Source organism: Danio rerio, chromosome 16 (genome assembly GCF_049306965.1).
Source record: "Danio rerio strain Tuebingen ecotype United States chromosome 16, GRCz12tu, whole genome shotgun sequence".
NCBI classification, from domain to species: Eukaryota; Metazoa; Chordata; class Actinopteri; order Cypriniformes; family Danionidae; genus Danio; species Danio rerio.
In genome coordinates this window covers 2549034-2787377 of record NC_133191.1, presented here as the reverse complement: position 1 = coordinate 2787377, position 238344 = coordinate 2549034, and the positions used below count along the sequence as shown (strand labels likewise).

At 37.7% G+C, this 238344-nt stretch overlaps 11 protein-coding genes and 2 long non-coding RNA genes across 35 annotated transcripts; 6 read left to right on the top strand and 7 right to left on the bottom strand.

Annotated features, from left to right (window-relative positions):
* Positions 1-4069: 4069 nt before the first annotated feature.
* preb (prolactin regulatory element binding) lies at positions 4070-47957 on the bottom strand. Of its 3 annotated transcripts, none has more exons than XM_073924884.1 (10): positions 47819-47957; positions 17081-17242; positions 15567-15762; positions 12897-13132; positions 11433-11513; positions 9393-9520; positions 6874-7047; positions 6710-6782; positions 5705-5864; positions 4070-4511 (listed from the first exon to the last, which is right to left on the bottom strand). In XM_073924884.1, the coding sequence occupies exons 2-10, from the start codon at positions 17213-17215 to the stop codon at positions 4417-4419; spliced, it is 1278 nt and encodes a 425-aa protein (XP_073780985.1). In that variant the 5' UTR covers positions 17216-17242; positions 47819-47957; the 3' UTR covers positions 4070-4416. The 3 variants fall into 3 exon arrangements, with proteins under 3 accessions (XP_073780985.1, NP_001002638.1, XP_073780986.1); NM_001002638.1 differs by lacking the exon at positions 47819-47957 and adding an exon at positions 18890-19019; XM_073924885.1 differs by lacking the exons at positions 9393-9520; positions 11433-11513; positions 12897-13132; ... (1 more) ...; positions 17081-17242; positions 47819-47957 and adding an exon at positions 7680-9224 and having other exon boundaries at positions 6874-7603.
* adcy3a (adenylate cyclase 3a) lies at positions 20806-71302 on the top strand. 7 transcript variants are annotated; one of them, XR_012391522.1, is made up of 21 exons: positions 24734-26537; positions 34109-34258; positions 39161-39291; positions 39984-40095; positions 40435-40562; positions 41727-41885; positions 44111-44276; positions 44954-45070; positions 46381-46523; positions 47797-47958; positions 49764-49851; positions 54120-54236; positions 56031-56299; positions 56611-56692; positions 58406-58564; positions 60532-60678; positions 62552-62668; positions 65376-65502; positions 67207-67331; positions 69047-70202; positions 70581-71302. XR_012391522.1 is itself a non-coding variant. In XM_073925264.1 (20 exons), exons 2-20 carry the CDS (start codon positions 34121-34123, stop codon positions 69227-69229), a joined length of 2673 nt encoding a protein of 890 aa, XP_073781365.1. In that variant the 5' UTR covers positions 20806-20918; positions 34109-34120; the 3' UTR covers positions 69230-71302. The 7 variants fall into 7 exon arrangements, 5 of the variants coding, with proteins under 5 accessions (XP_073781365.1, XP_073781366.1, XP_009290287.2 ...); XR_012391521.1 differs by having other exon boundaries at positions 44951-45070; XM_073925264.1 differs by lacking the exon at positions 24734-26537 and adding an exon at positions 20806-20918 and having other exon boundaries at positions 44951-45070; positions 69047-71302.
* A 5542-nt stretch (positions 71303-76844) lies between these two features.
* On the top strand, positions 76845-108299 carry wdr26a (WD repeat domain 26a). 2 transcript variants are annotated; one of them, XM_073925693.1, is made up of 15 exons: positions 76845-77473; positions 81206-81305; positions 83011-83067; positions 85554-85690; positions 87177-87274; positions 90927-91083; positions 91301-91439; positions 92622-92762; positions 94427-94546; positions 99140-99285; positions 99369-99447; positions 101260-101389; positions 102955-103149; positions 104613-105157; positions 107878-108299. In XM_073925693.1, exons 1-14 carry the CDS (start codon positions 77226-77228, stop codon positions 104633-104635), a joined length of 1770 nt encoding a protein of 589 aa, XP_073781794.1. In that variant the 5' UTR covers positions 76845-77225; the 3' UTR covers positions 104636-105157; positions 107878-108299. The 2 variants fall into 2 exon arrangements, with proteins under 2 accessions (XP_073781794.1, XP_073781793.1); XM_073925692.1 differs by having other exon boundaries at positions 104610-105157.
* Positions 108300-112331: 4032 nt separating this feature from the next.
* Positions 112332-120072, bottom strand: cnih4 (cornichon family member 4). Of its 2 annotated transcripts, XM_682723.11 has the most exons (5): positions 119983-120072; positions 118804-118872; positions 117211-117323; positions 114923-115063; positions 112332-114692 (listed from the first exon to the last, which is right to left on the bottom strand). In XM_682723.11, exons 1-5 carry the CDS (start codon positions 120049-120051, stop codon positions 114665-114667), a joined length of 420 nt encoding a protein of 139 aa, XP_687815.7. In that variant the 5' UTR covers positions 120052-120072; the 3' UTR covers positions 112332-114664. The 2 variants fall into 2 exon arrangements, with proteins under 2 accessions (XP_687815.7, XP_073781795.1); XM_073925694.1 differs by lacking the exons at positions 112332-114692; positions 114923-115063 and adding an exon at positions 115640-116452 and having other exon boundaries at positions 116865-117323.
* Positions 120073-120134: 62 nt separating this feature from the next.
* LOC110437964 (uncharacterized) lies at positions 120135-129332 on the bottom strand. 7 transcript variants are annotated; one of them, XM_073925689.1, is made up of 9 exons: positions 128450-129314; positions 127555-127801; positions 126077-126306; positions 124699-125400; positions 124143-124365; positions 123579-123811; positions 123154-123487; positions 122156-122382; positions 120135-121910 (listed from the first exon to the last, which is right to left on the bottom strand). In XM_073925689.1, exons 1-9 carry the CDS (start codon positions 128682-128684, stop codon positions 121651-121653), a joined length of 2691 nt encoding a protein of 896 aa, XP_073781790.1. In that variant the 5' UTR covers positions 128685-129314; the 3' UTR covers positions 120135-121650. The 7 variants fall into 7 exon arrangements, 4 of the variants coding, with proteins under 4 accessions (XP_073781790.1, XP_073781789.1, XP_073781788.1 ...); XM_073925688.1 differs by having other exon boundaries at positions 127555-127804; positions 128450-128790; XM_073925687.1 differs by having other exon boundaries at positions 124143-125400; positions 127555-127804; positions 128450-129332.
* Positions 128505-145521, top strand: LOC141378132 (uncharacterized). The gene is made up of 7 exons (XR_012391890.1): positions 128505-128591; positions 133786-133872; positions 133972-137685; positions 138832-138950; positions 139768-139903; positions 145098-145184; positions 145284-145521. It is a non-coding gene; the product is annotated as an uncharacterized lncRNA (long non-coding RNA).
* Positions 129885-140626, bottom strand: LOC108179555 (uncharacterized). Of its 2 annotated transcripts, none has more exons than XM_068214058.2 (8): positions 139762-140626; positions 138867-139113; positions 137389-137618; positions 135742-136837; positions 135178-135410; positions 134753-135086; positions 133770-133996; positions 129885-133524 (listed from the first exon to the last, which is right to left on the bottom strand). In XM_068214058.2, the coding sequence occupies exons 1-8, from the start codon at positions 139994-139996 to the stop codon at positions 133265-133267; spliced, it is 2862 nt and encodes a 953-aa protein (XP_068070159.2). In that variant the 5' UTR covers positions 139997-140626; the 3' UTR covers positions 129885-133264. The 2 variants fall into 2 exon arrangements, with proteins under 2 accessions (XP_068070159.2, XP_073781791.1); XM_073925690.1 differs by having other exon boundaries at positions 138867-139116; positions 139762-140105.
* On the bottom strand, positions 141197-152021 carry LOC108179554 (uncharacterized). 2 transcript variants are annotated; one of them, XM_017351445.4, is made up of 8 exons: positions 151068-152021; positions 150166-150415; positions 148689-148918; positions 147075-148020; positions 146511-146743; positions 146080-146413; positions 145082-145308; positions 141197-144836 (listed from the first exon to the last, which is right to left on the bottom strand). In XM_017351445.4, exons 1-8 carry the CDS (start codon positions 151300-151302, stop codon positions 144577-144579), a joined length of 2715 nt encoding a protein of 904 aa, XP_017206934.3. In that variant the 5' UTR covers positions 151303-152021; the 3' UTR covers positions 141197-144576. The 2 variants fall into 2 exon arrangements, with proteins under 2 accessions (XP_017206934.3, XP_073781792.1); XM_073925691.1 differs by having other exon boundaries at positions 150166-150412; positions 151068-151407.
* LOC141378133 (uncharacterized) lies at positions 151158-156673 on the top strand. Its single transcript, XR_012391891.1, has 3 exons — positions 151158-151209; positions 153370-153456; positions 153556-156673. It is a non-coding gene; the product is annotated as an uncharacterized lncRNA (long non-coding RNA).
* Positions 152257-160200, bottom strand: LOC110437962 (uncharacterized). 2 transcript variants are annotated; one of them, XM_073925686.1, is made up of 8 exons: positions 159657-160200; positions 158755-159001; positions 157279-157508; positions 155341-156598; positions 154777-155009; positions 154352-154685; positions 153354-153580; positions 152257-153096 (listed from the first exon to the last, which is right to left on the bottom strand). In XM_073925686.1, exons 1-8 carry the CDS (start codon positions 159889-159891, stop codon positions 152837-152839), a joined length of 3024 nt encoding a protein of 1007 aa, XP_073781787.1. In that variant the 5' UTR covers positions 159892-160200; the 3' UTR covers positions 152257-152836. The 2 variants fall into 2 exon arrangements, with proteins under 2 accessions (XP_073781787.1, XP_021322475.3); XM_021466800.3 differs by having other exon boundaries at positions 158755-159004; positions 159657-160102.
* Positions 160201-164944: 4744 nt separating this feature from the next.
* Positions 164945-172175, bottom strand: LOC100333749 (uncharacterized). 2 transcript variants are annotated; one of them, XM_017351385.4, is made up of 8 exons: positions 171535-172175; positions 170627-170876; positions 169155-169384; positions 167561-168506; positions 166997-167229; positions 166542-166875; positions 165537-165763; positions 164945-165298 (listed from the first exon to the last, which is right to left on the bottom strand). In XM_017351385.4, exons 1-8 carry the CDS (start codon positions 171767-171769, stop codon positions 165039-165041), a joined length of 2715 nt encoding a protein of 904 aa, XP_017206874.3. In that variant the 5' UTR covers positions 171770-172175; the 3' UTR covers positions 164945-165038. The 2 variants fall into 2 exon arrangements, with proteins under 2 accessions (XP_017206874.3, XP_073781786.1); XM_073925685.1 differs by having other exon boundaries at positions 170627-170873; positions 171535-172156.
* Positions 172176-173180: 1005 nt separating this feature from the next.
* On the top strand, positions 173181-193050 carry hpxb (hemopexin b). 2 transcript variants are annotated; one of them, XM_073925684.1, is made up of 11 exons: positions 173181-173307; positions 177657-177679; positions 179628-179720; positions 180073-180230; positions 182588-182741; positions 183484-183699; positions 185448-185540; positions 188187-188317; positions 190287-190434; positions 190830-190882; positions 192923-193050. In XM_073925684.1, exons 1-11 carry the CDS (start codon positions 173243-173245, stop codon positions 192962-192964), a joined length of 1176 nt encoding a protein of 391 aa, XP_073781785.1. In that variant the 5' UTR covers positions 173181-173242; the 3' UTR covers positions 192965-193050. The 2 variants fall into 2 exon arrangements, with proteins under 2 accessions (XP_073781785.1, XP_005173505.1); XM_005173448.6 differs by lacking the exon at positions 192923-193050 and having other exon boundaries at positions 190830-192886.
* A 3309-nt stretch (positions 193051-196359) lies between these two features.
* hace1 (HECT domain and ankyrin repeat containing E3 ubiquitin protein ligase 1) lies at positions 196360-232445 on the top strand. Of its 2 annotated transcripts, none has more exons than NM_001423976.1 (24): positions 196360-196658; positions 198742-198796; positions 198955-199044; positions 199166-199270; positions 199473-199548; positions 201693-201824; positions 201910-201992; positions 202324-202420; positions 202495-202596; positions 205177-205283; positions 205362-205512; positions 206746-207053; positions 209163-209231; positions 212267-212354; positions 213721-213832; positions 216322-216419; positions 219006-219093; positions 221740-221889; positions 223124-223320; positions 225420-225551; positions 227095-227193; positions 227398-227468; positions 229164-229277; positions 231907-232445. In NM_001423976.1, exons 1-24 carry the CDS (start codon positions 196568-196570, stop codon positions 232007-232009), a joined length of 2718 nt encoding a protein of 905 aa, NP_001410905.1. In that variant the 5' UTR covers positions 196360-196567; the 3' UTR covers positions 232010-232445. The 2 variants fall into 2 exon arrangements, 1 of the variants encoding a protein (NP_001410905.1); XR_012391527.1 differs by having other exon boundaries at positions 196381-196658; positions 223124-223796; positions 231907-232325.
* Positions 232446-238344: the final 5899 nt, after the last annotated feature.

The following is a 238344-nucleotide window of genomic DNA, read 5'->3' as shown; positions in this document are numbered from 1 at the left end:
ATACATGTACAGAGATGGTATATATGGGAAACGGAGGCCACGTGAATGGTTTGTGAGCTCAATTAAGTGCACTCAGCATGCCATGCCATCCAATAATTGTAGGAAACAAGTCCAAAAGGCAGTTGACTGTGTAAAGCCACAAAAACATCACAGAAATACGATAAATATGCCGAGTTCAGTGACTAATCTGCAGGATTCAGCTGAGGTGACGTGACGCGACCAACGAGACCTAGCTGTCACTCAAGTGGCCACGCCCTTAATTATGCAAACTTAATATAACTTAATATAAAAGAAACAGATGAGTTTAAAAAAAAAAAATCACCCCCCTCACAGTTGTCATGAAGGGTAATTTTAGCTGTATTAACCAAAATCTTTTTTTGTAGCAGGCTGTAAACACCTTTTTTTCTGCTGTAAAGTTGGCCATTCTAACAGTGGGCTCAATTGAAATTTGCTCTGTTTTGGAGCCAGGAGCGGCCAGGACTAGCGGAATTTCGGATGAATTGCAGTTTTAGTTACTTCCGTATTGGCTTCCTGAGAGAGAGCGGGAGGTTGCCGCTTGGTTCCAACCCCAATCAGACACACCTGGGCTAGCTAATCAAGCTCTTACTAGGCAGTCTAGAAACATCCTTACAGGTGTGTTGAGGCAAGTTGGAGCTAAAATCGGCAGGACACCGGCTCTCCAGGACCACATTTGGACATCTCTGACATAAAGGAAATTTAAGACCGATTTAAAATGATTTAAGACCTACAGGACAACATGTCTGTGAAGTTAAGACTTTTTAAGGCCCAAAATGTAGTTTCTGAAATTTTAGACCCCGCGCACACCCTGTAGTTATAAATAACTGCAACGCAACTGACCAAATAATTGTGCACGCTTAGGATAACACAAATAAGCTGCTTTACCAACTTGTTGATTTTAGAGGCTGTGCGTCCAAGCAAACCACAGTATTTTTATCCTGCTAATAAACATTTACTCTTCAACTTCACGGACGTTTAGTTTATTTTTGAACAATGTTTAATTATGTTGTTGGCCTCTTGCTTTGTGTTCAGTGTAGGATCCTGAAGTAAAACCATCTGAGTAAAAGCTCCAAAATAAAAGCTTATGGCGCACCCTGGAGGATTTCAGAGAAACACCAGTCACTTCATATCAGAAGTAACTTCAAGGAAGTCATTCATTTTCTTTTTGGCTTAGTCCCTTTATTAATATAGGGGTCGCCACAGCGGAATGAACTGCCAACTTATCCAGCATATGTTTCATACAGCGGATGCCCTTTTAGCTGCAACCCAGTACTGCAAAACACCCATACACTCTCACATTCACACACTACAATTTAGCTAACCCAAATCACCTGTACCGCATGTCTTTGGACTGTGGGGGAAGCCTGAGGAAACCCACGCCAACACGGGGAGAACATGCAAACTCCACACAGAAATCCCAACTGAACCAGCATAGGCTCGAACTAGTGACCTTCTTGCTGTGAGGCGACATCGCTACCTTAAAGGGATAAGCAGATGTTAGAAAGGGGCGACACAGTGGTTCATCGGTTAGCACTTTGGCCTCACAGCAAGAAGGTGCTGGTTCAAGTCACGGCTGGGTCAGTTGGTGTTTCTGTGTGGAGTTTGCATGTTCTGCCCTTGTTGGCATGGGTTTCACAGTCAAAAACACATGCGCTATAGGTGAATTGGGTGAACTAAATTGGCTGTATTGTACGAGTGTGTGTGTGTGTGTGAATGAGTGTGCATGGGTGTTTCCCAGTACTGGGTTGCAGCTGGAAGGGCATCCGCTGCATACAACATATGCTGGAATAGTTGGCGGTTCATTCCGCTGTGACGACCCCTGATAAATAAGGCACTAAGCTGAAAAAAAATGAATGGATTTTAGAAACCGGTAACCATTGACATTTAAAGGCAAATGAAATACTATGGAGGTCAATGGTTTCCAGTTTGTAACATTCTTCAAAATGTCTTGTGTTGTGTTCAACAGAAGAAAGTCAAGAGATGGTTTAAGACAAGGGATGCAAGGGACTGTTAATAGGGTATATGCAAAGCTAGTATTTTTCCCCTACCCCTAAACTTCTGGTGAAAGATTTATATGACTTTAATGTTATACGGTTCCTTTTACAGCATCGATGTTGTTGTGTACTTAAAATACATAAAAGTTAAACAGACTTAAGCGTTCATTAAGTTGTTCAAGCGTAAAACAAGATGAAAAGCTGTTTACATGCAGGCGAGAGCAATAATTCCATTGAAAATACTCAAAATTATTTTCATATTTTAAAGAAGACGCAGAAAAATGGAATTTAATGCAGCGCTTCGTGTACAACACCTGACAAAAGTCTTGTCATTGATCCCAGTTGTTTGTAAGAGCAACAGATAATAACTTGACTTCTAGTTGATCATCTGGAAAAGTAGCAGGAGGAGGATTTCTCTGATGAATCATCTGTTGATTTATATTTACTCAGTTTTTAAGTTAATTTTAGTAATTTTATAGACTGATGTGAAAATGTTCATCTGATTTATGTACAACACAGTTTGTGAAGTAATATTGTCTGTCTTATAGTAGAGATTTTATATGAGAGACTCGCTTTGTTTACCGAATAAAGTGGATCTAATTGGATTTGCATTTTAAACATTAAATACAAGTAAAAAAGGTATTATTTTTTATTTCATATAAGTTTTTAGTTATGAAAATCCCAAAATAATTCCACATAAATTTTAACAAAACTCTCAGCAGAAATAGCAAAACAATGCAGATTTTGTGTGGCCCTAGTAATAAGCCAGTAGTAAATGGTGTACATTGGTACTAAAATGTTACTTAATGTGTTTATTACTGTCATTATTATTATTAATTTGTTTTTATAATATCTTAAATGCTACGCATAAATAAACCTACAGTAACGTACCTAATAAATTACCCACTGTTTGCTTTATCTGTATGTATATTTGTAATATGAACAAAACAATAATAATAATAATAATAATAATAATAATAGTAGGTATATGTATTATATTGAAGATTTTATTAAAATTTTTTCCCCTCTATATTTGATATTGTGTTATCAGGCTTTGATTAATATAAACTACCTGACAAAAGTCTTGTCGTCAATCCCAGTTGCAAGAGCACCAGATAATAACTTGACTTCTAAATCAAGATGATCATCTGGAAAAGTGTCAGAAGGTGGATTTTTCATCTGTTGATCTGCATCCCAGTCATCACAAATACTGCAGAAGACCTACTGGAACCCACACAGACCCAAGATTCTCATAGAAATCAGTCAAGTTTGGTGAAGGAAAACTCATGGTTTAGGGTCGCATTCAGTATGAGGGCGTGCGAGAGATCTGCAGAGTGGATGATCAACATCAACAGCCTGAGGTATCAAGACATTTGTGCTGCCCATTACATTACAAACCACAGCAGAGGGACGATTCTCCAGCAGGATAGCGCTCCTCATACTTCAGCCTCCACATCAAAGCTTCTGAAAGCAAAGAGTGCTCCAGGATTGGCCAGCCCAGTCACCAGACATGAATATTATCGAGCATGTCTGGAGTAAGATGAAGGAGGAGGCATTGAAGATGAACCCAAAGAGTCTTGATGAGCTCTGGGAGTCCTGCAAGAAGGCTTTCTTTGCCATTCCAGATGACTTCATTAATCAGAGATGTATGGATGCAGTCCTCCAAGCTCATGATGGAGTCAGACACAATATTCATTCTTTATATTCTATACTCAACATTATTTCTGTTCAGTGATGAGACTTTAGTCTAAGCAGAGTCAGACCTTACTGTCCTAATTAAAGAATTAAAGAATAAAGGCATGATCATATATTATTGTGGTCAAATAAGTGTCATCTAGAGGCCTTTGCCTTTCATATAAGCCACTTCTGATACCAAATGATCAACTTTAGTCAGGTAGTGTACATTCTGAACCCACTTCATATCATATATCAATCATGCATTGAAGATTGTTGATTTTTAGGAAAACAGACCTTAAATGCGGCGATTTTGCAACGTCATGCAGACTGAAAATTAAAAGTTAATAAATGACAAAAATAATTGCGAGACTTGCAGCAGCTTGTTTTCAGATGTATATTTAGATTTTTTAAATATTTAAAATAATTCACCATTGAAATTCCCTGCACGCTTTCTTCTTCTCCGTTTCACTAAAAGGCATTTCTTGACATACTGGTGGAGCGGCAGACGTCCATACCAGGAAATCCAGTCCTGTATACAAGCAGCTTTTCGCTCAATGATGAGGGAGAAACTGCTCACTCAGGTTATGCCCAAATTCTTCATCCAATCTGATTCAGAGAACTCCAGAGATGAGGCCATTCCCATCACTATTTCCAACTGATTACAACCATTTCATAGATCCCAGTTTGCTTCAAGTCATTTGACTGTGTAAAAGCTTACGCTCAGAGCTTAGATGAATCCTGGGAAAAATGACTGCAGGAGCAAAATGACTGCAACCACCATCAGACCACAGAAAAACAGCACCAGCCAGAGCGGGAACGACCCTAAACACAAACACAAGAGAGTCATTTACATGTCAGATTCATGTCAGACGTACAGAAATCAATTTCAGGATTTTTAGCTATTTTGTCATGATTCATTCATTCATTCATTCAATTTCTTGTCAGCTTTGTCCCTTTGTTAATCCGGGGTCGCCACAGCGGAATGAACCGCCAACTTATCCAGCATGTTTTTACGCAGCGGATGCCCTTCCAGCTGCAACCCATCACTGGGAAAATTGTCATGATGTCTGAGTGAAATATTGACCTGCCCTCTTGCGCAAGTTTACATCCAAATATATATATATATAGACCTTTTTCTTGGAACGCAAAATTACCCATAGTGCTTTGCGTGTATGCGCAAGGAGAAGCCTCGTCATCGCTAAAGTCAACATTTTCTCTTTATTTCAAATATATAACCAGCCCAAACTAATGTAGTTCACCAAAATGTTTGACACACACACGTAGCCTGTACTGTGCCACTGACACACTGATTTAATAACCGTGACAAAGTGAAAATACAGGCTAGAGTCATTTCGAAATGACAGAAAAACACAAACCGTGATAAAAACAACACACAAAATAAAACACAAACGGCTCGCGATTAGAATGAACAGCAAATCAGCAGCAGAGGATCAATAACAGACTTTTATTGCTCATTTTTGTAAATTGCACCACTTTCATACCTGTTAAGTTTCATGCCAGTGCACTCTCTCTCTCTCTCTCTCTCTCTCTCTCTCTCTCTCTCTCTCTCTCTGTGTGTGTCTCTGTGTGTGTGTCTCTGTGTGTGTGTCTCTGTGTGTGTGTGTGTCTCTGTGTGTGTGTGTCTCTGTGTGTGTGTGTGTGTGTGTGTGTGTTAAAGAGCCACTGAGCTAACAGCTGACAGGTTGGGAACGCGCACACACACACTGTATTTCTGATGGCAGACACGTGAACTAGGAGAACGTTTTTCTCGTATTCCTGACACGCTTGAACCACATGTGACAGATTATAACGGCTTTAACAGACACATTTCTAAGTTGTGTGTCACATAAACGCTCTGTTATCCATTAAAAACGTTATTGAAACCCATTTTCGGAGCGCAAATGACCAGTTGTACACGCTGTGAACCGAAGTTTTTAGCATTCTACCGGAAGACGCTGGTCGCTATGGTACCATCCATGCAGCAGCCATGATAAAGGTCTGTATATGATACTTACTGCGGTTGGAGACGGCGTGCACCTGACAGCGGCTGTCGACCGCCACGCTCAGCATCACCACTTCATTATCTCCTTTGACGGCTTTAGTTTTAGGAGCGTCAGGTAAAAACGTCAGGTCAGTCACAACAATGCCATGAGACTCCTGGATGTAGTAGAGCTTCTGCAGGGTACATCAGAAAGCATGGTCAGTAATACTATAACGCCTCTATTATAAGACCACCAACCTGACTTCCCCAGGAAGGACATGTTCCTGGATTAACATCTATGTTGATCCTGAAACAACGTTCTAATCAGCCAATCAGAATTAAGGGATATGTTTACAGTTTAGTCTATCGCCCCATTCACACAGGGCTTCAGCGTCAACGCTTGACCGAGGGCGTGTCTGAAGTTGGGGCTGACGTGATCGTCATAGCAACGTCAGCCAATGAAATTAGTCAGCAATAGGCCACTTTCTGAGCTGGTGTATTTGCATAGATTACTCTTATTTGACCAAAATAAATTATGATCATGCCCTGATTTTGACTGATTTAATTAGGACAGTAAGGTCTGACTCTGCTTAGACTAAAGTCTCATCACTGAACAGAAATAATGTCCAATATAGAATATAAAGTCCTGCTGCAGTGGAGACAGAATGAATATTGTGTCCGACTCCATCATGAGCTTAGAGGACTGGATGTCTGGTGACTGGGTTGGCCAATCCTGGAGCACCTTGACCTTCTTTGCTTTCAGGAGCTTTAATGTGAAGGCTGAAGTTATTTTGTATACCCGAACGCTTCAAACTTACTGAAATGATTCAAACACATATAAATGAGGAATGTTTTAGTTTGGTTAAATGTTGCAGTGACTCAAACGTGGATCCTTGCCGATTATAATCCCGATTTGACATTGCCAATCTTGCGTTGTGACTATTGTGGATGCGCACATTGTGATAGCAATGCAGAAACTATATATTGTGCAGCCCTTGTGTGCGTTATTGATTTTGACCCCTGATTTTGTTGTTTGTACCTGCAGGGAAAACGCTATATAGATGGCCACAGATCCCGTCACAGTTCCAAGACCAAGAAATGTCCCCGAATCACTGAGGAGGACAAACAAACAAACATCAAATACATCATAATTCAGAATAATAAAGACAAATGCAAGAACAATAACAGAGATTTCCCCACTACCTCGCTGTCAGACAGGAGATCACTTCATTCCCACAGGGCTTGGTGAGCAGCGGCAGGAAAGCTCGACCGTCCCATTTGGTGATGTAGCATGGAGGGGGTTTGCGGTCTCGTTTGTGGGGGATTTGGACTGTATACAGCCTTAAAGCATCTTTTTGGTCCTCTACCTTTGCAAACCTGAATTTAAATTGAATATAATGACAGAACATCAGTGCATCGGACAGACTCGTGTTTGCTGCTTCTAGACCCTTCACATGTGTATATCTACTGTTTCCTGCAGCAATAAGCATGCAAACCTTATTGGCATCAAATATGCAAATCTTTAGGATGCACATTATTCTTCCTTCAGTCAGTAAAGTTTCATATATTAGTCTTCCAGAGGGACTTAAGAACAGACTCCAGACCTGAATAAACACATGAAGATATTTCTTCATCAAACTTCAATCACAGTTTAAAAAAATAAGCAAAAGTCAAATGCAAAGAAAACGTTTTATCTTAGTGAAATAGTGTGAAATTCAGGACACAATGGCTCAGTTGGCCAATCAGAACATCCCGGCTAATCAGATCACACCGTCTCAGAACTCCAATTACAACACACCATTCAGCTGACTAATTAGACCATTCTGGCTTAGCTGACCAACAGGAACATGCAGTCTCAGATGTTCAATCAGAAGACATCGTCTCAGATGGCCAATCTGAACACAACAGCTAAGACGGGTAATCAAAACACCAGCTCAGATGGCCAATCAAAACACCCCGGCTCAGCTGGCCAATCAAAACACCCCGGCTCAGCTGGCCAATCTGAACACCCCGGCTAAGCTGGCCAATCAGAACATAGCGTCTCAAGATGTCCAATCAGAAGACATCGTCTCAGATGGCCAATCAGAACACACCAGCTCAGGTGGCCAATCAAAACACACCTTCTCAGCTGGCCAGTGAGAACACACAATCTCAGCTGGCCAGTCAGAATACACAGTCTCAGGTAGCCAATCAGAACACCCCAGCTCAGCTGGCCAATGAGCACATACAGTCTCAGATGTCCAATCGGAAGACATCGTTTCAGATGGCCAATCAGAACACAGCGTCTCAGGTGGCCAATTAAAACACCTTCTCAAATGGCCAATCAGAACACACCATCTCAGCTGGCCAGTCAGAATACACCATCTCAGCTGGCCAATCAGAACATAACATCTCAGATGTCCTATCAGAATACACCATCTCAGGTAGCCAATCAGAACACACCAGCTCAGGTGGCCAATCAGAACACACCAGCTCAGATGGCCAATCAGAACACACCATCTCACATAGCCAGTCAGAATACACAGTCTCAGATAGCCAATCAGAAGATCCCGGCTCAGCTGTCTGATCAGAACACACCATCTCAGGTGGCCAATCAGAACACACCATCTCAGCTGGCCAATCAGAGCCCACTGGCTCAGATAGGCAATCAGAACCCACCAGCTCAGCTTGCCAATAAAAACACACCGGCTGAGATGGCCAATCAGAACACACTGGCTCAAATGTTCAATCAGAACACACTGGCTCAGATGGCCAATTAAAACACCTTCTCAAATGGCCAATCAGAACACACCATCTCAGCTGGCCAGTCAGAATACACCGTCTCAGGTAGCCAATCAGAACACCCCAGCTCAGCTGGCCAATCATCACATACAGTCTCAGATGTCCAATCGGAAGACATCGTCTCAGATGGCCAATCAGAACACACCGTCTCAGGTGGCCAATCAGAACACACCGTCTCACATAGCCAGTCAGAATACACAGTCTCAGATAGCCAATCAGAAGATCCCGGCTCAGCTGTCCGATCAGAACACACCATCTCAGGTGACCAATCAGAACACACCAGCTAATCTGAGCAATCAGAATACACCATCTCAGCTGGCCAATCAGAACACACCATCTCAGCTGGCCAATCAGAGCCCACTGGCTCAGATAGGCAATCAGAACCCACCAGATCAGCTGTCCAATAAAAACACACCGGCTGACATGGCCAATCAGAACACACAGTCTCAAATGTTCAATCAGAACACACTGGCTCAGATGGATAATCAGAACACACCATCTCTGCTGGCCAGTCAGAACACACAGTCTTAGGTGGCCAATCAGAACACCCCAGCTCAGCTGGCCAATCGGAACACACCTTCTCAGAAGGCCAACCAGAACCTATTGGCTCAGAAGGCCAATCAGAGGATAATGGCTCTCATAATAATGCTTTAACTTCTCCAATATTGCTCTGCATATAAAAGTAGATTATAATAGTGTAAACTCAATGTAAATTAAATAAATAATACTAAAATTGTTTGATTTGAAAACCATTTCCCAACCACTGATCTTCTGCTGACATCACATATAATTTTTATTTAATGCTATGTCAGTGACAAAGGCTAAATTCTCTTCTGCTGACAAAAATATATAAAGAAATCAAATTAATAAAGAAAACAAAATATTGATGCCCAAATCTGAGCCTTTTGAAAGCGTCAGGTATCGGGAAGTGCAACACTTGCCTGCATGCCTTGTATCGGTACGTCTTCTCTGTGATCTGAGGCATATTTTCATGCCAACACAACCCCACAGCCAGCTGATCTCCGCTCCACACGCTGCACTCGAAATCACGGCCCACCGTCACGATGTGCTGCGTTCACAAACACAAAACAGATGATGGCGAATGTCAGAAACGAAGGCTATTTTCATCACAAGAACATTTCATTAATAAATATACAATTAAAAACAACAAACAAATGAACACTTGAATTAAACACAGGTTAAAAATGCTCAAATAAAGAGCGCCAAGCAGGTGAAATACGCTTGAAGACATCATCAAAGAGTCTGCGCTAATACAAGAACTCTAAATCAAAGTTATTAAAGTTTAAAAGTCTTGTAATGACCCCCCAGTAACACTCCAGGGTTTATCCCATTCAAGAGCAAGGACCATTATGAATTTAATTGAACACCTAGATCACAGGTGTCAAACTCCGTTCCAAAAGGGCGGCAGCTCTGCACAGTTTAGTTCCAACCCTAATTAAACACACCTGATCAAACTAATTGAGACCTTCAGCTTTGTTTGAAACCTACAGGTAAGTGTGTTGAAGCAGGGTTGGAAACTAAACTGTGCAGGGCTTCAGCCTTCTAGGAATTGAGTTTGACACCCCTGACCTAGATCATGATTTTGGACTTATTTTTAATAGCTCAGCAGAAAAATTACTTGACTCCCATCAAGAAACTAATTCTAATGAGTTAATTCTTAATGTACAGGACATATAGACGATCGAAATTACGTTACTCTCAGACCCTAGGTGCCTAACATATAGGGCCCTATCATACACCCGGCGCAATACTTGTTTGCTAGTTTCAGCTTGGCGCAAGAGTGGTTTTGAGGCGTTGCGCTACGCTGTTTAAATAGCAAATGCATTAGCGCTCATTTGTGCGCCCATAGGCGTTCTGGTCTAAAAAGGAAGGCGTTCTGAGGCGGACCGCTGGCGCGTCGCTATTCTGAGAAACTATAATAGATTTTTCATTAGACCAAAACTAACCCGGTCTAAACTCCAGCGCAGAGTTGCGCCTCGCTTACACACTGCTTAATACACACAAGAGAGCAATAGGCAAATATCTTTACATAAGAAAAAATTTAAATATTAAGGATATATATAGTATATAATAAGAATAGATATAGGATATAAATATAAAGGATTAAAATTTTACAAAACATATTATTTTCTAGCCTACATAAATATGAAAAATCACTGCTTTTATGTCTTCTTCATCTCGGGAGGCTTTTTCAGTTCATTCATAACAATTTGCTTTTGTATAATGTTATTATTATTAGCAGTATTATTTATTAAATCCATATTTATCCATAGAACTGAATTTAGAAACAGTTTTGAAACGAATATTTGCACTTAACAAACGCAATTAATTATTTATAGGCTAATTGATGTCTGTGCGTAAAGGTTTCCCTATCCAAGAGCGAAAGTGAAAGTAGATCCATTATCTCTCATTCTCACGCAGTAGATGCTCTGTTTAACAGTTTTCTGTGAACTGTTTGCTTGTGAAATGCTCATTTTTTCCACTTAGACTTACTTTGCGTCCTGTAAATAGCGAATGCGCTCTTGGCGCGACGCAGCTGGCTCTTAAAGGGAATGGGAGATGAGACTGTAATTGGTTTATTCTCAAAACACACCTATAACTCATTGAGAAAATAAACTCAACCCTTTTAGACCATGCGCCACCGCGCAAGGCAGCTTTCCCGTCCTTAAATTAGCAAAAACGTGTCTTGACATGCCCTGAAAGCGTTTGCGCCCTGCGCTTTGTGCTCTGCGCATGGACCGTCAAAATAGAGCCCTTAGTGTCAATTCAACCACGTGTACAGGACATATAGACGATTGAAATTACGTTACTCTCAGACCCTAGGTGCCTAACATATAGTGTTAATACAAAAAGTACAGTTTTAAGAAATTAACTAATGTAACCTTATTGTGACCAAGCAACTTTTTAAGATCCTGCGAAAACCCTGTAATCACTCTACCCAGACAGAACACACAAGCTACCTTTTTATCCGGGCTGATGTCTATATCCTCCAGCTCATCCTTGTGGGCTCTGAAGTTCAGCTTCTCCTTCAGCGAGGGGAACTGGAGAGAGAAAGAGAATTGAACGGACAGAGCTGGAAAACATATGGGCTGCTTCTCAATATGCGTTCTTGTATCCTTGTGTAACGTCATAATCAACTGTTCAGTTCCAAAACTCCAAGACCGGCTGATCACCATGACAAGGAATCAGTACTCAGTATCGGCTGCACAATCCTGATCGGAGCATCCCTATGTACAGTATATACAGTTGAAGTCAAAATTATTCGCCCTCCTGTGAATTTTCTTTTCTTTCAAATATTTGCCACATGATGTTCAACAGATTCAGGAATTTTGACAGTATTTTCTATAATATTTTTTTCTTCTGGAGAAAGTCTTATTTGTTTTATTTCAGCTACAATAGACGCTGCTTTTAATTTTTCAAAAACCATTTAAGGTGAATATTATTAAGCAATAACCCTTAACCTTTTTTCCCTAACTTGCCTAATTACCCTGATTAAGCTTTTAAATGTCACTTTAAGCTGTATAGAAGCGTCTTGAAGAATATCTAGTCTAATATTATTTACTGTCATCATGGCAAAGAGAAAATAAATCATTCATTCATTTCATTCATTTTCTTGTCGGCTTAGTCCCTTTATTAATCCAGGGTCGCCACAGCGGAATGAACCGCCAACTTATCCAGCAAGTTTTTACGCAGCGGATGCCCTTCCAGCTGCAACCCATCTCTGGGAAACATCCACACACACACTACGGACAATTTAGCCTACCCAATTCACCTGTACCGCATGTCTTTCGACTGTGGGGGAAACCGGAGCACTAGGAGGAACCCCACACGAACACAGGGAGAACATGCAAACTCCACACAGAAACGCCAACTGAGCCGAGGTTCGAACCAGCGACCTTCTTGCTGTGAGGCGACAGCACTACCTACCTAAGTATATACAGTAGAAGTCAAAATTATTCGCCCTACAGTGAATTTTATTTTCTCTTTCAAATATTTTCCACATGATGCTCAACAGGTTCAGGACTTTTTGACAGTATTTTCCATAATATTTTTTCTTTTGGAGAAAGTCTTATTTGTTTTATTTCAGCTACTGCTTTTAATTTTTTAAAACCATTTAAGGTGAATATTATTAAGCAATAACCCTTAAACTTTTCCCCCTAACTTGCCTAATTACCCTGATTAAGCTTTTAAATATCTCTTTAAGCTGTACAGAAGTGTCTTGAAGAATATCTAGTCTAATATTATGAGCTGTCATCATGGCAAAGATAAAAGAAATCAGTTATTAGAGATGAGTTATTAAAACTGTCATGTTTAGAAATGTGCCATTCCCATTAAACCCAAAACCCTTTCAAAATAACTTGACAAGATCTTTCTCCACAAGTCTGTTCACTGCATTCATGGAATTGAGAAACACACACACTCACCTCCCACACCCTGACGAACCCGTCAGCTCCTCCACTCAGCAGAAGCGTTAGATCCAGACTGAAGCGAACACACTTCACACAGGGGTCCTGCGGGCTGAAATCCGCCTGTACTGATCCCAAATCCTGCACGGAGATCTGCGTAGAATCCTGCTTCATCTGGGCTGCGTCTCCTTCTCCTCCATCCGCATTCTGGCCTTTCCCTGCTCTCTTCCTGGCTCCACCCTTATCTCCAGTCCCTGTTTAAATGAAAATAAAACATTGTAGTTTTATTCATTGATGATGCTTAAGCTTTATCAAGGGTTGCCACAGCAGAATGAACCGCCAACTATTCCAGCACATATTTTACGCATCGGATGCCCTTCCAGCTGCAACCCAGTACTAAGAAAATGCTAGATTTATGGAAATCAATAAGATAGTGTGCTCAAAAACTCAACACTTATTTTTTTTTTTGATTTTATAAAACATAAAACTGGGCAGCACAGTGGCGCAGTGGGTAGCACAATCACCTCACAGCAAGAAGGTTGCTGGTTCAAGCCTCGGCTGGGTCAGTTGGCATTATTGTGTGAAGTTTGCATGCTCTCCCCTTGTTGGTGTTGGTTTCTTCCGGGTGCTCCGGTTTACCCCACAGTCCAAACACATGCGGTACAGGTGAATTGGGTAGGCTAAATTGTCTGTATTGTATGTGGGTGTTTCTCAGTGATGGGTTGCAGCTAGAAAGGTATCCACTGCTTAAAACAAATGCTGTTTAAGTTGGCGGTTCATTTCGCTGTGCGACCACAGATTAATAAAGGGAGTGAGCTGAAAATGAATAAATGAATGAAGTTGGTGGTTCATTCTGCTGTGGAGACCCCATATTAATAAAGGACTAAGATGAAAGGAAAATTAATGAATAAATTAAAACATTTAACTAATATATAAATTGATCACCGATTTTTTTTAATGTCAACAAAACTTCTGACCAATCATATGTTTTCTAGTATACGACATGCCCCGCCCCCTTCTTCTCCCTAACTTCCACGGTATTTGTTTTTTCTACTATGGATGTCAGTGCTTAGGGCGAAACAGTGGTGCAGTAGGTAGTGCTGTCGCCTCACAGCAAGAAGGTCGCTGGTTTGAACCTCGGCTCAGTTGGCATTTCTGTGTGGAGTTTGCATGTTCTCCATGCGTATGCGTGGGTTTCCTCCAGGTGCTCCGGTTTCCACTACAGTCCAAAGACATGCTGCAGGTAAAGTGGGTAGGCTAAATTGTCCGTAGTGTATGAGTGTATGAGGGTGACAGGCCCAGACAACAGGCCGGCCGGAATGTGTAAAAAAATTCATTCTCATATGAACAAGTCTAAAATGGCTTGTTCCAAAGAACCGATCCCGCAACCATACGGGACTAAGGCCGAAGAAGAAGAAGAAGAAGAGGATGTCAATGCTTACTGGTTTCTAACACTTAAAGGTTTGGAACTACTTGTGGGCAGGGGCGCAACTGCACATTTACTGATGGGTATGCGGCTTCAACTTTTGCGCGCCCCCTTCAATCCAACTATATTTTATAACAGGCAAGTGATAAAATGTGCAAAATATTTCCATCAATAAATTAAAGATATTTTTTCATAAAGATATCAATATGCTTCAAAAAATACAGTTTCGCAGTTCTGAACACAACTGAAATAGTATGAAGTAGTAAAGGTATAATTACATTAAGCATGTTAAATCGCAAAGAAATGCATCTCATACCACTCCACATTTCTTCTCAATTTAATTTTCCCTCAATAAATGATTATATCACCTTGACTAGCCTTGCTTTTGGACTTTTTGTACTACATTAGTCAAAACAAAATTATAGACATGGGAGTCCTAAAGGGCAAAAGAACATTGCAATTACTTCTCACATGCATACTGTGAGAAGTGTAAGGTCTGTCTTTGCAAGAACAATTGACTGAAACTGCTAAAAGTTAAATAAAAAAAGACTGTCAAATGTTTAGTGTAACAAAAAAATAAACAGAAACAAGCAAATGTTCTATTTAATTGAAAGGTTATAACTTTGTTTGTAGCTAAAATTAAAATAGTTTTTAGCTAACAAGTTACCAAAAGGCTGGATGAATCAATATAATACATATAAATTAATATGGATAACTTCAAAAATAGTTTTGGCACAATGGCGCCCCCCATATGTGTCGCCCCTATGCGCCGCATATTCTGCATACCCCCTTTTTGCGCCACTGCTTGTGGGAGAGTAAATAGATGGTTAGTTATAATTTTGGGGTGAACTATCCCTTTAAGACCGCCTGCTCTCTGATGATTAACCTCTTTAAAGTGCACAGGACAAAAGTTTAATTTAAGGTGAAAGTGACCAATCTCAACAGGATTGAGAAGGTGTCTCTTTATTTTAAACTTTCAAAGCGAGATTTAACTTTGAAATGTAGGAGATGTTGTCCTGGGGCTGAGGGTAATAAAATAACACACACACTTTCCATTTGGACTTTGAGTAGCAAAACAGCGCCATCTAGTGTGTGAAGCTGAGCTGTGCGAGCAGTTTACAATGCAATGCAGGTCAAAATGATCACAGTAAGATAACCTCCTACACTTATTCATCCCTCATTTACCCAGATTTCACTTCTACTAATTCTGTAAACATGGAAAGTGTTTAAAAACTCATCAGCGGTGTTTTGTGTTGACTAACCATCTTTGGCCGCAGGTTTCTTGTTGTGTTTGGCTTCATGAAGACTGAACTTCATTAATCTGCACGTGTCGTCCTGTCCTGCCGCCATCACATCTCCTCCCAGACACATGTTCATGGTGGCTCGAGTGTCTGTTTCATGAGTGTGCAGCAAGGTGGCGCTGTGTGCACCGCCCACCAGATCCAGACTCAGAAAATGCTGCAAAAGAGACCAAGGCTGTGTCTGAAATCGCACCTTATACTCCGTAGCAGTTATTTCTAGCCATTTCTTAACCATAGTGGACCAATCAATCCCACAACGCACAATAACAAGTGTACAACCCATGCACACTCAACAGCTAGAAAATATAATGCACTGCGAGTTCTCACGCCGAATGAATTTCCAGGTCTGACCACAAGATGGGTCTAAAGCGCAATCCTATAGGTGTATAGTTATAAAATAAAATTATATTTAATTAATGTTTGTATAAATGACTGCAATCAAAAGTATTTGTTTCATTACTAACAGACAGATTGCTGAGTGTTAAATAACTATCACAGAGGGCTGCACATTTCCATTAAGAGAGAGAGAGAGAGAGAGAGCACAGAGAGCTGCATCAGAGAAGAGCTCATTAATATGCATGACCATTCCAAATATGGTCAATACAGAGCTTCTGATACTATGGGTGTTTATTAAGTATCAAAATACATATAGCTCAATATTGAAAAGGATTATTGAGGTTGCATTTTGGCTAAATGGTTTAATTTTAAAATATTATAGAGCAGACTTCAGGAGTAAACTTTAGTTTCCTTTATATAAATTTCAGAAATCTCAAGGTCAAAAAAGATAATATTGAATTAAGATTTTATTGTAAATAATTAAAGATTATGTATTAACTAAAAAGCATAGATACTATCAATCAGATGATATAAAGTAGGTCTATCATATTATTTAAGTAGCATCTAGTATATTATGGGTGACAGCTTGTTCAAAGCACATTTTTGATCATGATCATTTAAAGGCCTTATAAATGTTCTCTCCGCTTCCTATAAAAAATATAAAAATATTATTTATAAGCTAAAATACATCAATGCTATCAATCAGACGATGTAAAGTAAGTCTATCATGTTATATACTACTAAGTATCATCTTGCCAAATTGCCCAGCCCTAAAAGGGTTTCATTTTAAAATATGATAGAGTGATTAAATGGTGTAAATTAATCCTATTTTGTTTAAATGTACATTCTGTCACCCAGCAATGCAGACGATTTGGTGAGCAAATCAAGTCAAAGGCAGATTCTGCTTGACCTGTGTATTCAGCATTGAACTCCACTGTGTTATAACTGTGATTGGGTGCTTTTATTGCATTAAGTTCTCATTTAAAAAGTTATACTGCATTGGACAATACAATTTTAATAATGTTTTTAATTTATTTTGAAATATTATTAAATAAATTATGAAATTACCCAAGGCAGCTTTAACATAACATAGTTTGGGCAAAGTTAAGATGCCTTAAATGTGTGTAAATGGTCAGTACCACAGCGTTCTTGATGCCCGTTTTGGACGCTCCTCCTCCTCCAGCAGTGATGATCAAGCCGGTCCTGGGGTCCATCTTCACTGTATACAGAGGGAACGGCGCTCTGTAAAGCTCAGGTGCTCTGCGTTTACCCATGATGCTCTCTGCTCTCTGTATTCTGGTCTGAATGTAAAGCACTGGTCAGTTTTACACACAATGAATGAATTAAGATGTAAAATAATATAACTGATATTCGTGACCCTTCCAAATATGGTCAATAGTGAGCTTCTGATTCTCCAGGTGTTTTATGATTGAGGTAAAGCTGGTTTTATATTTGCACATTCAGTGACATTGTGTGACATGCTCTCTATATTTGTATACTATCATACTTTGAATATTGGTTCTGAAATCACATGCAAGTAAGACCTAAAACAACATCAGCTGTGAACAATGCTGTACCTTGATCGTCATTGGCTGCTAATATGATTTTACTAATTAGAATATGCTAATAATAATTTTCTGAAATCATATTATTAGGGTGAAAGTCAGAATGTGTGAATATAAAACAAACTTTACCCCAATTATTTGATGGAGTATCAAAATGTATATCGTTCACCATAAAAAAACAATTATCGAGATTGTATTTTTGCCATATTGGTTTCATTTTGGATTATGACACTCTAGTTTCTCTTTACCTTCATATAAATTATGTATTAAACTCTGTATTCTAATTTGTATGTAAATTACTGATCAGTTTCACACACAAGTAATAAATTAAGATATAAAAATAATAATTAAAGTTGCAGTAGGTGATTGTCTTCAGATTGGGAAAAACCGAAACAGGGCTGTTTTATGATTGAGTTAAAGTTAATTTTATATTCACACATTCATTCAGTGGCATCTTATGACACGCTCTCTATATTGTTTATTATGGCACTTTGAATATTTTCAGTCTGAAATCAAATGCAAGTACGACTTAAAACAACATTTGCACAATTTAATTGACAGTGTTGTACTTTCAATATTGTCGTTGTCTGGTAGTTTACATTTACCTCAGTGGTCCTCATTCACTACAGTACCATCTGCTCATTTTTGAGGTAAAGTTGGTTTTATATTTGCACATTCTGACTTACTCCTTAATTCCATATATGTTATTATATACATATACACACACACACACACATATATATATATATATATATATATATATATATATATATATATATATATATATATATATATATATATATATATATTACATATATAGCTTCAGAAAAGCATCCTGTTGATGTTTGCAAATGGTAAACAGGGATATCACACTAGCTAGTAGAAAATGACTATCGAAGTACTGTTCAACTTCGATTAAACAAGTCATACTTAGATGTGATTTCAGAGCGAATACTATGGTAAACAAGCATGTCACAAGCTGTCACTGGACAAATGTGCGAATATAAGTCCAACTTCACCTCAATCTGCTCAGTAAAGCTCTTTAGTGACTCAGTTAAGCAATTTACTGGCTTTACTGTCTTCAGATAACGGGATAAAAGCTCAGTGTGTGTGGTGTTTTTGCTCCATTGACTTCCATTATAAGGATATATTTTTTATTGTACAGCCATGACAGCACATAATCATGGATTCCTAATTGTTGTTTGTTTTCCCCTGTTGGGAAGAGGCACACTTTGTCATTTTTTTACTGTTGACCATCAATTGCAGTGCAAAAAAACTTCGTTTCTGTCTTTGTTATTGAGTATAACGTTAGTTAGTGCCTGTATACGTGTGTGTGTGTGTGTGAGTCGGTAAACGCGTGTGTGCCGCGGTGTTTCACTGCACCTGTGTCTGCGGACGCTCTCCGGTGTCGTGCTGGAGTTTTCCCGGTGTTTAGAGCTCATGCCACTGTATTTCCCTTCTGGATGTCTCACAACATCAGTCATAGAACCACCATTTACTTCCTTGGTTTACCTAGGCACACGTCAGCACTGCGTCACGTCCTACGCGCCTGCGTCGCACGCGTACCGGCATGACGTCCCGCGCGCAACCGTAGTAAATAGGTGGTAGAAGAGATACAGCTGCGGTCGATAATATTTTATAAATATTTGTTAAATTCTCCATTAATTATATTTTATTAACGTCTACACTCACACTACATTTTAAACCCAACCATCAAAGTAATTTAACAAATGTAATTATTGCTGTATATTGTCAGAAGAATTAAGCTTTATTGATGTGATGTATCCGCAGCTGTATCCCATCGAGTCTTTACCGTAATACATGTAGTAACGGGTCGATAATTATTCATATTATTTGTAAATTGTTCATTAATTGTATTTTATTAACGTCTATCCCAAACCTAGACCCAACCACCACATTAATGTAAAATAATAATAATATTAATAATAATAATAATAATAAATAATAATAATAATAATAATACAATTATTATTGTGAATATTATTATAATTATTACTATTATTACTTTTGTGGATATTATTAATTTTTGTGAATATTATTATTATGATTATTGTGAATATTATTATCATTATTATTATTATTATTAATACTATTATTGTGAATAGTATTATTGTTGTTATTATTATTATTGTGAATATTATTATTATTATTATTACTACTATTAATAATACTATTATTGTAAATATTAGTAATATTATTATTGTGAATATTACATATAGGGGGAACGACGATATACATATTCATGATGCTACTCAAATATATTAATACATAAACACAATAAAAAATAAAACTCTGATTGAACAAAACAAGAAAAAGGAGAAAATAAAAAGATAAATACATGAATAAACAAAAGTAAATAATAAAAATAAATAAAACATTATACACATAAATAAAAACACATGTCATAAAGTGTGAATCATCTCAGACTGGTTTCTTGAACATGACAATGAGTTCACTGTACTCAAATGGCCTCCACAGTCAACAGAGCTCAATCCAATAGAGCACCTTTGGGATGTGGTGGAACGGGAGATTCACATCATGGATGTGCAGCCGACAAATCTGCAGCAACTGCGAGATGCTATCATCTCAATATGGAGCAAAATCTCTGAGGGATATTTCCAGGACCTTGTTGAATATATGCCACGAAGGATTAAGGCAGTTCTGAAGGCAAAAGCGGGTCCAACCCGGTACTAGTAAGGTGTACCTAATAAAGTGGCCAATAAGTGTAGTTAGGTTAGAGTCCTGGCTGGGTCAGTTGGCATTTCTGTGGGGAGTTTGCTACAGGTGCTCTCCCCACAGTCCAAACACATGCGCTATAGGTGAACTGGATGAACTAAATTGGCCGTAGTGTATGCGAATGAGTGTGTATGGGTGTTTCCCAGTACTAGGTTGCAGCTAGAAGGGCATCCGCTATGTAAAACAAATGCTGGATAAGTTGGAGGTTCATTCCGCTGTGGCGAACCCTGATTAATAAAAGGACTAAGCCAAAAGAAAACAAATAAATGAATATTTAACAAATTAAATATTTGTAATAATTATAATGCATAATAAATATTCCATGCATTACAATAAAAAAATCATAACTAAAAATAAATTAATATTATTTCTATATGAAAACAAAATCACATTTAAAAGTGAAATTAAAAGTTTCATTTCAGATTATAAGTCAAACAAAAATAAATCTCAGAAATTGTAAAAATTGAAATGTAAAAGTTTTAAATTCAATAAAAGTAATTGTATTTTTATTTGTCATTTCTGTCCCCCCTGAGAAACTTTTATGCACCATAATCAAAACAAACAAAAACAACTTCTGAATTTAAACACCGCTAATATAGCTAGCCAACCGGAAGTGTAGCAGCAGTGGAAAAAAAAGACTAAAAGGTGCTAAAAGGTCAGTCTCTTCACTCTGTTTTCCCCTGAAGCTTTAAATCCCAAAACTCCACACGTGTAATGAAGTATTTCATAATTGTTCCCCGATGAATCTCTGAGGCAAAGCGAATTTAATAATTACCAGGCTCCCGCGCGCTCCCTCGGCTTCTCTTAGCAACGAGAGCCGGGGATTATATAGATATATATTAATTAATAATAGTAAACAGGCGCAGACTTTCATAATCTGATATGTCACATTCATGCTTGAGCAGCTCCACTGATGTGATGTGATGTTGATGTGCTGTATCTATCTATGCTTTATAAAGGTCAGTTATTGATCAGCTATTTCTGTGGAATAATCGATACGGCCCTGAGGTGCTCCAGCCGAAAACATGGCGCTTTATGTAATGTCATTAGGATTAAACCAACCCTACTGAACCAGCCTGTCTCACTGGAAGAGCTGGATATTGGCTCACAGCTAGACAAACAACCATAAAATCTCGTCCTCGCCTTCGTAAAACGCAACGGCTGTTGCTAGAAGGGATACAGCTGCGGATGGAAGTTAACGAGAATTATTTAGCGTACATTACTGATCAAATCACCCATTAAATCTGTTTTATTAAGGTCTACCCTCACCCAAACCCTAAACCCAACCATCAGAGTAATTTAAAAAGAGTAATTACACTGGATATTATTCATATTTTTTATTAAATTACCCATTAATTGTATTTTATTAACGTCTACTCTTACCACAACCCTAAACCCAACCAAAAACAGTAGTTACACAGCTATTCACATTATTTGTTAAATTACCCATTAAACTACATTTACCCCTAACTTTTTAAAATGTAAATGATTTAATTTTACACCAAGAAAAAGTTTTAAATTTAACGTAATTTTAAGGAGTTCAATTATATACACTCACCGGCCACTTTATTAGGTACACCTTACTAGTACCAGGTTGGACCTACTTTTACCTTCAGAACTGCCTTAATTCTTCGTGGCATATATTCAACAAGGCACTGGAAATATCCCTCCGAGATTTTGCTCCATGTTGACATGATAGCATCACGCAGTCGCTGCAGATCTGTCGGCTGCACATCCATGATGTGAATCCCCCGTTCCCTCACATCCCAAAAGGTGCTCTATTGCAGTGGTTCCCAACCTTTTTTTACCCCCTTTTCCCCCTGAAAAATATTGTAAGGCTCCCCCTGTACATTTAATGATATTATCGTACACATAAGTTTGCAGTAGGTATGACCAAAAAAATTATGTTTTCACACAAACGGAATGTTTATTACTGTATATAGATATGTTTATGCACAAATAATAGCCTAATGTAAAATATAAAAGCCAAACATCTGTAGGCCATTTGTTTTGGGTACACCTTGGGGTATTGGGGATGAGTCGTCTGCAAATGTCTTATTAATTTGGACGGCCACGTGCATTCATCAACAAGAGCTTTGGAGCAGATAATGCACTGTGGCTGAGTCAGCGACTCTTTGCTTAGAGAAAATGGAATAAAGCCATATTTCAGGTAACTCTCTTGGTATTTCCTGCATGTCATGTTTCCAGTATTGCTAGCGCTGTGACCCGAAATGTTTGGAGCTTCCTCACCTGGTATGCCTGGGTCAATAGTATTAGCTGCTGAAGGCGAATCAGTGAGATTTTGTCTTTTTTGTGGAGGACGAGTTACAAATTTGTCTCTTTTTTTGTCAGCCAGGGGATAAAATTATTTAAGGCAACATGATCCTAATTCTCCACTGCTAAAAAAAAGTTGCAAAATAGGACACGACCCCCCACAGAGCTCGCTGAGGCCCCCTTGTGGGCAGGGACCCCTCTGTTGGGAACCGCTGGTTTATTGGATTTAGCTCTGGTGACTGTTTAGGCCATTTGAGTTGAACTCATTGTCATGTTCAAGGAACCAGTCTGAGATGATTCAGGCTTTATGACGTGTGTTATCCTACTGGAAGTAGCCGTCAGAAGATGGAGACACTGTAGTTATAAAGCGAGAGAAAGTAAAAGAGAGAAAAAGAATAATTTATTAATTTTCTTGTTGGCTTAGTCCCTTTATTAATCCAGGGTCGCCAAAGTGGAATGAACCACCCACTTATCCAGCATATGTTTCACGCAGCACATGCTGTTCCAGCTGCAACCCATCACTGGGAAACATCCATACACTCTCATTCACTCTCATATAGATATATATTAATTAATTATAGTTAGTACCAACTGACCCCGCAGAGGCTCAAACCAGCAACCTTCTTGCTGTAAGGCGATTGTGCTACCCACTGCGCCACCATGCTGCCCCAGTAACATATAATTGAAAAACTTCATTATGTGAACTAAAAACACTTTATTTATATCTTCAAGAACTTTTATAGCTTTGAAAAAAATAGCGGTTGACTGTAAACGAACATTAAATAAACACATTTAGAACATATTTCCTATTTATGAAATCTAGCCAATATTTAATTGCCATATTTATTACAGCGTCAGTATGTTTACATTTAATTGCTCATTAAAGACTTTAAAGTCAGCATGAAATCTGAAAAGTTACTCTTATTTTTATATGTATGAACCTTTAAGTATATTTTATATCATTTATGAACTATAAATAATTCAAAATAAAATATTGTACAAACAATGAAACATAATGAAATACATAACGAAAATGACAAACACTAAACACCATAAAAACTGTATTATTATAGTTATTAGGTTATCTTGACATCAAATAATGCAAATAAACTAACACAAGATCATATTTTTTGTTTCAGCATTTCTCATTTTAATTACATTTTTATATTTAAAACACTGTTTAATACGCTCTATTGACATGTCTCTTTAATATTTATTAACAGTAATAAAGTTTCTTTTCTTTCTGGGGTGTTTATAATTATGTTGAGGATAAATGTTAAAAGCTAGTCAATTAAGCACTTTGTTGCATTGTACATACATTGAATTAATCTACATGGGCTGCATATTTTTAGCTGTTGACACCGGCACTCTGTCCTTGCTCCACAAACCGTGCCCACGGAAGGGGGTGTGATGAAGAGGAAGGGGGGCATTTACCAATCCCACTATGGAGAAGGCGAATATCATGAATATTAACAGTCTGCGTGATTGGACGTTTACACAGATACGTCATCGTATTTGAGTGAATATTCATATCGCCAAGCCGTCGCAATAGTATGAATGGTGATTTCCATTTGCAGCGTTGAGAAATTTGATTCATTTAAGCGAACCGACTCACTCAGAAGATTCATTTCCAAGAGTCAATTCATTTTGATTAAACACTTGCTGTATTTTTCTAGAAGCCCCCTTTTATATATATGTAAAACACGGTTGCCTTTTTTACACTTAAATACCTTTAACAATTTAGTTAGTTTAATATTTTGTGTGCACATATTGTTATTTGACAATGTTTTAGATTATGAATTAATTGAGGTAACGTTGGTTTTAAATTCGCACCTTTCATATTTTGAAACTTGTGCCAGGATACTTTGAATACTGGGTCTGAAATTTAATGCAAGTGTGACTTTCAAAACAACATTAGCACTATCTAATCGACTGAGAACAATGCTAATTTTAGAATTAGCCAATAATACTTTTCTGAATTTAACGTTATATTGTTAAACAGGAAGTCTGAATGTGCGAATATAAAGCTAAATTTACCTCAATTACCTATTATTGAATTGCTACACAGCTTTGTTTGCTAACTTTTGATCTCTTCAGGTCGAACGATTCACAAAAGCCCAAAGAGTCGGTTCGCATGAATCATTAACACGAACCAGTTCAAAACATCAATTCCTCCGCGACTCGGACATCACGTTCGCTTGCACGTAAAAAAAAGTGAGGACGACTGAATCTCTTCGCATTTATACACAGACTGAATGAAAAGTCAGGCTCGTCTCCTGGCAGATGTGCTCTTCAAGGCGGCAGAACTGAAGCTGTGCCAACATCGCCCGTTTTCATCCACAAAACAGGGAAGTCGCGTGATTATTGATGACTTTTGGTGGAAAAAGCCCTCGTATGGAGCATACGGTGGATTTCTAAGCGTCAGCGAGGTGATCTTTTGCAACACTTTACATCTTCAAATGAGCCACGTATTGGACTGTGTTGTGTTTTGTGGATGTGTTACGGGTAAATAAATGCAGCGCTGCATGTCTGTGAGATACCGAGGCTTTGAGGAGAGAGAGAGAAGGAGAGATCCACGATTTCATCACTGAACATCTGTGAAAATCCCATGGAGTCACTACTGAAAATGCCAGGATATTTACCTTTTGTAAGCATAACAGAGAACTGCGCGTTGTGAAATGCATTTCCATGTTTCCGTCGGCACGGGAGCGCAACATGTATTTCCTGCGTGATCCCCGTATGCACAGATAACGCACAGGAAGAGAAATGCACCGTAACAGACTCTCTCAGGCCACGATACGCGCTCCGATCACGACAGCGTCTGTTTTCTCAATCTGAGCCACACTTGGCGTTTTATTTCCCTGATCACGGGGGTGTCATGTTGTTGATCTGTGGCGAGGCGTCTGGTTCAATGGTCGCGTCCTGAGTGCTGATGTTCTTCATCCATGAGCAGGATTCACCATGGAAACCCTCAGTGAGCGCTGGTGGACACCGAGGCTGGATCCTGGCTTGAGGACGCAGAGGCTGATGGATGCGGTGTAAACAGCTTCCATATCCTTTCCGCCGCCTTCATGTCAACTTGCTGAGACTTGTCTTTGGAGACATCAGAAAAACAAAAAAGCAAAGGCGTGGGGTGCATTTGTCGGAGAGCGTCTGTGGTGGGTGTCAGGGCCATCAACATGCATGCAGGGTCTAAACATGCGAGGCATGACAATCAGGTGGCCACTCTTAGCTTTGGACATCATTTCTAGGCTATCAGGTAGCATGTTTGTGGACTGCTAGATCTTGTAGTTTTTATAGCACCTTTGAGATCACGTCTCCCAGAATGCCTCGTAACCGGGCCTTTTCAGAGCCGGAGTACTCTGCGGAGTATTCAGCGGACTGCTCAGTCACCTTGCCCTCTGACCCCGGGCAGGCGGTGGGACGCACCCATGAGGTGACGGTGCGCAGCTCTGGCTGCTGCCTGTGTCTGCCGCGCTTCATGCGTCTGACCTTTGCGCCAGACTCTCTGGAGAATCTCTACCAGACCTATTTCCGACGGCAGCGGCACGAGACCCTGCTGGTGCTGGTGGTGTTCGCGGCGCTCTTTGACTGCTACATCATTGTGATGTGCACTGTGCTCTACACGGCCGATAAGCTGGCATCGGTGGCCGTGGCGTCTGTGGGTCTGGCTGCAGATGTGCTGCTGTATTTGCTGTGCCGGTACGGCCTGCTGCCGGACCGCGTCACCCGCCGCCTCGTGCCCTACGCCCTATGGGTGCTCATAGCAGCCCAGATCTTCTGTTATCTAGGATTGAACTTTGCCCGCTTCCATCAGCCCAGCGACACCGTAGGCTGGCAGGCGTTTTTCAGCTTCTCCTTCTTTCTGACGCTGCCGCTGAGACTGACCCCTATAGTGCTGATCACCAGCGTGTCCTGCGGGGTCCACACCCTGGTCCTGGGGGTCACCATCGCCCAGCAGCAGCAGGAGGACATCCAGGGTGCCGCTTTGGGGAGACAGGTGAGGAAAAACACAGCAGGTGTGGGTGATCAAATTTCGGCCCTGTCCACACAAACACGAGTGTTATCAAAACCTTTGTCCACATAAGAATCGGGTGACTAAAACTTCCTGAAAACTCTGGCCAGGGTGAAGATTTCCCAAAACTCCAGGTACTGTGTGTTCATGTGGACACTACAACTGGAGTTTTCGCCTCACGCCTGCACTGCTCCTTTCTGATTGGCCAACATGGCTGGGTTTACACCAAACGTGGAAGACACAAGTTCTGTACGTTCGTGGCAAACCCATGGCGTATTCTGAGTCATTTACACCTTTGCATTGACTTAAATACCTAATTCCTCGTTTGGTGTGAACCCATCATAAAACTACCATTATCGCCCCCTGTTGCTTCGGCGTGTCCTTAACATGCATTACAGTGTGCTCTGTTTTAATGATCTAGGCTCAAAGTCTAAAGCGCAGGGCGCAAAAGCATTAAGGGCATGTCTGAATCCACTTTTGCTATTTTAAGGACAGAAAAATGCGCTCTGCGGCCCGGTGCAAGGTCTAACAGGGTTGTGCTTATTCTATTAATGAGTTCTGGGTGTGTTTTGAGCATAACGTGCATTAAACCAATCAGAGTCTCATCTCTCATTCCCTTTAAGAGTCAGTTGCATCACCCCATGGTAGATTTGCTATTTACATGGTGGATTTTATAAGAGTTATAACAGTTAAACAGAGCATCTGCAGCGCGAGTATAAAGAACGAGCCTCCTCCATTCAGCCTCTTTACTTTCTCTTTACTTTATTTTCCCTCTTTACTCCTTTACTTTGGTGGAGGAAACGGTGGAAATTCACTCCACTGAACACATCCATTAGCCCACATATTCAATTTCCTTTGTTAAGCACAAGATTTGTGTCAACACTATTTCTAAATTCAGTTCTAATCTCCAGCAAAGCAATAAATAAACAATAATAATGAAGCATGCTCAAAACTGAGTTATATTCGAACACACTTCCTGTTCTTATGCCCCATATGGTGATGCAGACGTCTCCAAAACCCCACAGGTGGACAAATCTAAACTTGTTTTTATCAAAACAAATATAAATGTGCAGATAATAAATAATACTGCTAATATTAATACCATTATGCTAATGCAAATGGTCATGAATAAACTGAAGAAGCCCCCCGAGGTGAAGAAGGCTTAGAGGCAGTGCTGTTTATTTTGATGTAGAAAATAAAAAAATATATATTTGAATCCTTTATTTGTTGTTATCAGTATATATATTTGTGTGTTGCTGATCATCCTGTGTGTATTCAGCAATGTGTAAGTGTTTGGACCTGCATAGGCGCATAACTAAGTCGCTCTCTAGACTTTAGAGCAGCTTTTAGTTGGTCAATGGCGCGGTCTATTTCAGTTTCTCAAAATAGCAACGAGCCAACAATGCGCCTTAACACACTTCCTTTATAGACCAGCACACCCATGAGTCCACAGAGTGGATTTGCTATTTAAACAACATGGTGCAATTTTGCAAAACATAAATATTATTGCTGCACTGGTCTGAAAATAGCAAAAAATCACGCTAAACGCATCTTGCAGTTTATTGTGCTGGGGTCCGTTCTTCGTACGTGGATTACTCAGTTAGCTGGATTTGGATATTGACGATTTGACACGATCCAGGATCGTTTCGTTTTTCAAAGCTGATTCGGGAGTTGTTGTCATAGCAACAGTTCTGCTAGCTTAAACCTGATCGGGAGCAGGTTCAATTTATTTAAACAGGATTAGATCGGCTCAGTTCAAGCAAATATAATACAGAAAGTATACACCGAATTCTGATATTTTCTTACAGTAGTAGTTATATACACTTGGGAAAAGAGTAAATATTTTTTAAACTATAAATATATATAGTTATAGTTATTAATAAAATAAATAAAGTTATACATATTAATAAAACGTATTCAATCTGCACTCTCGAAATGAAAGTACAAAGACTGCCACCTGGTGGTGCAAAGAGAAAACTTATTGATATAAACTTTTTAGATCGCTTAGTACAAATCGTGTATAATAGAAATGCACAATATGTGACTTTTTAAAAGCAATAATACATTTATGCAGTCATGAACATATTTTGACAGTTATGCCAGTGATTTGATGCTTCACAAAAGTTGCAGACGCCTTTACCAATATCAAAATGCTTTTGTAAACATCCAGTTATTCTTTACACCGATTAAAAAAACGGCTATTATAATAAAGAAAATCTTTTCTAAATGTAGAACTAAATACACTGATTTGCATTGAAATACATGATGAATACTCTTGACACATGAAAGTGTAAAGCCTGCAGCTCACAACAAATGTGGAAGGTTATTGCGTGTCATATTTAACAAACCATTTACTGCAAATTTGATGTAATTTTGCTCGCATGGATAATTGAATATTAATCAGATGATGCATTACGCAGCTGTGCCGTCAGCCAATCGTTGCATTGCTGATCATGATTTCGAGGATCGATAGATCTGTCCTTCATAACACACGCAGCGATCTCAGATCAGTTCATCCAGACATTCTAATCTGATTCGCGAACTTGTTTGAAGAACCAAATTAGCGAGAGATCAGTTATCAAGATTAAAAGATCATTTAAGCGAGGTACGAAGAACAGACCCCTGGGTGTATGATAGAGCTCTTTGTGTTTTCATGTGGACGGAAATTTTCTTAATAAATAAAAGCAAGGAAATCTCCCGTGTACACGTGGACATGGCCTAAATATTAAAGTTTTAAATATTAAGGGTTGATGATGGCTCCCTGAAGAACCATCAACAAGCTTTCCTTTACACACTCTGAAATGAAGGGGGGTTTTGGCTTAAAATATTTCCAGAAGAACCTTTCAGTGAACATTAAAAATGATTGGTTACTTATTGGCGTATGGTTACATGACAAACATATACACTGCCATTTTCATTCAATTTCTTTTCGGCTTGGTCCCTTTTATTAATCAGGGGTCGCCACAGTGGAATGAACCGCCAACTTATCTAGCATATGTTATACGCAGCGGATGCCCTTCTAGCTGCAACCCATCACCGGGAAACACCCATACACTCTCATTCCCACCTATACACTACGGCCAATTTAGCTTACCCCAATTCCCCTATTGGCATGTGTTTGGTCTGTTGGGAAAACCAGAGCACATGGAGGAAACCGGTGCGAACACGGGGAGAACATGCAAACTCCACACTGAAATGCCAACTTGCCCAGCCAGGACTCAAACCAGAAATCTTCTTGCTGTGTGCTAACCACTGAGTCACCGCACCAGCCCATTTATTACGTTATTATTTTACGCTATTAAAAGTCCTGTAGTAACCACCAGTAACACTCCAATGAGTGTTTCAGCGAGTGCCTGTTAAGGGTTAAGAGTGAGTGGAAAAACATAATTTCTGTTCTTAAAATGTCCTCACATCAGCAAAGGCTCTTTAAACAGCTCTTCTTACAACAAACCTCTGTTTGAAGCCTTTATTCTCCAAGATAGTGATCTCACAGTTCGTCCCGAGGAGTCTGATCAAAGTCTGATTTAACTGCAGCTGAAACCTGAGAAAGTGACAACTGTTTTTAGCAACAAACAAATACAGTAAAGCCCTTTAGTCTGAGGGTCGGAGGATGTGTACCAATGTTTAGTATGAAAGAAAATGAGCTAAAATACTGGCAACTCTTTAGGGCTACATTTTACAAAGCGCATTCATTTGATTCTACATTAGATAATGTTTATTATGCATTTACTTAGGCTAAAGGTGTATATGTTGACATTCGTGCACTGTGTATTGATATAAACTAAGAACAGTCGTATTTATTTGTTGATAATCATTTTAAAAGATGAACAAATACTGTAAGATTTATAAATTATTGTTAAAAGTATTGGTGTCAACCTACAGTGTAAAATGGTACAATGTTGTACCAAAGAAGGTTCTAACCCTTAGGGCGTACTCACACTATGCTATACGAACCGTGCCCAGGCCCCTTTCCCGGATTTTCCCTTCCCACAACTTTCTTATAAAAGTGATTTTTAGCGGAATTTAAATCCACAGGTATCAAAGCTTAAGTTACAGAAACACATTCAGATCACTTGCACTCCTTGTTGTTTTTTTATGTTCGTTTGCTAAACATGTTTTGACAAAGCGTTCAATTGATTGCCTTTATTTTCCTGAAAAAGAGAAACACTTCAGTGCTCGTGGGCTGCGAGAGCGGAAAATGTTGCGTGCTGGAGTTGCTGGTGGCGTCTGCCTGACAACAAAACACTTCTGTATCGACTTCTACGAAAGTGTAGATGTTCAATAGGCACCTTCTGTGTACTTTTTTCTCCATAACCCCGAATAACTCGACTCAAGCTTTAAAAATAGGAAAGTTGTCTGTATTAAAACCTGTCCGGGACAAATGTCTGTTTTTATAATCATCAGGCTTATGTGATTTTTGAAACAAGCTCAATTCCCCCCAGTGGTCATAGTAATTGTATTTTTTTGTAGTTTCTTTTATTTCGCTAAATGCAGTTATTTATATTGATATTAATTATATTGTTATATTGATATATTGTATTGCATTTAAACACCCTGATATGTTATCTGCTGTAGTAGATGCATTCATTCGTTCATTTTCCATCGGCTTGGTCCCTTACTTATCAGGGGTCACCACAGCAGAATGAACCGCCAGCTATTCTGGCATGTTTTATGCAGCGGATGCCCTTCCAGCCTCAACCCAGTACTGGGAAACACACACACACTCTCACTTTCAGACATACTCATACACTACGACCAATTTAGTTAATCAATTCCCCCATAGCGCATGTGTTTGGACTGTGGGGGAAACTTGAACACCCGGAGGAAACCCACACCAACACAGGGAGAACATGCAAACTCCACAAAGAAATGCCAATAATATATACATATATATATATAGATTAGTGTATATTAATTACGTTTATATTATTCCGCAAATAAATATAGAATTCTGCAAGTGTTTATGAATAATGATATGCATTGCCTTTTTTTGTGGTGATTAATAAAAAATTACATTATTTTCTTATTCATCATTCAGTTAATAAAGGATATTCGTGATGAAAAATCATGATCCTAAATTATATCTAGGACAGTGTTTTACATAGGGTACTAACTATTTTTTGTAATGCTTTTTGGTGCTGATTCACAAATATTACAGCATTTTTAATTGATATATATTATTATAGGCGACGCAGTGGCTCAGTAGGTAGTGCTGTCGCCTCACAGCAAGAAGGTCGCTGAGTTACTGGTTCAATCCTTGGCTCAGTTGGCATTTCTGTGAGGAGTTTGCATGTTCTCCCTGCATTCGCGTGGGTTTCCTCCGGGTGCTCCGGTTTCCCCCACAGTCCAAGGACATGTGGTACAGGTTAATTGGGTAGGCTAAATTGTTCATAGTGTATGTGTTTGAATGAGAATGTATGGGTTTTTCCCAGTGATGTGTTGCAGCTGGAAGGGCATCTGCTTTGTAAAACATGCAGGAGAAGTCGGTGGTTCATTTCGCTGTGGCGACCCCTGATTAATAAAGGGACTAAGTCGAAAAGAAAATGAATGATTATATTATATTATATTATATTATATTTTATTTTATTTTATTTTATTATATTATATTATATTATATTATATTATATTATATTGCATTGTATTATATCATATTTTATTATATTATATTATATTATATTGTATTATATTATATTTTATTTTATTATATTTTATTATATTATATTTTATTTTATTATATTATATTTTATTATGTTATATTATATTTTATTATATTATATTATATTATACTATATTACATTTTATTGTATTATATCTTATTATATCATATTATATTTTATTATATTATATTTTATTATATTATATAATACTATATTATATCATATTATATTTTATTATATTATATAATATTTTATTATATTTTATTTTATTATATTTTATTATATTTTATTTTATTATATTTTATTATATTATATTATATATTATATTACATTACATTATATTATATTATATTATATTATATTATATTATGTATACTAGACTACAGTATTCATTATTGTGCTTATTTACACTTATTAATTTTATATTTATCTACAATAGTGTATATGCAGAAGGACTTTTAATTTTCAGTAACCCAGTTACATGGTTTCTGGTGAACTTTATGCTGTTATATAATCGCTGCATTTAAGGTCTGTTTTCTTTAAAAATCCTTGATCTTCACTGCCTGATATACAACAGAAAGTGGGTCTCAGAATGTACAAGAAGCTCTGCATTAAATTACATGTTCCTATGCCATGTCTTTCAAATATGAACAAAGGCCCAATCTTAATTCTATTTTTGAAGCCCTTCCCCTTGGCCCTTCAAACAGAGTGTTAAGAAATGGGACAGTCATATTCATCTATGTAAACACACTAAAACAACATTAACATTATAGCAGACACTGTAAAAAGCCCATTTACAGACACTAGACTTTTCTGACAGGGTATTCGAGTGTCAGTGTGTTGTGGGACTGCTATACAGCAGATATTAATATGGATTATAGATCGCAAAATTTACTAGGTTTTATTTTAGTGTTTTTTTTTTAAAGCATGACGGTAAAACATGAGCGCCGATATGAACGTATTAAAACATGTAAATTTGTAATAATGATAAAAAATATTCATTTGTGCATCACCTCACTTCCGTGTGCAGCTGTAGCTGGTGTATTCTGGGAAATTTTCTTATCCCTTAGTTTTGAGTGTTGTCCTGAAATATCTCAGTTTCGAGGGCTATCTAGCCCTTCCTCTTAGCCCTACGCCTTCAAGCTGAAGCAAATTGGGACAAGGGTAAGGGCTAAGGGGTAGAATCGGGATTGGGCTTTATTGTACTCCAGTATTTTGGTCACACTTTACAATAAGGTTCATTAGTTAATGTTAATTAATGCATTTACTAACATGAACAAACAATGAACAATGCATTCACCACTGTATTTGTTCATATTAGTTAACGTTAGTTAATGAAAAATCAGTTGTTCATTGTTAGTTCATGTTATCTCATGGTCCATTAACTAATGTTAACAAGCATGGACTTGGATGTTAATAATGCATTAGTAAATGTTCAATTATGATTAATAAATGCTGTACATGTGTTGTTCATGATCAGTTCATGTTAGTAAATGCATTAACTAATGAACCTTATTGTAAAGTGTTACCAGTATTTTCAATGGAGTTTCTGCGCTCGCCTGCTGCTCCTGACGGTGTTTGCATATACACATTTTTCCGTCTCATTTTATGCTTGAACAACTAAATGAACGCTTAAGTCTATTAAACTGATTGTATTTTAATTACACCACAACACTGATGCTGTAAAAGGAACCTTATGAAATTGAAAATAGTCACATTAAATTTTACCTAATTTTACCACACTAGCTGTTGTGTTTAGCCTATTTACATAGCATTAGCCGCAATGGTGGAATCAGAATATTTCTGGCGTTATAAATGAATGCTTTTCATGAGTTGCTTTATAAAATTCAGCATGCAGTATGGGTTAAAGTAAGAATTATGCTCTTGTGTTTTTCGCAGTTGCTGGCCAACATGGTGATCTACGTCTGTGCCATCACAGTGGGCGTCATGTCGTATTACATGGCCGACCGCAAACACCGGAAGGCCTTTCTGGAGGCGCGTCAGTCTCTGGAGGTCAAACTCAACCTGGAGGAGCAAAGCCAGCAGCAGGTCAGACAATAAACGCATTTATACATTATACAGTACATATGCATTGTTCGCCAGACTGTGATTTTTTGGTGATATTTTTAAATATATGCCAAGTTATGTTGAACAGATTCAGGAATTTTTCACAGTATTTCCCATAATATTTTTTCTTCTGGAGAAAGTCTTATTCGTTTAAGTTCCGCTAGAATGCAAGCAGCTGTTAATTTTTTAAAAGCATTTTAAGGTCAAAATTATCAGTGATTTAAGCTATATTTGTCTACAGAACAAGCCCTGTTATACAATGCTTTGCATAATTACCCTAATTAACCTAGTTAAGCCTTTTAATGTCACTTTAAGCTGTATAGAAGTGTCTTGAAGAATATCTAGTCTAATATTATGTGCTGTCATCATGGCAAAGAGAAAATAAATCATTCATTCATTCAATTTCATCTGCTTATCTGGGGCCACGTCGTGGGGGCAGCAGTCTTAGGAGACAACCCCAGACTTCCCTCTCCCCAGACAATTCTTCCAGAGGTATAGTCCCTCCAGCGTGTCCTGGGTCTTCCCCAAGGCCTCCTCCCGGTGGGACACGCCTGGAACACCTCCTTAGGTAGGTGTCCATTAGGCATCTAAAACAGATTCCCGAGCCACCTCAGCTGACTTCTCTTGATGTGGAGGAGCCGTGACTCTACTCCGAGCTCCTCCTGGATGATAGAGCTCCTCACCCTTTCCATGAGCGTACGCCCTGCCACCCTTTGAAGGAAACTCATTTCTGCTCCTTGTATCTGAGATCTTGTCCTTTCGGTTATGATCCAAAGCTCATGACCATAGGTGAAAGAAGGAACATAGACTGACCGGTAAATCGAGAGCTTTGCCTTTCGGCTCAGCTCCTTCTTTACCACAACGGACCGGTACAGTGCATTACTGCTGCACCGATCCGCCTGTCAATCTCACGCTCCATCCTTCCCTTGTGAACAAAAGCCCAAGATACTTGAACTCCTCCACCTGGGGTAATAACTTTATTCCATCCTATTATAATAATATATATGGCTAGCAATTGACAAAGGACAGCTTCCAGAATCTCTCCCAATTCAGTGCTGGATTCGGCTAAAACTCCTGAAAGAAGGAGCAGCTCCAACCAGAATAGACAAAGCTGTGGATTGTGAGCCACAACCTGTGAGTGTTTTTATTTGTTAAAATTGATCTATTACATGCACAGTGTCTAACGTTAACGGTATGTTGTAGCGGGGACGTAAACAAGGATGTAAACAACAGGAAATGCTGTTTGGCACCGCTAACAAGTTAAAATCCAATTGCTGTAAACAGCCACAATCTCCAGCAGCGCTGCGGACGCTTTTCCTGCATTATAGATCTCAGATAATGAACTCGCAAACAATATGTGACCGTTTCAGATTACTTACACAATCTAATAACCCCAATATATGTGAAGGACACTTGTCGGATGATATTTTAGAGAGCAGGCGTGAGGTTCATCCTCTTCATTTTTTGTCTGATTCAGGCTTAAACTGATACGGCTAACAGCTGCTCTGACTGACAGTGTTTATACAGCGCTAAAGTGCGTGCTTGTAGGGGCGTGACACTTTTCCTGGTGACGTATAGTCGATCCGCGAATCACAAGACATCATTTTGTTAGCTGACCAATCTGAGCCTCTTGAGGGCGGGGCTTTCAGAGGAACTAGGAAATATGACAGTGGTGTTCATGTTAGCTGAGTAGCTGTATATAATCAAAGTCAGATACATGAGCGAAAATACCCTGATTTTCTACAAATGAAGCATGAGCACACATTACTTTGCATCTTATAAACACAAACAAGCCCTAAAAATATACTGTAGACCAGCTCTTTAGAAGCTATTGTGTGTGTGTGTGAGAGAGAGCGTGCAGAACAGGCCAGTGAGAAGCTAAACTGCATGAGCAAAAACTCTCTGAATGCTGATGAAGGAGCAGGGGCTGCTGGGATACAGCTCTCCAGCCAATCAGGGAGCAGTAGGTTGCCATGGCGAGCAGCCTCCTGAGACGATGCCAGCTGTAGACACACAGACTCGTGTTTCTCTTCATTTCCATATCTGCTGTACTGAAAACACTGACCTGTGTGTGTGTGTGTGTGTGTGTGTGTGTGTGTGTGTGTGTGTGTGTGTGTGTGTGTGTGTGTGTGTGTGTGTGTGTGTGTGTGTGTGTGTGTGTGTGTGTGTGTGTGTGTGTGTGTGTGCGCGCGTGTCTGCTCCTCTTCAGCTCAATTGTGTGTGTGTGTGTGTGTGTGTGCTCCTGAACTCATCTGGATGTGTGTGTGGGTGCGTGTGTGTGTGTGTGTGTATGCAAACTTTACACACACATTCTGAAGACAGCAAAGACAGTTGTTTTTTTTTTGTCTCCAGTTTCTGTTTAACAGAGAGCAGATTTTCTTAACACATTGCTAAACATAATAATTTTATTCACTGATTTATTTGATCTTTGTCATGATGACAGTAGATAATGTGACGAGATATTTTTCAAGACACTAGTATTCAGCTTCAAGTGACAATTAAAGGCTTAACTAGGTTAATTAGGCAGGTAAGTGTAATTAGGCAAGTGATTGCAGTGGCGCCTGCAGGATTTGAATCAAAGGTACGCACATATCCAGCACCACCCCGCCCCATCATCCCTTAATCTTATTTTAATCTCAAAAACACTGATGCTTGCTGTCAAAGGCTGCAGTATTTAAGGGCATTCGTTATGACGTTGACAGGATCAAACGTATGTTTGCTTTTTAATATTTATTTATTTATTTTCAAATCTAAAGTCCTGCTCACACTGTGAGATTTCAGCCACTATGTTGTCATCTGAGACAAATTTGGGAAATCCTAATGCTGCGTTTACAGCAAACGCGGAACGCGCGTCAAGCGTGAGTGATTTACATGTTAAGTCAAAGCAAACGTGCGAATAGACATCCTGCTTGATACGCTCGAATGGCGCGGCGCGAATGACGCGAATTGCACGAATGGCGCGGTGCGAATAGCGCGATACGCCGAAATGGCGCGGGGCGAATTGAGCGTTTTGCGCTTTTGACACGCTTAACGAGCGTTTTGCGTGAATCTCTTGAGTTCGAAAATCTGAACTTCAGCGGACATTCGCGCTGCGTTAACCAATCAGAAGCTTGCTCTTGTGGGGGCGCGATTGTGACGTAGAACCTGTTGATGGTGGCCCGGGGGAAATCCTCCAGCCTTCACCGACAACAAGTCATCAAACTGGGCTGGGCTCAGTCAGAAGCACCGCTGAAAGTCTCCATCATCCAGGTTCAGTTTCTGGAGGAGTTTATGAGCTCACAGAGCTGGATGCACCTCTGAAAGTATGTAGTGGACTCAGACACGACCCTAAACGTATCGACACTGTTTTTCAGCCTTCATAAAGCACATAAACACTGTTATTTTCTTCATGAAATCCATGTTAGCCATTTAGCAATGAAGCTAGAGTCTTCGGGCAGACAGAAGCCCTGCCCTGTTCTGAAGTGAATTTGACACGCGAATGCAGCAAGTAAACTCAAATGTTCACGCGGCTATTTACGCGTGTATATCGCAATTTATCCGCGCGTTCCGCGAACATAAAGCATAAACATCCGTGAACACAGCATAAAAGATTCCTAAAAATCCTAGTCTAAAATCTGTTATCTTCGATCGTGGGTTTGACATGATTTTTGTTTTTTTTATAATTTTTTTTTTTTGAGGTTTTTACCTTTATTGGATAGGACAGTAGAGAGAATAGACAGGAAAGCATGCGGAGCAGAAAGAGGGGATCGGCATAGGACCACGAGGCGGAATCGAACTCGGGTCACCGTGAGCACTGGAGTGCATGTGTCGATGCCCTAAGCACTACACCACTGACGCCGAAGTGGGTTTGACATATTTACCGACAGCCGCTTAGTGCCTGTCGCGATCAGATTTTTCCTCAGATGAAGTTCTGGCAGTGTCAGAAGATCTCAGACACTTTCCTGCAGTGTGACAACAGCTGTGTCAATCCAAGAACCAATAGGAGCGCAGAATTAGATGACGCAATCCATGCAACAATTCAAATGACCGCGTGGAAATGTCCAAACAGATATCTTCTTCCTAGTTTTATTATTGAGACAGGCTGTGAGCAAAGATTGCAGATTGTTCATGTTTGCTGTGAGCAGGGCCAGATTAAAGGCCTACTCACTTTATGTTATCCGAACCGTTCCCAGGCCAGTTTCCCGGATTGTTTAAGAAGTGTGAGTGCTCTGAATCAGGCTCAGACCCGGTTCACTTGGCCGGCCCTGGCCCGGTTGGAAGAGGTGTGCCTGAGCGTGGTAAACCTCACTCCTCTGACCTTTAAAGGTGCTCTAGCGAAAGACGCTAGAAGCCATGGTCTTTAGCCTCCTTGGTAGAGCAATTGACTCGCATGCGGAACGTTGCCGGTTCGATTCCAGCTTGGAGCGGGTTGTGTGGCGTAGGAATGGCAGGGTTACATTGGTGCCATGACCCAGATGGGAGTGAGGTTTAGGCCAGCTAGTAAGTGCTGTGCAGGTAAACCTCAATCCTCGGACCTGTGAAGGTGCTCTAGCGACAGATGATAGAGGCCATGGTCTTTAGCCTCCTTGGTAGAGCAACCGACTCCCATGCGGAAGGTCGCTGGTTCGATCCCAGCTCAAAGCGGGTTGGGTGGCGTAGTACCGGCGGGGTTACATAGGCCTATAGTTGTAATAATAGTTATACAATATAGTTAAAATGATATTTATACATGATCAAACTAGTGTGCAACTTAAGCCTTAAAATGGTTTACAAAAAAAAAAACTGCTTTTATTCTAGCCGAAATAAAACAGACTTTCTCCAGGAGATAAAAAATGATAGGAAATGCTGTGAAAATTTCCTTGTTCTGGAAGTATTTGAAAAGAGCTAATAGTTCATCCTCCACAGGAGCGTCTGCTGTTGTCCATCTTGCCCAAACACATCGCAGACGAGATGCTCCAGGACATGAAGAAGGAAGCCAGTCAGAAGGAGATGCAGCAGTTCAACACCATGTACATGTACCGGCACGAGAACGTCAGGTGACTTTCTATTATTGTCGATTATTTTGTATTATGGGCGGCACGGTGGCTTAGTGGTTAGCACTGTGGCCTTACAGCAAGTAGGTCGCTAGTTCGAGTCCCAGCTTGGCATCTCTGTGGGGAGTTTGCATGTTCTCCCTGTGTTGGCGTGGGTTTCCTCAGGGTGCTCCGGTTTCCCCCACAGTCCAAACACATGCTATGTGTATGTGTGTGAATAGGAGTGTATGGGTGTTTCTTAGTACTGGGTTGTGGCTGGAAGGGCATCCACTAAACAAGTTGGCGGTTCATTCCGCTGTGGCGACCCCTAATGAATATAGGGACTTAGCCGAAAATAAAATGAATTAATGAATGAATGAATGAACGAATGAATTAATGAATGAAATTGGCCGTAGTGTATGAGTGTGTGTGTGTGTGTGTGTGTGTATATGTGTGTGTGTGTGTGTGTGTGTGTGAATGAGTGTGTATGGGTAAAATGAATGAATGAATGTTATAACACTGGCTGGTTTTGCTGTGTGTGTGTGTGTGTGTGTGTGTGTGTGTGTGTGTGTGTGTGTGTGTGTGTGTGTGAATGAGTGTGTATGGGTAAAATGAATGAATAAATGTTATAACACTGGCTGGTTTTGCTGTGTGTGTGTGTGTGTGTGTGTGTGTGTGTGTGTGTGTGTGTGTGTGTGTGTGTGTGTGTGTTGCAGTATTCTGTTCGCAGACATCGTGGGCTTTACTCAGCTGTCCTCGTCCTGCAGCGCGCAGGAACTGGTCAAACTCCTCAACGAACTGTTTGCGCGTTTCGACAAGCTCGCGGCGGTGAGTGACTTTATTCTGCAATTCAGTCATTCATATCCAGAGCAAGGATTAACATACAAGTCAAATAAAATCTGTGGGTCACGTGTGTCCTGAACTGTAGGTTGTGATCTATGTGTATCATTGATCAACCGTGATTGGTTTCACCCCTGCTGTATAATGTATTCAGTATCAATGATTTACCTAAAATCTAGAGAAGATCTGAAAAGTGAATTCAATGGCAAGTGCAGTGAATCATTACATGCATAACAAACAGTGCTTTTGCTTACACTTTACTTGAGGCTAGCTATTGACCATTTATATGAAGCTGATGATCAATATTATGCCTTCTTTCCTCATCAGAAATACCACCAGCTGAGGATCAAGATTCTGGGCGACTGCTATTACTGCATCTGTGGCCTTCCAGACTACCGAGAGGACCACGCCGCCTGCTCTATCATGATGGGTTTGGCCATGGTTGAGGCCATCTCGTAAGTCACGAGGATTCTTCAATCACATTATGGCTTCCCTGCTTTAAAATCCAGCTTAAACCAGCCTAGGATGGTTGGCTGGTTTTAGCTGGTTGACCAGCCTGGTTTTAGAGGGGTTTTGGCCACTTCCAGGCTGGTTTCCAGTCATTTCCAGCCTGGTCTTAGCTGGTTAGGCTGGGAGATGACCAGCTAAAACCAACTTGACCAGCATAGCCAGGCTGGGAGCCCAGCCAAAACCAGCTATGTCCTGTTATACCAGGCTGGTCAAGCTGGTTTTAGCTGGATTTAGCTGGTCATTTTTCAGCCTGACCAGCTAAGACCAGGCTGGAAATGGCTGGAAACCAGCCTGGAAGTGGCCAAAACCCCTCTATAACCTGGCGACCACCTAAAACCAGCCAACCAGCCTAGGCTGGTTTAAGCTGGATTTTTTTATATAGGGAGATGAATACACTGCCTGGTTTGTTAGTTTGTTGGATCATTTTGCTTTCTCACTACCATCAATCCACTCCAGAATTTGTTTCAGTCGAGCTAAGACCACCTCATTCAGGCGATCTCAGACCAATTGTTTTGACGCCAATCTGAGCTCGATTGCTGGTTTCACATATGCCGAACGAACCACACTAACGCGCCAGGTTCTGAAACAAAAGTCAAGGTGTGAAAGCAACCTTACTCAATTGAAAAAATGAACTTTATGTAGTGCAAAGCAGACCTATTATGCAAAAATCACTTTATTAATGGGTTTAAACACAGTTGTGTGTGTGTATATATAACCAGCTTTTAATGGTAAAAGCTTATTAATTATTATTTTTTATAATGCGTTGATAAAAACAACACTTTGATTGACATTCTCCCTTTGTACGTGTCATCAGAGCGGGAAAGCCCCGCCCACTAGTGACCATCTCTCCCTCGTTAGCATAGGAGGTTAGTCCTATTTTTAATCTGCCACTATGCTGACACGCAGGCATTTGTAGCTCCGCCCTCTTCTCAAAAGAGCCCAATCTCATTTGAATTTAAAGCGACAGTCACCAAAACGCCATCAAAGCCTAAAAGGGTTCGTTTCAGGGAGTTATCGAACATTATCAGTGGTGTATTTTGAGCTGAAACTTCACTAGGGACTTCAGAGCTTTAATTCACAACTTTAAAATGCAGTGATGTGGTTGCCAGGTACGTCCGGGAGAAGACGCAGACGGATGTGGACATGCGTGTCGGTGTTCACTCGGGGATGGTTTTGGGTGGTGTGCTCGGACAGAAGCGCTGGCAGTACGACGTCTGGTCCACTGATGTGACCGTAGCCAACAAGATGGAGGCCGGAGGAATACCAGGGTAAAGAAACCAAGATTTCCCTCATTTCTTACTGATCGAGTCAACACAGGCTCATTGTGAAAACGTACCCTCGTATACATTTCTGGAGAGTGCAAATTATGTACCCAGAGCTACATATGACTGCATTTTGTCTCTAAAATAAATGCTACGGGGCGGTATGATGTCACTGACAGCTTCTGTTTTCTTTTCATGCTACCGGCTAACCACTTACCTTCGTATAGACGGCTTTTCCGCTGTAACTAGTTTGCCCAATAGCTCGCCACTGACGCAGAGAGGTGTTGATTGCAGCAACAGGGTTCGATTCCGGTAAAGAACAGTTCCAGAAAGCGGGTAAAACAAAAACAAAAGGCAAAAAATAAAACAAACAAGTAAATAACAGGGTGAGAACGTGGTAAGATCTGAAAACATGGCAGAAATCAGGTGAGGGCTTGTCTTTTTCTGGATTGCTGTTTAAAATACTGAGGTTGCGTTTAGGGAGAGAGGTAGGTGGGAGGATCGGTTGGTCGGTCAGTCATCCAACAGTGGCCTCTGGTGGATTCACGCAAGAACAGCAGGTGCAAATGGCACTCGCAAGAGAAATTTAAGATCTGAAAAAGCTACACAGCAGCCTCTGGTGCAGTCGCGAAAACAAAAACTGCAAAAAACGTACCTCCTGGGACATATTTCGCGATCTCCAGACAAGTATATAGGGGTACATATCAATAATGAGCCTGGGTTGAATCGGGTTTTAGTGCTGCGTGATGTTGGTTGGTTTTTTGTTGTCTGCAATTTATAATAAAACATGGAACCAAATAACAGGAACATTCACCAGATGATTTCAACTAATGGTTGGTATATCCTGATAATGATATGCATATATAAATATATACAGTTGAAGTCAGAATTATTCGCCCCCTTTTGATTTTTTTCTTTTTTAAATATTTCCCAAATGATTTCACAGTATGTCTGATAATATTTTTTCATTTGGAGTCTTATTTGTTTTATTTTGGCTAGAATAAAAGCAGTTTTACATTTTTAAAAGCCATTTTAAGGACAACATTAATAGCCCCTTTAAGCTAATTTCTTTTTCTGTAGTCGTTATACAATAACTTGTCTAATTACCCTAACCTGCCTAGTTAACCTAATTAACCTAGTTAAGCCTTTAAATGTCACTTTAAGCTGTATAGAAGTGTCTTGAAGAATATCTAGTCTAATATTATGTGCTGTCATCATTGCAAAGATCAAATAAATTCGTTATTAAAAATGAGTTATTAAAACTATTATATTTAGAAATGTGCTGAAGAAATCTTCTCATCGCAAAAAATTAACGGGGCGGATAATTCAGGGGGGCTAATAATTCTGACTTCAACGGTATGTCATCATATTGTACCATCACTGGAAAAATGTCTTTCTTAGAGTTTTTTTTTAATAATTTTTTTTAATAAGTTAATTTTAATATATTTTTTTCTAAATATCTACAAATTCTTAATTCAGGAAGCTTTTTCTAGGCTAACAAAAAACATTGTCTTGTTTTCAAAAATAATGTGGCAAAATTAGGTGAGTTTTTTCTTGTTTATTTAAATAGTTTTGCTTGTAGCTTGTTTTAAGGAAAAACATACTTGATTTTGGCATTTTATTTCTGTAAATAAGACTATATATATATATATATATATAAATTTTTTTTTTGCTTGTCTAGAAAATGCTTCTTGATTTAAGAATTTGTAGATATTTGAACTAGACACAAGACAGAAACTGTAAACAAAATTTAAAATAAAGCATTTTTGCTGTATACATTCACACACAAAAACAACATCTTATGAATTTATTACCTAATATTTTGGGATGCTGAAACATAATTTCCCAGCCATTTTTTGTGCATGTTTCTATTATGTGATCATGATTTATTTTCTCTTCGCCATGATGACAGCACTTAATATTTGACTAGATATTTTCAAGACACTAGTATTTAGCTTAAAGTGACATTTAAAGGCTTAACAAGGTTAAAGTTAGGCTAATTAGGCAAGTCATTATATAACAACGGCTTGTTCTGTAGACAATCCAAAACAAATATTGCTTAAAGGGGCTAACAATAATAATGAGCTTAAATGCTTTAAAAAATAAAACTGCTTTCATTCTGGCTGAAATAAAACAAATAAGACTTTCTCAACATTTGGGAAATATTTGAAAAACATTTACAGGATGGCGAATAATTCTGACTTTATCTGAATCTGCGGTGTGTCCGACAGGCGAGTGCACATCTCCCAGAACACCCTGGAGTGTTTGCACGGGGAGTTTGACGTGGAGCCGGGGAACGGAGGCGACCGATGCGAGTACCTGAAGGAGCGCGGCATCGAAACCTACCTGGTGGTCCTTCCCAAGGGGCCAGTGGGCAAAAATGGCATCAACGGAGTAGTGAGTGTCCCATATCACCGCTCTCATCTCCCAATCTTGCGTTCTTTCTCATCAGTTGCATGTATTTAGGAATATCACATCGAACAAAATGATGTGTTTAAACATGTCGTGTGGATATTTATATGTTAATATAATCACCCTCTAATGATTTAAAGGAATTAATTATATTTAAAATAATATCTCTTGATAAAAATAAACACATTGATTGACATTCTCCCTTTGTACGTGTCATCAGAGGGAGAAAACCCCGCCAACTAGTGACCACGTCTCCTTCATTAGCATAAACAGCCCTGAGTGAGAAGCAGCCGTCTGTTATTAGAGTTTGACCTGCTGAAGATAATGTCAGGATTATCAATGTGGCGTTTTAGATGAAGCACACTGTTTTGAATCTGCCACTATGCTGACACACAGGCATTTGTAGCTCCGCCCTCTTCTGAAAAGAGCACAACCTCATTTGAATTTAAAGCGGCAGTCACCAGAATGGCGCAATTAGGATCAAAGTCAAAAAGGGACAGATTCAGAGAGTTATAAGGCATTATTTGTGCTGTATTTTAAGCTGAAATTTATTTTCCATCTTGTATAAAGGCGCATAATAGGTGCCCTTTAATTTGCCAACATTTTGAAAATGGCATCTTTGAATGGAAACATAGCTAGTGTCATGTGTTTTTCTCCAGAAGCTTTCGGTGACGTCGTCTAATGGTAATTCTCCATTGCTGATCAACACTACGGAGTGCAACGGAAGCGTCCACACGGCCTGCACCACGCCGGAGGATCCAGAAGAGCTCGACACACGGGTAAACTGATTCTTTACCCTATATTTCATTTACTTTCATTTCAGTTACTGTTTTAAGGTGTGTGTGCATGTGAATGAGTGTTTTCCGGTACTGTGTTGCGGCTGGAAGGGCTTCCGCTGTGTAAAACCTATGGCGGAATAGTTAGCGGTTCATTCCGCTGTGGTGACCCCTTATAAATAAGCAACCCAGGCTCATTGTGGAAACGTAGTCTCGCGGAGGTTTCTGGAGACCGCGGAATACGTCCCGGCGGGTACGTACGGCTGCAGTTTTTGTTTTCGCGAATCCACGAGAGGCCGTTGTTGCGCGCTTTTTCGCACCTCAGACGCCTCTCGCGGGCGCGAACTGTTCTCGCATGAACCCGCCGGAGGCCGCCGTACGACTGACCGGATGATTGACTGCGCGACCGGCCAATCAGCCGACTCGCCCTCCTCCTTTCCTGAACCCAACCAATTTTACCGATCGACCCGCCTGCCCGCTCACTTCCCTAAACCTGAGCAACAGTTTACAAAAAGCCGTCCAAAAAAATAAAAGCCCTGATTTTTTTTTATTCCATCACGTTTTCGGATTTCCCCACGTTCTCGCCCTGTCACGAAACTCGTTCACTTAATTTTTGGGATTCTATTTTTGTCTTACCTGATTGCTGGAGCTGCTCTTCCCCGGACTCGAAACCGGTCGTCGTGGTCGACCCCTCTCTGCATCTCGAGCCTGCCGACGTACACGCTGAGCTGAGTGGACAAACGGGTTGCAGCGGGGAAGCCCTCCACAAGGAGGTAAGGCAATCGCGAAAGGGAACAGCGTCACACCGCCCCGCAGCGTTCGCTTGAAAAAAATAAACACGGCCGTACGTACCCCCCGGGACGTATTCTGCTGTCTCCAGAAACGTCTGCGGGACTACGTTTTCAGAATGAGCTTGGGTTGTAAATAAGGGACTAAGCCAAAAAGAAAATGACTGAATGACTGCACACCATTGACTTCCATAGTAAGGAGAAGAAATAGTATGGAAGTCAGTGGTGTTCAGCTTTCTTCAAAATATCTACTTTTGAGTTCAGCAGTAGAAAGAGACTCCTAAAGCTGAGTAAATGGTGACATCATTTTAATTCTTAAGTGAACTATTCCTTTAATGCTGCTCTGTATGACAAAAAATAAATAAATACACGGCTCTGGTTTGTGGTTGGTGCATCTTTAGTAATTTGGGGGATAAGTGAAAAATGCAGGTCATATATTGTGTGTGTGTGTGTGTGTGTGTGTGTGTGTGTGTGTGTGTGTGTGTGTGTGTGTGTCCTGATGTGAATGTGTGTGTGTGTTTGTAGGTGGTGAACCCGTCGTTCCCGAACCCGCGTCGTCGATTGCGTCTACGAGATCTGGCGGAGAGAGTGATCGACGCTCAGGAGAACGAACAGGAGCTCAATAAACTCCTCAACGAAGCTCTGCTGGAGAGAGAAACTGTGCAGGCGTAAGTGTCATTCAAGTAGATTCAAACTCAAACAATTAAGTTGTACACCTAAAAGCTTAAGAACTGTGTTGCTTATTTTAAGTAATTTTTGAGTAAACCTTATGAATCCTTTTTTACAAGATCGTTATGAGGTGTTTGATGGCCATCAGCATCTTAAATCCTTGAACATTTTTAACATTTAGATTTTTTTATAAAACGTACGAACATATACACCTACCGGCCACTTTATTAGGTACACCTGTCCAACTGCTCGTTAACGCAAATTTCTAATCCGTCAATCACATGGCAGCAACTCAGTGCATTTAGGCATGTAGACATGGTCAAGACGATCTGCTGCAGTTCAAAGCGAACATCAGAATGTGGAAGTAAGGGGATTTAAGTGATTTTGAGCGTGGCATGGTTGTTGGTGCCAGACGGGCTGCTCTGAGTATTTCAGAAACTGCTGATCTTCTGGGATTATCACGCACAACCATCTCTAGGGTTCACTGAGAATGGTCTGACAAAGAGGAAATATCCAGTGAGCGGCAGTTCTGTGGGCGCAAATGCCTTGTTGAGGTCAGAGGAGAATGGCCAGACTGGTTTAGTTGATAGAAAGGTAGTTGAGTATTGCTGCTGACCATGTCCATCCCTTTATGACCACAGTGTCTCCATCTTCTGATGGCTACTTCCAGCAGGATAATGCACCATGTCATAAAGCGTGAATCATCTCAGACTGGTTTCTTGAACATGACAATGAGTTCACTGTACTCAAATGGCCTCCACAGTCAGCAGATCTCAATCCAATAGAGCAGCTTTGGTATATGGTGGAATGGGAGATTCACATCATGGATGTGCAGCCGACAAATCTGCAGCAACTATGTGATGCTATCATGTTAATACAGAGCAAAATCTCTGAGGAATATTTCCAGTGCCTTGTTAAATAATGCCATGAAGGATTAAGGCAGTTCTGAAGGCAAAAGATGAGTTATTAAAACTATTATGTTTAGAAATGTGTTCTCTCCGTTAAACAGAAATTGGGGAAAAAACAAACAAGGCCGCTAATAATTATAACCTCAACTGTACATACTGTATGAACGGTGTAACTGAACACTGTCGTGCTTTTTAAACCTTGACTTTTCCAAGCCGCAGTAAACCTTGAAACCGGTTATCATCCTGTGCCTAGTTACCAATAATTTGATTACTGACGTCCTTGTGAATGTAGCCGTTGATAAAGTGCTCATCGGGCTGGATGTGAGTGATGAGTGTGTGTGTGTGTGTTTGTGTGCTCTGAAAGGCTGAAAGGGAAGTACACCAACCGTCTGTCCCTGCGCTTCACCGACCCCGAGCTGGAGACGCGCTTCTCAGTGGAGAAGGAGAAGCAGAGCGGCGCCGCGTTCAGCTGCTCGTGTGTGGTTTTACTCTTCACTGCTGTCATGGAGGCCCTCATCGACCCCTGGTCAGTTAAACATTAACACTCACACACACACACATACATGCACACACACATACACGTGCACACACACACGTGCACACACACACACATACACACACACACACATACACGTGCAGACACACACACACACACACACATACACGCACACACACATACACGTACACACACACACACATACATGTACACACACATACACGCACACACACATACACGTACACACATACACGCACACACACATACACGTACACACACACACACACACACACACTTCTATGTCATGGTTTTTGCTCATTTTAAAGAACACACAGACACACACACATACAGTAGACAAACAAACACATACACACATAAACAGACAAATACAGACAAAACACACACGCAAACAGATAGATAGACACACACACAGACAGACGGAAACACACTTATAGATAAACACACGCGCACTCACACACACATAGACAGACATACAGAAACACACACATGCATGCAGATGCATACACACAGATAGACACGAACACACATAAATGGACAGACAGACACACAAAGACAGAAACACACACACATACACACATAGACACACACGCATGCACGCACACACACACACACACACACACATAGACAGACATAAAGACGCTCATGCACACGCAGACACACACACACACACACACACACACACATTGACAGACAGACAGACATACATGCACACACACAGACAGACACATAAATGGACAGACACACACACACACACACACACACTGGCAGACATAAAGACGCACATGCATACACACACACAAACACACACAGACAGAAACACAGACATGCACGCGCATGCATACACACACAAACACACACACACACACACTAACACATACAGATAGACAGACAAACAAATGGACACACAGACATACACACACACACACAAATGGACAGACAGACACATACACACAAAGACAGAAACACACACACACACACAGACAGAAACACATGGACATAAATAGACACACACACACACAAACAAACAGAGACAGACATACATGCACACGCACACACACACACACACACACAAATTGACAGACATAAACCACACTTACACACATACACACAAAGACAGAAACACACACACACACACACACACATAGACAGAAATGCACACACACATAGACACACACACACACAGACAAACATACATGCACACACATGCAAACATACACATACATAGACAGAGACACACACACAAATGGACAGACAGACGCACAGTGACACATACACACACACACATAGATAGATAGATAGATAGATAGATAGATAGATAGATAGATAGATAGATAGATAGATAGATAGATAGATAGATAGATAGATAGATAGATAGATAGATAGATAGATAGATAGATAGATAGATAGATAGATAGATAGATAGATAGATAGATAGATGATGGATGGATGGATGGATAGATAGACAGACACACATAGACAGAAACACACACAGACACACACACACACATAGACAGATAGAAACACACACACACACACACACATAGATAGACAGACACACACACATAGACGGACAAATATTCAAGAAATATACAGGAGAATATTCCTTCGCTCCTGTTGGAGTTGTCAATCTGGCAACCTGCACTTGCATGTGTTTTGATCCAGGAGTGCAATACCTAGTTCAACCACTGGGTGTCAAACTTACATACTGCACCTTTAACTAAAGATCAGATGGTTTACTTTACATTCAGAGCGCATGGCATTATTCTTGTGTTGCTGTACTGATGCTCGCTGTGTATTTTCTGCATTGTTTTCAGGTTGGTTGCGAACTATGTGACTCTGGCTGTAGGGGAAGTGCTGCTGCTTATTCTTACCATCTGTTCTCTGGCGGCCATTTTTCCCCGGGTGAGTTGTGTCAGTAAAGTCTAGATCAGATACGCGGCCAGTAGTATGATATGCACATAAATATAGCAGCATTTTTATGGCACTGTATAACAATAGTTAATATTTTTACAGTACTGTGACGGTTGGGTTTAGGGTTGAGGTGGGGGTAGGCGTTCAAAAATATGCCTAAAATATCTTAGACAGCTCCTGATGTAATTTCAATGTGGCAAGTTGCATGAGGCTCATCCAGTTATTGTTCAACATGCATCAGTACATTTGATTCATCCTCATTAGTTAGGTCAACACATTCCCATTGACTAATAAAGTCACCAGCATTGATTCCCTCACACACAGACTCTCACACACGCAGGTTGGTTTTAATGATTTATAAGGACTCTTCATAAGCATAATTTGTTATTATTCTTTAAAAACTGCACATTATATGTCCTTATCCCTATCACTAAACCCAAACCTCACAGGAGACGTGTCAAAATGTAATTAATAAGTATGATTATAAACAGTTTTAACTTACGAGGACACATGTCCTCATAAACAACCTCAGCATTGTAATATTTAGGTCAAACCCATGTCATTACATTATTTTGTCCTCATAGATCACACATATACTTGTATATATGGTTTATAAGGACGTGTCCATAAGCGTAATGCATTTTTCACTGTAAAAAAATCGCTCATTATGTTGCCTTACACCTACATATAAACACAACCCTCACAGGAAATGTGGAAAATTGGAATGTGACAAAAACATTACACATGATTTTAAACTGTTTTAAGTTACGAGGACACACAAGTGATGTCCTCATAAACTCAACATTGTAAGATCTAGATCATACCCATGTCATTATACTATTTTGTCCTCAAATATCACACACACACTTTTGTATATATGGTTTACGAGGACATGTCCATAGGCGTAATGTATTTTATACTGTATAAATCGCTCATTATATTGCCTTACACCTACATATAAACCCAACCCTCACAGGAAATGTGGAAAATTTCGAATGTGACAAAAACATTACATATGATTTTAAACAGTTTTAAGTTACGAGGACATACAAGCAATGTCCTCATAAACCACCTTAGCATTGTAATACCTAGGTCATACTCATGTCATTATACTATTTTGTCCTCATAAATCACACACTTTTGTAAATGGTTTACGAGGACTTGTCCATAGGCGTAATGTATTTTGTACGAGCACACATAAACACAAGCACAAACACACTTGTATATATGTTTTACTTTAGGGGTGTCCAAACTCGGTCCTGGAGGGCCGGTGTCCGGCTGAGTTTAGCTCCAACTCGCTTCGACAGACCTGTTTGGAAGTTTCTAGTATATCTAGTAAGAGCTCGATTAGCTGGTTCATGTGTTTGATTAGGGTTGGAGCAAAACTCTCCAGGACACTGGACCTCCAGGATCGAGTTTGGACACCCCTGGTTTACGAGGACTTTTCCTTTGTTGTAATGTTTTTTATACGGTAAAAACTGCTTATTATGGCCTTACTTTAACCTAGGGCTGGGCGATTTTTTCGATTAATTCGAATTTATGTTTTAAGACGATTTAATATTGAATGAAATCGAGAAATAACGATTTTTAAAAATATATATATATTTAATACATTATTATGGCATCAATGCGCTTGGGTTCACTCTCTGTTTAAAGCAGGAAGCACACCAGAAATGCCTCTCGGCGACGCACCGCGCAGCACCACGCCATGGATTTTAGAATTCTAAACAGGTTTCTATACACACACCGGCGCCGCCCAGCCACGATTCACGAAGCAGTGCATATTTCAGCCGGCCCACAGAGCGCCATCTGATTATTTTCGTGTTAAATATCGTTTGGTGTGTGGGAGTTTAAACTTTCATGTCCGCGCCGTGTCGCGGCGCTTCTGGTGTGCGACCTGCTTGACTGCCTGTTAAAGCGTTAAGTGATGTAGGATTTTACTTGTCGCACGTCTGTGTGGATTGTCAAGACATATTCCCTCATCAAGTCGATAAACTCGATCTCAACATGTATGAAGGACGTAAAAGCCTGCCATGTGAAATACCGCGCTGATATTTTGGTTTGAACACGAGCAGAGGTGAGGGCCTGCAGCAGTGAAAATGAAAGTACCCGCCCCCATGACGTCATTAGCGGACCTGTCTGAAAACCAGACAGATCAGGCAGCATAATACAGAGAGTGGAGCAAAGCACATCAAATGATCAATATTTAAAAGGGAAAAAAAAGAAAAATAGATTCAATATATTATTTTATATTAGACGCATCTGGTGCTTGTATTTGCTCCTACTATACGTTCACAACTTCACACATTGGGTTAAATTAGGCTTTACAGTTTCCATGTTCAGTCCTTTTCTTCCACTCTATCTTTTTAAGAAAAAGGGCAGCAGCTTTACAACCTGTCATTTAATAAGAAGACAAAGTCAAAGCCGAGCTGACAGACAATCTGTCCTAGGCTCAGCAAAACTAGCAAAAATACCTCTGTAATCCTGGAACTGCAATATTTACACAAATATTTCTTATTCAAATCATCAGCAACGCTATTTAACTCGTGAATTTGTTTTACATTTATTTACACCTTGACTGATTTTTGTATGACATGGCCATTGAAAAATACAATGTTCCTTAACCAGATGGTTTTTCAAGTTACTTTTAAAGAGAATGTTACTTCAGTCATGCTGTTGTAATGTTTTGAGAAGACTAGTAACACAATAAAAAAAATCGAAATCGAAATCGTGAATCGGTCAAACTTTATAAAAAACCTAGATTTTTTTTTTTGCTAAATCGCCCAGCCCTACTTTAACCCAACCCTCACAAAAAATATGCGGCATATTGTCAATGTCAAAAGAACTTGTTAAAGGGGACCTATTATGCAAAAATCCCCTTTATAAAGGATTTAAATGCAGCTATGTGAATATAACCAGCTCATAATGGTAAAATGAATTAATTTTATTTATTATAATCACACTTGATAAAAACAGTCTGCAGAAACACTTTGATTGAGTAACATCAGAGAGGGAAAGCTCCGCCCCCTAGTGACCATCTCTCCCTCATTAACATAAACAGCCCTGAATGAGAAGCAGCCGTTTGCCATAAGACCTGCTGAAGATCATGTCAGAGGCTAAGAGGATTATAAGTGTGGAGTTTTACATCAGATAATGCTAGTTTTGTTTTTAATCTGCCACTATGCTGATGCACAGGCATTTGTAGCTCCGCCCTCTTTTGAAAAGAGCACAATCTCATTTGAATTTAAAGCAACAGTCACCAAAATTTGGATCAAACCCTAAAAGGGGCAGTTTTAAAGAGTTATAAACGTTATTTGGGGGGTATTTTGAGCTGAAACTTCACACTCTTGGGGTTATCAGAGACTTATTTTACATTATGAGGTATAAGTAGTCCCATTTAAGTATGATTATAAGTGTTTTGAATTAAGATGCATATCCTCATAAAACACCTTAATGGACCAATGTCATTGCACAGATCCGTCTTTGTAAGCCACATGAATACGTAAACACACTCACACACAGATTTAGTGAGTGCTGAGCTCACACACTCGTCCAGATGAAGGACAGATGATTCCATATGGCTCCACTGAAGTAGATATTGATTTTGAAAGCATGTTGTTGTGCACTGACATCAATAGTTTCCACAAGCAGTGTATATCAGGACGCCCTGCGGCTCAGATCAACACATCAGATCACAGACCATTCAATAGACTTTTACTGGTCACTCGCTGCGATAACAGGTCATCTGCGCACAAGGTTAAACCTGCTCCTAGCACTGTGCTTCATTGAAGTCCACATGAACCGGAAGCTGCAACCAGTTTATTTTAGTATTGTGACGCAGTTTCTAGAGAACAGTAGGTGTGGCTTGTTTTATTCCACTGCGAGCTGATTGGATGTATTAAAGTAGGCGTTTCATTCAGAAAGATGGGGATAGGGGTTTGGGGGGAGTTATTACAGCCTAACAGACTCCTCCTCCTTACCATTTCTGTGTATTTCAAAACTGGCAGCTGGAGGGGTGTGGTTATGATAGCCACGCCCACTACTTCAGACAGACCTAATCTGAGGATTTAACTGAAAACAAACAGGAAGTGCATTTTCTGATTTCAATTAAAGATTACAAGCGCAAACATTTAGTTTTTTTCTTAATGACATGCACAGATGAATTGTTCGGCACAAAACTAGCAATGTGAGCTAGCAAACTCAATATGGCTAGTTTTGATTTCAGGTGCACTTTAATGCTATTCTTGTTGTTTCTAAAGGTATTTCCAAAGAGGTTGGTGTCGTTCTCCACCTGGATTGACCACACACGCTGGGCTCGCAACACTTGGGCCATGGCTGCCATTTTCATAGTCACATTGGCGGACATAGTAGATATGGTGAGAAACTAGTAAATAAAAGTCTCCAGTTCAATGACTGAAATGCTTTCAGAAAATGTTGATCGCTAGGGTCGTTTGTTTGTTTGTTTATTTATTTATTTATTTGTTATTTATTTATTCATTATTTGTTTACTGAATATTTATTTATTTATTTATTTGTGTATTTTTTATTTATTTATTAATTTATCCATTATTTATTTATTTATTTATTTGTTTATTTGTGTATTTTTTATTTATTCATAATTGTAAAAAAATATTTTTATTATTTATTTATTTATTTGTGTATTCATTTATTTGTTTGTTTATTTATGTATTTTTTTATTTAATTATTTCATTGTTTATTTATTTTTTGTGTATTTATGTATTTAATATTTATTTATTCATCATTTATTTATTTATATGTGTATTTTTATGATTTATTTATTCATTATTTATTAATTTATTATTTAATTATTTATTTATAATCATTTATTTTTTATTTATTTTTCTATTTTTATTTATTTATTTTATATTTGTTTATTTATTCATTATTTATTTATAAGTTACTTATGTATTTGTATTTATTTATTTATTTGTGTATTTATTTATTCATTATGTGTTTATTTTTTGTATTTATATATTTAATATTTATTTATTTATTCATTATTTATTTATTTGTGTATTTATTTGTGCATTTATTTGTTCATTATTTATTTATTTGTGTATCTATGTATTTAATATTTATTTATTTATTCATTATTTATTTATTTGTGTATTTATTTATTATTCATTATTTATTTATTTATTTATTTATTTATTTATTTATTTATTATTTATTTGTATATTAAGTAAATTATTTATTCATTATTTATTTATTTATTTATTTATGTAACACTTTATAAGTCATGAAACCTTTATAATCATGGCATGACACACGTCGTGAGTATGAATGAGATTTTATCCATGCTTATGATAGCTGTTGTTGGTAACACTTTAGTTTAAGTTACAATTCATGCTATTATTACTATATTTCTGGCTTATAACCTGCCTATTATTAAAATATTAACTGTTCGTTAGTTGTTGTACAGTATGATCTTATTCTAGATGCCTGATCCAAAACTTAAACCCAACTTCTCCCTTACTAACTATTAATAAACAGCTAATTAGTCATTTATTAAGCTAGTAGTGTTAGTTAATGGTTTGTTAATGCTGTGAATGGTGAGCTGAACTAAAGTTTTACCCTGTCGTGAGCTTAGTTGTGTCATTTAAAATGCAAAGGGTACATTGCATAACTTGTCATAAATCTGTCATAAACATGTTTGTCATGAAGCCATTATAATTGTGTCGTTATGTTTAGTTTTCTGGTCACTTTTTTCAGTGGAAAAAAATGAATTTGTAATAAAAATTTCAGTTAAAAAAAGTCTGCATATAATTTGTCTAATTTATAAAATAAACATTAAATACTAATGACGTTTTAATGACAAATTTAGCTTGTACCGCTGTATTTGAGGCCATTAAAAATATTAATGATGCTGTTATAAAATTAATGACAAAATTAAATTGACCTCTTGACAATTTTTGAGCCAGATGCTAATGGTCTAATCCGATTCAATGATCTATGCTAAGCTAAGCTAAAAGTTCTCCCGTCAGACCTGGAGCATTAAAAGAAAGATGGTAAAACTCAACTGTTTAGTTTGTTCTGTATACAATCAAAAAGAATTATAATAATTTCTCAAGGGGAATATTAATATTGACCTGTAAAGCAAACACACAAAACACACTCATGATCTCTAATCCTCTGTTCTGTTTGTGTAGTTGAGCTGTCGTGCGCCTCAGACCTCCACAGTTGAGTCCACCGCGGTTCCTCCAGTCGTTACTGCCATCCGTGGCTGTGCAGAAAATCCCAAATACTACAGTTTCATCGCCGTCCTGGCGCTCATCGCCACCACCATGCTGGTGCAGGTCAGCCACATGGTCAAACTCACGCTCATGCTGCTGATCACTGTGGCCACCGGTGCGGTCAACATTTACAGCTGGAGCCAAACCTTTGACCTCTACGACCTCACTCGCTTCAAGGAGTACAGGTAGGTCAATATAGGATTCTGATGGTATGACAACCTATGATAAAATATCACAGTATTGTGAACACTGAATAATATTCAAAAATACTGAATATTGAGTCAGTTTTAGTAGTTTTAGTTCATAAAGTTAAACTGAAAATGAAGAATATTTCCTTGGCAAATATGTTATTAACACTATTTTATACTTAACATTTCTGTAATGTGGTTTTAGTTTGTAAGGTTTTAGTTTAAGTAAACAGTTAGTCATGTGTTTATTAAAATATCGTCAAGAAATTTGGTTTTTAATTTCTATTCCCTTTTATTTCTTAATACAGGGTTAATCTGGTGCCGTCCAAATACACCATGAGTGTGATGATCTTCATCATGATGGTCAGCTTCTACTACTTCTCCCGACATGTAAGACTTCACATTTATTCAAAAAGAGAAAGGCTGTCATTATTATTTATCATAAACTATACATATACAAAGCTTCTGTGGTGATTCTTAATAGTAGAAACTCAATGTACAGAGATATACTGGTGTTTTATATGTATTCAAGTTGAAAGATTTGGTAAGATGTTCAAATGCAGCATCTGAATCTGTTTAATAAATGTATTATTAGAGGTTCGAGTGCGAAGAAAATTAAAAATGTAAACTTTCAACATAATTACTTAGTTAATGCTTTAAATTGCACTTCAAGATTAATAGTAGAAAAGTGATATTTAAAAACATCCTAGAGCGCCATCTGCTGTTAAACTCTAGCCTAGAGCGCCATTTACTGTTAAAGTCTAGCCTAGAGTGTCGTCTGCTGTTAAACTCTAGCCTAGAGCGCTATCTGCTGTTAAAGTCTAGCCTATAGAGCCATCAGCTGTTAAACTCTAGCCTAGAGCGCCATCTGCTGTTAAGCTTTAGCCTAGAGCGCCATGTGCTGTTAAGCTCTAGCCTAGAGCACCATCTGCTGTTGAACTCTTGCCTAGAGCTCCATCTGCTGTTAAGCTCTAGCCTAGAGTGCCATTGGCTGTTAAGCTCTAGCCTAGAGCGCCATGTGCTGTTAAGCTCTAGCCTAGAGCACCATCTGCTGTTAAACTCTTGCCTAGAGCTCCATCTGCTGTTAAACTCTAGCCTAGAGTGCCATCTGCTGTTAAGCTCTAGCCTAGAGCACCATCTGCTGTTGAACTCTTGCCTAGAGCGCCATCTGCTGTTAGAATCTAGCCTAGAGCACCATCTGCTCTTAGAATCTAGCCTAGAGTGCTATCTGCTGTTAGAATCTAGCCTAGAGCGCTATCTGCTGTTAGAATCTAGCCTAGAGCGCTATGTGCTTTTAGAATCTAGCCAAGAGTGCCATCTGCTGTTAAGCTCTAGCCTAGAGCTCCATCTGCTGTTAAGCTCTTGCCTAGAGCTCCATCTGCTGTTAAACTCTAGCCTAGAGCTCCATCTGCTGTTAAGCTCTAGCCTAGAGCTCCATCTGCTGTTAAGCTCTTGCCTAGAGCTCCATCTGCTGTTAAACTCTAGCCTAGAGCTCCATCTGCTGTTAAGCTCTTGCCTAGAGCTCCATCTGCTGTTAAACTCTAGCCTAGAGCTCCATCTGCTGTTAAGCTCTTGCCTAGAGCTCCATCTGCTGTTAAACTCTAGCCTAGAGCTCCATCTGCTGTTAAGCTCTAGCCTAGAGTGCAATCTGCTGTAAAGGTCTACCCTAGCCTAGAGCTCCATCTGCTGTTAAACTCTAGCCTAGAGCTCCATCTGCTGTTAAGCTCTAGCCTAGAGCTCCATCTGCTGTTAAACTCTAGTCTAGAGCGCCATCTGCTGTAAAGGTCTACCCTAGAGCACCATCTAATGTTAGAATCTAAGCTCAGAATCGATTTAATATGGAATAGTGATGCATTTTGAAAATCTCAGAATGGATTTCTCAATCAATTTTTCGCCACAGCTCTAATATAATTATGCTTAATTCTTATGTATCACCATGGTCATGTGAAACACTGCCATTTGTTTTAAGGTTTTCCTTGGCATGTAGTAAAATGACAATAAAGCTTGACTTGACAACATTAATCCACAGCCTTAGCGACAGTCTGGTGTTCTGTAACCGATCCTGTTTGTTGACTGGTTTGTCCATCTTCTGGCATGCCCCAGGTAGAGAAACTGGCCCGCACACTGTTTCTATGGAAGATTGAAGTGCACGAGCAGAAGGAGAAGGTGTATGAGATGCGGCGCTGGAACGAGGCTCTGGTCACTAATATGCTCCCGGAGCACGTCGCCAGACACTTTCTGGGCTCTAAGAAGAGAGATGAGGTGAGAAAACCTCCCTGTCAGCTTCAGGCCACAAAATCACACTTTTACCTACACGGTTTCACTGTTTGTCCACATGAAAACTGTTTGTGTCTGTTTGGCGCCACCTTGTAACTGAATAATAATAAGTAGGTTAGTGCAGGCTGCATTCAGCAGTTTGGTTAAAAACAATTTAGTTTCTTTCTACAAGCTTTACGTTTAATTAAAGAGCCAGTATATTATTTACGACTCAGATGAAGTCTAGTTGTTTCCTTTTAAATATGTACGTCGCGCATTTCATCGTTTGTTCACACGAAATCTCAGCATCATGCTGTGTTCACGCCAGACGTGGATGAAGCGTCAAGCACAAGTGATTTACATGTTAAGTCAATGCGAAGATGCAAAGAGACATTAAAACGGTGGTCCAGAGTGTATTTTTTAACGCTTAGTTGTGTTTATAAGATGCAAAGCAATATGTGCCCATGCGTCATTTGTAGAAAATCACGTTATTTTTACTCATATATCTGACTTTGATTATATACAGCTACTCTGCTAACATGAAAAAACGACTGGTTAATCTAAAGACCCGCCCTCAAGAGGCTCTGATTGGTCAGCTAACATAATGTGCTGTGATTCGCAGATCGGCTTCACATCACCAGGAAGCGTCTCTTATAACATTACAGTGCCACTGGCCACGCCTCTTTGCTGCGCGGGCGTTCGTGCGTAACCTGAAGGGTTTATGACATCATTAACCCGGATGTATTTTTTGTAGTTCCCAAACTTCGTTTGCTGTAGGCTTCGTTAAGCTAACTCTATAAAAGCCCTGCCAATGACTCAAATTCGTGTCCATTGTGAGGTGAATTTGACGTACGAATAAAGCGAATTTGACGCGGGAATGAAGTGAATAAACTCAAAATGTTGCAACACAGGCTCATTCTGAAAACGTAGCCCTATAGACATTTCTGGGGACTCCGAATTATGTAGCTGGAAGTACGTATAGCTGCATTTAATTTTTTAAACGAACGCTGCGGGGCGGTTTGACGCCATTCCTTTTCGCACTTGTCAGCTAATCGCTTACCTCCTTATGGATGGCTTTCCCAATGTTGTCCCGTTAGCTCGCCATGTACGTCAGCAGACTTGAGACACAGAAAGGTGCTGTCCACAACGACGGGGTTCGAGTCTGGTGGAGAATGGTTCCAGAAAGCAGGTAAGACAAAAACCAAATCCAAAACTTAATTAAACAAGTAAAGAACAGGGTGAGAATGTGGTAAACCGTGGTACAAATCAGACGAGGGCTTTCCTTTTTCTGGATTGCTTTTGAAAATTGTTTGGTCGGGTTTAGGGAAGTGGGTAGATGGATCAGTCAATAAAATTTGTTGGTTTTAGGGAAGGAGGAGGGTGGGTCAGTCGATTGGTCAGTCACTTAGTCAGTCATACAGTCAGTCGACAGCGACCTCTGGTGGGTTTACGCGAGAACAGCAGGCGCGAATAGCACTCACGAGAGAAATTTGAGATCTCAAAAAGCGTAAACAGCGGCCTCTGGTGGGTTCGCGAAAATAAAACCTGCCAAAAAAAAACATACACACGACACGTATTCGCGGTCTCCAGAAATTTCTATAGGGCTATGTTTTCAGATGGAGCCAGGGTTAAAATGTTTACTCATATTTTTATGCGCGAATAGCGTGATTTATTCGCATGATTCACGTCCGGTGTGAACAGCATCAGGTAAATGAAATCAAAACTTTCTGAAAACTCCGGCCAGGGTGAAGGTTTTCTGAAACTGCAGGTTACTCATGCCAGTACTTAATTCCCTGTTTGGTGTGAATCCAGCATAAAACTGTCATTATCGCCCCCTGTTGGTTCGACATGCCCTTAACATGCCTATTTATGTGGATGGAGATTTTTTTTTAAAAGCATCTGCGTACGTGTGAACGTGGCCTCAGTTTTACCTGCTGTCAAAACTCGCATAACTGTGGCTCAATTTCCTTCAGGAGCTCTACAGCCAGTCCTACGATGAGATTGGAGTCATGTTCGCCTCCATCCCAAACTTCTCCGACTTCTACACGGAGGAAAGCATCAACAATGGCGGGATCGAGTGCCTGAGGTTCCTCAATGAAATCATCTCTGATTTCGATAGTGTAAGTTCTTGGGTTTAATCTCAAAATGAATTGCTCACCCTCATGTCGCACCAAACGCATACGCTGTCTCATCTACACCTAAAGCACAAATGAAGATGTATTAAATAAAACTGAGAGATTTGAAAGACTCACAATGACTTTAAAAAGATAAAATATTCAAGTGTCTAATCCAGGTCTACAGAAGTGACACAGTGCAATTCTTGATACGGATCGCTCATACACATACAGTGGGTCTTGAAATTTGTGAACCCCTTGCAGAATCAGTGAAAATGTAAATAATTTCGACCTAGAAAAAACAGATCTCACAAGGCTCATGTTGTTTAGTACTGTCTTGTGTCAGATATTGATAAGTTTACATACAGTTCACACGCTAAAAAAAAGAAATGATTTTAACTTTCAAGCAGCACAGGCTTCCAGTATCCGTAGTTTCAGGTGCTGCACATCTTGTATCTTCACACCATAGACAATTGTCTTCAGATGACCGCCAAGATAAAAGTCTAAGGTAGTCAGATGGGGAGACCTCGGGGGCCATTCAACCTGCTGGAAAATCCCAGGGAACGTGCCGGCTTCAGTGCATAAAGAGGGAAACACGTCATCATGTAGCAATGTCAAATATCCAGTGGCCTTGAGGTTTCCATTGATGAAGAATGGCCCCACTGTCTTTGTTGTCTATGGTGTGAAGATTCAAGATGTGAAGCACCTGAAACTACACATACTGGAAGCCTGTGCTGGCATTTCTCCTGCGTAGATGGTGCACCACCACATTATGGGTATCAGGTCCGAGCATTCTTAGATGAACAGTTTCCTGAAGAGTGGATTGGTCATCATGGGCCAGCTGAATGGCCCCTGAGGTCTCCTGATCTGACCCCCTTAGACTTTTATCATTGTGGTCATCTGAAGGCAATTGTCTATGGTGTGATGATACAAGATGTGCAGCACCTGAAACTGTGGATACTGGAAGCCTGTGCTGGCATTTCTCCTGCGGTGTTGCTATCAGTGTGTAAAGAGTGGGAGAAGAGGGTTGCATTGACCATCCAACACAACGGGCAGCACATTAAACACATTTTATAAGTGGTCAGAAACTTGTAAATAACTCATGAAATAATAAAGTGACGTTAAAACCAAGCACACCATTGCTTTTCCTGTGAAATTCCTAATGAGTTTGATGTGTCACATGACCCTCTTCCTATTGACAAAACAAAAGTTGGATCCAAGATGGCCGACTTCAGAATGACCCCCATGGTCACCACCTATCTTGAAAAGTTTGCCCCCTCACATATACTAATGTGCCGCAAACAGGACGTTAATATCACCAACCATTGCCATTTTATAATGGTGTATCAATATAAATGGCCCACCCTGTACTATAAATCATATTACATCATTTGCTTTTGAACCTTAAATACCTCTTTTGCACATTGTGATTCATTATTATGTAAAGTCAGTCGTAGGTTATGTGTATAGTCAACTATTTATAGTAAATGTATGATTCAGTTAGTGCTCTAGCTATGTTTAAGTTTAAAAATGATCTTATCTCTTGGTTTTATGTTTGTTTGCAAAACATTACATTTTGTTTTTAATCTGCCACTATGCTGACACACAGGCATTTGTAGCTCCGCCCTCTTTTGAAAAGAGCACAAACTCATTTGAATTTAAAGCGACAGTCACCAAAACAACAAAATTAGGATCAAAGCCTAAAAGGGTCGGTTTCAGACAGTTATCAAACATTATTAGTGTGGTATTTTGAGTTGAAACTTCACACACTGGAGACATCAGAGACTTACTGTACATGTTTTAAAAAGGAGCATAATAGGTCTCTATTATGCTCTATATTATTATCTCTATATTTGTTTTGCTTCTGTGCTTCTTTTAGCTTTTGGACGAGCCACAGTTTCGCTGTATAACCAAAATCAAGACGATTGGCAGCACCTACATGGCAGCATCAGGAGTCACCTCAGACAATAACACCAACGGCTACGCTTGTATGAAGGTAAAGGATCCATCTGGTGTTGACTTTAATCTGTAAAATTTATTTTGAAAAAATTTTTTTACCATAAAAATAAATCTTAAAGTGCACCTGAAATCAGAACTAGCCATATTGCTCGTGTTGTGGTGAACAATTCATCTGTGCGTGTCATTAAGAAAAAACTAATAGTTTACTCTTGTAATCTTTACTTGAAATCTGAAAATGCACTTCCTTTTCGTTTTCAGTTAAATTCTCAGTTTACGTCTGTCTGAGGTAGTGGGTGTGGCTAACATACTTAACCACGCCCCTTTCAGTTTTGACAACAAACAGAAACGGTGAGCAGGAGGAGTCTGTTAGGCTGTAATAACTCTCCCCAAACCCTTTTCCCCATCTTTCTGAATGAAATGCCTACCTTGCTACATCCAATCATCTCGCAATAGAGAAAAACAAGCCACGCCCACCGTTTTCTCATTTAATAGTGTGTTTCTCGAGGAGCTGCGTCACAATATAAAAGAAATGGTGGCAGCTTCCAGTTCATGTGGACTTTAAAGTTCTACAGCATTAGAGACATTACGGTTGTAATGAGCTTGATCCATTTGGACCAAGAGTCAACAAACGGATCTTTTTGTTTACATCATTTCCTCCATAATGAATATATTTTTCAAACTTTCAGTCCAATCTTGCATTTATGATGGATTAGGTTTATGCCAGCATCTAGTAATAGCTTTTTTACTTGAAGCAAGGATGATTTGATACATATATTTAAGCCTCAAATTACGAGTGACTTGCAGCAGCAAAGCGACAAGCGACCGTTCGTTTCAACGAAGAGTCAGCCACTTCCAGCAACCTCCATCTATGCGAGCGACAGCGACCGTTGGTGACCAGGTGGGCGTGGTGAGCGACGCGAAAAAGTTGAGAATCCTTTAACTTCATGCAAATGAGGAGTGACTTTCTTGAGCGACAGCCAATACAGAGTCGCTTGCTAGTCTGAATGAGGCATTAGGGACCGAACAACAACGCTGCGTAGGGCCTATAGCAATTGCTCCGTTTCTTCTTCTTCTTCAGAATGAATAGCAAATTTGAGGGGCTAAACATACTCAAAAACTCACAAAACTTTGCAAACGCCCCAGAAGTGGTGAACATTTACGTTTGTTATAGGTTTTAGAAGTGCGTGAGGCAAAATGACTCAACAGCACCACCTGCACAAATTTGCCAAAGTAGCCCCGAGTTTAGTTTCACGCACACGTGCTAAAATTGGCACCCACATTAAACATGCCAATATCTACGAAAAAAAGTATTGTGGAGCGAAATCTCAAACCCAACAGGAAGTCGGTTATTTTAACTTCTGCCGAAAAAGTGCTGTTTTTGCCATTTCCAGGTGTTGTGTTTTAACAAACTCCTCCTAGGGATATTATCAGATCAACACCAAAATTGGTGTTTGTCAGCTAAAGGCGTTGGTGATGTTAAATTGCGAAGATCTAGAGTTTTCGTTGAAGGGCGTGTCCGTAACGGCCTCACAAACATTGACGATTCGCCACGAAGCAGGAAGTTGTTATAACTCAGGCATGCATTGACACTCCACATGTTTGGTAACAGTCCTGACTTAAACATGTTTACATGTGCATATCCAGTTTCAGTTGTAGCGCCACCTATTGGCAACAGGAAATGACGTGTTTCACAGTGTAACAAACTCCTCCCACAAATTTGATCAGATTAAATCCATGTTCCTACACTCTAATCCAAAGGCCTGTGTGATGTTAAGCTGTGAAGATCTAGTGTTTGCCGAAGGGTGTGTCCGTGGTGGACTGACAAGTGCTTCACAATGGAGGAGGAATTACTTATAACTCTGCCACAGAATGACGGATCTGCCTGAAAATTCACAGGTTTCATGAGATTGTCAGATGAAGACATCTGCATGCAATACACATATACAGTGATAGCGCCATCTGCTGACAGAAGGAAATTTGGCATAAATCTGTGATTTTCTCAGGGGTTTTTTTTGTATTTCTGAGCTTAAATTATTATTGTCCACTGTTCTCTGTCATCCTAACGCCCCATTCACACGGGGCTTCAGTGTCAACGCTTGACAGAGGGCGTGTCTGAAGTTGGGGCTAAAGCAATCGTCATAACAGAGTCAGCCAATGAAATTCAGTCAGCAATAGGCCACTGTCTAGCTGGTGTATTTGCATACAGCGATCTGATTGGCTGACGCTTCCATCGGCGCTTGAAAAGTTGAGCTAGTCCCAACTTCTGCAGTGAGCGACGCCTCTGAAGAAGTGCCGACAGATCCACAATGAAGTTCGGCAATGACTGATGTCACCCATTCAAAGTGAATGGGAAGCGTTGACGCTGACGCCCCGTGTCCACCAGGCAGCGGTGTCCACCAGGCAGCGGTGAGCCCGGGTGCGAGGTCCCTTCCATTGCTGCTTGCAGCTTTAACTGTATATGATTTCCAATAATGTTTTTACAGTGTAGTGATTAGAAAATTAATTAAACTTACACTAAAAAAATGACTTTTGCTGTTACTAACTAATTATATTTAAAATAAGTCGAAAAAACAGAATTCTTAAGGGTCTTTGAGGAACAACTTAATTGATTTATGTTCAATTTAAGTGCAATTTTAAAAACAAGTAAACTTAATGTATTTATGTTGAGACAGCATGAAGGATTTTTTTCAGTGTAGTAGCGAATCACTTTTTTGAAGTAACTTACTCGACATTGTTCCCAACAGAAAGAAGAGATTTCCGACAGAGAGCGTTGGCAGCATTTGGCGGATCTTGCTGACTTTGCTCTGGCCATGAAAGTCACGCTGATGAACATCAACTACCAGTCCTTCAATAACTTCATGCTCCGCATCGGTCAGTGCGCTGATGTCTGTCTTAGGGCTGCACAATATGGTTTCAGCATCGATATCACAGTGTGATCAATCACAATGGAGCCTTTTCAGTTTTCCGTGTTTCTCAGCAGTGAAGTCGTCATAATTGGGGAAACTCAGAGCGCAGTGATTGGGAGAGTACAACGAATAATTGTTTTTACAATCCTATTTGCTGAAATAACAAAAGAAAAACTCCACGATGATGTTATGAAGACTTTCAGAAGGAGGAAACAAATAATGGCGATAATGGCAGCCAGAAGAGAGAATAATGTCAGATTTACTGTCGTTCACACATAGACGCTGCATTACAAACACTTCACACAAGCGGTCATTTGTTTTTTTTGGGAATTTGATGCAAAGATGATAGAATACATACATGAATACGTATAAAAAGTTTTTAAAAATCCCAATATACACTCACTGGCCACTTTATTAGGTACACCTGTCCAACTGCTTGTTAACGCAAATTTCTAATCAGCCAATCACGTCAGCAACTCAATGCATTTTAGCATGCAGACATGGTCTGCTGCAGTTTAAACCGAGCATCAGAATGGGAGAGATAGGGGATTTAAGTGAACGTGGCATGGTTGTTGGTGCCATACAGGCTGGTCTGAGTATTTCAGAAACTGCTGATCTACTGGGATTTTCACGCACAACCATCTCTAGGGTTTACAGAGAATGATCCAAACAAGAGGAAATATCCAGTGAGCGGCAGTTCTGTGGGCGCAAATGCCTTGTTGATGCCAGAGGTCAGAGGTGAATGGCCAGACTGGTTCCAGCTGATAGAAAAGGCAAGAGCATCTCTGAACACACAACACGTCCAACCTTAAGGCGGATGGGCTACAGCAGCAGAAGACCACACCGGGTGCCGCTCCTGTCAGCTAAGAACAGGAAACTGAGGCTACAATTCACACAGGCTCACCAAAACTGGACAACAGAAGATTGGAAAAACGCTGCCTGCTCTGATGAGTCTCCATTTCTGCTCACACATTCAGATGGTCGGGTCAGAATTTGGTGTCAAAAACATGAAAGCATGGATCCATCCTGCCTTGTATCAGCGGTTCAGGCTGGTGGTGGTGGTGTAATGGTGTGGGGGAGATTATATTGGCACACTTTGGGCTCATTTCTACCAGTTGAGCATCAACACCACAGCCTACCTGAGTATTGCTGCTGACCATGTCCATCCCTTTATGAGCACAGTGTCTCCATCTTCTGATGGCTACTTCCAGCAGGATAACACACCATGTCATAAAGCGTGCATCATCTCAGACTGGTTTCTTGAACATGACAATGAGTTCACTGTACTCAAATGGCCTCCACAGTCACCAGAGCTCAATCCAATAGAGCACCTTTGGGATGTGGTGGAACGGGAGATCATGGGCTTCATGGATGTGCAGCCGACAAATCTGCAGCAACTGTGTGATGCTATCATGTTAATACAGAGCAAAATCTCTGTGAAATATTTCCAGTACCTTGTTGAAGGATTCAGGCAGTTCTGAAGGGAGTCCAATCCAATACTAGTAAGGTGTATTTAATAAAGTGGCCGGTGAGTGTATATTGCAGAATAACAAAATCTCGCAATGCTAGATTTTTCCTATATCGTGCAGCCCTAGTCCAGTCCTTGTGCAAACAACAAACATAGTGCTTGATGTTATTCTGTGTGCATCACTGGCTCTTTTCTCTATAGGACTGAATAAAGGGGCCGTTTTGGCGGGTGTTATTGGGGCCCGTAAACCTCACTTTGACATCTGGGGAAACACTGTGAACGTCGCCAGTCGTATGGAGTCCACAGGGGTGATGGGAAACATCCAGGTAAGGCTTTTCACATCAGACTTGCACAGTCCATATGCACAGCGCTTTGGCTTTTTTCCCTCGATCGAAAGCTTGACTGAGCTCCTGTGCGTAGCTACAGTTGCTTTGCCCCGATTGGTGGGTGGTAGTTTTTGGGTGTGGCTTAGCGAAGAGTCAATTGAGATTCCGATCTTTTAATGATTAATTGTGCAGATTTGCACTGAATGCATTAACGCAAGCTATACAAATAGGCGACACCTTTAATAACCTAAGAAACACGACTACTTCCGTCATTTTTATATTTTACAAAGTAGCCAAAGTTGCTAAAAGAAGCCAAATGAATTTAAAAAATAGTAAATTTTAAAAAATTAGCAAAGTGCTAAAACTAAATTGCTAAGTTAGCAACAGTAGCTAGGTTTCCATCCAACGATTCAATTTATGCACTAAACTGGAATATCGAGTAAAGGCGTGCAAACAAAGCAGCGTTTCCATCCAACGAGTTAAATTCAACAAAATCGTCACTTCCTGATTAACTGCCGCCAAATATCAAAAATAAAAACGTCATTTGCTGCGGTAGAAGTAGCTGCGTCAAACTTTTCTTTATATAGTAAATTACTTGTGCCTCAGAGAACAATGTCGACACGCAATGCATGCGTGATAGCATTTAAAGACGCGGATCGCAGACACTCTTGACAATTCTGGAGGTAATTAATACCATAATAACACTAATACTGATATGGTTCAGGCCTTTTCGAATGACCAAAACAATATTTCAGATGTTCTACAGTGTGCTCAGTCTTCTGGTTTGTCCATACAAACACAGTTTCATCATCACATGATCTCTTATAACACAATCACATGGCCTTTTTAATGAGCATACTGGAGTTTGTTCGGTGTTTCCATCGCAGTTTATGCGCGTCTTTTCTCATCGAATAAAAAGCTTATCCTTCTCAGTTATGTGCATACGATTTTTATGCGCATTTTCAAAATTGATACGCATCCTGGCATTTTAGCCGACCGGTTTTTATGTGCACATCCAGCCTGATCTTACGAGGAAACATAACTATATTGCGTTTTGTCAATTTAGTGGCTAATTCGTACAAATTCGTAGGAGTTAAGTCGTTTGGAAATGTACGATTTTAAAAAGGCGTGGCACCACCAAACTCCGCCCCTAAACCCAACTGTCATTTAGTGATAAGCAGATCACACTAAATTGTATGATTGACGAATTAGCATACGAATTAGCCACTAGATCAAAAATCACGAATTAATGAGATAGCACTGGCTTATCCAAAATGTGGATAAAAATAGGTGGATGGAAACATAAGATGCGTCCGAAACGTCAGTAGATACTGTATTTGAATTTAAACGCACTACTCAGCCGTTAGAAAAGTACGTTCGATACAGTATGACTGTGAAAAGTATGAATGGAATTCGGACGCACACCATTTTGTCATGGTCACGTGACCTACCTGCATCAGTTGCGTTGCATTATTCCTATTCGTGAAATCTCTCGCAGGGCATTATGAGATGCATGGCATGCGCACTTCAAAATCTCGCCGGAAGTAGTAGGTCATACTTCTCGCTTACTGATTTTCGAATTCTATTGAGTTCGGACGTACTAGGCTCGCATGCTGATTTTAGCGTACTACATAGTATAAAAGTATGCGTTTTCAGACGCAGCCATAGTTATCAATGGTGCTGTTTGTCAACTCAATGACCTCTGCTTCCCCCAGGTGGTCGAGGACTGTTACTGCATCCTGAAGGACTACGGTTTCCGCTTCGTCAGGCGGGGTCCCATATTTGTCAAAGGCAAAGGAGAGCTGCTCACATACTTCCTCAAGGGACGCGAAAAACAAGGCTCCTTCATCAACGGCTCGTTTGTCACCCTGCCGCACCAAGTGGTGGACAGCTCTTGACCCACACACACATACACACTCACACAAACACACCTCACGTCATACCTCTTCTGCCGAGTACATGTGCTCCAGTTATTAGTACTTTCAAACGTGTTTTCTCTATTTATTAGGACGACGACAGAAGGTTTGGCAAGAAGCGAGAGAGAGAGAGACTTTCTGATTACGTAGGTACTAATATAATAATCAGTTCCACAGGTGCAAGCGAAACAAAACACACAGTTTTTAAATCCCACACAGAATACATTGAACTTTACTTTACTGCGCTGCTCAAAGGAAACGCTCCATTTTTTCTGAAATGCTTTATCATTTAAAGATTACCCTCGTTATTTTTATTTAAAGATTAAACGAATGTTGTTTGTTTGAATGTAGGAAAGCATACTGGACTGCCTTTTCCTCTTATGGAAGTGTGCGCGCACGTGTGTGTGTGTGTGTGTGTGTTTAGACATTGGATTTCCATATAGTTTATAGCCATTTTTTAGTTTCTACATTTAGATTGGACACACAATGGGGGGTGGAAAGTCTGAGACTGCTTAAAATCATGCATTATTTTTTTTATTTAACCATAAAAATTAAAATTTTGTTCTAAAAAATTTTTAAATCACACATTTAAAAATATATATATAAATAATCAGTTTTCACACAACAAACAAAATCAATTTCCACTCAAAAATTCAGTTAAAGGTCTCATGAATACACATTTTTATTCGATGTTTGACGTGATCACAAGTGAAACATGAAGAGAGGGCGGGACATACTGTAGCTCCTCCCCTTTAAAGTAACACCCAATAGCATTTCTTTCATCACAGCTCTGCCAGTGAGAGGGGTTGAGCTCAAGCGCATCAAATGAAAAGCCAATGAGGAGAAGGAGGCGGGGCATGTCAGACACCAAAGAGCTTTTGATTAGTCAGAAGATTTGATGAGAAACTGAAGCATGAGGTGACCTGAATAGAACCGTCGATCCATTTAGGCGGAGGTGACAAACTACAAGCTTAACATGTTCATATCAGCTTTATATCTTCCAAGTGTGAATTTTGTCACTGTTTTGGAACACACTCGCTTATGCACTCACCGGCCACTTTATTAGGTACACCTGTCCAACTGCTGGTTAATGCAAATTTCTAATCAGCCAATCACATGGCAGCAACTCAATGCATTTAGGCATGTAGACATGGTCAAGTTGATCTGCTGCAAATCTGCAGCAACTGTGTGATGCTATCATGTTAATACAGAGCAAAATCTCTGAGGAATATTTCCAGTAGCTTGTTAAATCATGAAGGATTAAGGCAGTTCTGAAGGCAAAAGGGGTCCAACCTGATACTAGTAAGGTGTACCTAATAAAGTGGCCGGTGAGTGTATGTATCCTAAAAGCTAACAATACTGATACTAACATCAACAAAGCTTAATTTTAATTTCATGGGACCTTTAATATCAATAAATATTCACAAAATCATTTGATGAATCAGTTTTCACTAAAATGATTAGACTTAGTCATGGAAAATATTGGATTAAATGATACAAATGAACAACAAAGCAAGCACTTCCACTGGTGGTCTCAGATTTTTGGACCCAAGTAAAGCGTTCCTTTAAAAACGTGCCAAAAACAAAGTCACTGTGTGGTACTGGAGTATCACTGTACATGGCAGTATTGCAGGGATGAATGTTTTTAGTTCCCCACTGTGTCTTTCCTAAAAGGTTAGATGATGAATGTGCAATAGTTTATTCTTTTACTCCATTCTGCTCTCCGGTACAGTTTTAAAAAAGAGCCCTCCGCTCCCAGCAAGTCATATTTTTATATAACTGATGTAAAGGCTGTAGTTAAAGAGTATTGTACAGTGAAACGGATCGGTGTGTCTTCAAAACTGGCCAAACACTCCCATTTGTTTCAGGTGTCGGGGACGTTTTTCATGTGGGGACGCGGAAAATCTTTTACTTTCTGATCTGTTTATGAAATGGTTTATGAAGGCATGACGTTGTGGCCGATCTCTGTGGTTTGACGCGGGATTTTGCTAAAATTTGATATTTTTGAATTATCCTTAGATATGGAAATAAAATGGCACTTTGAATGATCTGTTAGCTGATGCTGTCCGAGTTTTCTTTTCGGCTTAGTCCCTTTATTAATCCGGGGTCGCCACAGCGGAATGAACCGCCAACTTATCCAGCATTCGTTTTACACAGAGGATGCCCTTCCAGCTCCAACCCATCACTGGGAAACACCCATACACACTCATTCATTCATTCATTTTCTTGTCGCTTAGTCCCTTTATTAATCCGGGGTCGCCACAGCGGAATGAACCGCCAACTTATCCAGCATTCGTTTTACACAGCGGATGCCCTTCCAGCTGCAACCCATCATTGGGAAACACCCATACACGCTCATTCATTCATTCATTTTCTTGTCGGCTTAGTCCCTTTATTAATCAGGGGTCGCCACAGCGGAATGAACCGCCAACTTATCCAGCATATGTTGTACACAGCGGATGCCCTTCCAACTGCAACCCATCACTGGGAAACACCCATACACACTCATTCATTCATTCATTTTCTTGTCGGCTTAGTCCCTTTATTAATCCGGGGTCGCCACAGCGGAATGAATCGCCAACTTATCCAGCAAATGTTTTACACAGCGGATGCTCTTCCAGCTGCAACCCATCATTGGGAAACACCCATACACGCTCATTCATTCATTCATTTTCTTGTCGGCTTAGTCCCTTTATTAATCCGGGGTCGCCACAGCGGAATGAACCGCCAACTTATCCAGCATAAGTTTTACACAGAGGATGCCCTTCCAGCTCCAACCCATCACTGGGAAACATCCATACACATTCATTCATTCATTTTCTTGTCGGCTTAGTCCCTTTATTAATCAGGGGTCGCCACAGCGGAATGAACCGCCAACTTATCCAGCATATGTTTTACACAGCGGATGCCCTTCCAGCTGCAACCCATCACTGGGAAACACCCATACACACTCATTCATTCATTCATTTTCTTTTCGGCTTAGTCCCTTTATTAATTAGGGGTCGCCACAGCGGAATGAACCGCCAACTTATCCAGCATATGTTTTACACAGCGGATGCCCTTCCAGCTGCAACCCATCACTGGGAAACACCCATACACATTCACTCATTCATTCATTCATTTTCTTGTCGGCTTAGTCCCTTTATTAATCAGGGGTCGCCACAGCGGAATGAACCGCCAAGTTATCCAGCATAGGCCATTTGAGTACAGTAAACTAATTGTCATGTTTAAGAAACCAGTCTGAGATGATTCACGCTTTATGACATGGTGTGTTATCCTGCTGGAAGTAGCCATCAGAAGATGGAGACACTGTGCTCATAAAGGGATGGACATGGTCAGCAGCAATACTCAGGTAGGCTGTGGCGTTGATGCTCAATTGGTACTAATGGACCCAAAGTGTGCCAAGAAAATCTCCCCCACACCATTACACCACCACCACCAGCCTGAACCATTGATACAAGGCAGAATAGATGTGTCATCAGAAATGGAGACTCATCAGAGCAGGCAGCGTTTCTCCAATCTTCTATTGTCCAGTTTTGGTGAGCCTGTGTGAATTGTAGCCTCAGTTTCCTGTTCTTAGCTGACAGGAGCGGCACCCGGTGTGCTCTTCTGCTGCTGTAGCCCATCCACCTCAAGGTCAGACCTGTTGTGTGTTCAGAGATGCTCTTCTGCAGACCTCGGTTGTATCGAGTGCTTATTTAGGTTACTGTTGCCTTTCTATCAGCTGGAACCAGTCTGGCCATTCTCCTCTGACCTCTGGCATCAACAAGGCATTTGCGCCCACAGAACTGCCGCTCACTGGATATTCCCTGTTTGTCAGACCATTCTCTGTAAATCCTAGAGATGGTTGTGCATGAAAATCCCAGTAGATCAGCAGTTTCTCAGAGCAGCCCGTCTGGCAGCAACAACCATGCAACGTTCAAAGTCACTTAAATCCCCTTTCTTCCCCCATTCTGATGCTCGGTTTGAATTGCAGCAGATCGTCTTGACTATGTCTACATGCCTAAATGCATTGAGTTGCTGTCATGTGATTGGCTGAGTAGAAAATTTGCATTAACGGGCAGTTGGACAGGTGTACCTAATAAAGTGGCTAGTAAGTGTATATTTCAGTTGAGTGTGCTGTGTTTCAGCAAAAAGCTATTAAAAGATGTTCAACACGTCAAGCGAATCTGAAGATCATGCCAGATTGGACATGAGGCTGAACCTCTGCAATGCTGTAGAGATCTAATATGGTAAGCATATTTTTTGGAGTTAAAATCTGTATTTTACTGTACTCTGTATGCCTCTCTGGAAAGTCTCGAGAATCTACAGGAAAAAAAGAGAGAGAGAGAGAGAGCACCACCTTGTGTTCAAAAATGATATTCACCTTTTGATATATTTTCTGTATTGGACGTAATAATAATCAGAATTTATTATAGTCTAAAACTGCTCTCCGTCATTTTGATTTTCATAAAAGAAAAATATTAACATGTCTATCCAGCAATTGGTCAAATTTTAAGCAAGCTCTGTTCAGGCAATATTAGAATTATGATAGCAAATAGTAATAAAAATCCTTTTGATGGACCAAACTGATAAATCAATATATATTTATTCCTTCATTGAAATAAATAAGAAAATTAATGAAGGAGAAAATAAATAAGCAAATAAATGAATAAACGAGAAAACAAATAAATAAGCAAATAAATAAAAAATAAAATCAACAAATAAGCAAATAAAAAAAGAAAATAAATAAATAAGCAAATACATGAAAGAGAAAATAAATAAAAAAAGCAAATAACTAAATAAATAAATTACCAAATAAGTAATGAAATAAATAAATAAAAAGATAAATAATTGAGCAAAGAATTGAGCAAATAAATGAATAAAGAATCAAATAAATAAGAAAATAAATAAATAAATAAACCAGCAAATAAATAAATGAACAAAAAAACAAATAAGAAAATAAATAAATGTGCAAATAAATGAACAAGCAAATAAGGAAAATAACAAATCAATGAGAATAAACGATTGAGCAAATAAATACATTTGCAAATAAGAAAATAAGCAAATAAATAAATGAACAAATCAATAAATGCAAATAACTAAACAAGCAAATAAATAAAAAAATAAGAATAAGCAAATAAAGATGATAAATATGATGATAATCACAGTGTGTGTGTGTGTGTGTGTGTGTGTGTGTGTGTGTGTGTGTGTGTGTGTGTGTGTGTGTGTGTGTGTGTGTGTGTGTGTGGTTAATAGCTCAGAAAGCTCCCGGCTCTCTTTGTACAGCCTGAAACACTGAAGTTCCACATGAATGTGTTGGCACTCTGCTAACCTGAATGCAAACGTACATTATGCATCTTTTTTTATTTTTGCATGATTTAAAAAAACAAAAAAAAACAACAATTTAATTGCATCTTTGAAAGTGTGTGCGTTACCCCACAGCCCCACCTATTGGTCAGAGTGATGTGCAATTATAAAGTGATTATATTGATGATGTCTGGTGAATATTCATTCATTCGTTTGCTTTTTCGGCTTAGTCCCTTTATTAATCTGGGGTCACCACAGCGGAATGAACCGCCAATTTATCCAGCATATGTTTTACGCAGTGGATGCCCTTCCAGCTGCAACCTATCACTGGGGAACACCCATACACACTCATTCACACACATACTCTATGGACAATTTAGCTTACCTAATTCACCTGTACCGCATGTCTTTGGACTGTGGGGGAAACCAGAGCACCCGGAGGAAACCCACACGAACACAGGAAGAGCATGCAAACTCCACACAGAAACACCAACTGTCTCAGCCGAGGCTCAAACCAGCGACCTTCTTGCTGTGAGGCGATCATGCTACTCACTGTGCCACCATGACACCCGTGTATATGTATATGGCATCATGGAGGCGCAGTGGGTAGCATGATGTTTACCAGAGTTGGGTTGCAGCTGGAAGGGCATCCGCTGCATAAAACCCATTCTGGATAAGTTGGTGGTTCATTCTGCTGTGGCGACCACAGATTAATAAAGGGACTAAGCCGAAAAGAAAACGAAGGAATATATATATATATACAGTATATCATTCATTCATTCATTTTCTTGTCGGCTTAGTCCCTTTTTTAATCCGGGGTCGCCACAGCGGAATGAACTGCCAACTTATCCAGCAAGTTTTTACGCAGCGGATGCCCTTCCAGCCGCAACCCATCTCTGGGAAAATATATATATTTATATATACATGTATATGTGTATGTATATATATACATACACACTAAATCTCTATCAAAAACAGATTTACTATGGTACATTATAAAGCACAGCAGTTCTTTGGTATTTAATGACAGGGAGTACCCTGTAGCCTGATCAGTTGTTACAGCAGCAGCTGTTTATTATTGGACATAATTACTGCAAACAAAACTTTCCTGTAATTCCACTCAACCCTCCACCCCTCCAAACAAGCAGCGCCATATTAAAGTGATGGCAAATCTCTGATCCTTTACTCACATTACATCTCTTATGAACATCTTTCTTCTGCTGAACACTAAAGGAGATATTTTGAAGAATGCTGCAAAACCTGTAACCATTGACTTTTATACTACAGGGTGGGCCATTTATATTGATACACTGTAATAAAATGGGAATGGTTGGTGATATTAACGTCCTATTTGGGGCACATTAGTATATGTGAGGGGGTAAACTTTTCAAGATAGGTGGTGACCATGGGGGTCATTTTGAAGTCGGCCATCTTGGATCCAACTTTTGTTTTTTTTTAATAGGAAGAGGGTCATGTGACACATCAAACCTATTGGGAATTTCACAAGAAAAGCAATGGTGTGCTTGGTTTTAACGTCACTTTATTCTTTCATGAGTTATTTAAAAGTGTCTGACCACTTATTAAATGTGTTCAGTGTGCTGCCCGTTGTGTTGGATTATCAATGCAAGACTCTTCTCCCACTCTCACACACTGATAGCAACACCGCAGGAGAAATGCCAGCACAGGCTTCCGGTACCTGTAGTTTCAGGTGCTGCACATCTCGAATCTTCACACATACATTCTGTGCACATCAATTACAATAATAATCATTAAATTATTTGCAATATTATTTTTTCATTGCTGATCTCAAAAACGTTAGCAATTAAAGATTGCATCAACTTTGAAACTTAGGGCATTGCAAGAAAAATACAGTAATGGTGTTGCATTATGTATATTACATTTAAAGAAAAATAAAATAACAAGAAATGTATAAATTAAATAAATAAAATAATAAGACAGTGGTACTTTTTAATTTTTTTTTTAATGAATACAAGAATAACAGCATCAATGCATTGAAGAAAAAATACAATAAAGAAAAAATAAAGAAGAGAGAAAAAACTTTCCAAAGCCTCAATAATTAATAAAAAAGATTATCATAAGCTTTAAGCAATGTATTATTTTTATTATTGAGCTTAAGAGATTCAGTATTGAACGAAATTTCAACAAGGAAAGTATTGAATATAGGTATTGTTTTTAGGATCTTATTTTTGTGTATAAAACATTTACAGCGTGTAAGACAACGGCACATAATCAAAAGAGTTCAAGGTTGTTGCGGCGCTTCCTGTGACGTCACCGCGCACGGACGTCCGTAATGGACTTGCAGCTGTTCCCTGACAAACAATAACAAGAGGAGCGAGCGACTGAACGAGCAAACGGCGGCGGCTTTTCCGCGTCTGTGACCGCGCTGATATTGAGCCCGCGAGGCGTCTCGACTCTGACATTACCGGCGAGGAAAACTCTGGCCTCCGCTGCCTCTTCTTCCGAGTCGGAAACCGGCGGAGCTTCGCCGCCACCGCGGAAGAAAAGCCGAGTCTCGGCGGCGGAGGGAGCAGGACAGAGCGGGGCGTCTGCAGCCGGGATCACGGGCCTCTCTGCGGCGTCTCTCCCAACCCCCCACCGGCGCTCGGCCATCGGCTTCAATAACAGCCCACAGGCGCGCGGATCCGCCACCGTCACCGCGGATCATAACATGCAGGCCAACGGCACCGGAGGACAAGAGCCGGAGCCGCAGCTGTCCTGCCGGAACGGAGAGTCCTCGTCCTCCGCCGCGGGAGCTGTGCACTCCAACGGGCTGCTGTCCTCCGCTAATAACGGGTTGCCGTCGTCCACCGAGAGCCCGGCTCCGGACACCGGGATGAAGAAGAAGAAACGGCTGTCCCAGAGCGACGAGGACGTGATCAGACTCATCGGACAGCATCTACACGGGCTGGGACTCAAGTGAGTATCGGCGGATCATCCGGTTATTATCGAGATGGAGCCATGATGCTGTCAGTGCGGCTTTCGTGATGGTGTTTGGGTTTTTTGACAAAGCTGTCATTTTGAAATGTTATGGTTTAGTGTGTGTGTGTGTGTGTGTGTGTGTGTTTCGACGGTGGTGGCGAGCGCTGGTGGTGTTTGTGTCCTGCTGTTTATTGTTTTCATAACAGTGTCAGTGGCGATTTGTGTGCTTCCACGATGATGTCAGTTGAGATTTTGTAGCGTGTCGGTGGAATTTATTTATTTTCAGTGGTGTTTTTGTGTTTTCAAGATGGTGTCAGTGGTGTTTTGTAGATGGTGTCAGTGGTGTTTTGTGTTTTCATGATGTCATTACTGTTTAGTGGCTTTCTGATGGCTGTCAGTGCTGTTTTCATGATTGTGTCAGTGGTGTTTTGTGTTCATGATTGTGTCAGGGGTGTTTTTGTGTTTTCATGATTGTGTCAGTGGTGTTTTTGTGTTTACATTGTGGTGTCAGTGGTGTTTTTGTGTTTTCATGATTGTGTCAGTGGTGTTTTTGTTTGTTCATGATTGTGTCAGTGGTGTTTTTGTGTTTTCATTGTGGTGTCAATGATGTTTTCTGCTTACATTGAGGTGTCAGTGGTGTGTTTGTGTTTACATTGTGCTGTCAGTGGTGTTTTTGTGTTTTCATGATTGTGTCAGTGGTGTTTTTGTTTACATTGTGCTGTCAGTTGTGTTATGTGGTAAAGATGGTGTCAGTGGTGTTTTTGTGTTTTCATGATTGTGTCAGTGGTGTTTTTGTGTTTACATTGTGGTGTCAGTGGGGTTTTTGTGTTTACATTGTGCTGTCAGTGGTGTTTTTGTGTTTTCATGATTGTGTCAGTGGTGTTTTTGTTCACATTGTGCTGTCAGTTGTGTTATGTGGTAAAGATGCTGTCAGTGGTGTTTTTGTGTTCATGATTGTGTTAGTGGTGTTTTTGTGTTTACATTGTGCTGTCAGTGGTGTTTTTGTGTTTTCATGATTGTGTCAGTGGTGTTTTTGTGTTTACATTGTGGTGTCAGTGGTGTTTTTGTGTTTACATTGTGCTGTCAGTGGTGTTTTTGTGTTTTCATGATTGTGTCAGTGGTGTTTTTGTGTTTTCATGATTGTGTCAGTGGTGTTTTTGTGTTTACATTGTGCTGTCAGTGGTGTTTTTGTGTTTTCATGATTGTGTCAGTGGTGTTTTTGTGTTTACATTGTGCTGTCAGTTGTGTTATCTGTTTACATTGTAGTGTCAGTGGTGTTTTTGTGTTTACAGTGTAGTGTCAGTGGTGTTTTTGTGTTTTCTTGATTGTGTCAGTGGTGTTTTTGTGTTTACATTGTAGTGTCAGTGGTGTTTTTGTGTTTTCTTGATTGTGTCAGTGGTGTTTTTGTTTACATTGTGCTGTCAGTTGTGTTATGTGGTAAAGATGGTGTCAGTGGTGTTTTTGTGTTTTCATGATTGTGTCAGTGGTGTTTTTTGTGTTTACATTGTGCTGTCATTGGTGTTTTTTGTGTTTACATTGTGCTGTCAGTGGTGTTTTTGTGTTTACATTGTGCTGTCAGTGGTGTTATGTGGTAAAGATGGTGTCAGTGGTGTTTTTGTGTTTTCATGATTGTGTCAGTGGTGTTTTTTGTGTTTACATTGTGGTGTAAGTGGTGTTTTTGTGTTTACATTGTGGTGTAAGTGGTGTTTTTGTGTTTACATTGTGGTGTCAGTGGTGTTTTTGTGTTTACATGTGGTGTTTTTGTGTTTACATTGTGCTGTCAGTGGTGTTTTTGTGTTTACATTGTGCTGTCAGTGGTGTTTTTGTGTTTACATTGTGCTGTCAGTGGTGTTATGTGGTAAAGATGGTGTCAGTGGTGTTTTTGTGTTTTCATGATTGTGTTAGTGGTGTTTTTGTGTTTACATTGTGGTGTCTGGTGTTTTTTTGTTTACATTGTGCTGTCAGTGGTGTTTTTGTGTTTTCATGATTGTGTCAGTGGTGTTTTTTGTGTTTACATTGTGGTGTCAGTGGTGTTTTTGTGTTTACATTGTGCTGTCAGTGGTGTTTTTGTGTTTACATTGTGCTGTCAGTGGTGTTATGTGGTAAAGATGGTGTCAGTGGTGTTTTTGTGTTTTTATGATTGTGTCAGTGGTGTTTTTTGTGTTTACATTGTGGTGTCAGTGGTGTTTTTGTGTTTACATTGTGCTGTCAGTGGTGTTTTTGTGTTTACATTGTGGTGTCAGTGGTGTTTTTTGTGTTTACATTGTGGTGTCAGTGGTGTTTTTGTGTTTACATTGTGGTGTCAGTTGTGTTTTTGTGTTTACATTGTGGTGTCAGTGGTGTTTTTGTGTTTACATTGTGGTGTCAGTGGTGTTTTTGTGTTTACATTGTGGTGTCAGTGGTGTTTTTGTGTTTACATTGTGGTGTCAGTGGTGTTTTTGTGTTTACATTGTGGTGTCAGTGGTGTTTTTGTGTTTACATGTGGTGTTTTTGTGTTTACATTGTGCTGTCAGTGGTGTTTTTGTGTTTTCATGATTGTATCAGTGGTGTTTTTGTTTACATCGTGCTGTCAGTTGTGTTATGTGGTAAAGATGGTGTCAGTAGTGTTTTTATGATGTCATTATAATTTTGTGCCCCAGTAGTGTTTTTAAGATAGTTTTTGTGCTTTCTTTATTGTCTGTAGTCTTTTCTGTTAGGTGTCAGTGGTGTTGATTATTTCATAACCGTTTCTGTGGTAATTGTGTGCGTCCATAATGATGTCAGTTGATATTTTGCAGTGGAATTTAGTTATTGTCAGTAGTGCTTTGGTGTTTTCATGATGGCATTACTGTTTTGTTCCCATATAATGGTGTCAGTGGTGTTTACATGATTGTGTCAGCAGTCTTTTGAAGATTGTGTCTGTGGTGTTTTGTAGATTGTGTCATTGGTGTTTTGTGTTTACATATTGTCAGTACTGTTTTGTGCCTTTATGATGGCGTCAGTGCTGTGTTTAGTGTTTTCTGGATGTTGTCAGTAGTATTTTGTCCTTCCATGGTAATATTTTGTCCTCATGATGGTGTCAGTAGTGTTTTTATTTTTTTTATTTTTTTCATAGCATTGATAGTGATGATTTTTGTGCATCCACAATGAAGTCAGTTAAGATTTTGTAGGATGTCTGTGGATTTTAGTTATTTTCAGTGGTGTTTTTTTTGTGTTTCCAAGGTTGTGTCAGTGTTTTTTTTTTGTGTTTTCATGATGTCATTAATGTTTTGTGCCTTTTATGATGGTGTCAGTGATGTTTTTCTGCTTTCAGAATGTTGTCAGTGGTGTTTTTGTCTTTAATTGGTAACGTTTTGTCTTGATGGTGTCAGTAATGTTTTCAAGATTGTTTTTGTGCTGTCATGATTCTCTGTAATCTTTTTTTGTTGTGTGTCAGTGGTGTTTATTATTTCATAGGTGTCTGTGACGATTTCTGTGCATCCACAATGATTTCAGCTGAGAGTTTGCACCGTGTCGGTGGAGTTTTGTTAATTTTAGAGTTTTTGTTTTGTTTTTTTTGTGTGTTTTCAAGATGTCAATCTATTATTCAATCATTCAATTTACTTTCGCTTGTTTCATCTAGCGTTCTATCTGTCCTTCTGGCTATCTTTTCTCTTTCTTTGCCTCTAATCCATTGGCTATTTAGTGAACTGAATATGAATATCTACTCCAGGTTACTGATTGATATATTCACTTCTGTTTGTGTTTCAGTCAAACTGTGGACCTGTTGATGCAGGAGTCAGGCTGTAGACTTGAGCATCCTTCTGCTACCAAGTTCAGGAATCACGTGATGGAGGGAGAATGGGAAAAGGTGAGTCGTGAAAAATAAATAGAAGAAGCCAATGGGTGTCATAATCACAACATAATAAAATCATAATCACGATTATTTTGGTCATAATTGAAACCACGATTATTCAAAACGATTACTGTTAAAGTCAAAATTATTAGCGCTCCTGAGAATTTTTTTAAATAAATATTTCCTAAATGATGTTTAACAGAGCAAGGAATTTTAACTGTATTTCCTCTTATATTTTTTCTTCTGAAGAAAGGTTTTTTATTTTTATTTTGGCTAGAATAAAAGCAGGTTTAAATATTTTGAAACCCATTTTAAAGTCTATAATATTAGCCCCCTTAAGCAATATATTTTTTGATTGTCTGCAGAAGAGACCTGCCTAATAACACTAATTAAACCTTTAATTCACACTATGAATCTGAATGCTTGTATTTTTAAAAAATATCTAGTCAAATATTATGTGCTTTCATCATGACAAAGATAAAATAGATAAGTTATTAGAAAAGAGTTATTAAAGCTATTATGTTCAGAAATCTTCTTTCCATTAAACAGAAATTGGGGGGAAAAGGGTTGCTAATATTCAGGAGGGCTAATAATTCAGACTTCAACTGAGTTATTTTCCACCCTACAAAGGAAAGAGAAATAAATACAATAGAATAAAATATAAAACAAACTGTGCTTTAAGCATTTTGATTTTAAGAAACACTTTACTACAAAAGTCCTTCAGTCAAGAGCAGAGGCATGTTCTCCATTTGTAATCATAAAAACAGGCGTCAGAAGGATTATAGCGCGCTGTCTCTTTAATAGTTTCTCTTTCGCGTCTCTTCTGATCTCTGATCTCAACTCGTTTGTTTATTACACAAATGATGGTTGACATGAATAATCACTAAACACCGCGTTTTGACACCTATTTGACCATTAAAGTGCTCACGTTAAGATGACTTTAGATGTGTGTGCTGACTGCGCTCTGCTCGTCTTAGTGTGCGAGACCGAATGCTGACTGCATGCTTCAATTCTGTGTGTGCGCGGCACACAGAATCATGCGGTCTTTCGCACTTTTAAGAGCAACACGTGTACAACTGGAAAGGGGGCGTTAAATGATGCAATAATCGGTTATCTCGATTAATGATTTTTCATAACCGTTGGAAGGCAAAATCGAAATCAGATTTTCGATTCTTCTTTAAGGGTTATCATAGTTTACTCAAACTGACAATAAAAAGCAGTTTTGTTAATTGAAATAAAATGAATGTTTAGGGCACCCGTTAATGAACATTTAAAACTATCCTCTTACTCTGGATATTCAAGATATAGAGGACTTGTTGTTGTTGTCGCAGTGGTGGGGAAAGTTACTTTAGAAAGTAATGCATTACAGCATTCATTTACTCCCCAAAAAAGTAACTAGTTGCGTTCCTTTTTGGCCCATTTCCACTGAGTGGTACAGTATGGTACCTGTCGGTACAGCTCTCCTTCATCAAGCGTGCGTTTCCACTGCCGAAAGAGTGAACTCAATGGTTAAAAGAACTCAATTCAGGAATGGGACCAAAATCATTAAGCGCTGATTGTCTTCCATTAACAGTTAAGCTACACCTCACTGTGTGTTTCTAAACTTTGTCCTCTTGCTGTATGTGATGGTCATATGGGTCACAACAAGCCAAAGTGCGGCAGATAAGGGTTTGTGAAGCTGTGAATCCTCAGTTAATGTGTGTGTGTTTTGTTCCGGCAGGCTGAGAGTGACCTGAATGAGCTGAAGGCACTGATGCATTCACCCAGCGCTGTGGTGGTAAGACTCTCAAATCTCTCTCAGTGAGAGCTGCATGATTCTGAATAAAATGAGAATCTCCATTTATTTTGCTCGGAATAAAGAGCACGATTCTGTGGATGTCAAATAAAGGTTAAAGAGCGCCTATTAAACATTAAAAAGGGTCATATTTTGATTTTAAGGGTCTCCAACAACAGGCTGATCTGCATGCAAGGTCAAAACCGCTTTCATTGTCTTATAATCTGCATTTATTTTTACCTAATTATCCCAACGACTTCCATATGAATCGTTGAGCGATTTATTTGTTCCCAAACCCTTCCTCAGTGCGTAGCTAATCTGCGCTGATTGGACTGATGCAGGCTGTTGTGATTGGTCGACAGCGTTCAGCACCAAACAGAGAGAAATGCCCAGCACGGCTTATCAACAGTATTGAAGTAGTCAGAGTGCAGAGTGTATGTGTGATCATACCTGCCAACAGTCCTGTTTTTCCCGGGTGTTTCCCGTATTCCGATTGCAGCGAGACACGCTTCACAGCAACACCATAGTACACAGCTCCTGGTTCTCAATAGTGTTATCATGGCCGGCCAAGGAGGCGACCTAGGCGGCCACCCTGGGCGGCAGAATAGTGAGGGCAGCGTCTGCGAACCCCCCGGTCCTCACTTTCATCCTTAACACCCACCCCTCCCTCCCAGTCCTCACTTCGCTGTGTTTCCATGGCGCAGAAGTGTAAGCAATACATTTATGATCAATAAGCAGCCCCAGATAGCACAGACAGCTGTCATCTCTTACCTTATACTGTGCGCTTCAGCGCCATTTCTCCTCTGTTTTTGAGGTGATGTGCATAAGTAATCCTTTTATATGTCTGACGTGCTCCAAACACAGTGAATTATGTTTGATCAAACAAAGGAATAGTGAAATATGAAAACAATGATCGCTCCCTGTGGCTTGTACAGCACCTCTCATCAGTTAGAATACAATAACTTTAGCATAGATTATGGTGGAGACAATTTTCAGTATTCCTATGATTACAGACATGTGCAGGAACCACCAAAATTAATTACAGCATGCTAGACCACACACAACCTAAAGGTACACTTTCACATTGGAGTTTATAAAAAAAAAAATACAAAAACGCCTCTTTTTTTAGGTGTTTAGTATAACACAGACAACATATACAGATATTTTAAACACTTTCAATAGTGTTACGGTTTAATTAAGTTGTCTAGGGAAAATAAACGTAACACTTATAATATTAAATTATTACTGAGTAGATGGATGGAAAATACACCAGGACACAAAATTTACGATCAATTCGTTTATTCCTCTTACGAGGAGAAGAAAAATGAAGCCAACAAAAGAGAGACTTACATGTGTGCGCTTTGTACAATGTATATATAATAATAATAAAAAAAAAAATACAATCAAAAGTTTTAGGGGAAAAAGGAACTAGAGTGGCGCCAAAGCAAAGAACTAAACAAAACCAAAAGCCACCTAAACTAGAAAACAAGATCCCCCTCTAAACTTACTAATAAAAATCAAAATGTGAAAAAGAAACCGAAATCTTCAGCGTTTGCGACGCCACACCTAAACTCCCTGAAATAATAAGCAAAAATACAAAATGCGGCGCTCACCCATTTACCTAGTGTTTCTGAACATTGGAGTTACCTACGGGCAAAATGTATGTCGCGCGACTTAGTAAACTATTCCCTTTTCCCCAAAAAGGAATGATAAACTCTTTAACCATGAGCTAATTAACATCGATGTAATTATTCAGAAACACAGAACAAAGCATACATTAACAGCAGCGAGCGAACACAAACCAACACACACACAAAGCACTCTGAAAAACAAGGCGTGCCGATCGAATTTAAAGTCCGCGGAACGAAGTCCAATTGGTCCACGAGGAAACGCCCTAATGAGGAGTGACAGGCTCGGGATCCAATCAGCAGGTACCTAGCAGAGAAAAAGTAGCGGAACAAAAGGTGATAGGACGAGACAAAGAGCGAAAGACAGACAAGGAGATGCGAAGGGAGACAAGCAAAACAGAGAGGGAGAAGGCACAAAACTACAAACTCCCACGGACCGTAACAATAGTGTTTTATGAAAATTCAACGGGTTTTCTTTAAAATGAAACCAAATTTTTGCACTTACACCTCTGCATGTGGATTTGGGAAGCTTTTAAATGTGGGTAGGCAAAATCCAGGCGGAAATCCCAAAATAGCAGCAGAGTTTAACTGGTTAATATTCTGTTTCTTTTGGAACTGCGTCACAATACGGAAAAAAAAATTGTTGCCGCTTCCGGTTCATGCGGGCTTTAAAGTTACAACTTTTGTCTAATTTATGTATTCAATTAGTTTGTTGTTTTTAACTGTTTGTTTATCAATGAAATCAATATGTTTAGCTTTGATATCATGTGTACGTTAACCTTTATTTCACATCCACAGAATCGTGAAAGTAGCCTTTGTTGCTGACATGGCGTTTAATAAAAATGTTCTTCTGTTATGCAGCGCATGAAGTTCCTGCTCCTTCAGCAGAAGTACCTGGAGTATCTGGAGGACGCCAAGGTTCTCGAGGCACTGCAGGTGCTCAGGTCCGAGCTCACACCGCTCAAGTACAACACCGAGCGCATCCACGTCCTCAGCGGGTAAACACACACAGTCAATTTTATTCCTTTAGTATTAAGCGAAGGGAAGCACAGTGGTTAGCACTGTGGCCTCACAGCAAGAAGTGGTTTGAGCTCCAGCTGGACCAGTTGGCATTTCTGTGTGGAGTTTGCATGTTCTCCCTGTGTTGGTGTGGGTTTCCTTTGGATGCTCCGGTTTTCCCCACAGTCCAAACACATGTGCTGTAGGAGAATTAAATAACTAAATTGGATGTAGTGTATGAGTGTGTGTGATGAGTGTGTTTCCCAGTACTGGGCTGATTCTGGAAGGGCATCTGCAATGTAAAACATATGCTAGAATAGTTGTCAGTTCATTCCGCTGTTGCGACCCCTGATAAAAAAAGAGACTAAGCCAAAGGAAAATTAATGAATATTTAATAAAATAAGTATTGAACGTGTCAGGATTTTTCTTGTTGAATATATTTCTGAATAGGCTGTTGGTGTTGTGGAATAAATATTCTGGTCTGCAAAATATTCTAAGTCTCTAAGTAAAACTTTTTTAATAAATGACAAAGTCTGAGATCTCCAAAGTCTTTAGACCAGTGGTCACCAAACTTGTTTCTGGAGGTCGGATGTCCTGCAGATTTTAGCTTCAACTCTAATCAAACACACCTGAACAAGCTAATCAAGGTCTTACTAGGTATACTTGAAACGTTCAGGCAGGTGTGTTGAGGCAAGTTGGAGCGAAACCCTGCACAGACACCGGCCCTCCAGGACCGAGATTGGTGACCCCTGCTTTAGGCAAAGCAGTTTATTGTTACAGCAGAGACAGGTCGTTCGAGTGTCTTCTGAACATAGGCTTGCACACAGTTTAAATACATTCCTGTGTCTTAAGACTCCACCCAAATTTACACATTACTACTCCCGCTAGTGGGATCTTAAATCTCTCAGGTGCCCGCCACCAATACAATCTCAGGGTCTTTCAGGGGTCTTACCCATGTCCAGTTAAATTCTTTCCTTTCTGTTTCAAAATTGATGACTCAGCCAAAAAACAATGCTCAACGATATATCTTGTTCACTGTCCACTGAGCAGTCAATTGTCAGTTCAGCTGAAGTTCATGGGTACTCATATCTTTTAGATGTCAGTACAAATGAGTGTGGGCACACGTGCAGGTGTGCTTTATCATGAGTTACAGAACAGAACGCAGTTGTCCTTATGGCCTTGCATCCATAAATCCAAAATTGTGACATTTAATGCTGCTCTTTTAATTTATCTTCTCATCCCTGACTGCATTTACACAGAATGACTTTTTTATTTACCAAAGCACGCATACCTGATGATGATGATGCCACAGTTATGGGTAATAATACAATAGATAATAATAATATACTTGAAACACCCAGGCAAGTGTGTTGAGGCAAGTTGGAGCTAAAACTTGCAGGGACCCCGGCCCTCCAGGACTGAGATTGGTGACCCCTGTTCTATTTCCTGCTTTTGATTGGAGTGTTGTTTCCCATGATGCCGCAGGTACCTGATGTGCAGTAATTCAGAGGATCTGCGTCTGAAAGCGGAGTGGGAAGGCAAAGGAACAGCCTCGCGATCCAAACTCCTGGACAAGCTTCAGAGTGAGTGAACATCCACAAATATACACACGCTCAGGCTGTCAGCTTGACAGAAGTATTACTATAAGGGAGTTCATCAGAGTTGCATGCTGAGCTTAAGATCATGCTTATGATTATGTATGAATAGTGCTGGGCAAACATTAATTACTGTTAATCGCATCCACAATTAAAGTTTTGTTTTGACAGAACATGTGTGTGTCATGCATTTACAGTATATGTGATGAACACACATACAGTTGAAGCCAGAATTAAATTTCTTCCTCTGTTTCTGTTTAACAGAGAGGAGATTGTTTCAGCACATTTCTAATCATAATAGTTTTAATAACTCATCTCTAATAACTGATGTATTTTATCTTTGTCATGATGACAGTAAATAATATTTGACTAGATATTTTTCAGGATACTAGTATTCAAAATATTTAAAGGCTTAACTAAGGTTAATTAGGCAAGTTATTGTATAATGGTGGTTTGTTCTGTAGACTATTGAAAAAAATTTTAGCTGAAAGGGGCTAATAATTTTGACCTTAAAATGGTGTTTAAAAAAATTAAAACTGCTTTTATTCCAGCCGAAATAAAGCAAATCAGACTTTCTCCAGAAGAAAAAATATTATCAGACATACTGTGAACATTTCCTTGCTCTGTTAAACCTCATTTGGGAAATATTTAAGAAAGAAAAAAAATCAAAGGGGGCTAATAATTCTGATTTCAACTGTATATAGGTTATGTTTATGCAATGAGGTATCAGAGTCTGTGCAGAATTGAGTGTAGTCAAACAGTTTTGAGATATAGTTGTGTGACTGTATTTGCAGTGCAGTGGGGACATAAATTCGTGGACTTTAGAAAATGAGAACATATTAAAAGTAATATTTTTATTAATGATTTTATAGTATATTCTTTATATAGATTTAATAGAATTTTTCCCCTCATAGTGTTTGCTTTGCACACATTACACATTGTAGTTCATATATTGACTGTTTTAATAGCAATTTTTATCAAATAATTAGTTAAATACTTTAATCAACCCTAAAAACAATCATTCAGATTAGCTCAGGACATTTGTAATCATTAATGTTGTTTGTTGTTGTTGTTGTTATTTATTCATTTTCTCTTTGGCTTAGTCCCTTTATTAATCAGGGGTCACCACAGCGGAATGAACCACCAGCATATGTTTTATGCACCTTCTAGCTGCAACCCATCAGTGGGAAAATTATTATTATAATTTTATTATTATTATTATTATTATTATTATTAATCATAATGGTAATATATTTATACATTTAATAATATTTCTTCTTATATTGTTTTATCATCATTATTATTAATAAAAAATAAAAATAGTCATCATATTAATCATGTTAAAAATAAAAACAATGTTAATTAATAATAATGTTAATTAATAACTAATGATAATAATAATAGTATTTATTTATAGTTATTATTATATTTTAGTATTATTATTATCATTAATATATTTTCATCATTATTATTATCGTTATGATTAATGAGAATCATAATAATATTATGTTAATAATAAGAAAGGCATCCGCTGCGTAAAACACATGCTGGATGAGTTGGCAGTTCATTCCGCTGTGGCGACCCCTGATAAATAAGGGACTAAGGCGAAAAGAAAATGAATGTATGAATAATAACAACAGCAACAACAATAATAATAATCATAATAATATTATGTTAATAATTGGAAGGGCATCTACTGCGTAAAACATATACTGGATTAGTTGGCGGTTCATTTCGCTGTGGTGACCCCTGATTAATAAAAAGACTAAGTGGAATAGAGAATGAATGAATAAATTGATGTTATTAATAATAACAATGGTAACTATGATAATAATAAGAAGAATATTCTTTCAATCATTCATTCATCTTTTTGGCTTAGTCCCTTTATTAATCTGGGGTCGCCACAGTGGAATGAACTGCCAACTTTTTACGCAGCGGATGCTGAAAGGAAAATGAATGTTAACAATAAAAGCAATGTTAATAATGATAATAAAAAGAATATTAATATTATTATTATTATTATTATTATTTGTAGTGGTGTTAAATGTTGTTGTTGTTGTTTTATTAGCATCATTATAAATATGAATAATCAGTAGCATCATAATAATAAACATTAGTATCACTAGTAGCATTAATAAATAATAATGTTGATTTTTGGTTATTCTGTTCATTCCTCCTCTCTTCATTCCCTCCTCTGGTTTCCTCTTCTTCACAGTGTCATGTAAATCTGTTTTTTCAGCTCGGGTTCGGTTCAGTTCTATTTTAGTTCAGCCGATTCAGGAGACGAACTGAGTTCTGGGCGCTGCGTATAAACAAAACAGTGTTGAGGAGAAACAGTGTTCACTTTGTGTCCTGTGTTCAGGCTGAATTCAGATCAAACTGAGTCTAACCCTCCACGGCCTCTCTGCTCCATCTGTCTGTCTGTGTGCGTGCGTGCGTGTGTGTGTGTGTGTGTTTGTTTGTACGTATGTGTTTGTGTTTGTTTGTTTTTTGTGTGTGCGTGTGTTTGTGTGTGTGTGTTTGTTTTTTTGTGTGTGTTTGTTTTTTGTGTGTGCGTGTGTTTGTTTGTTTGTGTTTGTGTGTGTATGTGTTTATTTTGTTTGTGTGTGTTTGTTTTTTGTGTGCGTGTTTGTTTTTGGCTGTTTTTGTTTGTTTGTGTTTATTTTTGTGTGTGTGTGTCTGGGTGTGTTTGTGTGTGTGTGCACCTGGGTTTGTTTTTGACTATATGTGTCTGTTTGTTTGTGTGTGTTTGTTTTTGACTGTTTTTGTTTGTGTGTGGCTGTTTTTTGTGTGTGCGTGTGTGTGTGTTTGTTTGTGTGTGTGTGGGTGTGTTTGTTTTTGACTGTTTTTGTTTGTTTTTTGTGTGTGTTTGTGTGTGTATGTGTTTGTGTGTGTATGTGTTTATTTTGTTTGTGTGTGTTTGTTTGTGTGTGTGTGTTTGTTTTTTGTGTGTGTGTTTGTTTTTGACTGTTTTTGTTTGTTTGTGTTTTTTGTGTGTGTGTGTCTGGGTGTGTGTGTGTTTGTGTGTGTTTGTTTTTGACTGTGTGTGTTTTGTTTGTTTGTGTTTATGTTTGTGTCTGTCTGTGTGTTGTTTATGTGTTTTGTCTGCTTGTGTGTTTGTGTGTTTGTTTTTGTGTGTTTGTGTGTGTGTGTTTTGTTTGTGTGAGTGTTTGTTTTTGTGTGTGTCTGTGCGTGTTTGTTTTTGACTGTGTGTGTTTTGTTTGTTTGTGTGTATGTTTGTGTCTGTCTGTGTGTTGTTTATGTGTTTTGTCTGTTTGTGTGTTTGCTTTTGTGTCTGTATGTGTGTGCTCCTGTACATGTGTATGTCTGTAACGGTGTGTGTTTGTGTGTTTGTGTGTGTGTGTGTGTGTTTTGTGTTTTCTGTATGTATGTATGTATGTATGTATGTATGTATGTGTGTGTGTGTCTGTCTGTACATGTGCGCACATGTGCTTGTGATTTTGAATGTGCGTGTGCGTGTCCGTGTGTGTGCATGTGTCTGTGTGTGTGTCTGTGTGTGTGTGTGTGTGTGTTTGGGTGTTTGTGCATGTGTGCATGTGTCTGTGTGTGTGTGTGTGTGTGTGTGTGTGTTTGGGTGTTTGTGCGTGTGTGCATGTGTCTGTGTGTGTGTGCTGTACAGCGTATCTCCCTCCGTCAGTGATGCTGCCTCCTCGGCGGCTGCAGACTCTGCTCCGTCAGGCGGTGGAGCTGCAGAGAGATCGATGTCTTTACCACAACACCAAGCTGGACAGCGGCCTGGACAACGTCTCGCTGCTCATTGACCACGTCTGCAGCAGGTACAACACACGTCAGTGCCATTTACCACACTGAAAGGTCATATACCCCATAGCAGGTTCAGATGAGGTCGCAGCACACCGAGGACACCTGCTGGTCACAAGGAGTCATGCCTAATTAAAAACATCTCAACATAAGCAGATCACTATCAGCCGTCTGCGTGGACACAAATATCTTTATATGTATGGTCATCCTGACTGCTGTGTCTGTGATCTCCAGGAAGCAGTTTCCCTGCTACACCCAGCAGATCCTGACCGAGCACTGCAATGAAGTCTGGTTCTGCAAGTTCTCCAACGACGGCACCAAACTGGCCTCGGGCTCCAAAGACACCACCGTGATCATCTGGCAGGTCGACCCTGTGAGTAGATATCACTGAGCAAACAGCTATCTATCTGAAACAAGGGCACTCGTCAGAGTCGTACAGCATTACTTTGCTACAGCAATCCACATGTTCAGTTTAATTTAGATGTTGTTTAAAGGATAATTGCAAATACCATCGAACTGTTCATAATACTACTATAGAATTTTATGTCTGCTTTACAAATATTGTCCAAATACAGCTTTTATTCCTCTAAACATAAGCGGTGCTGTTGAATGGTCATCAATGAAACTAGTTATGTAGTATGTAATGTACACTCACCGGCCACTTTATTAGGTACACCTGTCTAACAGTTTGTTAACACAAATTTCTACTCAGCCAATCACACGGCAGCAACTCAATGCATTTAGGCATGTAGACATGGTCAAGATGATCTGCTGGAGTTCAAACTGAGCATCAGAATGGGGAGGATTTAAGTGACTTTGAATGTGGCATGGTTGTTGGTGCCAGACGGGCTGCTCTGAGTATTTCAGAAACTGCTGATCTCCTGGGATTTTCATGCACAACCATCTCTAGGATTTACAGAGAATGGTCTGACAAACAGGGAATATCCAGTGAGTGGCAGTTCTGTGGGCGCAAATGCCTTGTTGATGCCAGAGGTCGCAGGAGAATGGCCAGACTGGTTCCAGCTGTATATTATTAAATAATAATGATGCATGTTAGTAAATGTTAAACTATGATTAATAAATGCTTTCAGAGATTATTCATATTACTTCAGGGCTCATATGGACCTGGAAAAGGTTTGGAAAAACAAAAAAAACGCAAATCTTTCAGGAAAAACTCATGGAAAGTTTAAGTCTTGTGCAAACACAAGCCAACATTTCTTAAGTATTTTCATACAGACAGCAAGATATTCTCAGAACTATTTTACAGATATAAAAATAAACAAGCTGCATGGATTGTGACACATTTCGTTGATAAGCTGTAATAATTTTGAACGTGCACTTTCTCTTATTTACCACATGTACATAGACATTACATGAAACATTAGCTCATGAATATTTACCTGGAATTTTAGTAGTAAAAATGTGTATGAATGCTGTTAGCTAATGTTAGTATATGCATTAAATAATGGACTATTATTCTAAAGTGTTAGCTATGTAATTAGTAATTGATCATTGCGGATTTTTGCAGTAAGCTCCCCAATACTGTTTTTAACAGGACTCTCAGCAGCTCAAGCAGCTCAAGACTCTGGAAGGTCATGCCTATGGGGTTTCCTATCTGGCCTGGAGCCCCGATGACACTTACCTGATAGCGTGCGGCCCAGACGACTGCTCCGAGCTCTGGCTCTGGAATGTTCAGGTGAGGGTCCACTTTCTCAACAAGGGCTCAGTGGAAATTTTTTATTATTTTTTTAAACTGTTACAAATGATGTTTATTTGACTGCAGTTTGTATGTAAAATGAACACTAGGGGGCAGTATGACTACAACAACTGTTTCTTCTCATGTTAATGATATTTACAAGGATATGATGTTGAAGAATAAAGCTTTGTTTTAATTCATAAAAACCATAAAACATTTTAAAGATTTCATGATTTGTTGGGGAATATGTTTGCCTCACCTTTTTATCAAAGCACGGTCTCACAAAAAAGATAAAAATAATGTAAAATTATGTGGTTGCGGTGCACTTTTGTCTTCAAAAACACTATTGGTCGAGTTTAGGGAAGGGTTCAGTGGTTCGCTAGGTGATTTGCTTCTGGTTAATTAAGCCTTGACCTCTTGTGGACGTGTACAAAGAAGGACACAAATAAAAACAAAACATAACCTAAGTAACTCGTTTCAGATGATTAAATATATAGACAGCGCCCTCTAGTGGATTTGTCATCTAAAATGTGCAATGAAACATAACCTATTTCACATTTGCAAACAATGTAGACAGCACCCTTTAGTGGATTAACCATCGGAAATGTGCAATGTAACAAGGAAATTCACATTTGCAAAAATTGTAGACAGCGTCCTCTAGTGGATTAGTCTTCTGAAATGTGCAATGAAAAGTAATTTAATTCAGATTAATAAAATTTTAGAAAGCACTCTTTAGTGGATTAGTCCTCGCAAATGTGTGATGAAACGTAAGGTAATTCAGATTCGTAAAATTGTAGACGGCGCCCTTTAGTGGATTATTCATCAGAAATGTGCAACAAAATGTAATGCAATTCTGATTCGCAAAAACGTAGACAGCGCCCTCTAGTGGAGTAGTCTTCTGAAATGTGCAATGTAATATAATTCAGATTTGCAAAAATTGTAAACAGCGCCCTCTAGTGGATTAGTCATTGGATATGTGCAATTAAACATAAATCGGATTTGCAAAAATTCTAGACAGCGCCCTCTAGTGGATTTGTCATGTAAAATGTGCAATGAAACGTAATTCAGATTCACAAAAATGGACAGCACCATCTAGTGGATTAGTCATCTGAAATGTGTAATGAAACATAATGTAGTTCAGATTTGTAAAATTGTAGGCGGCGCCCTCTAGTGATTTTTGCCATCTGAAATGTGCAATGTAATATATGTGAATTCACAACAATTTAGATGGCGCCCTCTAGTGGTATAGTCATCACAAATGTAATTGAAAACATAGACAGCGCCCTCTAGTAATTTTGCTATCTGAAATGTGCGATGTAATGTAATTCAGATTCACAAAAATGTAGACACCGCCCTCTAGTGAATTAGTCACCCAAAATGTGCAATTTAACGTATTTCAGATTCGTAAAAATTGAAGACAGCGCCCTCTAGTGTATTAGTCATCAGAAATGTGCAACAAAATGTAATGTGATTCTCTTTCGCAAAAACATAGGCCGCACCCCCTAGTTTTTACACAGCGAGCGCCCTCTAGTGGATTAGTCATCTGAAACGCACACTTATTTTACGTTCTGCAGAAATGTAGGCTGAGGCACGTATTTGCAACGAGCCTGAGTTGAACATTCTGGCAGCAGCTCGACACCTCTAAAGTTCCTCTTCTCATCCAGACAGGGGAACTGAGAACCAAAATGAGCCAGTCTCATGAGGACAGCCTGACCAGCGTGGCCTGGAATCCAGACGGCAAGCGTTTTGTTACCGGGGGTCAGAGAGGCCAGTTCTACCAGTGTGTAAGTGCCGTCGTTTTGTTACACCTGAGTGAATCTCATCAATCCGGGTCTCATTTCAGCCCAGCATCAAAAGAGCATTTCAAAACAAGCGATCTACAGTAGTTATCTTGAAAACACCCTAAAATGATTTGGGTGCCTTAAAAAAATTTCTTATTTTGACTTTACTTTATTTGTTAATATTAATTTTTAGCTTTATTTTTGCTGTTTTATGTTATATGTACATGATTGCTATTGAGTGTTTCATTTCCACATCTGAAGAAATTACAGGGAGGGGAGGCTTTAATGATGGGGATTGATGCATCTTAGATTTATTAAAGGATTTGTTGATCTGGGTTTATAAAAAATCAAGTTATGTTTAGACAGTAGCCCCTTTCACACAGTGACACCGGTAAATATCTGGAAAATTTCTGGAACGACTTTAGCGGTAAATTCAGAAAAGCGCTGTTCACACTGGCAAAAGTGTTGCAGAATTTTACCGGAAAAGATCCTCCACACATCCATTCCAAAACACCGGTAAATTCTGACATCATCAACCGGAAATGAGCTCTAATCGGCTGCGCTTATGTTTGTAAACATAGTAGTGGTCGTGCTTTTGTTGATAGCTTCACTTTTATTTAAAGCTTTAGCTTTCATGCAGCTGCTTTTGTCCCAGAGATATCCGAACAGCAGCTAAATGTTTACACACTCGACTACATTACAAATTCTGTGGATGGATAAGTGATGTGAACAACTTCATTGTATAAAAATTAACTCTGATGGTTCTTCCAAATCTCAAAATATTGCCATTGGTGCATTTCTTTTGTTGTAGAAAACGCAAAATCAAAATAACATTTAAAAAAATTAGTTGACAATGCTAAAAATCTGTGTTATTCCGCAATATATTGCTTTCTTAACTCTTCTGATGTTTAAACTCTGATATTGTCTGTCTAAAATCGATTATAAATGTGATGAACTTGCATATTTTTTTGTTATTTTGACCTTGTGTCACGTTGTGCTCTGTATGACAGCATTTTAATTTTAAAGGTGCAGCAGGTGATCGTCTTCAGAAACATGTGTTGTTGTGCTGGTTGAAAGTCTCTTCACAGTCCAATAGTAATGATTAAAGTAAATGATCTAAAAGTGTTTATATGCGTTTATATATTCTGGGTAAGGCATAAAACTAAAAAATGTTCATCCAATTAAAATTTGTCAAGCCCATAATTCCCATAATTATGATAAGTAACTGTCAACAAATGTAGATTTGTACATCTCCGCTCCCGTTCACACAGACAGATCTGCCGCGTTCACGTGCACGAGAGAGAGAGAGAGAGAGAGAGAGAGAGAGAGAGAGAGAGAGAGAGAGAGAGAGAGAGAGAGAGAGAGAGAGAGAGAGAGAGAGAGAGAGAGAGAGAGAGAGAGAGAGAGAGAGAGAGAGAGAGAGAGAGAGAGAGAGAGAGAGAGAGAGAGAGAGAGAGAGAGAGAGAGAGAGAGACATCGGTGAAAACAAATGCTGAGTCAAAAATTTGAAAAATCCTGAATCAATATTGGAGTTGGTTTTGCACAGTGGAGGAAGGACGACACCATGCTGAAGTATTTCTGTTAGACAGGTAATGATCTGTTTTAAAGCTATTTTAGTCTCGCAAAGCTGATGTAGATTGTGTTGTTATGAATGGGTTAAATGCACAGAAGTGTTGTTCAGCCACTGAAATCTTCCAGTAAGAGATTGATGTGACTATTTTCAGATTCATAAGGTCGTTTTACAGCATCAGTAATGTAGATTTTATTTAGTTTAACAACAAAACACCAGTAAATAGCGCTTTTCCGCCTAGCCTGCTTTACTGAGCTGAAGTTGCTTTTATATTCCCATCACATCGGTCCATTTCTGAACAGTGACCGCCTGTGATGTGCTCCCTATATTGTTTACCGCTACTCTGAATACTCGCTCTGAAATAGCATGCAAGTATGGCTTAGTAATAAGTGTAATTCCTGCATGCCGCCGGCCAAACATTAAGCATACAGTAGTGGCTTTAGGACAAAGCGTGTGAGACAGTAACGCCCCATTCACACGGGGCTTCAGCGTCAACGCTTGACTGAAGTTGGGGCTGACGTGATTGTCATAGCAGCGTCAGCCAATGAATGTCAGTCAGCAATAGGCCACTGTCTAGCTGGTGTATTTGCATACAGCAATCTAATTGGCTGACGCTTCAGTCGGTGCTTGAAAAGTTGAGCTAGTCCTAACTTCTGCAGTGAGCAATGTCTCTGAAGCGGCGCAGACGGATCCACAATGCAGTTCGGCAACGCCTGACGTCACCCATTCAAATTGAATTTAAAGCATTGATGCTGACGCCCTGTGTGAATGGGGTGTAAGACCAGCGATCCTTGCATGCATGAAATACTGCACATTATGACAAGCTCTGCTGCTACACAACTAAAAACATGCTCGATATAATACAGTTTTTCATCGGGTATTGTAGTATTATAAAGTATTGTAGAGTTTCTAACTGGTAAATGACATGATCTAGTGTGTTGTCTACTGTCATCTTTAATGTCATTCCAGAGGCGTGGCTTTGGGAGGGACTGTGTTCTCAAAGCATTTTGGCAGATCACCTACTGCACCTTTAAGTTCAACTAACATTGACAATGTCATCAGTAGCCTGGAAAACAAAACAAAAAAAGCTCAAACACAGAACTAAAAATTGTAAATACTGGCGAATAACTGTCTGTTATTATTATTATTATTTATTTATTTATTTATTTATTTATTTATTCTTCAGTACCAAATAAGTGCTGCCATTTTGACCATTTAAACCTCTTCAGTAGCAGGTTTAAAGTTAATCCCTCACTGAATTTAAAGTTTAAAGAAAGAGAGCAACAAGGTTAAAGTGAAGGTCTACTGTGAAATTAAATCCAGGATCAAACTGGTGGTGTAAACGTAAACCTGCTAATGTTAAACAAGCTTTCAAATTTGGTGCTACAGAATTATTACATAAAGCTTGATTTGATTTAGATTAATGCTGAATCCTTATTGGTTCAACCTAATCTTTGTGTGTGGTTTATTGAACAGTTCTGTGCTTATTTTACACACATCAACCAATTAAAAGTAAAGAGAAAAACTGCCTGGTGTTTTATCAAATAAACATGTTTTTTTTTCAGTTTGAGTTTTTTTCTCCTGTTTTAAGTGCTTTGTTTTGTGATTTAAGTAAGTGAAAATAAATTTAAAATGAATTATTTATTTATTCATTTAATTTATTTATTATTTTTTTGTGTGAATGTAGTAACCCCGGTGTAATTGTTCACAAATACCCTTAAAATGTGTAAAAATTCCTGTCTTCTTGTTTTAAAAATGCGTGTTGTTAGTTTGGGTTGGTAAAATGTTTAAAATATGTTTAAATTCTGTGAGTAAATTGTTACCTTTAAAATGGAAATATTTTCCAACATTATAAATGCCAGTGTTGATCAATCTAACACATCATTGATTAAAATTATAGTCATTTTTATCGATTATTATTATTATTATTTTTAATGATTGCATATATTTTGAGTTGGAATATGACCTCGGGCACCTCCATATGCATGTGGAGAGTGTCTAATTAAGCAGATGTTTGATGTTTTGTTTTGATGCTCGGTAACTGTTGGGTACAAAAATGTAGACAGCACCCTCTAGTGGACTAGTCATTAGAAATGTACAATGTAATGTAGCGTAAATCAGATTCACAAAAGTTGTAGACAGCGCCCTCTAGTGCATTAGTCATCGGAAATGTGCATTGTAACGAAATTTTGCTAAAATTGTAGACCGAGCAATCTAGTGGATTACTCATTAGAAATGTGCAATAAACATAATTAAGATTCACAAAGTTGTAGACAGCGCCCTCTAGTGGATTTGTCATCTAAAATGTTTAATAAAACATAGCAATTTAGATTCGCAAAAATTGTAGACAATGCCCTTTAGTGGATTAGTCATTAGAAATGTGCAATGGAAATAATGTAATTCAGATTTGCAAATAATTGTAGGCAGCACCCTCTAGTGGATTAGTCATTGGAAATGTGTAATGTAACGTAATTCAGATTCACAAAAATTGTAGACGGCGCCCTCTAGTGGATTAGTCATCAAAAATGTGCAATAAAAGTCAACGTAATTCTGATTTGCCAAAAATGTAGAAATCTCCCTCTAGTGGATTAGACATTTGAAATTAGCAATAAAGTGTAAATTTATTCAGAATTGTAGACAGCACCCTCTAGTGGATTTGTCATCTAAAATGTTCAATGAAACATAACAATTTAGATTCCCAAAATTGTAAACAGCGCCCTCTAGTGGATTAGTCGTTAGAAATGTGCAATAAAGCATAATTTAGATTCGCAAAAATTTGGACTGCACCCTCTAGTGGATTTGTCATCTGAAATGTTCAGTGAAAGTTAAGGTAGTTTAGATTTGCAGAAAATGTAAACAGCGCCCTCATGTGCAATGAAATGTAACCTATTATAATAACTGCATGTTTTTGAGTTGATTTAGGACCTTGGGTATCTCCATCTGCAGCCTCTCATTAAGCAGTATTTTGAGGTTTTGTTTTTATGCACTGATAATTGTTGGATGACGATGAGTGTGTCTTTGGTCAGGATCTGGACGGGAACCTGCTAGACTCTTGGGAAGGCGTCCGTGTTCAGTGTCTGTGGTGTTTGGGTGACGGCAGGACAGTTCTGGCCTCAGACACACATCAGCGCATACGAGGATACAACTTTGAAGACCTGACTGACAGAAACATGTGCGTTTGCTGCATTTCACACCTTTTGCATTTAGATATGTGCAGTTGTGTTAGTGTGTGTACAATGTTATTGTCTCTTACAGAGTTCAAGAGGACCATCCTATAATGTCCTTCACCGTGTCAAAGAATGGAAGATTAGCTCTGTTAAACGTCGCAACTCAGGTGAGCATCACATTTTAAATCTGCAGGATTTTTTTTTTATTGTTTGAGTTTGATAAAATCATAGAAATATTCGTCAGATTTAATCAAACTATTTGGATATTTAACTCAATTCAAGTTTGTGTAGCACTTTTGTTTCAAGCCAGCTTTACGAAAGGTACACATTATTGTATTACAATCGAATTAAAGAGCTCCTGTTATGCATTTAAAGAGGTCATTTTTTCATATTTTGGTTTTGGGGGTCTCCAACAACTTACAGGAACTCCAGCACACAATAAGGCTAATTAAAAACTCATTCATCATTTTAATCAATGGTCACCAACCTTTTCATCACCGTGGACGGGTCAACTCTTGACAATTTTACTGCGGCCCGTGGGCAGGGGGAGTGCTAGGTGACTATCAACCGATGTCTCAGAGGATGACAAGCTGACAAAACAGTGCTGCAACGCAGATACAAGCTTTATTCATGGAGAAGATTTTTCTGAGATAATTAGTCTACTCAAATCTGTATATTGCTTACAAAATATAAGGCTGATTGGTCAGTTCTCTACATGCTGGATTCACCTGATTTGTTGACAAACGGGTTGCGGATCCATTCCTTGGCAGTTAGCTTGTCCTTTACTTGGCATTTTCCCCTTTGCAAAGACGTCTGTTTCTTACTCATTTTACGGCTTGTGCGTTAAATTTGGGCGCTCAAATGACCAAGAAGTAACTAAATAATACTAATCATTTTTCAGAATAAAAGATTGTTTAGACTAATTTAGAACAATTCAGGATTTCTTGTGCTGCCCGGTACCAATTGATCCATGGACCGGTACTGGCCCGGGGGGTTGGGCACCACTGATTTAAACAGCTTATTACTGAACGTGCCAGTCAACTAATAGCTAATGAATGACTTTGGGTGCTTTCACACCTTTGAATCGATTTAGTTGTTCTGAGAAGGGTGCGTGATGTAGCCTATTTGAGGACCGGGAGACTTACCGGGAGATTATCATTCGTTTGTGGGCATCCAGAGACTCGCAAAACTTCCCGCTCTACTCATAACTCTCTCTTCGTATAGCCGTAAGCCTATTACATATCCATAAAACACAGTGATATAACCGCGCTTGGATCGTATCGCTTTCTCACTGCAATCGAACCACTCCAGATCTCGTTTCAATCGAGCCAAGACCACCTCATTCAAACGATCTCGGAGCGATTGATTTGGCGTGGATCCTAGCGCGATTGCTGGTTTCACATATGCCAAACGAACCGCGCTAACTGGGCAAACGAGACAGGTTCCCAAACAAAAGTGTAGGTGTGAAAGCACCCTTAACTAGGTCAAGGGTAGTATCCTCCTCATTCTGCTCACTCCAAGTATGTTTGACATATTATGGGTCATTCACTCAGAGTGCATTCTTTCATTCAAATGTGCTACTTTTCCATTGTATTTCTATGTGAACATGAGCTTGACGGACCTTCGCTACTGTTACGCTCACTTTAATTTTTTTAAGTTAAAAGAGCTTTGACGCACAACTCGACTTAATAACTAACTTAAATAATAAATAACTCAAATGTGAGTTTCAAAGCAGTAGACCAATCAGAAGAGCTCGGAGGCTGGACAAGCGTTCTGCTTTTGTTCATAGTAACACAAGTTGGCATGACAATTGCTTTATTACAAGTTAAAATGGCAGAAGATTTATTTTTGCTATCATTCCTGAGCACTGCGTCTCACGTTTGTCCCACTCTGTGTGAATGACCACTTGTTTTTGTAGTTAAAGTGTGTGTGTGAGCCTGAATCAGCAGTGAACTGTATGCTCCTGTGCTGTGGTTTAGGGGGTTCATCTGTGGGACCTGCAGGACCGGGTATTAGTCCGGAAGTACCAGGGTGTGACTCAGGGCTTCTACACCATCCACTCCTGCTTTGGAGGATACAACGAAGACTTTATCGCGAGTGGCAGTGAAGGTAAGATCACACGACAATCTCAAAACATTATTATTGAACACCAGGTGAGTGGGCTTGACAAACAACCCGTAGAAAACACACTCTTTCCTCTCTCTAACTGACACTTGCACCAGTTTTGCACCAAACACTTTCTCACAATCACTCCATACCTCGTAAACAAGATGTGCCTCACACAAATGAGTGGGATTGACAAACCACCTGTAGAAACACTCTCTTTATATTAACCCTTGTGTGCTGTTAGGGATGTTTTCCTCCACTCTGAGGTGATTTCGAGGCTTAATTTGGCCACAACTTTCTCTGTATTCATCAAAAATCATTCCATTTGCTGAAACAATCTCATTTTGACACATATTACCTCAACAATACACTCTGCGCAAATGGACTACCCTTTCGTTATGTTTGGGGCTGTTTTTGCCCCATTGACTTCCACTATATTCACATTATTTGTTCATAAAATCCATTACAACATATCTATGTGTATTCTTGATTGTTGGTGGGTTTCCCTGTTGGGAAGAGAAACAATTTTAACTCCATGTCTTCTGCCACATTCGGACGGTCGGGTCAGAATTTAGCTTCAACAACATGAAAGCATGAATCCATCCTGCCTTGTATCAACGGTTCAGCCTGCTGGTGGTGTTGTAATGGTGTGGGGGAGATTTTCTTGGCACACTTTAGGTCCATTAGTACCAATTGAGCATCGTGTCAGTGCCACAGCCTACCTGAGTATTGTTGCTGACCATGTCCATCCCTTTATGACCGCAATGTACTCATCTTCTGACGGCTACTTCCAGCAGGATAACGCACCATGTCATAAAGCCTGAATCATCTCAGACTGGTTTCTTGATCATAACAACGAGTTCACTGTACTCAAATGGCCTCCACAGTCACCAGAGCTCAATCCAATAGAGCAGCTTTGGGATGTGGTGGAACGGGAGATTGGCATCGTGGATGTGCAGCAGACAAATCTGCAGCAACTGCGTGATGCTATCATGCCAATATGGAGCAAAATGTCTGAGGAATATTTCCAGTACCTTGTTAAATCTATGACACGAAGAATTAAGGCAGTTCTGAAGGCAAAAGGGGTCCAACCCGGTACTAGTAAGGTGTACCTAATAAAGTGGCCGGTGTATAATTGCTGTTTTACTCCATGTAATAGCAAGTAACTTTTTTGCACCTGCTTATCTGAAGGGTTATTGCTGCCAATTGATTATAGACAGTAAAAATTACACATTGTACTTCACAACAGGGAAAAATGCCAACAATGCATGATTATATGCTGTCATGGCTTTGCACTCAATAAATGTCTTCATAATGGAAGTCAATAGGGCAAAAACAGCCCCCAACATAATGAAAGGGGAGTCAATTTGAATGGATAGTAAACTTTCTCAGTTTATATGTACTTGTTTTGTGTGTTGCCTCTTCTCGTTGAATCGCTGAATGCCTCCTCAATTGTAAGTCACTTTGGACAAAACCATCTGTTAATGACTAAAGGTAATGTAAGAGTGTGTATCTGGCTGAAAGCATTGAGGTCTGATGAGGTTTTCTGATCTATGTTTTGTCTTCAGATCACAAAGTTTACATCTGGCACAAGCGTAGCGAGCTGCCGATCGCCGAGCTGACAGGACACACACGCACCGTCAACTGTGTGAGCTGGAATCCGGTGCTGCCAGGCCTGATGGCCAGCGCCTCTGATGACGGCACGGTCAGGGTTTGGGGTCCGGCGCCCTTCCTCGACTCCCAGGACACCGACGGACTCACCGGTATGAAAATAACACTGCTTCATTCTGCCCTGTTCAATTTGGATTCATCTCTACACCTGTAGTGCTTTTTACAATGCACCGTGCTCAGTATAAACGAGTAGTACGTGCACAGAAGCATCCAGTTATGAGACCATTTTACATTTTACAGCATCGATCATGTAATTTAATTAAAATACATTCAGTCAAATAGGCATACGTATACATTTAGTTGTTCAAGCGCAAAATGAGATGAAAAGTAATGTAAACACAAGCGCCATCAGGATCAGCAGGCGAGCGCAGATTGAAAACACTGGAGTAAAATAAATGTTCATATTTTAAAAGGCATAACGTTTAATGTTATTTAATGCAGAGCTTCATGTCTGGTCTGAGACCCATTTTATATTTATAACCAGGGATTACCATTAACACTCGCCAACCCGCCATATGCGGGTCGATTTCAGCGGTGGCTGGTAAGACAGACACTCGCACTAGCCACTTTGGCTGGTTGAAATAAATACGGATAATAACTCTTAAAAGCAGGGTTCGACAATAATGCTGTGTTCACACCAGACGCGGTACGCGCGGATAAATCGCGCTATTTGCGCGTAAATAGCCGCAAGGACATTCGCGTGTCAAATCTGCTTCAATCGCGTGTCAAATTCACTTCAGAACAGACGCGGATTCGCGTGATGGGCAGGGCTTCTGTCTGCCCGGTGACTCTAGCTTCATAGCTAAATGGCTAAAATGGATTTTATTGAGAAAATAGCAGTGTTTATGTGCTTTATGAAGACTGAAAAACAGTGTCGATACGTTTAGGGCCGTGTCTGAGTCCACTACATCCTTTCAGAGGTGCATCCAGCTCTGTGAGCTCATTAACTCCTCCAGAAACTGAACCTGGATAACGGAGGCTTTCAGCGGTGCTTCTGACTGAGCCCAGCCCAGTTTGATGACTTGTTGTCGGTGTCAGCTGGAGGATTTCCCCTGGGACACCATCAACAGGTTCTATGTCACAATCACGCCCCCACAAGAGCAAGCTTCTGATTGGTTAACGCAGCGCGAATGTCTGCTGAAGTTCAGATTTTCAAATTCGAGAGATTCGCGCGAAACGCTCGCTAAGCGCGTCTAACGTGCAAATTGCTGAATTCGCCCCGCGCCATACTCGTCATTTGCGCCGCGCCGTTCGCGCGTATCGTGCCGCAGGATGTCTATTCGCACGTTTGCATTGACTTAACATGTAAATCACTCGCGTGCCGCGTCTGGTGTGAACGCAGCATTAGGATGGTCCAATATGCATGCGAAGGCGATCTTACAATTGAAAAGCAACATGACTGAGAAAAAATAATTGCATCCACTGCATCCTCGCTCTCATTTTTAAAATGGCAGCCGCATAAAATAAGCATATAACAACACGACTTACTACAAATTAAAAGTCCCTATTACATTGGAAACAGCTGAATAACTGAAGTGTTTTGTCTCCTCAGTAGAATGCTATAGCATGGACAGTTGATGTTGACTCTGGAGCAGATGTCCACTTCGGGAAACACACAGTGAGACACACTATAGACTTCTGTGAATAAAGAATGAGAAATGAAGTAAATGGAACGGCAGTTTTTTCCAGGCGGTTTCACATCCCCACCCGCGGAGACGCCGTTTCACTCGATTAAACATGACGCCGGCGGCCACCTTTTCTCCATCTGACTTCGCATCCGTGCGCCGCATCACTTGACGGACATGATGAGGACATGCCCCCTCGGTGGAAGCTCCGCCTCCTCCTGCAAACACTGAGTGGACGACTGCCTCCTGGACACGCCCACACACAAACACACACACACAGAGTTATTTATTACCGCTTTAATTTATTATTGTGAATGAATCAAGGCCTCAGGCTTGCTTTGTGTTCCGTACGGTAATATGCAGTCAGCGAGGAGACTAAAAATGCGGAGAGAAAACCAATCATATCCTTACTTCTCAGCATGAACTTCTTTTGGCCGCCTCGTCCGCTTGAAAGTGAGTGTCTTCACCAGCAGAGGTAATGTTTTCCTTTATTCTCCACTATTTTAAATGACAGCCATTTTTAACAGCTTAACGAACCCACTCATGTTTTTGTTTTCGTGGCAACGATTTGATCGGTTGTTATTCTTTCTTCTGGAGATGGAAATTGACGAAGACGCATTAAACACCCGCGACCCGTAGACTTCCAGCATGCTAAACGTCCTGCTAGGTTACAAACACATGTAAATATCGGCCTCCGTAAGTGGCTAGTAGCTGTTCATGTCACGAAATCAAGGTCGTTTTCGCAGTGAATGTGTGTGTGTGAGAGGAACGAACTCCCAAATATGTGTTTGTGGCGAGCGCTCCGTTGTTTTCGTCTCGTTTCATATTATTTTTAAAAGGGGAAATGAAGCACTCGGTCAAGTTTACATTATTTTGAACACTGGATTCCACTTTAATGAAAATGTATTAATTTAACTTGATTAATGAATCCATTTTGAAGAAAACAGCATGTTTTATAGTGGATTTTAGACCTAGGGAGGATATCGCTGTGTCTGACGTCACAGGGTTGGTTCTGTTCCCTCAGCTGAACAGATACAGTGGAATTAAAGGACTGAACACAGAGACTGAACAGCCTAATTTAACCCAATGCGTGAAGTTGTGGACGTGGAGCTGCTGCAAATACAAGCATCAGATGTGTGTCTAATATAAACATATATATTTATTCTATTTTCTTTTTTTCCTTTTTAATTATCGATCATTTGATGCGCTTTGGTCCACTCTCTGTGTTACGCTGCCTGACTGCCTGTATTTTTTTCAACCATGGTAGTAACGGACTGAACACAGATACGAGACAGCCTAATTTAACCCAGTGCAGGAAGTTGTGGACGTCCATCGCAGATTTAAGCATTTAAGTGTTTGAAGTTGTGTATTTTTCTTTTGTTAACACCTTTGGTTTGATGCACTGTGGTCCACTCTCATGCTGCTCCAGAGCTGCCTGACGCGTCATACGTGACTTTCTGCTTTACTTAGTCTAGTCTGTGTGTATTATTTCAATACGTATTCCCTTATACTAAGTCTCTCAACATGTACCTGCCGTGAAAACAGCGCCGATCCTTGTTTGGTCTGAACATGAGCAGAGATGAGGGGCTGTAGTAGTGAAAAGTGAAAGTACCGCACCTTTTTGAAACCATAGTTGTAACCCAGACAGGCGTGAGATATCCAGCTGCAGAATCGCAGACCCACACATGCTTCAGCACACAATCCAGGACAGACGATCTAGGCAGGGGCGAACCATATGAGGTTAATGACGGATCAGGAGCATTATCGCCTCCTACTGCATTTCACAACATGGTTTCCCATTTCAGTCATTATTATATCGTAACGATCGTTTTAACATCTATGCAGTTTTGGTACTTGTATAAATAAAAATAATTAGTTAAAACTGAATTGACCATTATTTAAGCAAATAAATACTATTTAAATTACTTGAGTAATATATTAATACAGTGTTATACACGTTATGGTATACATGTGTGTATGTGTGTATATATATATATATATATATATATATATATATATATATATATATATATATATATATATATATATATATATATGTATATGTATATATATATATATATATATTTATATATATATATATATATATATGTATATGTATATATATATATATATATATATATATATATATATATATATACATATAAGATTTGTATTACATATAAAGATGCGTTATAGCCTATAAATATTAACTTGCTATTGTTTCCTTTATTAAAATGAATCCATTATATGATTGAAACCTGTCAAGTATCAGCGATATTTACTGTCAGCAAAATAATGATTGATTGAAAACTGTTCAGTGTATTATATTGAATGTCAATCGCAAACAAAATTCCTATATATATATATATATATATATATATATATATATATATATATATATATATATATATATATATATATATTGATGACCAGGTCCAAGAAGACATTAATAACATTAACATCTGTGTTAACCCTATATGGTTCGCCCCTGCCTAGATTGTATGTGCTGGATTGCGTGTGCTGAAACGTGTGTGCATACATACATATACATACATCTGATGCTTGTATTTGCAGCAGCTCCACGTCCACATCTTCATGCAGTGTGTTAAATTAGGGTGTTCAGTCTATTACTTCCACTGTATCTGTTCAGCTGAGGGAACGGAACCAACCCCGTGACGTCAGACAGCGATATTCACCCTAGGTCTAAAATCTACAGTAAAACATGCTGTGTTCTGCTAAACGGTTTCATCAATAGAGTTAGTTTAGTAAATTTTCATTGAAGTGGAATCCAGTGTACAAAACAATGCTAACTAGTGCGCTTCACTTCCCCTTTAATGCTTTTTTTTAACGTGTTTAGGATTACTCGTCGTTTTATTGACTTTTATTTTGTTTATTTTCTGTTGGCTTTATTGCTTTACCCTTGTATTATGGTATATATCTCGGCAAGTGGCCTCTTAAATGCTTTTTTCTATCGGTGAATTTCTTATACTTTCATAGCATCAGTACAGGTGTACTCTTAATGATTTGGGTGTTCAGAGTGTGATCACTCCAGCGAACTACATTGCCTACTTTGAGTTCTTCTGTAATTATGTGCTCTTCATATGAAGAATCTATAGATATAAATATATATAAATAATATATATATTAATACAGACTTGCGTGTGTGTATTTCTCGCCATGTATCCTCCCTTACAGATGTTAAGCGTTTCTCACCTGCATCAGGTAAACTCCTTGTACAGGTTACTCGTACCCTGACCTGTTCTGAGTGACGCCGAGAAAAAAAAGGCAAAGCGGTGCATGCAGAAACACCCTCACACGTGGAGATCTCGCACACTCGTGGTGTTGTACGTTCTGGTTTATGCAACTGAACTGCTTTCCTTTCCTTTGCTTCTGAATATTTGTGTTTCCTTCCAGTCTTAGGTTTTGAGGTTGTTGTGCTTCGGGCTGGTGAACTAAGCTAGACTTTTGGCCTAAGTTTATTGCGGTCAGGTTCACGAGGATCTGTCCTGCATTTTCAGTGTGTTATTATTCTAAGTGATTGTACTATTATGTAATGTTCTGTAGGAGAGGTGTTATGTATACATACTTTCAATAAAGCATTCAGGGTTTTAAGACTAGCCGGAGCGAGTCCTCACTTTTGTCCAAAAGTCGGTAAAGTACACCTGAAATCAAAGCTAGCCATAGTGATTTTGTTAGCTCGCATTGCTTGTGCATCTCGTTGAGAAAAAAAAAAATGTTTGCGCTTGTAATCTTTCATGGATATATACACAAGATGTCGCATAGGGACCCTGAGCATGCGTCAATAGCGCCGCCATATTTGTACAGTGCTCCCAGGACAAATGTCATTCAACCGCACTAGTCAAGACAGTGTTATTACGTGAAGATGCGGGACTTTAGCGCTGTCTACGGGTGTAGTAACGAGCAAACAAAGAAAACAAAGCACAAAGGCAGAACATTTCATAGGTAATATTAAGTTTTTTTCTGTTTTTGTATGTTCTGAACTTTTGTGCTAATCAGGTAACGTTATTGATGATAACAGTCACTTACTGCATTCACCATACAGCAAAGCAGCTCCAACTCGCACTAAACACTCGGCTTATGCTAGTTTTGTTGAATACAATCAGCAAACAATGCAAAAGAAATATGACAACGAGATGCTGCGCTGCCAGAAACCTGTATTATTGTCGGCTAACGTTAGTGAAAGAGTCGTTCGGGGGATTCATTCACAAACGAGTCGCTCCCTCCGTCAGTATGAGCAGTGAAAGCAGGAGAGGAGCTGTGTTTCAGGACATGATTAGATTAAATTTAACAGGGAGGGTGAATAATACATTTCTGTACACACAAACACAAGCTTTTTGTCAGGAATGCCTGTGCGGTCACTGATCCATCAATGTAGAAAAGTGATGTAAAATTTTAATTTTCGTAATTAGAAAAAAAATTACATACTAACATCCAGGAAAACTCCCGATCATAGAAATATGTGTATATCTCTGGCTTTATGTGGCCACAGTCCTCCACTGTACCTAGGTCCCGCGTTCATTTCAAAGGAGCGCTACCCTGTACCAAGATGGCGGCGCTATTGACGCATTCCGTCCAGTAGACAACAATAGGCCAGGCGACATCTAATGTATACATCTATGGTAATCTTTAATCAAAGTCTGCAAATGCACCTGTTTGTTCTTAGTTAAATCATTATGTCTGAGGTAGTGGGTGGGGCTAACATACGTAACCACGCCCCCTCCAGCTGTCAGTTTTGACAACAAACAGAAATGATGAGCAGGAGGAGTCTGTTAGGCTGTAATAACTCTCCCCAAACCCTTTTCCCCATCTTTCTGAATGAAACACCTGCTTTACTACATCCAGTCAGCTCTGGGGTATCTCTAACAGTGAAGCTGGATTCTGAAGCGTGATGAATAACTCATGACAGGTCTGTGAATAACATTTTTACGTCTTCATTTTATTTAAGAAACACCACAAATGCAAATATGTAAAAACAAATGAACAAACCGATGACAATAATCTCAAATGAACAACGAACAACCTCTCTTCTGAACGACAGCATCGAATAATAACATTGAGGAGTCATGAATGTGATCAGCTGTACTGTTGTCTGATTGGCTGAACCGTTAGCATTCATCAGCTTTAAAGGTGATGGAACCATTAAATGGACAGTTCACCCAAAGATTTACTCACCCTCCACTGGTTTATGAGTTGCTTTCCTCTATTGAACACAAAAGAAGAGACTTCGAAGAATGTTGGAAACGGGTTAACTCCCAAAAAAAGAAACCCTATGAAAGTCGATGGTTACAGGTTTCCTGCATTTTCTATAGCATATTTTGTGGTCAAAAAGAGGAGAATTTGAAGAATGTTAGAAACCGGTTAACTTCCACCTGTAACCATCGACTTTGATAGTATTTGTTTTTCCTATTTTGGAAGTTAACCAGTTTCTAACAATCTTCGAAGTGTCTTTTTTTTTTTTTTTAAACACTAAAGATAGTTAGAAAAATGTTGGCAACCTGTAACCACTGACTATCAAACTCTTTTGTGTTCAAAAAGAAGATACTTTGAAGAATGTTAGAAGCCTGTTAACTTTCAAATTAGAAAAACCAACATTTTTCATAGTGTTTGAAACCTGTAACCATTGACTCTCTTTAAAGACGCTTTGAAGAATGTTAGAAACATGACAAGTCAATGCTTACAGGTTTCCAACAGTTTTCAAATTATCTTTTGTGTTCAACAGATTAAAGAAACTCTGGCTGGTTTCAAACATTTAAAGGGTGAATAAAACATTACAGAATTGTCAGTTTTGGGTGAACTACCCCTTATAAATGGCAGCTGTTTTCATTTTTTTTTTTTTTAAAGAATGTTTGTGTGTGTGTGTGTATGTGTTTGTGTGTGTGTGTGCACTATATTGCATCATTATTTTTATTTTGATATGAATTTTAAATCTGCAGGCAGCATAACAAATCCTAGAATCAAGAAATAAATGCATTTTAGAATTTAAAAAAGCATACAGAAAATTCTCCTTAAAGGGACGGTTCACCCCAAAATTTAATTTTCTCCATCATTTACTGATTTACTTAATCCTTCTTTGATCCAAACTAGTTTCAAGTTTCCCTCTGCACAAACACAAGGGATGATATCAGTAAGAATATCGGTATCCAAACAGATCCTGCCACTCCCATCGCGTTTATTTTGTCTATTATGGCAGTAAATTGGGCTGTCAAAGACATTTCTATGGGTTTAGAACAGGGGTGTCTAAACTCGGTGATGGAGGTTTCTAGTACACCTAGAAAGAACTTGATTAGCTGATTCTGGTGTGTTTAATTGTGGTTTGAACTAAAATATGCAGGACACCAGCCCTTCAGGACCGAGTTTGGACACCCCTGGTTTAGAAACATACTGAGGGTAAAGAGTGCTCCTTTTTGGGTGAACTGTCCCTTTAAATATCAATGACAGTAATGTAAAATAAAATGGCTGTAAACAGGCTGCAATCGAAACTTTCAATATAAACCAAAACAAATACTATGAAAGTCAAGGGTAACAGGTTTCCAACATTTTTCATACTATCTTTTGTGTTCAAAAAGAAGAGACTTTGAAAAATGTTAGAAACCAGTTAACTTCCAAAATATAAAAAAAAAAAAAATACTATGAAAAATGTTGGAAACCTGTAACCATCGACTTTCATAGTTTTTGTTTTTCCTATTTTAGAAGTTAAATAGTTTCTAACATTCTTCAAAGTGTCTTCCTTTTGAACAAAAGATAGTTTAAAAAATGTTGGAAACCTGTAACCATTGACTTTTATAGCATTTGTTTTTCTTACTTTGGAACTTATCTGGTTTCTAACTTTCTTCTTTTTAAACAAAAAATATAGTCAATGGTTACAGGTTTCCAACATTTTTTCAAACTATCTCTTGTGTTTAAAAAGAGACTTTAAAGAATGTTAGAAACCGGTTATCTTTCAAAATAAAAAAAAACAAACACTGTGAAAAATGTTGGAAACCTGTAACCATTGACTTTCACATTATTTGTTTTTCCTATTTTGAAAGTTATCTGGTTTCTAACATTCTTCAAAGTCTCTTCTTTACGAACACTAAAGATAGTTTGAAAACTGTAACCATTGACTTTATTAAGTGTTCAAAAAGATGTAAAAAAAAAAAACGGTTAAGTTCCAAAATAGGAAAAACAAATACTATGAAAATTTTGTAAACCTGTAACCATCGACTTTCAGAGCATTTGTTTTTCCTATTTTGGAAGTTAATCAGTTTCTAGCATTCTTCAAAGTCTCTTCTTTTTGAACACAAAAGATAGTTTGAAGACCTGTAACCATCAACTATTGTTTGTTTAAGAATGTTAGAAAGCAGTTAACTTCTAAAGTAGGAAAAACATACTATGAAAGTCGATGGTTACAAGTTTCCTACATACTCTATCCCTTTAAATATTAATAACAGTAATGTTTTGATTGCAGCCGGTTTACAAACATTAAGTTATTTAGTATTTTGCATGACTGTAAATGATATTTAAAGGAATAATTCACCCAGAAATGAAAAAAGCAGCCATTGACTCACCCTCAGGAAGTTCATTTTTGGGTGAACTGTCCCTTTAAATATCAATGACAGTAATGTAAAATAAAATGACTGTAAACAGGCTGCAAATGAAACTTTTAATATAAACTTAACAAACACTGATTTCAGCCTCAAAAATGATGCATTCACGACTGGTTTAGTGAGACTGACCGTCACTTAAACGCATTTAAAACATCAGGTTTAGCGATCTGACGAGAAAAGCAGGAGGAGCCGCATTTCTCAAATCTGCTGGAGTCAGATGAGATGAGCAGAAGTCAATAAACCCACAAATATTTCACACACCCAAAACCTCCCAAACAGTGATTTAAAAAATGCATGCAAATCAGTGTGGCAAAACATAAATCATAAAAAAAATAATCAATAAAATTGTGATCTTTATTTACATGACAATTAAGCACATTTTAAGCTCCAGAATGCAAAAAAAACGCTGATATTTGTGCTTTATAATGATCATTTATTTGTATTAATTATTGTTAGTAATATTGGGCAATAATAAATATGTTTTTCAATAATAAAGTTGGCATCACTTTATTTTGATGGTCCCTTTGACACATTTTGTTGAATTAAGCTACATTGCATCTACATGCCAACTAGTTCCCATTAGATTATAAGCAGACGGTTTGGGTTAATGTAAGTTGACATGTTCTTGCAGTTTAGTCAGTTAAATGTGTTGAAGGAGCAGCATCAGCACATATTAAGCAGACAGTCGATTTATACTCATGAGAATTACCTGCCATGCAGTTGCAATGAAACTTTTAGTCAACATAATGTGCAATCGGGACCATCAAAATAAAGCTTCACAGGATTGCCCTATAAATCAAAGTTTTCATTATAATACACAAGAAATATGATGTAAATGGTCAAAATTTTGTGCTGCTTTTATTTATTATTCTTAAACCATAATCCTAGTCATTATTAATTACGGTATTATTACTATACATTACTTATTATTTGTATTGTTAGCATTATTAGTGAATACTCATGATATTTAAGGAATATTTTAACAATTCTGTAAACTTTATTTTTTTTATATTACAAAATAAATCCTGCCTTTTAACTTGATTCCTAAAACAATATTATTATTAGTCATTATTTATTACAATAACAGCATTTGTTTGAATCTGTATTACATATTTGAATCCTAAAAATGATACAGTGGTTAAGATTGCAAAAAATCTAGCCTCATTACAATAAAAGAAATATGCAAATGATTATTTAGTTAATTTAAAAAACTTAATTAGTTTTTTTGAATATGACTGAAATAAATCCTGCTTTTTAACTTTATTTGTATTCGTAAAACATTATTATTATTAATTACAATAACAGTATTAACTTGAATCCGTTTTGTTGAGTACAAAGACTTTTATGAATAGTTTAATCATATAAAAATAATACAGTTGTTAAGATCGAAAACAAATCTAGTCTTCATTATGATGAGAAGTATGCAAACGACCCGAATCTGTGTTTTAATTGTACTGCTCATTAACATATTTAACATTCTTAAAACATAAGGGAAGTTATTAGCAGTCAACCATGAACTTCAATATTATTAATGTGTGTCATAATTTGTATTATTATTATTTCTAGTCATTATTAATTACAATACTATTACTTATAATTTGCATTGTTAGTATTATTAGTAAATGATGATGATATTTATTGAATATTTTAACAACAATAATGTAAACTCTTAATTTTTTTTGAATATGACTGAAATAAATCCTACTTTAACTTTATTTGTATTCTTTAAACATTATTATTATTATTATTAATTACAATAATAGTATTAACTTGAATCCGTTTTGTTGACTTTTATGAATATTTTAAACCTATAAAAATAATACAGCAGTTAAGATTGAAAACAAATGATGAGAAATATGCAAATGACCCAAATTTGTGTGTAATTGCACTGCTCATTAACATATTTTTTATATTCTTAAAACAAGGTATTGTTGGTCACCATGAGTTACAATAATAATATTAACGTGTCATAATTTGTAATAACAATATTTAAAAACAATAATGTTAATAAAATAATTGTATTATTATAATAAATTTAATAATATGCATTCATTTTAAAACAACAGAACAAACGTGGAGTGTAATAAGAAAACAGTCATTATGCAAATTAAAATATGCTTAATTGTCATGCAAATATTCTCATAGTGGCAAAAGTATCCAGTTATCCTAATGCCGAATATTGTGTGTTCTCTTGGGGATGAATGTGAGCTGTAAGTGTGTGTGTGTGTGTGTGAGATTGTCTTGAAGCTTCAGCCCTGAGCAGCAGTTGTGGATGGACAGAAATAGGGTGAATCTTCATCTTCATCAGTGGAAGTGGAGCAGGGTTTGGGCTGATCCTGGATCTGCGTAGGCGGCAGTTGTGTGTGTGTGTGTGGTCAGTCGTTGATGAGCGCCAGGATCATACTGCAAACAGAAGGACAGAAACACACACACTCAACTCCAGCTTCAACATTCAGATGCAACCTAAAGCCTCATTCACACTGAGTGACTCGCAGAGGAAAAGGCCTACGATGGAAAGACGCATGAAAACAAAACTTTTCTTAGCTATTAAACACGTTTGTGCCAAAGTCAAACATATAAATAAACTAAAATTGAAAACTGCAGTGTGTGTGTGTGTGTGTGTGTGAGTATACCTGTACAGGTAGATGAAAAAGCAGAGCAGGTGGAAACCCAGTTTGATCATGGCCTCCTTCATGTGGGTCTTCAGCTGGCCTCGGTTGTGGATCTCCGTTGGGTCGTAAACTCCCATGTTCCCCATCGGCACCTTCACAAATCTAAGGACGACCAAAGGCAGAGCTTCAGCTGTATTTCCACTGCATTCCCATTACCCATGATGCTTTGCAGGAATTATGGTAGCAGCTTTAATTAAACGATCAGTGAAGCGAGAGGGCTTCATTCCCCTCGCAAGGTAATCAGTTCGATATTTCTTCAAATATTGAAAGGAATTGATTAAGAAATACAACCGGCTTAGTTGGGAAAATTTTATTAAATATGTACATATCTGTTTAATGTTTAAGACTTTACATAACCCGACTTCACCATTAAATCAGTTTGTAAATATTAGAACGACCGCTCACCGAAATACTAGAGGAGGTGACAGGGGGGACTGCATGATTCCTCTCAAAAAAAGTAAATTCAGTCAGTCTGTATTTTCAGTGAGAGCTGCTAAGGAATGGATCTCCATCCCACCAACAATTAGATGATCATGCACTTTTAGTTCTTTTCAGTCTCATGTTAAAAATTGGTTATTAACAAATCAGCATTAGTGCTGTATTCTTGACACATTTGTACTGTTGTCTTTGGCTTTTTGTCCTCTGCTGCCATCAGTCTGTTTTTTTCTTCTTTTCTTTACTTTTTTAACTGTATTTTTTATATGAAAGTGTATTTAAAGTTTAATGTTGTGCTTCTATTTTAGATGTGACTTTTCAACATTCTGTAAGGCGTCTGCGGATGAAAAATAGTCATTCTTGGCTAATTCTGGCACATTTTACAGTAATGTTTATTAATGTGCATTGACCCTGTAAACCAGGGGTTCCCAAACTTTTCAGCCCGCGACCCCCAAAATAACAATTCCAGTGACTCACGACCCCCAAAATCCTCTGAGGTGGTTATAAATACAGAAACCTTGCATGCAATGACGCAGACACACCAATTAAATTTGTGTCAGTGCTTTAAATGTGCCAGAAAGTATAACCTGATGTTATAAAATCAAAATGCATCTGACGCTATTGCTGCGTTTAATATAATGTAATTACCCCAGGGGTCGCAATTCAATAGAACTAGTAACTATAAGCTACTACAGTAACTATATAGTAACTATAAACGACTATTTTTATTTTCAGTATAGTTATGGATAAAATATGTTAATTCTTATGGTTTAATAAAAATAAATAGATTTTTGGAAATCACCAGGCGACCCCCCCTCATTGCCCCGCGACCCCTCAGGGGGTCCCGACCCCCACTTTGAGAACCTCTGCTGTAAACAAATAAACTAAACTAAACTAGGCCGATATGGCTAGGACTTGTGCTCTCGTTTCAATGTAATAATCAAGGAACTTTGTGGTCTTCAAAAATTATTGAAACTCTTTGGTTATTTTTGAGTGAGATGCTAATGGTCTAATCTGATTCAATGATTCAATAAGCTAAAAGTGCTCCTGCCAGAGCTGGAAATCGGCTGATTGGATTGAAAAATGGTAAACAGCAGAACAACAGCATAAACTACTATAACAAAGATCACCTCAGGTACTGATTATGGGCTTTATTCAGTGTAAAATGCTCCCAATGCGAGTTAAAACACCATTTTATTGAGCACTTTTAGCTTAGCATAGATCATTGAATCAGATTAGTCCATCAGCATCTCACTCAAAAATTATTAAAAGGTTTTGATAGTGGTCCTATTTAAAGCTTGACTAGGCTGATATTGCTAGGAACTGTACTCTCATTCTGGCGTAAAAATCAAGGAACTGCAGTCTTTGAAAATTACATAATCTCTTTGGTCATTTTGAGCGAGATGCTAATGGTCTAATCCGATTCAATGATCTATGCTAAGCTAAGCTAAAAGTGCTCCTGGCAGACCCAGATAATAAGCTGAATGGATTTAAAAATAATACATAAATAGTAAATAATCAAACCTATGGATGCATACGGTATATTATTATTATTATTATTAGAAAATAATCTGCAAAACATAGTGAATGCAAAAGAGCCACAGATATGCTGGTGATACTGCAGGCAAGCTAAAATACCAAATGTAAAAACTAATTCAACTGAAGCACACAAGTACCTTCCCCTGAGTTTGTTTACTATGAATGGGACTATTTGTAGCACAACCTTCTCAAATAAAATTAATAGAAGTTGCCCAAATCTTGAAGTGCAGCTCTTAATTTGAAAATAGTGTGTAGAGATGCGTGTACAGCTATACCTGTAAATGTTCCACGCAGCCACAGGCAAGTTGAGCAGGAGCACAAACCAGTGCATGGAGACCAGCATTAAGACTGTGGGCAGAGCCTGAGCGATCAGCTCGGGAATCACCCACTGAACAAGAGAAAAACACATGCAAACCATGCTAAAATCACATTCAGACAGGAATACGTGCAGGTCATTTTCTACATGCAAGACCACCGTGTGAAATGTGGAAACAATTCAACTTTGACTTCTTACGGGAGAACAATTATGCCCATTCACCAAGCTGTGCAGCAATATTTAAAGTAGCAGTAAACAACAGGGATCGTGAACTAATGTTTATTCATTCATTCATTCATTCATTTTCTTAGTTTAGCCCCTTTATTAGTACCTTTTAATAATTTTAAATCTAGCATTTTACCTTTTGTAAATTTCCATCTCTAACTCATATATTCATGACACTGACTTTGTAAGAACGTGAATACTGTCATCTTTTTTTTTTAATATGTTTATGCTACATTTGTCATGCATGGATATTTATGTATATTTGGTAACTGGGACGATCCCTCCCTTTTTTTTATTTATATATTTATCTTTTTAAGGGGGTGGGGGGCTAATGTCAATTATTTTATATTATTATTATTATATATTTTTCTTCTTTTTATTGGCATTGTGCTGTTTTTGTTAAATATCTTAAAAAGAAGGTAATGATTCGCACTCAATTGCTTCATACTGTTTTTATTTTTACTTTTTCTTACATTTTACGGGTGATAACAGACAAACAGACGTCTGTTTGTCTGTTATCACCCGTAAAATGTAAGAAAAAGTAAAAATAAAAACAGTATGAAGCAATTGAGTGCGAATCATTACCTTCTTTTGAATAATAGTAACGATCAGATTAACGCACCAAACCAAAGAAGTAACTAAAAAAGAACCGCAAGCGCGCAGGACAAACTTCAGTAACTCTGCACACGTGTTAAATATCTTATAAAAACTGTTATATAAAACAAAATATTTAAAAAAATAAAAATAATAATTTTAAAACTTCTTAAAATTTGGCTTAAACGAGATCAAATATGCAGCCGCTGAATTTATTTCATTTTACTGACAATACTGTATGCATTGTATTGTAAGTGTATAATGAATTACTTTTACTATTAAATTTGTTACAACTTCCTGCCTAGGAATTACAGATGTAAATTAGCAGCTGTTGCTAGATCGGATACGGTGGCGTTAATGAGAATTGTTTAATAAATTTCCCATTTATTGTATTTTATTAACGTCTACTCCCACCCCGACCCTAAACCCAACCACCACAGTACTGTAAAAACAGTAGCTGTACTGAGTATTATTTATGTTAATTAATTATTAATTAATTATAATTATTTATTAATATCCGATCTACCCAAATTAGCTTTATAGATAACTGTCACAACATGTCATGTTGTACATTGTCCCTGTATTAATCTGGGGTCACCACAGCGGAATGAACTGCCAATTTATCCAGGATTTGTTTTACGCAGCGGATGCCCTTTCAGCTGCAACCCATCACTGGGAAAGTGAACGAATGTGTGAATATTAAACCAAGTTGACCTCAATGATTGACTCGTACCTTGTTTAACTTGGAGCAGCAGGCTCGAGCATTGATGTAGTCACATTCCAGATCTGATAGAGTAATTATCTGAACACAGAGTCAGGGAAATCACACACACACACATCACAAACAATCATTCACACAAATCTCGGGCTTATATTCACACATATTCAGAGGTAAAGTTGGTTTTACATTCGCCCATTCGTTCATTTAGCAGTCTCTACATTGTTTACCATGTTAATTTGAATATTGGATCAGAATTAGCATGCAAGTATGACTTAAACAACATTAACTCTATCTAATTGACTGTAAACAATGCTGTACTTTTGATAGTCAATAGCTGCTAATATGATTTCACTATTCATAATTAGCAAATAATAATTTTCTGAAATTATATTTTTAAGGAGAATGTCTGAATATCCCAAAATTAACTTTGACTAACTAATTAACTTTACTTTTATTAATAATATCACTTCAGAAAATTATTATTTGCTAATTATTATTTGTTTTTTTATTACTGTGATGGTTGTTTTTTTTTAACAGAGTAAAGAAACTTTCACATTATGTCTGATAATATTTTTTTCTTTTGGAGAAAGTCATTTTGTTTTATTTCGACTAGAATAAAAGCAGTTTTTAATTTTTAAGAACCATTTTTAGGTCAATATTATTAACGTAAAAACATCTGTTGAAATCTGATTAACTTATTAAAATGAGTTAATATTATTTATTATTATTTGCTAATTATAAATAGTGAAATCATATTAGCAGCTAATGACTATTAAAAGTACATTGTTTACAGTCGATTAAATAGTGCTAATGTTGCTTTAAGTCATACTTACACTCGATTTCAGACCTAATATTCAAAGTAGTGTGGTAAACATTACAGAGAGCAAGTCACATATTATAAATAACCAACTTTACCTCAATACAAAACCTAATATACAGCTGCAGGCTGATATACAAGTCATCTTTCAACCGATAATCACTATAATGTCACACTTCTGTGCATCTAATCTACACAGATGTAAGCAGGTCAACTTATTAAATCAAAATAAACGACAAACACAAGCCTGAGCGATCCTGATCTGTCCGCAATCACAGTCTAACCGCTAATAATAACAGCGACAAACTCATGCTCAGGTGAGGAGAGCTCAGGCAAACACTTCTTCATTCAGGTGGAGTCTTGATAAAGGATACAAAATAGACGGAGAGGAATATTAAAGCGCAGCAGTCGACGAGGGATAAAATGAACACGGCCGCCTCCATTTCTGCACTTCCGCCTTGACTGCCGCTTCCGGGTTGTTCTTCTCGTGCTGAAACGTCGGTATTTTGTCGCAAGGGCGCCATCGTTTGACGGTAAAGTCGTTTTTATTGAACAGTAATAACTACAATATAATCAGATATTGTGGAATTCAGGGGAATAAAGCGGTAAAGAAACAGGCATATGACGGTAAAGTTTTGATGGGATACAACTGCGGATATTGACGTCATTATGGCATAATTTTTTGTGACACTGTACAGCAATTATTAATATTTTTACATTACTGTGATGATTGGGTTTAGGGTTTGGGTAGGGTTAGACGTAAATAAAATACAATTTAGTCGGTAATCTAATAAATAATATGAATAATGTTCGGTATAATTACGTTACTGTTTTTAACGTACTTTACTGTGATCGTTGGGTTTAAAATTTGGGTAGGGTTAGACGTTAATAAAATACTACAGTTACTCAAACGTTATCTAATAAATAATATGATTAATCGGTATAATTTCTGTTTTTTACATTATGATGATGGTTGGGTTTAGGATTTGGTTAGGTTAAGACGTTAAGAAAATACAATTTAATCGGTAAACTAATAAATCTTAATATGAATAAAACTCGGTATAATTTCAGTCTTTTATTACTGTGATGGTTGGTTTTTTTAACAGAGTAAAGAAACTTTCACATTATGTCTGATAATATTTTTTTCTTCTGGAGAAAGTCATTTTGTTTTATTTCGACTAGAATAAAAGCAGTTTTTAATTTTTTAAGAACCATTTTAAGGTCAATATTATTAACGTAAAAACATTTGCTGAAATCTGATTAACTTATTAAAATGAGTTAAAGTAACACAAAAACATTTGTTGAAACCTGACTGCTACCATGTCAATATTGAGCAAATTCTCTGAGGAATATTTCCAGTACCTTGTTGAATCCATGGCACGAAGGATTAAGACAGTTCTGAAGGCAAAAGGGGGTCCAACCCGGTACTAGTAAAGTGTACCTAAAAAAGTGGCCGTTTTGTAATAAAATTTTTAAAAATTCTAGATATTAATATTTATGTTTAAAGACTCAATATGGACTTTGGAAAGGATACCGCATCATTGACATCTTATGTATCAAACAGTGTTACAGGAGAGACTGACCTGAGTAACCTAATATAGTCTAAATGACTTCAGAAGCTCACTGTAGTTATTTAGTACTTGACACAACTACTGTTCGGAGGATTTCTGTACTCATAATACACACGCTCATTACAAATATGTTGTTCATTTTCATTTCAGAATAGTTTTAACAGATGATATTGATTAAATTAACCCAGAATGTTCTTTAAAATTCAGATCCAGACCCAAAGTGAGATAATGTTGTTTTATTGCCTTATTACAAGACTGAGAGTTTAAACTAACTCATTTAAACGCAATGAGACCTGTATATAAATGCTGAGTAAGCTATTTTACTATTTTATTCTATTTTGAACTTTGTCAGCTGAAAAACTGGTCAGAAACACAATTGAAGCAAATCTTTCTTTATTTTTCTCACAATGCTCATGAACAGAAGACAAACAGACATGTCAACACCATATTTACATATTTACATACTGCATGTTACGTTAGATTAAGTCGTAAGATAGCTTCGTAGCAGTCTGTGCAGCAGGGTCTACACTCGTTCAATTCGCGAAGCTTTGCGAGGTCCAGATTCAACATCACCAGCTGGTTCAAGTAGTCCCTGCTTATCCACATGCGTCTCCTCTCCAACACAAACTCAAATGCTTCTTCCAGCTTCATGCGCTGGTGGATCATCAGATATGCCATAAAAAGCACGACAGACTGGTTTAAGCCCTCGCTGCAGTACAGCAACACCTTATCTGAGGAAATGCAGAAAAAAAGACGGTCAAAACAAACTCATTTAAGTAACAACACAGCTGAAGTCACAATTATTCAGTTATTAGAACTATTATGTTGAGAAATGTGCTGAAAAAATCTGCTTTCTGTTAACAGAAATAACAGGAATATACAGGAATATACAGGGGGGCTAATAACTCAGGGGGGCTAATAATTCTGCTTCAACTGCAGATGAATATTGCATGTGTGTGTGTGTGTCAACTCTTACTCTTTGTGTCACTCAGGGCCTTGTGTAGGAATTCTGCTGCTGGTGAAAATAACTGTGCTATGTTTGGCCAGCCCTGGACTCCGAGTCCTGAACGCACATTGTAGTAAGTGATGTTCTTCTTCTGGTAGTAGTCCTTCCATTCCTCTTCCTTTAAGGACAACGGCACAGCGTTCACAATGTGCGTGATGTTCATCTTTTTCAGTTTGGCTTTGTTCCTCGCTGTTTTCCTGCACAAGAACACAACAACATCATCAATTTCCCTTCACTTTCACTGACTGAAAAGCTGAATTCACGATGAAGAACACACAGCGCTCACTCTGGAGTTCTGTAAATCTACAAATGCTGAATTTAACAAAGTTTACAGGAGCTTGTTATTGTATTAATAACGCAGATTTTGCTTGCAGATTTTGGCCACGTTGTAAAACAAATCCACAAACTGACAGTTTTCAGCATTTTGTGCTTTTTTTTACTCCATCTGTCCTCAAATCTGTAGTCAAATAGTTTGAAGTAGTGTGGTCACGATACTGGATTTCAGACTTTGATACGATACCTTGACAAACATCGATACACTACTATATGATTTTCGATACTACAAGTTAAAAATATCGATATTTGGTACAAGTTTCGATACCAAGAAACGCGGAAGTAGTATGTCCCAAAGCTTGCATACTTTTAGGGTGTAGTATAAGTATGCGAATTGGGACGCAACAACTGACTGAGCACTGAGCGAACAAAAACCAGCCTCAGACAGTATTTTACCAGCCTGAATTTAAGGACTGAATTTGAGTGCTGGTTGACAAGCGGAATAAAATTGCAGGGAGAAATACCCTAACCACAACAACATGATAAAACATGACTTAAAAACATTTACCCTGACTTTTAATGTCTGCAATAGATCTTTTAAAAACTCCATGACTGTGGGAATTAAGCCCGGGTGAAACCCTGCATCATTATTTGACTGTATGCTTTGCTGTTATATGTGTGTGTTGTAGACTTACTCGTCAGCTATGAAGACATTGGGCCAGACTTCACTGACAGGAGTCCAGTACTGGGAGGGTTTGACGATACGAAGGTACATTTGGGAAATGGTCTGAGGGTGGTTTATGTCGATAGATGAAAACTCCGGCATCAAACCCGGCTGTTGCTGCTGATTGTGGTGACAAGCGAAGACGACTAGCTGCGTCAGGAGGTCCCTGCTCATTCTGATGTTTTTACGGTTTATCATATGGCTAATGGCCTTCGTCAATGTTTTTCCATGGTATATCATCAGATATGGCACCACGAAAAAGCAGGCGTGCCTGCAACCCTGTTGATCCTGCACCAGCAGCTGATCTGAGAAAAGAAAGACACAAAACAATTGAACACACTAGAACATGATATTAATACACTGTGTGTGTGTGTGTGTGTGTGTGTGTGTTCTTACTCTCTGGGTTGCTCAGAATCTTGTGCATGAGTTCTGCCACTCGGTAGATATGGCAGCTAAAGTCAAACGGGTCATCGTCTCTTGAAAACACATTGTGGTAGGAGATGTTCATTGTCTCGTACAGCTTGGCCTGTTCCCTCCTCAATGCATCTTGATTTGCCAAAATGGGTAAAGTGTTCAGGACGTGTGTAATTCCTCTCCTCTTCAGTGCAACTCTGTCCATTGCCCTTTTCCTGCACAAGATCACAAACAACTTTAATCAGCTTTCTATACGGACTTACAATGCAGAAACATATACAGACTCAAAGGAAACCTCTTAAGTATCTTAAGTAACCTCTTACAATATATTCAGCTGAATTAACTCATTCATTTGTCACTAATCCAGCTCCACAATATATTTTATTTCCGGCAACAAAGGCTGGAATGTCAAATAGACAATGTGGAACAGGGAGAGCTTCTGAAGTAATCACTCTCTTGAAGTAACCTACCCAACACTGTCTCCATTACCCTATTAAAGCATCACATGGCTTTGTACTATACATCATGAATGTGTTGCAGACTTACCAGCTTCCAACGTAGAGGTTGTCGAAGACTTTACAGATGGAGACCCATCTCTTCCTGCTCTCCATTTGTTGCTTGTCCAGGTTGGAAATATTTTGGGTGAAATGCAAATGCAAGAGTGAAATCTTCTCTTCCATTTGAGGTTGTGGTTGAGGACCACTCAAGTCAGAGACACACAGCTCCCCTGAATCAACGGCCTTAGGTTCGGGTATATAACCGCTCGGACCTGGGACCGGTTCTGGATAGGGCTTTAAAGCACACTTGTCCAGTTTGGAGTAGACTTCAGGGTCATGTATGCGTGAAATCATCGTGACTGGTTCAAGACCGTACGGCACAACATACATTTCCTCTGAATCAACGGCCTTAGGTTCGGGTATATAACCGCTCGGACCTGGGACCGGTTCTGGATCTGGCTTTAAAGCACACTTATCCAGTTTAAAGTAGACTTCAGGGTCGTGTATGTGTGAAATCATCGTGACTGGTTCAAGACCGTACGGCTCACAAACATACATTTCCTCTGAATCAACTGCCTTAGGTTCGGGTTTATAACCGCTCGGACCTGGGACCGGTTCTGGATAGGGCTTTAAAGCACACTTATCCAGTTTAAAGTAGACTTCAGGGTCGTGTATGTGTGAAATCATCGTGACTGGTTCAAGACCGTACGGCACAACATACATTTCCTCTGAATCAACGGCCTTAGGTTCGGGTTTATAACCGCTCGGACCTGGAACCGGTTCTGGATAGGGCTTTAAAGCACACTTATCCAGTTTGGAGTAGACTTCAGGGTGGTGTATGTGATAAATCTTCGTGACTGGTTCAAGACCGTACGGCTCAACATACATTTCCTCTGAATCAACTGCCTTAGGTTCGGGTCTATAACCGCTCGGACCTGGAACCGGTTCTAGATTGTCTAGTTTGGAGCAGGCTTCAGGGTCGTGTATGTGTGAAATCTTCGTGACTGGTTTAAGACCGTACGGCTCACAAACATACATTTCCTCTGAATCAACTGACTCCACTTCAGGGTCTGGTTTATCGGCAGCAGAGTTGCTTCTGTTCTTCGCTGCGTCACTTTCAATTAAGTGTCGCTGCTCAGCGAGGATTGTTAATTTCCTCAAGAAGTCTCTGCTTGGCCTGATAAATCTCTTGTGTGTCACCAGATCAATGGAGTCCTCTGGTGTTTTGTTGTGGTGTATCATCAAATGTGCCAGGAAAAGTGTGGCGGAGCGGCTGACGCCCTGCAGGCAGCACACCAACACCTTATCTGCAGGAACAAAGAGAGAAAGATCAACACAAACGTATCGCTAGCACATTTAGCACTGTAGGACAGATGGAGAGATGGATAGATAAATACTGTCCCCACAAGGATAGTAAACCCACACATTTCTGACGAGGGAAGAATATTAATAATAAAAATGACTCTAAATGATTGAACTGGAGCTGTAAAAATGCAGAAATGTTTGGGTAAGTGCACTTTCTATAAAACACACTGAAATACTCATCTGCAGTTATTGGAGGTTATTAATAAACTTTTAAGACTTAAAGAAACAAATTGTACGTTAAGTTCTGTAGTGTGTGTGTGTGTGTGTGTGTGTGTGTGTGTGTGTGTGTGTGTGTGTGTGTGTGTGTGTGTGTGTAACAGCAGTTTCAGCTATTATTTTATATTACTGTAGTACCACAGAATCACCACAACAGATTAATTCTGTGAAGAACTTTACAATAGTTAGAGTTTAAAAACAGCACAGTATTTACTGCTATACACTATAGTACTCCTGAATTACTGTAGTATTTGTTTCATGCGCAGTATAAAAACCTTTACACCTATGAAATGTCCTCACAATTCCCAAAAAACAAACCAGCATTCGCTGAAAACAAACTCAACAATTTGGCAGTGTACAACACAATGTTGGTTCAGTTTGTGTGTGGAAGTGAACTCTTACTCTGTGGTTTGCTCAGGGCTGTATGAATGAAGTCTGCCGCTGGGAAAAAGTGTTTGGTGACATCAAACCATCCATCATCGTCTGCAGACAGTCTGAGGGAAGTGATGTTCATGTCTTTGTAAACCTTTTCCCATTCATTTTTGGATGTTTCATTCTCCAGCTCTGGTGCAGCGTTCAGGAGGTGTGTGATGTTCATCTCCTCCAGTCTGGCTGGGTCTCTGGCCGTCTTCCTGCAAAAGAACACAACAGCCTTGATTAGTCTTCATTAAAACACTCTTACTCTACAATTGTCCAGGGGTGCGTTTCCGAAAACCATCTTTAGCCAACTAAGGTCGCAAGTGTGTCATTACAAACATCATTTGTTGATTTGACGTTTCCCAAATCTGTCATTCAACGAACATTCGCAAACTGAGTCGCAAACTTGTGCACTTGCAACTACACCTCTGGAGCTGTAGCTAGAAACCGTTCCTGGCTGTGTTCTATTTTCAGTTATCCCCCCTATGCCCTATTCATTTAGAACATTCTAACATTTAAACTTGGAATTATTAAAAAAAGCATTAAGGTCATCCCTCTTAGCTGTAATTTGCTTTCAAAGTATTTTTACAGTTCAGTTTTAGCGATCTTCATGTTTACAATTGCTCCCTTCACAGTGCACTTTGAAAACATTGATGTCATTTTGAACACAACCAAAGCTAGTATATTTTTACTGTTAATGCTCCAAAGCTAGTGAAAACAAAAAAAAACATAGCATACGTTAACGCTTTTAATTTAGAGTAGGTTATTTGTTAAGTATCTTTACTGTATTTGACATGGGCCTGATGGTTAGAACATTTCTGCAGTGTTTTACAAGTGTCAAAATCTAAAAGTAGACTTTAAAATAATAAAATAAAAAATATTCTTATTTTTATTATTAATAATAATGAAGTAGAATGTTTTTTTTCCTGATACATAATAAATATTAAATTTCATTTCTTAATAAATCACCTCATTATTTATTTATTTATATGATTTATATATGAGATTAGAAGAGGTCTTCGCTTTTGTAAATGATTTTATGTTTGAGAGTAGATAATGTAATGTTCTCTATAATATTTGTAATGGAAACACAGGCCCTATATGTGCCATTTGCATATATTTTCAATTAATATGAATAAGCAGTGCATGTTTTTATCAAAATTAATATTGCATTTGTTTCTGAAATGTGTGTGTGTGCAAAACAATATAATTTGCACAAAGAAATGATGAAGTAGCTCAGATTGCCCAATACAGTCTACAACTGCGCTGTGTTTGATTTGTCTTCATAAGGCTGCAGTATATTATTACTATTAATTACTCTTTAATTGGTATTAAAGTCACCATGACATTTAAATTTGCTCTTATTTTTTAAACCATTACCATTATTTATTAAATCATGCACCGCACAACATTTGTTACTCATTTCAGGACCGCTTCAGATGTGATGTGTGTTGCAGACTTACACATTTCCTATGAAGACGTTGGGCCAGACCTCAGTGACCGGTGTCCACTTCAGAGCGCATTTTTCCAGGCGGTCCTGCAGGCGGGTAATGCGTTCAGGATCTCTGGGATTAGGGACATCAAGTAATTCTGGATTCAGCTGTGATGAGTCCCTGGTTTCTCTGTTTCTCCGAAACTTTGCCTTCACAGCCTTCCATGCCCTTCTGAAGAAAGACAACACACGGTTGCTCTTCTTCACTTTGGTCTTTCCTACTAACAGACAAAAACAAAGAAACAAGTTATTAAGACATGTCTGAAATGAGTATATGTACAGAATAATAAGCACCTGTTAATAACAGTGTTTCACCAAAAAAGCCTCAAAAGTGACTGAATGTAGTTTGATAAAAACAATATCTGCAGTTTTGTTTGTTTGAATGTTTATATTGAAACTGTCTGTGATTTTGAAGGAAGGGTACAGTGTTAGTTTGGACCTAGCATGTTTAAACCTAACAAGGGCAAGACCATTACAGACATACTTATAAACACTATACTTAATACTATACTTAATACTATACTTAATATACTTTAAAATAAAACTAGTACTATCGCTGTGACTCTTTTGGGCCTTCATTCATATTCTTATAGAAAACATAAAAATTTGCTATAACAAGTTCAAGTTTGGGTTTCACAGATATAAAAATACACATGATTAAATAAAGATATTTCAAAATATAGTGAATAATTGACGTTTGCATGTATTTTATCATCCATTAAGAAGACCTACAGTCTATATATGTGTTCAAATGTGTTAACTAAACATATAAGACGCCCTGTAGTGAAGTTTATACAGCTCAGAGAGCCTGTGTTTGTATTTATGTGTGACAGTAATGTGTTTAAGATGCTCTTTTCGACATTTACCGTTAGGGCTGATGCTCCGGGCGGCAGCAGGAGAGGGGCCGAAGCCGCCCTCAGCCTGAGCCTGCCCGGCTACGCCATCTGCTGGATCTTGTAGATGTTCGACGTCCAGCGAGGCCGGCATCACGACGTTTCTTCTAATTAGGTTAGTCATGATATTTGTTTTCTTACACACTGTGTTAAAAACGCGTCGACAAACTTTATGGATTTCTTCACTACGGTGAAACTCTGCGTCCATTTAGTCTACACGACAATTTTCACACTAATGGCGTTTTTCGCTCGGTTACAGTCAGTAGAACTCAAATTCCGAACGCGCTCCATGGTTGCCACAGCAACGGAGTTACGTCATGGCGGAGACCCGCATTTTAAAAAATGCATCCATTCACTGATCGATCTGTCATCAAAATACATCATTACAGACGATTAATTTAGCGAGTTTTAATATATGTTTTCTGCTAACTTGCTAAAGTGAATTAGCTAGCGCTAGCTACAATATGGTGCACCGAGCTGGATAATATGATAGGCTAATATTGCAGCATGCTAATAATATTTTTCCCTCTGAGAATTATTTGATAATGTGATGTCGCACTGACTGTGTGTGAACTGACTGAATAATAATACACTTTTACCTGACTCGTGTTTCAGATTGCTTTAATTGATGTTGGGTTATTAATTCTGGTAGATTAACGTACATTAGGTCCATAACATTTCAAGCCTCTGCTCAGGTTAATAATAACAGACTAAAATGTGAGATGTCTTGTTAAATATCATTTTAACTGAAGTGGAGAAGAGCTTCATTACTGCTCTTTAGTGATGTGTTGAGAATAAAATATGGTCTAAATCATTGGTCACCAGCCTTTTGGAAACTGAGAGCTACTTCTTGGGTACTGATTAGTGTAAAGGGCTACCAGTTATTAAATTACACATTTTTCTTAATTTCCTTTTAATTATTTGTTATTATTAATAATAATAATATTGATCTTTGTGAAGACATTGATCATGTTAATGATTTCTCACAGTAGTTGTCAATATTGATTTAACAAGTTAGATAAATATTAATATGCAACACTTCATTTGTCTGAAATTGTTTTTAAAGTTTTTTTTTACACAGTATATAACTTAAAGTAATTTTCAAATTTACACCTATGCAAGTGTGATTTAAAAAGAATACCTATACAAATGTGTTGAGAATTAAATATGGTCTAAATTATAATTATACCTTGCTTGAAAATGCTTGACTGAGCTTAACCCAACCAGTTGTTCTGTTTAGAGCCAAACACTTTTCACACAGGGCTGGTTTTGGGTTGTGTTTTCCTCAGTCTCTGCGTTCGGTTGACTTTTGTTCACTCTGGTGCCTTGACTAGTCAACTAAGTCTTGACTATTTTTTATTTATTTATTTATTTATTTTTTATTTTTTTATTATTTTTATTTAAACTTAAAATAACAAACAGGCATTTTCAACTTCCATTGTTAAGCATATATAACATTATATGCAAGCAGCATATAATAAACAAAACAGTACAAACTAATAATAACATGAATAAACCTTAAATAATATAAAAGGAAATGCATTACCTTCAGCTGGGTCAGTCCATACAAGTTGACAAAAGCTTAGAGAGCTTTAAGGCACCTTTTGTTTTTACCTGTTTTATAGATTTATATAAAATATTGAAATCATTTTAAATGCTTTAAAACAAGGAGAAACTTTAACAAATCTACATTAGTGGATGTAAAGTTTTGCTACAATCAACATATTATTACACAGAAATTCAGTTTCCTTGTTTTTCATAAAAATGCCAAATTTCACAATGTGATAGTCAAACGCAGGTATTACATTTTTTGTCATCAACCACTCATACAATCTGTCCCGAAAGGATTTGACAATAGAACAACTATAAAAAAAAAAGATGTTCCTGGGATTCAATATCTTTCAAGCAGAAAATACAAGCATTACTGTCTAAATTAAATCTTATTCTAAGAAATTCGTTACATGGATAGATGTCATTAATTGTTTTGAAATGTACAGTTGAAGTCAGAATTATTCGCCCCCTTCGAATTTTTTTCTTCTTTTTTAAATATTTTTCAATTTATGTTTAACAGAGCAAAGAAATTTTCACAGTAGGTCTGATAATATATTTTCTTCTGGAGAAAGTCTGTTTTGTTTTATTTTGGCAAGAAAAAAGCAGTTTTTAATTTTTTTTAACACAATTTTAGGGGCAATATTATTAGCCCCTTTAAGCAATATTTTTTCTCAAAAGTCTACAGAACAAACCATCGTTATACAATAACTTGCCTAATTACCCTAACCTGCCTAATTAACCTAATTAACCTAGTTTAGCCTTTAAATATCCCTTTAAGCTGTATAGACGTGTCTTGAAAAATATCTAGTCTAATATTATTTACTGTCTTTATGGCAAAGATAAAATAAATCAGTTATTAGAGATGAGTTATTTAAACTATTATGTTTAGAAATGTGTTGAAAAAATCTTCTCTCCGTTAAACAGAAATTGGGGAAAAAATGATCAAGTGGTGTAATAATTCAGGGGGGCTAATAATTCTGACTTCAACTGTACTTCTTTCATTTTAGGTATTAGGGAAATGACAGGTATCTTTTTCTAATTTCAATTGTGTCCGCATAAGAAAATCTCTCTTTTAACAGGAAGAGGAAAATATTCTTTTGTCAGTAGTGATCTCAAGACCTTGTTGTTACATTTAATATCCAAAAATGAATAATTATTTATAACCAAATCAACTAGTGTAGGTATTACAGAAGAGCATTGCACTATACCTTTAACTAAATACCTCAAAGCTACAGGAATAGCTTTGACAACCAAAGAGAATTCTCTATATGCACAATTAAAATTGAATTTTAACTTAAAATGATCATAACTCAACATATTACCGTCATCATCCATTAAATGAATTACATTCCACACTCCTTTGTCAAATCAGTCTTGATGAAAAATGATTTCCTCTTATGTAAAATACACCTGTTATTCCAAATGATAACATTATGTGGAGTAAAATTGTGCTTGTACAACATTTTCCAATATTGTAACACTTTAAATGGCAATTTAGTAAGTCAAAATAAAAGAAAAGAAATTCCTCCCATTCTTTAAAAAATATGCAAAGGGATGCTAAACCATAAAGACGGTTCATCTTTAACAAAGCTTTGTCTAAGTCTTGACTACTTCGGTTGATTAACATGGGAGCACTGTACAAATATGGCGGCGCTATTGACGCATGTTTATCACTAAACATCTTTAAAACATCTGTTGAAACCTGATTTACTTATTAAAATGAGTTAATGTAACACAAAACGTGTTGAAATCTAATTAACTTATTAAAATGAGTTAAAGTAACGTAAAAACATGTCACACTTTAATGTGAATTTTATATAACATTATGGTGTACACGACAGTCTCTGGACTTGCTTGCACTTGGACTTGAAAGCCGATTCGTGTGAAGTCACACTTAACAAGCAGATAGAAGATTGGTGAAAACGTTGCCTGGTCTGATGAGACTCGACTTCTGCTGCAACGGTAGAGGGTCAGAGTTTGGCGTCCACAACAAGAAAGCATGGATAATGCTGACCGTGTCCATCGCTTTATGATCACAGTGTCTACATCTTCTGATGGCGACATCCAGCAGGATAACGCTCCATGTCATAAAGCGTGAATCATCTCAGACTGCTTTCTTGAACATGACAATGTTCACTCACTGTACTCAAATGGCCTCCACAGTCACCAGATCTCAATCCAATAGAGTACCTTTGGGATGTTGTGGAACGGGAGACTCGCATCATGAACGTGCAGCCGACAAATCTGTTCTGTGTGATGCTATCATGCCAATATGGAGCAAAATCTCTGAGGAATATTTCCAGTACCTTGTTGAATCCATGGCACGAAGGATTAAGGCAGTTCTGAAGGCAAAAGGGGGTCCAACCCGGTACTAGTAAAGTGTACCTAATAAAGTGGCCGGTGTGTAATAAAATTTTAGAAATTTCTAGATATTAATATTTACTTTTAAAGACTCAATATGGACTTTGGAAAGGATACCGCATCATTGACATATTATGTATCAAACAGTGTTACAGGAGAGACTGACCTGAGTAACCTAATATAGTCTAAATCAGAAGTGTCCAAACTCGGTCCTGGAGGGCCGGTGTCCTGGAGAGTTTAGCTTCAAGTTACCCTAATCAAACACACCTGGAGCAGCTAATCAAGCTCTCACTACATATAATAGAAACTTCCAGGCAGGTGTGTCGAAGCAAATTGTAACTGAACTATGCAGGATAGTGGCCCTCCAGGACTGAGTTTGGACACCCCTGGTCTAAATGACTTCAGAAGCTCACTGTAGTTATTTAGTACTTGACAAAACTACTGTTCGGAGGATTTCTGTACTCATGAAACACACGCTCATTACAAATATGTTGTTCATTTTCATTTGAGAATAGTTTTAACAGATGATATTGATTAAATTAACCCAGAATGTTCTTTAAAATTCAGAACCAGACCCAAAGTGAGATGTTGTTTTATTGCCTCATTACAAGACTGAGAGTTTAAACTAACTCATTTAAACGCAATGAGGCCTGTATATAAATGCTGAGTAAGCTATTTTACTCATGAGTAAGTATACTCTATATTTGTAATTATGCAGTAATTAAGTCTCCATAATCTTCTGGTTGAACTTTGTCAGCTGAAAAACTGGTCAGAAACACAATTGAAGCAAATCTTTCTTTATTTTTCTCACAATGCTCATGAACAGAAGACAAACAGACATGTCAACACCATATTTACATATTTACATACTGCATGTTACGTTAGATTAAGCTGCAAGATAGCTTCGTAGCAGGCTGTGCAGCAGGGTCTACACTCGTTCAATTCGCGAAGCTTTGCGAGGTCCAGATTCAACATCACCAGCTGGTTCAAGTAGTCCCTGCTTATCCACATGCGTCTCCTCTCCAACACAAACTCAAATGCTTCTTCCAGCTTCATGCGCTGGTGGATCATCAGATATGCCATAAAAAGCACGACGGACTGGTTTAAGCCCTCGCTGCAGTACAGCAACACCTTATCTGAGGAAATGCAGAAAAAAAGACGGTCAAAACAAACTCATTCAACTACCAACACAGCTGAAGATACAATTATTCAGTTATTAGAACTATTATGTTGAGAAATGTGCTGAAAAAATCTGCTTTCTGTTAACAGAAATAACAGGAATATACAGGAATATACAGGGGGGCTAATAACTCAGGGGGGCTAATAATTCTGCTTCAACTGCAGATGAATATTGCATGTGTGTGTGTGTGTCAACTCTTACTCTTTGTGTCACTCAGGGCCTTGTGTAGGAATTCTGCTGCTGGTGAAAATAACTGTGCTATGTTTGGCCAGCCCTGGACTCCGAGTCCTGAACGCACATTGTAGTAAGTGATGTTCTTCTTCTGGTAGTAGTCCTTCCATTCCTCTTCCTTTAAGGACAACGGCACAGCGTTCACAATGTGCGTGATGTTCATCTTTTTCAGTTTGGCTTTGTTCCTCGCTGTTTTCCTGCACAAGAACACAACAACATCATCAATTTCCCTTCACTTTCACTGACTGAAAAGCTGAATTCACGATGAAGAACACACAGCGCTCACTCTGGAGTTCTGTAAATCTACAAATGCTGAATTTAACAAAGTTTACAGGAGCTTGTTATTGTTTTAATAACGCAGATTTTTCTTGCAGATTTTGGCCACGTTGTAAAACAAATCCACAAACTAACAGTTTTCAGCATTTTGTGCTTTTTTTACTCCATCTGTCCTCAAATCTGTAGTCAAATAGTTTGAAGTAGTGTGGTCACGATACTGGGATTTCAGACTTTGATACGATACCTTGACAAACATCAATACCCTACTATATGATTTTCGATACTACAAGTTAAAAATATCGATATTTGGTACAAGTTTCGATACCAAGAAACGCGGAAGTAGTATGTCCCAAAGCTTGCATACTTTTAGGGTGTAGTATAAGTATGCGAATTGGGACGCAACAACTGACTGAGCACTGAGCGAACAAAAACCAGCCTCAGACAGTATTTTACCAGCCTGAATTTGATTGCTGGTTGACAAGCGGAATAAAATGGCAGGGAGAAATACCCTAACCACAACAACATGATAAAACATGACTTAAAAACATTTACCCTGACTTTTAATGTCTGCAATAGATCTTTTAAAAACTCCATGACTGTGGGAATTAAGCCCGGGTGAAACCCTGCATCATTATTTGACTGTATGCTTTGCTGTTATATGTGTGTTGTAGACTTACTCGTCAGCTATGAAGACATTGGGCCAGACTTCACTGACAGGAGTCCAGTACTGGGAGGGTTTGACGATACGAAGGTACATTTGGGAAATGGTCTGAGGGTGGTTTATGTCGATAGATGAAAACTCCGGCATCAAACCCGGCTGTTGCTGCTGATTGTGGTGACAAGCGAAGACGACTAGCTGCGTCAGGAGGTCCCTGCTCATTCTGATGTTTTTACGGTTTATCATATGGCTAATGGCCTTCGTCAATGTTTTTCCATGGTATATCATCAGATATGGCACCACGAAAAAGCAGGCGTGCCTGCAACCCTGTTGATCCTGCACCAGCAGCTGATCTGAGAAAAGAAAGACACAAAACAATTGAACACACTAGAACATGATATTAATACACTGTGTGTGTGTGTGTGTGTGTGTGTGTGTTCTTACTCTCTGGGTTGCTCAGAATCTTGTGCATGAGTTCTGCCACTCGGTAGATATGGCAGCTAAAGTCAAACGGGTCATCGTCTCTTGAAAACACGTTGTGGTAGGAGATGTTCATTGTCTCGTACAGCTTGGCCTGTTCCCTCCTCAATGCATCTTGATTTGCCAAAATGGGTAAAGTGTTCAGGACGTGTGTAATTCCTCTCCTCTTCAGTGCAACTCTGTCCATTGCCCTTTTCCTGCACAAGATCACAAACAACTTTAATCAGCTTTCTATACGGACTTACAATGCAGAAACATATACAGACTCAAAGGAAACCTCTTAAGTATCTTAAGTAACCTCTTACAATATATTCAGCTGAATTAACTCATTCATTTGTCACTAATCCAGCTCCACAATATATTTTATTTCCGGCAACAAAGGCTGGAATGTCAAATAGACAATGTGGAACAGGGAGAGCTTCTGAAGTAATCACTCTCTTGAAGTAACCTACCCAACACTGTCTCCATTACCCTATTAAAGCATCACATGGCTTTGAACTATACATCATGAATGTGTTGCAGACTTACCAGCTTCCAACGTAGAGGTTGTCGAAGACTTTACAGATGGAGACCCATCTCTTCCTGCTCTCCATTTGTTGCTTGTCCAGGTTGGAAATATTTTGGGTGAAATGCAAATGCAAGAGTGAAATCTTCTCTTCCATTTGAGGTTGTGGTTGAGGACCACTCAAGTCAGAGACACACAGCTCCCCTGAATCAACGGCCTTAGGTTCGGGTATATAACCGCTCGGACCTGGGACCGCTTCTGGATCTGGCTTTAAAGCACACTTATCCAGTTTGAAGTAGACTTCAGGGTCATGTATGCGTGAAATCATCGTGACTGGTTTAAGACCGTACGGCTCACAAACATACATTTCCTCAGAATCTTCTGCCTTAGGTTCGGGTTTATAACCGCTCGGACCTGGGACCGGTTCTGGATCAGGCTTTAAAGCACACTTATCCAGTTTAAAGTAGACTTCAGGGTCGTGTATGTGATAAATCTTCGTGACTGGTTCAAGACCGTACGGCACAACATACATTTCCTCTGAATCAACTGTCTTAGGTTCGGGTCTATAACTGCTCGGACCTGGAACCGGTTCTAGATAGGGCTTTAAAGCACACTTATCCAGTTTAAAGTAGACTTTAGGGTCGTGTATGTGTGAAATCATCGTGACTGGTTTAAGACCGTACGGCTCACAAACATACATTTCCTCTGAATCAACTGCCTTAGGTTCGGATCTATAACCGCTCGGACCTGGAACCGGTTCTAGATTGTCTAGTTTGGAGCAGGCTTCAGGGTCGTGTATGTGTGAAATCATCGTGACTGGTTCAAGACCGTACGGCTCACAAACATACATTTCCTCTGAATCAACTGACTCCACTTCAGGGTCTGGTTTATCGGCAGCAGAGTTGCTTCTGTTCTTCGCTGCGTCACTTTCAATTAAGTGTCGCTGCTCAGCGAGGATTGTTAATTTCCTCAAGAAGTCTCTGCTTGGCCTGATAAATCTCTTGTGTGTCACCAGATCAATGGAGTCCTCTGGTGTTTTGTTGTGGTGTATCATCAAATGTGCCAGGAAAAGTGTGGCGGAGCGGCTGACGCCCTGCAGGCAGCACACCAACACCTTATCTGCAGGAACAAAGAGAGAAAGATCAACACAAACGTATCGCTAGCACATTTAGCACTGTAGGACAGATGGAGAGATGGATAGATAAATACTGTCCCCACAAGGATAGTAAACCCAGACATAAAAATGACTCTAAATGATTGAACTGGAGCTGTAAAAATGCAGAAATGTTTGGGTAAGTGCACTTTCTATAAAACATACTGAAATACTCATCTGGAGTGTGTGTGTGTGTGTGTGTGTGTGTGTGTGTAACAGCAGTTTCAGCTATTATTTTATATTACTGTAGTACCACAGAATCACCACAACAGATTAATTCTGTGAAGAACTTTACAATAGTTAGAGTTTAAAAACAGCACAGTATTTACTGCTATACACTATAGTACTCCTGAATTACTGTAGTATTTGTTTCATGCGCAGTATAAAAACCTTTACACCTATGAAATGTCCTCACAATTCCCAAAAAACAAACCAGCATTCGCTGAAAACAAACTCAACAATTTGGCAGTGTACAACACAATGTTGGTTCAGTTTGTGTGTGGAAGTGAACTCTTACTCTGTGGTTTGCTCAGGGCTGTATGAATGAAGTCTGCCGCTGGGAAAAAGTGTTTGGTGACATCAAACCATCCATCATCGTCTGCAGACAGTCTGAGGGAAGTGATGTTCATGTCTTTGTAAACCTTTTCCCATTCATTTTTGGATGTTTCATTCTCCAGCTCTGGTGCAGCGTTCAGGAGGTGTGTGATGTTCATCTCCTCCAGTCTGGCTGGGTCTCTGGCCGTCTTCCTGCAAAAGAACACAACAGCCTTGATTAGTCTTCATTAAAACACTCTTACTCTACAATTGTCCAGGGGTGCGTTTCCGAAAACCATCTTTAGCCAACTAAGGTCGCAAGTGTGTCATTACAAACATCATTTGTTGATTTGACGTTTCCCAAATCTGTCATTCAACGAACATTCGCAAACTGAGTCGCAAACTTGTGCACTTGCAACTACACCTCTGGAGCTGTAGCTAGAAACCGTTCCTGGCTGTGTTCTATTTTCAGTTATCCCCCCTATGCCCTATTCATTTAGAACATTCTAACATTTAAACTTGGAATTATTAAAAAAAGCATTAAGGTCATCCCTCTTAGCTGTAATTTGCTTTCAAAGTATTTTTACAGTTCAGTTTTAGCGATCTTCATGTTTACAATTGCTCCCTTCACAGTGCACTTTGAAAACATTGATGTCATTTTGAACACAACCAAAGCTAGTATATTTTTACTGTTAATGCTCCAAAGCTAGTGAAAACAAAAAAAAACATAGCATACGTTAACGCTTTTAATTTAGAGTAGGTTATTTGTTAAGTATCTTTACTGTATTTGACATGGGCCTGATGGTTAGAACATTTCTGCAGTGTTTTACAAGTGTCAAAATCTAAAAGTAGACTTTAAAATAATAAAATAAAAAATATTCTTATTTTTATTATTAATAATAATGAAGTAGAATGTTTTTTTTCCTGATACATAATAAATATTAAATTTCATTTCTTAATAAATCACCTCATTATTTATTTATTTATATGATTTATATATGAGATTAGAAGAGGTCTTCGCTTTTGTAAATGATTTTATGTTTGAGAGTAGATAATGTAATGTTCTCTATAATATTTGTAATGGAAACACAGGCCCTATATGTGCCATTTGCATATATTTTCAATTAATATGAATAAGCAGTGCATGTTTTTATCAAAATTAATATTGCATTTGTTTCTGAAATGTGTGTGTGTGCAAAACAATATAATTTGCACAAAGAAATGATGAAGTAGCTCAGATTGCCCAATACAGTCTACAACTGCGCTGTGTTTGATTTGTCTTCATAAGGCTGCAGTATATTATTACTATTAATTACTCTTTAATTGGTATTAAAGTCACCATGACATTTAAATTTGCTCTTATTTTTTAAACCATTACCATTATTTATTAAATCATGCACCGCACAACATTTGTTACTCATTTCAGGACCGCTTCAGATGTGATGTGTGTTGCAGACTTACACATTTCCTATGAAGACGTTGGGCCAGACCTCAGTGACCGGTGTCCACTTCAGAGCGCATTTTTCCAGGCGGTCCTGCAGGCGGGTAATGCGTTCAGGATCTCTGGGATTAGGGACATCAAGTAATTCTGGATTCAGCTGTGATGAGTCCCTGGTTTCTCTGTTTCTCCGAAACTTTGCCTTCACAGCCTTCCATGCCCTTCTGAAGAAAGACAACACACGGTTGCTCTTCTTCACTTTGGTCTTTCCTACTAACAGACAAAAACAAAGAAACAAGTTATTAAGACATGTCTGAAATGAGTATATGTACAGAATAATAAGCACCTGTTAATAACAGTGTTTCACCAAAAAAGCCTCAAAAGTGACTGAATGTAGTTTGATAAAAACAATATCTGCAGTTTTGTTTGTTTGAATGTTTATATTGAAACTGTCTGTGATTTTGAAGGAAGGGTACAGTGTTAGTTTGGACCTAGCATGTTTAAACCTAACAAGGGCAAGACCATTACAGACATACTTATAAACACTATACTTAATACTATACTTAATACTATACTTAATATACTTTAAAATAAAACTAGTACTATCGCTGTGACTCTTTTGGGCCTTCATTCATATTCTTATAGAAAACATAAAAATTTGCTATAACAAGTTCAAGTTTGGGTTTCACAGATATAAAAATACACATGATTAAATAAAGATATTTCAAAATATAGTGAATAATTGACGTTTGCATGTATTTTATCATCCATTAAGAAGACCTACAGTCTATATATGTGTTCAAATGTGTTAACTAAACATATAAGACGCCCTGTAGTGAAGTTTATACAGCTCAGAGAGCCTGTGTTTGTATTTATGTGTGACAGTAATGTGTTTAAGATGCTCTTTTCGACATTTACCGTTAGGGCTGATGCTCCGGGCGGCAGCAGGAGAGGGGCCGAAGCCGCCCTCAGCCTGAGCCTGCCCGGCTACGCCATCTGCTGGATCTTGTAGATGTTCGACGTCCAGCGAGGCCGGCATCACGACGTTTCTTCTAATTAGGTTAGTCATGATATTTGTTTTCTTACACACTGTGTTAAAAACGCGTCGACAAACTTTATGGATTTCTTCACTACGGTGAAACTCTGCGTCCATTTAGTCTACACGACAATTTTCACACTAATGGCGTTTTTCGCTCGGTTACAGTCAGTAGAACTCAAATTCCGAACGCGCTCCATGGTTGCCACAGCAACGGAGTTACGTCATGGCGGAGACCCGCATTTTAAAAAATGCATCCATTCACTGATCGATCTGTCATCAAAATACATCATTACAGACGATTAATTTAGCGAGTTTTAATATATGTTTTCTGCTAACTTGCTAAAGTGAATTAGCTAGCGCTAGCTACAATATGGTGCACCGAGCTGGATAATATGATAGGCTAATATTGCAGCATGCTAATAATATTTTTCCCTCTGAGAATTATTTGATAATGTGATGTCGCACTGACTGTGTGTGAACTGACTGAATAATAATACACTTTTACCTGACTCGTGTTTCAGATTGCTTTAATTGATGTTGGGTTATTAATTCTGGTAGATTAACGTACATTAGGTCCATAACATTTCAAGCCTCTGCTCAGGTTAATAATAACAGACTAAAATGTGAGATGTCTTGTTAAATATCATTTTAACTGAAGTGGAGAAGAGCTTCATTACTGCTCTTTAGTGATGTGTTGAGAATAAAATATGGTCTAAATCATTGGTCACCAGCCTTTTGGAAACTGAGAGCTACTTCTTGGGTACTGATTAGTGTAAAGGGCTACCAGTTATTAAATTACACATTTTTCTTAATTTCCTTTTAATTATTTGTTATTATTAATAATAATAATATTGATCTTTGTGAAGACATTGATCATGTTAATGATTTCTCACAGTAGTTGTCAATATTGATTTAACAAGTTAGATAAATATTAATATGCAACACTTCATTTGTCTGAAATTGTTTTTAAAGTTTTTTTTTACACAGTATATAACTTAAAGTAATTTTCAAATTTACACCTATGCAAGTGTGATTTAAAAAGAATACCTATACAAATGTGTTGAGAATTAAATATGGTCTAAATTATAATTATACCTTGCTTGAAAATGCTTGACTGAGCTTAACCCAACCAGTTGTTCTGTTTAGAGCCAAACACTTTTCACACAGGGCTGGTTTTGGGTTGTGTTTTCCTCAGTCTCTGCGTTCGGTTGACTTTTGTTCACTCTGGTGCCTTGACTAGTCAACTAAGTCTTGACTATTTTTTATTTATTTATTTATTTATTTTTTATTTTTTTATTATTTTTATTTAAACTTAAAATAACAAACAGGCATTTTCAACTTCCATTGTTAAGCATATATAACATTATATGCAAGCAGCATATAATAAACAAAACAGTACAAACTAATAATAACATGAATAAACCTTAAATAATATAAAAGGAAATGCATTACCTTCAGCTGGGTCAGTCCATACAAGTTGACAAAAGCTTAGAGAGCTTTAAGGCACCTTTTGTTTTTACCTGTTTTATAGATTTATATAAAATATTGAAATCATTTTAAATGCTTTAAAACAAGGAGAAACTTTAACAAATCTACATTAGTGGATGTAAAGTTTTGCTACAATCAACATATTATTACACAGAAATTCAGTTTCCTTGTTTTTCATAAAAATGCCAAATTTCACAATGTGATAGTCAAACGCAGGTATTACATTTTTTGTCATCAACCACTCATACAATCTGTCCCGAAAGGATTTGACAATAGAACAACTATAAAAAAAAAAGATGTTCCTGGGATTCAATATCTTTCAAGCAGAAAATACAAGCATTACTGTCTAAATTAAATCTTATTCTAAGAAATTCGTTACATGGATAGATGTCATTAATTGTTTTGAAATGTACAGTTGAAGTCAGAATTATTCGCCCCCTTCGAATTTTTTTCTTCTTTTTTAAATATTTTTCAATTTATGTTTAACAGAGCAAAGAAATTTTCACAGTAGGTCTGATAATATATTTTCTTCTGGAGAAAGTCTGTTTTGTTTTATTTTGGCAAGAAAAAAGCAGTTTTTAATTTTTTTTAACACAATTTTAGGGGCAATATTATTAGCCCCTTTAAGCAATATTTTTTCTCAAAAGTCTACAGAACAAACCATCGTTATACAATAACTTGCCTAATTACCCTAACCTGCCTAATTAACCTAATTAACCTAGTTTAGCCTTTAAATATCCCTTTAAGCTGTATAGACGTGTCTTGAAAAATATCTAGTCTAATATTATTTACTGTCTTTATGGCAAAGATAAAATAAATCAGTTATTAGAGATGAGTTATTTAAACTATTATGTTTAGAAATGTGTTGAAAAAATCTTCTCTCCGTTAAACAGAAATTGGGGAAAAAATGATCAAGTGGTGTAATAATTCAGGGGGGCTAATAATTCTGACTTCAACTGTACTTCTTTCATTTTAGGTATTAGGGAAATGACAGGTATCTTTTTCTAATTTCAATTGTGTCCGCATAAGAAAATCTCTCTTTTAACAGGAAGAGGAAAATATTCTTTTGTCAGTAGTGATCTCAAGACCTTGTTGTTACATTTAATATCCAAAAATGAATAATTATTTATAACCAAATCAACTAGTGTAGGTATTACAGAAGAGCATTGCACTATACCTTTAACTAAATACCTCAAAGCTACAGGAATAGCTTTGACAACCAAAGAGAATTCTCTATATGCACAATTAAAATTGAATTTTAACTTAAAATGATCATAACTCAACATATTACCGTCATCATCCATTAAATGAATTACATTCCACACTCCTTTGTCAAATCAGTCTTGATGAAAAATGATTTCCTCTTATGTAAAATACACCTGTTATTCCAAATGATAACATTATGTGGAGTAAAATTGTGCTTGTACAACATTTTCCAATATTGTAACACTTTAAATGGCAATTTAGTAAGTCAAAATAAAAGAAAAGAAATTCCTCCCATTCTTTAAAAAATATGCAAAGGGATGCTAAACCATAAAGACGGTTCATCTTTAACAAAGCTTTGTCTAAGTCTTGACTACTTCGGTTGATTAACATGGGAGCACTGTACAAATATGGCGGCGCTATTGACGCATGTTTATCACTAAACATCTTTAAAACATCTGTTGAAACCTGATTTACTTATTAAAATGAGTTAATGTAACACAAAACGTGTTGAAATCTAATTAACTTATTAAAATGAGTTAAAGTAACGTAAAAACATGTCACACTTTAATGTGAATTTTATATAACATTATGGTGTACACGACAGTCTCTGGACTTGCTTGCACTTGGACTTGAAAGCCGATTCGTGTGAAGTCACACTTAACAAGCAGATAGAAGATTGGTGAAAACGTTGCCTGGTCTGATGAGACTCGACTTCTGCTGCAACGGTAGAGGGTCAGAGTTTGGCGTCCACAACAAGAAAGCATGGATAATGCTGACCGTGTCCATCGCTTTATGATCACAGTGTCTACATCTTCTGATGGCGACATCCAGCAGGATAACGCTCCATGTCATAAAGCGTGAATCATCTCAGACTGCTTTCTTGAACATGACAATGTTCACTCACTGTACTCAAATGGCCTCCACAGTCACCAGATCTCAATCCAATAGAGTACCTTTGGGATGTTGTGGAACGGGAGACTCGCATCATGAACGTGCAGCCGACAAATCTGTTCTGTGTGATGCTATCATGCCAATATGGAGCAAAATCTCTGAGGAATATTTCCAGTACCTTGTTGAATCCATGGCACGAAGGATTAAGGCAGTTCTGAAGGCAAAAGGGGGTCCAACCCGGTACTAGTAAAGTGTACCTAATAAAGTGGCCGGTGTGTAATAAAATTTTAGAAATTTCTAGATATTAATATTTACTTTTAAAGACTCAATATGGACTTTGGAAAGGATACCGCATCATTGACATATTATGTATCAAACAGTGTTACAGGAGAGACTGACCTGAGTAACCTAATATAGTCTAAATCAGAAGTGTCCAAACTCGGTCCTGGAGGGCCGGTGTCCTGGAGAGTTTAGCTTCAAGTTACCCTAATCAAACACACCTGGAGCAGCTAATCAAGCTCTCACTACATATAATAGAAACTTCCAGGCAGGTGTGTCGAAGCAAATTGTAACTGAACTATGCAGGATAGTGGCCCTCCAGGACTGAGTTTGGACACCCCTGGTCTAAATGACTTCAGAAGCTCACTGTAGTTATTTAGTACTTGACAAAACTACTGTTCGGAGGATTTCTGTACTCATGAAACACACGCTCATTACAAATATGTTGTTCATTTTCATTTGAGAATAGTTTTAACAGATGATATTGATTAAATTAACCCAGAATGTTCTTTAAAATTCAGAACCAGACCCAAAGTGAGATGTTGTTTTATTGCCTCATTACAAGACTGAGAGTTTAAACTAACTCATTTAAACGCAATGAGGCCTGTATATAAATGCTGAGTAAGCTATTTTACTCATGAGTAAGTATACTCTATATTTGTAATTATGCAGTAATTAAGTCTCCATAATCTTCTGGTTGAACTTTGTCAGCTGAAAAACTGGTCAGAAACACAATTGAAGCAAATCTTTCTTTATTTTTCTCACAATGCTCATGAACAGAAGACAAACAGACATGTCAACACCATATTTACATATTTACATACTGCATGTTACGTTAGATTAAGCTGCAAGATAGCTTCGTAGCAGGCTGTGCAGCAGGGTCTACACTCGTTCAATTCGCGAAGCTTTGCGAGGTCCAGATTCAACATCACCAGCTGGTTCAAGTAGTCCCTGCTTATCCACATGCGTCTCCTCTCCAACACAAACTCAAATGCTTCTTCCAGCTTCATGCGCTGGTGGATCATCAGATATGCCATAAAAAGCACGACGGACTGGTTTAAGCCCTCGCTGCAGTACAGCAACACCTTATCTGAGGAAATGCAGAAAAAAAGACGGTCAAAACAAACTCATTCAACTACCAACACAGCTGAAGATACAATTATTCAGTTATTAGAACTATTATGTTGAGAAATGTGCTGAAAAAATCTGCTTTCTGTTAACAGAAATAACAGGAATATACAGGAATATACAGGGGGGCTAATAACTCAGGGGGGCTAATAATTCTGCTTCAACTGCAGATGAATATTGCATGTGTGTGTGTGTGTCAACTCTTACTCTTTGTGTCACTCAGGGCCTTGTGTAGGAATTCTGCTGCTGGTGAAAATAACTGTGCTATGTTTGGCCAGCCCTGGACTCCGAGTCCTGAACGCACATTGTAGTAAGTGATGTTCTTCTTCTGGTAGTAGTCCTTCCATTCCTCTTCCTTTAAGGACAACGGCACAGCGTTCACAATGTGCGTGATGTTCATCTTTTTCAGTTTGGCTTTGTTCCTCGCTGTTTTCCTGCACAAGAACACAACAACATCATCAATTTCCCTTCACTTTCACTGACTGAAAAGCTGAATTCACGATGAAGAACACACAGCGCTCACTCTGGAGTTCTGTAAATCTACAAATGCTGAATTTAACAAAGTTTACAGGAGCTTGTTATTGTTTTAATAACGCAGATTTTTCTTGCAGATTTTGGCCACGTTGTAAAACAAATCCACAAACTAACAGTTTTCAGCATTTTGTGCTTTTTTTACTCCATCTGTCCTCAAATCTGTAGTCAAATAGTTTGAAGTAGTGTGGTCACGATACTGGGATTTCAGACTTTGATACGATACCTTGACAAACATCAATACCCTACTATATGATTTTCGATACTACAAGTTAAAAATATCGATATTTGGTACAAGTTTCGATACCAAGAAACGCGGAAGTAGTATGTCCCAAAGCTTGCATACTTTTAGGGTGTAGTATAAGTATGCGAATTGGGACGCAACAACTGACTGAGCACTGAGCGAACAAAAACCAGCCTCAGACAGTATTTTACCAGTCTGAATTTGAGGACTGAATTTGATTGCTGGTTGACAAGCGGAATAAAATGGCAGGGAGAAATACCCAAACCACAACAACATGATAAAACATGACTTAAAAACATTTACCCTGACTTTTAATGTCTGCAATAGATCTTTTAAAAACTCCATGACTGTGGTAATTAAGCCCGGGTGAAACCCTGCATCATTATTTGACTGTATGCTTTGCTGTTATATGTGTGTGTTGTAGACTTACTCGTCAGCTATGAAGACATTGGGCCAGACTTCACTGACAGGAGTCCAGTACTGGGAGGGTTTGACGATACGAAGGTACATTTGGGAAATGGTCTGAGGGTGGTTTATGTCGATAGATGAAAACTCCGGCATCAAACCCGGCTGTTGCTGCTGATTGTGGTGACAAGCGAAGACGACTAGCTGCGTCAGGAGGTCCCTGCTCATTCTGATGTTTTTACGGTTTATCATATGGCTAATGGCCTTCGTCAATGTTTTTCCATGGTATATCATCAGATATGGCACCACGAAAAAGCAGGCGTGCCTGCAACCCTGTTGATCCTGCACCAGCAGCTGATCTGAGAAAAGAAAGACACAAAACAATTGAACATACTAGAACATGATATTAATACACTGTGTGTGTGTGTGTGTGTGTGTGTGTGTGTGTGTTCTTACTCTCTGGGTTGCTCAGAATCTTGTGCATGAGTTCTGCCACTCGGTAGATATGGCAGCTAAAGTCAAACGGGTCATCGTCTCTTGAAAACACATTGTGGTAGGAGATGTTCATTGTCTCGTACAGCTTGGCCTGTTCCCTCCTCAATGCATGTTGATTTGCCAAAATGGGTAAAGTGTTCAGGACGTGTGTAATTCCTCTCCTCTTCAGTGCAACTCTGTCCATTGCCCTTTTCCTGCACAAGATCACAAACAACTTTAATCAGCTTTCTATACGGACTTACAATGCAGAAACATATACAGACTCAAAGTAAACCTCTTAAGTATCTTAAGTAACCTCTTACAATATATTCAGCTGAATTAACTCATTCATTTGTCACTAATCCAGCTCCACAATATATTTTATTTCCGGCAACAAAGGCTGGAATGTCAAATAGACAATGTGGAACAGGGAGAGCTTCTGAAGTAATCACTCTCTTGAAGTAACCTACCCAACACTGTCTCCATTACCCTATTAAAGCATCACATGGCTTTGTACTATACATCATGAATGTGTTGCAGACTTACCAGCTTCCAACGTAGAGGTTGTCGAAGACTTTACAGATGGAGACCCATCTCTTCCTGTTCTCCATTTGTTGCTTGTCCAGGTTGGAAATATTTTGGGTGAAATGCAAATGCAAGAGTGAAATCTTCTCTTCCATTTGAGGTTGTGGTTGAGGACCACTCAAGTCAGAGACACACAGCTCCCCTGAATCAACGGCCTTAGGTTCGGGTCTATAACCGCTCGGACCTGGGACCGGTTCTGGATAGGGCTTTAAAGCACACTTGTCCAGTTTGGAGTAGACTTCAGGGTCATGTATGCGTGAAATCATCGTGACTGGTTTAAGACCGTACGGCTCACAAACATACATTTCCTCTGAATCTTCTGCCTTAGGTTCGGGTCTATAACCACTCGGACCTGGGACCGGTTCTGGATCAGGCTTTAAAGCACACTTGTCCAGTTTGGAGTAGACTTCAGGGTCGTGTATGTGATAAATCTTCGTGACTGGTTCAAGACCGTACGGCACAACATACATTTCCTCTGAATCAACTGTCTTAGGTTCGGGTCTATAACCGCTCGGACCTGGGACCGGTTCTGGATAGGGCTTTAAAGCACACTTATCCAGTTTAAAGTAGACTTCAGGGTCGTGTATGTGTGAAATTATCGTGACTGGTTTAAGACCGTACGGCTCACAAACATACATTTCCTCTGAATCAACTGACTCCACTTCAGGGTCTGGTTTATCGGCAGCAGAGTTGCTTCTGTTCTTCGCTGCGTCACTTTCAATTAAGTGTCGCTGCTCAGCGAGGATTGTTAATTTCCTCAAGAAGTCTCTGCTTGGCCTGATAAATCTCTTGTGTGTCACCAGATCAATGGAGTCCTCTGGTGTTTTGTTGTGGTGTATCATCAAATGTGCCAGGAAAAGTGTGGCGGAGCGGCTGACGCCCTGCAGGCAGCACACCAACACCTTATCTGCAGGAACAAAGAGAGAAAGATCAACACAAACGTATCGCTAGCACATTTAGCACTGTAGGACAGATGGAGAGATGGATAGATAAATACTGTCCCCACAAGGATAGTAAACCCACACATTTCTGACGAGGGAAGAATATTAATAATAAAAATGACTCTAAATGATTGAACTGGAGCTGTAAAAATGCAGAAATGTTTGGGTAAGTGCACTTTCTATAAAACACACTGAAATGCTCATCTGCAGAGTTATTGGAGGTTATTAATAAACGTTTATGACTTAAAGAAACAAATTGTACGTTAAGTTCTGTAGTGTGTGCGTGTGTGTGTGTGTGTGTGTGTGTGTGTGAGTGTGTGTGTGTGTGTGTAACAGCAGTTTCAGCTATTATTTTATATTACTGTAGTACCACAGAATCACCACAACAGATTAATTCTGTGAAGAACTTTACAATAGTTAGAGTTTAAAAACAGCACAGTATTTACTGCTATACACTATAGTACTCCTGAATTACTGTAGTATTTGTTTCATGCGCAGTATAAAAACCTTTACACCTATGAAATGTCCTCACAATTCCCAAAAAACAAACCAGCATTCGCTGAAAACAAACTCAACAATTTGGCAGTGTACAACACAATGTTGGTTCAGTTTGTGTGTGGAAGTGAACTCTTACTCTGTGGTTTGCTCAGGGCTGTATGAATGAAGTCTGCCGCTGGGAAAAAGTGTTTGGTGACATCAAACCATCCATCATCGTCTGCAGACAGTCTGAGGGAAGTGATGTTCATGTCTTTGTAAACCTTTTCCCATTCATTTTTGGATGTTTCATTCTCCAGCTCTGGTGCAGCGTTCAGGAGGTGTGTGATGTTCATCTCCTCCAGTCTGGCTGGGTCTCTGGCCGTCTTCCTGCAAAAGAACACAACAGCCTTGATTAGTCTTCATTAAAACACTCTTACTCTACAATTGTCCAGGAGTGCGTTTCCGAAAACCATCTTTAGCCAACTAAGGTCGCAAGTGTTGTGTCATTACAAACATCATTTGTTGATTTGACGTTTCCCAAATCTGTCATTCAACGAACATTCGCAAACTGAGTCGCAAACTTGTGCACTTGCAACTACACCTCTGGAGCTGTAGCTAGAAACCGTTCCTGGCTGTGTTCTATTTTCAGTTATCCCCCCTATGCCCTATTCATTTAGAACATTCTAACATTTAAACTTGGAATTATTAAAAAAAGCATTAAGGTCATCTCTCTTAGCTGTAATTTGCTTTCAAAGTATTTTTACAGTTCAATTTTAGCGATCTTCATGTTTACAATTGCTCCCTACACAGTGCACTTTGAAAACATTGATGTCATTTTGAACACAACCAAAGCTAGTATATTTTTACTGTTATTGCTCCAAAGCTAGTGAACACAAAAAAACATAGCATACGTTAATGCTTTTAATTTAGAGTAGGTTATTTGTTAAGTATCTGTACTGTATATGACATGGGCCTGATGATTAGAACATTTCTGCAGTGTTTTACAAGTGTCAAAATCTAAAAGTAGACTTTAAAATAATAAAATAAAATATTCTTATTTTTATTATTAATAATAATGAAGTAGAATGTTTTTTTTCCTGATACATAATAAATATTAAATTTCATTTTTTAATAAATCACCTCATTATTTATTTATTTATATGCTTTATATATGAGATTAGAAGAGGTCTTCGCTTTTGTAAGTGATTTTATGTTTGAGAGTAGATAATGTAATGTTCTCTATAATATTTGTAATGGAAACACAGGCCCTATATGTGCCATTTGCATATATTTTTAATTAATATGAATAAGCAGTGCATGTTTTTATCAAAATTAATATTGCATTTGTTTCTGAAATGTGTGTGTGTGCAAAACAATATAATTTGCACAAAGAAATGATGAAGTAGCTCAGATTGCCCAATACAGTCTACAACTGCGCTGTGTTTGATTTGTCTTCATAAGGCTGCAGTATGTTATTACTATTAATTACTGTTTAATTGGTATTAAAGTCACCATGACATTTAAATTTGCTCTTATTTTTTAAACCATTACCATTATTTATTAAATCATGCACCGCACAACATTTGTTACTCATTTCAGGACCGCTTCAGATGTGATGTGTGTTGCAGACTTACACATTTCCTATGAAGACGTTGGGCCAGACCTCAGTGACCGGTGTCCACTTCAGAGCGCATTTTTCCAGGCGGTCCTGCAGGCGGGTAATGCGTTCAGGATCTCTGGGATTAGGGACATCAAGTAATTCTGGATTCAGCTGTGATGAGTCCCTGGTTTCTCTGTTTCTCCGAAACTTTGCCTTCACAGCCTTCCATGCCCTTCTGAAGAAAGACAACACACGGTTGCTCTTCTTCACTTTGGTCTTTCCTACTAACAGACAAAAACAAAGAAACAAGTTATTAAGACATGTCTGAAATGAGTATATGTACATAATAATAAGCACCTGTTAATAACAGTGTTTCACCAAAAAAGCCTCAAAAGTGACTGAATGTAGTTTGATAAAAACAATATCTGCAGTTTTGTTTGTTTGAATGTTTATATTGAAACTGTCTGTGATTTTGAAGGAAGGGTACAGTGTTAGTTTGGACCTAGCATGTTTAAACCTAACAAGGGCAAGACCATTACAGACATACTTATAAACACTATACTTAATACTATACTTAATATACTTAATACTATACTTAATATACTTTAAAATAAAACTAATACTATCGCTGTGCCTCTTTTGGGCCTTCATTCATATTCCTATACAAACATCAACATTTCTATAACAAGTTCAAGTTTGGGTTTCACAGATATAAAAATACACATGATTAATTAAAGATATTTCAAAATATAGTGAATAATTGACGTTTACATGTATTTTATCATCCATTAAGACAACCTACAGTCAATATATGTGTTCAAATGTGTTAACTAAACATATAAGACGCCCTGTAGTGAAGTTTATACAGCTCAGAGAGCCTGTGTTTGTATTTATGTGTGACAGTAATGTGTTTAAGATGCTCTTTTCGACATTTACCGTTAGGGCTGATGCTCCGGGCGGCAGCAGGAGAGGGGCCGAAGCCGCCCTCAGCCTGAGCCTGCCCGGCTACGCCATCTGCTGGATCTTGTAGATGTTCGACGTCCAGCGAGGCCGGCATCACGGCGTTTCTTCTAATCAGGTTAGTCATGATATTTGTTTTCTTACACACTGTGTTAAAAACGCGTCGACAAACTGTATGGATTTCTTCACTACGGTGAAACTCTGCGTCCATTTAGTCTACACGACAATTTTCACACTAATGGCGTTTTTCGCTCGGTTACAGTCAGTAGAACTCAAATTCCGAACGCGCTCCATGGTTGCCACAGCAACGGAGTTACGTCATGGCGGAGACCCGCATTTTAAAAAATGCATCCATTCACTGATCATCTGTCATCAAAATACATCATTACAGACGATTAATTTAGCGAGTTTTACATCACACTATAATACGAGATACTCTTTAATGTAAATGTCACCAAAGCAGCCGTTCTTAGTCCCAATTATTGTAATAATATATGTTTTCTGCTAACTTGCTAAAGTGAATTAGCTAGCGCTAGCTACAATATGGTGCACCGAGTTGGATAATATGATGGGCTAATATTGCAGCATGCTAATAATATTTTTCCCTCTGAGAATAATTTGATAATGTGATGTCGCACTGACTGTGTGTGAACTGACTGAATAATAATACACTTTGACCTGACTCATAAATTGTGTTTCAGATTGCTTTAATTGATGTTGGGTTATTAACCCTGGTAGATTAACGTACATTAGGTCCATAACACTTCAAGCCTCTGCTCAGGTTAATAATAACAGACTAAAATGTGAGATGTCTTGTTAAATATCATTTTAACTGAAGTGGAGAAGAGCTTCATTACTGCTCTTTAGTAATGTGTTGAGAATAAAATATGGGCTAAATCAGGGGTCACCAGCCTTTTGGAAACTGAGAGCTTCTTCTTGGGTACTGATTAGTGTAAAGGGCTACCAGTTATTAAATAACACATTTTAATATACTTTTAATTATATGTTATTATTAATAATTAATAATATTGATCTTTGTGAAGACATTGATCATGTTAATGATTTCTCACAGTAGTTGTCAACAATGATTTAACAAGTTAGATAAATATTAATATGCAACACTTCATTTGTCTGAAATTGTTTTTAAAGTTTTTTTTTTTTTTTTATATAGAAACTTCCAGGCAGGTGTGTCGAAACAAATTGTAACTAAACTATGCAGGATAGTGGCCCTCCAGGACTGAGTTTGGACACCCCTGGTCTAAATGACTTCAGAAGCTCACTGTAGTTATTAAGTACTTGACACAACTACTGTTCGGAGGATTTCTGTACTCATGAAACACACGCTCATTACAAATATGTTGTTCATTTTCATTTCAGAATAGTTTTAACAGATGATATTGATTAAATTAACCCAGAATGTTCTTTTAAATTCAGAACCAGACCCAAAGTGAGATAATGTTGTTTTATTGCCTCATTACAAGACTGAGAGTTTAAACTAACTCATTTAAACGCAATGAGACCTGTATATAAATGCTGAGTAAGCTATTTTACTCATGAGTAAGTATACTCTATATTTGTAATTATGCAGTAATTAAGTCTCCATAATCTTCTGGTTGAACTTTGTCAGCTGAAAACTGGTCAGAAACACAATTGAAGCAAATCTTTCTTTATTTTTCTCACAATGCTCATGAACAGAAGACAAACAGACATGTCAACACCATATTTACATATTTACATACTGCATGTTACGTTAGATTAAGTCGTAAGATAGCTTCGTAGCAGTCTGTGCAGCAGGGTCTACACTCGTTCAATTCGCGAAGCTTTGCGAGGTCCAGATTCAACATCACCAGCTGGTTCAAGTAGTCCCTGCTTATCCACATGCGTCTCCTCTCCAACACAAACTCGAATGCTTCTTCCAGCTTCATGCGCTGGTGGATCATCAGATATGCCATAAAAAGCACGACGGACTGGTTTAAGCCCTCGCTGCAGTACAGCAACACCTTATCTGAGGAAATGCAGAAAAAAAGACGGTCAAAACAAACTCATTCAAGTAACAACACAGTTGAAGTCACAATTATTTAGTTATTAGAACTATTATGTTGAGAAATGTGCTGAAAAAATCTGCTTTCTGTTAACAGAAAAAACAGGAATATACAGGAATATACAGGAATATACAGGGGGGCTAATAACTCAGGGGGGCTAATAATTCTGCTTCAACTGCAGATGAATATTGCATGTGTGTGTGTGTGTGTCAACTCTTACTCTTTGTGTCACTCAGGGCCTTGTGTAGGAATTCTGCTGCTGGTGAAAATAACTGTGCTATGTTTGGCCAGCCCTGGACTCCGAGTCCTGAACGCACATTGTAGTAAGTGATGTTCTTCTTCTGGTAGTAGTCCTTCCATTCCTCTTCCTTTAAGGACAACGGCACAGCGTTCACAATGTGCGTGATGTTCATCTTTTTCAGTTTGGCTTTGTTCCTCGCTGTTTTCCTGCACAAGAACACAACAACATCATCAATTTCCCTTCACTTTCACTGACTGAAAAGCTGAATTCACGATGAAGAACACACAGCGCTCACTCTGGAGTTCTGTAAATCTACAAATGCTGAATTTAACAAAGTTTACAGGAGCTTGTTATTGTATTAATAACGCAGATTTTGCTTGCAGATTTTGGCCATGTTGTAAAACAAATCCACAAACTAACAGTTTTCAGCATTTTGTGCTTTTTTTTACTCCATCTGTCCTCAAATCTGTAGTCAAATAGTTTGAAGTAGTGTGGTCACGATACTGGATTTTAGACTTTGATACGATACCTTGACAAACATCGATACCCTACTATATGATTTTCGATACTACAAGTTAAAAATATCGATATTTGGTACAAGTTTCGATACCAAGGAACGTGGAAGTAGTATGTCCCAAAGCCTGCATACTTTTAGGGTGTAGTATAAGTATGCGAATTGGGACGCAACAACTGACTGAGCACTGAGCGAACAAAAACCAGCCTCAGACAGTATTTTACCAGCCTGAATTTGAGGACTGAATTTGATTGCTGGTTCACAAGCGGAATAAAATGGCAGGGAGAAATACCCTAACCACAACAACATGATAAAACATGACTTAAAAACATTTACCCTGACTTTTAATGTCTGCAATAGATCTTTTAAAAACTCCATGACTGTGGGAATTAAGCCCGGGTGAAACCCTGCATCATTATTTGACTGTATGCTTTGCTGTTATATGTGTGTGTTGTAGACTTACTCGTCAGCTATGAAGACATTGGGCCAGACTTCACTGACAGGAGTCCAGTACTGGGAGGGTTTGACGATACGAAGGTACATTTGGGAAATGGTCTGAGGATGGTTTATGTCGATAGATGAAAACTCCGGCATCAAACCCGGCTGTTGCTGCTGATTGTGGTGACAAGCGAAGACGACTAGCTGCGTCAGGAGGTCCCTGCTCATTCTGATGTTTTTACGGTTTATCATATGGCTAATGGCCTTCGTCAATGTTTTTCCATGGTATATCATCAGATATGGCACCACGAAAAAGCAGGCGTGCCTGCAACCCTGTTGATCCTGCACCAGCAGCTGATCTGAGAAAAGAAAGACACAAAACAATTGAACACACTAGAACATGATATTAATACACTGTGTGTGTGTGTGTGTGTGTGTGTGTGTTCTTACTCTCTGGGTTGCTCAGAATCTTGTGCATGAGTTCTGCCACTCGGTAGATATGGCAGCTAAAGTTAAACGGGTCATCGTCTCTTGAAAACACGTTGTGGTAGGAGATGTTCATTGTCTCGTACAGCTTGGCCTGTTCCCTCCTCAATGCATGTTGATTTGCCAAAATGGGTAAAGTGTTCAGGACGTGTGTAATTCCTCTCCTCTTCAGGGCAACTCTGTCCATTGCCCTTTTCCTGCACAAGATCACAAACAACTTTAATCAGCTTTCTATACGGACTTACAATGCAGAAACATATACAGACTCAAAGGAAACCTCTTAAGTATCTTAAGTAACCTCTTACAATATATTCAGCTGAATTAACTCATTCATTTGTCACTAATCCAGCTCCACAATATGTTTTATTTCCGGCAACAAAGGCTGGAATGTCAAATAGACAATGTGGAACAGGGAGAGCTTCTGAAGTAATCACTCTCTTGAAGTAACCTACCCAACACTGTCTCCATTACCCTATTAAAGCATCACATGGCTTTGTACTATACATCATGAATGTGTTGCAGACTTACCAGCTTCCAACGTAGAGGTTGTCGAAGACTTTACAGATGGAGACCCATCTCTTCCTGTTCTCCATTTGTTGCTTGTCCAGGTTGGAAATATTTTGGGTGAAATGCAAATGCAAGAGTGAAATCTTCTCTTCCATTTGAGGTTGTGGTTGAGGACCACTCAAGTCAGAGACACACAGCTCCCCTGAATCAACGGCCTTAGGTTCGGGTATATAACCGCTCGGACCTGGGACCGGTTCTGGATCTGGCTTTAAAGCACACTTATCCAGTTTAAAGTAGACTTCAGGGTCGTGTATGTGTGAAATCATCGTGACTGGTTCAAGACCGTACGGCACAACATACATTTCCTCTGAATCAACGGCCTTAGGTTCGGGTATATAACCGCTCGGACCTGGGACCGGTTCTGGATCTGGCTTTAAAGCACACTTATCCAGTTTAAAGTAGACTTCAGGGTCGTGTATGTGTGAAATCATCGTGACTGGTTCAAGACCGTACGGCTCACAAACATACATTTCCTCTGAATCAACTGCCTTAGGTTCGGGTTTATAACCGCTCGGACCTGGGACCGGTTCTGGATAGGGCTTTAAAGCACACTTATCCAGTTTAAAGTAGACTTCAGGGTCGTGTATGTGTGAAATCATCGTGACTGGTTCAAGACCGTACGGCACAACATACATTTCCTCTGAATCAACGGCCTTAGGTTCGGGTTTATAACCGCTCGGACCTGGAACCGGTTCTGGATAGGGCTTTAAAGCACACTTATCCAGTTTGGAGTAGACTTCAGGGTGGTGTATGTGATAAATCTTCGTGACTGGTTCAAGACCGTACGGCTCAACATACATTTCCTCTGAATCAACTGCCTTAGGTTCGGGTCTATAACCGCTCGGACCTGGAACCGGTTCTAGATTGTCTAGTTTGGAGCAGGCTTCAGGGTCGTGTATGTGTGAAATCTTCGTGACTGGTTTAAGACCGTACGGCTCACAAACATACATTTCCTCTGAATCAACTGACTCCACTTCAGGGTCTGGTTTATCGGCAGCAGAGTTGCTTCTGTTCTTCGCTGCGTCACTTTCAATTAAGTGTCGCTGCTCAGCGAGGATTGTTAATTTCCTCAAGAAGTCTCTGCTTGGCCTGATAAATCTCTTGTGTGTCACCAGATCAATGGAGTCCTCTGGTGTTTTGTTGTGGTGTATCATCAAATGTGCCAGGAAAAGTGTGGCGGAGCGGCTGACGCCCTGCAGGCAGCACACCAACACCTTATCTGCAGGAACAAAGAGAGAAAGATCAACACAAACGTATCGCTAGCACATTTAGCACTGTAGGACAGATGGAGAGATGGATAGATAAATACTGTCCCCACAAGGATAGTAAACCCAGACATTTCTGACGAGGGAAGAATATTAATAATAAAAATGACTCTAAATGATTGAACTGGAGCTGTAAAAATGCAGAAATGTTTGGGTAAGTGCACTTTCTATAAAACATACTGAAATACTCATCTGCAGAGTTATTGGAGGTTATTAATAAACTTTTATGACTTAAAGAAACAAATTGTACGTTAAGTTCTGTAGTGTGTGTGTGTGTGTGTGTGTGTGTGTGTGTGTGTGTGTGTGTGAGTGTGTGTGTGTGTGTGTGTGTAACAGCAGTTTCAGCTATTATTTTATATTACTGTAGTACCACAGAATCACCACAACAGATTAATTCTGTGAAGAACTTTACAATAGTTAGAGTTTAAAAACAGCACAGTATTTACTGCTATACACTATAGTACTCCTGAATTACTGTAGTATTTGTTTCATGCGCAGTATAAAAACCTTTACACCTATGAAATGTCCTCACAATTCCCAAAAAACAAACCAGCATTCGCTGAAAACAAACTCAACAATTTGGCAGTGTACAACACAATGTTGGTTCAGTTTGTGTGTGGAAGTGAACTCTTACTCTGTGGTTTGCTCAGGGCTGTATGAATGAAGTCTGCCGCTGGGAAAAAGTGTTTGGTGACATCAAACCATCCATCATCGTCTGCAGACAGTCTGAGGGAAGTGATGTTCATGTCTTTGTAAACCTTTTCCCATTCATTTTTGGATGTTTCATTGTCCAGCTCTGGTGCAGCGTTCAGGAGGTGTGTGATGTTCATCTCCTCCAGTCTGGCTGGGTCTCTGGCCGTCTTCCTGCAAAAGAACACAACAGCCTTGATTAGTCTTCATTAAAACACTCTTACTCTACAATTGTCCAGGGGTGCGTTTCCGAAAACCATCTTTAGCCAACTAAGGTCGCAAGTGTTGTGTCATTACAAACATCATTTGTTTATTTGACGTTTCCCAAATCTGTCATTCAACAAACATTCTCAAACTGAGTCGCAAACTTGTGCACTTGCAACTACACCTCTGGAGCTGTAGCTAGAAACCGTTCCTGGCTGTGTTCTATTTTCAGTTATCTCCCCTATGCCCTATTCATTTAGAACATTCTAACATTTAAACTTGGAATTATTAAAAAAGCATTAAGGTCATCTCTCTTAGCTGTAATTTGCTTTCAAAGTATTTTTACAGTTCAGTTTTAGCGATCTTCATGTTTACAATTGCTCCCTTCACAGTGCACTTTGAAAACATTGATGTCATTTTGAACACAACCAAAGCTAGTATATTTTTACTGTTATTGCTCCAAAGCTAGTGCAAACAAAAAAACACAGCATACGTTAACGCTTTTAATTTAGAGTAGGTTATTTATTAAGTATCTGTACTGTATTTGACATGGGCCTGATGATTAGAACATTTCTGCAGTGTTTTACAAGTGTCAAAATCTAAAAGTAGACTTTAAAATAATAAAATAAAATATTCTTATTTTTATTATTAATAATAATGACGTAGAATGTTTTTTTTCCTGATACATAATAAATATTAAATTTCATTTCTTAATAAATCACCTCATTATTTATTTATTTATATGATTTATATATGAGATTAGAATAGGTCTTCGCTTTTGTAAGTGATTTTATGTTTGAGAGTAGATAATGTAATGTTCTCTATAATATTTGTAATGGAAACACAGGCCCTATATGTGCCATTTGCATATATTTTCAATTAATATGAATAAGCAGTGCATGTTTTTATCAAAATTAATGTTGCATTTGTTTCTGAAATGTGTGTGTGTGCAAAACAATATAATTTGCACAAAGAAATGATGAAGTAGCTCAGATTGCCCAATACAGTCTACAACTGCGCTGTGTTTGATTTGTCTTCATAAGGCTGCAGTATGTTATTACTATTAATTACTCTTTAATTGGTATTAAAGTCACCATGACATTTAAATTTGCTCTTATTTTTTAAACCATTACCATTATTTATTAAATCATGCACCGCACAACATTTGTTACTCATTTCAGGACCGCTTCAGATGTGATGTGTGTTGCAGACTTACACATTTCCTATGAAGACGTTGGGCCAGACCTCAGTGACCGGTGTCCACTTCAGAGCGCATTTTTCCAGGCGGTCCTGCAGGCGGGTAATGCGTTCAGGATCTCTGGGATTAGGGACATCAAGTAATTCTGGATTCGGCTGTGATGAGTCCCTGGTTTCTCTGTTTCTCCGAAACTTTGCCTTCACAGCCTTCCATGCCCTTCTGAAGAAAGACAACACACGGTTGCTCTTCTTCACTTTGGTCTTTCCTACTAACAGACAAAAACAAAGAAACAAGTTATTAAGACATGTCTGAAATGAGTATATGTACATAATAATAAGCACCTGTTAATAACAGTGTTTCACCAAAAAAGCCTCAAAAGTGACTGAATGTAGTTTGATAAAAACAATATCTGCAGTTTTGTTTGTTTGAATGTTTATATTGAAACTGTCTGTGATTTTGAAGGAAGGGTACAGTGTTAGTTTGGACCTAGCATGTTTAAACCTAACAAGGGCAAGACCATTACAGACATACTTATAAACACTATACTTAATACTATACTTAATATACTTAATACTATACCTAATATACTTTAAAATAAAACTAGTACTATCGCTGTGACTCTTTTGGGCCTTCATTCATATTCCTATACAAACATCAACATTTCTATAACAAGTTCAAGTTTGGGTTTCACAGATATAAAAATACACATGATTAAGTAAAGATATTTCAAAATATAGTGAATAATTGACGTTTACATGTATTTTATCATCCATTAAGACGACCTACAGTTTATATATGTGTTCAAATATGTTAACTATACATATAAGACGCCCTGTACTGAAGTTTATACAGCTCAGAGAGCCTGTGTTTGTATTTATGTGTGACAGTAATGTGTTTAAGATGCTCTTTTCGACATTTACCGTTAGGGCTGATGCTCCGGGCGGCAGCAGGAGAGGGGCCGAAGCCGCCCTCAGCCTGAGCCTGCCCGGCTACGCCATCTGCTGGATCTTGTAGATGTTCGACGTCCAGCGAGGCCGGCATCACGGCGTTTCTTCTAATCAGGTTAGTCATGATATTTGTTTTCTTACACACTGTGTTAAAAACGCGTCGACAAACTTTACGGATTTCTTCACTACGGTGAAACTCTGCGTCCATTTAGTCTACACGACAATTTTCACACTAATGGCGTTTTTCGCTCGGTTACAGTCAGTAGAACTCAAATTCCGAACGCGCTCCATGGTTGCCACAGCAACGGAGTTACGTCATGGCGGAGACCCGCATTTTAAAAAATGCATCCATTCACTGATCGATCTGTCATCAAAATACATCATTACAGACGATTAATTTAGCGAGTTTTACATCACACTATAATACGAGATACACTTTAATGTTAATGTCACCAAAGCAGCCGTTCTTACTCCCAATTATTGTGATAATATATGTTTTCTGCTAACTTGCTAAAGTGAATTAGCTAGCGCTAGCTACAATATGGTGCACCGAGTTGGATAATATGATAGGCTAATATTGCAGCATGCTAATTATATTTTTCCCTCTGAAAATTGTCATCGATAATGTGATGTCGCACTGACTGTGTGTGAACTGACTGAATGATAATACACTTTTACCAGAGTCATAAATTGTGTTTCAGAGTGCTTTAATGGATGTTAAAGGATGTTTAATGGATGTAACCCTGGTAGATTAACGTACATTAGGTCCATAACATTTCAAGCCTCTGCTCAGGTTAATAATAACAGACTAAAATGTGAGATGTCTTGTTAAATATCATTTTAACTGAAGTGGAGAAGAGCTTCATTACTGCTCTTTAGTGATGTGTTGAGAATAAAATATGGTCTAAATCAGGGGTCACCAGCCTTTTGGAAACTGAGAGCTACTTCTTGGGTACTGATTAGTGTAAAGGGCTACCAGTTATTAAATAACATTTTTTTCTTAATTTCCTTTTAATTATATGTTATTATTATTAATAATAATATTGATCTTTGTGAAGACATTGATCATGTTAATGATTTCTCACAGTAGTTGTCAATATTGATTTAACAAGTTAGATAAATATTAATATGCAACACTTCATTTGTCTGAAATTGTTTTTAAAGTTTTTTTTTTTTACACAGTATATAACTTAAAGTAATTTTCAAATTTACACCTATGCAAGTGTGATTTAAAAAGAATACCTATACAAATGTGTTGAGAATTAAATATGGTCTAAATTATAATTATACCTTGCTTGAAAATGCTTGACTGAGCTTAACCCAACCAGTTGTTCTGTTTAGGGCCAAACACTTTTCACACAGGGCTGGTTTTGGGTTGTGTTTTCCTCAGTCTCTGCGTTCGCTTGACTTTTGTTCACTCTGGTGCCTTGACTAGTCAACTAAGTGTTGACTATTTTTTATTTATTTATTTTATTTTATTTTATTTTTTTATTATTTTTATTTAAACTTAAAATAACAAACAGGCATTTTCAACTTCCATTGTTAAACATATATAACATTATATGCAAGCAGCATATAATAAACAAAACAGTAAAAACTAATAATAACATGAATAAACTATAAATAATATAAAAGGAAATACATTACCTTCAGCTGGGTCAGTCCATACAAGTTGACAAAAGCTTAGAGAGCTTTAAGGCACCTTTTGTTTTTACCTGTTTTATAGATTTATATAAAATATTGAAATCATTTTAAATGCTTTAAAACAAGGAGAAACTTTAACAAATCTACATTTGTGGATATAACATTTTGCTACAATCAACATATTATTACACAGAAATTTAATTTCCTTGTTTTTCATAAAAATGCCAAATTTCACAATGTGATAGTCAAACGCAGGTATTACATTTTTTGTCATCAACCACTCAAACAATCTGTCCCAAAAGGATTTGACAATAGAACAACTATAAAAAAAAGATGTTCCTGGGATTCAATATCTTTCAAGCAGAAAATACAAGCATTACTGTCTAAATTAAATCTTATTCTAAGAAATTAGTTACATGGATAGATGTCATTAATTGTTTTGAAATGTACAGTTGAAGTCAGAATTATTCGCCCCCTTCGAATTTTTTTCTTCTTTTTTAAATATTTTCCAATTTATGTTTAACAGAGCAAAGAAATTTTCACAGTATGTCTGATAATATATTTTCTTCTGGAGAAAGTCTGTTTTGTTTTATTTTGGCAAGAAAAAAGCAGTTTTTAATTTTTTTTAACACCATTTTAGGAGCAATATTATTAGCCCCTTTAAGCAATATTTTTTCTCAAAAGTCTACAGAACAAACCATCGTTATACAATAACTTGCCTAATTACCCCAACCTTTCCTAGTTAACTTAATTAACCTAGTTTAGCCTTTAAATATCCCTTTAAGCTGTATAGACGTGTCTTGAAAAATATCTAGTCTAATATTATTTACTGTCTTTATGGCAAAGATAAAATAAATCAGTTATTAGAGATGAGTTATTTAAACTATTATGTTTAGAAATGTGTTGAAGAAATCTTCTCTCCGTTAAACAGAAATTGGGGAAAAATGATCAAGTGGTGTAATAATTCAGGGGGGCTAATAATTCTGACTTCAACTGTACTTCTTTCATTTTAGGTAATTAGGGAAATGACAGGTATCTTTTTCTCATTTCAATTGTGTCCGCATAAGAAAATCTCTCTTTTAACAGGAAGAGGAAAATATTCTTTTGTCAGTAGTGATCTCAAGACCTTGTTGTTACATTTAATATCCAAAAATGAATAATTATTTATAACCAAATCAACTAGTGTAGGTGTTACAGAAGAGCATTGCACTATACCTTTAACTAAATACCTCAAAGCTACAGGAATAGCTTTGACAACCAAAGAGAATTCTCTATATGCACAATTAAAATTGAATTTTAACTTAAAATGATCATAACTCAACATATTACCGTCATCATCCATTAAATGAATTACATTCCAAACTCATTTGTCAAATCAGTCTTGATGAAAAATGATTTCCTCTTATGTAAAATACACCTGTTATTCCAAATGATAACATTATGTGGAGTAAAATTGTGCTTGTACAACATTTTCCAATATAGTAACACTTTAAATGGCAATTTAGTAAGTCAAAATAGAAGAAAAGAAATTCCTCCCATTCTTTAAAAAATATGAAAAGGGATGCTTAACCATAAAGATGGTTCATATTTAACAAAGCTTTGTCTAAGTCTTGACTAGTTCGGTTGATTAACATGGGAGCACTGTACAAATATGGCGGCGCTATTGACGCATGTTCAGCATCCGTATGCGATTTCTAGTGTATTTATATCTATTGCGTTTATCAAAAAGGGCTGAGCCTTTTATTTTGAAGGCTTGTTGAACTTCTTAAGTATAATCTCAACTAGCCTAGTTCATATTATCGAGATTAAATGGATTACATTCAGGCAAAATCAATTTTAACTGCACCTTCTTTCTGAATACAACACATTGCATTAGTTTGATCTGATTGTTGATTGAGGGACATATTTTACTCTGGAATGGTAGAAGAAGATGGTGTGGATTTGGAGGAAGAAGAAGAGGAAGATGATAGATCAGAAAACAGAAGGAAAGTTTAGAAATCTTATTAACTTATTAAAATGAGTTAAAGTAACGTAAAAACATTTGCTGAAACCTGATTTACTTATTAAAATGAGTTAATGTAACATAACACGTGTTGAAATCTAATTAACATATTAAAATGAGTTAAAGTAACGTAAAAACATATCACACTTTAAAGTGAATTTTATATAACATCATGGTGTACACGACAGTCTCTGGACTTGCTTGCAAAACAATAATCACTTTCTGGCTATCGGATAGGCATGGTTATATATATATATTGCGATCATGATTTTCGAAAGTGTTACATCGCTTGTAAACGTTTATTATTACCATTTGATGAGTCTCCCCATACAGTTTGATCTAGCACTTGGACCTGAAAGCCGATTCGTGTGAAGTCACACTTAACAAGCAGATAGAAGATTGGTGAAAACGTTGCCTGGTCTGATGAGACTCGACTTCTGCTGCAACGGTAGAGGGTCAGAGTTTGGCGTCCACAACAAGAAAGCATGGATATTGCTGACCCTGTCCATCCCTTTATGAGCACAATGTACCCATCTTCTGATGACTACTTCCAGCAAAATAACGCACCAATCATCTCAGACTGGTTTCTTGAACATGACAATGAGTTCACTGTACTCAAATGGCCTCCACAGTCACCAGATCTCAATCCAATAGAGTACCTTTGGGATGTTGTGGAACGGGAGACTCGCATCATGAACGTGCAGCCGACAAATCTGTTTTGTCTGATGCCATCATGCCAATATGGAGCAAAATCTCTGAGGAATATTTCCAGTACCTTGTTGAATCCATGGCACGAAGGATTAAGGCAGTTCTGAAGGCAAAAGGGGGTCCAACCCGGTACTAGTAAAGTGTACCTAATAAAGTGGCCGATGTGTAATAAAATTTTTGAAATTTCTAGATATTAATATTTACTTTTAAAGACTCAATATGGACTTTGGAAAGGATACCGCATCATTGACATCTTATGTGTCAAACAGTGTTACAGGAGAGACTGACCTGAGTAACCTAATATAGTCTAAATCAGAGGTGTCCAAACTCGGTCCTGGAGGGCCGGTGTCCTGGAGAGTTTAGCTTCAAGTTACCCTAATCAAACACACCTGAAGCAGCTAATCAAGCTCTCACTACATATAATAGAAACTTCCAGGCAGGTGTGTCGAAGCAAATTGTAACTGAACTATGCAGGATAGTGGCCCTCCAGGACTGAGTTTGGACACCCCTGGTCTAAATGACTTCAGAAGCTCACTGTAGTTATTTAGTACTTGACAAAACTACTGTTCGGAGGATTTCTGTACTCATGATACACACGCTTATTACAAATATGTTGTTCATTTTCATTTCAGAATAGTTTTAACAGATGATATTGATTAAATTAACCCAGAATGTTCTTTAAAATTCAGAACCAGACCCAAAGTAAGATAATGTTGTTTTATTGCCTCATTACAAGACTGAGAGTTTAAACTAACTCATTTAAACGCAATGAGACCTGTATATAAAAGCTGAGTAAGCTATTTTACTCATGAGTAAGTATACTCTATATTTGTAATTATGCAGTAATTAAGTCTCCATAATCTTCTGGTTGAACTTTGTCAGCTGAAAAACTGGTCAGAAACACAATTGAAGCAAATCTTTCTTTATTTTTCTCACAATGCTCATGAACAGAAGACAAACAGACATGTCAACACCGTATTTACATATTTACATACTGCATGTTACGTTAGATTAAGCTGCAAGATAGCTTCGTAGCAGGCTGTGCAGCAGGGTCTACACTCGTTCAATTTGCGAAGCTTTGCGAGGTCCAGATTCAACATCACCAGCTGGTTCAAGTAGTCCCTGCTTATCCACATGCGTCTCCTCTCCAACACAAACTCGAATGCTTCTTCCAGCTTCATGCGCTGGTGGATCATCAGATATGCCATAAAAAGCACCACGGACTGGTTTAAGCCCTCGCTGCAGTACAGCAACACCTTATCTGAGGAAATGCAGAAAAAAAGACGGTCAAAACAAACTCATTCAACTAACAACACAGCTGAAGTCACAATTATTCAGTTATTAGAACTATTATGTTGAGAAATGTGCTGAAAAAATCTGCTTTCTGTTAACAGGAATATACAGGAATATACAGGGGGGCTAATAACTCAGGGGGGCTAATAATTCTGCTTCAACTGCAGATGAATATTGCATGTGTGTGTGTGTGTGTCAACTCTTACTCTTTGTGTCACTCAGAGCCTTGTGTAGGAATTCTGCTGCTGGTGAAAATAACTGTGCTATGTTTGGCCAGCCCTGGACTCCGAGTCCTGAACGCACATTGTAGTAAGTGATGTTCTTCTTCTGGTAGTAGTCCTTCCATTCCTCTTCCTTTAAGGACAACGGCACAGCGTTCACAATGTGCGTGATGTTCATCTTTTTCAGTTTGGCTTTGTTCCTCGCTGTTTTCCTGCACAAGAACACAACAACATCATCCATTTCCCTTCACCTTCACTTTCACTGACTGAAAAGCTGAATTTACAAGAAGAACACACAGCGCTCACTCTGGAGTTCTGTAAATCTACAAATGCTGAATTTAACAAAGTTTACAGGAGCTTGTTATTGTTTTAATAACGCAGATTTTTCTTGCAGATTTTGGCCATGTTGTAAAACAAATCCACAAACTAACAGTTTTCAGCATTTTGTGCTTTTTTTTTACTCAATCTGTCCTCAAATCTGTAGTCAAATAGTTTGAAGTAGTGTGGTCACGATACTGGGATTTCAGACTTTGATACGATACCTTGACAAACATCGATACCCTACTATATGATTTTAGATACTACAAGTTAAAAATATCGATATTTGGTACAAGTTTCGATACCAAGGAACGCGGAAGTTGTATATCCCAAAGCTTGCATACTTTTAGGGTGTAGTATAAGTATGCGAATTGGGACGCAACAACTGACTGAGCACTGAGCGAACAAAAACCAGCCTCAGACAGTATTTTACCAGCCTGAATTTGAGGACTGAATTTGATTGCAGGTTGACAAGCGGAATAAAATGGCTGGGAGAAATACCCTAACCACAACAACAGGATAAAACATGACTTAAAAACATTTACCCTGACTTTTAATGTCTGCAATAGATCTTTTAAAAACTCCATGACTGTGGGAATTAAGCCCGGGTGAAACCCTGCATCATTATTTGACTGTATGCTTTGCTGTTATATGTGTGTGTTGTAGACTTACTCGTCAGCTATGAAGACATTGGGCCAGACTTCACTGACAGGAGTCCAGTACTGGGAGGGTTTGACGATACGAAGGTACATTTGGGAAATGGTCTGAGGGTGGTTTATGTCGACCGATGAAAACTCCGGCATCAAACCCGGCTGTTGCTGCTGATTGTGGTGACAAGCGAAGACGACTAGCTGCGTCAGGAGGTCCCTGCTCATTCTGATGTTTTTACGGTTTATCATATGGCTAATGGCCTTCGTCAATGTTTTTCCGTGGTATATCATCAGATATGGCACCACGAAAAAGCAGGCGTGCCTGCAACCCTGTTGATCCTGCACCAGCAGCTGATCTGAGAAAAGAAAGACACAAAACAATTGAACACACTAGAACATGATATTAAAACACTGTGTGTGTGTGCGTGTGTGTGTGTGTGTGTGTGTGTGTGTGTGTGTGTGTGTGTGTGTTCTTACTCTCTGGGTTGCTCAGAATCTTGTGCATGAGTTCTGCCACTCGGTAGATATGGCAGCTAAAGTCAAACGGGTCATCGTCTCTTGAAAACACGTTGTGGTAGGAGATGTTCATTGTTTCGTACAGCTTGGCCTGTTCCCTCCTCAATGCATCTTGATTTGCCAAAATGGGTAAAGTGTTCAGGACGTGTGTAATTCCTCTCCTCTTCAGTGCAACTCTGTCCATTGCCCTTTTCCTGCACAAGATCACAAACAACTTTAATCAGCTTTCTAAAATGACTTACAATGCAGAAACATATACAGACTCAAAGGAAACCTCTTAAGTATCTTCAGTAACCTCTTACAATATATTCAGCTGAATTAACTCATTCATTTGTCACTAATCCAGCTCCACAATATGTTTTATTTCCGGCAACAAAGGCTGGAATGTCAAATAGACAATGTGGAACAGGGAGAGCTTCTGAAGTAATCACTCTCTTGAAGTAACCTACCCAACACTGTCTCCATTACCCTATTAAAGCATCACATGGCTTTGTACTATACATCATGAATGTGTTGCAGACTTACCAGCTTCCAACGTAGAGGTTGTCGAAGACTTTACAGATGGAGACCCATCTCTTCCTGTTCTCCATTTGTTGCTTGTCCAGGTTGGAAATATTTTGGGTGAAATGCAAATGCAAGAGTGAAATCTTCTCTTCCATTTGAGGTTGTGGTTGAGGACCCCTCAAGTCAGAGACACACAGCTCCCCTGAATCAACGGCCTTAGGTTCGGGTATATAACCGCTCGGACCTGGGACCGGTTCTGGATAGGGCTTTAAAGCACACTTATCCAGTTTTAAGTAAACTTCAGGGTCATGTATGTGTGAAATCATCGTGACTGGTTCAAGACCGTACGGCTCACAAACATACATTTCCTCTGAATCAACTGCCTTAGGTTCGGGTTTATAACCGCTCGGACCTGGGACTGGTTCTGGATAGGGCTTTAAAGCACACTTATCCAGTTTAAAGTAGACTTCAGGGTCGTGTATGTGATAAATCTTCGTGACTGGTTTAAGACCGTACGGCACAACATACATTTCCTCTGAATCAACTGCCTTAGGTTCGGGTCTATAACTGCTCGGACCTGGGACCGGTTCTGGATCAGGCTTTAAAGCACACTTGTCCAGTTTGGAGCAGGCTTCAGGGTCATGTATGTGTGAAATCATCGTGACTGGTTCAAGACCGTACGGCTCACAAACATACATTTCCTCTGAATCAACTGACTCCACTTCAGGGTCTGGTTTATCGGCAGCAGAGTTGCTTCTGTTCTTCGCTGCGTCACTTTCAATTAAGTGTCGCTGCTCAGCGAGGATTGTTAATTTCCTCAAGAAGTCTCTGCTTGGCCTGATAAATCTCTTGTGTGTCACCAGATCAATGGAGTCCTCTGGTGTTTTGTTGTGGTGTATCATCAAATATGCCAGGAAAAGTGTGGCGGAGCGGCTGACGCCCTGCAGGCAGCACACCAACACCTTATCTGCAGGAACAAAGAGAGAAAGATCAACACAAACGTATCGCTAGCACATTTAGCACTGTAGGACAGATGGAGAGATGGATAGATAAATACTGTCCCCACAAGGATAGTAAACCCAGACATTTCTGACGAGGGAAGAAAATTAATAATAAAAATGACTCTAAATGATTGAACTGGAGCTGTAAAAATGCAGAAATGTTTGGGTAAGTGCACTTTCTATAAAACACACTGAAATACTCATCTGCAGAGTTATTGGAGGTTATTAATAAACGTTTATGACTTAAAGAAACAAATTGTACGTTAAGTTCTGTATTGTATTTGTGTGTGTGTGTGTGTGTGTGTGTGTGTAACAGCAGTTTCAGCTATTATTTTATATTACTGTAGTACCACAGAATCACCACAACAGATTAATTCTGTGAAGAACTTTACAATAGTTAGAGTTTAAAAACAGCACAGTATTTACTGCTATACACTATAGTACTCCTGAATTACTGTAGTATTTGTTTCATGCACAGTATAAAAACCTTTACACCTATGAAATGTCCTCACAATTCCCAAAAAACAAACCAGCATTCGCTGAAAACAAACTCAACAATTTGGCAGTGTACAACACAATGTTGGTTCAGTTTGTGTGTGGAAGTGAACTCTTACTCTGTGGTTTGCTCAGGGCTGTATGAATGAAGTCTGCCGCTGGGAAAAAGTGTTTGGTGACATCAAACCATCCATCATCGTCTGCAGACAGTCTGAGAGAAGTGATGTTCATGTCTTTGTAAACCTTTTCCCATTCATTTTTGGATGTTTCATTCTCCAGCTCTGGTGCAGCGTTCAGGAGGTGTGTGATGTTCATCTCCTCCAGTCTGGCTGGGTCTCTGGCCGTATTCCTGCAAAAGAACACAACAGCCTTGATTAGTCTTCATTAAAACACTCTTACTCTACAATTGTCCAGGGGTGCGTTTCCGAAAACCATCTTTAGCCAACTAAGGTCGCAAGTGTGTCATTACAAAAATCATTTGTTGATTTGACGTTTCCCAAATCTGTCATTCAACGAACATTCGCAAACTGAGTCGCAAACTTGTGCACTTGCAACTACACCTCTGGAGCTGTAGCTAGAAACCGTTCCTGGCTGTGTTCTATTTTCAGTTATCCCCCCTATGCCCTATTCATTTAGAACATTCTAACATTTAAACTTGGAATTATTAAAAAAGCATTAAGGTCATCTCTCTTAGCTGTAATTTGCTTTCAAAGTATTTTTACAGTTCAGTTTTAGCGATCTTCATGTTTACAATTGCTCCCTTCACAGTGCACTTTGAAAACATTGATGTCATTTTGAACACAACCAAAGCTAGTATATTTTTACTGTTATTGCTCCAAAGCTAGTGAAAACAAAAAAAAACATAGCATACGTTAATGCTTTTAATTTAGAGTAGGTTATTTGTTAAGTATCTGTACTGTATATGAGATGGGCCTGATGGTTAGAACATTTCTGCAGTGTTTTACAAGTGTCAAAATCTAAAAGTAGACTTTAAAATAATAAAATAAAAATATTCTTATTTTTATTATTAATAATAATGAAGTAGAATGTTTTTTTTCCTGATACATAATAAGTATTAAATTTAATTTCTTAATAAATCACCTCATTATTTATTTATTTATATGATTTATATAAGAGATTAGAAGAGTTCTTCGCTTTTGTAAGTGATTTTATGTTTGAGAGTAGATAATGTAATGTTCTCTATAATATTTGTAATGGAAACACAGGCCCTATATGTGCCATTTGCATATATTTTCAATTAATATGAATAAGCAGTGCATGTTTTTATCAAAATAATGTTGCATTTGTTTCTGAAATGTGTGTGTGCAAAACAATATAATTTGCACAAAGAAATGATGAAGTAGCTCAGATTGCCCAATACAGTCTACAACTGCGCTGTGTTTGATTTGTCTTCATAAGGCTGCAGTATGTTTTACTATTAATTACTGTTTAATTGGTATTAAAGTCACCATGACATTTAAATTTGCTCTTATTTTTTAAACCATTACCATTATTTATTAAATCATGCACCGCACAACATTTGTTACTCATTTCAGGACTGCTTCAGATGTGATGTGTGTTGCAGACTTACACATTTCCTATGAAGACGTTGGGCCAGACCTCAGTGACCGGTGTCCACTTCAGAGCGCATTTTTCCAGGCGGTCCTGCAGGCGGGTAATGCGTTCAGGATCTCTGGGATTAGGGACATCAAGTAATTCTGGATTCGGCTGTGATGAGTCCCTGTTTTCTTTGTTTCTCCGAAACTTTGCCTTCACAGCCTTCCATGCCCTTCTGAAGAAAGACAACACACGGTTGCTCTTCTTCACTTTGGTCTTTCCTACTAACAGACAAAAACAAAGAAACAAGTTATTAAGACATGTCTGAAATGAGTATATGTACATAATAATAAGCACCTGTTAATAACTGTTTCACCAAAAAAGCCTCAAAAGTGACTGAATGTAGTTTGATAAAAACAATATCTGCAGTTTTGTTTGTTTGAATGTTTATATTGAAACTGTCTGTGATTTTAAAGGATGGGTAACGTTACAGTGTTAGTTTGGACCTAGCATGTTTAAACCTAACAAGGGCAAGACCATTACAGACATACTTATAAACACTATACTTAATACTATACTTAATATACTTAATACTATACTTAATATACTTTAAAATAAAACTAGTACTATCGCTGTGCCTCTTTTGGGCCTTCATTCATATTCCTATACAAAACATCAAAATTTCTATAACAAGTTCAAGTTTGGGTTTCACAGATTTAAAAATACACATGATTAATTAAAGATATTTCCAAATATAGTGAATAATTGACGTTTACATGTATTTTATCATCCATTAAGACGACCTACAGTCTATATATGTGTTCAAATATGTTAACTAAACATATAAGACGCCCTGTAGTGAAGTTTATACAGCTCAGAGAGCCTGTGTTTGTATTTATGTGTGACAGTAATGTGTTGACAAATGCTCTTTTCGACATTTACCGTTAGGGCTGATGCTCCGGGCGGCAGCAGGAGAGGGGCCGAAGCCGCCCTCAGCCTGAGCCTGCCCGGCTACGCCATCTGCTGGATCTTGTAGATGTTCGACGTCCAGCGAGGCCGGCATCACGGCGTTTCTTCTAATCAGGTTAGTCATGATATTTGTTTTCTTACACACTGTGTTAAAAACGCGTCGACAAACTGTATGGATTTCTTCACTACGGTGAAACTCTGCGTCCATTTAGTCTACACGACAATTTTCACACTAATGGCGTTTTTCGCTCGGTTACAGTCAGTAGAACTCAAATTCCGAACGCACTCCATGGTTGCCACAGCAACGGAGTTACGTCATGGCGGAGACCCGCATTTTAAAAAATGCATCCATTCACTGATCGATCTGTCATCAAAATACATCATTACAGACGATTAATTTAGCGAGTTTTACATCACACTATAATACGAGATACTCTTTAATGTTAAAGTCACCAAAGCAGCCGTTCTTAGTCCCAATTATTGTAATAATATATGTTTTTTGCCAACTTGCTAAAGTGAATTAGCTAGCGCAAGCTACAATATGGTGCACCGAGTTGGATAATATGATAGGCTAATATTGCAGCATGCTAATAATATTTTTCCCTTTGAGAATTGTCTTTGATCATGTGATGTCGCACTGACTGTGTGTGAATTGACTGAATAATAATACACTTTTACCAGAGTAATAAATTGTGTTTCAGAGTGCTTTAATGGATGTTAAAGGATGTTTAATGGATGTAACCCTGGTAGATTAACGTACATTAGGTCCATTACATTTCAAGCCTCAGCTCAGGTTAATAATAACAGACTAAAATGTGAGATGTCTTGTTAAATATCATTTTAACTGAAGTGGAGAAGAGCTTCATTACTGCTTTTTTTGTAATGTGTTGAGAATAAAATATGGTCTAAATCAGGGGTCACCAGCCTTTTGGAAACTGAGAGCTACTTCTTGGGTACTGATTAGTGTAAAGGGCTACCAGTTATTAAATAACACATTTTAATTTCCTTTTAATTATATGTTATTAATAATAATAATAATAATATTGATCTTTGTGAAGACATTGATCATGTTAATGATTTCTCACAGTAGTTGTCAACAATGATTTAACAAGTTAGATAAATATTAATATGCAACACTTCATTTGTCTGAAATTGTTTTTAAAGTTTTTTTTTTTTATACAGTATATAACTTAAAGTAATTTTAGGCTACCCGGTGCCCACAGGCACCATGTTGGTGACCCCTGGTCTAAATGATAATTATACCTTGCTTGGAAATGCTTGATTGGATGCTGGAATATTTGACTGTCCTGGGAAAAACCAGGATGTCTGATCACTGTCTTTTCGGGAATATTTTGCAACTCATTCAGGCTAACAGCAAACAAGCTTTCTGGACAACAGAAAAGTTCAGTCTTCATTCCTTCATGTTGCATCAACACAAATCGATCATGTCTAAGCCAGCATTATTTACAGCGTAGTTTCCCTTATTTCAGTCTAGAATGTTCTCTGCTGCTCTGTCGGTAAATTTGCTCATGTTTACTAAAGGATTGCAGAACACACTCGTTTATCCCCCACCCACAGAGAGCGCCAGTATAAAGCTCAGTGTCTGTTTACATGGATATGTTTCAGTTTTTAACACGCATGACTTCTGTTGAGCTCATCTGGATCAAGCGAACGGCTCATTATGGCAGTGGTGTTTCTTTCCCTGTGTGTTTGCATGGCTTTATCTCTGAGCCACGCAGCGCCGGCGTGAGTATCTCTGATACAACATCACATTACACTTACTCATTTTATTCAGTGATTGTTGCTGAAAGGTTGTACAGTGCCATGCTTTGCTGTAAAAAAATCATGCTGTCTTAAATGTTTTCATTCATTCATTTATTTTCCTTCAGCTTATTTATTCCATTATTTATCTGCGGACGCCACAGCGGAATGAACCACCAACTAATCCAGCATATATTTTACTCAGCACTCTGGCATTCACACACCTCATCCAATTTACTTAATCAATTCCCCTATAGAGCATGTGTTTGGACTGTGGGGGAAGCCGTAGCACCAGGAGGAACCCCACACCAACCTGGGGAGAACATGCAAACTCAGAAATGGCAACTGACCCAGCTGGAGTCGATTTTCCTACCTTGTCAGATTGTCCTACCATCTATTTTAAAAGTAGGTAGCACATTTTGATGACGGAATATACCACCCATCAGATTTTTAATGTGGAGTACTAGTGTGATATGAAGCTGCAACATCACCCGAACCTACCTGATCCCCAACCCCGACCTTATGTTGGTTGCATAATCTGATGGGTAGGTTAAAATGTCAGGACACCGGGACTCAAACCAGCAAACTTCTTGCTGTGAGGCCACCGTGCTAGCCACTTAGCCAACTTTTTAAGTTGAATCTAATCAACTTTTCTAGTCATCTCAACTTGCATTTAATCAGAATGACTAACCTTGTTTAAAGGGGCAACGCGGTGGTGCAGTGGGTAGCACGATCGCCTCACAGCAAGAAGGTTGGCTGGGAGCCTCGGCTGGGTCAGTTGGCGTTTCTATGCGGAGTTGGCATGTTCTCCCTGTGTTGGTGTGGGTTTCCTTCGGGTGCTCCGGTTTCCTCCACAATCCAATGCTCTATATAGAGTTGGGTATGCTAAAATTGACTAGTGTAGGTGTGTGAATGAGTGTGTATGGGTTTCCACCACAGTCCCAACACATGCAATACAGGTGAATTGGGTAGGCTAAATTGTCCGTAGTGTATGAGTGTGTGTGAATGAGTATGTGGATGTTTCCCAGAGATGGGTTGCTGCTGGAAGGGCATCCGCTGTGTAAAAACTTGCTGGATAAGTTGGTGGTTCATCCCGCTGTTGCGACCTCGTATTAATAAAGGGACTAAGTGTCAGGAAATATGGAGACCCAAGCGCAAGGGAGAAGTTCAAAGGTTTTATTGAACAGAAATAAATCAACAATTCTGCTCTTCTGGGCAGTAAGAAAACAGTCACTCCTAAATAACACAGGCAGTCAGAAGTGGACCCTCTGGGCGTTGTAGGACTGATCAAACTCAAAAGACCCTCTTGGGTTAGCAGTAGAAAAGTAGGGACAGACCTCAGGGAGCCGAGAAGATGAGACCTCACCCGATCGTGGACTGTGGGCAGAGCAGTGGTGAGCCAGAGCACAGGTTAACGGATGATAAGTGGTAGAATAAACAACACAGGACTTGACGAGACGGATAGTAAATGTGTGGATATCTTGAACAGAGCGAACCAATTGCACACGTAGCTCTTTGAACACAGAATCAATTAACAAGCACAGAACAAGGGAGAAGGGGAAACTAAATAGCTACAATAATCAGGGAGAACAGGTGAGAGCAATGGGGACAGGGAAACAAGCAAATTGATAACAGGTGAAACTGCATACAAATGATAATACACAAGAGGGAGACAGAGAAGTCACAAAAAACCCCGACACTGAGCCGACAAGAAAATGAATGAATGAATACATGACTATAGTGTATGAGTGTGTGTGTATTCGTGAGTGCATGGGTGTTTCCCAGTGATGGGTTGCAGCTGGAAGGGCACCCGCTGCTTAAAGCATGTGCTGGATGAGTTGGCGGTACATTCCAGGCCCGGATTGGCTAAACGGGAGGACCGGGAGAATTCCCGGTGGGCCGGTGTCCCTAGCTCCAGAATCTGTTGCTCTCAGCAGTCACACTTTTTAAAAAAAAATTATTTATTTACTTGACCACAGCCTTCTTATTCATTATTTTACCGCAACTCTGCTCTTTTTATCTATTTTCTCATAGCCTCGTGAGCAAGACGCAGCCTGCTGGTTAATGATGATATAACTAAATAAATCACCATTCAATGTACAGCTATTGTGGTAAAGTGGTTAGCACATCAGGTTATAATGCCGCCAACCCGGGTTCGGTCTGAGTAGCATATATATATTCTTTTTCATTTTTATTGTTAAGACATATAATGCTGTAAGGGTTGTTGAACATTTGAAGTTCTAAAACAGCTGTTTTCTCAAAATAGACGTGAAACTGTAATTAGAAACTGAATTGGAAATGACCTTATTTTAATACAGTCAGTGGTGTAGTGAGGTGGGCCGGTCTAAGGCTTGAAACTCCAGGGCTGAAAAAGAGTCCCACTCCAGCCCTGGTACATTCCGCTGTGGTGACCCCTGATTAATAAAGGGACTCGAAAAGAAAATGAATGAATGAACTTTGTATAACTGTAGTTAAAACCAGATTAACTTATTAAAATAAGTCAAAGCAACCAAAAACATTTGTCTTGACTTTTTTGTCGTTATGTTGCTTTACAGTCTTGTGTTGTTAAAAAATTGCACACTTCATCGGTTGTTTGTTCATTCTTAGATACAAAAGCATTGGTGGACTGCCTAAAGCTTGTGTGATTTATTTATAGATTTAATTATTTTGGTCACTATAATCAAGCCATGAAATTTTCATTTCCAAACTGTAAAAAACATCCATAAATTAGCAGTTTTCAGTATTATGTGATTTATGTTTTTTTTTTATAGTTTTCTCCATTTATTGATGCTTTTAAATTGCATTATGGGACCTTCATAATTCTCCTGAGAACTTTAAACCCTGAAAAAGTGACTTTTAATATTATTTTTAATAGTTTATTGTGGTATATCGTCTCCGTTGGTGTCGTATATTACGCTACAAACACCTTGTAATAAACTTCAGCACATTTTCTGTTATTTTGCAGACTTATTCCTCTAGATCAGTGGTTCTCAAACTGTGGTACGAGTAACACTAGTGGTTTACAGGCTTCCTTCTACACTGAAAAAAGTGTTGCATGCAGAATTGTTGCAAACAATTTATTTGTGTTGAATTTAAACAAACAAATTAAGTTTAATAATGTTCAACTTAATTTGTTTGTTTATATTCAACACAAATAAATTGTTTAGAACCACTTAATGTAAAAAAATTTAGTAAATTCAAGGAATCATCTTTGAATAATTTTTTTCAGTGAAGTGGTACGTGGAGAAATGAAATATGCCATGTACATGCTACACACATTTCAAAAATGTATTAAAAATGATGTATATAATATGTCATATATGACTTATAGCCTATATGTCTGAGGTAATCTGCCAGGTTTTTTTAACTGTGCAGAGTTGTAGCTGCTTTACTGGACCTACTATGCTACTGTATTTCAATACTGCTCATTTTGGTGGTACTTGGAGGTACTTGATGAAAAAAGTTTGAGAACCACTGCTATAGATATTACTTCTTTATGTTGTTTCAAACTACTAAAATGTCAATAAGAGTCACTTTGTTAAACTGTAGAGTTGAATTTTCAACATCAAAAGTGGACAGAGCAGAGATCAACATCCCATACTGCAATTCACGACCGTAAATAAACGGAAAACGGTTGATTAGCAGGTGTACTGTGAGACTTGTGATCATGACAACTATTTTAGTTCATGTCAGTCCAGTGTGTTTGTATAACTCTCTGTTTGCTTGTATGTTGTGCTACAGAGATTAGTCAATAACACTGATACTGACTGATTAAAGTCCACATCGGCATTTCTCATTCATTAGTTGTCCTCAGTTTACAGCACACAAACATTTAACATTTGCTCAAGCATTTCATGTCCAGGCGTAAATCATGACTGCATGACTTTCCAATATTAAGATTTTCTGTCTTGCTTCTAGTCCAAATATCTACAAATCCCTAAATCAAGAAGCATTTTCTAGACAAGCAAAAATAATGTCTTGTTTTTAGAAATAATGAGTAAAAATAAAGAGAGTTTTTTCCTTAAAACAAGCAAAATTATCTGCCAACAGGATAAGCACAATAAGCTTATGTCAAAATGCATCGTTTTGTGGTTATCAACATCAGCTTACACTGATTATTGTGCTTGCTTTAGGGAAAAAGTCACTTATGTTGGCATATTATTTCTGAAAACAAGACTATAGTGTTTGCTTGTCTAGAAAATGCTTCTTGATTTAAAAAGTTTTAGATATTTAAACTTGACAAAAAAGCATTTTTGCAGTGTGTTTTTTTTGGTTATTGTGGTTGATTTAACATATATTAAGATGTTGTTGACATTATTTTCTCTTTTTTCCAGACAACATGATGTTATGCTGAAAGGTAGGCATGAAAATCTGCTGATATTCTTGCTTGGGTGTAGTTAAAACATTATATTAAGTCTACAAACATTATATTAAGTCTACAAACATTATATTAGGTCTACAAATGTTATAAAAGAAGGTTTATTTTTAACATTGACTTTACTGATAAACGCAAATCCAAGAATCCAAGAACAACTTCAGAATAATGTTGGCGCTTCCTATAAAAATGATTTAATTACATTTTTAAGGAGTGAAATTGAGTGATGTTGAACAGAAGAACTTTTGAGGAGTTTTGAAGAATGCTGGTCAGTATCGCTGGCTCTTATTGACTTTCATAGTATTTTTTTTTCACTATGTAAGTAGTTGGCATGCCTGTTAGATGTCTTATATTAGATGACTTTTGTTGCTTGGTGGATTATGAATGTTGAATATTGGCTGCCAGTAGGCTATTAATAATAATAATAATAATAATAATTATTATTATTATTATAATAATAATTCCTTAAATTTATATAGTGCACAGCCCTGCTTAGCTGCAGTGGGTGACCGTGTGAGAGTTGCAGAGAGCCAGCTGCCGGCTTAACATTCATAATCCAGTTATTAAAAATGCTTTTCTTACTTATTCCAAATGTTTAAACCAAGAAGCAAAACATATAGTCTTGTTTTAGGAATGTTGCAATCGAGGCTCATTCTGAAAACGTGTCCCCGTATACATTTCTGGAGAATGTGAATTATGTAGCCAGAGGTACGTATGGCTGAATTTCATCTTTCGGCTTTTCTTTTGTATGTATTGCTTTAGAAGGGGGTGGGCAGGTCAATCGTTGCTTTAGAAAACACTTTCGGCTTAATTTGGGGAAGGTGGTGGGCAGGTCAATCGGTGCTTTAGAAAACACTATCGGTTGGGGTTGGGGAAGGGAGTGGGCAGGTCAATCGGTGCTTTAGAAAACACTATCGGTTGGGGTTGGGGAAGTGGGTGGGCCTGTCAATCGGTGCTTTAGAAAACACTATCGGTTGGGGTTGGGGAAGTGGGTGGGCCTGTCAATCTGTGCTTTTAAGAACACTATTAGATCGGTTTAGGGAAGGGGGTGGGCGGATCAGTCAGTGCTTTTGAAAACACTATCAGTTGGGTTCAGGGAATGTGGTGAGTGTGTCAATCTGTGCTTTTGGGAACACTATCGGTTGGGTTTAGGGAACATGGTGGGTGCGTCAATCGGTGCTTTTGAGAACACTCGGTTGGGTTTAGGGAAGTGGGTGGGCGGGTCAATCGGTGCTTTTGAAAACACTGTCGATTGGGTTTTGGGAAAGGGGTGGGCGTGTCAATCGGTGCTTTTGAAAACACTACATATTGGGTTTGGGGAAGGTGGTAGGCTTGTCAATCGGTGCTTTTGAAAACACTGTCGGTTGGATTTAGGGAAGGGGGTGGGCGGGTCAATCAGTGCTTTTGAGAACACTATCGGTTGGGTTTTGGGAACATGGTGGGCGTGTCAATTGGTGCTTTTGAAAAAACTGTCGGTTGCATTTAAGAAAGGTGGTGGGCGTGTCAATCTGTGCTTTTGAAAAACTCTGTCGGGTGGGGCAGTCAGTCAGTCAACAGTGGCCTCTTGTGGGTTTATGCGAGAACAGCAGGCATGGATGGCACTCATGAGAGAAATTTGAGATCTTAATAAGCATACACAATGGCCTCTAGTCTATTCTCAAAGACAAAAACTGCAAAAAAAACCCTTCTGGGACATACAGGTTGCTCTCCAGAAATGTATATAGGGGAACAAATTCAGAATTGACAGCCTGTGTTGGGAATAATATGCCAAAATTAAGAGATTTTTTCCTTAAAACAAGCACAATAATCTGCCAATGTGGTAATCAAATTAATCTTGTTTTTCCTTTTGACAAACTATTATTTTGATGATCACATTGGCAGATTGTTTTGTAGTCCAGATATCGTGAATAATACAATCATAACATCATAGATGCCCCTGAGGACCACCATGAAGACCGATGTAAAGGTATTGAATTTGATGCCATCGCTCCAGACGAGAAAGGAAACACTTTCTTTTTCAAAGGTATTTATTTAAAAAAAAACATGTGGTAACACTTTACAATAAGGTTACATTTATTAATGTTAGTTAAAGCAGTCAGTAACATGAACAAACAATGAACAGCACATTTATTAAAAGTATTTGCTCATGTTAATGATAATAAATTAATTCGACATTAGTTCATGTCAACTCTCGGTGCATTGAATAACGTTGACAAGCATGAATTGGATGTCAATAATGCATTAGTAAATGATTAATACATGTTCTACTAAATACATTAACTAATGAAATCTTATTGTGAAGTTTGACCAAAAACAAATATGATTCTTTACTAATTTTCAGCTCTCCTTTTCATGGCTATTCTTTCTTTCTGTAGGTGACCGTTTGTGGAAGGGTTTAACTGGAGCATCTGTGCTCTCGAGCAGTGTATTCACAGAGCTGGATGACTATGCTCACCTGGGTCACGTTGATGCAGCTTTCCGCATGCACCATGAACATGACGCCAGCAGTCATGACCACATCTACTTCTTTCTGGTGCTTATTTGAGATCAGTCTCATTCCTTTCTAATCAGCTTTATTCTGCAATGTGGAAGTGCGCTCGTTTTTGCAATTGTTTTAGAACTTCCGATTCATTCGTGTATAGGAGAAAAGACTAGGAATAATGAACAGCTTGCTCTTAATAATTAGTGGTGTAAAGAGTAACAAGTTACAAATACTCAAATTACTGTAATGAAGTAGTTTTCCTCAGGAATTGAACTTTACTAAAAGAAAAATGGGAACTTTTGCTTTCCCTTAAGTGCATTTTTAGTGCAATATTGGTACTTTTACTCCACTACTTTCCTTCAACCTGCAGTTACCACTGTATTCTTGTCTATGGGGATTAGAGAAATCAGTCCTGTGATTTCTGTCCAATTAAATCGCACATAGAAGGTAAACCACATCATAATGAACTACCTTAAGACCTGTGCACTTTATAATTGCAGCAAACTGTTTGGAAGCGTTAAAAGTGTCCAAGAAGTCTAAAATCTTTACACGCAATGACCCAGAGACTGTGTAGATGCATATCACTGATGTTTACAGTATGATGACCGAGATAGCCTTAAACACTCAGCAGCAGTGGCAGATTTTATTTTTGTCTGCGACACCCCACCATTTTTTGGATTCTGTTTTTGTCTTAACTGATTTCTGGAACCGCTCTTCCCCGGACTCGAACCCGGTCGCCATTGTCAACTCCTCCTCTTTGCACCTGAAGTTGGCCGACGCACAAGATGAGCTGACTGGACAAACTGGTTGCAGCGGGAAAGCCCTCCACATGGAGGTAAGCGCAGTAGGCGCGAAAGGGAACAGCGTCACACCGCCCCGTATCGTTCGCTTAAAAAAAATTAAATGCAGCCATTCGTACCTCATGGGACGTATTTCGCAGTCTCCAGAAACATCCACGGGACTAAGTTTTCAGAATGAGCCTGGGTTGCTTTTGTTAGTTACATTACGACCAGTTACTGTTACGTCATCACTGACGTCAGATTGATATTGTACCGCAATGATGTGGGGACATGCATTTTGTTTGGAAATGAAAATCGGGTTGATGACAGAACCAAACATCGATGTCGGCGCCAATAGCCTAGTGGTTAAGCATGTTGACATATGGCACCATGGTGCTTACGTTGACCCGAGTTCCAGATCAGAGGTCCTTTGCCGACCCTTCCCCTCTCTCAGTTTCCAACACTTTCCTGTCTGCAACCTCTACAGTCCTTTCTAATTAAAGGTGAAAAACCCCTAAAAAACCCCTAACTGATGTCAATGTCCAACATCCAACCTAAAATCAACCAAATATTGACGTCTAATGATGTTACAGCTTGACTTTGTGTGGTGTTTCCACTATAACGTCTATCAGATGTTGGATTTTGGTTGCCATACCATGAATAAATGTCAGTATTTGACGTCAATATGACGTTGGTTTAAGATGTTGGCTCAACGTTGGATTTTGGTCACTTTCTAACCTAAAATTATCCAAATACTAACATGATTTGACGTCATTATTGAACATCAAAATTACATCGTCCTTAGACGCTGGCCAGACATTGAATTTTGGTCACCTGACATCACAACATCTAACCTAATATTAACATCTTATATCGTCTGCCTGCTGGGCAATCACTAAATGCACTACAGAATGTTACGTTTACACATAAGTTACATGTAAATGCATTAGCTTTTTACAGCGTAGTGCTCACTACTCTCAAGTAATTTTGACTCATACTTTGAGTAATATTTACAGCAGACACTTTTACTCTACTCGCTCTACATTTTTAGCCAAGTAATGGTACTTGAGTGTGGTTTTTCAGTACTCTTTCCACCACTGATGACTATGCATTAAAAGTAGAATAATAAAATGAGAAGATATCATTTCGCAACATTAATCGAGCTGTTTTTGATGCCTTAAAATCAATGGAAGTGAATGAGAGCGGAAGTCTTGAGCCAAAATGATTTGCTCATACGTCAAGAATAAGGTCAATACTGAGGAAAAACATAAAATATGTTTCCATCCAACTCTTTTTATGGAATAATCGCATACAAAATACTCACAAAGGCATAAAGTTATGGGTGGGTTTAGATGTAAATGATGGTCAACAGTGTAACTGCAGGAATTAATTACATGCAGGTATTTAATCAATCATTAGTACAATGCAAAAACAGGTATTCAGACAATAAGTACAGTGTAATACATGATTAATTTTTAAACTTTGTGTGTGAAAATTGGTTTGCAACCAGCTACTATTTAATAAATAGTAAATCCAATTAATTATGTATTTTTTTCAGTGTGCAAACCCAAACCTACAGTCTGTAATACAGTCAACCGTACACATGCTGATTCAGTGCTTTCTTTTAAGGATGATAAAGTCTTCAGCTACTACAACTACACACTTGAAAAAGGCTACCCAATGGAGATCCAGCAGGAGTTTCCTGGCGTCCCCAGCCATCTAGATGCTGCTGTCGAGTGTCCCAAAGGCGAATGCATCACGGATTCGGTGCTCTTCTTCAAAGGTTATCCAATCAATCGTAACGTGCCCTGTTGGCAACTGAACTGTCAGAATGGGTGGCTTTATACACCCCCCAAAATAAGAGGTGTTATTAATTTGTGTTCTGAGGATAAATAAAGATCTCAGGCGATTGGAACAACACGAGGGAGTAATTAATAGCGGAATGTTCGTGCTTTTGAGTGAACTGACCCTTTAAAACCCTATGGAGCCTGTTCATGACACATTTAACGGTCATTAGCATGTTAGATCCATAAAATTAATATTAATTATTAATATTCATATATTTTAAAAATGTAAAAACTTTTATTTGTATTTATGTACACTCCCGGCCACTTTATTAGGTACACCTTGGACCTCCTTTTGCCTTCAGAACTGCCTTAATCCTTCATGGCAGAGATTCAACAAGGTGCTGGAAATATTCCTCAGAGATTTTGCTCCATATTGGCATGATAGCATCATGCAGTTGCTGCAGATTTGTCGGCTGCACATCCATGATGCCAATCCATACGACATCCCAAAGATGTTCTTTTGGATTGAGCTCTGGTGACTGTGGAGGTCATTTGAGTACAGTGAACTCATTGTCATGTTCAAGAAACCAGTCTGAGATGATTCACGCTTTTTTTTTTTTTTTTTTACCAACTATGACGACTTCTGCTGCTGAGAAACCAGGAAAATGTGAAAAGGCTCCATTGTGAGTGCATGTTACTCTGCTTAATGTGATTTCTAACATTTATATATCTCTTTAGGAAATGAAGCCTATAGTTTCGACATCAAGACAAAGTCGGTTAAGAAGAAGGTGTGGACACATTTACCAAACTGCACTTCTGCTTTCCGCTGGCTCGAGCACTACTATTGCTTTCATGGTCACAACTTCACCAGATTTCATCCAGTTACTGGGGAGGTCACGGGAAATTATCCTAAAGATGCACGAAACTACTTCATGAGGTGTGGTGAAGGATTCGGTAAGCCTCATAACTTTGTTGACTTACATGCATACAATATTGAACATCTCTTTTTAACTTTTTTTAATAACTTTCTTCATTATTATTTTTTTTGACCTTAAAGCATAACAACTTACAACTTTGGTCCAACAAACATTCACACCACAATTGACAATAAAGCATGCAATATACAAACACTCCATATATAAATACATAGTGATAATAGATTAATACAGTAAAAAATAACTAATTAAAATTATAATTATAATAAAATTTAATTAAAACTACAAAAAGGAAACAAATAATAAATACAATAATGGATAAAATAAAAAAGGCAAATAAAGAAAAAAAAAGTTAAAATAAAATAATAATGATCTTCCCACTAGTGACTATCTCCACCTCATTAGCATAGGAGGTTAGTCTTGTTTGTGAATCTGCCACTATGCTGACACACAGGCATTTGTAGCTCCACCCTCTTCTGAAAAGAGCACAATCTCATTTGCATTTAAAGCGACAGTCACCAAAGCGGCACAATTGGGATCAAAGCCTAAAAGGATCCGTTTCAGAGAGTTATCAAACATTATCAGTGGTGTATTTTGCACTGAAACTTCATTACATGCACTCTAGGGACATCAGGCTTAATTTACAGCTTGTAAAAGGGACAGAATAGGTCTCCTTTAATGTTTACTTCACTTTTAAAACAATTTCGATTCATGCAAAATGAGCCAAAATGGCTGATTCTCTCAGCTTGAGTAGGGCTTGGTCATATGGCCAACTTCTTTTTTTGGATGAATTGCGGTGGCTCAGTGTTTAGCACTGTTACCTCACAGCAAGAAGGTTGCTGGTTTGAGTCCCGGCTGGCTCAGTTGATATTTCTGTGTGGAGTTTGCATGTTCTCCTCGTGTTGGCGTGGGTTTCCTTTGGGTACTCCGGTTTCCCCCACAGTCCAAACACATGCGCTATAGGGGAATTCATTCATTCATTTTCTTGTCGGCTTAGTCCCTTTATTAATCCGGGGTCGCCACAGCGGAATGACCCGCCAACATTCATTCATTCATTCATTCATTTTCTTGTCAGATTAGTCCCTTTATTAATCCGGGGTTGCCACAGCGGAATGACCCGCCAACATTCATTCATTCATTTATTCACTCATTCATTCATTCATTCATTCATTCATTTTCTTGTCGGCTTAGTCCCTTTATTAATCCGGGGTCGCCACAGCGGAATGAACCGCCAACTTATCCAGCAAGTTTTTACGCAGCGGATGCCCTTCCAGCCGCAACCCATCTCTGGGAAACATCCACACACATTCACACACACACACTCATACACTACGGACAATTTAGCCTACCCAATTCACCTGTACTGCATGTCTTTGGACTGTAGGGGAAACCGGAGCACCCGGAGGAAACCCACGCGAAGGCAGGGAGAACATGCAAACTCCACACAGAAACACCAACTGAGCCGAGGTTCGAACCAGTGACCCAGCAACCTTCTTGCTGTGAGGCGACAGCACTACCTGCTGCGCCTCTGCCTCGCCTATAGGTAAATTGATGAACTAAACTGTCCGTAGTGTAGGAGTGTGTGTGTGTGAATGCAAGAGTGTTTGGATGTTTTCCATTGCTGGGTTGCAGCTGGAAGAGCATCCGCTGTGTAAAAAATATGCTGGAATAGTTGGTGGTTCATTCCACTGTGGCAACCCCATGTAAATAGAGAAACTAAAGGAAAATGAATGAATTGCAATATCTATATGTGTACATTTTCTGTAGGTCATGGAGGAGGTGCAAGAAAACTGCGCTGCAGTGAGGTCAAGCTGGATGCCATCAGCGCTGATGAGAGAGGCAGAATGTATGCGTTCCAGGGTAAATCAACTTCTTTATCAGGATCCACACTGCAATACATGCTTTTCGTACTTGGAGTTTTTCACTAAGAGTTGTTTCTAATCCAAATATCTACAAATTCCTAAAAGGGGTGGTCCATTATGATGTCATATGTTAAGCTTTAGCGCATGTGTAAAGTAGCTGTTTGAACATAAACAACATCTCTGAATGAACACGCTCAAAGTTCAATGCAAAGGGAGACGTTGGCTTTAACAGAGTTAGCTTAGCAAAGCCTACAGCGAACAAAGTTTGGGGACTACAAAAAAATACATCCAGGCTCGTGAGATCACAAACGCTTCAGGTTACGCGCATTTACCATGTGCACACACACACTCCCTGCAGCAAAGGGGCGTGGCCAGAGGAGCTGTAATGTTGTAGCACATAGATATATACACTAGATGCCGCCTGACCTATTGTTGTCTATTTGACGGAATGCGTCAATAGCGCCGCCATCTTGGTACAGGGTAGCGCTCCTTTGAAATGAATGCGGGACCAAGGTACAGTGGAGGACTGTGGCCATCCAAAGCCAGAGATATACACATATACACATATATCTGTGATCGGGAGTTTTCCTGGATGTTAGTATGTAATTTTTTTTTTTTAATTACGAACATTTTAATTTTACATCACTTTTCTACATTGATGGATCAGTGACCGCACGGGCATTCCTGACAAAAAGCTTGTGTTTGTGTGTGTGGAAATGTACTATTCACCCTCCCTGTTAAATTTAATATAATCATGTCCTGAAACACAGCTCCTCTCCTGCTTTCACTTCTCATACTGACGGAGGGAGCGATTCGCTTGTGAATGAATCCCCCGAACGACTCTTTCACTAACGTTAGCCGACAATAATACAAGTTTCTGGCAGCGCAGCATCTCGTTGTCATATTTCTTTTGCATTGTTTGCTGATTTTATTCAACAAAACTAGCATAAGCCGAGTGTTTAGTGCGAGTTGGAGCTGCTTTGCCGTATGGTGAATGCAGTAAGAGACTGTTATCATCAATAACGTTACCTGATTAGCACAAAAGTTCAGAACATACAAAAACAGAAAAAAACTGAATATTACCTATGAAATGTTCTGCCTTTGTGCTTTGTTTTCTTTGTTTGCTCGTTACTACACCCGTAGACAGCGCTAAAGTCCAGCATCTTCACGTAATAACACTGTCTTGACTAGTGCGGTTGAAGGACATTTGTCCTGGGAGCACTGTACAAATATGGCGGCGCTATTGACGCATGCTCAGGGTCCCTATGCGATATCTAGTGTATATATCTATGGTTGTAGCAGAGTAAGCTAAAATGGCGTCCAAACGCTGCTATTATCACAGAGCTTCTTCTGTTTCTGTTTTTGGGATTCCAAAGGACACGACACAAAGAGAGAAGAACAATTTAATTATAATAATGTTCCTGAGAATTATAAAAATATATATAGCTAGCGTTTGACAAAGGACAGCTTCCAGAATCTCCTAGTTCAGTGCTGGATTCGGCTAAAACTCCTCAGAGAAGGAGCAGCTCCTACCAGAATAGATGAAGCTGTGGATTGTGAGCAACAACCTGTGAGTGTTTTTATTTGTTAAAATTGATCTATTACATGCACACTGTCTAACGTTAACGGTATGTTGTAGCGAGGACGTAAACAAGGATGTAAACAACAGGAACTGCTGTTTGGCACCGCTAACAAGTTAGCTACAAACATGAGTTTATCAGTTAAACTGCTGTAAACAGCCACAATCTTCAGCAGCGCTGCAGTGTCTCTCTATACGGACACTTTCCCTGCGTTCTACATCTCAAATAATGAACTCGTAAAAGAGATGTGGCGTTTCATATTACTGACATGCTAATACCCTGAATATATGTGAAAGACACTTTTCAGATGTTATTTTAGAGAGCAGGCGTGAGGTTCAGCTGTGTGCTCTTCATTTTCTGTCTGATTCAGGCTCACTCTGATAGGGCTAACAGATGCTCTGACGGACAGTGTTTACACAGGGCTAAAGCACGTGCTTGTAGGAGCGTGACGCTTTTCCTGGTTACATGGAGCCGATCTGCGAATCACAGCACATTATGTTAGCTGACAAATCAGAGCCTCTCAAGGGCGGGGCTTTCAGAGGAACTAGGAAACATGACAGTGGTGTTCATGTTAGCTGAGTAGCTGTATATAAGCAAAGTCAGATATGTGAGCAAATAAGATTTTCTACAAGTGAAGCATGAGCACACATTACTTTGCATCTTATAAACATAAACGAGCCTTAAAAATACACTCTGGACCAGCTCTTTAAATCAAGAAGCGTTTTCTAGACAAGCTAAACATATCGTCCTGTTTTCAGAGTCAAAATGAAGAGAGTTTTTCCTTAAAACAAGCTCAATAATCTGCCAATGTGGGAAGTGAAATAATCTTGTGTCAAAACAGAAACAAGATGATCTTTCTTCACTCATTGGCAGATTGTTTAGCTTGTTTTAAGGAAAAACTCTCTTCTTTTTGACTCTGAAAACTGTGTTTTTCCTGCTTCGCTGTCTAGAAGAATGTTTAGACATTTGGACATGAAACGCGTGTTTTTTTTTCAGTGTTGTGCTGATAAATGATCAAACAGCTTAACTATCATTTTAACATTTAATAATCCTCACACTTGCAGATGTGATGTACGTGAGATTGGACACACACCGAGATGGCAGTCACCATTTCCCCATTTCCAGGTTATGGAAGGAAATCTCCGGTCGAGTGGATGCTGCGTTTGCTTATGGAGAAAATATGTACATCATTCAGGTGCACAGTAAACAAATATTGAATGCCTTGCATTTTACAGTTGGATCTTTTCTAGTCGTCTCGTCAAACTGACTAAAAATTTGAAGTTAAACTGTGTAGAACTTTAACAAATGAGTTGAAACTGGATAAAAAACATTCACTGAGCTAAACTGCGGTAAAAGTGCATCAGATTATTATTTTTTTCTAAAGTTTTTGCATAAATCTGTTATTCAGCCACAGTCCTGATCAAAACTGCTCAGATGTTTAGAAAAATACAGGATTTTAACTGGTCAATTGCGAATTTCAGCAATGATGTCACTGATTTGGTAAAAGAAAACACTCAAAGTGACGTATTTTCAACATAAAAAGTAATTGTGCATTCGAATTTTACCTTTTATCTCAAATGTGAAGCAACATGTGTGTCAGGGTTTTATAATCAAACAAAATGTAGTTAGGTGACGCAGTGGTGCAATAGGTAGTGCTGTCGCCAGCAAGAAGGTCGCTGGTTCGAGCCTTGGCTGGGTCAGTTGGCGCTTCTGTGTGGAGTTTGCATGGTCTCTCTGCGTTCGTGTGGGTTTCCAGCGGGTGCTCCGGTTTCCCCCACAGTCCAAAGACATGCGGTACAGGTGAACTGGATAGGCTTAATTGGCCGTAGTGTATGTGTGTGAATGAGTGTGTGTGGATGTTTCCCAGGGAAGGGTTTCAGCTGGAAGGGCATCCGCTGCGTAAAAACTTGCTGGATAAGTTGGCGGTTCATTCCGCTGTGGTGACCCCGAATTAATAAAGGGACTAAGCCGAAAAGGAAATGAAGGAATGATTGAGAATGTGGTTATAATGGAAGTCAATGGGGCATAAACAGCCAGCGACAGTAAATCAGGGAGAGAAAAAATGAAAATCAATCAAAAACACTGCATCAAAGGCCATTGTTGCTTTACATGTGAGATAAAAGGTTAAAAAATCCAGTCCACAATTACTTTTTATGTTGAAAATGTTTTCTTTTACCAAATCAGTGACATCATTGGTGATTTTGGCAATTAACGAGTTAAAATCCTGTAATTTTCTAAACATCTGAGCAGTTTTGATCAGGACTGTGGCTGAATAACAGATTTATGCAAAAACTTTAGAAAAAAATAATAATCTGATGCACTTTTACAGCAGTTTAACTCAGTGTTTTTATCCCAAACATAACAAAAGGGGAGTCAATTTAAACAGCACACAAGGGTTAACTCATTAAAATAAGTTAAAGCAACTTAAAAGTACTTGAATTTTTGTCATTAATGTGTAAAACCAATACTCAAAAACCTCAAGAGCGTTATTGCTTTACTGTTACAGCCATCTCACCCTGCAGCCCAAGACCGGTTACTCACTGAAGCTAAGCAGGGCTGAGCCTGGTCAGTACCTGGATGGGAGTCCACTAGGGAACACTAGGTTGCTGTTGGAAGTGGTGTTAGTGAGGCCAGCAGGGGGCGCTCAACCTGTGGTCTGTGTGAGTCCTAATGCCCCAGTATAGTGAAGGGGACACTATACTGTCAGTGGGCACCGTCTTTCGGATGAGACGTTAAACCGGGGTCCTGACTCTCTGTGGTCATTAAAAATCCCATGGCACTTCTCGTGAAAGAGCAGGGGTGTAACCCCGGTGTCCTGGCCAAAGTCCCTCTATCGACCCTTATGATCATGGCCTCCCAATCATCCTCTTCCTCTCAATGTGCTTAAAGAGCGGTAACACTTTATTTTGATGGTCCACTTGAGTATTAGTAGACTGTCTGCTTCATATCTGCTGATTCTGCTCCTTCAACGCACATTTAACTGACTATAACAAACTTTACAAGTACATGTCAACCTACACAACCCCAACCCCAACCCAACAGTCTACTTATAATCTCATGGGAATTAGTGTAGATGCAATACAACTTAAATTCAACAAACAGACTATCAAGATAAAGTCTGACCCCGCTTTCATCTCTGACTTGTTTGACCTTTTCTTTTGTAGGGTGATCAGGTCTACATCTATAAGTCTGCAGTCCATTATACCCTGATTGAGGGCTATCCAAAACCTCTGAAGGAAGAGCTGGGCATTGATGGTCCTGTGAACGCAGCATTTCTCTGCCCACAACAACACACTGTTCACATTATAAAAGGTAGGAACACTCTGTGAGCTTCACCCGATAAGCATTTGTATGTGTATAAATAGCAGAGTTCAGTCCAGGAGAGCCACAGACCAGCACAGCTCTGATCCAACCTTGCAGTTCAAGATGTTTTGTAGATGCTAATATCGGTGTGTGAGTCTCTCTATAGTCTAGTGCGCTCCAAAACACTAATAAAATTGATCGTTGTGAGAACAAATTATACATGCGCTTATAAGACAAGAACACAGCATTTGTAGATGTAACAGCTTACTAACATCGATTAAATGAGAGGTCATGCTTAACAGGTGAGGAGTTCACTTTTTGCTAATGCTTGATAAATGATTTATATTGTGTAGTTATTATGAAGTGTGTCCGTTCCTGAAATGATTTTCCTCCCGATCCTTCAGATCAAAAGATGTATGATGTTGACCTTGTGGCCACCCCCCGAACTGCTCAAACGGTGAGGCTTATTCCCTTCGCTGACACTGATGCTGGCTTTTGTGATGCTGAAGGCCTGAAGGTGTTCATCGGCCCAGAATATTACTCCTATGCAAACCCAACGCTTCTAGCCATGAGCAGACTCAGACCTGAACCTCGTCAGATCTCTCCTGAAACATTTGGCTGTGAGGAATAAAGACTGAGCAAGGCAGCAGCTTCTGGGCCCGTTTTTTTCAAAAGGTTTAATCCGGATAAAATTTATCCAGATTTAGCAATCCTGTTTTTGCGATCTATGATCACGTAATCCAGCTTACTTTTTGAACCAGTTTTTCAAAGCAACATCGGATTGGATCAATCTGATCTGGATAGGAACATTTCAGGATCACTAAATCTGGATAACCAGTGCTCAAACAGCATAGGACATCACAATGGAGAACTATAGATATGTAAAGAGCGACAAGTAGAATAGCCAGCGTGGGGTTAATATAACTTTATTTTTATTTGAAATGAAAACTAAGAAAATGTAATAATTATTAAAATAATAATAATGATAAATAATAAAAACAAGAAAAACCCCACCCCATCCTCTTTCAGCAGTCTGCTCATCTGAGACCTACAACACTGTATATTGAGGATATTTATAATAAGTTTCAAATATAGATGTAAATAAAAAAAGACAATGTCAAAAACTCCACAATAATCTCAGACTTCCTCATCTGATGTGGAGAGAGCAGCTTGTCTGAGCGTAGCCTTTAGGAGGCGGGTCTCAAGTCATTGGCCTTGGTTTGCTGCAGTTTGGTCAGAGTCAGTTGTTCCTCTGCCAGATGAAGCTGTGCTTCTGCCCTTTCAGTCTCTTTTTGCAATTGTTGAAAGAGATTTCAAAAATCAGTCATTGCCATTTCTTGCATTTTTTGTTTATTCTGTAATCATTGCTATCATCATTTATAAATATTCTAATAAGAAAAATATTTTCCATTGTGATGAATATATATATATATATCAATTAGTGACGGAATAAAATGTATTGTTTTTGGTCAGTTTTGACAGCTGTTTGGGGGATTATTTTATGAGGCCAAACTCTTTCTATTTTGCTGTAGGCCTATACTGAAAGGCTAAATACATTAAAGCCTATACTCACTATAGTCTGACAGATGAACAAATAAAATTAAAACCTTATGAATAAATAGTATATCTCGTAAGATACTGCATGATCCAAAAATAGTTTTATTTATACATTTTTTAAGTTTTTGTTACATTTTGGGCATGAAATCCACGCTAAATCCACCCTTCTGATGGGATCAGTTTAATCCAGGTTTTTGGGATCAAAGTGATCCAGATCCTACAAAAAAGGTCTGAAAAACCCAAACTAAAGGTTTGATCCGGATCAAAACCAAGATTAGATTAGGTGATCTAATACGATGACGTAATCCGTTTTTTCTTTTGAAAAACCCATTTTCAAGATTTGATCCAATCCCTTATTCAAAATCCTAGTGGATTACTTTTGAAAAACCGGGCCCTGATGATCGTGTGCTTGAATGAGTTCATGATTTCGCTGCATCTCTGGTACTAATAAAATGTCATTGGCCTGCACTGCTAGACGCTTTTTCACTTGTTTCCATCCTAAATATCTGGACTAAAGCTTTTTCTGGACATACCCTGTATTGTTTCGATGAATAATACGCCAATAATAATCTTGTTTCTCCTTTTTGACATCAGATTATTTGGCTTTGGCTGATTATTGAGCTTGTTTTAAGGAGAAACTCACTGATATTATTTCTAATATCAAGACAAGAGTGTTTGCTTGTCTAGAAAATGCTTCTTGATTTAATTATTTGTAGATATTTGGACTAGAAACAAGACTAAACATCTCAGTGAGAAAGGCTTTTCCTGCAGTGTGTCTTTGAATGTTTATTAGTGATATTTTATTGTGGATCAGTTTAAGTTTGGCAAATCATACGAGCATTTAAAAGTACAATATGTGCATTTTTTATTATTAAAATGCTTATAAAGCTCTGTTTGGAACTAATTTGATTGAGTTTCAATTTGCATTCATTGACATCAGGTCAACACAGATGAACATAAAGCAATATCCAGCATGAAGTGAAGAATAAAATGGAGCATATTGTTGATCTTTACTTGACGTTTCTTCTGAAGGTCACAAACTTGAAGAATAAAACATTTAAACTTTCAGTTTCAGCTTTCTGTTTTATATTCTGCCGCCGCTCTGAATGTCTTCATTTACTCATCCTTTACTTGTGTCAAACATTTATGGCTTTATTTTTAAAGTTGAACCCAAAAGAAGATAGTTTGTAGAATGCTGGAAACCTGTATCCATTGACTTCTGTAGTATTTGTGTGTTTATGTGTGAAAGTGCTGCCTTGCCTCTTTTCATCCCGGTGGATATTTCTCAAAAGGCAGAGCTGTACTGCTGTTTGACTGGATGACAAAAGTCCAATATCATAGACAGCAGGCTTTCAAAAGAAGAAATAACGACCAGGATTTACCCAAATCTGTTTTGTGTTCTGTTGAATGCAAAAGGAGATATTTTGAAGAATGTTTGGAAAAACTTGTAACCATTGACTTCCACAGTATTTGTTTTTCCTACCTGTGGATGTCAGAGGTTACAGATTTCCAACATTTGTCCGAATATCTGATCTTTTGCATCTTCTTATGTGAACTCAAGCTGTTTTGACCATTTTCATTTCTGCTGGAACATCACTTTGCACATGAAACCACACTGAAGCAAGGTTATAACAGTTAACGAAAACCAGCAAAAAAATCAGAAACTAACATGTAAAATTATTGTCCTTTTTTAAAAACTGAAACTGTATTGTGTACATACAAAATTAACTAAAGTTATAGCAAAAACCTCCTTTGTTTTCGTGATCCTTTTAGAAGTAAATATAATTCATGCTGCACGTGTTTGATCTGTACGGCAGCTGTAGTCCTGCTCGAGCCGGTTCTCCTTCCTCCATGTACACCCATCTGCAGCCTGCAGATCGGGGCGGGGCTGAATATGCACATTCAGCCACGCCCATAAGTGGGCGGGACTGAACATGTCGCTCCGCCTACAAGTCTTTAATTGGTTCACGGAAACATATTGACGTTGATGTAATTATGCTTTCGATTCCGGTTTTCATCTCTGCGTGGTAAGTACACGTTTTCTGTCATGTAAATGGTTAAATTATAGTGCAGTACACCTCACGAGCTACTTATATTGTGTAATTTATTTAATTAAAGGCCTTCAAGGAGATATGAAGTTTTAAAGCCTTTAAAAAAATGTTTTCTGTGTTAGGGTTGGCGTTTTCCAGGTTGATCGTAAAGTTGGGCGTGGCTGAATGTGCAGCCCCGCCCCACATTCATCCCCGCCCAGATCTGCAGGCTGCAGACAGGGGCTTCTGCGGTTGGGTAGACCTTAATAAGATACAACCAATAGTAAATTTAATAATAATATTAATAATTCTTGTTAACTTCCGACCGCAGCCGTATCTGATCCAACATCAACCCAGCCTCAATCGCTCAAACATACCTTACAAGCATTTTTAAAATCACAACAGATATAATGCCATCTTCATATTGTAACTTATTTCACACATATAAAACAATTGCAGATTTATTTTAACAACACATGTGGTCTTATATGAAATACTGTAAAAGCACCACGGTCGCCACCATTTTATTACGAAATTATCTTACGTCAGACATTTCCGTTGACGATGGTCGATTTTCTAAAGTTCATTTCAGCAGGCGACACCTTACATACATTTCAGAATCATGTAAAGACAATATAATTACGATTATGATAACTTTGATGTATTTCAACAACTTTATTTACCTTTTTCGCTGGAAGATGCTTGAGTCGCCATCGCCATCGTACGAAGTTTGTTACTGTCTGACTGTTAACGTTAATTCCGTTGCTATAGATACAAAATAAACTTCAGCGCTTACTTCACACACAGCGGTGTTGATAATTTTTTTGATTAATTAATTAATTAATTAAAAATAATTAATTATATTTTAATTAATTTATTAATTAATTAATTTATTTATTTATTTATTTATTCTTTTTTTACATTATTTTATTATTATTTTTTTAAATAATGTAATTCTCAAACATCCTTCAATGTTAACTGTTCAAATGCGCTACTAATGAGCAATAAAAATACGTGTTGGGTGCTGTATTTTATTTTTATTTGAAGGAGATCTTTCACAAGACTGCTATGACGTGTTTAATGGTCATTAACATCTTAAATTCATTCATTTTCTTGTCGGCTTAGTACCTTTATTAATCTGACTGGAATGATCCGTCAACTTATCCACCATATGTTTTATGCAGCGGTTGCTCTTCCAGCTGCAACCCATCTCTGGGAAACATCCATACATACTCATTCATACACTACCGACAATTTAGCCTACCCAGTTCACCTGTAACGCATGTGTTTGAACTGTGGGGGAAACCGGAGCACCTGGAGGAAACCCACGCCAACGCAGGGAGAACATGCAAACTCCACACAGAAACACCAACTGACCCAGCCGAGGCTTGAACCAGCGACCTTTTTGCTGTGAAGTGACAGCGCTACCTACTGCGCCACCGGTTTTCCTATTATTATTATTATTATTATTGGTGATAGTAATAAAAGCAGTAATGACTGGAGTAATAATTTAATTTAATACTGCATAAGAAAGCAGTTATTTAAATATTATAAATATAATAAATAGTTAACAATTTAATAAAAAATGGAATGAACACAATCGTGAAGGGAAATGACAGAAAAATTTATAAAACTTTAAATACAAGAAAATAATTTGTTCTCATTTTTTTCTCTTTATAAATATAACCTTTATGTTACGTTTTTTATTTAATTTAATTATTTTTTAACATCTGGCCATATAGTAAAGTACCATTGAATGGGTAATTTAAAAAATACAATCAAGAATACTCTGTATAATTTATATTTTCACATTACTGTGAGGGTTGGGGTAGCTGTAGATGTTAATAAAATACAGTTCAATGGGTCATTTAATAAATAATATCAATAATACTCTGTATAATTAATATTTTCACATTACTGTGAGGGTTGGGGTAGCTGCAAATGTTAATAAAACACAGTTTAATAAGTAATTTAAAAATAATATCAATAATAACTGGTATAATTAATATTTTCACATTACTGTGAGGGTTGGGGTAGCTGCAAATGTTAATAAAACACATTTTAATAAGTAATTTAAAAATAATATCAATAATAACTGGTATAATTAATATTTTCAATTACTGTGAGGGTAGCTGTACGTTCATAAAATACAGTTCAATGGGTAATTTAATAAAAAATATAAATAATACTTGGTATAACTACATTTTTACAATAATGTGAGGGTTAGGTTTAGAGTTGGGGTAGGGGTAGACGTTTAATAAAATACAATTTAACGCGTAAGTTGCATCCCTTCACTAGCACCGGATTGCTGTCGCGTCATTGGCTGCCCCATTTGACTACATTTCCCATACTGCATTGCAATAAAAACAGGAAGAAAGACACCATGAGGAAATATTGTACCAAAATGAATCATAGAGCGGCGGAGGGACGTTCTGCGGCGGAATGAGTCGTGAACGCAGGCAGCAGCTGATGGACGAGGTCGAGGGTCTGTCATTTCACAGAGAAAGAGAGCAAATGAGCGTTGAATGAGCTGAATTCACTGCTGGATATCGCATATGATGGAACGGGCGATGGAGCATCTGAACGTGCAGCTGAATAGATTGACGCGCTCTCTGCGTCGCGCCCGGACTGTGGAGCTCCCCGAAGGTGAGACGTCAAACAATACCTTCAATTTGTCGCTTGTAATGTGCATTTCTGAAGTTGCCATCGCCACTTCCGGGAAGCATTCCTGTCTTGACATTCATTAGACTTTGTCCATATATGGTCAGTTACTACCATACACGTACTGGTGATTCTCATGACAACACACACGTACATGTTTACTTCAGAATACACGCAATAAGTAAACAAGAAAACGTACAACTGAAATGACCAAAAATACTATAGTAATTTATAGTGAATACTATGGTGTTTTGAACCATACTACAGTAAAGGATATTATACTGTAGTATTTACAACTCTTTGTTAATGCATATATATATATATATATATATATATATATATATATATATATATATATATATATATATATATATATATATATATATACATACATACATACATCATACATACATACATACATACATACACACACACACACACACACACACACACACATATATATATATATATATATATATATATATATATATATATATATATATGAGCAATTCCATGAAAATGTCAACCTTGCCATGAAAAGAAAAATGTTTTCACCAAAATAGCGAAACCGTTTCTACATTTTTTGCGCAGGCAAGTGTTTTACAGTACTTTAAAAATACCTAAAAATGTCTCTGTCAATGTTTTCAAACTATCATATTTGATTTACCAAAGTCAAACAAATGGCAATTTCACATCCATCACATCCATAACGAAAAAGTGTCACATCCATAACAAAGATTTTCCCTCAAAAATGTCAAAATAAAATAAAATCAATCAGTTTTGTTCTATAAAGAGACAACTCTTATCCTTTTGTTGAGCATTATTTATTTTGGGTTGTGCAGTTTAATTCACAGAATTTCTACGAAATATGTTGTATACTGTAAACTTGCAGACTTTTTTTGTCACATCCATAACGCTTGTTTATTTTCCTCATTTAAAGTATAAAAATGTTCACAGATTTAATTTTTTTGATCCCATAACTCTATGGTTAGTTGTTTTGGAAAATATAAACAGATGATTCAATATAATGTTAACGTAAACTTTCTCTGCGAATTTATGTTTTGAATTTTTACTGCAAATGTCATATCCATAACGCTGGAATCAGCCATATATATATATATATATATATATATATGTATATATACATGTATGTATGTATATATGTATATATATATGTATGTATATATATATGTATGTATGTATATATGTATATATATATGTATGTATGTATATATGTATATATGTATGTATATATATGTATATATGTGTATATATGTATATATATATATATATATATATATATATATATATATATATATATATATATATACATATATACATATATACACATATATACATATATATACATACATATATACATATATACATACATACATATATATATACATATATACATACATACATATATATATACATATATATATATATATATATATGGCTGATTCCAGCGTTATGGATATGACATTTGCAGTAAAAATTAAACTGCACAACCCAAAAGAAACAATGCAAACTGTAATAATAATAATTTAAAATAAATAATAATAATAATAATAATATTATGGAGAAATAAGTCTGTAAAATAACAGAAAATGTACTGGCAGTTTATCACAAGATTTTTGTAGAATAATATACATCACTAGCAAAGACAATAAAGCACTTGAAACTATAAAAAAGTCCTAAAAAGTAACTTTTATTTTAGAACTTTTCAAGGTTTAAAGTTGTTGGAGGAAAGCTCAAGGTCCAATAATGCAATTCAGAAGCAGAAATAAATGCAGAAAAAGACAGAGATGGAAAACTGCTAATATACTGATATTTTTTTCACAATGACTTCATGTAAAATAAGTTTTAAAATGAGGTTCTTATGAGGTGTTGTGTGTGTGCGCTCTACCAATCACGTACACCATACATTGTAAACAAACTAGAGTTTATTCGATTGTTGTGTTTTACATTTAAAATTAAATAAAACCTTTTTAAAGCTGTTTGCTAGTGCTCAGTTCTCTTTGACATGCAGAATATTTATTTTATATATCGATTTTTCCTGTTGCAGACAGTGAAACCGCAGTGTACACCCTCATGCCCATGGTCATGGCTGACCAGCACAGGTAAGCACTTCAGATTTATTAATCTTATTAATATGCAAATTTTATATTACTTATAAACCCGAACACGTTAAATAAGTTCTATAATAAAGGATGTTTTGTGCTGCAGTCATCATCAACAGCAGTTTGCAAATGTCCCAATCTTTCATTTTTGCCTGTAGGTCAGTTTCTGAATTGCTTTTAAACTCTAAGTTTGATGTGAACTACGCCTTTGGACGTGTTAAAAGAAGCCTTCTACACATCGCTGCCAAGTAAGTTGTAGCTGTAGACTTTCCTGTTTTCCTAAAGTCAGCACGAAACTTAAATTTGTAGTGGTTTTTTTACATCTATAACGTGACATACATGTGGGAAAACTGAGAACTCTTGTTTTAGTTGTGGATCTGTAGAGTGTCTCGTCCTGCTGTTAAAGCGTGGAGCGAATCCGAACTATCAGGACATCTCCGGCTGCACACCTCTGCATCTGGCTGCCAGAAATGGGTAAACGGAGGCTTCATAAACTGTGCAGTACTGCCACCTGCTGGAGTCATTCACTTATTTACATTAAATATGAAATATATACAAGCTTAGTGTATTGCATGCTAAAAAATTTATTTTCTTCAGACTTGGAATTACAGTCATGCATTTGTACTTTGATTCCTGTGTTGAATTTTCATTCCTGTGTTGTCGTATATTTTCACAGGCAGAAGAAATGTATGGGCAGACTGTTAGAGTACAACGCTGATGTTAATATCTGCAATAATGAAGGCCTCACTGCTGTGAGTATCATTAAAACAGCTACAGAAATCTGTACTATGGCTAATGATATTAAGCAGTGCCTGAAAATCTTCAATGTATTCTTATTTAAATAGAGTATGTCTAATATAAGGAGGTGGTCACTGTTTTCAAGTGCAGGGTAATAATCATTGTGCCTGCTGCAGCCATGGTACAGCAGCAAAGTTCCCTGATCATTACGCCAGAATAAGAGTATAGTTCCTAGCCCTGGTGGCCTAGAAAATGGCAACTTTTCATTTTCATTCAGTCTTTGTGCGCATTGTAACTACAGAAGAGTCGAGATTTCAAGAAGAAAATTATCAAAACTCTTTGGGTTTTTTTGAGCAAAATGCTAACGGTCTAATCCGATTCAATGATCTATGCTAAGCTAAGCTAAAAGTGCTTTCGCTAGACCCGGAGTTTGGCTGTTTTCAGAAGTTTGTGTTTCAGTCCATCTGAATTGAAAAGGGACACCAGAATGTTTGAGCGACATGCTAATGGTCTAATCCGATTCAGTTATCTATGCTAAGCTAAGCTTAAAGTCCCTTTACCAGACCCAGAGAATGGCTGTTTTCAAAGGTTTTTGTTTCAGTCCATCTGTATTAAAACGGGACACCAGAATGTTTGAGCAAGATGCTAATGGTCTTATCCGATTCAATGATCTATGCTAAGCTAAGCTAAAAGTGTTTTCGCCATATCCGGAGATCGGCAGTTTTCAGAAGCTTGTTTTTCAGTCCATCTATATTGAAACGGGACACCAGAATGTTTGAGCGACATGCTAATGGTCTAATCTGATTCAATGATCTATGCTAAGCTAAGCTAAAAGTGCTTTCGCCAGACCTGGAGATCGGCTGTTTTCAGAAGTTTGTGTTTTATTCCATCTATATTGAAACGGGACACCAGAATGTTTGAGCGACATGCTAATGGTCTAATCTGATTCAATGATCTATGCTATGCTAAGCTAACCTAAAAGTGCTTTCGCCAAACCCGGAGATTGGCTGTTTTCAAAGGTTTTTGTTTCAGTCCATCTGTATTAAAACGGGACACCAGAATGTTTGAGCAAGATTCTAATGGTCTAGTCCGATTTAGTTATGTATGCTAAGCTAAGCTTAAAGTCCCTTAACCAGACCCGGAGATTGGCTGTTTTCAAAAGTTTGTGTTTCAGTCCATCTATATTAAAACAGTAAACCAGAATGTTTAAACGAGATGCTAATGGTCTGATCTGATTCAGTTATCTATTCTAAGCTTAGCTAAAAGTCTCTTTACCAGACCCGGAGATTGGCTGTTTTCAATTGTTTTTCAGTCCATCTGAATTGAAACGGGACACCAGAATGTTTGAGTGAGATGCTAATGGTCTAATCAGATTCAATGATATATGCTAAGCTAAACTAAAAGTGCTTTTGCCAGAGCGGGAGATTGGCTATTTTCAGAATTTTGTGTTTTATTCCATCTAAATTAAAACAGGACACCAGACTGTTTGAGCGACATGCTAATGGTCTAATCCGATTCAGTTATCTATGCTAAGCTAAGCTTAAAGTCCCTTTACCAGACCCGTAGATTGGCTGTTTTCAAAGGTTTGTGTTTCAGTCTATCTGTATTAAAACGGGACACCAGAATGTTTGAGCAAGATGCTAATGGTCTAATCTAATTCAATAATCTATGCTAAGCTAAGATAAAAGTGCTTTCGCCAGATTCAGAAATCGGCTGTTTTCAAAAGTTTGTGTTTCAGTCCATCTATATTAAAACAGTAAACCAGAATGTTTAAACGAGATGCTAATGGTCTAATCTGATTCAATGATCTATGCTAAGCTAAGCTGAAAGTCCCTTCGCCAAACCCAGAAATCGGCTGTTTTCTAAAGTTTGTTTTTCAGTCCATCTATATTAAAACGGGACTGCAGAATGTTTGAGTAATATGCTAATAGTCTAATTCGATCCATAGGTCTATGCTAAGCTGAAAGTGCTTTTGCCAGACCCGGAAGTCAGCTGAAGGGGTTTTAAAATGCTAAAACATCTGTAGGGGAGTTGTAAAATGAGCAAAAAATGCAGAGTGTTCCTTTAAAAGCAAATACTGCGCAGATCTGTCACTTTTAACCACTAATAAGAGTGCTTCATTCGCTAATGTAATGCTATTTTATTGATTGTGATTTAGATTCATTGGCTGGCAGTGAACGGACGGACAGAATTACTTCATGACCTGGTGCAGCACGTCACTAATGTAGACGTGGAGGATGCCATGGGACAGACAGCCTTACATGTGGCCTGCCAAAACGGACACAAGACTGTAGGGAACCTGTTTGTCTTCAGTGCAGCGCTTGAATTCAGATTTATAAATAGTAAATCACCTCATTTTGTGATGTTTCTCGCAGACAGTGCAGTGTCTTCTGGACAGTGGAGCAGACATCAACAGGCCCAATGTGTCTGGAGCCACTCCACTCTATTTCGCCTGCAGGTGAGCTAATGACCAGTAGAAAGCAAAATTACCCATAATGCATGTGCATGTGTAAGGAGGATGCTCCGAACTTTCGGTCATAAGCTTGATGCATATATAGAGTCACATTATTGTCCCTCTCCTGTGGTTTGTAATGTAATGAGCAGCACAAATGTCTTGATACCTCAGGCTGTTGATGTTGATCATCCACTCTGCACTAACCACTTCACCACTGGCGCAGAAAAGTGTTCCTTTACATCACATTTTTCTTGTCTTAAATGCAAAGGGAGATCCAAACTCGTTTACATTGAAGGAAATGTTAATATTCGTCGTTTTTTCCATTCATCTGCAGTCACGGTCAGAGGGACACGGCACAGATTCTCCTCCTCAGGGGAGCCAAGTATCTTCCAGACAGGAATGGAGTTACACCACTCGACTTGTGTGTTCAGGTGAATATTCATAACGTTCACACACTCTCTAGAACTGGCATGCATAATAAACCTCATGTGTAACTACATTCTAGGGTGGCTATGGCGAGACGTGTGAAATCCTCATTCAGCATCATGGCCGACTGTTTCAGACGCTGATACAGATGACCCAGAATGATGACATTAAAGAGAACATGGTACACCTCTTTCATCACCTCTGACGTTCTTGATCATTTTGAAGTCCTCCTGTTTCCTTTTTCAAATATTTCCCAAATGATGTTTAACAGAGCAAAGCATTTTTCCACACTATTTCTTATAATATTTTTTCTTCCAGACAAAGTCAGTAGTCACATCGTAGGAGAGTTAAAAAAATTGGCCACAAGAAAATTATAATGTTGGAAAGTGGAACAAAGATTCATTGTATTTAATTATTAGTTATTTAATTATTAGTTATTTAATTATTAGTTAAATTATTAATGCAAAAAAACTAAAACATTGTTTTTACTTAGATTTGTTTTGTCCTGTTTCTAGTCCAAATATCCACGTTTCAAACCAAAAACAAGATTATTTTACTTTTCCTACTGACACATAATTTTGCTTGTTTTAAGGAAAAACTCAATGTAAGACAGTATAAACAATAGTTTTACATGATCCTTTTAGATATTTGGACTAGAGGCGAGACAAAGTGAAGTAAAATCAGCCTTTTTTGCATTGTGATTATTCAATTTCTGTACCTGAACAAACTTTTCAGAAAAAAACATTTCTGTAAAAACTGTTAGACTCCCTAGAAAATTGTCAAGTAGAGCTATTCAAATCATTTTGTAATGCTGTATTATTATTGCTATATACTGTTTATTGCAGACAAATTACTGAATTATTGCATATCAGACTTTTCCAATAATCATCTAATTGTCTACAGAACAAACCACTGTTATACAATAACCTAGTTAAGCCTTTATATTGCACCCACGTGAGTCCATTATGCTTGTCTTGTTTACTGTTGGTTGCTAGGTTACCAATACCACAGTGAGCCTCTCTAACAACTTTCATATATGGTATTTTGTCTTTATTTTTTGAGAACTTCTAAATATTCTCTTCACTCCCTGCTAAAAAATCCAGCTTAAACCAGCCTAGGCTGGTTGGCTGGTTTTAGCTGGTCGAACAGGCTGGTTTAAGAGGGGTTTTGGCCACTTCCAGGCTGGTTTCCAGCCATTTCCAGCCTGGTCTTAGCTGGTCAGGCTGGGAGATGACCAGCTAAAACCAGCTTGACCAGCCTAGCAAAGCTGGGAGTCCAGCCAAAACCAGCTATATCCAGCTTAAACCAGGCTGGTCAAGCTGGTTTTAGCTGGATTTGGCTGGTCATGTTCCAGCCTGACCAGCTAAGACCAGGCTGGAAATGGCTGGAAACCAGCCTGGAAATGGCCAAAACCCCTCTAAAACCAGCCAACCAGCCTAGGCTGGTTTAAGCTGGATTTTTCAGCAGGGTTAGGATTTAAACCTGGCTAATGACTCAGTAGTGTATTAGTAAACAAACAAACAAAAAAACTGTATATTATAGATAAAGAGATGAATAAAAGAACAAACAAATAAATGAATAAATGAATAAGTGTATGAATAAATGCATAAGTAAATTAATAAATGAATAAAAGGATAAATAAATAAAAGAAAGAATAAATAAATAATTTTCTAAACCCATTTTAAGCTCAATATTATTAGCCCTCTTAAGCAATATTAGTTTAGGATAGTCTACAGAACAAACCACTGTTATATAATGACTTGCCTAATTACCCTAACTTTACCCTAAATAACCTAGTTTAGCCTTGTAATTGCACCCACGTGACTCCATTATGCTTGTCTTGTGTACTGTTGGTTGCTATGTTACCAATACCACAGTGAGCCATTAATATTTTATATTTTTTAATTTTTTTTTGTTTGCGAACTTCTAAATATTCTCTTCACTTTAGGATTTAAACCTGGCTAATGACACAGTAGTGTATTAGTAAACAATCTAAAATAAAAAAAAACTATCATAAATAAAGACATGAATGAAAGGACAAACAAATAAACAGACCAACAGTGATCAGATTGTATAACCAAAGTCATACTAGATGAATTATGCTGAATTGTAATAGCATTAGAAATGGACAAGTGTCTACTTGAAGCTAAGGTGTGCAGGATGAATGTAATTTTAATAAAATATATTTTTTATGTGTATTTGTCATTTGTTTTATTTATCTTTAGTATGGAGATCTCTGCTGTGACGTGAATTTCCCTTTGGGATTAATAAAGTCTAATTAATAAACAGGCAAATAAAAGAATGAATGAGTGAATGAATAAATACATATAAGGATGAACAAATAAAAAAAAGAATAAATCATTTATAAAGCCATTTTAATGTCAATAAAATTAGCCCCATTAAGCAATATTTGTTTTTGATTGTCTACAGAACAAACCACTGTTCTATAATGGCCTGCCTAATTACCCGAACTTAACCTTATTAAGCTAGCTAAGCCTTCAAATGTCACTTTAAGCTGAATACTAGTATCATGAAGAATAGTCAAAATATTATTTACTGTCATCATGGCAAAGATAAAATAAATCAGTTATTAGAGATGAGTTATTAAAACTATTATGATTAGAAATGTGTTGAACAAAATCTGGAAACCGAACAGAAATTAGGGAAAAAAGTGCACAGGATAATTCAGGAGGGCAAATAATTTTGACTTCATTTGTATAGAAATTTAATTTTAACATTTTGAATATTATTTTTCTTTAAGCTGAGGCAGGTTCTAGAGCATGTTTCACAGCAGAATGACTCCAACTACCAAAGGATCTTGACCAGCTTGGCGGAAGTGGCCACTACAAATGGACACAAACTGCTGAGGTGCGTCTGATATCCACAATTCTCGATGAAAGATGACTTCTACTACATCATATTAAATCTGGTTTTGTTTGCTTTCAGTTTGTCCAGTAACTTTGAAGTCCAAACCAAGAGTTTACTGCGGATCATTCGGATCTTCTGCCATGTGTTCTGTCTTGGACCGTCGTCCCCAAATAATGGGAATGATATGGGCTACAATGGAAATAAGACGCCTCGTAGCCAAGTGTTTAAGGTGAGGGTTTGATTCTTTAAGTATATATTGATAAATCCTTTATTAATCTGAGGTCGCCACAGTGGAATGAACCGCCAACTTATCCAGCATTTGTTATTATGCAACGGATGCCCTTCCAGCCGCAACCCAGCACTGAGTAACACCCACACACTCTTGCATTCATACAAACATACTACGGCCAATTAAGCTTATTCAATTCACCTGTAGCACACGTCTTTGGACATAAATCCGTCCAATGATTTAATAACTAAATGTTTAAATAAATAAACAAATAAATAAATGAGTAAATAAATAAATGAAGAATGAATAAATAAAGTGAATAAATAAATAAATAAATAAGTTAATGAATAAGTGAATGAATTATTAATTAAGTGACTAAATAAATAATTGAATAATAAATAAATAAACAAGTAAATACATGAATAAATGAATAAATAAATAAACAAATTAATAAATAAATGATCGAATTAATACGTAAATAAGTAAATGAAAAAAGTGAATAAATAAATGAATGAATAAATAAATAAATAAAAGAATAAATGAATAAATAAATAAATAAGTGAATCAATAAATTATGATTAAATGAGTAATTAAATAAGTAAATGAATACATAAAAAAATCAAATAAAATAATTAAACATGAATAAATAAATAAATAAATAAATAAAGGATAAATAAAAGAATACATAAAGAAGTAAATAATTTAAAGAATTAAAAATAAATAAATAAGAGAATAAATAAATTATTAAATTAGTAAATAAATAAACAAATTAATAAATGAATGAATAATTAAATAAATGAATATATAAATAAATAAATAATTAAATAAATAAATAAATAAGTGAATAAATAAATTAAGGTATAGATGAGTAAATAAATAAGTAAAAAAATAAAATAATTAAGAAAATGAGTACATAAATAACTGATTAAAAGAATAAATAAATAAGAAAATGAGTAAATGAACAAATAAATAATTATCTAAATGAATAAAATAAATAAATAAATAAAGGATAAATAAAAGAATGCATAAAGAAGTAAATAATTTGAAGAATTATAAATAAATAAATAAATAATAATTAAAAGGTAAAGTAAATAAAGCAATGGTGTAAAATGTTTAAGAAAGGTTTAAGGCAATAAAAAGGCAAAATAAAAAAATTACCCAACAACAACAGCAACCCTGTTATCTTGTGTGGGATGGCCGTGTTGCAGTGATGTTGTGTTGTGTTTATTTCAGCCTCTGGAGCTGTTATGGCACTCTCTGGATGAATGGCTGGTGCTCATCTCCACCGAGCTGGAGAAGGAGATCACAGACACAACACGCTCCTCCTCAGGAAATGACATCGCCTCTCTCTTCCTGAAAAAGCAGGAAGTCGACCACTCAGTTTCCAGTGAAAACCCTCAGCTTCTGCTGGATGCCAGTTCTGTGATGAAGACGCCCGAGGTTTACGCTGACGGTCAGGATGTCATCTCAATGATCGCCAATCGGCTGAGCGCTGTCATCCAGGCCTTCTACATGTGCTGCTCCTGTCAGATGCCACATGGGTGAGACTGAGCTCTGAGTAAATATCATTTCTATTGTTCAACAGTAAACAGGTGCGTCCCAAATCACACCCTTATGCACTATTCTACGCCATTTTGTAGTATAAATAGTGTAAGTAGTGCATTCACACTGAAATATTGTTTTTATTCTAAAGAGTGCACTTTAAACACCCGGATGATGCACTTATTAAATCGTTAAAAACAAGTGTGTAATGTTGGACTCTTCACACACTCTACTATTCATTTATTAATTCATTTATTAAATAATTAAATTAATTTATTTATTCATTTGTTTATCCATCTATTCAATTATTTATAAATTTTGTCATTCACTTATTCATTAATTTATCAGTTAATTTATTTATTAATTCATTTATGAATATCCATCCGTCCATCCATCTGTCCATCTTTTTATTGTTGATATCCATCCATTCGTCCATCCATCCATTCGTTTTGCTCACTTAGCAGAAGGGGCGAATCTGTCGGGCTTGAATAAATATGACTAAATGAATAAATAAATGACTGAATGAAAGAATTAATAAATTAATTAATAAAAAAAGAATGAATGAATGAATAAATAAATATGAATATACAAATGCATGAATGAATGAATGAATGAATTAAATGGGTTAATTAATTGATTGGATGGATGGATGGATGGATGGATGAAAGAATGATAGAATACATAAATTAACTAATAATAAATGAATAAAAGAATGACTAAATGAATGAAGGATTGAATGAATAAATTAATATGAACGAATTGATGAATGAAAAATTTATAAATAAGTAAATGAATAATTAGTAAATAATAATTAAAACGATACCTAAATAAAACTATAAATAAATAAAATGCCAAATAAATACGTAAATAAAATGATAAATAAATAAAACGATAAATAAAAAAATAAATATAGCGATAAATAATTAAAATGATAAATAATTAAAATGATAAATAAAAAAATAAATAAAAGATGAATAATTAAAATGATAAATAAATAAATCGATAAATAAATAAAATGATAAATAAATAAAACGATAAATAAAAAAATAAATAAAACGATAAATAAATAAAATGATAAATAAATAAATCGATAAATAAATAAAATGATAAATAAAAAAATTATAAATAAAATGATAAATAATTAAAATAATAAATAAATAAATAATACATAAATTAATAAATAAATAAAACGATTCATAAATAAAATGATCAATAAATAAATAAAATGACAAATAAATAAAATGATAAAATAAAAAATTATAAATAAAACGATAAATAATTAAAATGATAAATAAATAAATAAATTATACATAAATTAATAAATAAATAAAACGATTCATAAATAAAATGATCAATAAATAAATAAAATGACAAATAAATAAATAAATGTTAGAATAAAATCCATCTGTCCATTCAGGAGCTGACTTTGGATTACTTAATTTATTTTGGAGTGTGAAAGCAAAATTCTCTACGTACAGTGGGGGAAGTAAGTGTTTTTTTCTTGGATTATTTTCTTGGAATAATATTTCTAAAGCAGCTGTTGACATGAAATTGAACAAGATTTTGGTGAAAAGCCAAAGAATACAAACATTAAACAAATCAAAATGAGTTGTGTGTAATAACACTGGAATGACACAAGTAGAAAGCACTGAACTACTGAAATGTATTTAATACTTTATAGTCCTGTTTGGTGCTGTCAGCTTAAGACGCCTCTCATATGGAGAATGAAGTCACATGCATTGACACACAGAGTGTCAAAATCTTTAATAATTCTGTGGGTCTCATCTATCAAATCTGAGCTTTATTTTGTATTTTCTATTGGATTGACATCAGGTGATTGGCTGGGCCATTCGACAGGTTGTACAGAAGTGTGAAATTTAACCTTTATAAAGTTAAGGAGTACAAGAGAATCAAGATGAGTGTACTAATGCACTTTTGATCATGTTCATAATGTCTCCTCACCACCGCGGCCCTGCGAGCTGCCTCTCTGATGTTAATGTCATCATTAAATTGCTCTTATTAAAATGCATCATTTATACACTCTCACTGCTGTCTGAGAGTCTGAGAGCCCGCATACTCATCCTTCATTTGTTGTTTCTGATATCTAGCATGACCTCCCCACGATTCATCGAGTTTGTCTGCAAGCATGATGAAGTGCTGAAGTGTTTTGTGACAAGGTAAGTCGAGAGCATCTGTTCATTTTTACTGATTCATTGAGCATGCATCTGCTAAACTGAAGCATAAAACAGCCAAAGAAAAACATTATACATGTAGTCCATGTGAGTGACATTTAGTTGTAAGATATTTTGTTTATTTATTCATTTTCTTTTCAATTTACTTTATCAATCTGGGGTCACCACAGCGGAATGAACCGCCAACTTATCCAGCATATGTTTTATGCAGCGATTGGCCTTCCAGCTGCAACCCAACACTGGGAAACATCCATACACACTCATTCACACACATACACTGTGGCCAATTTAGCTTACCCAATTCTTCTATATAGCGCATGTGTTTGGACTGTGGGGGAAACCGGAGAGCATGCAAACTCCACACAGAAATGCCAACTGACCCGGCCGAGGCTCAAACTCAGCAAACTTCTTACTGTGTGGCGATTGTGCTACCCACTGCACCACCGTGACGCCCTGATAGAGTGTATATATATATATATATATATATATATATATATATATATATATATATATATAGACTGTTAATTTGACACTGGATTGTATAAATGTATATTTCCACAACCCCTTTGCAATACTTTGTTTCAGTTGTCTACAGAACAAATCACTGTTATACAATGCATAATTACCCTAATTAACCTAGTTAAGCCTTTAAGGGCCCTATCATACACCCGGCGCAAGGCGCAACGCAATTGTTTGCTAGTTTCAGCTCAGCGCATGAGTTGTTTTAATGTTTCGCACCAAATGCATTTGCGCTCATATGTGCGCCCATAGGCGTTCTGGTCTAAAAAAGCAGGTGTGTTGAGGCTCATTGCTGGTGCAGTGGTATTTTGAGGAACTAAAATACACTGTTCAGTAGACCAGCTGAGAGGAGGTCTAAAGTCCAGCGCAGAGCGCGTTAGTTGTGCGCCTCGCTTAAACAATGATTAATACACACAGAATGTACAGCAATACGCAAATATCTTTACAAATAAAAAAGAATTAAAGCTTATTATTATTATGCTATTGTTAGTAGCAGTATTATTTATTATATGCATATTTATATTTGTTTTATTAAAAACTAGCTTAGATTTGTCCATCTTTTAGGTTTTAGACCATATGGGGGACAGCATGTGTATTAGGATATAACTCAGTTTTTTGAGCACATTTCATTATTATTGTTCATTTATTCGTTTGCTGGAGATTAGAACTGAATTTAGAAATAGTTTTGAAACAAATCTTTGAGCTTAACAAACAAAATTAATTATGTATAGGCTAATGGATGTCTGTGCGTACAAGGTTTCCCTATCCACGAGAGCGAAAGTGAAAGTAAAGAATGATGAGGCTCATCTCTCTTTCTCGCGCTGCAGATGCTCTGTTTAACTGTTTTCTCGCTAGTGAAGTGTTCATTTTTTCCACTTACAAACTCCGCTATGTTAATTAATAGCAAATGTGCTATGGCGTAACTCAACTGACTATTAAAGGGAATGGGAGATGAGACTCTGATTGGTTTATTCTCAAAACACACCTATAACACATTAAGAGAATAAGCTCAACCCTGTTAGACCATGCGGCACGGCGCAAAGCGGATTTTTCCATTTTTCCAAGCATGGAGCCAAGATTCTCAGAGAAATCGGTCAAGTTTGGTGAAGGAGAAATCATGGTTTGGGGTTACATTCAGTGTGGGGGTGTGCGAGAGATCTGCAGAGTGGATGATCAACATCAACAGCCTGAGGGATCAAGACAGCAAATCCTTAAGCAGAATAGCGCTCCTTCTCATACTTCAGCCTCCACATCAAAGTTCCTGAAGGTCAATGTGCTCTAGGATTTGCCAGCCCAGTCACCAGACATGAACATTATTGAGCATGACTGGGGTAAGATGAAGGAAGAGGCATTGAATATGAACACAAAGAATGTTGATGAACTCTGGGAGTCCTTAAAATAGCAAAAGTGGATTCGGACCACCCTTAATGTATTTGCGCCCTGCACTTTGGACTTTGCGCCTGGATCGTTAAAATAGAGCCCTATTGTCACAGGACGTCAAGGGAGCGAAGACAAGAGGTTGGATCCAAATGCAATTTTTAATGAAAAAGATTATTTGTGCAGGCAAAAACAAGCGAGGTCAAAAAACAAGAACACTGGTGTCATGAAGGGCATCGAAAAATGCAAAAACAAAGCGATGATCAAAGTACAAAAAGTTACAAAACAATCATCAAAACATGACTAGAAAAACTATAAACAGGACGACACTCACTGAAACCATACAGGTACTAACAAACAAAGACTCCGCATTGACCGGTGTGTGGAATGTGTATAAATAGTCCAAACAGTTGATGATGACGATATTCAGCTGTGTGTGAATAATGGTGACTGGTTTGTACAAAGGCATGCTGGGATATGTAGTTCCTGAATGACATGCGAGTATGCCAGTGATCTTTCAGGAACAGATTGCTGGTTACGTGACACCAATATGTCACTTTAAGCTGTATAGAAGTGCCTTGAAGAATATCTAGTAAAACATTATGTACTGTCATCATGGCGAAGATTAATGAAATCAGTTATTAGAGATGAGTTATTAAAACTATTATGATTATAAATAGGCGAAGCAGTGGCGCAGGAGGTAGTGCTGTCGCCTCACAGCAAGAAGGTCGCTGGTTTGATCCTCGGCTCAGTTGCCGTATCTGTGTGGAGTTTGCATGTTCTCCCTGCATTTGTTTCCTCCGGGTGCTCCGGTTTCCTCCACAGTCCAAAGACATGCGGTACAGGTGAATTGGGTAGGCTAAATTGTCTGTAGTGTAGAAGTGTGTGTGTGGATGTTTCCCAGAGATGGGTTGCGGCTGGAAGGGCATCCGCTGCGTAAAAAACTTGCTGGATAAGTTGGTGGTTCATTCCGCTGTGGCGACCCTGGATTAATAAAGGGACTAAGCCGACAAGAAAATGAATGATTGATTATAAATATGTTGGAGAAGCCCCTCTCCTTTAAACAGGACTTCAAGTTTAACAGGAAGGCTAATAGACCTGCTGTATATTTGTTTTATTCCCAGGAATCCCAAAATAATCTTCAACCACTTCCATTTCCTGCTGGAGTGTCCTGAGCTCATGTCCCGCTTCATGCACATAATCAAGGGGCAGGTAAGCACGATGAGAGACTTAAAATATTTAAAACGTCAAAACGTGTATTTAAAAGCCTTCTGAAATTGCATCTTAAGCGTTTGAGCCTTATAAATGTTAAGCGGTTTGTTTTTATGTTCTAGTTGTTATTTATGTGCTGTGTGATTTGTTCTTGTAAATAGTATTGATTGTGTTCAGCACAGCTCTGTGTTGTAATAATATGCTCTATAAATAAACTACTTCTACACAACCTGACAAAAGTCTTGTTGATCCCAGTTGTAAAAAGAACAAATAATAACTTGGCTTCTAGCTGATCAAATGGTAAAGTATCAGAAGGTGGATTTCTCTGATGAATCATCTGTGTGTCAGAAAGTCGAATCATCTGTTGATCTGCATCCCAATCATCACAAATACTGCACAAGACCTACTGGAACCAGCATGAACCAAGATTCTCAGAGAAATCAGTCAAGTTTGGTTAAGGAGAAATCATGGATTGGGGTTGCATTCAGTATGGGGGCGTGCGAGAGATCTGCAGAGTGGATGATCAACATCAACAGCCTGAGGGATCAAGACATCTGTGCTGCTCATTACATTACAAACCACAGGAGAGGGACAATTCTCCAGCAGGATAGCGCTCCACATACTTCAGCCTCCACATCAAAGCTCCTGCAAAGAAGGTCAAGGTACTCTAGGATTGGCCAGCCCAGTCACCAGACATAAACATTGAAGGAAGGAAGCGTTGAAGATGAACCCAAACAATGTTAATGAGCTCTGGGAGTCCTGCAAGAACGCTCTTTGCCATTCCAGATGACTTTATTAATCAGTGATTTGAGTCATGTCAGAGATGTATGGATGCAGTCCTCCAAGCTCATGATGGAGTCAGACACAATATTCATTCTTTATATTCTATACTGGACATTATTTCTGTTCAGTGACGAGACTTTTGTCTAAGCAGAGTCAGACCTTACTGTCCTAATGAAATCAGTCAATATCAAGTCATGATCAGATTTTATTGTGCTCAAATAGTGTCATCTAGAGGCCTTTCATATAAGCCACTTCTGACACCAAATCATCAACTAGAAGTCAAGTTATTATTTGTTGTCCCTAAAATAATTCATATTCTGTAATTTGATGCAGAGATGATATAACATATTTAATTATTTAAAGGATTTAAGATGCTGATGACCGTTAAATGCGTCTTGTGAAAAGGGTCTATATTGGATTATTTGAAAGCTATTCACAATAATATGTGTGCCTCACAAAGGTTAGTGGGCTTGACAAACCAACTGTAAAATGCACTCCTTTATCTCTCAGAAACTTTAACAGACACTTGCACCAGTTTGGCATCAGACACTTTCTTACTTTCGTCTTCTCTTCTCCTTCTTAGCCGTTTAAAGACCGGTGCGAGTGGTTTTATGAACATCTTCTTGCTGGACAGCCAGACTCCGATATGGTGCATCGACCGGTTAATGAAAACGACATCCTTCTCGTGCACAGAGGTAGACAAATATCTGATTTTGTATAAGAAAACATGAATTATTTAGTTTAAGAAAGCACATGCAATTCTGAAAAACACCAGCAAATTAATCGGCTTGCCAGCATATATGTTACCAGCATACGTGACCCTAAAACATGACGGACTCAGCTGGGATTTATTTATTGTGCCGTGACCGTAGCTAACTTTCTGCAACTCTCACATGGTCGCTTACTGAAGCTAAGCATGGCTGCGCCTGGATGGGAGATCACATGGGAAAGCTAGGTTCCTGCCGGAGGTGGTGTTAGTGACACCAGCAGGGTGCGCTCAACCTGTGTGGGTTCTAACACTCCGGTATATTAATGGGGACTTTATACTGATCAGTAATCTGACTCTCTGTGGTCATTTGCCCACTGGCCTCTGTCCATCATCGCTTTGGAGGTTGAGCAGGGAGGCCGAAATCTTGTCACGTTTCCACTGTCGCGTTTCCGCTAGTAGCTCGCAGCACATCACGCAAACCCCGCCCCCAGAACGTCCCCCGAATCAAACGTCACACAACCCGCCCACTTCAGCAGGTATCAGGCAGATAAAGCACACCATCACATCATTACAAAACCATTAAAATGAAGACAACCCAAACAAACAAATGACACGTTACTGTACAGCAGTACATCATATGTCTATACGCACAGACCTGTGTGTTTTCATTTATTGTATTTATTTACTCACCGACAGACTATTGGCATCGTGCAACGAGTGGTCTCGCCACTGTAACGGATGGACCCAGGTCAGTGAGCGCACCCATCCATAATATAAAACCACAGAAATTCTCCTTTATAACTCGGAATGAAATGTGTTTATAACATTCTCGTTTTGATAGATGCCGTCATACATTCAGCCCGAATTCTCCGCTGAGACCTGAAACATATTTATTTTTCTCTAGGCTATCTGACATAGGCTATTTCGTTGCGCTCAGCAGCTTTTCACAAATAAAGCTCTACATGTATTTAAAGTTTTATTAAAAAATTTTACTACGTCATATAAAATTTTACTACGTCATACACTTGTCTGAGGACACAGAACACATTTTGTATTTGCAGTTTTGTTCGTAAAGTGGCGCTGAACAGGACTGGGTGACAGAAAAAGGGTCATTTCTGCTTTCACTCACCCCAAAAACTGCTCTGTTTGCACGATTTGATTAATATCATCGTATTTAAATACTTTATAAATAATATTTCAAACCTTCTCCGGTGTTTATTGTTTTTAGAAAATATCTAAAAGCTTTATTTTCAGATAACGTTAGGCCTTTGTAAAATGAAAGTTTAGCCTAATATGGCTTTAAAACGTTTTGACCTAAACCTTTTGTTAGTTTTATATTGGTTTATTTATTTAGTGTGATTTTATTCTATCCAATATTTGTAATTCTTTAAATTATTTCAATATTGCCTAGGCTTTTTTATCAAGATAGCTATGACACTATTGTTTTGAGCCTACAAACGTGGACACGTAATTGGTAAAGTTTCATGTCTTTCTGTTGTATTCATATTTTGTATCATCTCCAAAATAAATAAAAAAGCTGCTCACGGCATCAACAGAGCTGTGAAGCGAGCGCTCTCACACACATACAGGCATCTAACACGCATGTATCAAGCACAAACACACCTTTTAAACTTGACAAAAACTTTCGACAACCCTTTACTGTCTGCTGTGTCTGTAATATGGTGTAAAGATTATTCTGCGTTATTGAAAAGTCAAGTAGAACGCAGCAAAGAAATGTCACTTATAAATTAAAACTTTATTATTGTATGCAACATCCTTACATTTAAAAGGGAACCATGAGGGGGATCATAAGCAAAAAGACCCCAGCCTAGCCTATAAGGCTAGATGTTTTCTTCCCCTTATTTATGTGTTTGTTTGCCGCATGTACTCCTGTGCGATCGGAAAAGTAGTGTTGGCAAGCCATCTTTACCAGACTCGGGCAAAGTCCGCCTCTCCTTTTACTCCGTCCCGAAGCCCCATTTGGCCCTCTTTGGCCCTAAGGTATTCGGCGACAGGCCCCGGAAGTGACAGTGGAAATGTGTCTGGCCTTGGCTCTCCTTGTGTAGCTCGCTTTAGGCGCGATAGTGGAAACACTGCTTCAGTTTCCTAACCATCCACATATCTTGATTAGCTTCATTACTGTCTCCTCTCCACCCATCAGCTGGTGTGTGGTGTGCTGTCTGCTGCAATATGGCTGCCCCTCGATCCCCCTCAAAAATGTATAAAGCGCATTAAGTGTCTAGAAAAGTGCTATCAATGTAAGGAGTTTTCATTAATTTGTTTGCATTGTGAGACTTTGCAACACACATGCGGTCAAATCGATGAAGATCTTTAATTTGCGGGTGTTTTTTGTAATTGCATGTGTTCTCAAATTGCAGCGCAGTAAGCACTCTCGCCCACTGTAGGTTTCCTTATGAAGGCTTCTCCGTCCAGCTTCATCTTCTTCATTTGCTGTGTGCTATCATCTCGTTTCAGACTCGTTATTCAGAAGCAGCTGTGAAGTCGTGTCCAAGTCCTCCAATGAGAAACTCAAACAAGGCATCGCCGTGCGGTTTCACGGTGAAGAGGGAATGGTAATATTCAACAGTCACACTTTAGTTTAGGTCACAATTCATGCTATTAACCACTGGCTTGTTATCTGCCTGTTTTTAAGATGTTTCTTTTTTATTAGTAACCACACAGTATGATCTTACTCCACATTCCTAATCCAACACAAAACCTACTGTACACCCAACTTCTACCTAAGTAACTATTAATAAACAGCTGAGTAGTAGTGTTAAGATTGTAGTGTTTGTAAATGGTTTGTTAGTACTGTGACCTAAACCAGGGGTGTCCAAAGTCGGTTCTGGAGGGCCGGCGTCCTGCAGATTTTAGCTCTAGCTTGCTTCTACACACCTGCAAGGGTGTTTCTAGAATGGCTAATAAGAGCTTGATTAGCTAGCCCAGGTGTGTCTGATTGGGGTTGAACTTAAAGGTGCAGTAGGTGATCTGCCAAAATGCTAACCGCTTAGCATATTATCTTTGGATGGCAGGGAGGGACTGTGATTCAAAGCCACACCCCCTGATATCGCGAGCGCGCGGACTGCGTCACGACAGCCGACACACAACCCACTAGTTCATGTCATTCGCCAGTTACTTAGTGCCAGCGCCGTGCAGGAATTACATGTATTACTTTACCACACTTGCATGCTATTTCAGAGCGAATATTCAGAGTAACGTTAGCGGTGAACAGTATAGGAAGGCTGTCAGTGTTCAAAAATGACCCAATGTGAATATTAAAGCAACTTCAGCTCAGTAAAGCAGGTTAGGCGGAATAGTGCTATTTATTGGGTTTTTGTTGTTAAACTAAATATAAATCTACATTATAGATGCTGTCAAAGAACCTCATGAAACTGAAAATAATCACATCAATCTTTCACCGGGAGATTTCAGTGGCTGAACAACACATCTGTGCATAGAAGTCATTCATAACAAAGCACAATCTAACATAAGCTTAGCCTGACTAAGATAGTTTCAAAACAGAACATGACCTGTCTAACAGTAACACTTCAGCTGTGGTGTCGTCGTAACTCCAGCGTGCTAAAGTAACTCCAATATTGATTCAGGATTTTCAAAAGTTTCAATGCAGCATTTGATTTCTCCCGGTCTGTTTCGTGACCGCGCGGCCGCTTTTTGGGCGAGTTATACCCGCGCCTGGCTTTACAGTAATCGGCCCGAGCTCGGCTGTCCTTCCGCGCCTCCGGCTTCGACTCGACTTCTGCGAGCGGCCCGCAGCTCGCTCGCGCGCATGCGTTTGTGATGCAGACGGGCATTCGCTATTCGCGGATCTGCGTGAACAGATGCGCAGAAGTCCGAATCTACATTTGTTGACAGACAGTCTGAACTGCCTATCGGAATTAAGGACGGTCCGACTCTATTTAATTGGATGAACATTTTTTAGTTTTATGCTTTACCCTGAATATAAAAATACATATAAACACATTCAGATCATGTACTGTAATCATTACTATTGGACTGTGAAGAGACTTTCAACCAGCACAACAACAAATGTTTCTGAAGACAATCACCTACTGCACATTTAACTTTGCAGGACACTTTAGCTGCGACCCAAATGGCACACTATACACTATGCACTCATGCACTATGTACTTATGCACTTACACACTCAACAGGATAGTATATGTATGTAGTGTCCCAAATGGCACACTAATGTTTGTTTACTAAGCGGAAATTCAAACCGTTTCCCTGATGACGTTTGACGGTTGCCAAATCAGTGAAATAAACGATCGAATTATCAAATAATACCTGTCGTGAGTGTTGCCGCATTCACCATCGGGAGGCGCTATAATCACTCTCATAGGAGAATTTAGCTTTCACCATCCGAAATAAATAGTTATCCAACATGTGCGTCCGATAGCTCCGCCCCTTCAACTACGTAGGCAAACCTGCGGTCATTAAGTGCGTGAAGTGTCCATCATTACACACTTCATTTTAGCGGCTGAATGAGTGCATCATCCGCGTAATTAAAGTGCACTTATTATTATTAGAGTTTTCAGTGTGAACACACTACTTACACTATTTATACTACAAAACGGCGTAGAATAGTGCATAAGTATGCGATTTTGGGATGCAGTGATTAAAGCCAGGTCCGACTCTGGACATGCCTGACCTAAACTAAAGTGTTACTTATTTTAATGTACAATTCAGTCTATTAACAAACCCTTAACTAAAATTTTAGATCAATACGCTGCTATTTAGCCGCATATTCATAGTTAGTAAGGAATAAGGATAGTGTAGAATAAGATCATACTTTATAACTACCAATAAACAGTTAATATCTTAATAATAGGCAGGTATTATTAACCTCTTTAACATATGACGTTTTTAATTCTCAGTACTTCGCAATAGCATTAAACAAAAGGCCAGACTGGGCTATTCATTACATTGAGTGAATGTAAATTAATTAAAATAAGAACATTCTCTACTTCAGTCAGAATGTGAAAAAAAACTAGGCATCTTAGTCACTAACCTGCTTTACATCAAGGGTTTATTAATGATTATCAAAATACCGTAATGTGTATTTTGTGTGTGTGTGTGCGCCAATATAGACTATTTTACCATGGTAGCGTTGAAGCATTTACTGTGTGTTTTCTCCGCAGGGTCAGGGAGTGGTCAGAGAGTGGTTCGACATTCTTTCCAATGAGATCATCAACCCAGACTATGCACTCTTCACACAATCTGCTGATGGTAAATCATCATTTAAAATACATTCATTCATTTTCTTGTCGGCTTAGTCCCTTTATTAATCCGGGGTCGCCACAGCGGAATGAACCGCCAACTTATCCAGCAAGTTTTTACGCAGCGAATGCCCTTCCAGCCGCAACCCATCATCACACACACACTTATACACTACGGACAATTTAGCCTACCCAATTCACCTGTACCGCATGTCTTTGGACTGGAAACCAGAGCACCCGAAGGAAACCCATGCAAATGCAGGGAGAACATGCAAACTCCACACAGAAACGCCAGCTGAGCTGAGGCTCGACCCAGCGACCTTCTTGCTGTGAGGCGACAGCACTACCTACCGCGCCACTGCCTCGCCCACATTGTGATATATCGATACTAAAACTATACACTGTGCAGTAACTGCTGAATTTTGCTTACAAGAGTGTGCAGACCTCACTTTTACGATGCAAATGACACGTGCAGCTTTAATGAGAAAAAGAATTATTTTCATAATTTAAAATTTTTTATTTAATTGAATTAATTATTTTATTTTAATGATTATTATTATTATTATTATTTTATTTGTTTTTGTTTTTATACCATTTCATTTAATAAAAAAATATATTTTATTTTATTATTTTTATTATTATTTTATTTATTATTATAATTTTATTATAATTTATTTTTTATGTACATTTTTACTTTATTAACTGATTTTAACAAAAGCGTCTTATTGTGGGCATGGTTTAAGTCACCCCACCATATGAAAACTGCATCCTTATCCAGATCATCTGCTAGTATTAAAATTATACATTGTAAGCACTCTTAGGTTTGTTTAATTTGCTTACAAGAGTGTGCAGACCTCACTTTTACGATGCAAATGACACGTGCAGCTTTAATGAGAAAAAGAAGAACAGTCTACAAAAACAGCCCTAGAAAAGCAGCCGCTTACACAATCACCATATAACAGTCTGCTTTTACCATTCGAGACCAAAGGATTGGATGAGATGTGTGCCAGACAATGGTTTGTCAGTTTTGTCAGAGTGTGAGGAAGCTTATTGGTCACTGCCAAGGGTCTGAACGCAGCAGGGAGTCACTGAGGCCATTACCGTCCACCCGCCGAGAGATGTGGCCGCACGCAGTGACTGGCTCTGACTCTTGGCTCTACAAATGAAGCTTATGACTGAAAATCAGCAGAGAAATTGGCTAGTGGGCCTAGCCTTCAGATGAACCGTCTCCTCTGTGTGCTATGCTGAAGTAGATAACCCTCTCTTCTAAGAACCAGCCCACTACAGACTAGGTTTCAAGGTTTACCGCAGTTTGGAAAAGCCAAGGTTTTAAGAGTAACCAGGGGGCCCAGTCTCAACCCAGCGCCACTCTTCAGTTTCAGATGCCCCCCCCACCCGCTTTTAACCAATAATCCGCGCATTTTGCACTACGTCACTGTAGTATATGTACATTTATGGCGGGCGGGAGCTGGTTGTGGCCGCCTAGGTCGCCTCTATGGACATTGCAGAGATATATATATGCAGTCCTCCAAGCTCATGGGAGTCATACACGATATTAATTTATTTTCCACTGCACCATGACTATATATTCTATTTTTATCCAAGGTTATCACTCGCCAGAAATATTATTTAGTCATTGTTTAATTATATTACATGGGTGTCCTGCTCATCACAGAAAGACAGCTCTGTAAATTTCAATAGTTTCAAAAACATAAATTACGTTGCTTTGGGTACATTTCAATGCACGTTTCAGATGACAGATCCACTATCTGCTGTCTACATTTTAGCAAATCTAAAATACGTTACTTTGGGTTTGCTAAGTGGAGGGCTGTTCTCTAAGCATTCTGCGCATGTACACAGACATAAGATGCTTTTACCTGCATCATATCCCCCTATTTATTTTCTTTTTTTTTTTTAATTCGGGGCAACATGTTGCAACTGTGGTCGTCTTCTAAACAACAGCTCCCAGTAAACATTCTGCGTACAAACTGGATGTACTATCTGACATTGCATCTTTAATAAAGCTGTCAAAATGGACACCGTCAAAACAGCTGCTTTACAATATTGTCCACCAAGGTAGCTGAATTGATTACGTGGATAAAATGTCATCGTTTTCAAAAGCTGAAGTTTCAAAATTTTTAAAATAATTTTTTATTTTAATATTTTAATTTATTTTAATTAAAAGATTAATCTTTTATCTTAATTATTTTTTATTTTCATAATTTAAAAATTTTATTTAAATGAATTAATTATTTTACTTTAATGATTATTATTATTATTATTATTATTATTATTATTATTATTATTATTATTATTATTATTATTATTATTATTATTTGTTTTTGTTTTTATACCATTTCATTTAATAAAAAATATATTTTATTTCATTATTTTTATTATAATTTTATTTATTATTATTATTATTATAATTTTATTATAATTTATTTTTTATGTACATTTTTACTTTATTAATGGATTTTAACAAAAGCGTCTTATTGTGGGCATGGTTTAAGTCACCACACCATAAAAAAACTGCATCCTCTTCCAGATAATCTGCTAGTATTACAATTATACATTGTAAGCACTCTTTGGTTTGTTTAATTTAATTTTAATTTGTGCATTGCATATGTACATGTGCATTTGTTTTATTTTACAGGTACCACGTTTCAACCCAACAGTAACTCCTCTGTAAACCCAGATCATCTGAACTACTTCCGATTTGCTGGTCAAATCCTGGGTCTGGCGCTCTATCATCGACAGCTGGTGAACATCTACTTCACACGCTCCTTTTACAAGCATATTCTGGGTAACACATTCCACTCACATCGTGTTTACTATCATACTGTCACAGTACTAAGAATGAACCCCGAATCTGCACGTTCTGTATTGCACGTTTGCATGGACGGATGTAAACTTGCATAGATGCTTTAATTAAATGAAGTCCACAAATGTCAGGATGTCTGTGGGGTCTAAAAATGTCTTAAATTCATTCATGCATTCATTTTCCTTCTACTTAATCTCTTATTTATCAGGCGTTTAACACAGCGGAATGAGCCACCAACTATTCCAGCATATGTTTTACACAGGGAATGCCCTTCCAGCTGCAATAGATTAGTGGGAAACACCCATACACACTTATTCACACACATACATTCACTGAAATATTGTGTTGTAGGTCTTGTGGATCTCAATGTAAAGCTGTACAATCGGGCCGACACACGTCCAATCACCAACAGTATCTCTCAATAAAGCTTTTAAGGAACTTTCTGGACAGACTGTTGTTCATACAATTAGTTTATTATAGATTTTAAGAAAAATTATGCTGAAAAAAATTAATAAAAGAGTATGCAAAGTAGAGTTTGCATGTTTTGATGCATTTTGATGCATTAAGAGCTTTATTGATGAGGCAAGTAAAAAGTTTCTCTCGGACCAACCGGGACATTCATTCATTCATTTTCCCTCGGCTTAGTCCCTTTATTCATTAGGGGTCACCACAGTGAAATGAACCGCCAATTATTCTAGCATATGTTTTACGCAGCGGATACCCTTTCAGCTGCAACCCAGTACTGGGAAACACTCATTCATATACACACATACACTACGGCTAATTTAGTTCATCAATTCCTCTATAGCGCATGTGTTTGGACGGTGGGGGAAACCGGAGCACTTGGAGGAAACCTACGCCAACATGGGGAGAACATGCAAACTCCACACAGAAATGCCAACTGACCCATCCAGGACTCGAACCAGTGACCTTTTTGCTGTGAGGTTGCAGTGCTAACCACTGAGCCACTGTGTTGCCTATAAGTCTATAATTTCATTCATAATGGTCTTAAAAGGCTCCTAAATTTGACTTGGTTAAACCGGCAGAAACCCTGCACTGTTTACATGCACAATTGAGTCAGTGGTCAGAATTGACTTGAAGCAATATTCTAGATTAACATGTTTATCAACTACATTGAAGTCAGTAAATGCTGTTTATTTGAACACACGGATGTATCGTGTGTAAAAGTGTGTTTCATGTGTGCGTGTGTTTGCAGGAATCCCAGTGAGCTATCAGGACGTGTCTTCCATTGACCCAGAGTATGCAAAAAACCTTCAGTGGATTCTGGACAACGACATCAGTGACCTCGGCCTGGAGCTCACCTTCTCTGTCGAGACTGATGTGTTCGGTACAATGGAAGAAGTTCCTCTCAAGCCAGGAGGAACTACCATTCAGGTCACCCAAGACAACAAGGTAAATGTAGAGTTAAAGCTGAAAGCCAGTGAGATTTACAGGTTACTTTTTATTTTAAGGTGTTCTTGTTCCTATTAATTTAACTGCTTTGATGTGGAGGCTGAAGTATGTGGAGCGCTATCCTGCTGGAGAATTGTCCCTCTCCTGTGGTTTGTAATGTAATGGGCAGCACAGATGTCTTGATACCTCAGGCTGTTGATGTTGATCATCCACTCTGCAGATCTCTCGCACACCCCCATACTGAATGTAACCCCAAACCATGATTTCTCCTTCACCAAACTTGACTGATTTCTGTGAGAATCTTGGTCCATGCTGGTTCCAGTAGGTCTTGTGCAGTATTTGTGATGATTGGGATGCAGATCAACGGATGATTCATCAGAGAAATCCACCTTCTGCCACTTCACAAATGATCAACTAGAAGTCAAGTTATTATTTGCTGCTCTTACCACTGGGATTGATGACAAGACTTTTGTCAGGTAGTGTAGTAAGTACACAGAACAAGTGTAATAAGGACGCCTTAAAATAAATTGTTACTGAATAATTTTTATGTTAATATCTGCTGCAAGGATGCATGAACTGAATCAAAATAAAAGTAAAGACTTTTACATTTTTACAATAAAAATCACAGTTTCTGTTGATTGAAAAATCCTGAAAAGTCTAGCATGATTTCCACTCTTTTAAGCAGCTCTATTTGTTTAATAAAAGATATTTGAGCAGCAAATTTGCATATTCAAATAATTTCTTCACAATCTCATTTGAATTTAAAGCGACAGTCATTAAAACACCACAATTAGGATCAAAGCCTAAAAACGAGTCAGTTTCAGAGAGTTATAAAACATTATTTATGTAATATTTTGAGCTGAAACTTCTCATACACACTCTAGGCACAGAAAAATTGTGCTTGAACGCATTTGGCCTTATTTATATGTCTTATAACTCCTGTATCAGAGATTTATTTTTTGTTTTCTTTTCATTTAGTAATTTTTTATTTCATAGTTTTATATTTTTATTCTATTTAATACATTTGAATTTAATTTTAATCATTTTTTAATTAATTATTATTTTTTATAATAATTATTTAATATTTTAATAATTTTGATTTTATTATTTATTTTATTTTTATTATTATTTTTTTAGTTCATTTAAATTTTATTTTGTATTATGTTTAATTTTAAATTTTTATGTAAGTTGGATTAATTATTATTACAGTTAAATTAAATATAAGTTAATTATTTTATTAGCAGTTTTAATTTTAATTATATATATTTTTAAAATAATTTAGCTTTATTTGTTTTATTTTAATTATTATTTTGAATATTTTTATTTTATTTCATTTTTTATTGTATATTAAATTTTTTATTTTTATTTAATTTAGATTTATTATTATTAATATTGTTTTATTAAATTTAAATTAAATATAATTTTAAGTTTTATAAAAAATATTTTCATATTTATTATTTTAACAATTTTATTTTAATTAATTATGTTATTGTAATTATTGTTATTATTATTTTATTTTTTGCCATTATTTCATTTCATTTTTATTTTATATTATATTTTATTTTACGTAATATAGATTTATTATTATAATTATTATTATTATACTACCTAGTATAGAGCAGTCTCTCAGGGATTGAAGATATGTATGATGGATATTTTTCATTTATTTGTCTTAATATAAGATATTTAGGCAGCAAATTTGCATATTCAAATAATTTCTGTAGCATCGTGTCACTGAAGAGTGGAGAAATTGTGCTAAATATTCAGTCATAGTTGTTTGTAGCTCCACCCTTATTTGAAAAGAGCACAAGCTCATTTGAATTTAAAGCGACAGTCACCAAAACTACACAATTAGGATCAAATCAAAGCCTAAAAAGGGGCAATTTTGGAGTGTTTTAATACATTATTTGTGTAATAGTTTGAGCTGAAACTTCTCACACACACTCTAGGCACAGATAAATAGTACTTGGACACATTTGGCCTCATTTCAGTCACCCGTTCTACCGAGTACAAAGCAATCTCTCTGGGATTGAAGATATGAATGATGGACGTTTTTTTTTCTGTGTGTGTCTGATTTCTCTTGTTTCTGTGTCTGTCAGGAGGAGTATGTGCAGCTGGTGACGGAGCTCAGGATGACCCGAGCGATTCAGCCGCAGATCAATGCTTTCCTGCAGGGCTTTCACACTTTCATCCCCCCCTCGCTCATCCAGCTCTTTGATGAATATGAGCTGGTCAGTGGATTCCCGCTCTCATCTCTGCATGAGTTTTCTTGCTGCTACCTCTTTATATTCTCCTGTTGCATTTTTCATTTGGAGCTCTTCTCACCGCTGGTTTTCTCTCATGTGCTGAATGAAAAAAAGAAGAAGACTCAAATGTTAAAACAAATGTAGTATGTTGTATTATATAAATTAGAATGAAACGGGTAAGTTAAATAACTCTTTCTTAGATAGGAGGTGGCAGGTGTCATTGTCTCTGATAATATCATAATTGCTGTTTTAACCCTACCAACAAACAACACTTGTTGTTTAATAAACTGTTACACACAAACAACGTTACTTTAAGTTTTAGGGAAAAACGCCTCTTATAACTCATGTGTCAGAAACTTATTTTGTTTTGTTTTATTTATATATATATATATATATATATATATATATATATATATATATATATATATATATATATATATATATATATATATATATATATATATATATATATATACACATTTACAATTTTGTTAAATTTAATTTAATAATTTTTTTATTTGATACATTTTTTATTATCTAATTTTTTTTAATTTAATTTAAATTATATATTTATTTCATTATTATTATTAATTATTAATTTAATTAATTTATTTTAATTTGATAGTTTCTTTGTTTTATTCATTTCTGTGTAATTTTGATTTTATTATTATTGGTATTATATTATTAAATTATATCACTATTTTGTTTTGATTATTTTTGTTTTTATTTCATTTCATTTTTATTTTAAATAAAATTATTTTATTATTTTTAAATTTAATAAAAAACTTGATTTTAATTTTGTTTTATTTTTTATTTTATACAATTTTTAATCTTTATTTTTATTTTCACAATTTTTAATTTAGTTATTTTATTTTATTTATTTATTTATATTTATTTTATTATTATTATTATTATTAATTTAATTATTTAATATTATTTATTTATTTTATAATATGTTTTATTTTAAATACTTGTCTTATTTTAATTTATTTCTGTGTAATGTTGATAATATTATTGGCATTATATTATTAAATTGTATTACTATTTTGTTTTGTTTATTTTTGTTATTTATTTCATTTCATTTTTATTTTATATTATGTAATTTTTTTATTTTATTTTTTTATTGTAGTTAATTTTTTATGTAATTTTGATTATTATTATTTTATCTTATCTTATTTTATAATTTTAATAAAATATTTTTATTTTATTATTATTATCATTACTATATTTTATTTTGTGTATTTTTTTATTTCATTTTTTATTTTCTATTAATTTTTAATTTATATTTTATTTAATTTACGTTTATATATATATATATATATATATATATATATATATATATATATATATATATATATATATATATATAAATAATTTTATTAATATTATTATTTTTGTTGTGATTGTTTTTATATTATTTATTTTTTATAAGTTTTTTATGTCATTTTATTTATTTCATTTTATTTCATATATTTATATTTTTTGTGACTAGTTGTTGTGTGCTTAATGTGACTGTGTTTATGTGCAGGAACTGCTGTTATCAGGCATGCCTGAAATCGATGTGATGGACTGGAAGAGGAACACAGAGTACACCAGTGGCTACGACCTGCAGGAGCCTGTTATACAGGTATCCCATCAGCAGCAACAATTATGCTGCCTTGTTGAGCAGGATGATATAGCATAATCAGAAAACAACAGTATCTCAGTTTTCACACAGTACACACATTTACTAAGTGAGAGCCTCCTTGCATACTAAAACATTTATACATTGCTTCAATTAGGATATAAATATTCAAAGATTAAAGACTCATGCTTGTTTTTTCTCCTGCAGTGGTTTTGGGAAGTGGTTGAAAATCTCACCCAAGAAGAAAGAGTGCTTCTCTTACAGTTTGTGACAGGAAGGTGTGTATGTCCATGCAGTTTACATGCATAATAATGGTCAGCTATACAGTACCCTATAGGGTTAAAATCTGCATTTTAAACACATTATTTTATTTATTTATTTGTTAATTATTTTAATTGATGTAATTAGCAGAACACAATAGACCTGAACTGAAATAGACCTGACTGCTAAACAATCAATGACTAACAAAAGGTCATTGTGAATGTTATCTCACTTCTGAGGTCTCAAGATTGCATGAAGTCAGAACTGCTAGAATGTAAACGTTTAGATTTTAACATGGACTAAAGCATGCTGTTGAGATTTGATTGAAAATGCTCTAAATGACTGAGTTTATTTGTATTTCATTTATTATTATTGATCTTCAGAAATATTTTGCGACAAAGTCACGTTAGTTGCAACAGTTTATACATTAGTATTAGTATCTAGTAATTGACAACTAATGGAACTCTGTTGTACTGTTGCTGTTTTTGTTTTTTACTTCATTTTTGTTTTAGATTAAATTTTATTATTTTTTTATTTAAAATTATTTTTTTGTAAATTAATTCATGTAATTTAGATTTATTAATATTATTTTTTTTATTATTACATTTTAATTTTATAATGAATTTTTATTAGTTTTTTTATTTTATTTTATTTTCTTGCACTCTTACTCTGTGCTTTTGATAACGGATTACTACTTTTAAGCTGTTGGAAATATGCTGTTATTTGTTATATTAATATAAAGGTTTTATACAGTTCAATTCAGAATTATTAGCCGACCTGTTTATTGTTTATTAGCTTAAAGGGGCCAATAATATTGATGTTAAAATGGTGTTTAAAAATGTTAAAACTGCCAAAATAAAACCAATAAGACTTTCTTTAGAAGAAAAAATTATTATCAGACATACTGTGAAAACTCCCTTGCACTGTTAAACATTATTTGGGAAATATTTAAAAAAGAACAAAATGGGGCTAATTATTTTGACTTCAATGTTAACTTAATTATGATGATATTATTTGTTAATTATTAATTATTATCTAAATCATATATTATATTATATTATATTATATATTAATGCATTTCTGTTAAACTTAAGTTTATCACAATTCATAGTAGTTTACTAACACTACTTGCTTAATACAAGACTAATTAGCTATTTATTATTAATTCGTAAGGTAGTAGTTGGGTTTAGGTTTTGGATTAGGGCTCTAGAATAAAATCATACTTTCTAACTACTAATGAACAGTTAATATCTTAATAATAAGCAGGTTATAAGCTACTAGTTAATAATAGCATGAATTGAGACCTAAATTGAAGTGTTAACCCATCAAAATGAATTTTAAAAATACAGACTCTGACCAAATTATCAGTAAATGATACTAAAGTAAACACTTTAGTTTAGGTCACAATTTTAACAAACCCTTAATTAACACTACTATATTAATAAAATGCTAATTCGCTGCTTATTAGTAGTTAGTAAGGTATAAGTTGGGCTTGGGTTTTGGATTAGGGATCTAAAATAAGATCATACTTTATTACTACTAATGAACAGTTAATGTCCTAATAATAATAATAAATCTAATAAGCCAGTGGGTAATAGCATCAATTGTGTCCTAAACTAAAGTGTTACCTGCTTTTTAAAAAAATATAAATTAAATATATATATTTTACACTAATTGATTTTATTTGAACACATTTTTATTCTGTCTAACAGTTCGAGGGTCCCTCATGGAGGCTTTGCTTTCCTCATGGGTGGCAGTGGTCTGCAGAAGTTCACTGTCGCCGCTGTGCCCTACACATCAAACCTACTGCCTACCTCTAGTACATGGTGAGACACACACACACACACACACACACACACACACACACACACACACTGCATTGCTCTTATTGCACCACTAGAGGGCACTGTGTCTCTTCTCATATTTCTGAGCTGTAAACACAGAGCTGCTCTATAACATTCTAGAAAGGTTGCTGCATCCCAATTCACATACTTATCCTACATCCTAAAAGTGTGTACAATTTAAGTGAAGAAAAAGTACATACTTTTGAGTATAGTATAGCTTTGAGACATACTATATCCTCATTAACAAGCCGTTATATTGCTTAGTTAGGACACCTGTCAATCATCTTGACACATCATCCACATTTCTTTAATATTTAATTACTTACCTTAATGAAGATTCAGCTGTGTGTTAATCTGCCATTCACAAGTCTTTCATGCAGAAAAATGTTCTCAGGAGTTTAGATATTATGCATTCACGTCCAAAAATGTCTTTATGGAAGTTCTCGTTGTTGCTGATGAAATTTAACACGGGAGACGTGATTGAAATGCTTTCCAGTTGGCTAGATATTAATTATTAGTCATTTAAACAACCTAAGCTTCTCTAGTTGATGGTTGGTTTCGCATGTCCACCATATTTGTAGTTTTTTTACATCAAGTTGTAGTTCTTATTGAATTCACGTCGAACATGCAGGGTATTGTAGGCAATATTAGCCATTAGAGTACAATGCTTCCAATTTTAACCAGAATAGTGGAGCATACGGGATGCTCTTTTCACCATACTACAGCTTGGGACACACTGACTATTTCTGAATACTATTTAGGATGGATAGTATATGAATTGGGACGCAGCAAGTGACAAAAAACAAAGTGCAGGTACATTATGTTGCTTAGTTACGACACCTGTCAATCATCTCGACACATCATTCATATTTCATTTGTATTTATTTACTTACCTTAATGGAGATTCAGCTGTGTGTTCACAAGTCTTTCATGCAGCGAAATCTCCTCGGGTGTTTGGATATTATAAATTCATGTCCAAAAGTGTCTTTAAATAAGTTCACATTGTTGCTGCAGATGAAATATAACACGGGAGACGTGATTAAAATGCTTTCCAGTTGGCTAGATATTAATTATTAGTCATTTAAACAACCTAAGCTTCTCTAGTTGATGGTTGGTCTCGCATGTCCACCATATTTGTAGTTTTTGTTTACACGAGTTTGTAGTTCTAATTTAAATCAAGTCCGATGCACAATGTATTGTAGACAGTATTAGCAGTTAGAGTACAGACGCTTCCAATTTTTACCAGAAATATTAGGGCATCCGGGAAACTCTTTTCACCATACTACAGTTTGGGACACACTGACTATTTCTGAAAACTATTTAGGATGGATAGTATGTAAATTGGGGCGCAGCAAATGACAAAAAACAAAACAAAGTGCAGGTACATTATGTTGCTTAGTTACGACACCTGTCAATCATCTCGACACATCATTCATATTTAATTACTTACCTTAATGGAGTGTTAATCTGCCATTCACAAGACTTTCATGCAGAGAAATCTCCTCAGGTGTTTGGATAATTATGGATTCGTGTCCAAAAAGGTCTTGATTTAAGTTTACAATGTTGTTGCAGATGAAATACAACACAGGAAATGTGATTGAAATATTTTCCAGTGGGCTAGATCGTAATTAACAGACATTCAAACACTTTAACACGAAGCCTCTCTAGTCGATGGTTATTCTAAAGCGTCCGGCATTTTTGTAGTTTGTTTATACTAGTTAGGAGTTCTAATCAAATTCACATCTAATGTGCAATGTATTTTGGGTAATATCAGCAGTTTGAGTACAGACGCTTCCAATTTTAACCAGAAATAGTCGAGCATCTGAATCTTTACCATACTCTTTTCAGTATACTACAGTTTGAGACATGCTATTTTTATTTTAGGATACTATTTAGGATGGATAGTGTGGCAAATGGGACCAAAGACTGTAATATGGACAAAGTTACAAGTGGGCGGGACTAATCGTTGTCTTTTTGTTCCACCAACCACGCTTCAGATGACTGTTCTAGAGCCTACAGCTAATCAATCGGGCAGGTTCTGGAGTGCATTACAGCTCTAAAGAACATTATAAATGATCTTAATTAAAACAAATACATTTATAGAGACGGTATATAAGTATATAACTTCACTCACTTGTGATATGGAGGCAACTTGAATGGTTTGTGAGCACAATTAAGTGCACACAGCATCCCATATCATCTGATAATTGTAGGAAATAATTCCAAAAGGCATCTGACCGTGTAAAGCCACATAAAACAACACAAAAATACGATGCATATGCAGAGTTCAGCAGCTTATCAGCCGGAATCAGCTGAAGTGACGGTGAGCAGCGAGACCTAGCTGTCAGTCAAGTGGCCCCTCCTTATTATGCAGACTTAATATAACCTAATATAAAGGAAACGGATGAGTTACAAACAAAATCACCCCCTCACAGTTGTCATGAAGGGTAATTATGAAGGGCTATTATGTAGCCAGACCTAGCGGAATTTGGGAAGCTAATTTGCTTGATTGGAACGCAGAAAGTGACGAAAGTAACAAAAAGTGCAGGTGATGCCAGTGATTTGAGCCTGTAATGTAGCATGAATTAACGTTCCCTCTGTTTTTTCCCAGCATTAACATGTTGAAGCTCCCAGAATACCCCAGCAAGGACGTCCTGCGGGATCGCTTGCTTGTCGCACTGCATTGTGGGAGTTATGGATACACCATGGCGTGACGCAGGTTTTCTGTATTAGCTGTGATTTTTCTGCTTAAGAGACACGACACGCGCACACACACACACGCACACACACACACACACACACACACACACACACACACACACACACGCACAGACTCAGTTCAGGGATTCTTTAACACTACAATTCAAAACATTTCTTTTTTTGGCTTACTGAAGTCACTGACAAGGTCATCAGTGAATAATGACATGGTTTATTGATTCTTCAGACACTGAGGCTGCTTTGATGTTTGTCATATTTCATCAAGTTCAAGACAACACAATATTTTGCATAAAGGAAACATTTTTAATAATCTTTTTTATTTTGTTAACTATTTTTCCATTACTGTAACTGTCAGTTTACAGTATTACATCAGATACACTATTATTATTATTATTATTATTATTATTATTATTATTGTTATTATTATTATTAATGTTTGTATTGCAACTACTACTACTATTATTATTATTATTATTGTTATTTTTATTATTGTTACTGCTGCTATTATTTTATTATTTATAACTACTATTAACAACACTAATAAAGCAATGTTTTTTTTTGTTGATATTATTATTATTGTTGTTAATATTGATAATAATAATAATAATAATAGTAATAATAATAATAATAATAATAATATAAACAATAATAATAGTATTAGTTGTTATAATTATTGTTATAACTGACAATAATGATGAGGATGATGATGATGATGATGATAATAATAATAATAATAACAGTACAACTGTTATTGTTGTTGTTGTTATTATTGTTATTTGTATTACTACTTCTACTACCAATAATAATATTAATAAGAACAATATTATTGATATTTTTATTATTGTTGCTACTGCTATTAATTTATTTTTATTTATTATTACTTGCAGCAATAATAATAAATATTATTGTTGTTGTTAATATTGATAATAATAATAATAATAACAAAAGTATTAGTTGTATTATTATTATTATTATTACTGACAACAACAACAATAATAACAATAATAATAATAATAATAATACAACTTATTATTATTATATTACTGTTTGTATTACTACTACTACTAACAATATTATTACGAACAATTTTATTGTTATTTTTATTATGGTTGCTACTTCTATTATTGTATTATAATTTATTACTACTAACAACAATAATAATAACAAACAATATTGTTGTTGTTGATATAATAATAATAATAATTAAATTATATTTATTATTTATTTATTATATCATTATTATTATTTGGATTACTATACTAATAATAATGTTAATAAGATTAATATTATGGTTATTTTTATTATTGGTCCTTCTGCTGCTATTGTTTTAGTATTATTTAGTACTACTAACAACAACAATAATAAAACAATAATGTTATTGTTGGTATTATTCTTATTATTATTGTTATTAATACTGACAACAACAACAATAAAAAATAATAATATAATAGTATTAGTTGTATTATTATTACTATTACTACTACTACTACTACTACTACTAATAATAATAAAAACATTATTATTGTTTATTTTAATATAGTTTATTATTTTATTATTTGTCATTACTAAGTAACAACAACAACAATAATATATTATTATTATTATTAATAATGATGTTTTTATTACTAATAATAATATTATTAATAAGAACATTATTTATTATTGTTACTACTACTGCTTATTATTATTTAAAACTATTAGCAACAAAAATAAAAACAATGTTATTATTATTATTAATAATATTATTATTATTGTTAATAATAATAATAGTTCTATTATTATTACCGACAATTATAATAATAATTAATATTATTTAATTAATATTATTTAGTTTTTAATTAAAAACATACCTAATATTATTAGTAATAGTATTATTATTATTATTTTTATTATTATTATTATTATTATTATTATTATTATTATTATTATTAATAATAATAATAATACATTGAATTATAATTACTTATAATAAAACATTATTTTTATTAATATTAATAATAACAACAATATTAATATAATAATAATAATAATAAAAATAATAATGGCTAAATACACAAATACCTGCCAATTAAAGATTTGATCATTGGTTTCTCAACAAAATGAAATTCCTCACTTAACTAGGCTGTGCATTGTAATCCATCTTTCTTTTACTCCTCTATTATGGTGACCCAAACATTTTCTTGACCGGCTTCTTCAGCCTCACTCTCACAAAATGCGCCACCGACTGATTCCGAATGCCCCGTGGCATCAATCTTTCACATGAATAACCATAATCCATGCTGTATAATTTCAGTTTATGATGCTGTTCAGCTCACTGCATGCGTGTGGATGCATGAGAGACAGTGGGATATATTTATAGATTCATCACAGCTGATAAAAGATGTCGACACATTATTGAAATATTGTGATTTTATGTATTTTTTTTCATTACGGTATTGGGTTTGTCTCTCCTGGCACACTTTCAAGCTGGCAGTATATACGTTTTCGTACTGTTTCATGATTATCGTGCCATATATATGTGTTTATGTAGGCAGATTTAGTAATATATGAGGTTGTCAGCATAGTCCAAATACACCTGATTTTATATTTATGTCTCAGTTGTGCTGTTAAGTTATTTCAGTAAGGTTTTAGGTGTGCCAAATATCATCATATACTTCATACAAATCCTTTACTCTTGCAATACGAGGACCATGCTTTTTTGGAAAGGGACGTCATATCATTTTAATAGGATTGTAAAAATGTCTTTACTATTGGTCGTGGTTAAAGTCAAATTGTAGATATATGGATCTATTTATTCTGATTTATCGTTATGATTGGGGATTCAGATTTGTTTTTGTACTTGTAATAACAGAGTATATACCGCACAATCTTTTGGATATTACAAGAGGGCATCAACAATATTAAAGTATGCTTTTATTACAAATGAGTCTGATGTGTGTGTGCTTTATATCGCAGTTTATGCAATCCGACAAGCCTCTGTTGGCTTTTTATACACTTCTAAACTAAGCTTTGTGATACAAAGATGCATAGTTTCATGACAATTTATCTATTTTTGGCCACTAAATTGTGTTTGTTGCAAAACACTGCTATGTATTAAACATTTCTTTCTTTGGTGACATGGGAAATGTTCTTAATATGGGGTTAATTCACCCTAAAATGGAAATGACCTCATAATTTACTTACCCTGAAGTCATCCTCAATGACGTTTCTATGACTTTTTATGCAGCAGATTGATTTAACAGAACAATAATACGTTTTCTGACACGTTTACGACACTCGCATACTTTATAAATGAATACAGACCATGACTAAACATGGAGGATGATCTAAAAATCTCATTTATTTATTTATAAAGCACAATAAAAATTAGAGTAAATAAACAATTAAATAAATATAGTTGTAATTGACCACAGTGCACTTAACAAAGACCAAGAGAGTAAAATTTAAGGCACTAATTAATTAAAAGGTTGTTTACGGTCACTTGCCCTGGAGCTCCATGGTCTCTGACCCCAGCGGGCTGCCCCAGGGGCCAGCCACTCTCCCTGGGCTTGCAGTCTAGGCTCAAGAGGGCCCTTTGCCCTCCACCTCCAGGACTTCTGGCCTAGCGAGTTGCCCCTTGCGCCAGCCACTCTCCCTGGGCTTGCAGTCTGGGCTATTCAGGGCCCTTTGCCCTCCAGCTGCAGGGTTTTTGACCCCAGCATGTTGCCCATATGCATACAGTTGAATTCAGAATTATTAGCCCCTCTTTGATTTTTTTCCCCTCTTTTTAATGTTTCCTAAATGATGGTTAACAGATTCAGGAAATTTTCACAGTATGTCTGACAATATTTTTTCTTCTGGAGAAAGTCTTATTTGTTTTATTTCAGCCTAGAATAAAAGTAGTTTTTAATATTTTAAAAAACAGAAATTGGAGAGAAAAATAAACAGGGGGGATAATAATTCTGACTTCAACTGTTCAACAGTATATATATATATATATATATATATATATATATATATATATATATATATATATATATATATAGCTATATATATATTTAATCTTGGAATTAATCTAGATTAAAATGGCTCATTTGAATTCTGCCGAAGGCATTCAGAATATGTGTGCTATTCTGAGAATGGGTTTCTCTAGCCAGGTGGCGCATTAGACCAGGGGTTTATCTCCTGTTTCCAAAATGCATCACAAACTGCTTGAGAAACTGTTCTACTATGATAATTGGTGATGAAAATAAATGATGTTCAATAAGATGTGCTTGTGTTTACTCACTATTTATTCAGTTCAACATGAATGTTTTGGATTGTCTACAGAACAAACTGCTATAAAATGGCTCGCCTAATTACCTGACCTTAACCTTATTAAGCAAGTTAAGCCTTTAAATGTCACTTTAAGCTGTATAGAAGTGTTTTGAAGAATATCTAGTCTTATATTATTTACTGTCATCATGACAAAGATTAAATAAATCAGTTATTAGAGATGAGTTATTAAAACTATTATGTTTAGAAATGTGTTCTTCTAGAAATGGGGGGGAAATAAATCTGACTTTAACTGTATACACTGCATTTTTTTCGTCTTGCATATTCTACTCCCCTTGCCTTTTTTTTGAGTCCTTCAATCTTGTTTTTGCTTGGCTGTCATGGTGACATATGTTTAGTTCGCATCTGTCCCAGCTTCAGGCGAGCCCACATGCTGAGTCGCTCTTGCTCTGGATGCTGCGTTGCCATGGCGAGCAGCTTGCAATTACAATAGCACTGCTGTAGTGAGCAGGTGATATCAAAACAGCACTTTCACCAACTGCCAAGGGCCCCTTGCACACTATTGTAATAGTGGGCGGAAATCAATGTGTAACACAACATACGGCGACTATAAGGATTCATCTGGTGATGAAATGAAAGGGGTAGTTCACCCAAAATATGGTATTAACTTTATTGACTCATCCTCAAATGGCTTTATTCATTCATTTTCCTTCAGCTTAGTCCCTTGTTTTTCAGAGATCGCCACAGCAGAATGAACCGCCAACTATTCTAGCATATTCTATAACTATTCCAGCCACAACCCAGTACTGGGAAACACCAGTTCCACACATACACTAGGGCCAATTTAGTTAATCAGTTCCCCTATAGTGCATGTGTTTGGACTGTGGGGGAAACGGGAGCACCTGGAAACCCATGCCAACACGGGGAGAACATGCAAACTCCACACAGAAATGCCAACTGACCCAGCTGGGACTCAAACCAGCGACCTTCTTGCTGTGAGGCGACAGTGCTAACCACTGAGCCACCGTGCCGCCTTGGGAAATATCTGAGGGCCTCATTTTCACTTTAACTGTACAGTATGTAGTGTATGCGTGTGGTTTGCTGCATCGCTATTGGCCGGATGGAGAGGATGCAGATTGTTTTGTGCTTCTCCTGAAAGTTCTGTCTTGAGTGTGACATGTATGACTCTTGCATCCCATTCCATTACAATCTGTTCCAGTTCAACTGAAGTTCCAGTCCATGAAATTGGAAACAAGGGGGAAGCTTTCGCTCCGCGCCGAGACGCCCTCGTCTGTCCAGCTCTTTCTCTGTCAGGTTGTGATTCTCGCTGGATTGTGCAATAATAAAGCGCTCAATCCTCCCGCCAGATAAACCCAGGACTTTATATTAATATTATTATTATTATTGTTGGTGTTTGACAGTATTTACATAAATCAATTTGCACACTAAACAACAAATAGTTAATGACGAAATGTAATGTGTGTGTGTGTGTGTGTGTGTGTGTGTGTCAGTTTCTGTGTATTTCTGTGTGTGTGGCATCTATGTGTGTGAGGCATCTATGTGTGTCTCTGTTTATCTGTCTGTCTGTGTATTTCTGTGTGTGCTTGAGTGTGTTTGTGTGTTTGTGTGTTTGTGTGTGTGTGTGTGTGTGTGTGTGTGTGTGTGTGTGTGTGTGTGTGTGTGCGCCAAAATGTAACATTTGGAAATATTTTGTTTGCTATAGTTAATGTGTGTGTGTGTGTGTGTGTGTGTGTGTGTGTGTGTGTGTGTGTGTGTGAGCCAAACTGCAACACTTAGAAAAAATTCAGTTAAACTATTAATAACACCAGGGTGGGCAGCACAGTGGGTAGCATTGTTGCCTCACAGCAAGAAGGTCGCTGGTTCGAGCCTCAGCTGGGTCAGTGTGCATTTCTGTATGGAGTTTGCATGTTCTCCCCGTGTCGGTGTGGGGTTCCTCTGGTTTCCCCCACAGTCCAAACACATGCGCTATAGAGAATTTGGGTAAGCTAAATTGTCTGTATTGAATGGGAGTGTATGGGTGTTTCCCAGCTATGGGTTGCAGATGGAAGTGCATCCG

Coding starts and splice junctions, on each gene's coding strand:
- LOC110437964 (XM_073925687.1), bottom strand. CDS start 128,684: ATGGACGCAGAGTTTCACCGTAGTGAAGAAATCCATAAAGTTTGTCGA. Junction 126,307..127,554: donor AACGTCTTCATAGGAAATGT/GTAAGTCTGCAA, acceptor GTTCTTTTGCAG/GAAGACGGCCAGAGACCCAG. Junction 123,812..124,142: donor AACCTCTACGTTGGAAGCTG/GTAAGTCTGCAA, acceptor GATCTTGTGCAG/GAAAAGGGCAATGGACAGAG.
- preb (XM_073924884.1), bottom strand. CDS start 17,215: ATGGGTAAACGCAGAGCACCTGAGCTTTACAGAGCGCCGTTCCCTCTG. Junction 11,514..12,896: donor GGTTCGTCAGGGTGTGGGAG/GTGAGTGTGTGT, acceptor TTCTCTCTCCAG/TTCCCCTCGCTGAAGGAGAA. Junction 6,783..6,873: donor ATCTCCTGTCTGACAGCGAG/GTAGTGGGGAAA, acceptor TGTCCTCCTCAG/TGATTCGGGGACATTTCTTG.
- adcy3a (XM_009292011.5), top strand. CDS start 25,863: ATGCCTCGTAACCGGGCCTTTTCAGAGCCGGAGTACTCTGCGGAGTAT. Junction 41,886..44,110: donor GAGGCCGGAGGAATACCAGG/GTAAAGAAACCA, acceptor TGTGTCCGACAG/GCGAGTGCACATCTCCCAGA. Junction 46,524..47,796: donor GAGAGAGAAACTGTGCAGGC/GTAAGTGTCATT, acceptor GTGCTCTGAAAG/GCTGAAAGGGAAGTACACCA.
- cnih4 (XM_073925694.1), bottom strand. CDS start 120,051: ATGGAGGCGGCCGTGTTCATTTTATCCCTCGTCGACTGCTGCGCTTTA. Junction 117,324..118,803: donor GCTGCTCCAAGTTAAACAAG/GTACGAGTCAAT, acceptor TCTCTTGTTCAG/TGGGTGATTCCCGAGCTGAT. Junction 116,453..116,864: donor CCATTCAGCTTATTATCTGG/GTCTGCCAGGAG, acceptor GCCGATTTCCAG/CTCTGGCAGGAGCACTTTTA.
- LOC108179554 (XM_017351445.4), bottom strand. CDS start 151,302: ATGGACGCAGAGTTTCACCGTAGTGAAGAAATCCATACAGTTTGTCGA. Junction 145,309..146,079: donor AATGTCTTCATAGCTGACGA/GTAAGTCTACAA, acceptor GTTCTTGTGCAG/GAAAACAGCGAGGAACAAAG. Junction 144,837..145,081: donor GGCCCTGAGTGACACAAAGA/GTAAGAGTTGAC, acceptor GCATTTCCTCAG/ATAAGGTGTTGCTGTACTGC.
- wdr26a (XM_073925692.1), top strand. CDS start 77,226: ATGCAGGCCAACGGCACCGGAGGACAAGAGCCGGAGCCGCAGCTGTCC. Junction 91,440..92,621: donor TCATCTGGCAGGTCGACCCT/GTGAGTAGATAT, acceptor TGTTTTTAACAG/GACTCTCAGCAGCTCAAGCA. Junction 99,448..101,259: donor TGTTAAACGTCGCAACTCAG/GTGAGCATCACA, acceptor GCTGTGGTTTAG/GGGGTTCATCTGTGGGACCT.
- LOC110437962 (XM_021466800.3), bottom strand. CDS start 159,891: ATGGACGCAGAGTTTCACCGTAGTGAAGAAATCCGTAAAGTTTGTCGA. Junction 156,599..157,278: donor AGCCCTGAGCAAACCACAGA/GTAAGAGTTCAC, acceptor TTGTTCCTGCAG/ATAAGGTGTTGGTGTGCTGC. Junction 154,686..154,776: donor GATTCTGAGCAACCCAGAGA/GTAAGAACACAC, acceptor TTCTTTTCTCAG/ATCAGCTGCTGGTGCAGGAT.
- LOC100333749 (XM_017351385.4), bottom strand. CDS start 171,769: ATGGACGCAGAGTTTCACCGTAGTGAAGAAATCCATACAGTTTGTCGA. Junction 169,385..170,626: donor AACGTCTTCATAGGAAATGT/GTAAGTCTGCAA, acceptor GTTCTTTTGCAG/GAATACGGCCAGAGACCCAG. Junction 167,230..167,560: donor AACCTCTACGTTGGAAGCTG/GTAAGTCTGCAA, acceptor GATCTTGTGCAG/GAAAAGGGCAATGGACAGAG.
- hace1 (NM_001423976.1), top strand. CDS start 196,568: ATGATGGAACGGGCGATGGAGCATCTGAACGTGCAGCTGAATAGATTG. Junction 202,597..205,176: donor ATGACATTAAAGAGAACATG/GTACACCTCTTT, acceptor TTTTTCTTTAAG/CTGAGGCAGGTTCTAGAGCA. Junction 225,552..227,094: donor TCTTTGATGAATATGAGCTG/GTCAGTGGATTC, acceptor GTTTATGTGCAG/GAACTGCTGTTATCAGGCAT.
- LOC108179555 (XM_073925690.1), bottom strand. CDS start 139,996: ATGGACGCAGAGTTTCACCGTAGTGAAGAAATCCATAAAGTTTGTCGA. Junction 137,619..138,866: donor AACGTCTTCATAGGAAATGT/GTAAGTCTGCAA, acceptor GTTCTTTTGCAG/GAAGACGGCCAGAGACCCAG. Junction 135,411..135,741: donor AACCTCTACGTTGGAAGCTG/GTAAGTCTGCAA, acceptor GATCTTGTGCAG/GAAAAGGGCAATGGACAGAG.
- hpxb (XM_005173448.6), top strand. CDS start 173,243: ATGGCAGTGGTGTTTCTTTCCCTGTGTGTTTGCATGGCTTTATCTCTG. Junction 183,700..185,447: donor GAGGTGTGGTGAAGGATTCG/GTAAGCCTCATA, acceptor CATTTTCTGTAG/GTCATGGAGGAGGTGCAAGA. Junction 190,435..190,829: donor CACTGTTCACATTATAAAAG/GTAGGAACACTC, acceptor CCGATCCTTCAG/ATCAAAAGATGTATGATGTT.